At 38.4% G+C, this 263,595-nt stretch overlaps 6 protein-coding genes and 1 long non-coding RNA gene across 12 annotated transcripts; 2 read left to right on the top strand and 5 right to left on the bottom strand.

Moving 5' to 3' along the window:
* Positions 1-11,153: 11,153 nt before the first annotated feature.
* Positions 11,154-17,372, bottom strand: LOC136679189 (protein jagunal homolog 1-B). 3 transcript variants are annotated; one of them, XM_066657570.1, is made up of 3 exons: positions 17,302-17,372; positions 14,243-14,338; positions 11,154-12,702 (listed from the first exon to the last, which is right to left on the bottom strand). In XM_066657570.1, the coding sequence occupies exons 2-3, from the start codon at positions 14,329-14,331 to the stop codon at positions 12,240-12,242; spliced, it is 552 nt and encodes a 183-aa protein (XP_066513667.1). In that variant the 5' UTR covers positions 14,332-14,338; positions 17,302-17,372; the 3' UTR covers positions 11,154-12,239. The 3 variants fall into 3 exon arrangements, with proteins under 3 accessions (XP_066513667.1, XP_066513666.1, XP_066513668.1); XM_066657569.1 differs by lacking the exon at positions 17,302-17,372 and adding an exon at positions 16,288-16,437; XM_066657571.1 differs by lacking the exon at positions 17,302-17,372 and adding an exon at positions 16,300-16,431.
* An 813-nt stretch (positions 17,373-18,185) lies between these two features.
* LOC136678305 (collagen alpha-1(VIII) chain-like) lies at positions 18,186-45,779 on the bottom strand. Its single transcript, XM_066656314.1, has 3 exons — positions 45,656-45,779; positions 24,081-24,387; positions 18,186-21,156 (listed from the first exon to the last, which is right to left on the bottom strand). Exons 2-3 carry the CDS (start codon positions 24,376-24,378, stop codon positions 19,247-19,249), a joined length of 2,208 nt encoding a protein of 735 aa, XP_066512411.1. The 5' UTR covers positions 24,379-24,387; positions 45,656-45,779; the 3' UTR covers positions 18,186-19,246.
* A 35,476-nt stretch (positions 45,780-81,255) lies between these two features.
* On the bottom strand, positions 81,256-90,624 carry LOC136679352 (DNA ligase 1-like). 2 transcript variants are annotated; one of them, XM_066657825.1, is made up of 10 exons: positions 90,209-90,624; positions 89,334-89,427; positions 87,072-87,193; positions 86,599-86,697; positions 84,358-84,554; positions 83,714-83,777; positions 83,567-83,629; positions 82,744-83,238; positions 82,600-82,644; positions 81,256-81,823 (listed from the first exon to the last, which is right to left on the bottom strand). In XM_066657825.1, the coding sequence occupies exons 1-10, from the start codon at positions 90,365-90,367 to the stop codon at positions 81,638-81,640; spliced, it is 1,524 nt and encodes a 507-aa protein (XP_066513922.1). In that variant the 5' UTR covers positions 90,368-90,624; the 3' UTR covers positions 81,256-81,637. The 2 variants fall into 2 exon arrangements, with proteins under 2 accessions (XP_066513922.1, XP_066513923.1); XM_066657826.1 differs by lacking the exon at positions 90,209-90,624 and having other exon boundaries at positions 87,072-87,188; positions 89,334-89,413.
* A 35,857-nt stretch (positions 90,625-126,481) lies between these two features.
* Positions 126,482-169,570, top strand: LOC136678398 (apoptosis-stimulating of p53 protein 2-like). Of its 2 annotated transcripts, XM_066656455.1 has the most exons (18): positions 126,482-126,673; positions 144,910-145,057; positions 145,431-145,544; positions 149,106-149,182; positions 151,066-151,167; positions 153,921-154,083; positions 156,467-156,642; positions 160,380-160,544; positions 160,733-160,931; positions 161,303-161,440; positions 161,654-161,733; positions 162,079-162,451; positions 163,757-164,430; positions 165,539-165,676; positions 166,161-166,294; positions 166,660-166,826; positions 167,190-167,389; positions 168,511-169,570. In XM_066656455.1, the coding sequence occupies exons 1-18, from the start codon at positions 126,665-126,667 to the stop codon at positions 168,550-168,552; spliced, it is 3,099 nt and encodes a 1,032-aa protein (XP_066512552.1). In that variant the 5' UTR covers positions 126,482-126,664; the 3' UTR covers positions 168,553-169,570. The 2 variants fall into 2 exon arrangements, with proteins under 2 accessions (XP_066512552.1, XP_066512553.1); XM_066656456.1 differs by lacking the exon at positions 145,431-145,544.
* Positions 169,571-173,157: 3,587 nt separating this feature from the next.
* Positions 173,158-199,916, bottom strand: LOC136679584 (GTP-binding protein 2-like). The gene is made up of 12 exons (XM_066658195.1): positions 199,498-199,916; positions 196,464-196,490; positions 195,854-196,038; positions 187,984-188,095; positions 186,572-186,769; positions 185,308-185,482; positions 180,461-180,680; positions 179,733-179,868; positions 179,123-179,181; positions 178,552-178,723; positions 177,343-177,507; positions 173,158-176,788 (listed from the first exon to the last, which is right to left on the bottom strand). Exons 1-12 carry the CDS (start codon positions 199,696-199,698, stop codon positions 176,594-176,596), a joined length of 1,845 nt encoding a protein of 614 aa, XP_066514292.1. The 5' UTR covers positions 199,699-199,916; the 3' UTR covers positions 173,158-176,593.
* Positions 199,917-202,469: 2,553 nt separating this feature from the next.
* Positions 202,470-210,996, top strand: LOC136678950 (uncharacterized). 2 transcript variants are annotated; one of them, XR_010796507.1, is made up of 4 exons: positions 202,470-202,600; positions 204,714-204,850; positions 209,059-209,211; positions 210,861-210,996. It is a non-coding gene; the product is annotated as an uncharacterized lncRNA (long non-coding RNA). The 2 variants fall into 2 exon arrangements; XR_010796508.1 differs by lacking the exon at positions 202,470-202,600 and adding an exon at positions 203,348-203,481.
* Positions 209,585-236,518, bottom strand: LOC136678949 (SUN domain-containing protein 2-like). The gene is made up of 18 exons (XM_066657155.1): positions 236,252-236,518; positions 227,208-227,331; positions 226,903-227,030; positions 222,502-222,678; positions 220,950-221,003; positions 220,745-220,838; positions 219,422-219,483; positions 216,150-216,259; positions 214,983-215,096; positions 214,751-214,804; positions 214,215-214,258; positions 213,981-214,131; positions 212,890-213,111; positions 211,923-212,007; positions 211,689-211,804; positions 211,138-211,305; positions 210,859-210,948; positions 209,585-210,563 (listed from the first exon to the last, which is right to left on the bottom strand). Exons 1-18 carry the CDS (start codon positions 236,274-236,276, stop codon positions 210,447-210,449), a joined length of 1,935 nt encoding a protein of 644 aa, XP_066513252.1. The 5' UTR covers positions 236,277-236,518; the 3' UTR covers positions 209,585-210,446.
* Between the last annotated feature and the right edge of the window lie 27,077 nt (positions 236,519-263,595).

The raw sequence follows: 263,595 nt of genomic DNA, 5'->3' as shown, positions 1-263,595 counted from the left end.
CGAGAGAAAATGGGTCAATGACTCAAGTCTGGGCGCGCTGGGAGACTCGCCTATTGGGGTCAGTGGCCATTTCCAGCCGCCGGCTCGGCGGAGGCTCGGGTTCGTTTCTAGAGTCATGGTTCGTTGGTGGAGGCAAAAAATATTCAAATGCCCGGTTCATAACTTGGAAAGTTTGTTAGTAGAGGTTCCACTGTACTTTCTATATAGAATATGAGAAAAGAGATTTCATTACTTTTTTAGTGTAGAAATTCTATGGCTTGATCAGGAAGACTTCAAGACTTGTCTTGATGAAGTCCTTTTGAATGACAATGTTGAGTGGGTCACCTTGCAGACCCCTAAGTGACGAGATTATCTCGGTTGTATTTCGAAGTGTGAGGAGAAGAGTTAATTGCCCATGAATATAGATTAGTTCAATACAAAAGGGTTGGGGAAATGTCTCCTCTTTGATGTTCTAGAAGGCAGCAGATGGTGACTTGACCAAAATGATGTTTTTGATCCTGGAATAATCAAGAGGTCCTATCTGGAGACATATTGATGACCTTGAGAGAGATTAAAAAAAAAAAAAAAATTCAGGGCCTGAGTCCACTACATTATAAAATGCTGTTGAGTCGGCAAAAAATTGTTTTTTTAAAAAATTGTTTGCAGCAGCCTGTACAAAATGCTGGTTTTGGTACAATTTAGGATATCCTCAGAAAATTGGGCTAGATTTCAAACATCAGACAAAACAAATGTGGGTCTTAGGAGAACCACAATCATGTCCCAGCTCTCATAAAATTTGCATTAAGTGCCCTGTACAGTGTGTGCTCCTGCCTGTGCCCAATAATTTTGGGTAGGCTAAGAACACAGTGACCCCAATTAGGACACAAAAACATTATGGTATATGAATGCTTAATATAAGAATATGTTTTTATTTCTTGTGTAAAGCCTTCTCAGAAGAATAGAGGATTGGGAATTAAAACTATCTATTAATATCCTACATGTTAGAACATATGATGATCCCACAGGTGTAAACAAGACATGGTTTCCATCCTGCAGTCTTTGTTAATACATGATTCATTTGTGAATTCAGCATGTTAAAAACTTAACATAATTCCAATGCAAAGTAGTCATTTCCCTGTGTGGACATGTACATGGTGTGGACAAATACCACATCGTAGAAAGCTTGTGGCCTAAAAGTCCATATGCAAGCTTACTAAACACAATGTGGAGGCAAAGAAGTCCATGTATAATTTATACCACACAAAAATATTTGCACTGCCTATAAAGTACATTCAGATATATATAATCCTAGGAAAATTAGGCAGTTAGCCTCCTAACAACCATGCAAGATCTGGTATTTAAAACACTCTTGCGTCATATGTGAAAATATCTACACTTGTTTGTTTAGAGCCTTCAACGGCAAGTTTTAAAAAAATCAGTACTATGGGTCTGAATAGATGAGGTGCTGATGAAGCTCTTATTGAGAAAATGAAAGTAACAATGGACTGGTCACTTTCCCAGAATTTAATTTGCAAGTGAAACACTTTTCAAATAGAATTAATCTCAGTTGGCCTTCCATTTAAGTAACCTATGCAAATGACAGACATTTATATTATGGCTGTAGTAAATGATGTGTGAAGTGAATGTCTGTGCATGTGTGTAAACTAGAAAACTGGAAAAGGTGACTGTGAAGATAAACGAGCCAAAACTGGACACTGTAGAACACTGGAACTTTTTCACAGTTCTCTAATGCCCTTTCACACATGCAGAGTAATCTAGAAAAGTTCCGGAATTAACATGGAAGAGTTTAATGTCCTGGACCCTACCCAGACTTTATGCTTCCCACACACTAGTAAAGTCGCCTGGTGAAGTCAGAGTCAGCGCATGTGAAAAAAGCACAGGAAATTTTCCAAAGTTTTTCCTACACACACCTGAAACGTGTTTCATTTCCTTATGCAGAAAATCTCCCGCTGTGTGCTACATGTGCGAATGACCATGCCAGGACATCTACAGACCCCATACTCCCAACAGAGTTTCTGTAGAAATTACTATTATATAAATAACACTGTAGCATGTACCTAAATAGCTTATAATTAATTGCTGTACAGCTTGTTAAATATTTACAGATATGTACAGCTATACCTAGCAGTGGTAGATTCTACTCGTTAACTGCACAGAATTAAAGCAACACCAAGTAATGATTACAATTTTATAAATCCTTACAATTTAACTGGAGTAGAAAATACTGTAATCAAAATGGTTTCTATATTATGATGGTAAATGTGCGAGTCGGTATGTGCTGTGTGAGTAACAGTCAGACTTAGTTTGTTGCAGATAAACTTGAATGTGCCAAATATTCAGGCTGTCATTTCCTATGGGAAAGCAGATCATATTTGACATAACACTATACAAAAACTCTACACTGAATCACTGAGAAAAATTATTAAGTTATTTAGATACTTGGTCTACAGTCCTGCAACATGTTATGTTTCTGACTTAAAAAGCTAATTGAGAAGGAACTGTATAAACTTATAGGGGTGAATTCCTAGACAGGGATTACTCCTGGACTTCACAACATTTTGGACTGTGAGTTTCCTTTTTTGAACAAAGGATATAATACAGGGCTAAGCTTAATAACTCCCTGGGATACCACCCCTTAGTAATTAGTAATACACTCATTAAAATAAATGAATGAGGTCCATGATTCAAGAGACTTTCCTCACTACAAACAAAAAAGATAATATGCCATATCCATAAATTTATTATTTAGTTAAAGAAGACTGCAACAATATTCATTTCTTTATCTGCTCAGTCTGCAAGAATTTTTCATTATAACTTACAGTGCAGCATTTAAAATGAAACGGATAATTCTACTTGGGCTACAGTAATTTCTCAGTTTGAGCTGAAATGGAAATTTCTTCTGAAACATTTGATATGAAGCGACTAGTCTGAAACACGATTTTGAGTCAAAGACATTTAGAATTGGGCTAAAAGTCATGTAGAGTAACCCCAGCTTAAGGCATGCCAAAGAACACTGACTTCATTCAAACAACCACAAAGAACCATGTTAACACAGGTCAGCAGCAGTCCTACTGTATTGTGGAAATACTTTTTTTTTTTTTCATGGCTGAAACTTTAAAAATTTTAATGATCAGTTAATAAAAAGTAAACGTTGTTCATTCAAACGTATTATATCTTATGAGCGATACAGAATAATGCTTCAATAAAATAAAAGCTGTATAGCAGTATAAATATCTGGATTTATGGGCACCTATCTAGTAATTAGGATAGATGGAATTGGTGTCCGTATTCAGTATCATCATATACTTGAACATGAAATATTGGTTCTTGGAAAAAGTGGTATTGTATGGTTATTTGAAAAAATAAATCTGAAACTGAGTTCAAATCTTGAGATTTTTCAGTTTCCTATATATTTAGATATTTGAAGTCTTATGTTTTTCAGTTGCAAGTTTTCAGATTCAGATCTTATTTTTTTTAGTTTCATATCTTTTTTTCGGTCACAGGTCTTATTTTCAATTTTGGATCCGTGTTTTTCAGTTTCAGAGTTTTGGACCTGTGGGAGGAGGGACATCAGCAGAGAGGGGCATGGTATAATGACTGACAGCATAGCAATGAAGACAGAGGAGCTTCCTCAATGTTGACTATGAGAAATATCACTGAACACTCACATTATACGCATTATTCTGTGTAAAACATTGACATTAGTGACAAAGTGCTTTATAGTGAGCTCTTTTAGACAACATTCTGCACCAATCACAGTAAAAGAACTATAAACTCTGTCAGAGTGCATAGTTCCACAGCCACACTTTAGTTTCCAAGCACTTTGCTGCCTAGGGTTTCCGCTCCATCAGGACAAGCTACTGCAAGCCTGTAATGAATCTGAATAAAATGCTTATTCCCCAGGTTCTTAGTCTGATGTTCTGTTCCACATTAAATTGTGCTTTAGTTATGCTAAAATTAAAATTAAGTTATTATGCTTAAATCTGCCTTGAAACAATCTTAACATTATATTTGGCTGAGAATAATACCTCCATACAAGTTTTTTCATCATTACAACACAAGTGTTAATCATCATTAACACTCCTTATAAACTCAAAAGACACATTTCACTGCTGGTTGTGGTAGCAGTAATAACATGCTATATTTGTGTTGTAGGTATGGAGAGGCCAGGTCCTATACTCCACGACTGTAAAGAAATTTCTGAGTGTAAGTGTGTCTTCAATCAGATTAAATCATAAGATTAGAGATTTGCTAACTATACCAGACCTCAGGAAACTCATCCATGCCTTTGTCTAGCAGGATTGGTTACTCTAATGGTTCCTAATTAAACCAACTACCCTTAACATCTGCTGTTACTCACTGAGCCCATCACATAAGTACACAAACCAATCAATGCATCTCTAGCTCTTCACAGGGGGTCATTAGATAGGCACCTCCCCTCGTCAGTGTTTTACTGAATTAAGCCCACCCTCCAAGATAGCTTTAAAGTCCTACCTTACCCTTTAGCATCAACAGCTGGCCTCCCTGGTAACTAAGGCCTCACTGGCACTGTTAATGCATGATCAGTGGCACCAGTTCCATGTGATCTTTACCTGCTACATCACTAACCACCACCACAGCACCTCTACAGTGCATTTCCACAACTAGTTTGTGTTCTCATTATCCACAACAACTGACTAGACCTTTCAGCTATTTCTGATAACTCCTTCACAGCTGCCCTTAGTTCCCGGCCCCTGATGCCGAACTGCACAAGCAGGGATGTGGCACACTTGGATACAAATTGCCTAACACATATCTCCACCGGTCTAACGTGCCTGCCACCCGCATTCCCTCACCTCAGCTGCCAAGTCTGTATACTTCAGCTTCTTCCTTTCAAATACTTCATCTACTGTGTCCTCAAATGGAACTGTTAACTATGAAATAAACTATCCATTTACTTTGAGTACAGCACTTGGCCTCAGTGTAGTTAATGCAATGCGCTCTGGGACCTGCAGTTTTTTTTACCTCTAACCGTTTGCTGTCCAACAAACATGCTAAAACCCTTAGCATGTCTCCATGTACACCTCCCCTGTGACAAACTAACCTTATAAGCTGATAGAATATTCTTGGGCATGCCAATCCCTGTATATAATCTAAATCTAGGATCTTAACCTACACACTGTCCAAGATTTTGTGAAGTTAGAAGGACATCATAAGTTGCTCCAAGCAAAAACATAATACGACTTGCCTCCATTACCCAATTCTTGCCAAGTGACCTTCCACTTCTCTAGATTCTCACAGCAAAGCTACTAGTCTTGTTTTGCCTGTGTAGCAGGATGGAGTTCTGCCATTGGTTTTACCTCCTATACTCCCCAGTCTGAGGATTTTGGGGTGGGACTTTCAAATTAATGAGGGGGGCGGGCCTTCCTTGCGCTATATGTATCGGCAGTGGTGGGTTGCTTGCCAAGGCATTTCCTGTTTCTCTTTCGGCGTCTGATCCCTGTATTGGCAGTGTTTAACGTCGCTGAAGTTTGTGGCTTGCTCCGTGACGATCGGAAACCGTTGGCTTGTGCTTGGATTGCCGGTGTCGGCTGGTTGGATTCCGGTGTTTGCATCATAGCGAGGGTATGTTAACGCTAGTTGACCCGTTTTATTAATGATCAGATTGGGAGATACTAATATTTCTTTTAATCTGGTGCGTGATAGTAGCAACCGTGCTGCATGGTTGGGTCGTTACTGCTGCTGTACTCTCTGATTTTGACCGCAGTGGGGAACGCTGTGCTACTGTCTGTTGGTATGTATGCCGATTATCTTACTTTTAAAAATGAGATTTTAGTCGAATGTATTGTTTAGTGTTTGTGTTTTTTTTAGGTTCCTGAGCCTGGGTGGTCCTGGCTTTTGTCCAGTTCCTGCGGTGCTGCTGCTTTGTCTTGGGTTTTTGTTTTGCTTCAAATACTACATTGTTGTGCCTTGGTTTTGTTTTAGTTTGTTTTGTTTTAAAGACTACATTGTTTCGTTTTAGTTTGTTTTGTTTCTGTGATTTCTTCTGTATTTTTTTCATTTGAATTTGTTAAAGTTATCATCATTACCCGCAAGCGCTCGGTGTGTGTGTGTGTTTGATGTGAAGAGTGGTGTTTTTTTGGAGTGAGTTTGATTTTTCTTTTATTTTCTACATTTGTGTTCTCTGCTCTTCTTCTCTCTCTCTCTCCTGTTAGACAGGCGCTGTGGGTCACGGCAGGAGGTTATAGGGTTGGTTTGTGGAGTCCCGGTCACTCGTCTTGCAGTGTAGAGCACTGGGTGTGTAACCTGTGTGGTGTGATTACATATGGTGGTGGTATAGGGGACTCCCTCTGAGCTTAGTCTCTGCCGTGGTAAGCCCAGCCCTGTTCTACTACTTGGTCTTGTCTAGTAATTATTTTACTGCTGATAGTTCTCCCAGTCCTGTTGGTTACATGAAACTGTTTTAAAACCTATTGTTAATAAAATTGGAAGTGTTGGAAATGCATCTCTGGCCTCTTGGTGTGAACGAACCTGGGTGTCTTTCTCATCTCTTTTCTTTCCTCTGGGCCTTAACGCTCCCTTTTTATTTCCTAGGGGTGAAAGTCCCTTAGGTGGCGTAGTCGTGCTACATCACTTTAGTGTATATTCCTCCTGACCACTACCACCTCGCCACACCTGTTACGCTGCTATTGCACAACATGCCTCCTCTTCCTGATCGCGAATAAATCTAGTCATCGTTTGCCTTCTCTCTGGTGTTGTTACCAAATGCTTACTAAACGCTTTCCAAGAATCACCTGACCCAAGGCCTGTTCTTCCGCATTGCACATGGCCAATCACATCCTGGCTACCTGCACTGCTACTCGTGGGTTCCACTTCCTTCCTGCTTTTGTGACTGGTGCTGCTGCTTTAACCACTGCATCTTTAGACCCTGACAAAATCGTGTCACAGCTCACCTTTGCACATTTAAATTCCTCAAATAAACTTGCGAGTGATAGCTCCAGTACCCCTCTCTCATACCATGCCACACTACTTAAACACTGAGGCACCCCTAGCCACTTCCTTACAACCCATTCCATCCTCTCTACGTCTGTGATCGAAACTGTCATAAACTGTCAATGGCCATCTGATACAAGGCAATAAGCCAAACTGCAGACACCACAAGTTCAACTTCCCTGGCAGATATGATCTATCAATTCTATTAATAGCCTTCACCAATTCAGCCTTTATTCACAAAACTTGGTCGGTATAATTTAGCACTGCATTATACCATCTACCTAAACTCTTCACTGGTCTCTCCGGTACTGTTGGAATCATTTCTCCTTCCATCCAAAAATATTCCTGTACAAGCTTTCCTTTGACAATCGACAGACCTCTAGATTTGGTCAGTTTAACTTTCAGCCTAGCCAACTTTAGATTATCATTTAACTTCCCAAGGAACCACCATATGCACAGGCACAGTAGTCGTCAGGGTCGTCATGTCGTCCATGTAAGCCCTGTTTAGGGGAAGCCGAGTACTATCAAGCAACCGCTCCCTGCCTACGACCCACTTACAGACCGTGATTACTACCTCCATCACCATCGTAAATGTTAACGGTGAAACCGTACTTCCAGCCATTATACCCATTTCTAAACGCTGCCATGACATAACAAATTCCCCTGTACAAAAGTAAAACTGAATGTCCTCAAAATATGCTTTAACAAGCTTAGTAACTTTATCTGGCTCCTGGATCTCTACACTCTTTCTAGATCTCTACACTCTTTGCTGTATGAATCTGATGCCAGATAATGCTGCTATGTTTCAAACATCCTGCAAAGTGAGAAAACCCTGCCTTTTGCACTGAAATATTAATTTGTTTGCTTTCAAATAAGTCTCTGCGCTATCACACTAAATAAAATCATTAAGAAGACTTATAGGCCGAAACTGTTCTATACCCACAGCATCTTTCTCCTTAGGGATAAGGATACCACCTGCTCTTCTCTACTCTTGGAATGATTACTTTCTTTCAAACTATGACCATCAACCTCCACAAAAACTTCAAGACCTCAGGTGCATACTTGTACACCCAATGAGGCACACCATTAAATGTTGCCACACATAAATGTTTTGTTTTCTTTTACTTTATTAGTTTGAATCATGTTTTTATCGCACACTTAATATTTTTAAATACCTATTATTTTTTTACTCTTATTCCTTATTAATTAGTTTTTTTTTTTACTCTTTTTGTTTCTGTAAACGTTGAATTGCTATTGTGTATGATGGGTGCCTTGTGTTACCATCAACAATTTAACCCAAGGACACTCACTAAACTTCTTCAAATCTCCAGCTTCTTGAAAAATCACTGTGAATTGCTATTTAACAAATTTTGAATGTGTAAACAACACTTACCTGAGGCAAGAATCAACAGCAGCTGAAGTTTCACCATGTTTATAGACTGCACGCAAAACCCCCAATTACGCTTTAAAGCAACTAAATCCAGTCCACATCTATACAAGAAAGAACGGTAACAGGTTAAAACTCAGGTATAACTTGTATTTTGCTGACCTTGAAATGCAAATGAGATTCAAGGATTGTTAATTCATTGTTCAAGTTTCTAAATCTCACATTTTTTAGACAATATTTTACACAACCCAGGAACTGAAAAGTAAATAAACAAGAAATGTGCAAGATTGGTAAATATGTACATTTGTAGATTTCTAAGACCAGTTTAAGTGGTATTTAGATGAAAACAACAAGGGGTTACACTGAAGGTTTTAATATCCATTAGTAACAAGAGTGCCCTTATAAACAAGTGTCGTTGACAGGCTGATGAATCCCACTTTGACAACAAGATTGGTTATGTGATTTTTACTATACTGCATTTATTGTTTTGTATGTAATATGGTCTATATGTATTCTGAATTCTACTTTGTTGGGCTGACATGTAATACATTAGTCAGTGCATATAGGATATTTAGCATTTAGTATCACAAAGTTTAAGCGTTGTTAGAATGTTGTTTGCAAATAAGTGGACATTTGTTAATATTGTATTAAGTAGAGTAAGGTATATGTACCCATATATTTTCACTTATCTAATTCCAAAATAACAATATTAGAACTCCACCTGTAGCCATTTTGTAATATTAGGGCCATTACCTCAAAAACCATGTAGAAGCTTTGCTTAAATTACATGTCAAATGTGCTGTAAAAATACTCATTCAACTATTCCTGCTTTTTGAATCATTATATTGATATGTTAGGTACAGTAGTTAGTTATATTTACTGGCTGAATTTATAATGCAACAATGCAGAATTATCTAATGTATTAATGAACAACTACATTCATGTTTTTGTTTTTAGGCACAGGGGTGAAAAAGGAAATTAGTTTCAGTTAGAAAATCAAGAAATCTTGCCATAAATATGATTAATGAAGCGTGCTTACCTGTTCAAAGGAACTGCACAATGATATAATCTGAAATTCCAAAATTTTAAATATAGGCACATGTATCTGGACACGGTCTAACCAAGCTATAATATTGTGTCAGGTACTAGACATTCTGTAACCTGCCAAGCCCGATGTACCACCTCTTCATAAAGAGACAACTGTGGCTGTATTCAAATCAGTGGTTAAGAATTGGAAAGCAAAAGGATTCCATGGTAAAGGCAAAAGGAAAAATTTCCAAAAACAGTGAAACATATGTAGAAGTTGCAAGTCATGCATATAGTAGAATATAGGGTAGGATATTAAATACTGTAAGCTAACAGTCTTTGTCAAGGCAGGCTCTAACGGCCTTCTTGTGAAATGTCCTGTTTTGGTTCTATAGTCACTCACCTGATGAAAACCAGAAAGTTCATAGAATGATAAAACGTGAATAAATTATTAAAAGAGTGTTTAGTTTTTTGTCTGTTTTAACTGTAGCATTGATTGTTGCCAAATCATTGTTGTAATATGCATATGCATAGAAATCTTATATTGTATCGAAAGCCTCTTAATCTCCTTTTTAAATGGTGCCACATTTGACAGGAACATTGTGGGATGTGCAGTAGAGTTCAGTATGTGGGTTGCACCCATGAAAAATTTGCCAAATCCTTTCTGCCAATGCCAAACAGCTTATTCTGCCATTAACTCATTTGGTGTTTTCAGCAGTATAACAGGCTTGGTAACTTTTATATATAAAAAATAATCTACCAAACACAAATGTCCTTCCTTTTTGTGCTATATTTATAAGGAAGTTAATATCATACGCATATTATTACAAGGATTTGGCAATAATCAAGGCTACAATTGATACAAAAAAAATGGGGGGGGGGGGCAAAAAAAAAAAAAAAAAACCCTCAAACTTATCCATGCCTCAATATCTTTTGTTAGAAATACAGATAACAGAATAAGAGCCTATTCCTAGCATTTTGACCCACTATATGCACTGTTGGCCAAATCTCAGTCGAAGAATCAAATCTCCACCACTAGTTTGAAAGGATGGCTAGTTCGATGAATGAGACCATAAGACTAGTTATATTTGTGCGTAAAGGCGGCTTGTTGAGTTTCTGTACCAAAGTGACTACTCTGGTTTGTCTGCCAAAACATCTACTTCAGTAAGGTCTAAAGGCAGCTAACTGGATTTATTAAGAAGCTACTTGGAGTTCTCCATTTATAATTAATTGGATATGTGAAACAATGCAGCCACTTGGACTTGTAGACAGTCGTAGCAGTGTGCTAAGGTTAGTTATCACTAAATGTACTAATACAACTAGTTGTGTTCATTAAGCTATTGTGTGAAATGGTTGTTACTTACTTTGGTTATTTGCTCACTCTTAAAATTTTATGATAGCCTGTTAGTCCAAAAAATAATATTTATAATGATAATAATATATAACTCACAGACAGCACCAAATAGCTGATATAGTTTCTTGACACAGCCATGAACCTGATTTTTCAAGGACATCTAGCCATCAAGTAAATTCCTAGAAAAGTTATCCCACTAATGCCTTCATTACTTTTCACCTTTGTCTTCTTTCAGCATGTATACCTATGAATATGCAATTATACCCTGCTTCTATTCCTTCACATTTTGAATTAAAGTAATCCCTCACTACTTTGCAGTTCATCTTTCGCAGGTTTTTTCAAGGGGGCTTGTGGCCGCTATATCGCGGATATTGAGGGAAAATCTAGGAAAACCATGAAAGATGAATAGCCAAAAGTATTTTTTTATTATTATTTACATGTATTAGACTGGGCCTGTAGGTGAAAAAATATATCATTTGCAAGTATTTATTACGTACAGTACATGTATTGTTCATGTCCACATCAGAGTGAAATTTACTTACGCTAAATCACAGCTTAGGAATTACTCTATTAAAGAAACTGGTAGGATATCACATGTAGTTCCAGCTGAAAAACATTATAGAATGACTGTTTAATGGAAAGGGTGGGTTGTTAACAGTACAGGGAGGGTTTAAAATACTCGTTAAATACATTTTTTAAAAAAATTTAGATATACGCTACTTCGCGGAAATTCGTCTTTTGCGGGTGGTCTTGGATCTTTTGGGTTTATGAACCCAAGAGCACCAGGAAAGTACATGAAACAGAGACAAAGAGGGACAGAATGAAAGGTTTACAAACCAGGAAACATAGCAAAATGACCATACTACATTACATTATGGTGCGTTTGCTGTTCACTCTCCCTGGGGCTGTTCTGATGCCGGTTTAGTGCCTGGACACCCTATCTGGGTTTAAAGCCATCAGACAGAGAGATTGCACAGGATGAGCTGCTCCTAAGAACAGTAGAATCATGGGCTGCAGGATCAGAATTTAAAGAAATCTGCATTGAAGATGTTTAGATTTGTTACATTAACTGTATTCTTTGAATTTGGATGCTGAGATAAGGACTACCAGATTTTATTCATATCACTGCATGTGTGATCTGCAATTTATAGATTGTACATTGTGGCTGTTGCAACAGTGTTAATATGAAATTTTTCAAAATTATGTGGCTCTACAATTTCTGCATTGTATTAAAAGGTAATAAATGTTTTTTCCTAATCCTGTAACATTAACATTTTTTTTCCAACAGTGACAGCAACCTGGAATTGCTATATTCTTATGTAAATATGCACCTAGAAAAATAAATGACACTGGCTTCTTCCTATGATTTTTGGTTAAAATGAATAACTGGTGCATCCCTAAGTTACAGGGTATTCATTGAAAACACAATGAAGAAAGACATTTTGTGACAACAAACATAAACAAAGCAAAACACTTGTTGACAACTGTCCTTGGCCCCCTTTATTTTTTCTTCTTGTCCTGAGTGGAGGTAAACCAGGTGTCCAGTAGCTTTTTGCTATAGTAAATCTGCCAACCATGCACCTGAACAGCAATGACCATCAGCAGGTAGAGGACAGAGACAGCAGAGAAGCCAAAGATAAATCTGTACGCTTTGCCATGCCGGTAGAGTTGCTGAGCCACGGGGAACATCTCCATGCCCCCGTAAATGATAGGTGCAACACAAAAAAGTCCAGCACTGATCATGGAGATGACCAGGTAGCTGATGTTGTTCCTTGGAAGAGCCATGAAGCTGATAGATGTGGGGATAATGCTGAGAAGGTAAGGGTATTCCCACTGGTATGGACTTGCCACTACTTTGTGAGAGACCAGGTTCAACTGACTGACCAGCACCTGAGCTACCACTAGAGCCCACAACAGAGCATGGACCAGGTTCAGCTTTTTGATCTCTGACTTCAGAGCCACGCTGGGGAGAGAGCAGTACAGAATTATTACCAAGTTAAATTTTCATTTTCAGTCACTCTACTAAATCCAAATAAAATCAAATCGTGCACGGTGTATGAAGGTTGATTCTTTAGTTTTGAACTGGATCCTAGTATTATGTAAGGCTAATATGTAATAGAAGTTGCCTCAAGCTGTATACAGTTCTTAAGTAATTGTCTAATACATTTGCAAATGTACTAAATTTGGGTATCAGATTTGATCATAATGATTTTTTTAGTTTTTTCCAAACATTACTGCCATCCCATCATTAGTCCCGTTTTTAGATAATAGTTAAAAGTAGGCAAAACAGTTTTTTGTGTTGGTGTTCTTTTTAAGATGTTTAATCCAATTAACTGAAAAGTGAATAAAACTGAAAAAGTCATAAAAAAGATCAAATCAAAACACATTTATCAATTCAAATACATTTATGAACACATAGCCTAGTCCATTTATGAGTCCATAGCCTAGTCCATTTATGAGTCCATAGCCTAGATGGAACCATTGTGTGTAGTCATAAACACAAACGGCACCAGTTACTTGCAGGACATCACAGACTTACCTGTTCACTCACAACTTTTAAATAATCAATTCACCTACCAATGTATTTTTGGACTGAAACAAGAGCACCAGGGAGGAAACCCACACAGACGAAGGAGCATGTATCCAACACCCCAAACAGTGACATTTACTTATTTATTAACTTATTTTTATTTTTTTTTATTTTTGATATCAGAAACGTTTCTAATGCTGAAATGCAGGTTGACAACATGGGACAATGCGGATGGATGATTTAATAAAACAAACAAGCCCAGTGTTTATGTATTAAGCCACCATAACAGAAATATTTGCATTGCTATCTTGATTCACAATGTTTTGTTTCATAACTGATTTACATACAGAACACTAAAGATCAAAAAGTTTTCTCCTGGGAAGGAACAAATTATTTGTTTCAGAATATATACATAATACTATCAATGTCATTGTGAAAACTACTTTAATTTTTTATTATTATTTTGTCAGTTCTACTATGATTTGGAACAGTTAACAAGAATGAATGGCTGAACAAAAAAGAATAATATATAAATAATAAAGTTATGTTAAAACCAAGCTCACCATTGTTTTGTTTTTCTTGTGAAATTCCCAATAAGTTTGATGTGTCACATGACCCTCTTCCCATTGAAAAAACAAAAGTTGGATCCAAAATGGCCACCATGGTCACCACCTATCTTGAAAAGTTTCCCCCCTCCCATATACTAATATGCCACAAACAGGAAGTTAATATTACCAACCATTCCCATTTTAATATATATATATATATATATATATATATATATGAGGGTCCAATCAAGGTTTTAAAGGGCCTGTCGCTACCGTCTAGTAGTCTGCCAGTGAACTGGTCCTTTTTTTATATACACATGTGACTGTGAAAATAATTTACACATCAGAGTAGTATACACAATAAAATCTATACTTAGATCATCCTCCCAGTTAATACAAATGCACACGCATTCAGACAGACAGACCTCATTTGATAATGGGAAGCCACACGTTCCCGGTGCTGAAAGTCACTCCCATCAGTCCCTGTAGCTCTTGGTCCAGCTCGTGAAGCCATAGCAGCCCTAAACAATCACAAATGCATCATCACATATTTTGCAAATATTTACTGGAGCAGTGCATAGCTCTGTTTGGGCTGAATTAAGCACATGTCTGAGTCTGTAAAATACTGGATACTGGTGTTTAGTCTTTGTGAGAATTTAACTGCATTCAGCAACAAGAGCATTAGTGAGATGGGTAAAAGCCACTTGATTTAAGGTACTGATGATGGATGATTAGATCTGCATAACAAACACCACTCCAAATCATCTCAAAAGTATTGGATGGTATTCTGTCACTTGGGAGGACTGAGATTCAATGATCCACACCACACTGCAGGGAGGGCTTTATGTTCACGTATCCCATGCTTAAAGAGGACAAACGGTGCCAATCAATAAATGTGTGCAATAAATTTATATATTATATAATAATGTATAAAATAGTAGCAGGGAAAAAGTAAATTAATTAATAAACCAAAACAAAAATAAATAAATGATAAATTCTACATTTAATACATTTATTTCTACATTTCCTTATAGTAGCTAGGTGTAACAAGTTGCTGATCAGATCATAAACGACCACAGCATTTTCAGTGGTTAGGTGTAAGATGCTATTTCATTTAAATGTTGTACAGTGTTGCTGGTTGCTAATTGGAATATAAACAGCCACAACAACCCTAGTGGATAAGTGTGGTTTTTAAATGTTCAACGATAGGTGATAACAGAAATGCTGTGGTTGAAGCTAAAACATCTTTTCCACTGTATAATTATAATAGATTAATTTATTTCTACATTTCTTCCCCCAGTGTTATCATAAAAACACAGAAAAAGCAGTGTATACACTTACACTTGTCAGAGTTTCTCTGCCATGTTTCTAAGTAGATAAATTTGTTTGCAAACAAATTAGACACTTCATAACCAGACTGACTTTGTACTGTTTCTGACAGAGGGATTAACTTCAAACTTAGGAAGGCTTAGCAGGGAAATAAATGCTAATGCATTGCTTAACTTCACTCTGAGTCTGAATCAGAGACTGCAGCAGAAATTCACAATACTAAATTTGGAGTATTTAGCCACTTCTTGTTCCTCCCTAAATGTACCACAGTTACAAACATTTATTGCATATTTCTTTTTATTATATGTCTGTAACCATAATGATTGATAAAATGAGAAAGTATACTTTCTGTTGAATTGAAGTCATTTGCTCCTTACACCCACATGTCATGACATTGCCAACATTTGAAATAAGACTCCAAGTAGGATTCTGAAGATCCTTAAATTATACTGCTGAATTATTTCATTTGTAAGCTGTGAATTTATCAGTTGTGACTTCATTGTGGGCAAATTCTATCTGTATAGAACATGGCCTTGTCCAGGTTTCTAGTGTCTTATTTCATTCTCCATTTATCATAACTGCACAGAAACTCAGCTGAGAGCCTACACCATTACTGACAGATATACTGGAGTATGAAATGCAAAAAAATATATATCCAAAAACATTAAAAAAAATCGTGGGCGGTTGCAAATAAAAACATAAAACGTTACTGGCGTAAGGTTCATCTCAGCTGTTTCATTTACAATTAAGAATATATTCAATAACCTGGATATTTCGGATCAAATGTTACAGAGAAAGCGAAAAACGTTGAAGTGCAAGTTCATGCTGACTTTTCTCTAAGTGTTCAAGCGGTCCAAGTTCCCCCATTCCACCTTAAACGGTGATGCAGTACCATACCAATATGTGTCTTAAAAGACGGAGAACTATAACTAAATACCGAAGACAAAAAGCTGTATTGTATTCTCATTTTGAGACTTCATTTCGACGCCTGAACGACTGAACTTCTCTAAAGTTAACGATTCTTTAGCCAATACCCCGATCAAAAATGACAAAACGCGTAATGCGGAGAGCAAGAAATTAAACATTTAAATCTAGCCAGCTTAAAAACACTTTGCGGTTAATTTAAAGCAATTAATTTTACCTCACAACTCACAGCAAGCACAGTGAAATGGTCAGCAATGTTCTTCGTCGTTCACTTGTCTCATGTTTAAACTCATTACTGCCTCCTTTGGCCTGGAAAGTACATTCATTCCCCACAGAGTTAAATTATAGGTAATCAAGGGAAATATATTCTTCACCCAAAGAACACATTTCAAGGCCCAAGAACAGCTCACTAGTGCCTTTGTGTGCTGATTGCCCAGGCAAAGCCTTGGAATTTGTGCTATGTTAGCCCACTAGTAGCCTTTTTGGATAAAGAAATTAAGTTGGAACTGTGTTAGAGTTAGAAGGACCTGCCAGGACCAGAAAAGAATGTGTCCTGGTTTGTGGTATATTGATTTGTCATAAGTGTAATCTGATGATGTTTTTAAATATGTAATTAATTCCATTAATATTCTTTAATGAATTATGCCCTGATCAGAGTTTTTAGTGTGGATCATTGGGTGCAAAGCTGAAACATATCATGAGAAGGGCACCAGTCCATTTAGAGCTTTAAAGCAATTGTAGGTTTGATATTAGCATAGTAATTTGACTTTAAAACCCTTTAATTTTATTTTTCTCATGGCTTAATGTTTTGGGAAGTAAGATAATTATGTGTATTATTTATACACTGTCTTAAAATGTACCCTTTTCTCTTGTTCACTTTAATTTTAGCATCATATGGACATCATCAAAAACGTTTTGTCCTCAGTCCATGTTGTGATGTCTAGAACTTCAATAGCGTACACTAGGTGCACTGCTGTGTCTGACCCAATTGTACAAGCACAAAACACACAAACAAACCACCACCATAGCCTATAATTGTAGAACTACAGAGTGCTCCTGCATGATGAGTGGAGCTAAGAGAATGTACAATGAGATAATAATGCTGTGGATGATCAGTGTTTGTCACAGGAAGAAATGACAAAATAAATGCCTAGTATTTAATAGTTAAATACGTGATTAACCAGTTGAATTATTCACCCCTGATCAGTGTTACAGTGGGTCTAGATTTTACCTTTAATCATTGGGTAGAAGGCAGGGACACACCATGTACAGGGCAGCAATACATCACAGGACATCGCACACTCACTCAGATGGACCGATTAACACCTGTGGATATTTATATATTGCCAGTCAGCCTATCAACACGGGTTTTTCAAATTGTCGGTAACAAACTAACTGACTTATTTTTTATGGAATAACATAATTTTCTTAAAATGTAATGGCAAAGGTTTTCAGTAAGATATCACAAGATCCTGTGATTTTAATACTTCAAAAAGGTTATTATTTTAAATGTAAAATGAACATGTTGGGAAAATGGGTTATTGCTTTGAGATACTAAGTCAGTATTTTAAAACAAAATTCATTCATTCATTCATTCATTCATTCATCCTTTTTTAAACCTAATATTATCATTTACATGTTGCCAATAATCCTAATTTATTTATTGTATCCTTACAGAATGTTACCATATTTTCTTAGTTGTAACATTAGAAATATACGTTTTGTGGCTTTTGCAGTTAAAATATAATGTCTAAATGATTTGCAAATCATAGCATTATTTTTATTTATATTTTGCCCAGTGTCCCAAATTTTCTGGAAATAGTATATGTATGTAAATTTGCGGGTTTTTACCCATTTTTACAATGTCACAAAGAACAGGAACTTTTTGTAGGGCTTAGATTAAATATGTGGACTGGGAAGTAAATGGTGCATTTGAAAGATTTCTAACAACGTTTGCTTACCATAAAATGTACACATTGCAAACATTTATTCAGTGATATTGTTTAAAAATTTGAGGACATATAAGCTTTAATACAACTATTTCACTACTGTATTCTATAGGATTTTACCCAATCAATAAAGCATTAACAAGAATGTCTCAAATTATTTGCTTTATTAGTTGTTGCTTGTTACATGTATTTATTTAGCAGATTCAAACTTTTATTCAGAAAGAACACAAAAATATTAACTTCCATTAATTAATTTTTATTTACAGTACAAAACATTTAAAAATGTTCATTGCTCATTTGAATGTTTAGCACCATTGTGAAAACTGGAAAACACAAAATAAATTCATTCTTTGTGTGCCCTGTCACCTTTTCAGCTCATATACAAATTCAGGCACTCAGTAGTAAAACTAAAAAACAAAATAAATTACAGGGAAGAACTCCAAAAAAATCCTCTCAGAATTTAACTCTGCTTAGGTGCAACTGGGACTGCTAGTGATTAACCAAAACAATACTATGCCTATATTTCTAATGTTTGACAACTTTGTTTTATTACCATTTTTGATCATCTGAGGGATATTTAACAGCAAAGCAACAAATTATATACACATTTACATATTTCAGATGTATCCCATTTTATATCAGTAAACAAAACTGACATGGTTTCCTCGTTGTGTTTTTTTTATAACAAAAAGGATTTTTGGATAAACTGATGATAGTGAATCTACAGTTACTGTAAAGTGATGTGATAAATGGAAAGGCAAATGTACCTTAAATATATAATGTACCAGAAATAGTGCATAAAGAAATACTGAACATCCTCTCATATGAGGACTTGAATGGTTAATATGTCTAATGTGTTTAGTGAATATTACCCCAGGCATGTACACATATGCAGATAAAGGAACTATGCGAATAAGTGTGTGATTGTCATTTAATGATTAATGTATGAACTGTAAATGTAGACTTTGTAAGACAAACTTCAATGACCTAAAATCAAAACTTATGGCTTTAGGGTTTTTTTTGTTTGTTTTTGTTTTTTATACACACTTCCACTGCTCAGAATTTACTACATAACGGCTAATAAAATGAAATTTTTCATGTGACATCACTGATATCTGATGTCATAATTATTGGAAAAATGATGGTACAAACATTCAGTTCATACATTTAAAAAGATGATGTTCTTTACACCTGTGACTTAATGAATCATGACAGATTATTGATACTTTACATTGGATACAATAAATACCCAGAAAATGAGGAGTGTACATATTGACCAGCATAAAGTCCTGAAGCTTGGTCTGATGGTAACTGAATGTGAACAGTGTCTCCAGACCGTAATGGCAAAACAGCACTCCCCGATGCTTGATCCAGGAAACCCTTTTTGTATTCATCATATGTGTACATTACTGGCTCGTTGTTTCTCTGCAGAGCAACCCACACGTTGGCTCCTTTGCAGTGGATATGATATGCAAAGTAATAAATTCCAGGTATATTGCAAGTGAAAATTCCTGTTTGAGGGTTGTAGTTTTGATTGCCATTGTACAAAATCTTGTTGAAGACCACTGGGCTGCCAACAGGAGGATATGGTGTTGTTAGTTGAGCAGTAAATGCAGGCATCTCAACACCACGCAGGCCAATAATGTCTCCATCAGGCCTGATTTTTTTGTAGCCTGTTTTGGCACCATCCAGATCTAGAGGTGTCTCAGGGAGAATTTGACCAATGCCAGGAGGCTGACCTGGTGGCCCAGGTGGCCCAGGAGGACCAGGTTGGCCAGGTATTCCAGGTTTGCCAGGAAGTCCACCAGGCCCTGGATTCCCTGGTAGACCAATTGGGCCTGGTAGACCAGTTTTTCCTTCGCCTGGCAGTCCAGGTTTCCCTGGTGGTCCATATTCCCCTTTTGGTCCTGGAAATCCAGGAGGACCAATAGGTCCACTTGGACCCATGAGTCCAGGAATTCCTATTGGCCCTTGATAACCTTTCTCCCCTGGCAGACCCACTTCACCCTTTTGTCCAGGCTTCCCTGAAGCCCCAGGGAGACCAGGTAAACCTTTATGCCCATTTTCTCCCGGAGGACCTAAATGCCCTGGTAAGCCTCTTGGTCCTGGTTGACCAATTTCTCCTGGGAAACCTGATTTTCCTGGAAGTCCAGGAGGTCCTGTTTCACCTTTTGGGCCTATTGGCCCTTTTGGCCCAACTGCACCACCTTCACCTTTTTGACCAGGGAAGCCAATACCTCCTGGTGGTCCCATAAGACCCGGAGGACCAGGTATACCACCTGGACCAGGCAGGCCAGTAATTCCAGGAAATCCACCATGACCTTTCTCACCCTTTAGACCTGGAGGACCAGGTAAACCCCCATGCCCTATGTCACCTTTTGGTCCAGGAAATCCAGGCTTCCCAAGTCCAGGTAAACCTGGACCTCCTGGAAAACCAGGTGGGCCTGGTTCACCCTTTCCACCGGGGAGGCCTGGTTTCCCTGGCAAACCATCAATACCAGGTTTTCCAATTCCTGGTAGCCCTTGTGGCCCAGGTTGTCCTTCTTCACCTGGAAGTCCTTTCAACCCTGGAACTCCAGGAAGACCAGTTTTACCAGGAGCTCCAGGAACCCCAGGTAAGCCATTTAGTCCTGGTTTGCCCACTCCTGGTAACCCTGCTGGACCTTGTGGCCCAGGGGGCCCAGATAGTCCTTTAATACCTGGTAATCCAGGAAGGCCAATCCCTTTATCACCTTTAGGTCCTGGAATCCCTGCAATCCCTGGAAGTCCCTTCAGTCCAGGTTCCCCTCGAGGCCCAACCTGTCCAGGTAGTCCATGTACACCTGGTTTTGTTAGACCTGGTAGTCCAGGTGGTCCTGGAAGGCCTGACGGGCCTGGCAATCCTACTGGTCCTGCACCACCACCTGGTCCCACCTCACCCCTAGGTCCTGGCAATCCAATCCTTCCAGGTTTTCCCGGGAGACCCGGCATACCTGGTTTTCCAATTCCAGGATACCCTTGAGGGCCAGGTGGTCCTGGTTTCCCAGAGGGTCCTGGAATGCCATGGCCTGGTAGACCAGGAGGGCCTTGAGGTCCTTGGGGGCCCATAGGGCCTATCTGTCCTGGAGGGCCTTGCTCACCTCTGGGAATACTTTCACCTAGGGAGAGAAAGTCAATTTCTTAAAAAGTTTCTTGAAATAAAAATGACAAATATGCAGATCTATTTAGTTTATTAGTTCTTTTGTAATTAAAAAAAATTAAAAACTAAATATCAATTATTATTCCTTGGCATATAGAGCACTCTGCATTTTGCATCTCAATACAGGCATCCACATCAATACTACATTTTAATAAATGCGTGTCACCCATGGCAAGGGCACCAATGCAACCCATACAATGCCAGATGTGACATTTGCACATTTTAATGATAAAAGTCTAATGGTCTATTGAATGGCATTAAAAACCTGATGTTCAGTTTTCCTTAAAACAACTGAAATGTCAACTAATTTACCACAGCACAGGTTTTCATTTTGTTTCTTATCATGTGAGATGTGGTTTGGCATAGAAATGATGTATGGCTTACTTCTTGTAAAATAATTTCAGTTTGCATTTCTTGAAATATCTACAGTACTGTGCAAAAGTACTGCAAAAGTGCAAAAATATACACATACACACAAGCACCACGATTACTGAGAAGGCATTACCTTAAATACATATAATCACCTTAGGTGCCTAAGACACAGTATTGTGTGTGTTATTATATTATACATATATTAAAATTATATATATTATTATATATATAGGGTGGCACAGTGGCGCAGCAGGTAGTGTCGCAGTCACACAGCTCCAGGGGCCTGGAGGTTGTGGGTTTGATTCCCGCTCCGGGTGACTGTTTGTGAGGAGTTGGTGTGTTCTCCCCGTGTCCGCGTGCGTTTCCTCCGGGTGCTCCGGTTTCCTCCCACAGTCCAAAAACACACGTTGGTAGGTGTATTGGCGACTCAAAATTGTCCGTAGGTGTGAGTGAATGTGTGTGTGTGTCTGTGTTGCCCTGTGAAGGACTGGCGCCCCCTCCAAGGTGTATTCCCAGAAGTAATTTGATTGTACTTATAAAATATAAATACATTTTCAAGAAAATTAACAAATCACAGGTTTTAGTTTTTGTTGTATCTTTATGGTATTTTACAAAATGTCCCAAATCTGGATTTGTATGTTATTCTCTTGTGGCAGTGGTTTAGTGCACTGGGTAGAGAAAATGCTGTTCAAGCATAAAGTAGTTATGGGATTTATTTAAACACTGTGTGAAACATTTTACCTCTAAATTCTTTTTTAATAATGTGAATGTACATTTTTGTGTAGATAAACCTGTAGAGGTTGTATTGCTCAGTGATAATTATTTGATAACATGTTTTGATAAAAGCATGCCTGTTTTTATAGCAGCTGCCTTGAAAATGGGAGTGGTACGTTTAAAGTGTTTTAAATTGCACTAGCCTGTCAGGGAAGTTAGAGGTAATTGGCTAGTGTCATTCACACCGATAATGATCAGAAAAAATCTGCTATTTATTCAGACTGAATGTTAGCTTTGGCTGTTCTGCCTATTACACAAATCTCAGTCCAAAGACACATATACATGCTAGACAACCTTACAGTTTTGCCTTGACCTACTCAACTACTTGACTGTATGATTAGTGGTAATCATAATTTAACAAAAAGCAATAGCAAAAAGAAACTAGGCAAGCCTAATTTTGCTGGACCTCCATTAGCCATATAGCCATTGTCACAGAGGTGTTTCTTGCATTTCAAAAACAGGAAAGCCCAAAATACATGCCATTGTCATTGGAAGGTATGGAGAAGATTTTGTGCTTCATATCAATGTCTTTGTTTACATGTGTTTTTTATATTTGATTGTATTGTACAGAAAATATGGAGGGCAGGTAATAAATGCAGAAATGAAAAAAGGAGCACAACGTATTGTTCATAATATATAACACAAACATCCATGTTTTTCTTGTTCATTACATCTAAAAATAAATACTAGATGATCTACCACCAAAGAACAAAAAAGAACAAGAACATTTTGTTGATTTTAAGAATTACAATTACTTATTTATTCAATGTAACAGGTTAAAGCACGTGAAGTTTAAGGAGGCTGTGAGCAGCTATATGGAGTTTTATAAAAACACTAACACCACAAAATGTCTCCCCAACATTTCTCTTTACAATATTTTAGGCAAATACACAACACTCACATAAAATAAGACAAATTCAGCAGTCCAGGGAGTTAAAGGCATATGGCAACTTTTGGAGTCTGTAGGTAACAAGTGTGAAAGCTACATGGAAAAAGATGTTAGTCACAGATAACTAAATAAATTAGTCGCTAATAGTGAAGTGGCAATTTTATGTCCATTACTGAGTACAATGAATGCTAACATCTCAGAAAAGCTTTGGAAAGCTTTGTGGTAACCCAGAATGAACAATAATCAAAACAGCAACAGGGTCACTCAGAGGCTTCAGAATAGAAAAAAACTCAACAGAACAACACAATGTTTTGTAAGGCTGAAAATATCTGAAAAATTCAATTATGCAAATGCAAATGTAAAATTATATTTGCAAGTGTGCAATTATATGTCACTGTATAATGTACAACTAAATGTGCCTTTTGCATTTAACCCATTTGTGGCAGTAAACACACACACTTGCACAAGTGCCCTACAGGGCAATGAATACACACCCAAGACTGCAGCAGCCTGCATTTTTCTTGCTGTCTGTGGGACACTGGCAGATTTGGTGGGAAAGAATTTTCATTAATTTAATCTTTATTTCACTGATTTATTGTGTTTTCTTTGTCTCAAACCTGTTCACATGTACTCACATTTTGGACATATTTGAAGATATTCACACCTTGAGTGTGGATATTTGGACAAAGAAAACCACTGGTACAGATGATGAAAAATAAATTCAACATTAAGCTGAATTTTCTGTCACCTTGACTTAGTGCCACTAGAAGAAGGCTACCGAGTAGTACATAAACATCATCATCTCATTAAGCCACTACGTTCAACAATATTTTTTTCTGTCTTCATACCTTTGCCCAGACTGGGTTTGGCCATTTGAAGAGGCAGCTGTGGTTGTTCCTTTCCATAATGTGGCAGTACAGGCATTTCATTTCCATATGGCACATGAGGCAACTCCTTCCCTTTGTACTGTTGCTGTGGTATGCCTTCCTTTCCTAGGGGCATGTGAGGTAACTGTAGCAATGGTTGGTGTTGCTGGGGCAGTTGTTGGGGCACTTGTTTGTGACCATAGTAGGCCCCTGCTTTGGCCTGATGTACCAGGTAAACCTGCAACACCAAGGCAAAGCAGTAGGCAGAGTGGAGAGGCATACTTATATCCTGCAGAGTGAAGGAAAAGAAAGTTAAGAGTTAGAATTATTTAAGATAATGGGTGAATCCCATTTCACTCTTAGACCTACCCCTCTGTTTTGCCTAGGGGTAAGGGGTGTCTCAATTTTTGTTGTGTTTTGTTTGTTCCCTCTGAAAAGGAAATCTAATCATCCAACATCTGTATCTCTCCTCACTTATGTTTATGTTCCTACATTGTTACAGCATGTTACATGTTCTTACATGTTCAACAATCTAGTGTAAAGTGTTCCTAGAAGAGTAGAGGCTTTAACTGCAACAAAGGCAAGACAAATTCAGTATGCCTACCATTTGATTTCAGAAGAAATATTGACTGGGTGACGTTTGCCCAGTACATAATGAACCATTTCCATCTAGAGAAAACAGTGACATGTAAAAAGGCATATTCATGGAAGTAATTATTGCCATTTGTTGATGATGCTTCCCACATGTACCTTGTTCTTCACCACACAAAAAAAACATCATATGAAAATGACTCTAATTTGCATCACTGGCACATTTGTATCTTTATTTTCTCACCCAGTACATATGACAATGAGATCATTAGGTAAAGGACATATGTTTCTAGGTCCCACCACAGTATTAATCAGTTTTAATCAGTTATAGAAGCTAAATATAAAAGCAAAAATACCCAGAAGGTAAAGTTTGAAACTTGAAACACTTTGTCCTATTTTACTTAAATTATTATTGTCTGTGGTATGTTGATGGAGAATTAAATATAGTTTCTTCAGGACACGGTGGTAACATTAGTTCTATCTGATAGAGGTGGGCGGATTGATCCAAATATCGATAATATTCATACCAACGCTGGTATTGGTATTGATCAATACTTGTGTAAAAAGATCGATATTCAAGATTTTTTTCTGTCCTGCTGCTTTCCCACTAAAGTCTGTGTGTGACTCAGTACAGAGCTGCACGTGCACCTCCCGCCCTCCCCTCCCCTCCCGCCCCTCTTTTGCTACTGCACAGGCACGTGGTGAAGTATAGCGGTATCGGTATCGATATCAGCGATACTGGCCCTGTATTTACTTGGTATTGGATCGATACCAAAATTCCCGGTATCGCTCACCTCTACTTTCTGAATGCTGAGCTGTAGTTCCCATTGTATGGAAGCAAATCTGTCTCATCAGACTTTGAAATATTACCACCTTTGAATTTGTAGCACTAAAAATTTTTTTGCACAGAAATTATGCATCAGAATTTTGCTGCTTTTGAATTTAAGTCTTCAGATTTCCACCTCTGAATATTTTGCTTCGAAATTATGTATCTGAATATAATTTCTCTTGAATTGAAATCGTGAATTTTCAAGAACACATTTTCACTGTTATTATTCACGGTTAATACGTTCAGATAAAAAAAAATCAAGCTTAAAAAAATTCTAACAATATATTTTGAAGTTGCTCAAATTCTGAATCTTACATGAGGACTGAAGAATTCTGAAGACTTACATTCAAAAGCAGCAAAATTCAGATGCATAATTTCAGTGCAGAAAAATTCAGATAATTTCAGTGCTACAAATTCAAAGGTGGTAATATTTCAAAGAGACAGATTTGCTTCCATACCAGTGTTTCCGCAAAACAAGCCCCGGTAGGAGGGACTGTGACTCCATTGGCTGCAGCACTGAACAATGGACTGATATCTCTGGCTGCTGATTGGCTATATAAAGGTGACGACCAATGAAAAGCACGTTCTGGGTTCCGGTACTCTGTTTAGGAGCCGAGGAGAAACTGCCCCTCCCTCCGTCTGAGAGGGAGCTGAGTGTTTCTGTGTCAAACATGAAAGTGTGACATCAAAATACGGAAAACGCGTTCCTAATTGGTTCAAAATGGAACGCACCCTTTAGTGTCCGACCTTTAGTTGGCAACACTACTTCTAATTAGCACCACAGTCTCAGAACATATGAGACATGTTGGTTTAGAACTGCCTGTGGGAAGAATAAAGATGTACGCCTCGCTCCCGTGTTGAAAAGTAGGTTTTTACTGATAACTTTTTCTTTTTAAGGGCACTTCATTTAAATTAGCCTTTCTCTGACTCTTTATTCTCCGACTGCTGCTTCTCGCTTTGTACCTCGCCTGTGTGCTCCGCACTCTCCAGTCTGCAAAAGACAAGAATAGTTCAGCTGCTTAAAATAAACAGTCACAATTAAATCGTTCTCAACGGTTTATCGGACCGCGGTCTGCCTATTAGTGACCTCTGGCTAGGCCATAAAGGCGGCATTCACAATTGCAATAATAATGAAAAAAAGTTTAAATGTTGTTTATATATATAAGCTATATATGGTATGCTAGGCTTTCTCTCCCTCTCTGTTTAAGGGAGAGCATCTTGGCTATTTGCACACAGTAAATTCACCAGTGTTAAATTAACACTGTTACTGTAAAATTTTAACACTCTCAGTGTTGACACTAATAGTGTTGATTTAACACTGGTGAATTTACTGTGCAGATGTATGTATTTCCTGATGATGGTATGATGTGAGCAGAGATAGTGAGATGGAGCATGTCTGCGGTCGCTATGCCGGACAGTATCGCTAGTAGTAGTAAAGAATTTTTGCTTGCCCTGTTGTGAGCAGCAAAATTATTAAATCTAGTGAGTAATTAATTAATTGGGTAATGTCTATTTTTATCTTTTCATCTTATGGACTCATAAATGAACTCAAATAGTTCACTTTTAACCAAAAATCTCTCTCTTTCTTCAGTGGCAACCGGAAGCAAGTCATCAGTCCAGACACATTTTCCAGAAACCTAAAAATTCTTCACAGATTATACAGGCAGAGCTGAGGGTGTGTGTGTGTGTGTGTGTGAGAGAGAGAGAATTCCTGGGTGTTCTGGAGTTATTCATTTAACACATTTGTCAAGCTCAAATCCTGGAGGGCACCAACACTGCACATTTCAGTGCTTTCTGTGTCCACACAGCTGCTTTGACTCGAAAATGAACTGAGGTGTGCTGGAACAGGAAAAACACCCTTCTGACCACATCCATTCAGCCTCTGAGTACCCGAACCAGAGAGGCCGACCTTTTACTTACTTGCTAGAAATGTACTCCATTGATAAAATCAGTAACAGTACAGCATCACTGCACGCAATCATTCAAGCAGAGCTGAGGGATATGGTGAATATTACATTTCAAGACATTTTCTAGATACATAATATGATGACATGTATCACAATATTTCTTGACCAGTTGAAGTAGACATAAATATATATCAACCCACAACAGAATTTTGGGTTATATTCTCATAATTACTTATTTATTATTTGTTTGTTTGTATGTTTGCTGCTTGCTGGCTCGCTCCTGAGTGCTGTAAATTTCCCCAAAGCATTTGTTAACTGAGGTAACAAGTTTGCAGTTACCTCTACCATGGTTTTTGTTATATCTGCTAGCACGCACCCAGAAGACTTTGTTGTTTCCACTGGAAACGACTTAATCTGGAGAGAAAATTGGGTAATAAAATCAATAAACAGATTGATTTAAAAAATGTAATATCTACTGTTTTCATTCATTCATTGTCTCTAAACTCTTATCCAGTTCATAGTCACTGGAGGGCCCTGTCCTTCACAGGGTGACACACACTCACTCACACCTATGGACACTTTTTGAGTCACCAATCCACCTACCAACGTGTGTTTTTGGTTCGTGGGAGGAAACCCACGGGGAGAACACACCAAACTCCTCACAGACAGTCACCCAGAGCAGGACTCGAACCCACAACCTCCAGGTCCCAGGAGCTGTGTGACTGCAACACTAACCGCTGTACAACCATGCCACCGATCTACTGTTTTTAATATAAATATCATGCATCTGTCAATACTAACCAACACTAAATGTATAAATATATACTACTCTTCTGAATCTAGGAGACCATTCTTCTAGGACAAACCCCAACTAAAATTTTCACACTGAGCTGTACCAGCATTGGAAACTTTGGCCAATCTGTAAAGTGATTTGAAGTTTCATTCTGAGAGAAAAACCACACAGCCAGTAAACTTGATTAGTCCCACATGAAAATTATATGAATCACACAATCTTTATTAGTCTTCTCCTATTTGCTTTCCTCACTAATTGACCTTTGTGTTAAAAAAAAGTGGAAACAAGATATTTGAATAAAAAAAGTCCCTGGCTACAAGTCTCAAACCTAACATAGATGACAAAATCCAGCAGTGGAAACTGCATTCAAGGCTGTATGACTGCAAGGACAGCAACTAACACTGGGATTTAGACTAGCCTAAATGGCTAAATCTGAAACAAACATACATCTATACATACATTCATTCATCTTACATGAGCACTTAATTCTGTTCAGGTCACAGTGGGTCTGAAGCATAACGGATCTTTGAGGACAAGACAGGAACATAACATAGGCAGTGCACCAGTACATCACAGGGCAACACACACTCAAACAGTCACTCACAAACTTACACCTATGGAGAGTTTTGGGTAACACTTTAAATTACAGCTCGCTAATTACTGGGTAAGGCTGGCACGGTGGTGTCGCAGTCACACAGCTCCAGGGGCCTGGAGGTTGTGGGTTCGATTCCTGCTCCGGGTGACTGTCTGTGAGGAGCTGGTGCGTTCTCCCCGTGTCAGCGTGGGTTTCCTCCGGGTGCTCCGGTTTCCTCCCACAGTCCAAAAACACACGTTGCAGGTGGATTGGCGACTCAGGGGTGTCCGTGGGTGTGAGTGTGTCTGTGTTGCCCTGTGAAGGACTGGCGCCCCCTCCAGGGTGTATTCCCACCTTGCGCCCAGTGATTCCAGGTGGGCTCTGGACCCACCGCGACCCTGAATTGGAAAAGCGGTTACAGATAATGAATGAATGAATAATTACTGGGTAAGTACAGAATATGTACCTGTTAAGTAAGCCACAGAATATGTACCTGTTAAGTTAGCCATATGATGAAATAAGTACTGAGTAAGTAAAGGGTATGATACTAGAAATATGTTGTTATTACTGGGTATTTTACAAACATTTTACAAATAAGGCACGTAACTATGTTCTGAATCCATTGTACTCAGCATAATTATAGATTATAAAATTGAATTAAAAGTATGACAGTTTATGCAGCTGACAATTACTGTCATTTTTTATATATATAAATAATGCAGCTTCTATTTTGATCTCTCTGTAGTTCTGAATGTAATTATAGATTCTTCAAAATAATTTACAGTGCACATACAGAGAAGAACATGGTCAGCTACTTTCATTACAGGCACTAGTAAAGTTTCAAGGTGCTTTGTACTCAGGTTCAGAACATCTGATTTACCACAATAAACATCATCACATATTTCTGAGATATTTTACACTGTTTAGCAGATATGTATTGGGGCATTATATATACATAGCGGACTAATGATGAATGGGTGTTTCTCTTCTGCTCACATGGGTACACTTTCCTGCTTCCTCAGCCCAGCAGACTTACCTTTGGGTCATCGTCTTCAAACAAGAAGCCCTTGGCTTATATCATTCCTTTTATATATTTACCATCCTTTGTACAACCCATAAAATAAAGTAAATGTGCACGCTCTAGACTTACCCTTAAGTGTTATGTTAGTACAGATGAGTACCGGGTACTTTTCTGTAGATTATTTAATCAGTACTTATTTTATCTTACTGTTTACTTAACAGGTACTTTCTCTGTAATTACCAGTAATCAGCGGGCTGTAATTTGTAAAAAGTGTTACAGAGTTTTGCACTGTCAACCCACCAAATTGTGTTTTTGGGACTCTGGGAGGAAATACATGCAAACATAGGAAGAACACAGTAAACTCCTCACAGACAGTGACCCAGGGTGTGTGGGGGGGGGGGGGGGGGGAATGAAAAAAAAAGTAGGGAATTCCAACATGCCCCATTGTGTTTGGAATTAAAATCTACAGCTACTCTAAAAAGCAATACATAAAAACTGGATTATAATTAAGGACAAAAAATTATGCATCTTCTTGGCTTCATGAGGAACCCAGAGTCACAATCAATTCAGCAAAAACTTGATAAAACAAAAACAAAAACAAAACAAAAATATTGTGGGAATTTGACTGTTTCTACAGACTTGAGCAGTATGCAGGTGTCAGGTGTGTGATTTATGAACATGATTTTCTATTGTGTGATCAGATTTCTCAGATTCCTCTTTTTAATATGACAAAGATGAATGAGCCATATTTGCTTTCAGACGGTGAGTTAATCACAGTCACATAATGCAGACTTTAGACAGAGCGGAAACATTCATTTTATAGGAAGAGAAGCAGACTTCTGCACATGGGAAGTGGCCCAAGCCAGAAACTGGAGAACAGAAAAGTAAAGACTCATTGAGGTGTCAATCTGAACTGGTCAGGGGCAGTTTATATGCCACAGAGCCAGCATTTAAAGCAACTGTTATAATTTGCACTACAAAAGAAATGGTAAAACTTGAGTTTCTTCACAATATTTGAACAAAATGAAGGAATGTTTTGACAGCTGCAGTCTTTTCTTCTTTCCTCCCTCACCTGCCACCTTTCAGTTTCAGAAGCTGACGGTGATTATGTTTACACTCTTTGTTTTTCTGCATGGTAACACGTGCATTAGTTCTAAAATCTCATAATAGCTTATATTATTGTTTTGTGTTATATTCATGGTGTACATTGTCTTGTTGCACTGTATCTGGGCCTTTTCTTGCTATAAATTGTGTAATTCTTTGTTAGAGCCCCCAAGTCTACATATAATTTGTGTCTATCTTAGCAAAAAAAAATGATCACATGTCATGCATACAAGATTAAAAAGCCTATTAAATCAGTGGCTTTGATGTGTTTAAAACACTGTTTCAAATGTTTAAATTTCATTTAGTCCCTCTCGCTCTAGGCATAATCTGGGTGATTTTTAATTGCGTTCAGGCCTCTTAGTGCTTTATGAATTTTTGTAGTTGATTCAGTTGAATGAGTCACTGATCAATTATGGCCACTAGATGGCGCACTTATCACAGCTGCAGCAAAAGCAATATGATCAGCGTCCGAATTCCATGAATATTACTAGGTTGTTTATTGCTTTTTTCAGTTAAATTTACATTCTAACTACATTTTAGAGAACGTTCATGTGTCTAATAACTATCTAATAAATATATTTCTCATTCATTTGAAAATATATTAAAAAGTGCTATAAATTGTACTTTTTATTATTTAAGGTGGACAGGAAAATTAGAATAAAACTGACCAAGTCTTCCTCTATCTTTTGGTCGTCCCAATTTTCAGATTTCTTCATTTAAGTACCTTAAATGAGAGCTTTTCATTATTTCCCAGACTCAAAGTCACTTTCCCCCCCATCAGAAAAATGGTCAGAATAAAATTAACAGTCATCCGCATAATTAACCATAGTCTACATAGCTATGTTCCACAGTTTTCCAGGTCACTTCCATTACTTCCTGGCGCCTGCACCATTTAATGTGAAATGGAAAAATGTGAAGAAATAGGAGAGGAATAAGAAGCTGAGCAGCTTCGTAAGGTAAAGGAACCAGAAAAACAATAAATATTTGTCCTACCTTAGCTATGAGACTAATATACACTCTCAGGAAAAAAAAGGTACAGTAGACAGTCATTACTGGTCACTGAAGGCACAATCAGTGTAAATGTACTTTTAAAGGGACAACAGTGGTTTTAAAGTAGAGTTCTGTTCTCTAAAAGTAATTTACATTCTCTTCTCCAGAACGAGAGGCATATATTTGTAAGATTTCTTTATAGAACTGTGTAAAATAAAACAACATCAATCCTAGAGATGAAACTGGGCATATCAAATTAACACAATTTTAAAACCTACAATTATAATTGAATTATGTACAATTATGCTCCCTATTTCAAAACACAGAATATGTCCCCTTGAAGTTGCCATCACAAAGACAGCAAAAGGCACCACCACAGAGACATTTTTTTTGACAGTGTACTTAACAAATAATAGTTGTTAAACTGTGGATATTTCTCAAAGATGTTACAAAGATTTCTCAGTTAGACTGATAGCCTTAGTCCAAAGCTGAATATTCATTCATTCATTTTCTGTAACCTCTTATCCAGTTCAGGGTTGCGGTGGGTCCAGAGCCTACGTGGAATCACTGGGCGCAAGACAAGAACACCACCCTGGATGGGGCGCCTGTCTTTTGCAGGGCGACACACACTCACACATTAACTCACACTCACCTTTTTTTTTTTTTACACTTTTGAGTAGCCAATCCACCTAAGCTGAATATTGTCCATCTTCTTTAAAGGAATCCTGGCATACCATTGACATACTGTTATTTAAAATACAAATATTTCAACAATTGTTCTTCTACTATATCTACTACACTCAAAAGATGAAAGTGCTTTTTTTCAGATCAAAATATTACAGTTAAAAACTAACATGGGTACTAATTCCTTCGTTGTAAAGCAGTCCTGCCTGGTTTACACATAGAGTGTGTCCTATTGCGGCAGATATTCATATTCAAAATATCAGGTGTCAGATACAGATACATCTTGGAGCTTGTAGTTACATTTTTGGGGCAGGTATGCTGGACAGAAAGGGTGTACTACACACAAAAATACGTTTTTGACCTTCTGTCTGTCTCCACATACAATTTTACCATTTATCTACAAGAGAGGACACTCCCCAAGCAGTTCTCAGACTTTCAGGGGACAGAGATTTTCTTTTCAGGAGAAACAACATAAAAGTCAACAATATTTGACTCAGACATAATGTGCTGCTAGTTAAAATATACACTTCAGAATTTAATCTAGAACTTGTTGTAGTCACAGGGTTATTTTCAATCATATTACCTGCTCATGTTGTATCACAATCTACTTTAACATTGTAGTAACATTATCTTGCCACTTTATGCACTCCATATTTCTTAATAAATACACTATATTCGTTGGTAGACAGTAGCTTAGTAAATGTAATCCATTACTTAAATTAAGTGTATCTGTACCTTACTTATGTCCATTTGGGGCAACTTTTTACTTTAACTATACTACATCAGTTCTTCAACCATTATGAATTTAAAAAAATATTTTTACCATTTAGTATTTGCCTGTATGAGTCATCAGTAACTATAATTCATTCATATACACAGTTTGCTGATGTGTAGATGTCACAAATCACTCATTGAGGGTGAGGGTCAGTTGGAGATTTTTAAACACAATATGCGAAGTGAGGTCAAAACCAAAAGAAATATTCAAAAACCGTAAAATCAGAACAGAGTGATAAACAAGTCCAAAAAAAAAAAAAACAGAAACAAGTAAATGACAAAAAGTCAGAAAAACCATAATCCAAAAACTATAGCCTGTTTAAGAAACAGGTGTCTCAGAATTGCAGAAATAGCTCAAACTATACTCTGCACCTATGTAGACAAAACAGAGAGCTTAAAGGAACACTATTTAAAATTACAGCTTCAAAACTATTGTGATGCTTTACTGACCTGTAATAGGGAGAATAGGGCTTCTGTCGTTGCTAATCTCAGCTCAGCACTGCAGAAACTCCACTATGTAACTTTTGGAGGAAGCTAGGAAACCATTCATTCCCTCCCCCTCCCTACCAGTTTCAGTACAGTGCTGTAAAAACTGCACAAGTGGAGCCCCAGGAGCAGAAAAAAACCCAAATCTGTGTTCTTATATGAGTAAAAGTATGAGTATGAGTATGAGTGAAAGTTTATATGTGTGCGTTAGGCATCTGCATAGCTCTGCAATTACACCGCCACACCACAAGGGCTGAATTTCAAACATCTTCGGGCCTATTTAGTACACAATGTAGTGGTGTAGTGGTATTAGTATTACTCATCTTTAAAGTGCACTCTTTAGTGAGTGTAAAACTTAAATCATGTTCGTCCAACTGCAGACCAATCACAGTCGTTGTGGTCTGTGTAGGTCTCTTTCTGGAGAGGTGTGCACCAGGCCATGCTGCCTACCGTATAGGTTCAACACAGAATCAGAAATTGGGCTTAATACTCAGGAGACAACGACCTCTGCTGGTTTGAAGGGACAGCACCTTGAGTGTATGTAATAGTTAATATAACATCATTCATTGTATTTCATCTTTGGCCATTTCTGCTGTGTTCATCCATGTCAGACTAATTAATGACATTGTATTGAAAGACTGGAGAAACAAGAGTGACGCATTCACTCACACCTATGGATACTTTTGAGTCGTGTGTTTTTGAACTGTGGGAGGAAACTGGAGCACCCAAGAGGAAACTCATGCAGACATGGGGAGAACACACAACAACACTACCTGTCACACCACCATGCCACCCAAGATGACCATCAAGTTCAAGCTCTCTTAAGATGCTGTCATTTTATACATCTTCAAATTTCAGTCATACACATTGTTTACAATTTATTCCTCAGATGAAAAGTTATGTGTTGTAGTGCAAATATTTTATGTGCTTGTTTCCTTTTTTCAGTAAGGGTATATGGAAAGATACTTATCAAACATGGCATTGACTTGTCTGCTAGTGTAAAAGTATGGACACAGATAAAATGTTTCAAATGTTTATTGATTTCACCCCATTTATCATTGGTCAATTTGTGGTGACCGATAAAAAAAATACATTCCCAGTTTGTGTGTGTGTGTATATATATGTGTGTGTGTATGTGTGCATGTAAGGGAGAGAGACAGAGAGAGAGATAGAGAGAGAGAGAAATTCATTTCTCACCTGAGGTTCATTCAATTTGCCCACTCTAATTATTCCTCACCACCTTTATCCAAGGCCGAGAGCACTGGAAAAGGAAAACCAGGATTTGGGTGGAACCCCTGGCCAGAGCCTGACTCTTTCTCTCTATAAAGTATAAGAGTGAGCAGTTTGTGCAATTTTCACCATCAAAAAATACCTCCAAAAACACAGTGATCACATGAAATACATCTTTATTTGCAGCTCCTGTTAAAGTGCTGAACTCAGATTAAACACGACACTGCTTTTGGAGAACCATCTTAAGTAATGATGCCAAGGGCAGAGATTTCAGATGGACCATCATACACTGCATAATAGTAGCAGGAATGTAACGAGAGAGAGAGGGAGAGAAGGTATTTGTATCTGCCTCTTCAAAGCACTTCTCAAAAAGACATGCAAGAGGCAGGCAAACGTCCAGCAAAGATCATTTAAGGTCATGGGAGACAAAGGAGGCCAGGAACACACATTGACTTTGGTTCTTCAGTTCCTTCCAAACCCAAAACACTTGGCCATTCTTGACCTGCTCCCAGTCCTAGTTCTCCTCTTTGTTTGTTGATCAAATTCACACAGACAAAATCAAATTCTAACCTTATTACCTTGTGGTCTTGCCCTGGACGAAATTGCACGCTAAAGATTGATATGTTTCTGAGTGCCAGGGCCAAAAGCCCAAAATTTCTAAGGGGAAAAGAAAGTCAAAAAACTTGTGCCAGTGGTAGTTGCCAAATCTGTTTGTGCCCACTCATTCCAGCAAGGGTAGTCTTTTTAGTGAGCTAGCTGACAAGCAGTGCTACATTTAACATCTTCCATTCTTTGTTTTACAACAAACTCTGTAGCTACCAGCAACAAGTAAGTGGTTCTCTACAAATTTATCATGTCACCATTCAGACACCATACCAATTCATTTTAGTATCTTTATGGTTAAAGGGTAAATATTCAGTTAAAGGTAACATTCATGATTTTACTAAAAAAACACTGTAAAACTCAGAGGATGTTTCCTCACTATTGGCTAGCTCTCCAGGTAGTCTACGCTCTGGACACAAGTCTGATGGGTTTACGAAGCTCTAGTGTCATTAAAGAAGTTGAAAAAGAAAAAAAGGGTCTCTGTCTGATATGCTAGGCTTGAAGGTGGAGAGAAATCTCCAATTGATTAAAAAAAAATCATCAAAAGTGTTGAGGATATTGCTCTATTTCTGATCCATAGCTGGGTAATATTGACATTTTTGCTGTTTCAAATTATTTCAAGTGGAACTGCATAGACATGTATAGACAACAGTCATTTTTTTCTTCAAATATATACTGTTCCACCTTACAAGAGCAGTCCCATATATATATATATCAAATACTAACACTAAGAAGCACCACTCAAAAATATTGTATTCTATAGCAAGGTCACAGCTGGCTGAAAATGTCCGGACAGCTTAACCAGAGTTCCTGTTAGGTATTTAGTAGCTGATTCAGCATCTAAATTTCTCAGGGGAGGAGCAAGAAAAACAGACAGACATGGTCATCCAGGACAGTAAAAAAATCATTGAAAAGTGCCAGTACATAAGGAAAGTACTGTAGGACCCAGCATTTTTTTATTTATCTACCTAAAAGTTGCAGGCTTCGTTATTTACTGCCATCTATAGATCAAGAACATGCCAACTATGGAACATGAATCATGTTCTTTATCTTGAGCTACTCAAGTAATAAAGCTGGTAACTGATTCTCCCATCCCGATTGTTCATCACTGGTGAAATCTACAGTGACAAACATTGAAATACACACACGCACACAGTTGAAACCACAATGACAGGCATGGAAAACATGCAAATACTCACACACCCACAGTTACAGCACCCAAAACCATGCTCTAAGGCATCGAACATGGGTGGGTGTGGGGGGAGAATGCACCAACCACAACACTTTTGACGTCCGAGCCTTGTCCACATGTTCGTTAGCACCAATACTGCTATGAACACCAGAATTCCAGTTCTCCGTCCGAGCCCCAGACTGTGACTGTTTCCAGATGTTCCCTTATATTCTCAATCCTGCTAAACATGGGAGACTACTAGGGATGCTTTATAGTAGCAATAAGTGACTTTTACAACCAAAAGAAGGAAAAAACCTTTCTGAAATTGACTATTTTTTATTTTACTTTTGTGAATTGAAATTCCCATGAGAAGAAAGCCTGGCTGTGTAGTACCTAATTGAACCAGTTTATGCTACATAGTGGGGGTCCCTCACATGGAAGAGGCTATCTTAAAAATTGGTCAAATACAATCTTCAAGGCCACAAGGGGTCAATGTAACAGCTATTTTATAACATTAAAAAGTATCAGTGGAGAAAGCGACAGAAGGCTTCTTTAACATTTACCATACATCTCCCTGTAAAAAAAATGACATGAAACAAGAGTCTGAAAACACATTTGGAAGAAAAACAGAACTCTAATGGAAATGTAACCAACTGTTATTATCATTCCATTAACAGAACACAAATATACTATTTTATATTATGTAAATATATAAACCAATATAAAATATGCCATAATGGCAAAGGTAATGTTTTATAATTTTTTGTTTTTATTTTCACTTCAATATGTTTAAAAAAAACATGCAGTGGTGTGATCTCTGTAGAGTCTGTTCATATTTTTTGATAATAAATGTAATTTGACCTAAACATTTGCATAAGAATATATTTATAAATGTGATATTATATATATATATATATATATATATATATATATATATATATATACACACACACACACACACACAAAATAGCAATGTAAGGGGACCAAATGGGTGCTAAGTAAATAAAGAATTGAGAAAGAGAGCAAGAGTGAGAGAGAGAGAGAATGTGTTTTACAGCAGTTTATGCTTTTGGCTTTTGGTCAGTTCTGTCAGCTGATTCTACATTCCTCTTTCCTAAGAAACAACACACACACACACACACACACACACATACACACATAGACACACATATATTCAAGCTTATGCTTGCAAGTGCACTGGTGCACATGGGCTTCTAAAAATATATATATAAAACCTTGTATTTACTGTTTTTGTGAACAATTCATAGAGAGTCTACAAGTTATTCTCTGTGTAATAACCTAAACAGGATGCAAGCAAAAGACTAGAGATTCCCCTGAGTGCTAATAAACTCAAAGATGTAAATATCTTTTAAAGATGTAAAATATCTGATAATATATTTTATCTATATAGCACATTTCAAGAACCCATAGCACTTAAAAAGATGGTACAAAAAACTAACAATATAAAATAAAATAAATAGCTTAATTAAATATTATTTACTCACTGTCCTGTACTTTTATTTATTACATATTTTATATATTTAATAATATTACATATTATTTATTATTTATTACCTTTTGAATACATATTATCACTGTATAATTACAGTGAATTAGATTATCAGCAACTAACACCATCTAAAATAACTCCTTTTCTTGTTTGGATGATAACATGTATACTCATGCTACACTGAGCTCACTCAGAAATAAACAGAGGCATTATCTCAGAGTATATTTAAATGTCTTATTAATACTTATTTCCTTATAGAACAATTGTCTACATTCAATGGGCTTTAACAGCAATAACTCTATTCTGATGAAGCTTATCTCGTTCGTTCTTATGTCGTAATGCGTTTATTTTAATCAGGATCTTGTGTATCTTGTGTCACATATGAGCAAATAAAACACTTGTAAAGATACTATTTTGGGAGATACATGTTTTTAATTGGACAGTGACAATATATAAGCTAATTTTAAGAATGTGGTGACATGGCAGCAGACTGAGTCTCCTGAAAAAAATATATATAAATAAAAAGTGGAACAAAGGCAAAGCAGATTTGTTTAATTGTTGAGATGACTTTGTTGCTGACCTGATTTTGGATGATAAGCCTCTCATTCCATCACGAGTGAAGATTAGGGGAATTCTGTATGAGCACAGAGGTAAACGTAGGGGATCTTAGTGGAGTATCTGTAGCTCCATTTCTTTCTATAATGATGGTGATCTCATCACAAACAAAGGCTGAATACCTGTCAGAGGTTAAAGTTGTTTGTGTGTGTGTGTGTGTGTGTGTAAAAACCTCTGCCAACATTTCCATCTCTCAGCTCCTGCTTGGATGAGTGTCATTCCCAGTTGTCTCCCTCTCAGTCTGTCCCTGTCCCTGTACTTTGCTCCACAAGTAAAGCAACCTGGGACTTACTAACCTAATGCACTGATCTATATGCTTACAGTTGACATGTTTAAAAGGCATGCCATATTTGTTTCAGAAAAGTTGGGGCATAAGATAATACCCTTTCCTAAAAAAGAGAAAAGTCAGAGCAAGTATATATTAAAAAAAAAAAGACTTCAAACAGATTAAAAGGTTAAATATAAAATGGGAGGCGTTCCACCTAGATTTGAGGTTGACTTGGATCATGGGAAGCAGAAAATGCTATCAACTTGTAAGACTGAACTTTGGAGGTGTGGCCCAGATTTCTTTGTAAAACTTTAAACAAGTCTCCCAAAAAGAATGGAAGCTGGAATCAAGTCCAAGGAATGGACACAATGAATACGGAAAACTGTATAATTTTCAATCAACTGCATGCTTATTGCTTTACTCTCCTCACACTGAGAAAACTGTGTGGAAAATGTAAAAAATTTTCAAAGCATAATAAGATAATCTTAGCCAGTCAGGTACTGCTCCAAGATACACACACCCTCTGACTTTGAGCAATGACTTTAACTTGTGCAGATCGAGAAGCCCTGGCAAAATTTTGGAATGGAAACTTGTCCATGATTGGGCGTGCTCAGTTGGACACACTCTGTATAAATACTTTGCGGGAGTAGCCTTGAAATCGAAGGACGCTAATGTGTTTCTACAGATGCAGCTGTGTCCTGGTGTTGATGGACATTCAACACTGATTAGGTTAAATGTCAATGAAACAATGCTTTATCAATGTTGACAGAATAGCTTTGGCCCGGTGTGATTTTGGCATTAGAAGCCATACACATTTACCACAAATAAGTGCCTATATCCTGTTAAAAATCCATTTAGCCCATTGACCACTACAACTGAATAAACGGTCTGGTAAACAGTTATAGGGTATATAATTATTCTGTAACACTCAAATCCTGTGTTAATCATGCTTTATAAAAGTGTTATTTGACATTACCTTATAATATCTGGCATAAACCATCCAACAATACATTTATCTGTCCATCTATCCAATCATTCAATTATAAAGTAATCTACCAATCAGTCCACCATATTACTCCATCAACATGCAACTATCAAGCAATATATTCATTCATCAAACAATGGATTAATCCATCCATCCATTTATCCAAACAGGCCCTAGACTGGGAACGTTTTGTATTGTCTGTGGAAATTCATTGACAAATGCACATCCAAAGATATTCTGATTGCCTGGCTTTGGAGTGAGAAGAAAAGTGTGAGAGAGACAGGAATTTTTGTGATTAGATCTTAGACGCAGTGCCAGGAGAAAAGCTAAGGCTTGAGAAACAGGGCTGAGCACAGGAGCAGCCAAAACTGTCACTTAAACGTTCTTTCTTCTTTCGCCCAAGGAAGTGTAGGTGCCATCAATTTACTGCCTTCAGTACAAAATAGGAAAGCAGTCGCCAGTCACCTCAAATTGAACCATAAATAAAGTCTCCCTCCACTGTAAAAACACAAAGACACACACACACACACACACACACGCGCAAACACACACACACACACAAATGTACATACAAACATACACACACACACATATAATTAAATTATGGTTACATTCATGGTAAAAAGGTAAAAAGTCGTATATAGACGAGCAGCTCTGTGTTCTGACCATTAATGAAAGGCTAGAAGATGACTGAAAGAAATGTAACAAATAATTATTGGACATAAAATGTGGGTGACCAAAAAGTTAGTGGAAATAAAAGGTAGGGAAATCAGATAAAGTGGCTGGTGGGTGTATGTCTAAAACGGTTTCAGAATTAGTTTGTGCAATTTAGTGGTTAATACCATTGTGTGCTTCAAAAAAGACTGGGTTGAATTTCCCATGCAGGCCCACATGAATCTGTACATATCTGAAAATACTAATATTTATCTTCATTTTAGTTTTAGTCACCAAAAATAGACAAATGCAAATTTGTGAAATGCCAACAACACTTTTATCTGCTAATGTTTCTGTCTTTATTAAATGAACATGCACCAAAACTAACAATATTAGCCACTGTGAATTGATTACATGTTTTAGCCAGATTTTTACCTGCAGGGGATGCTGCAGTGTGGAGATGCCTTATTACATTGTGCTCAGTAGTCTTCAATCCATATAACTAAAGGACATGCACTCTACATCTATGAAGATATGCTGCTATAGCATGTGCAGAATAAGACCTTTTACTGTCTTGCTGAAATAACCATGGACTTTCCAGGAAAAGTTGTCTCCTTGATGGCAGCATGTATGACAAATCCCAATAGATGCCTTCACATCAGTGGTGCCTTTAAGCCAAGGGTGTTTCAATGCTTGGGTGGGGGGTGGGCAATAAGCAGTAACATTTCTCAAAAGCAATACATGAGGCAGTTTCGATGTTTCTATACATATTACTTTTTATTATTTAAAATTAAATTGTTGTGTATACAATGAATACTGATGGGGACAACTCTCTGTTTTTCCCAGGATTTCCACCCCTGCTACATACAAATGCATGTCACCCATGACATGAGCACTAATGCATGGCAATACCATGAGAGATGCTGGCCTACAACCCCAGTTTAAATAAAAACACCAAACAGAAATATGATAAATCTCTCCTCAAATATGACCAGTGCCACTCTCCTCTCGATGTTGAATGGGCAGTCCTAAAACCGGGTAATGCTTATGTCACTATTACCCTGACCAATCACAAGGCTACCACAGCCATGCCTCCTCTCTCAGTCAAAGGGACTGGTGACTAAAGCTTAGGAGCCAATAGTGAATGAGCTAGTTATCCAGCTACTCACCAAGCTATGGGGAGGAGTGAAAGAGCTACACAGAGCAAACAGAACACAAAGCAATACAGAACGAGCCTGAATTAATTAAATCTGAATATAGCAGAAATAGTAGCAACACTCGGTTGGCATGTTTTTCAGCATATCAGCGGAGATATCAGCTGCACTTGGCCGGCGCACAGAGCCGAGTGAGGAAGGCATCCACTCGGTCGGCAATACAGCGGAGATATCGGCCAGTGTGTACAGCAAAGTAGCAGCGGGGATACAAGCCACACTTGGCAGTACAACAGAGTGGCAGCGGTAGAAAGCACCAATTTGGAGATACTCTAGAAGGTATCTCGTTCGTACAATTATGTTAACATATATATAATAATATAAATAATGATATAAAACCACACCAAAGACACATAAAAGACAAAAGACGTCCATAGGTTCGTACATGAATGGCTGTATAATGCCAATTCTACCCACCTGTGCCATTTTATTGTGTACTGTTATCTTGCGTAAAATGGCAACCGTAGTTCAGATTAAAAACCCAGTGACTGCTCTTGGGGCTGTGTGTTGCCATGGTAATGGGAACAGAATTCTTTTCTCCAGTGATAGAGAGCTGTCAGTCATGCACAGTCATTAGTAAACTTGACCACACTCACACCATTCTCAGAGAGCTCTGAGGAGTGTATTTTGGTAATTTTGGAGAATATTTCTATTTGTGTTTTTTCGTTTAGAATTAAACACAAAATATCAAAATGTTCCCAGGGGTTTTAAAAGTCAAGGACTGCCTGATAGAATCCTTCAGGATGTTTTTTTCTTTTTGTGGATTTTGAAAAAGCAGTTCGTTTTACAGATATTTCCGCTGGAAAAAGGCTAAACGGCTCAGTGGATCAGAGAAAGACAGAATATTGGCTTAGAAATGTCTGCTATATATTACACTATTCCAACAGAGTAGAGAGGTTTTAGGACTCATAACATTATCGTAAATGTTGAGGACATTCAAGCTATTCATCATAATTCATCAATTTCACACACAGAAATGTCCCAGCATGCAAACTTGTTCTTAGAAGGGTACATGGTGTAACTAAAGCAAAAAGTGGAACACACTTCTGACTAATTTTCACTTAATTTCAGAAGAAAGGAGGTATGCGTAGATGTCCACAAACTTTTGGCCACCTAGTGTACAAAAGAACAGAGCCAAAAAGACAGAGAGGAGTATTCATGGACATAAAGCAAATCTAAATTCAATTTCTGAGTCTGAAGAAATTTGTGAAATTCATCCAGAAGCACAATTCATATCAATATAATTGTAATTACTTATAGAAGAATGAAGCTACAATTATACTCAGCAGGTTTCAAGTATGAAGGAATAAATGGAAAAAAAAAACATAAAATTAAAAATAAGAAAGAATTGTAATTAATTGAAAATGAAATAATTGTTTTTACTGTGAAAAAGTTGGATCAATCAATTGAAACATTGTATATTGTTCACTAAACTGGAAATGTGGATAATTTTGTATTAGCATAATTCAACCACTGAAATTAAACCAAATAAATGTGGCTTTAAAGTGCATTGGTTCATTAAAGAATAATGTTCTATATAGTAGATGTATAGTATTGATGGCAACCAGGCATCTCAATGTCTCCAGTACAAATATGGCACTTGCTCTCCACAGTGAACATACATGTATTCTCTGAGTTTGTATATGCAATACTGATTATGGCAAAACAGAGATAATTTGGGGGGGATGTTTTTGGCCCTTGAACATCCTGAATGTACCTCTCCAGCAGGAATGAATTTATATTCAAAACATTCATATAATACATTTTCAGGCATCAGATGTGTATTCATAACCATTTCATATAATAACATTATGTGAGTAGGTTTTAAGCTGAGCAGAATGAGATTCCAGAACACTTAGGAATTGATGACGAGTCAGAATGTATTTGTGATGTTTTCCTCATAAACAGTCAATGCCCCCAAATCATATGCACACACTGAGAAATTGTTCTGAATGACATGACACAAAGTGGGTGCTTAAACTGTGCATGAACCTCAACCCTATACGGATAGCTCTGTTGACCAGCAAGCTTTCCATTCAGTACAGTGTTGCAGACACTGAGCAAGAATATAGCTTTGCTGATTTGTGCCATGTTTTACACTGCAATCCTTTCCGTGACATAAAAAAAAGTACAATGAACGTGTGTCCACAAACTTTTGACTCCTTAGTGTTTATAGAGATTAGCTTGGTGTTATCCAGAACCATTTTCAGTCCAAAACACTGTTATTGTGTATTTCATTACAGACATTGCTTCCCTGCTTAAACTGCACTTCAAATTATGAAGGTTGCAACTTAACTTGATCCCTTAGCTTAGTCGCTGACAAAAACATCAGGCTTATAACCATATTTAAATAACACAATGTATGCCCAGCTTTAAAGGCGTCTGGTTCCTATCCCTGCCACTGTAAAACAAATAGTCTTTGTCACCACATCATTCTGAATCAATATGATTACAATTTAACTACAAACTTATGCAGAAACATTTTTAAAAACGGTAGAATTGATCTAAAATGTGCCAAAAATAGTGTGAAAAAACAATTAAATACTGAGGTGTTTGTGATCATTTTGCATCAGTCTTAAATCACAGAAGCTTTATTCTGAGTCATCAAGAAATAATATATAGATGAATAATACGTGTTAACTAAATTATGTTGGTTGGTCTGAGCACACCTGATCTTTGTGACCTGTTTGCTAGCACAGCATGAGGTGACACAGAAAGGCAGCAAAACATCTCCTCTCCTCTTAGAAACACCAGAGAGCAAACACTGTAAAAGTCTGCTGATCCCAGCAGGAATATGTAGTAGGTGTGTACTGTGTAACTGAGTTACTATGTAACTGTGTACAGCTGCCTGAGGGGGCAATGATCCAGGACATAGGTGCCCAAGGCTTCAGAACTACAGTCAGATCTTTTTTTCAGTTTTACTGCTGCTGCTGCTACTGCCAGGGCATTGCCACACAGAAACAGGTAGAATGAAATGGCCATCTAGGGGTTTATATCAAGTCCACAGATATCAAGCTGGTATCAGAACCCTCAATCCTACATTCGGACACAGGCATTTCAGTAAAGAAACATCTCACACTTTCAGCAGTCTGCTACTTGACCCCTCAACTAAAGGGGTCAAAATTAATATTGTATTTAAAGCCAGAGTTGGGCTACAGGTAAGATCAGGTTTGAGCATCAGTTCAAGCTCATGTTCCAATATGGAGCAGTGGCTCCAAAACCATTATCCTAGATCAACTCCATTACCAGGTCTAGGAAACATGATATTATAGGTGCAAGACTCACACACAATTTTAAGTCAGCATTAAAACTGCTCAAATTAAATTTGTCACAAGTGGATTTGCCCCGGTCTGATCTGTAATTCAGGTAAGAAACACTGCACGCATACCATACATAGCATTCAGAGCATCTAAGGCTGCCTGCTGTTTGCTCCATGTTACACAACATTTCAGAGAAGCCAAAGTCTGTCCAGCTGAATCTTCACCTAGAGGAACACTTCACAACATGTGGGAAAGTGTGACATTCTCTGTTAATGTGTGAGCCTGGGTTGTGCTTACCTCTCCCTCTCTTCCTTGCCCTCCTCTTTCCCTTTTGTCTCTCGCCTTGTCTCTGTCTCTCTCAGTGAAGTAAAAAGAAGTGGGACCTCAATAGAAAGATAAAGAAGGGCAGAAATTCAGAAAGTGAACTGCAGTTAAAAACTTCAGGCAGCATGCTGCAGACTTTTATGGGCAGATGGGAGGGGTCTGGCCAACTCACAGAAGAGGTGGGAAGAGAGAGAGTGAGAGAGAATGAGAGAGAAGAAAAATAGGGAGCAAGACAGAGAGCAGAGGGAAAGTGAGAGAAATTTTTGTGGGTATTAGAGGAAAAACTGAGGGAGTGGGAGACAAATAAAGGTATAATGAGATCTGGAGATCGAGAAAAAAAACAAGTCTCCTCCAGAGAGAGAGAAAAAAAAAAGAGTAACATATAATAAATGCGGAATACACAGTGCCATAGGAGAGAGGGAGAGAGAGAGAAAGAGAAAGGTCTCTGTCCAGCAGCTGGTTCCCATTTGGGTCAGTGCTGAAAATATGTTTTTGTTTGTGTTGTAATGTTGCCGCCTGCTGTGTTTCTCCCAGCTCTGGGCCTGTTTATGGGGAAAACATTATCACAGCCCTGGACCATCTCACCCCCTGCTCACACCATGTATCTCTGCCCAAGCTGCAGATCCTTGCTTCTTCAAATCGCACTGTCAGTTCTAATGTGAACACTGAATTGCTAACCCCCTACCTAGCATCTCTTAAACTACCCAACACCTGCTGACACAACCCTCAACACCTTCCAATCCCAGAGCAAAGCCTGCTGAGAATCCGCAACACATTCCAATCCTAGCTCAACCCATGCTGAAAACCCTAAACACCTTTCAGTCTGACCCAACACCTGCTGTGACAACATTCAACAACTTCCAGTCCTACCCCAAAACATACACATGAAAAAGTAACAGGGCTTTTCCACTGCATAGTACCTACAGTAGTCGACTCAACTCTGATGTTTCCCTTTTCCGTTAGGCATACTTAGTACATGGAACTGGGTACTTTAGAGAGCAGGGACTAAATTGTGATGTGTAAACCGCAGACTACAGAATGCTGATTTGCCAGTACGATTTGTCATTCTATATCACAGAATGCAGACATCCGGCACAAACTAGCCATTTTTCAATTCTGCAAGCTCAAGCAGTGAACGTGATTTTTTTTTCCCTGACCCACTACAGCAGCATGTAAAATTACGCAACAGTCGTTTGAAGAGGTACGAACATTCCTTGGATTGGTAGCTGACGAAAGAATCCAGTGAGAGCTGGATGGTGCAACATGGAACAACAAAACTACACTGATCTATTAGAAATGATGTGCACAAGCGAATACACAATGATTAAACAATGTTTGACTTTACCGCCACTGCCATGGTTTCCAAAGCCTTCAGTCCCTGTTATTGATGGGATTTTGGAATGTCACAGGTAAAATTTTTAGGGGGGGGGGGGGGGGTTGTAATGAAAAATAAACCAGGTTTCAAGTATCCAAAAGTCAAGTGAAGGCAAATATTGTAGGTACCATGCAGTGGAAAAGCACCATTACTTACCAAACACACATCCCGAACTCATCAATGCCTTCTGCACCTTACTGCATCACCAGATGAAATGGTTAAAAACACCTTCCAACCGTACTTCAACAATCACACCTTAACATAAATTTACACCAAGTTACTCAACATTTCTACACAAACAGATTTTACCCTCAACATCTTAGCAAAACATTTTGGAATCATACTTCAATACTGCATGAAGTTCCACAAAGTCATTTCTAAACCTGCTATGACAGCAGCTAACATTCCCCTTAACACCTTACTAGTGTTGTATGATGATACAGAAATCATGTGGTTATATGCAGATACCCAGTACCCTCCACAGCAACGAGAGCTTTTTCACATTTGTCAAAAGCATGAGTTTGCTTGCGGGGGCACAGTGTCTGCTGCCACACAGCTCAAGAGTCCTGGGATCCTGGGTTTGATCCTCGCCTTGGGTCACTGCTTATGAGGAGTGAGGAGTTTGGTTTATTCTCCCAGTGTTTCTGTGGATTTCCTCCGGGTGCTCAGTTTTCATCCCACAATTCAAAACCACATGTTGGTAGGTGGATTATCTGTGTGAAACTATCCATATGTCTGTGTGTGTGTGAGAGAGAGAGAGACTCAATGAGTGTGCCCAATTATTCCAATTAAACCCTCTGCAACCCTAATCAGGATGTAGCAGTTATGCGTGAGTTATACACTCTAATTCCCTGCTCCAGTTTGCACCTTCATTTTTGGAAGCATAATCATAATCAAACAGATGATGCTAATAACTCAAAAATAACTATATGACAGGAAAAAAAAGTCTCTGTGTTCTCTCAGTTCTTCCCACCACACATCTGAAGGCCATGCTGTGGCTATCTCACAAGGCTCGGAAATTGCAGTGTTATTAATGCACCGTTTCCTGTTGTTTGATCCCAAAGCTTTAATCTACAGGCATTGGCAGGTAGCGCCGGTGACTCACGCGAGCAGCCGGACTCACAGGCAGCCCTTTTCCTCTTCTGTTCGAGAGCCGCTGAAACCAGAGTCTCCTTGTACACGCTTCCAACGTGAGCCCTGGCACGAAAGGGGACCAAAATGGCAATGGTTTGAGGATGTAGGAAAAAATCTGTGGAGCAATCAAGATCTCTCTTGTGAGCAAGGCGTAAGCTGATGCTTAATGGGACATTTATTGGGGAAGCAAGAGCTGACGTTAATTTTATAAATACACGGCAATCATTTTGGTGGTTTCGGCAAAGGAGTCAGAGATTTCGACCACAGAAATAAAGGACTCTTCCAGGGTGGCCAAAAGTCTTCCGATCATTGTAAAAACATGGCATCAAACTAGCAGAGAGGATGCATTCTCTCCTGGAGGCTAAAGATAACATAAGACCACAGAGGCTACACTAATGGTGCCTATTCATCTAACTGCTAGATTACAGACCTATACGCCGCCCAATACCAAAGCTATGAAAGAACAGCCCAGGCACTGTCCATATCTGATTATATTGGAATATTTGTCTTAGAACACCTAATGATAAAGGGTAAAATGATAAATCTTCTGTAAACATCACATTGCTGCGCCAACACACAAGCAGCAGCCAGAAATGTTTACACTTATTGTAGGCTTGTGTAGTGTTCCTAATGAATGTGGGTGCTTACCTGCCAAAGTCCACGGTTAGAGCTCTAAGAACATGGAAAGCAGACGTGAGGTCTTTGGGTTTATAAGAGAGGCCAGCACTCCAGGGTCAGCAATTTCCAGCAATTATGCTCATTCAGTCTCAGTCATTTCATAAGGAGGACCCAAGTATTGTGAGTATTAAAAATGAAAAGATTACACTTTTAAAAGGGACCTAGTTGTTCAGAAATTACAAAAGATTCAGGTTCGTCAAGGGAAGTACTAGGGTTGTTCAAAAGCCAAAGGATCCCTGCCTCTGGGAGTTTGATGTGTTTTCCCTGTGTCAGTTTTGGTTTCCTCCCACAGTCCAAAAACCCATTGGTGGAAGGATAAGCTGTGTTGAATGTTGAACCTGTTGTCCACAGGTGTGAGTGTGTGATGCCCTGTGGTGGACTGCCGCACTGTCCAGGGTGTGTTACTGCCTTGCGCTCAATGATTCCAGGTAGGAGCTGGTCTCACCGTGAACCTGAACAGGTGGTTACGGAAGTGTTACGGACATCTCATTGCTGTCGGAAGAAAAACAATATTTCCAAAATAGTAACTTTTTTTTTTGGACCGTGGGAGGAAACTGGAGATTATATATATATATAAACAAATGAACAAAACAACCATTATGATGTTATTGCAAATGCAGCCACATTTGTGGATCCATTGCCATGGCCACATTTGTCGATCAGGCTGCATTTGTATTTGGATCGGGTGAAATGCGAAAGGAAAGTCTCAAAATCCAAAAACTTGCGAGAGGAAACGAAAACAATGCACGTCATGGAAAACACGTGTAAATTTAAACCAATGTATTTATTTTCACATAAAATTATATATATCTACGAAAACCAAACACATGAATTTATGAACGTAACTGTATTTGTACAAACTGCAGACCATGAGACAGATTGGGATGTATTCATTTGTGAATACTGAAATATATTTGTGACTAATTTGTGGATTAACATTTATGCATTTGTAAAGTATTTTAAGACTAATCTCTCCATACAAACATGGTCCAGTTTTGATTCAAATGCAGGTAATGGAAAAGGGTCTCTCCCTCTCACACTCACACACACACACACACACACCCTCAAATATCTAAATAGGGAGCCCCTTGTGTCCCAAAGCTGACATTGCAGCTGCCGAGTTTGGCCGAGCTACAGACACGTCCACGCTCGCCTGTGAGAATATTTCATAAAAGGCATCACATGACTCCCCTCAAATATTCAGACTGTGCCATTTTCCAAAACCTCCACTCTGCATCCTTGATCATCCAGAATACTCCGGCTTTAGCCAGAACCAGCTCGGGCCAGCCACAGACACATTATGACCCGGCTCGCTTTCTCCCAGTCCTGACGACTGCAGCCTCCAAAGTCCAGCTCTGAACTTTTCACTTTTCAACACCTAGTCTCAGCCAAAACGGTCAGGAAAGTGGACTTTACATGGCCTGTGAATAACAAATACTAGCCATCAGATGGCTATCACCGGGCAAAGGAAACATCATCCACTTCACAGCCCATGCACTCTGCAATAACAAAATGCATCCGCATATGAATATTTTTCTTATAAAAGCACACAATCAAAAATGTAAATATTGCTACATCTGCTGTAAACAGTTTTCCCAGAGAAAGGATATGCAAACCACCTTTGTCTTGAAGATGGAATGAAACTTTTAAAAGTAAAGTTCTGTAGGCTTTTGCTTTTTTTTTTTTTGGTAGGGGTGGGGGGGTGGGGGGTGTTCACTATTTGGCAAAAGCAAAACTTATTAAAGGAACTCTAAGTAAGATTTTGGTTTTTGCTCCTGGAGCTCCCCTTAGTGTAATTCATTTTACAGCACTGAACTGAAATCAATAGTGCAGTTTCTGCAGTGCTGAGCACAGAGTAGCAATAGCAGAGACTCTGTTCTCCCTATTACAGGTCAGTGAAGTATCATAATGATTTTGAAGCTGTAATTTTAAGGTAAAAATATTACACAGTGCTCCTGTAAAGGGGCGATTTTATAGGCATCTACAGGTATGAAGCGTTACATTATATCGTGATGCTTTTTTTTTCTTTTCTTTTCTTTAATGAAAACAAGACCCTAGAAACATGAAAATGTTCCCAATTAATTTCTGTCTAGACACAAAAACTCTCTTTTTGAGGAAACCATTTCAGCTTTCAATTTGATGAATTTGCCTCCACTCACCTTAAATTAACCTTGAAGTTTAGCTCCCTAACTGTTAAATCTAGAAGTATATCTATCAACCACTTCAAGCCCCAAATGTCTTGTCCATGGTGCGTGTAATGTGCTCGGGAGAAGCAAAAAAATATACAGTGTGAGTCACATTCTGGGTTTGGCTTGATCTACAGACAGCCCTGAATGAATTAGCTTTACAGACAACAGCTGGCCTGAAAAAAACAACAACATTTGTTCACTTTTTTGTCCATTTGTTTTTCATCTGCACATGTGAATCAGAGTATTATTGATATGGTTAAACAATGCCCTTTTCCTCCAGGCTCTTTCATTCTCACAGAGTAGGATTTTTAGCCTCTACTTTTAGCCTCCCTCTGCAATGTTTCAATTATATTGTGGCTGGTTGGATCTAGAAGATGAAATATTAAACATTTTTTACACCCCTTGAGGTAATGTCTTCTCACTCCTTCATTTTCACACAGACAGGTGAGACATTGTGTTGAACACAGAATGAGGTTCCTTGGGAAAAATAATGGGGAACATTGTTGAACAATCACACTGAACTCCTTATCCCCCCTCCATGTTCTCATAACCAATAGCTGGAATATGTATAACATCATTGGTGACTCTTTGTTCTTGACAGTTTTCTGACTTTTAAAAATGACCTCACTGGTCCCTCCTTTAAATATTTTGGAGCAGCTGCACTTGAGTCTAAGGTCACCATGCTCAATTCCAAGTATAACCCCCCTCCCACCACCACTACTACAGTACTGAGTTCTCTGGAGTGATGGCACACCATTCAATACCTTTGGGATAAGTTGGAATGGTGTTTGTGATCTAGAACAAAGTATGCTTCATCAGTCCCTGACATCATAAATGCTATTTGTTAATAATGAGCATCTATATATTTATTTTAATAAAAATCAATGCTATCTTTAGAGGCTAGTGGGGCTCCTGCCAAATCATCTGGCATCTTTTTCTGTTTACCTCATGAGGAGTTTGGTGTGTTCTCCCTGTGTCCGTGTGGGTTTCCTCTGGGTACTCTGGTTTCCTCCCACAGTCCAAAAACGCACGTTGGTAGGTGGATTGGCGACTCAAAAGTGTCCGTAGGTGAGTGTGTGTGTTGCCCTGTGAAAGACTGGCGCCCCCTCCAGGGTATATTCCTGCCTTGCGCCCAATGATTACAGGTAGGCTCTGGACCCACCACGACCCTGAACTGGATGAGGGTTACAGATAATGAATGAATGAATGTTTACCTCATGTAGAAATACCACAAGTAACCAAAGAGATTGCAACATGTACCTTTCTTTTTGCCACATATGTCACAATGCCCTATTCATCATATAGAGATTAATGCAGGGAATAGTTTGTAGGGAACCATTTTGAATATGCCTCAAGTTACACATGATGAAACACATTAGGCCCCCACAGAAGCCATAGAGAATGCATTGCAGCCTCTGTTGAACAAAAACAAATCCTGAATATGAACGTTTATCAGGTGATGCCAATATGGGCAAAAATGGACCAGAAACAGGTTGTACCGTATAGAAAAAAACTTGACACTGAAATTTAGGGGCAGGACCAACCCTCTAGAACAGGCAAATGACCCATTAATGTCCTTCATTTCAGAAGAAAATTTGGGAAAGGTGTGTACATATATTTGGCAATATATTGTATGCTTTAGCTTCATTGCTCTAGTTTATTTGGGGGCAATAAAGAAAATGAATATGGTTTCTAATCCTTAAACAATGAGCCAGTGTTTTGTAAATATGTGTTTACAACTGGACAACATTCTGTACACACAAAATTAACTTTCATGGCTGCACTAAACACCTAAAATATTTAAGCAAATAGCACCTACTGAAGAGCTTCAACAGGTCAAACCTTTGCAACACTGTTCACCCAGCAGTAAGCTGTCGCTTTAGTTTAGGAGATCTGATTGTTTGCATCTATTTCTTCTGGACTTTGAAATGCACACTGCAATTGTTTGTACACTCTCCAAAAAAAGGTACAGTGTAAATGTACCTTTACAACAGTGCTACAACAGTGGATTTAAAGCCCAGTTTTGTTTGATAACGCTATATTATTTCCTTATTACAAAAGGAGAGGTGATTAACTGTTTTCAATAAAGAATAGTAATAAGGCCTAGAGATGAACATGGGTGTATGAAACCAAAATAATTTTTAAACCTACAATTATAAAGAATAAGGTAAAATTATGTTCCTTAACTAAAGGTACCTTGAGGCTACAACCACAGTAACAGCAATGGGTATCACCACTATGACTAGGTTTAGATTATTTTAACTTTGTTCATGTGTAAACCTTTTAAAGTTTTTGTATTTTTTATATCCATAATGCATCACAGAGGACCTCTTGTTCATGGAGTGGGATAAGGTGATTATGTTGCTTATGGAGAAAAATTATTAGAAAGTTAAATAACCTGATATATTTTTCCATGCCACAAGCACCAGGAAATGCATTAAAAGTCCAACACTGTATTTATTATACTGACATACATTACACAGCCTTTATATAACTTAACGTGAAGTCATACAAAATTCCCTTGACCATCAAAATAAAAGTAGCCAGGTAGGGGTCCACCATGCATTTGTATTCAGGGGCCAATAACTTGATTTTCAGCATATGTTTAGAAGTCTTTCATTTAGAGTGATGTTGGTAGTGTTACCACTAATTCCTGACAAAATTTTGAAAAACAAATAAATAAATATTTTTAAGAAAGTCACATGATTCATGAATTGTTTATTTCATAAAGAATTCATAACAAAAACACTGAAAAGGTCACTTGCAATTAAATAAACCCCATCAGCCAATACTGATTTGGGATGGCCCATTCTTCTTTGAGAACTTTTATAAGCTTATTGAGTATCGTCTGGTCTTAGTGCCAAATGTTAAGAACAACCATCTGCTCAGGGAGGACAGGTCAGTTTTTCACAGTCTCTGTATCTCTTACACCAATACCATCATGCCTTTGAATAGCCTCTTCCAATGTAGCACTGGTCTTATTCCTTACTGAGCACACTCACTGGAAACATACTGCATCATTCCAATGAAGAAGGAGCTTTCCTTCATAGCCCACTCTCTTTACTGGTCTGAATAACAAAACCAGTTTTAGAGAGAGCATGTTGCATGGCTAAAAATAGTAGTAACAGCACTCAAATTCTTCTTCTTTGTCAGTAATTTTAGCAAATCTATAGGCACTACAGGTGTGTTCTCCCAGTGACTGAGTGGGTTTCCTTCAAGTGCTTTGGCTTCTTACCTTGGTCCAAAAACATGCATTGGTAAGTCAAACCATAAAGAAGTCTGCTCGAGTTTAACTCACAAATCTATGTTTGATGCAAGTGTGATGCTGTAAATGCAATTGGCAACTCTCCAAGTACTCTTATTTTGTTGTTAATTTTTGAATGGTGCAAAGAAGTTAAATGTCCAGATGGAGATAATTCAAACTGAATTTCTGCTAAGGACATTCTGTTAAGTTATTGCTAACATACTATTAGTATCACTTAGGGATGGCAACAGAAATTAGGTGTTCATCCATCAGATCTTTATATTACTAACATGAACTGAAGCCCTAGTTCCAGTAATCAAATAATGTTTTGCCTTTAAAACACCCAAGAAGAATTTAGGAAAAATGTTTTACAATGCACACTGTTAAAAAATTTTCACAGATACATCAGCAATATTTCAGTAGTGGAAAAGCAGTCGTTCATGGGGGCCCACAATACACATGCTTCTCATGAGAATTTATTCAGTCATTTAGATTTAGGGGTATTTTCCTTTATTGGCTTAAAATATTATTTCTATTTTGTTTAATTTCTTGTGCCCCTGTTTAAAAAGGCTTTTCCTCAGAGCCTGAAAATGTAGGCCATAGTTTTAAATATAATTTGAAGCAGTTACTCACAATTTCATTCATAATATCTTTTGTGTTATGATGTTAAACAGTGAAAATTAAATCATATTTTATTGGAATTACTTAACATATTTTACATGCACTTTCTGTCTGGTTCTCTTTATTCACCATTCTCATTTTTGCTCAGTACTCTTATTTTTTTGCACTATTTGTGTGTGACTTGCTCAGTTTAACATCTTTGCACTCTCAGAAAAACACAGGTCTAGCCCTGTGACTGGAGATAGTCAGATAAGTGTGGGGGAGTACAAAGAATCAACAAAGAACATAGAGCATCTAAAAATGAATTAACACAATCAGAATAAAAATTTAAATGGCAACGTGTTCTGAAGCTACAGGCAGGAAAATTTGTTCAGGCCACTCCATGAACTATCCAGGCTGCAAATAAACCTTGCTTGTCTAAAGGTGTCTTACGATCACTCTACGAGCTATGGGATTACTAAAACTCACCTTACTTGCTATTCCAAGAGTTATGGCAGGGCAATTAAGACTCTCTCCACCCACTCTGTGAGCTAACTCCAGTGCAATCAATAACTCTACTCAATCAATATTCAAACCCGAAAAATCCAAACCTCCTCCTCTCCCAAACCTCAGCCACATACACTTAGACATGAGCTTTTCAACAGGGTAAGTAAATTAGGCCAAATAACAAAAGCATCTTCTAAGCTCGCCTGCTAGGCAAATATCAAGCTAGCAATCTAGGATTATATAAGTTCCCCTAGAAAAGGGCTCATTAGACGCTTTGCTTAACCTTCCTATCTATTTGAAAAGATGGCACACTTGTCCTGTTTTCAACAATGAAACTGACAATTCCTCTGCAAAATCCAACATTCTAGGTCCATCTATCTCATGGGCCCCCAATATGCAGACTAACAAAATTCTTTTAAAAAAATGATCATTCTGTTCCCAAAACAGAGCTAAATATGGCCGACAAAGGCACTACATAAATCAACAATGGAAAAGTTTCACACGTCCTATCGTTCTGTAAACGTTCAGTCCCAGACTTCAGTGGTGAGCTTTAACAAGGCCATGTTTTTTGCTAAAACAAGTCTAACTGCTCTCATAACACCACGGCAATATTTACACCAGTCAAACTGTCAGACGTCAGGTTTTTATGCTGCCTTTCATGGAACGAGACTCCAGTAAAGGCTTCACTGCATAAAAACAACATTAGTTCATAGTGGAGGCAAACCAATAGGGAAAAAGGAAAAGTGAGAGAGAGTGTGTGTGTGTGAGAGAGAGCGAGAGTGAGAGATGACAGACACAAATGATTCTAAAAACATTACAACTGCTCCCAACCACTAGCAGCAAACCAAATCCGGCTGCTCAGCTGGCAGGAAGTGGGTCATTACCTGGCTGAGTGGCTTCCTGTGGTGACTTCTCCAAGGCTAATCCCCAGACAGAATAGCACCTACATGAGCCATGGGTCTGGAGGCTGTCTACAGTCCTCAGAAAGAAAGGAAAGGAAAAAAGGAAGAAACTTCCAGCATTGAAATATCTCCAAACTCTAGTTTTTAAACAAATATTCACAAAGGTATGTGAAAGGCTAGTGAAGCCAACTTTAAGTGACCTCCAATGGAATTACTATTAGAGCTGGGCCTTCAGTTTAGGCCATAAATGGCAAAATTCAAAACGGGGGAAGGAAAAAAAATAAATAAACAAATAAACCCTCTACAAACATTCCTGCTAGCACCCCTAAGGGACTAAGGTTATTGAGGGGTAAAGTTATTGTGCATTTTGACCAATTTATTTATTTTTTTTGGATTCAATACATATTTTTGTTTTATTGGAGATCACGTTTTACACAGATGACTGACATAAATTTGTGGACACCTGCTCTTCCAGAATTTCTTTCATAACGAGAGGTATTAAACGGGAGTGCTGCAGTAACAGCCTCTACTCTTAAACTTCTGGGTTGCTTCTTGGCTCAGTAACACTTTCAACATGATGGATGGTTACACAATAAGTGCCATGGTTCCTTTTACTGCTGCTAAAGTAAATGAATGGGTAAGTATAGGTAATTGCATGTAAATGAATAGGCTTTCTCATAGCACTAAATCATGTTAGCATAGCGTTACAAATGGCTAGCATTCCAGTGAGTCATTTCTCTCTCTGCAGCAAGTCTGACACCCTGCTAATTTATTATGGAGGGTGCAAATAAACCAACTGCTCTTAAACTGGACACCTCACTGGATGTTTCATCTTGAACCAAGATGTTTTATTCCAGCCTCAAAATTATAATAATCTTTTACTTTCAATCTTTTTTTCAATCTACATTTCGTTTTTCATTTTTTGTTGATTATTCTTGTGTATATCCTTTATTTGTTAAAACGATTCCAGTAAGTGTATCAACACAGTATAAGGCTACAAATGGGCCCTCATTGGACTTAAATTTGTGAATGTACGCTCTGTTCAGATGCAAAGGAAAAGTGTGTGTGTTCAGTGTGCTGTAGGCTATCATCATTAAACACCACTATGCAAGTATGATGTCATAGCATAACAAACAGGAATCCAACTAGAGGCCTTACACCATTATGGGGCGTTCAGTCTCACTGAAATGCGGACTTGTGTAGAATAGCGTTCCTTTAACTGACTCACTCGTTTACACCACAGTCACAAACACTAGAACACTGTATGCATTTTCAACAGTTACGAGCTGTTAATGCCTCAGAATAGTTTCAGAAAAGTCAGCCAATGGCAATACTTAAATTAGTCCACATCTGATGGCCTACCTTTCTCTCTCTCTCTCTCTCTCTCTCTCTCTGGGTGAGGAGGATGGCCATCTTTCTCCATCCATCACTCAGTGTAGTACAAGCCAACAAAGGTGTATATTAAGTGATATACCAGAGCTGATTAGTGTTCTCCTTCAAAAGTGCTGAGCTGCAGCAACACAGTTAGCAGCTGTTTGAAATGAAGCTGTGGATGGCTTCACATTCCAGAGGCAGCCTGTGCTTGCTGTGACCTTTCAAGTTTTACACAACAATATCTGTAGCTTGGCATTGGGCAGGTATCCTAGACTCTTCTGGGGCTGATCCAGTTTCTTTTCATTTGTGAATTTTCTATGGAGATCATACAAAATTCATTTTCAAAATTGATCACCTGTGTAAACAATGCGGGCACCTTGAAGTGAAAATCACTTAGAAAGTCTCTCTAAAACCCTTTTGCCACAACCCCCCCCCCCACCCCGCTCCGGCAGCAGTTTGTTTTAGCCGTCTACTTTTTCAACAAAAAACAAACTAGGAAAGCTGGGCCATCAACTGCAGTATTCATGTTTGAAAGCCCTTAGATCCCACAGAAAACATATAATTCACTGATATTGGAAAGAGACTAGAGACGGAATGAGGGAGTGGCTGGAAAGGATAGACTTGCTTCCCTTTTGCCAGAAAATTCTGTACATTTCCTGGTGAATCCACCCAGTAAAAACCTCACAATCTTCCCAAAAGATTCCCAAGCTTTTTTCTAAAGGGTCAGCAATATTATTAAGTAGCACACTATTTGAAGGATACCTACACAGAGAATTCATAAAAAAAATAAAGTACATAAGCAGTAAATAATGTTTAAAAAAATTTAACAATACGCTAACATTTATAACCAGCTTGTAGTAGAATTCACAAGCCACCATCAGATGTTCTACGAAGCTGATATCAACATTTTATAGATTTAGGAGGATTTGATGGCATTCTGTTACAAGACCAGAAGAATTGGTTCAGGTCCATCTCATTCCAAAACAACACTATCGAAAACACTTCCACTGCTCCACAGCACAATGCTGAGTGGTTTTAAAGCCCTCTAGCTGACACGGCACCATGCTCAAGTCACATTATGCTCATATACAGCTGCACCAGACTATCCCATTTCATTTCATGCTGTGCACATTCTCAATTGCAAGACACGTGTCTGTAGTTTTACAAGGACAAAATCCTGTTGAAGGAGCAGAGTAGGCAGCACAAAAATAAAAATCTGTCCAAAAGTCCATGGTGCAATTTTCACAGTCTGTTTGAAATCCTGGGCCTTAATTTATGCCAAACTTCTTTTGAATCTGTCCCTCCATGTGATAACTGAATGATTTATGACAGCCTACCGTGGCACTGGGGGAGACTTCTCTCCCTCTCTGTAAATGGCTCCATATTTATTTGGCTAGCCTGCATGCTGGGGATCTTGTTGCGCTGTGGTCTGAGAGGGACGACAGCGGTGGGTTGTTTTGACTGGAGCTTCTCCTACCCTCAACTCAAAAGATGATGTGAAGGGCTGCTGACTCACTGTCTGATCATCCCCACGGCTGTCAGGCCAACAGTCCCAACACTTTCATCCATATCGTTGCATGAGGTAGTCGTGCGTTTAGCAGAAAGAGAAATGACAGCGTTCCCCTCTCCCAAATAAGTGTATTTTTCTACATTTCCTTACTCTCTACTGAAACATAGACCATCTGGAAGTGTTAGGACAGGAACGATGGGGAACAGTGGTATCCAAGAAGCCTTGGTAAAAATAGGATTATGACATACAGAGAGTGTTTCACAAATGAACACTGGAAATTAAGTCCAGACATTTTCCGGAGTTGTCCTTTCACACATGTAGTGCACAGGCTGAGATTTTTAGCATCTGGGTCTGGGGTATTTTTTAGTACAGATGTTTACTTTCACAGGTACAGCTCCTCTGACAGAGTCCTGAAAATGTCAAGTGACGGGGGACCATCCAGTGAGCAAGGCCAATTATGCTTTTTTGGATGTGGCATCCTTGAGAATCAAACTTGCAATCACCTGATGATATAACCACCACTTTAAAAAGTGCTCTAAGATAAACCATACTCACCATCATCAATAATTTGCTTGGTCAGCTTGTTGTTACAGGTCTAATCACTAGTTGATATTTCACAACACTTGAATGGAGCAAAAGAGAAAATGTCTGAAGATAAAGAAGACTTTAAAGATGAGAAACAGCTAGAAAATATACAAGAATTCGAGCAAACATAAAAAGCAGACGTAATCCAAAAAGGCAAATATGTACTAAGTGCTAAATGCTGAGTGTGCACTTAACACGTCTGGTTAGGCAAAAGAATGCATCGTGGGGGAAGTGAAAACAGAGAGCATGTGTGGGAGGAATGTACAGAATAAGAGAGGGAGAGAGAGAGAGAGAGAGAGACTGGTTTAGACTAAGACTATTTGGCTGCAAGAGGAAACTTTACTTTGTTGATGTTGAGTGTCAACCAACAATTATTTAGAACTACATTATATGTCTAAAAGTTTGAAGACACCATAACTTATTAGTGAATTCAGTTACACAGTGAACCCCCAGCGGATGCCGTTACCTGACATGGCTTAATGCCAAGTGTTGGCAACAAGTGTATAAAACCTTTCAGCACTGTGCTGTAAAGTGCACTCTTATAGTAAAAGCTATTAATACTCATTCTCTTAGAATTAACATGTTATGGCATGCAAGAAATTTACACATTCATTTTTTAAATCCTAATTAATCATTTTACCAAATTTTGAAGTTTCCTGTAACCATTTTGTCATGCACATGACATGTTTATTTCCCTTCCAAAAGTACAATTTTAATTTTAACTGATAACTTTTGCTGCAATTACATTTTAATAGATACACTACTAATATAAATATAATCCTACATTTATCCTTTAATATATATTCAAATATCCATTAAGCTTAAGTCTTAAGGAGAAACACTGTAGCTAATTGTGATTAATCACAGCAAATTGTACATTTAATTAATCTTTTTTTAATTGATTGAGAGCCCTAAATAATACCTTGCTTTTAATAAGAAATTGTTAATAACTTGGTTTCCAAAACCTTTTGGGCATATGGTGTGTTTTATGATGTACCTTAATCAAGATGAGTTAATGGACCTTTTTTGGTATCTGACCTATGTGATATCGCAGCGTAATGTGGGCCAATACCAAAAATGAGTTGAACACCCCCACTGTAGTGGGTCTCATCCCAGTTTTAGTTGTCAAATTCCCCTAAATCCAAAATTCTGGGAATTGGCTGTTTTGAGAACAAGAGGCCGGCAAAATGATGGGCCCTTAATCATCCATTATTTTCTTCACATCGCTCATATTGATGGTTAATTGCTGTCTAATGGCGTCTCTGAGATTAATATCTGTTTTGGCTCCTTCACAGGAATTTTGCCAGCATGCAAAGGGTGCCCATTGTTGATACAAAACGATTATGTTTCATCACTTTTATCAAACATGGGCAGGGGCCTTCATCCTCACATGCAAACACTTCGTGTGAATGCAGGAGCAAGTCTTTATGGGTAATTTAACATCCAAACACACCCAGCACTTTCTTCCCAAGCACAAACCATCCATCTAATGAATCCCGCCAAATGGGGGCTGGAACGCATCACTGCGATATTGATTACATTAAAAATGCTTTCTTGCATTTATTCATGATTTTGAACAGATATGGATGGTCTGGTCTCACGTTTAGGTAAAAGGGTGTTGCATTTTCTTACAACAAAGCACTATTGAGATATAAGCCACAGGGTTATAAAACTTCCAGCAACGTGCTATGAAGCAGTGGGGCTCCATTTAGTATCTTGGGAATGAGCTGGAATGGTGTTTGTGATCAAGAACAATTCAACTAACATTTCAAGACTGAATGCAATCAAATTCTCACAGCAATGTACAGAAGAACTTTAGTCCATCTGTAGCTCTCCATACTTTACCCCCTTTCACCCTGTTCTTCAAACAGTCTGGACAATAATTCAATATTAATATATATCACAATATACAATGATCCAATAAAAATGATATGATTTTTAAACACATTAGCAACACTTCAATAAACATCATTTACATCATCTGTAATTGACAGATGTTCATTACAGGGCGCTGCCTTCAGTTCATTGCAGTCAACTTTAAATGTAAAAATATTAATATTGACAAAGCAAAGAATTTTATGTTTGATCGTTTCTTCTTTGTTCTTGACAGTTTGGCTTTTATATTGTTATCGGAATTATATTGTATCAACGGAAATTAAAAACTTTTGACCATAACATCCAGTCCTAGTAAGGCCCCACCCACGGGACCACCACAGAGAAAGATTTCTATGGGTGTTGAACCATTCTCAGCACTGCAGTGACACCTGATGCATTAGTGCGTGTTTTGCTGGTAGGAGTGGATCAGACACAGCAGTGCTGCTGTAATTTTTATAACCCTCAGTGGCACTGTAGTCCTCCGACCAAAATGATCCAGCCAATGACCAATGATAAAGGACTAGATGTTGACCCACATAAATGTCTCTGAATTTACATCTACAAAGTGGACTAACAAGGTTGTAGGAGTGTGTCTTGCAATGCCACAAATGAATGTCCTCACACTCTCTACTCTAACACACCACCACCTCAGTGTCACAGCAGTGATGAGAATGATCCACCATACAAATCTTACCTGCTCAGTGGTAGTTCTGTGATCATTTAAGAACAGGGTGAAAGGGAGCAAAAAGAATGCAGATCAACTGAAGAACTACACTGTTACTGCCGAACTACAAAAGTGTTTTTCTATGGTAAGTGGAGCTGAGTGAAAGGACATAGTGTAGATACAAGGAGGTGGTCATAATAGTATGGTTGACTCATGTATAAGCACCAGTCAGGGGCTTAGGATCTATATTCATGGGTAAGGAAGCTAACAGTATTTAAACAGGAGTAAACAATGTTTTTCAAAGAACGTCAAACAATTATTTCGTGCCCAAGTCAAATTTCATTAAATTGAAGCAATTAACTTACTAATAAACTCTGGTATACCCACAGGAATGGCGCCACCTAAGTAATTGCTGGTTTGGCATTTAAAGCAAGTCAACATGCAAACAAACATGCATTTACAGGCAAAAGCTTGAAGTCTGTACCTGAACTGTTCTCCAGTGCATGCTATAGGACACTGTGGACCATTCTGCTTTCTGGTTTCCTTCCCGTATATTTACAATCACAAATAACCTTCTAGCTGGTCATAGGTGCAACTCATGCTGCATTTGCGTGATGTTGGGATTATACATTTGGAATACATTTGCAGCTCAAAAATAAATAAAAAGCTGTATTTGCAAATAGTGAAACTACTCTGTCAGTTGGCTGTTTTCTGCAGTACTAAAAACAAACACCTACAGGTGTTTAGTGGTCATTTTGGGAAACGGAAGAGAAAGAAGGGGGGGGGGGGGGGGTCCAAAGAGGTTTGCAGGAGTCACAAAAATTCTGACAAGTTTAGTTTTAGGGTAATATGATCATTACTCTGGCTGGCTTCCAATATTCGGATATTCATTCGATGGGTAGGTATTTGGTTTATAATTTTGAGATTAATTTTTTTTGGTTAAAAAAACAACCCTCCACTCCACATGTATTTAACATATATAACAGTCATGAACAAAGCCTAAAACAGCCTAACACACTACAGCGACCTACTTAGAACAAAGCATGACAAAGCTACAGTTTTTACATTTTGTCAGCTTTGAACCTCAAAGAAGCTCTGTGCCCTTAGTGGCACTGTGTAGCGCACAAGTTAGCGAACGACCCAGCGAGCTGAGCCTTGCTGGCAGCCAAAGTGCGGCTTTAATTTTTACAGTGGGTGCTGAGAGCTGATTTTCTGAACAATATGCGCTGGCCCCAAATATTCGGGTATTCACATTTGTTTGTTGGGTATGTATTCGGTTTCTAATTTTGAGATTCATATTTTTGAATAAATGAGATTATCGATAAAGGCAATGCTCCAGCAGTAAACACAGTGATCTCCCCACTCCACCCATATTCAGGCTCATCAACATAAAAGTCTTTGTGCAAATGAAGCCTAAACCTCAGTCATATAAAACAGCCTAACATGCTAAAATAACACACTAACAACAAAGCGAGGTGATGGTTTATTTTTTCAGCTTTGTGTCTGAAATTAGAGCACCTCCACTCAAACTGGTTAAACTGTGTATACTCTGTGCCCTTAGTTAGCAAGCTAGTCAGCAGGTTAGGGAGCGTAGTGAGTGAAGCCATGCTTTGAGCCGCGGCGCAGCCTGGAGTGAGGGATATTTAAGCATGGGTTGGAAGAGTATTTTGTTAATGACAACAATATACACCATCCCACTCTCTGAGTATTTAAATATTCACCGAATATTCCGGCCGAAGCTCTGAAGCCCAAAAAAAAAAAATTTTATTCGGGACAGCCCTAATCATTACCAGTGTGTCAGGTTTTAATCCCGTCTTAATAAACAATTTCATTCATTTTTCCAGACTGTGCATTCCAGTTTGAAGAGAAAAAAAAACAAAACAAAAAAAAAACAGATGTGATGATGTACAGTACCTGTGACACATCACCAAGAGAAACCATTATGTATACTTACCTGTACTTACTCACCTGCATACGGGTCATGTGAGAGGGAAAAGAGTACTATCTCTTGATGCTGAGTTTTACTTACCTGGTTGAATCCATTCTCCACAGAGGGAAGGGGGAACTAGCATCTAGAAGTGGGAAAATATATTATCTAATAAATAGTGATATTATGAATGAATGTTAAACATGCCATGGCCGTAATTGAATCTTTGTACAGTTGTTAGTTCATTGTTATTTTTATTGTTTATGAAACTTGTGTATCCAAGACACAATAACTTTTACCTCTTCAGGGAATGGTATATTCTAAGGGGCGGGGCTACCTATATATATATACCACACAAGGGTAAAAGAGGGAGACTCTGCTAGACCGTAGCGAGAGGAGCATAACCTAAGGGCATAATAAGACTCAATTGATTTAGTTGTCTTTATCCTTTTTGTCTCTGCTTATAGAGAATTTTGTTTTGTTATTTTTTTTTTGTTCACAAGGAGCGCGCGTGTATATATATTGTAAATTGTAATTTAAAGTCTGGTGTGTAAATAAAGGTGGAAGGGAACCAAAAATCGAACCTCTCGGTGTTATTTCGAGTCGACCTTATATCATCTCAGGCCTCTCGCCCGACTCTACCCATAGAGAACACCTTCCACCATTTCACTTTGCGATGGTGAAGGGGTGAGCTTTATCACAACAGACCCTCTTACTTACTGTAAAACAAGCAGACAAAAAGAACTCCAGGTTATATCAATCTAGTGTGAATTGACATGTGGGTGAAAACTGTCATATCCCGGAGTAAAGATGTTTTTGCATGTTTTTCATGAACGGAGGTGCACGAGGGGTGATTAGTGATGTAACATACAACAATCAGTAGTTGATTAGTTAATCAGACAAATTCAGGCCCTTTTTAAATAATGGGAATGGAAGATTCAAAATTTAAACTAGAAAAAATGCATTCTATGAGCTGCAAAAATGTGTTAATAGAGTAGTAACATTGACAGGTCTATAATAATCTGAACAGTATTTCAGAACATTGTGTGGAGAGTTGTGTTTATTTTTATGCTATTTATACATACTACAAATAAAACTAGTGCATGAAAGAAACGCATCACATGATTACAAAAAAAATAGAAAGAACCACTAAAAGCAAACAGTCTTTGAAATTTGCTGACGGTTCTGGCCGTCTGGATCTCTGAGAGGAAATGAGTGGATGGTAGAAATATTGGGGCGAGTATTTACTGACCGTCTGACAGATGAGGGGGCTCTCTTTGACCTCTGAATACAGCACATTTATCCTGGCACCCTTCTCCTGGAGCCTGAAATTAAACACATGACAGCAGATGGTCATAAAGATGGATGTTAAATGTTCTTTGTCTCTTGCCTATAGCAATATTGATTAACTAAACATGAGGAAAAATTTACATGAAGGAAAACACAACAAAGGCCTTTGGAACGTATTTGTTCCCCAACTTCTCGCTTTTAGTCATTATTAACAGTGCTGACATTTTCTGGGAGGTGATCCGTTGTTAGGAATATTGAAATAGCTAAAAACTACCTTAATTTTGTACACAGGGGAAAAGGTTATATTTGTACCTTTCATTAACAATTTTTTAAAAATATTTTTAATAAGGCAAAATTCTGTTCCCTAAATTAAAGAAACACCAGGTAGTGTATTCATCTTAAAATGACAGTTTCAAAATTATTATGATGTTTCACTGACCTGTACAAGTGAGAATAGAGCCTCTGTTGTTGCTTCTCTGGGTTTAGCACTGCAGAAACTGCAGTATGTAGGGTTTGAGACCATCACCCTCCCTCCCTTGTCTCCTTTGATATAAGCACAAGTGTAAAAGCACCACCTTTTACCTAGTGGTCCTTTTAAAGTACTAAAGATCATCCCTGTCTTTAATAAGTAATTTTAGTCTGAGATCATTATATTCTTACTACTTGACCATAACAAATACCTTGACCACATTGACTACAGTTCTGAAGAGGCCTGTTCCTCTTCAAGCATTCCTAGGCAGACTGTGCTGTGATTCATAAGCCAGGAAATCACACCAAATAAGAGTACCTAAGCCAGACTCTTAATGATACCTCCTATCTTTATCTCAGATTCAAACTGTAAGTCACTCTGTAAACAAGTTATTCCTTATAAAATATCCCATAACTGTGAATGTAATCCAGTGACAATCAACTGGAGATTGAGCACAATGGCCAGAGGCTTGTCCTACACTGTCAGAAAAACCTTCACTGTGGTGGTACCCTGAAGGTTCCATATTCTGTACCTTTATTTAGGGAACATAGATGTACCTTATTCTATTATAATTGTAGATTTGAAAATTGTATTGATTTTCATATATATTTAATCTCTAGGACTTTTACACAGTCCTAAAAATATTACAGATATTCACCTCTATTTTTGAAGAAGACAACATAATGTATATTTAGGGAAAACAACTTAAGTTTAAAACCACTTAGGTACCTTAAAAGGTACATTTACACAGTTTGTACCATTAGTGACATGTTCCCATCTTGCCTTTTTTCTGAGAGTGTAGAGCACAGCTCTATCACCCCTGTTCCCTGCTTCAGTGGTATGCCCCGCTCCTGCGCCTTATCCCAAAGGTTTATTTTCGAATACCAAAGCCATGAGCGCCTCAGACAGTGCTTGAGCGTCTCAACTCCGCAAATATTTCAGACACATATTGGACAAATATTCAAAGAAGTCTCTTGCCAGTGTACACACTGCCCGGCTACCTCCTATCTATCAGCAATGAGAGCTATTCAACTGGGTGGGGGATATATAGTGATCAATGTTCCCTAGGGGCTGCCCTGGAGGGGGGCTACTGTGGAGAAACAGGAGCCCACTTACTGTATTACAAAACCTCAGACATAGGTCTGAATAACTTAACACTGTGCAACAATACATACAAGCACTTTCAGCTAGTCTTTGGGCTAAAAAAAAAAAAAAAAAAAAAAAAAAACTTCTACCACAGTGTATGAGGCTTATAGAGAATAAATCAAATAGTGGATTGCAAAGATCAGATGCTAACTTAATTACATGATTACAGCTACTCAGGTTATGTGTATCTGTTACACACATCTGGAAAGCTTGGCCCCAATGAATTATACAACAGATTTGTTTACCATGCTCTCTTTGGGTAAACTCTGACTTTTCCTGGGTCGGCCCTGAAGCTGAGTGAGCTATATTTCACTGGAGATCTAGGAGCCAAGTCTCTTATGTCCAAACCAAAACAAACATTACACGTCTTGAGGTTGAGAGGAACAAGCTAGTGGTGGACCACCAACTGTGGCTAACTGTCTCCTCGTGTGGTATCTTTGTTTTCAGGCATGAAATTAATTTTATATTCAGAAATACTGACAAAACCAAGCTAAATTGGTTGAATCTTTAGATTTGTTTTTCTCATTCAAGTGTAGCCTAGTGCAAGCTGCAATGTTTACCAAAGCCACACAATGAACTTAAAACTCTTTGTGTGAAGTCTTGTTTAGAGACCACCAACGTTAGCAACTACTGAGAGTTTAACAGCATTCCCGAGCAGACCTGGATGCCCCGCAAGATATGACAATTAACTTGCACTTTCCTCCGCCCTTTGTGGCCACAAACTAGGTTGTATACAGTTGAACGGCCAGCATTCTAAATGTTTAGTCTGATAGGAGAATTCATTCAACAGTACGTCCCAGCAAAGGCTTGAGCATCTGCCCAAAACAACACAAATAGCAAAATCCACTGGAAAATAATAGCCACATAGCAAATACTTATAAAAGGACACACCTCGTTACTGTCCCAGGTTTAGGGAATGCAGGGGTCTAGGAAGTTATCAAAGAGGTGGATGCATCATGTCACCACCATTAACAGCCTCCTGATCCCTTTTGCAGTACAGGACAAAAAGTGTGTGTGTTCAGACAGATTCTAAATGTTTAGTCTCAGTTGTTTTATTCAAATGCTTCTCTGCTGCTCACTCAACAATCCCCGTTTTCCCCTCCTCCTCCCTCCAAACTGCTTGCTTCCTGCAGGCATTCCTTGCCGAGAAGCAAAAATAAATGACTTCAGCTGCTTTTTTTCTATACTTGGACTGCTTTCTCTGTGCATTGGTGAAACAGGTGTGAATTCTACACAGATCTTTCACTACACTATCAGGGGGAAAAAGCTACATTTGCCATTGTACAAAAAGATGTACCCTAATGTATTATTTAAATAGTTCATACACTTGCAGTGAAGTTTAAAAACCTTTAAAAACCTGCACATATCGTGAGCAAACAATTTTACCCTGCTCAGCCAGTAAAATCATACATTGTCCATTTTAACAGCTCTATTTATCATATAGATGCACTGTGCAATGTGTTTAAAAACTTCAACAGGACTGCTGTGTCTGATCCACTTGTGCCAGCACAATAAAACACAACACCACAATGGCAGGGCTGAGAATGATCCACCACCAAAATCAAACCTGCTGATGACCTTATGGGGTCCCTGACCACTGAAGAGTTGAATAAAAGGGGGCTAACAAATTTTGCAGTGCAACAGATGGACAATGAAGGGACAATAAAAACAGACAATAAATAATCTCTATAGAAAAACACTTACTAATAAAATGGGATGTCGTGGCGTAGTTATAAACTAGCCTCAAGGACACCAAATCCCATGCTAATCATATAAAGCAGTATAAACCTCCCTGGCATTGGGCTGTGGAACAGTGGAATGGTGTTCTCTAGAGATCTGGAGCTTCATCCATGACAATCATTCAGCACCATTACCTGGTCTCATTCATGCAACCCTCGTAGCAAATGTTCAAACATTTAGTATAAAGCGTTCGTACAAATGAAGAGGCTGTTACTGAGGGAAAGGAGGGACAACATACTATTGGCATACTATTATATTCTTACTGGGAAAGACTCATTTTGTGAATTTTACAGTTCTGTGACATTTCAAAATAGAATGTATTTCATTATGTTCCCAAACTATATGTACTGAAGTGATACTCTTAGGTTCACCCCCTCCACCCGTAATTTGACAAACATTAAACTTTTAAGGGCTTATTGATTTAAGGGCCTAAAATTATGAAAACAAATGCTTGCAGACTAAAAAAAAAAAGGTAAATATTATATGTATTTCTTAAAATTAATTTGACAAGGAATGAGTGAAAGTTAAAAATTCATTTTCAATAAACCCAATTTTAATTTTCAATAAACACGATCAGAAAATCTGGGAAAATAAAATGTAATTTTGTGAGAAAACCCTTTCTAGCCTTATTTAGTTGCAATATGTAGCATTTTCCAGTAGTTTGACTCCAGTGAGTTGTGGCTTGTTGAGAATTACAAAAACCTCAACATTGTTTCCTCTACACTAAACTATGCTGCTCTGATCCTATCAACAGAACTCTGTGCTGTAAGATTAATATTCCCAGAAGTCTCACAGTCTCTATTAATACAGCTCATGCTGCTTCAGAGATGATGAATTCCAGTGCCCTCCGTGTTTAGAATTAAGAGGGAACCATCTGAAACAACGGGTCGCTCCTGATTGTATTCATTCTTGATTCATGGTCACACCTACGGAGAGCTTGGCGAGTCTAATGTGGTCTGCAACAGGCTCCAGGGTAATATTACTGTAATTTGGGGGAGATTTAAGCAGAACATCAAATAACGCTGTCAAGCAGCTCCTCAGGCCAAGGCTTTCTTTCATATTTGGGAGCGAAAGCCGTGCTGCAGACAGTTTCACACTTTTGTTCTGCGTTGCTGCATGGTTAAACTTGGCAGGGTCATCATCATATGTGGCATACTTTTCACATTCTGGAGTTGAGGTCTTGCTTTCTTGTTTTTTCGCTAATATACTTTTATGGGATTTGCTTTGGCTGTGTATATCAAACTGAGTCCATCTCCAAGTCTAGCAAGGCAAATATAACAGGGGACGAAATGCAGCCCTGTCGTGGAGGCATGGCATAGACAGCATGACCCTTTCAGGTATGCTTGTGTATCATTGTGCCCTTCCAGGTTTACCCAAACTGCCCTTGGACTAGAAGTGGCCTCTAGTGCTGGTGAATAGGGTGCATCGAAAGGGGTCCTTCTTAGAGATCGTGGTTTGGAATCTCTACTAGCTTCCAACAAATCCTTAAACAACGTAATAACAATAAAAGCTGAACCTTGCAAAAGACTGTGGTTGAAATTATTTAATAGTTCAGAACAATGTGAGGTTGAATTCTGATACAAGTTTGGTTTCTTGCTCCTTTCTTAAACCGAAAAAATTAAAAAAATCCTCAACTTATGACTGCACAGAAATCACTCATAAACAAGAAATCCAAGTTGATCCTGAATGTACAGCTCCTGCGCTAGACAGAGAGGTCAGTAGAGTTGAAATAATCAAATACAGACAGATGGACTGTTGTACAGAAGCCGTGTCAGATTCCTGAGATCTCTGGGATGGACACTGGCTGACGACTCACCACTAATGCTAGAAAAACAGCCGCTAATCTGCTACACTAACACACCCCACTCCCAGTGCCGCCCATTCATCATTATAATAACAGCCTTTCACAAGGCCCAGTGTCAGGAGATCATGCTTGGGAGCAGGCCTTCGGGGAATTTTAAGGTTACCAGGGAATATGGATAACCCACAGTAACTTTCTCACGTTAAAAAAATCCTGATATAATCATGTACTCTATGTGGCCATAATTTTGAGAACACTTGCTGATCCAAAAATGTTCCTTATATACAGGTATTGGGTTAAGTAATGTTACATCTTTTTGCTGCAGTATCACCCTCTACTTTTCTGGAAAGGTCTTAGGCTAGACATTACAACATTGTTGTGAGGATTTGATGGCATTCATCCAAAAGATGTTTAGTGACATGTTATATGGATGATTAGTTCTGAATCATCTGAACTAATCCCAAATGGAGCTCTATCACTCAAAAATAAATAAATAAATAAATAAAAAGTTTTCCACTAATCCACAGCTCAGTGCAAAGGCACGGTTATAGCCAAGACCACACTTGGCATTAGGCTCATGTTTGGCAGCTTTTGCACATTCAGTGGGTTTTCTGATTCGCATCGTAGATCTCTTGTACCGAATACTAAAAACGATTTTGGGTGAAGTTTGTTAGAGTATGTGTGAACCCTCCCTTTCCAATTCTGGTGTGCACCAAACAAGTGGACCAATTCCACCTGAGCATGTGTGTCTAGGGCCTTTATAATGCAACATGAATCAGAGGCTTTAAAATGAACCAAACAAAGGATGTGAGGTCCCAGGATTTAACAATAATCGTGACTGTGTGTTAAAAACAAACCATACACAGAGGACAGACAATCCAACATCATCTCTATGTAGCAGAGCTGCTCTGGTGTGTGCAGCTGTGTTGGATCCTTTTGTCCATTTTGGACATCCAAATACGGGCACGGAGCTGTGTTCAGTCCCGAAAAGCAACAAAACAACATGTGAACACACAGTGAGTATACAATATTTCATGTAACTGACACTGTTGCTGTGGTCTCCGAAGCCATGTAGAGTCTAGTAGAGCAGGCACCATGCAGTGGAAAAGCACCATAATTCTATGGAGTTATTTTGCAACAACGAGTTGTAAAAAATGCTACAAAAAAAAAACACACCCGTGTCCCTACTAATTGGTCTTAAGGGCATGTCTATAAATGTTTGGACATATACTGTATTTAAACAAGATTTTTTAATTAATTTAAGTTACCTAAGTGTAAGTTTGCATGTATGTCATAGGGAGCTGGACTGTGATACCTACATGCTCCATTTCCTACAATTCCTGTGGTTGGAATGTGCAGTGTCTTCTTAGCAAGAAGCAATATACAGTATTTACCTAAATTACCGCACTGATATATTTGATCTAAACCACTCATACCAACTTAGAATCACAACTTCTGCAGAGCCTGGGTCAAAATTTCTCAGTGTGGATGTTTAAAAAAATATTTAAATCTTCCTTAATGGGCAAGCAAGCAAACTTCAGGGACAAGTCAGCAGATCTTAATCATAATTGTGACAGGTTTAAAAACTTAGAGCTCAATCCATCTTATATAATCTCTATAGAAATACAGGAAATTAAGTCGGATACAACTGCAAGAGTTAAGTTCATCATCCAAAAAAAAAAAAAATTAATAAATAAAATAAAACAGCAAGGGGCTGTGAACAGTGGAACTGCATTTTCTGGAGAAAATGAGCTCCATCCATTACTTCTGGAATGAACATCAATACCCGACACCAATGTACTAGTGTATGTATGCAATAAACCTTAAAGTAATGCTCTGGCATCTAGTGTAAAGCCTTCCCAGAAGAGTAGAAGCTGTTCCTGCAGCAAAGGGAGGACAACCTTCCCTTGATTCAAAAAAATAATGTTGGCCATATAATGCAGATAGCCAAACTACCTTAAACTGAAAGAATTACATGACCTTCAAGATCCACAAGACACTTGAGCCTTCAAGGACAAGGAAGGCAGGGCTATACGCAGCAGACTTTGTTCCTGAGCTACAAAGAGAGTTTGCATCCAAAAATTGGGGCCAAAGGCAGATCTGCCCAGGCATAAAAGTAGTGAACTCATCCCTTTACAAGCCCTCCATCTCTCTGAGCCTGTTTATTGCTTTTGCTCCTATCCAAGGCCAGCTGCGAGGTGCTCTCTCTCTCTCTCTCTCTCTGAGGATGCCCTGCTCCATAAGCACTACAGGAGCACCATAACACACTCCATCCATACAAACCAATGATAAACATAATGACTACAATCATAACACTTACTTGCTAAAAGAGCTGCAGGCAGAATTTTCACATGTAAATGATCCTTGTGATTCGTTAAGATATCACTATCCAACAAGTGCATTTACAAAGTCCTGCCTCGCTAGGCTTGATTTCAAATTCCTTAAAAATGCTACAGATGGGTTTGTGTATATTGTTACAAACACCCTTGCTTTTCTGATGGCAATCAATAAAAGTGGCACAAATTTCAACACACTTTCTCTTATTTTAAAAGAGCCATGGCAGACTAAAAGAAAGACCACCTGAGACTTACTAGCTGTGCTTTAAAGTCTCTGCACAATCACATATGTACACTTACAGTAGGGTTGCTTCTCCTTAGCAAAGTATTAATACATTTTACACTCAAATGTATTTATTTTTTGGTAAAAAAAAAAATCTCTCAGCCACATCATCTACTGAGATATTTATTAATCACAGCATGCTGTCTATAATGTCTTAAGTTTTGCCCTGTGTCTATAGTCTTCCCTCTTTTGTCCTGTTATCTGCGATACGTTCCATACGTGTGTTAGTGAAATTTACAGCTTAAAAAAGAAATAAAATTATTCACCACCAGAATGTACAGTGTATATTTTCTTAGATGTGATGAATTACCCTTGAACCTTATGTTTTGTAAGGCCAGATGAAAAATCTCAGTCACCAGATTGAGTAGCTAAATACACAGGGACACCATTTATCAGCAGTTTTCAGCTTACACCAACTGCAGCTGAGAGTGAGAAACTGATGTTTAGACTCTTCACTCTGCCCTTCCTTTGCACCATCTCTGTCGCTCCAGGCATTTGATGGCTGTGGATTACAGACTGGACATGTTGGTCCAGCTGTGCACTCTAAAACTGTTTGTCCAGCTCTTTGACAGCCTACTTCTCTGGCAGCTCTGAAAAGCTTAAGCCCAAGACACATCTGTCCACTGCAGATAAACAGTAAGATTCCACTGCTTCAGATTAAGGCTTGTCCAAAGATTACTGGATGTGGCCAAGAGACCAAACACATACAGAACACAAAGGATCTCGGAAAAGTTGTCGTTCAGATTTCAAAACAAACTAAGTTGCTAGGTTAGGTCCACCTAGGCTGGATGTACCACACAGGCATATATAGAAGGACAAATTCAGATGTTGGATGATTAGCTCTGGAACCCAGTACACTGCAAAGGTCATGCCCCCTCACTCAATAGAGCACAGTTCCACTGCTGCACAACTTCTTCTGCCCTCTTCAAGTTCAAGTAGTTTAGTACATCGCTCATGTAGTGGTGAGCTAGATTATTATAAATTGTTAAAGTTCACTATTTAGGGAGTAGGACGATGTTTGGGACAGAGCATAGTTTACATGTGAAAATGCTTGGATATACAATGTACAAGTTTACAGTAGCCTTTAATACAAGCGTATCTGAACATGAAGGAATCACATGGGTTATGAGAAACCCAAAAAAAAATTGTAGTAAAATGTGTTGTTCACATTAAAATGAGGCAAATCCCTTCAGACAAGACTGAGTCAGCGCAGGTCTGGAAGGCATTAGTGTTGAGACAGTTTAGACAGAAATCTCGGAGTCATTTTGAAAGTGCTACCCATTTCAACACCAATCTACCCTGATCCAACAGAAATGTTGACTTAAGCTGTTTCCACCCACCTAATAAAATCACACAGGACTTGATTATGTTTACCATGATGTCTCTGATATCTAGGCTCAGACTCCCCCCGCCCCCACCCCTCTTTGAGATTCTGGCATGTTCAAGCTGCTTTTTAAAGAAGCAGTAAATTTTTACCATCAGAAAGTCCAGCAAAAAATTACAGTGGATGACTGTATTAGTGTATAGATGTAGCTAATCTACAAGAAGGATTGGCTGATACCCTGGGTGTTTTTTATGATGCATCTGATTATGTAAAAGCTGTCTAATTCGATGGCTGACAAAAGAACTACATTAAAGGAATGTCTACAACTGTGGGAAACTGCAGTTCTCTTTGGTTTGTTTACGCCTTTTAAGGTGAAAAGGTATGTTTGAGTAGAAAAAACACTTTGTACGTGGCTGAAATGTAACTTATCTGTAAGTATTTATTCACTGTTTGAACTACCACAGAAACTAATTTGTAACTTGGGGTTTTTTTTTTTCTTTGTAGCGAAACTTACACTATGTTTACTTTGACACCAGGGTTTTACTCATTAGAAAGTTTTCTAGCGCACAAACATTTAAAGACAGCATTTATGATTGTAATAAGAAAAGCAAGATGTTTCCTGACCATGTGCTACCTGTCCTGTCTGTTTGAAATTTTGCTGCACCGCAAATCCTGTAACGTAAAAACAACAAAAGTTCCACAGCTTAAAATAAACACTGCCAAAATTAAATTGTTCTCAATAGTTTATTGGTTTTGGTCCGCATTGGACAACATCTGGGTCCGGACCCATACGGTGGTCCATCTATTAGTGAGCTTGGCTTTACCTCTCTCTACTCACACCAGAGAGAAGGCATTTGGAGGTGTTTAGATCGAGAAGAGACCAAGACAAAGACACTGATTTATTCCTGCTCCATACACTGTCAGAAAAACTCTCACCGTGGCAGTACCCTCAAAAGGTACATATTCATACCTTTAATTAGGGAACATAATTGTATATATATATGTTTTATTTTACATTTAAAATGTTATTTTACACAACAACAAAAATATTTACAAATATTATTAATATCTTATATAATAATAACATTAATATCTTATTATTCTATTATATAATATTCACATCTCCTTTAGAGAATACAACTGGAATATACAGACACTGTTGTACCTTAAAAAGGTACATTTACACCGTTTGTACCTTTAGTGACCGATAGTGTACCTCTACCGTACCTTTTTTCCTGAGAGTATAGGGGGAAATGTTGATTTATATTTGCTGCTTTAGATTACTTAAAGTTGAACTGACTCCCAGAGACCGATAAATTCATGAAAATATACACAGATCGAAAGTGCTACAAAACTTAGCAAATTTACAAATGAATTGTTACAAATGAGTTTCTGTGGTAATTTAAACAGTGAATAAAGATGTATTGACAAGTTAAACTTCAGCCATGTACAAACAAGACGTTTTCTTTTCCTCAAACATATAACGTTCCAATTTAAAAGATGCTAAGCTTCTGAATACAAACAAAGCAAAGTGAAGAACAGAACTGTCAACGTTTGCGTTTAACACAAGCTAGACTGTATTTAAACTACAGACCTGTGGCTAAGATGTCAGTCAGGATTAGGTAGTATTACATGGATTCCCAATGGTTGTTTGTATTATACAGTTTTGTGTAATGTATGATGGGGATTGTAGTGAGAGTACAGAGATGACTGAGAATATGAAAACTATATGAACAAATGAGAGTGAGCTATCTACGCTGTATTCTGTTGTAACAATTTACAAATGAATTGTTACAAATGAGTTTCTGTGGTAATTTAAACAGTGAATAAAGATGTATTGACAAGTTAAACTTCAGCCATGTACAAACAAGACGTTTTCTTTTCCTCAAACATATAACGTTCCAATTTAAAAGATGCTAAGCTTCTGAATACAAACAAAGCAAAGTGAAGAACAGAACTGTCAACGTTTGCGTTTAACACAAGCTAGACTGTATTTAAACTACAGACCTGTGGCTAAGATGTCAGTCAGGATTAGGTAGTATTACATGGATTCCCAATGGTTGTTTGTATTATACAGTTTTGTGTAATGTATGATGGGGATTGTAGTGAGAGTACAGAGATGACTGAGAATATGAAAACTATATGAACAAATGAGAGTGAGCTATCTACGCTGTATTCTGTTGCCCATATTTAAGTATATGTTAATATACTTAAATATGGGCAACAGATTTAAGTCCATGTTAAACTGTAGTCTGTAATACTTAATTTTGTATATTTATAAGGCGGCTGCAAATTCTGAAAGAACCTGGACAGGGTATAAAAGCCAAATCAACTGAAACACTTAATGAGTACTGGGAGTCTGCAGAGTTTCATATTAGCTCCAAAGCAAAACAAACACAATGCTCATGTTTTCATGCAACACATTACAGTGACAGAATGATTTGAATTAATTCTCCATACAAAAACCAGCACACACAGTTTTCTAAGGTCTCTGAAAAACATCTGAAATCACAAAGGAGGAGTCAGTGAGGTCAGCATTCATGCTGAACAACTAATGGGCTTTGTATGAGAACTGCAAGCCTAATTTTCAAACCACATGAGCTATGGTTTTACTCAAATTCTACATCATTTAATATTAAGGTTTAGGTTAATATAAACCTAATACACAGACTTACAACAGAGGTTTTTTGCAACCAATGTATTAATTGATAATTTAAAAAAAAATCACCTTTGGGTACATTTTTATATTGGAAGTACTTTTATAACACTGATCAACTTGTTTTGTTACTACAGACATTAAAGAGGAAATCCGTATGGTATCAGCCAATCCTGATTGCAATGAATGCAGTAGTAGCTGAAATGTTGAATGAAATAGGTTAGTGCTAAGCACAAATCAATATCATTATTTATTGTAGATTTTAATGAACAATTATTTTGCTTTTGTATTTTTGACCCTCATAGCTCAGTAATGAGGGTTGGATTGTTAATATGCTCCAGTATTAAAGCTGGGATATTTTTTTCTAATGTCGCTGGGAGCTTGTTCCTCTTGTTTTCTGAGCACTGTTTATATTTGGTGTGCAATTGTGCTTTGGTCACAGAAACAGTTTTTCTCGTTGTTTATAACTGAATTTTTGTTCAGTGTCATTTTAATTATAGTCAAAACACAGCATGTCCAATACGCACATGCTGTGTTTTGTTTTGGTACAAACTGCTTGAGTTGCTCGGTCAGCCTCTGAGTTTAGGTTCTCCACCAAGTTGAAGATAGAGACAGAATCACATGACTACAGCATTGTAGTGCATTATTAAAGGGACAATACATGAACAAACAGTGGGGACATAAGTATAAAAAAATGTATATAATAAGATTGACGATTAATAGCCCAGCCCTACAATAGGTTGTACCCAAAGTTTCAGATAGTTTTTTTTTTTTTTTCTTTCTTAAAAGTATGATGCTACTAGTGCATTGTGAATTTTATTGACTTATTTGTCTCAGAGGGTCATTTCATCATTAGGCATAAAAGGATTACAAGACAGCACACACTGCACAGACATTTATCATCTGAAGCCTTCCCTGACTCACTGGGTCAAGAGAGGAACGCACCCAGGAAAGGGCACCTGCAGTCCACACACACACCAAGTTTCTCATTCATTCACACACACACCAAGTTTCTCATTCATTCACACACACACACACACACACCAGTGGATAATATCACATAGACTGTGGAACTTACAACATGTGTTTTTGGACTATGGATAAAAAAATCTAGCACCTGGAGTCACAGCAAGAAAACCCCACCTCACAGACTGTGACCTTGCAATGCCAGGATTAGACCGTGGACTAGAGCCGTGCAGCAGTGCCTTTAGCGCCATCATGTTGCTCAACACAAAAGAACCCCATTTCCAGAATCACTGTGACTACAAATTGTAGGAGTTCTGCAAGTGAAAGTTTTGCTTATTCTTGCTTGGTAACCATTATCTGGTTTGTTTTTTAATGATTGAACACAAATCTGACCACAGCATGTTTCAACTCTCTTTCATGGCATCAGAGATGAGTTTGAGTTTAGAGGACTAAGCAGTGTTTCTGCATAGAATTATTGTTTGGACTTCTCCTGGCATAATAGCGGTTCAGGCTGCATTTATTGATGTATGGGCAGACTGTGTTAATTGACAGTGATTTCCAAAATGCTTCTACACCCAACTATATTTGTCAGGGTATTATAATGGATTCTCATGCAATACCAACTGAGGGCCAGAAGGTCCTGTATATTCAGCAGTTAGGAACGGTTAGTTCAACTTTGTTAGGGAAAAACTAACAAAATGACATACTAATCACATAACTCAACTGAAAGTGTCACTGATCAACATAACAGCCTCAGACATAAAACTCGCAGTCCAAAATTGAGAGCATCTGTCAACCAAAGCCAACAACTTAAAAGCGGTGATGTGCATTATGTCCACCTCCTAACTTGCAATCTTGTGCAGTATGACCTCAGGCCTCTATAAATATATTAAAAGATAATAATCAAATTGAAATCATATTCCAACACAACACATTGTGGTCAACACAATGGCAATTTAGTCTGTTCCTCAAACCATGGTGCCATAGGGTCAATAAGAGAGAAGATTTCCAGCTCAGTGTTTAAACAATTTAGACAGGGCAACCTTAAAAGCATTTTTCCACTGGCTTTAAAGAATATTTGTTCAGCGAACAGGGTCAGCTCTAAACAAAACACCTCAAAATACCTGGACAAAATGACTGTGAGTGAATAAAACTAGTTGCAAACACTGATAAGGGAAAACAATCTATATGGGACAGACAAAATAACATCTGTGTCAAAAGTCTTCAAATCTGAATCTATAACCTGACACTATAGTCAGGTGCATTAAATGTTGCAGACTAGTATCATACCAGAAGGCCATTTTAAAATCCCATCCTTTAACTTGGATCCAAGGTCAGGATTTGAAGACCTCTGATCTATTTTATTGTTATATATAAATAGAATTTTTTTTCTTACATAAATGTAAGCTTTTCCTGTAGCTGTGGAACATAAACACCACTCCAGGTCATCCCAAAAGTAAAGGATGGCGCTACATCATTCCAGACACCAGACCTGGTGTGTTGCCCTCTAGCACATATTTGTTGACATTAGGCTCATATACAGTTGATCTAGAGCTCATCATGATTTCTGTGGATATTGTATAAAATGTGTTTGCACAACTGAATATCTACATCCACATTTTGTACAGCTAATATTGCATAAATCACTAATGAGTGGTGTACTACCATCTATTTTCATATACAACAGGCAGTTATCATTTTAAATTTATTTTATACTGTATATTTATAGCAGGCTTAGTCTACAAAATGGTTTATTTTGAAGTAGAAATCATCCTTAATGTATTGGTTCTCATGTTGCAATTTTGCTTGATTCTTTTTATGTTTTTCTATGTTTATTATTTGCGTTCATATACTTTATGTAATTGACAGATTATAGACGTCTATGTAATTTAGTTTAAATTTTTTCCCCAGCCAAGAGGCCTGAAATCTTTATGTAATATTAAGTGCAATATTAAATGTACTCACAAGAGGGCAGTAAAAGTACTGTGGCACCAGACCTAAGAAAAAAAACATTTAAAGAAAAAGTTGAATTATGCTCTTGAATGACAGAGGGCTGAAATGTTTACTAGGTTCACTCTGATATCTATCCTCCAACAGCAACTATATTTTTTGTCCTATGTCTCTCTCTGATCTGATCATTTACCATATACACCTGGGGCGGCACGGTGGCTTGGTGGTTAGCACGTTCGCCTCCCAGCGCTGGGATCTTGGGTTCAAGTCCCATCTGGGTGGAGTTTCCATGTTCTCCCCGTGTCTGCGTGGGTTTCCTCCGGGGGCTCCGGTTTCCTCCCACAGTCCAAAAACATGGAGGGTAGGTGAATTGGCTTCTGTAATAACTGTCCTGGTTTGTGAGTTTGTGCCCAGATATGGATTGGCGCTCTGTCCTGGGTGAAATCCTAGTGCCCGATGCAGTCCTCCAGGTGGACGGTCGTTCCTGGTTGAGAGTACGCTGTGCGCGTTTGGCTGCCGCTTCTCGCCAGTGTGTGTGTGTGTGAATTGAGCGTTCTGAGCAGTGTGGATTGTAAAGCGTCCTTGGGTGTCTAGAAAGGCGCTATATAAGTGTAACGATAATAAAAAAATAATAATAATATATATGCACATTGATATAAATGGACCAGGTGAAGTTAGTGTTTTCAGTACTGTGCACCGAATTAGACACCCCTACCTTGTTGGTGTGTTATTCATCCTCAGGACACTGTTGGCTGGATATGTTTAGTTGGTGGACTATTCTCAGACCAGCAGTGACACTGAGGGCTTTAAAAACTCCTGCTGTGTCTGATCCACTTGTACCAACACAACACCACTCCATCAGTCTCATTGCTGCGCTGATAAATGATCCACCAGCCATAAAATACCTACTCTTTGTTTGTCCTCTTGGGACCTTTACCACTGAAGAAATGTGTGCAAAGCAGAATTTGGACTACAGTCTCCTGTTTTGTTAAATAGAGAGGATAAAACAGACAACACAACAATATAGTGGCTGTAATGTTATGGCTGATCAGTTTTTATTTGCATTCTTTACATTTTTTACACAGATGTTTTACACATTACAAATGGCCTCCGTCAGAAATATTACTCAGACTTCAAATTTCACTTAAAACCTTGTACCCAGGATATCATCTACTGCTCTGGGAGGACTTTATGTTAAATATTACTAGACTGCTGTGAGGAGTTTATAGCTTGCAGTCATGTAAACATAAATTTCAGAGAACATGTTTCCACTTTTCCACATGACATGTACATCTAACCTACACTTGGCAATATGCATGGTGACTTGTGCAGGCTTGTGCAATTTAAATTAGCAGAAATCACAAATTATAAGACGTATGCAGGTATTGGACATGTAATGTATCTGAGGTGGTGTGAAATACAATTGACCTTCATCTCTTTCTGATGCTTGTTTTCTGTGCGGCCGTCTCACTCTTGCTCTGGCTCTTTGTGGCGATTCGTTTTGAGCGGCGAAGTACCCCAGTCTCACTGTCTTGGGGGACTGCAGAAAGTGAGGCACTAGTGGGTTTAGTCCCTTTGCGGGGTTTCACTGATGCACGAGATGCTTTTGCTGACAGCTGAAAGAGTAAACAGAAAATATAGTCAGTAAACATACAGTCTATTTAAAGTACATTTGTAAAAGTTTTAAACACTAGGGCTGGGTGGTATGACGGTAATACCGTATACTTCTGCATTTAAAAATGTGGCATCTCAAAATGAGAGTGGGGTTTCAAAATTATGACATGTGTGTTGTGTCAACTTTCTGATCTTTTTTTCCTGACCAATTTGAGTACAAAGCTAAAGAGTTTATTCATGTGCATTTAGGAGAGCCACAGGAAGTGGGCATTGTGGGAGCTCACCGATCTGATGTCACACTCTGAAAACGGGTGGGGGCCCAACATAACTGAGTTTAGTGCTGAGATTTGTTTAAAAGAGAAAGGAAGCTGAAAACAGGCAAAATAATTTAAAACTTTTCTGTTTCTCCAGTACCAGTTGCTGAACTGTGCTCTCAGAAACAGGTTATCATCATCCACGTGTGTCTGTGTGTACTGTCGGGCTGTGCCGAGCTAAACTGCAACTCAGAAAACACGTGCTCATAGATATGAGGCTTAGCGCAGATGCTCTGGAGAAGCTGCAAATGCCCAATGCCAAATGGTGTGCAAAGGGGGAAAAAATGCCTCAGCATTAGCAATGGAACTGTATTCTCTGGAGTGATGAAACACCATCCATTACCATTGGGATGTGCCAGAACTAATCATCCAGCATTAGCATGTGATACCCCTAATGCTTGTGTATGTCACTGATACTCACAACAATATTTCAACAAGGAATAGAAAACTGAAAAGAAAATAACCTCTGATGGTTGAAGATTTTGCTCTGTCGGTTCATCTGGGGGTACCTAAAAATGGAAAAACTTATCATAAATATTCTACAAAACATAATAGCTCATATTAAATAGATGCAAAAACATGGTTTTTAACTCCTGCATAATCTGCACCTTGACCAGGTTATACTCTTCCAAGGCTTTTTCCATTGAGGGGAATTTTTCCTTCTTAGAGGGTTTCTCCTTAGGGCCCTTTGTGGCACCATTAGCAAGATCCATTTCCTTGGGGGCAGTATCCTTCTGGGCTTTCTTCTTGGGGGCCTTCTCGCCTGGGTCCTTCATCTTGGGGGCCTTCTCGCCTGGGTCCTTCATCTTGGGGGCCTTCTCGCCTGGGTCCTTCATCTTGGGGGCCTTCTCGCCTGGGTCCTTCATCTTGGGGGCCTTCTCGCCTGGGTCCTTCATCTTGGGGGCTTTCTCCTTCTGAAACTTCTTCTTGTGTGCCACTGTGGTGAAATCTTTCTCCTTGGGAATCTTCTCATTCATCACTACATGGGTGAAATCACCAGGATCTGCCTTTGCTTTGGCTGCTCTGGTGGGCTTATGGCCTCTTGCATGGGCCCAAGTTGCATTTCGGGTTCTTCTCTTTTGTGGAGCTGCCCTGGAGGCCTCCTGAAAAAGGAAAACAAAATTATTCATTATTCGTTTTTTGTTAGAGATTTCTTTTGCCTGGTTTATGTCATCTCAGAAGTCAAAACTAATATAGACATATTCTTTCAGACAGCAATATAGCATCATTTAAAAAATAAAATAAAATAAAAACAAAATTTAAAAAAAGTGGGTACTGATATTTTAAAAGTGGATTTAAATTATGTTATGTAATATTATTTCAATTAAAGTAAAAGTAAAGTTAAAATCCATACACATTCTGCTAGAATCCATATGAATTTTTCAAAATAAGTATCAAAATCAGAGGGATTATGAAATTATACATACAGACCTCTTTCTCAGATAGTTGGGCCTTTAGCTCTGACAGTTGTGTCTTCATGGCTTGTATGTTCACCTTATGAAAAGACTATATTAGTTTATGTTTCTGAACATAACGCAAGTCTCAATATTTGTTTTAAAACAAAAGCCCAGCAGTCACCTTAATTCTATTAATGTGTTTCTGACACTCTTGCAGCTCCTTCATGACATGCTCCTCCTTGTCTCTAGAGAAAAGGCCAACATTTATATTTTCATACAACTCATCAGCTAAGCATTCACAAGTTAAGTCATTTGAGTTAAAGCATAGGGAAAACACTGGAATTTCAGGTATATTTCCATATCATATTCTAATGGCTCTTTTACCTAATATAACCATTTAGTAACAACTGGATGCATCTGATTTAGGGAAAAATGAAGCTTTTGCACATATCACAGATGTTTTCTCAATTATGCTCTGTTTCCATTCATTATAGAATGTTCCACCAATCTGCAATATCTCTGAGCTCTCTGAATATACTTTTCTAACAATTTTTACACAGTTTTTTGCTGTTGTTAGTGAATGGCTAGCATTCTTCTTTCCCCATCTAGTCTATTAAAGTAACATAGCATCAACAGTAATATGTTACATAAGTTCAAAATTGTCATTTCTGCTGTAAATACAGGAGGGTGGGAAAAAATGATTACTTTTAAATTGTGAAAAAAAACTGATTTTACTTATCATCACATAATTATTGGCAAAGATGAAGTCTGGGATTTCTTCTATATTCAGCGTCAGTTTTGAGACTCACATGCAAGGTTATATACCTGATCTCCTGAGCTTTTGCCAACTCTCTCTCAAGACGTTGGACCTCCAAGGTTTCTTCATGGATAACACTCTGTATGTCCTTCAGCTTGAGTTTTGCAAGAAGAGATTTATCTTCCAAACCCTCAAGCTCAGTAGGAGAAGAAGAATGCAGGAGAACCTCTCGACACAGTCCCATCATCAACTCACAGGACAGGGTCTGCAACGAAGGAGTGAGTAATACACAATATAACCATAAATTTACGTCAGAGGCGATTGCTCCAAGACTGCAAGGGAAGCTCAGCTTCCCCTAAAATGTCAAAAAATAAGTGATAAAATATATACTGTTGTGTGTACATGTCATTGAATAAATATGCACTACAACGCGCTCAACTTTTGTTCAGAATCAGCTTCTTATCACTGGTAAAGACACAGCTTTCCTCTCAATCATTCCCGCAGCTTCACAGTGATTTAAACAGAGTTCAATAGCGAAGCAGCGAAACGAGACGAGTCATTGGATAAATGCTGGGCTTTGTCCCGCCCATCAGACGCTCAGCGTCTCTGGGGGTCTATGGGGCAGTGGGCTGGCCTCGGCTGGCCCAGACGCTCAGCTTCTGCCTGATGATTGGATGATCTGTCTGAGGCTGAATCCCTTTTTGATTGACAGTGAAATGAGCGAATCTGTGATCCTTTGGTGTAGAGATCTGTGGGAGCGTTACATTTTCATTCTGTTCTGAGTTGAACCAGAGACGTTCTTAAACCACTTAGTGGCATTTTCTTTGTTAAAAACGACTAGCGACAAATCGAGCTTCTATTTTTGTGGGGGTTTTTTTGTAGCTGCTTGTGTTTGGAGACTGACTCTTTCTGACTTCTATCGCAGTTTCTGTCCAGCGGGTGCTGCTGAGCCCCTCCACCATCACAAAGCACTCACAGGCGGACACACTTCAAATGGGACAAGGCCGTTTAAGCAGCCTAGCTCTGCTGGCCATTGAGAGGACACTAGTCAAGTCCCTGGAAAAGACGCCTTGTTGGTAAACAAACCAACACATTTTATGATGTAGGCCAAAATTGAGCTTCCCCTCCTTGAAAGACCAGCATCCGCCACTGATGTACATTATACATAGATGTGCATCTCAATAAATAAGAATATATCAAAAATATAATAATTTATTTCAGTAATTATATTCAAAACCTGAAACTCATTATACAGATTAATTACAAACATTTGTTCATTCATTCATTGTCTATAACTGCTTATCCCATTCAGGGTCACGGTGGGATCGGAGGCCTCCCGGAATCACTGGGCTCCAGGCAGGAATACAGCCTGGAGGGGTGCCAGTTCTTCACAGGGCCACACACACTCACACCTATGGACACTTGAGTCACCAATCCACCTCCCAACGTGTGTTTTTGGACTGTGGGAGGAAACCGGATCACCCAGAGGAACCCACACAGACTCAGGGAAAACACACCAAATTCCTCACAGACAGTCACAGGAATCGAACCCACAGCCTGCAGGTCCCTGGAGCTGTGTGACTGCGACACTACCTGCTGCACCACCGTGTCGCTGTGTTTTATGTTGATTATTCAAATTTTCTGAGATAACTTTTGTGTTTTCACTGGCTGTAAGCCATAATCATCAGCATTAAAAGAAACAGATCACTCTACTTATAACGAATCCATATAATGAGTTTAAGTATTTGGACTGAATTACTGAAATAAATTAACGTTTTTATGATATTCTTATTCATTGAGATGCACCTGTATGTTCTAATACACAAAAACAAAAGCAGTTAACAATAATTGTTCTATATAAATGCATTTTTAATTTTTAAGTGCTTACCAAAAATCCTTGTCAACGTTTCAACTTCACAAAACTTAACTCCTTTTATGACACTGGTTAAAAACAACTCAAGTAAAAACAATCAAATGATGATTAATCCTGACCATTAATTCCAGTCAATTTTTTTTTATGTATATATTCTTTTAGGACAGCTATTATCATGAAGCAGTTTTACAGTGAAGAAGGAAATTTCACTCAAACCACTCAATAACCATTGAAATAGCCCAGATTCAAAATGGACAGAACTATTACCACTGGCAGAAAGCAATACACAAAAAGTATAACCTCTCCCAGAACAACAAAAAGCACCATTAGGAGGACAAATACTCCTCCTATGCCTGACATCAAATAGCAGAAAAAAACTAGAAATATGAATAAGGAGTGACAGACAAAACAATTATACATTTTGAACCTCTCTCACCTTTGAAAGATCAGAACGAAGCTTGTCTCGAGAGGCAGCAGCTAGCTCCAGCCTTTGAGTCTCAGCCTTTAGAGTCTTCAGCAGCTCAGTCAACTCTTGCTGTAAAATGTTTTTGGAAACAATGGAAAATACCAAGACCAGACAGTGATTCCTGGGTGACCTACAACTAGCTCAATTTATTTTTATCAACCCTATTGTTTTAAACAACATGATTCAATGCAGCAAGTAATCATAAAGCAAATCTCAAAAGTGTGAAGCACATAACCCTAGTGTTCTCATCCAAGTATGTTGAGATAGTCACATTATACTACAGTTCATTTACACAATTGTACCTGGCTTCACAGGTCCCATAAGAATGCAAATATGTGACATTAACTATTTAGATTAAAAACTAGCACAAGTCCATATAGACAATCATTCTTCAGAGCTTCTCCAAAGCAATCACTTCATCATGTGCTGAATCACTTGTTTACCTTGAGCTGCTGGACTTTTCTCTGCTGTTTGGCCTGATGAACAAACTCCAGATCTGCATCTGTCCATTCATAGCCCTGCATTCCCTGGATGAACGCCTCAGGGTCAGCATCCCCCATCTGCGCTGGACAGCCCAGTACAGACACCATACATTGGAAAAATTCAAGTTTAATTTTCAGTTTTTGTGTTCTTAATGACAATATGCATGTGCAATACAGTATGAAAAACTACAGTATTTCCAACAGTTAGCAAATTACTCAAATACATTATTATTATTTATTAAAAAATATTTGTGCCATTTTCCAAAATGAGATTTGGAATTCCCCAAGGCTCCATTTTAGGACCTTTATTATTCGTATTATACATTCTGCCACTGGGCAGAGTTATTAGCAGGCATGGCATTACCTTCGACAGTTACACTAATGATACCCAGTTATACATATCAGCCAAACCAGGTAACAAACCAACACTAAAGAAAATGGAGGAATGTGTAAAAGATGTTAAGCATTAGATGTCGTTCAACTTCCTTCTACGAAACAGCGACAAAACTGAGATTAACCTTCTATGTCCAAAGCCTGCTATACATAAGGTATCAGACCTAATGCAAAATTTTGCTAACTTCCCTGTTCTTCATCAGCTAAACATCTGAGTGTCATAGTTGACTTAATCTATCATTTGATCAGCATATAGGTAACAAACAATAAACATCTTCGTAACATTGCTAAGTTACGAAATGCCTTATCCCTGCCAGACACAGAAAAATTAGTTCATGCATTTATTACATCAAGATTAGATTATTGCAATTCACTACTGTCAGGATACTCCAGCAGAAAGTTAAGTATACTCCAGCTAATTCAAAATGCTATAGCCAGGGTCCTCACTAAAACTAGAAAATTTGATCATATCAGCCCAGTCTTTTCAGCCCTTCACTTGCTCCCAGTTAAATTCTGTATTGATTACAAAATTATTTTATTAACGTATAAAGCCCTTCATGGTCTCGTTCCTGAATACCTGTGAGAACTCATCACACACTATGAACCACCAAGATTACTCAGATTTCAGGGTGCTGGTCTCATACTAGTTTCCAGAAATCATAAAAGTTCAGTGGGGGTAAAAGCTTTCTCATACAAAGCCCCTCAGCACTGGAACAATCTTCCAGCTAGTAGGGGAAGCAGACAGTCAATATTTTTAGGTCTAGACTCAAAACCCACTTGTTCAGTTTAACTTTTGCCAACTTACCTCTTCTTCTAATTTAAGGTTGTCGTTTCATGGACATGGGGAATCATGGTAAACTCGGATGATGTGTTCTGCTATGCTGTGCTCACAATTTCTCTTGTTTGAAGATGGTGGAGTGGATGGACTGAGGATGCTCTCATTCCTTTGTTCTTTCTGGTTTCCCCTTCTTCCATTCAGTCTGTTACAGTCAGATCTGCTGGAGTCACTACACTAATGAAAGTATTCACATACACTTTTCTACTGCACTCAAACTAATTGCTTATCTTTACTGTTTTCTGAGAAAATGGCAGCCCACTGCTGGATTCTCCTGCAAAACAGACCAGTCCAGCTGCTCACCTCCATTTACTGCTGCCAACCTTGGACCACTCACCAATACCCACCATCATTAATTATACTGAGGTAGAAATGGACTCTGTCTGATGCTTCATTATAATTATCATCGTTACACTGTAGCATAATGACAGACTTAACAGGTGTTACTCTACATTTCTATCAGTAGTTTGATCAGAGGAGGATGGATCCCCTTTGTGAATCTTGGTTCCTCTCAAGGTTTCTTCCTCTAGCCTTGAGGGAGTTTTTCCTTGCCACTGCCACTGGCTTGCTCGCATTGGGCTTTGATTCAAATGATCTGTTCTGATAATAATTATGTGAAGCTGTTTCGTGACAACATCGGTTGTAAAAAGCACAATATAAATACATTTTTTATTTGATTATTTGATTTGATTTTGCTTAAATAACAGCTTCCGTGAAAACTTTACACAAGATGTTAGCATATTTTTGTGAGAATCTGAGGGCATTCGTTCATGAGAAATTTAGTGAGGCACTGATGTTGGATAAATAATGTTGGAATACAACTTATCCTAAAAGTATTGAATAATCTCACTCCAGAGAACACCGTCCCCCTGATCCACAGCCTATGTACACTGGCAACCAAAAAGGGGGCATCTTAAAGTAACTTAATTCACTCATTATAAACTTATAAGTGTTTTTTGGACATATGGTGTCAAGCACGCCTGGTTTATACACACCTGATGCTGATGTAATGCTGGACCTTCGAAACGATTTCCTCTCCTCTTTCACAGCAGGACTCAGTACTCCCTCCATCCTGCTAGGGGCGCTGTCCTATTAGCGTTAGAAACATGTGTTTGCTAAATCTTAAAAGGAAAATTACAATTATTTTTCAAAATGTTTGAATAATTACAGGGACCATTTATAAATGAAGTCATATGAAGTGGATTGGTTCGGTTTTGCTCTGTTATAGAGATTTGTTTACTGTGCTGGTGAATGGAAAAACTCAGAAAAATGTACTGCATTAATGGTTACAAAGCATTCATTTACATAAGAGACAATGTTAAATGATGGTTTCTACATGGTGTTTTGTGGATGTAATGTATTTTCTTCAAATGGTGAATTGTATACAGAAGGTCCTTGGTTTTGTCACCATCACTGAACAGAAATACATATTTTCCATAAGGGTTATTGAAGGACTATACATTAAAGAATTAATTTATAAACCCAGGCCCTTTCAGCGACATAATTAGTAATTACTGACTGTGTTTTTGAACCTAAAACTTTACCTCAGGTAAATTTTTGCTAGCCATTTCCCAGGCTACACATTGTGTGAAGCATGAAGCTCAGCTATTAGGCTGGGTATGGGCTCTGGGTGGTTCTGTACATGGGGCATTAGTAAGACCCCAGGTTTATAAATAATTTAGATAGATTTTGCATTTTCAGGTGGGCTGCCTGCTGCCTAGCCCCCATATTCATCTTGGTACCATCACTGACCCTAGAGGGCATCCATATGAGGCCCATATTTAACCCATAAAAAATTTTGTGCCTTCCATCATGTTTTGTCTGGGTTAACTACACGTACTTTAGCCAGATTTTGCGTATTTATACTCACCTCTGTGGTGTCAGCCTCAGCTTTTATCACTTTCTCTGTACCTCCATTATCTTCGTTTCTGAATGACTGTGATTTTGATGGTGGAGTTCTATGCAGTTGCCTCCCAACAGGAATGATGAGTGAACGTTTATATTCTAGCTTTACTCTGTCAATCTCCATGACTTGTTTTCCCTCTGCCTTCTGTCCAATGCTTTTCTCCGTCTTTCGCCTCAAACGAAGAGTAACTTTATCGTTAAGTTACACAAACACGGGCCTTTCTCTAAATTTAAATCTAAAAACAAGACTTTGTAACGGTGTACTTGGAGAACGTATATGGTTTACAGTGACCCACTTAATTAAGTAATCCTGTTCTGAGACTAAGTTGTTCAGAGCAGGGTTAAAAACGGGGAAAAAACACCTAAATGGGCTAAACAATTTATAATGGCGCCATTGAGGGTGATGTATATATACACTCCGCTAGAGGGTGCTGTATCTCCGGAAACACTTCAGCATATACTTCTTCCTCCATAATTCCGTTATCTGCATTTCTCAATCTTCATAATTTCACACACTTTCCTTCAGGTGGTTCATTCTTTTCTCTCCATCTGTCTTTCTTAATTTATATATTTAATTATCTCGTTTCCAATATAACGTTTAATGTCTTTTTATTAAATTTCTTTTTGGGGAATGTAATACATACGATTTTCCGGATGATGGTGGTGTTCCCCCTCATTCATCCCTCTTTGATCCAGTGGCCTACTGACCCAGAGCCCCACTCTCTGAGGTGAAGAAAATGGCTATGCTTCAAATGGCTTCCTGCTCCCTACAAATTGCACTACAGATGCGACGAAACTCACTCTGCACCAAAATATTCCACATAAATAAATGATTGGGATGTTATGGCTAATATCAAGTATGCTTGTTATAAACAATGCACTATTTTATGTGTAATAAGCCATACCACTATATGGGTAATAGGAGCCATTTATATATTTAAAATAAGACATAGGCTACCTGTTTAACATAGGTTACCGTTTATTGGCATAAATATGGCATTTTTTTATTATTTACATCTTAATTTTTATTCACAATTGGAATTATTGTTTACCTGCATTTTTTTGCCCCATGGAAGACTTTGAATCGTTTCCATTATTAACCTCAAACTTTCCATATTTTAAAAATAGAAATTCTTTGAAAAAAAGGTACAATTAATACATTAAAATATTACTTAAAAAACGAAATTATACATTTTAAATAATATAAAACGTTTTCTAATATTTGATAAAATAGTAGATATTGGAAATGCGACTCAAAAGTGTTCATAGGTGTGAGTGTGTGTTGGCCTGCGAAAGACTGGCGCCCCCTCCAGGGTGTGCTCCCGCCTTGCGCCTTTCGGGTAGGCTCCTGACACACTGGATCCCAGAAATGGAGAATTGGTTACAATGAATGAATGAATGAATATAGGAAATTAATATATACATGGTTAGGGATAAAACATGATTCAAGATTGCTTTAAAAAATTAATCAGCTGTGAAAATATTCTATATATATTATTGTAATTCAAAAGGGAAGAATGTTTAGGTCACACAGGGTTACTGACCATCTTAAAATCTGCATTATATTCATTAATATGAATATAAATGGTTTGTTCCTCAGGTGGGTCCTATCCAATTCTCATAAATGTTCACATATAATTACTAGTTTCTGAATATTTTTTCAGCCTACATCTCCCATATAGGTCAGTACAATGGTGCAAAAGGTAGTGTCAGTGTCAAACAGCTCCAGGGTCATACTCCATTGCAGGTCACTGTCTGTGAGGTGTTTTGTGTGTTCTCCTTGTGTTTGGGTGGGTTTCCTCCAGGTGCTCCAGTTTCTTCCCAAAGTCCAAAAACACATGCTGGTAGGTTGGGTATCTATTCAAAAATGTCCATAGGTGTAGGTGTTTGAGTGAATATATATATGTATGTATGTGTGTGCGGTGCCCCATGATAGATTGGCGCCTTGTCAAAGGTGTATTCCTGCCTTCATTGTTGGTTCCAGTCCCACCCTGACTCAAGTATGCATTCCTACTTATATGATCATATATCTGTAATATACTCTGCTTCTTACGTCTTATACCCCCTTTATTGAATTTACCAATATCCATGGTCCATAATCAATATATAACTCATCATGACATGTTCCATAATAAGAGCAGCTGCATTTTTTCAGATACCGTCGACTCTGTTCTGACTTATCTGGAAACGTGGTGGATCTGTGGATGCTGAAGGGGATGCATCAGGAGCTGATGGCTCCTAAATCTCATCCAATCAGTTCCTGATGCAGTACCATCAACATCAGAAAGTCAGGGATGCCAGACATATCCATAATGACTTGTCCGAGAGAGCACACCCTTTCTCTCTGTGTGTGTGTGTGGGTAGGATGGCCCTCTTCCATTACTCAGCACAATGATAGCCAACGCAGGTGTCTGTTAGCTTAACACAACAGAATTGGCGTTCATTTATGACTGTTGAGCTCCAATGGCTCTGTATTCGCAGCAGTGTTATTGGTTGGTGGTATATCCAATGAAAATACATCAGAATGGTCAGTGTGAAGTGCTTCAGAAGCTCAAATAGGCTACTCCAAACACAAAAAACAGAGTATGTTGGGTTACGGAAAATGGCCTCGCTGGGTGACCAACTAAACCAGTACCTGACTTGAATAAGCAAGCTTAGAACAGCATGGAATACATGCTTATACGTGAGCGTAGACTCTGCAGGACTCACCTCTGTCCCCATCGCACCGTCCACTCTGCTGACGTGTGAGGTCTGAGCTGATTGTCAGAGTAGTTTTGGCAGCTCCTGCAGTAGCTGTGGGATGAAGACGCTGGGCTTGGCGCAATCCCAACAGCACCTGCGAGACCTGCTCATACGCTCACAGTTGCCAGCTGAGATTAGGCCAGAACTCAGCCTTGACCCCGGAGTCCCAGGCCCAGTCTATCTGAGAGGGCACAGGCCTCCTTCGTATTGCTTAGCTGTGTTGTTTACAGAGGGTAATTAAATCTCATGTAGTGCTTCATAGAAGAAAATTTGTACCCACCACAAGCCTGATCAAGAGAAAGCAGTTAGTGAAAACAAATTAGTTCATTTGAATACCTTAATATGAAATGAAGGTAATAATGCAAATTAATGATTTCAGCATATCTCCATTTTTGTTTATTTTTTTCTTTACATCATTTGAACACAGCTGCAGCTTTGTTAATATTTCATGACAAATGAAGCAATAGAAAAACTCCAAAATTACTTGAAATAACATCTATGTACAAAGACTTCCACTGGAATTTAAAAATGGTTTAATAGGGTTACTATTTTGGAGATTGTGTATTTTGGGAGTTTTGTGTAAGGCCTAAATACACTTTGTGCCACCTCATGAAATACAGAAATATTGAAGTGACATGCTGTGATATCATTGTGCGTTACTTAGCAATACCCAGCTTTACAGCAGTGAGGTGGACTGCTCAACCTCTGCAGGTGAATGTGAACCATTTTAACTACGTCACAGTTGCCTGCAGAGATTAATCCGGCCACGCCGAGGTGTAGTGATGTCCTGTTGATATCATTGTCGCACTGAAGACAGGATGAAGACAAAATGCACCAGACTCTCCCTAGAGAGTCTGGCAATGTGAGACTACCTAGAAGGCAACACATGCATTCCCATTATGTGAAGATATCTTTCTTTACAGCATTGCCAATTTCACACATGTCTAAGTTACACATGCCACAGGCCCTACTTCACCATCATACAATGGCATGCCCCGGCATTCCTGCTGGCCCTCAAACATACCCTGTTGGGATTCTCTGAATTTTATGAATGATATTATGAACTATGGAGGGGGAAATATGTGAAATGTTTGTAGGAACATTGTTCTTAACACATTTGGACCATCACACATATTTGCACATCAAAGACTAGGCCTTTCCTTGATGCAGTCAATACTTTGCTGGTGTTTGTAGTCTTGAATAGTCCATGTCCCAAATTTGATGCATCCGAGTCTAAATAAGCATGTATTTAAACACATTTGAAGGGTAAAACACATTTGTTAAATACATGTAGACATGTAACTGTGCTTTCTGTTTAGTTGCATTTCATCTACTCTCCCAGTGTTTTCAGAACTGAGGAGTGTATATGTACATACATTAGTTCAGTTTAGGCTAGAGCTGAGAGAGAGAGAGAGATAACCCAATAAGAAGTGGAGTGTGCCGTAAACAAGACCTTCTCTAATCTCCTAAGCGCCATAACGAGTGTGTCCCCCAGCTGCTGAGCCATAGGGCGTCTCCCCCCTCGAGGCATCTGGCGTGTGCTCCCCGATCTCTCTCACACACCCGCACACACTTACATACACGCTATACACACTCGGCCAGACCCTGCGCCTCCACCCACCAGTTGCCATGGCAAGCAAGCAAGAACTCTGTTGTATTGTCCAAGCGTCCTTCCACCCCCACCCTACTCCTTCAGCCACTAAAGAGAGAGAGAGAGAGAGAGAGAGAGAGAGAGAGAGAGAGAGAGAGAGAGAGAGAGAGAGAGTGAGTTTTTGAGACTTTAATATGCCTGACTGCTCAGGCCTGTTCAGTCCCACTACAATTCAAAAAGCCAATAAAGAAAAGCAGAAGTGATTGAAACTAGAGCCATGATCTGAGATCTGTAAGGGGGCATTGCATTTGAACACACAAATATGTAATATTTTACTAATATAATATCCATCCATTATCTGTAACCGCTTATCCAATTTAGGGTCGCGGGGGGTCCAGAGCCTACCTGGAATCATCGGGCGCAAGGCGGGAATACACCCTGGAGGGGGCGCCAGTCCTTCACAGGGCAACACAGACACACACACACACTCACACCTACGGACACTTTCGAATCGCCAATCCACCTGTAACGTGTGTTTTTGGACTGTGGGAGGAAACCGGAGCACCCGGAGGAAACCCACGCGGACACGGGGAGAACACACCAACTCCTCACAGACAGTCACCCGGAGCGGGAATCGAACCCACAACCTCCAGGTCCCTGGAGCTGTGTGACTGCGACACTACCTGCTGCGCCACCGTGCCGCCTAATATAATATATTAGTAAAAATTTTTTATTCTCAAAAAATTAAAATAGCTAATGTTTCTAAGCATGAATTATATCCTGGGCTTGCCAATTAGCATATTTGTTACAGCCCAGGAGGCACACAATGTGGACATCACATGACTTAAACACAGCCAGTTTTCAATATTAAAATATATGAAATTGATATAACATAACGAAACTTGAATTGCTTGAATTTTAGGCATTTGAATCAGTATGTTGAATATTGGTTGTGGTTGCAGCTAATAAGCTTAAAACTTTTCCAGCATTTCAGTTAAATAATACTTATCTACTGTAGTGTATTGCAATATTGTGATGTACTGCAGTACTATATCTTCTGCCTTTCATAATTTAAAATTTCTTTGATCCCTCTTTTGAAACTTAGTCATTAGATCTTTTGATATATAAAACATGCATGTAGAGAAAACTACTTGGTTAAATTACAAGACAGAGTGACAGCTTTTCAAATCAAAACACACGCCTCCATACCTGAGGTAACACATTTTTTTAAACTCCAAAAACACAGGTGCCTCAGACACAAATTAAACTTTTGATTGTTTTTTGTTTGTTTGTTTTTTAAATGTGATATGTGTTTTTAAAAAAATGATAAGTAATTTAAAACTGTTATCAGACCATATTACATATTATTTTTGTCTAGAAATAAACTTTTAAACTAATATTTCTGGTGTGAAAAATATCACTTGTGTATGAAACACATAAGAAAATATCTGATTCCTAGCATCATTCCCATTAAATTATGATTTACCTTATATTACCTCCCTAATTAGGCACTGTATATATATATATATATATATATATATTGCATGGATATAATGAGAAACAACTCAGCCTCATTTTGAGCATCAACTGACAGGTAAATATATTATTTTGTTGACTGACCCATGCCTTTTTGTAGGGTGACCATATTTTGGTTCTCAAAAATAGGAAACATGGGGCAGGTTGGCAGAATGGGCTAAGGCACAAAACGTGGACAAAGGCTTCCATAACCATGCCACACTGCTGCTGAACTTTAATACACAAACAGATACTCTTTAACAAGACAAATAACAAATGCCTTTTAGGACAGATTCCTTTCCATTCAACATCTGGCCAAAAATAACAAACTAATATTTTTGTAAATTCTTGGCAATTTATTATCATTGAAAATTATTTTCTGTTCATTCCCAACTATAAAACTGAAGCACTGTATTAAAGTGACTTGTTTACACCAGAAAACTCATGATCATGACAGAAACTGACTGAGTTTACCTTTTAACTGTGTTTTTTAAACGTTACTAAAAGCAAGCAACACATTTTATCAACCAGAAGTATTATAGACTTGATAAATGATCAGAGAATAGCAGGGATCCAGACATTTATGTAAAAATGCTTATATTTCATATTTTATAAGGTCTGGCTGATAAAACATGCTGTACGTGATATAATTCAGTCTCGCCCCAGTTCTGGCTAATCGGGGGATTTGGCCTGTTTTCGTGTGAAGTTAATGTTAAACGGAAAAGCTACGCAGATGTAGCTAACTCGTCAGAAAGTCAGTAGAAGTCAAGTGTGTCTGTGTATTCTTGTCGTTATACGAACAGAAGCGACGACTTTAAGATTTGTAAAAAAATAGAGCAGAAAGTGAAAGGCTCCTGTGACACAGAAACGCTTCCAACTATGAAGAGACTATAATATAGCTACTACCTTAACAACTTTCCCCACATTTCTGTCCGAGGCTTCAAGTAAAACACAGTAATGATGTTACGGCTGAAAATGTGTTTTAACCGTTGTGATGTAAACAAAAAGGCGCGGCGAAGTGTGTCCCATTTCTGCTCTCAGCTTTGACCCCTTGAACTCTTGATCCCTCGTGCCCCTTTTGCTCATCCACATCAACGTCATCGAAGTGCACACTTCAAAGAAGGGGTTACGGTTTATAGTAGGACTTGAGACAAGGGGAAGACTGTGGGCGGCGAAATCCAGGACATTTTTGGCGATATAGATATAGGCGCCATTTTTTAGGTCCCGAAAAGAGAACATGTCCGGCGAAAAGAGGACGTCTGGTCACCCTACTTTTGGCAAAGCTATTATTTTAACATCTGTGATTGAATGTGAGGGCGGCATGGTGGCGCAGTCACACAGCTCCAGGGATCTGGAGGTTGTGGGTTCGATTCCCGCTCCGGGTGACTGTGAGGAGTTGGTGTGTTCTGCCCGTGTCCGCGTGGGTTTCCACACGTTGCAGGTGTGTGCGTGTGTGCCCCCTCCAGGGTGTATTCCCGCCTTGTGCCCAATGATTCCAGGTAGTCTCTGGACCCACCGCGACCCTGATTTGGATAAGCGGTTACAGATAATGAATGAATGTGTCTTACAGTCTGTATAGGTTTTTTGAGCTACTGTCATAAATAGTTCCCTTAACGGTCATAATGGCCCTTAGTTCCAAGATGTTCAGAAGAAAATAATATATTTTACCGAAAAGCACAGAGAAACCTCAAAGATTCAAGCTTAACATTTTTATTGAACATTTAATTCTTATTTTGTTCAGACCTTACTACAGCTTCCTTTCATTTCAGGAAACTTCCTTACATTCAACCAATCTGCAATACACGTGCAAGACTGAGTCTCAGAAATTGTTTGACAATCTGAGTCAATCCCAAACATTCAGGGATGCTGAGGTTTGGGTTCTGGGACAGACCGTCCATTATTCTGCACACCATAGAAACATGCGTGTTTCATTTTTTCATTTGTGTCCAAGTTACACTGATCGAAAAATTGTCACAATTTTTTCTGGTGTGAAAAATATCACTTATGTATGAAACACATAAGAAAATAATATAATTCACATAATGAATGATCACAAATATTCACAACCCCCCCCACCCCCCTTTCTGGAGAAGAGAATGTAACATACCTCTAAAACCACTGTTGTACCTTTAAAGGTACATTTACAGAGTTTGTACCTTTAGTTACCAATAATGTACCTCTAATGTACCGTTTTTTCTGATTTTGATTCTTGATAGATCCACATGCTTTCAGACCCAAGGCAGTTAATTATCTTATCACACTGGAAGGATGGACACAAGGAGCTGTAGGTTTGTTCAGATAAAAAATAGATTGGAGCTAGGGATGGGCAGTATCCACATTTTCCATACTGTCATACTGTCTCAAAATATTAACACTATCGGGCTGCATGAGCCTCATATCTGACAGTATGTGTATGTGACAGTATGGTTTTCTGTGATGCACAGTTCAGCTCAGCACAGTCTGTCAGTGCACACACTGCTAATGACAAAAAAAAGTAATTTCTGAGAGAGCAAATTTCTGCGACTTGTTGGTGCTGGAGGAACAGAAATGTTATAAAAAAAAGTGTGTGTAGTAACTATGCCAAGCCAGAGTAAGCTGAATGTAAGGAGATGGAAAAAGCACTGTATTTTAGAGTTGGAATGAAAGCTAAGCACTTAGTGTAAAATAAACAGACCTTTCCAGAAGTGGTTTATAGATGCCTTTAAAGTTTAATGTGGTCAATGTCTTTGTTTCCCCCATAGGTGTACATTGCTAGTTTTCTCCCACTAGCCACGCTACACTGGTCTTTTTACACTTTGCTCACCAAGATAATGCTCAAAGACGGTGATGTGCCAAAAAAAAAGGAGCTGTGTCCCAAATCAATGACATAAAGTATATAGAGAGAGGGGGTGCTCTTTCAAGCACTGCCGTGCCTGGATTATGATGTAGAGATTGAGATTTTTCAAGGGTTATTTTTCAAATCCAAGTTGAGTCTAGAGTCATTAGGCACAAGTTACCAGTCGAGTCTGAAGTCTCTTTTTTATGCAATGTAAGTGTGACTCGAACTCAAATTCGAGTGCCCATCTCTGTTTTAACCCAATCTCAGCACAAAGCTCACTATTGTGGTGGGTTACTGGGCTTGTGTTTTTACCTCACCTGTTTTCAGAATGTGACATCACCAGTCAGTGAGCTCACAGAGCTCCCCTCCCTGTGGCTTTCTTAAATGCATATTAATGAAACCTTTGGCTTTGTACTTAAAGACACAGAACAGAAAATTGACACACCACAAATACGTCATAATTTAGAAATACCACTCTTATTTTAAGATAGCATCTACATGTTTAAATACTACAGTATACGTTATTACCATGATACTGCCCAACTTTAGTTGGAACTTGATTACTTTCCTTTCTCGAAGATGAGAACTTTAAGTGTTGTTTATCTGAAGGAGACAATTCTGTTTTTGTGTGGCTGTTAGAGGTTTTTGTTGTTAGCTTCACTCAAAATAATTTCATTAATATTTTCAACAGTTTTTAGAAATTATTTACAGCTAATAATTAACAGAATTTCAACATATAGTTTGTTCATTGGGGTTTACAGTCCCCTTCAAGAACAGAAGCATGAACTGATGCCCATCTGGGAAAATGTTGTCCCTTTCTGGCCGTCCAGTGGAACGGCTGGTGGAGGGTAGAGTGAAGGGTGGGGAGTTACTTAGGGGCAGAACAGCAGGGGGCAGTTTAGGCTAGGCTGCAGTGGATGGGATGTGTGTGTATGTTGGGGGTGGTTTAAGGAGTTGGGAGGGGTGCTAAACTTTTCCCAACCGCCCTGTTCCTTCGGTGGGCACCAGGTTGCTCCAAAACAATTCCAGCAGACTTAACCCGAGCTGACACTTCTCTTTGTGGTGGCCCCCGCAGCCCTGGATGCATTCTCATCAGGGGAAGAGGACAGAGACAATGCGAATGTGGAACAGCTTCACTGGCGGTAGATCCAGAGCTGGACCCCCTCCCTGCTGCCATATTGTCTGGCACGAAATGTGAAAACAATAAAACATTGTGACCAGACCCTGTCAGGATCACCTCGGACCTTCAAGTGGGGGTCCTGCTAACGAGCAATGGGGAACTGTGGAAGTTTCTGGAACTCTGGAGCATCATCTTAATCAGACTAATAGGCAGTGGGTGGGTGACACACACATCACTTGCATTGTGAGACCTCTTCTCTCTCAAGACGGTACTACATCTGTTGAAGTGGCTATCATTCACGCCATATTGGTATCTAAGCCTACTACACATTTTAAACAATAGCTTTTGGGAAGTGCAGTTTTCTATATTGGATAGGTACTGTTTCCATTATATGTTTAACGTTGCATTGTTGAACATCCCATCAACATACAGTACTCCACTAAAGTCAGAGACCACTATTCATTTACTTCAGGACTCCTAACAACCATTCAAAACCTAATGTTGCAACAGTACTCTCCCCATCAGACAAACAGTACTTTCATTTGTGAAAACGGGTGGAAGATTTTGCTCCACTCGTGCTTTAGATCCAAACAAATGCTTGTGCCCTTCCTTTCACTGTGAAAAATTAGTACCATGGGTCTGAAAGGATATTTGCAAATCAAGCCAAAAAGATTCTGGTGTTCTCAAAGCAATGGACTGGTCACCCCAGAGCCCAGACTTCAACATCATTGAATGTATTTGGGATTGATAAAGTGTAACTGACTTTTAAAACTGAAGTTTGAAAGTGGTGTGAAAATGTCCTTGAGAGGTTTATTTATTTAATTATATATTTAAATAAAGAGAGATAGAACAAAGATGTTTAATTTAAAATCCCCATTCCTCCTGAAAATTACTCTAATATCCAGGAGTCTCGTATTCTGTGTGCTTCGGTGTCTTGATATTGCTTGAAGAACTGAACTTCTGTCTGGCATATAGATGGCAACAGAGTTGTGTTATCCACTATGCTATCCAATGCCATGAGGCTGAAGCATATGTTTATAATCTGCCATGAATTCTAACCTGATTTCTGACTACATTTAGGGTAATTTTCTTCAAACTATTGCTTTAAAATCAATAGTCACTGCCCTGAATGCATCCACGTGATGCAAGATGCCTTGCATTTGTTCTTTAAAAATTGACCTTACTTAGGAATTATTACACAGAGAATACCTGTTTGTGTAATATTGCAGGGGCAGCTTACCTCGCTTTGGCTCCAGTGTGACTGTCCTCAGCACCCTCACGTGAATAAATCTGCCAGGGCCTATACACACAATCACACACACCCTCACACACACTCAGTCCATCTGTGTGACGGCAAGGCTGAGGAGACGCCGCCTCCTCCAATGGGCCGCCTCTATCGATCCTCCCCCCCCGCTCCATCTGATAGGCCAGGCCCCAAGAGGGTCACTCTCTTCCTCTTTAACCGTCGCCTTTTTCCAAACAGAGAGAAGAAGAGAGAGAGAGAGAGAGAGAGAAATAGTACTCAATGTGTGAACGACACCATGTGCACCTGTGACCTACACACAATGACACTGCACAATTTGGCTTACAAATTTACATTATTAACTGTTATCATCTGTCCAGATCAGCAAAGACTTCTTTCTAGGTCATTGTTGCTTACAAGCTAAGGATAAACAAGTTACTGTAAATAAATCATATCTCCGAAACAAATTCACAAGAGAATAAAAAAAAACCTCACTTCCTCTGCAAGTTAATGTAACAACATTTCAATCTACTTCATTTCATTGTTCTTTATGTGCTGAAATTGAATGCAGTATAAGTGGCAGATGGTCTTTTAAATTGTTAAATTGTGTAAAATATAAATAAATAAATATAAAGTTAAAATTTACTACAATTAACTACAATTCTATACCACACTGTACTGTACCACAACATATACTGTAGTATATATCACACCGTATTGTATTCTTTAACTATTCTATACTCTACTATATTATACTGTATTATTCCTCTCTATATTTATTCTACACTAGCCTATACTTGATTGTACAGTATACTGAGGTACAGTACTGTATCTATAGTGCAGAATTAAGTAGTATTATATATTTTGCTATACTGCATTACATAACATCCTGCTGTAGTACACAACTATTAAATAACAGCGTACTGCCCTGCACTATACCTATAAAACACACTCACACACTCTAGTACACAATATACAACCCTATGCAATACCTCACTCTACCACATACTGTACAATACAACACTACACTAAAAATCGTATTAATCTAATTTTCCTTTAATCCATCGATGGATATCTTACTTTTTTTTATTTGTATTTATTTATAAACGTGTATGTGTATATTAATTTACCTTGTTTTATAATATTTCCGTATATTATTTTTGACTTGCTCTTTTGATATTTCAACTGAGGTGGGTGGGGTTGGTGGGTGGATGCTTTAAGGAGTAAACATCGAGTTGTGTTTATGTCATCCTTGTATTTCTGATTTGTTTGTACCTATAAATAAAAAGATAAAAAAGCCGCCTTTCCAGTCACTGTCTACTTAGGCAGCTGTATAAATGATTAGTGTTCCAGCTAACATCCAGCACTGTAAAGTTATTGCTATATGCTATACTATAATGTATTACACTACACCACATTACATTACAGTATAGTACACAATACAGTATATCTGAACCAGTAAATCATACTATACACTGCACCATATAATATACACTACACTACATCATATTATAACACACCACACTTTACACAATAACTTGTTACATTTTTATAGTCTTTAAAAGTACTGATCGGGATCCCCAACCAACCCCAACCCCTCAGTACAAAGCATGGTCAAAATGGCAACTCTTATGTGATAATGTTGGAGTCTTACAGCCATGTTTCTTTCTCTTTGTAAGCTGCTATCTGCAGTGATTGCTGATTGGCCTTTTAAAATTCAGCTGACTAATCAGTAACTGTATTAAAGCTCTGATTAGAGTATTGGAGTGGTGCTACAGTAACAGTTGCCAGTATACTGTCTGCATGAAACACAGAGACTATACAATGCTATCATTACTATACAAAACCTCATATCTCCAAAATAGTAACAGACAGAAGAAGGAAAAACTTTATTAAATTTAATAGACGTTAATGGAATATTGGTAGTTTTGGACACTTTTTTGTTGGTCCATTAATCATAAAATTTTGACACACTATAAAAAGCAGCTGGTATTTTTAAATGATGCAGATTGTTAAATGGCACAAAATGGTTTCTTTGCATTGACAATGCTCAAATATGCTTTTACCATTCTGTTATACCATCATTTACCATATTGTACAATAATATATGACATTATAAATGCAATGTCTGAACCTTTATTTATTTATTTGTTTATTTATTTTTTAAAAAGCATAGTTTTCAGCATAAATGAGCAACTGGTTCCTTTGCAATAGACATACGCATGGTCAGCATCTTTAGGTCACCAGTTAACTAATAGTAGGAAAAATGACTCTTAATGAGAGTGGCCAGCCGGTGGCCTTCCCACAGCACACTATTTACCTTGAAGCATCCAACCAGTTCTGCCAAGAGGCCAACAAACACACACAGCTAAATGCACCTGCTGGTTTCCCTCAGATACAAACTCAGTACAGGCAACACAGGTCAACTTTTGCTCAATGTCATTCCATTACACTCAGGATAAAGCTGCTAATTTTGCTTAGAGTAGAGTAGAGATTTTGCTTTTTAAAAAATGATCTCTTATTAAGTGAAATGGTCTTAAATATATTTCTCATTATGAGATTATAAGTAAGAATATTGCATGATTACCCAATTATTCATCATTTTGATTGTTTAAACCATTATTTTAAAACAATGCATTATTTCACTAGATGAAGCTAAAACAAACATCTAAAAAGGTAATATTAATCCTATTATAATCGCATAATGACACATATTATATAAATTCATTTATAGACTGCAGCTAGCAAAAGAGCTAATGATAATTATTTTGCCTCTTGTTTTATTACTCATTACTGGCTTACAGGAAACTTCACTGCAGTGTCTCACAAATGTACACTATAAAATCTATCTTGAAATATATCTGTTTACAACTATAGCTGCTTAAATTAGCATGAGACACAACTGTTTGTTTACCCACATTCTCTGGAGTTCTAGAAACTCCAAGTCCATAACTGATTAAATAGTCATAAGATAATGTACTATATATATATATATATTTTTTTCTTCTTATCTTACTGCCTGATTAGGTAAATTAAATGATAAAGGTTTCCACTGCCTATATATTTGAACAATTTGCTAGTTTCAAATAAAACATTACCTTAACCAAAATGGCCCAAAATTTTATTTTGACCTTCCAGAGGTTCTATCAAATATAAAAACACAATCAATGGACAAGTTGACTCCATACTTCCTTTTTAGTGCACTATGCAAGTCATGAAATTACTGAATCTAAAACTTAATAATTAATAATATATTTAATAATATAATATATGCAGCATCATTTAGATTTATTCATATTGATATTCATATGTGGGAACCTGCAATTTACTGCTAACTGCATGTACACTGTAGTTTAATGACTTATGTACTTCACTACTTCACTACAGAAGGTATTTGCATTTCAGCCAGAGACTGACACGCTGCAAGATATCAGCGTTTCCGAAAATATCTGTTTTCTTTCTTCTACATGAGAACAGTTAAGAGTCTCCTTGAGAGCGTTTTCAAAAAAATTTTCAGTGACCTAAAATGCCGTTTTCCCGAGTTTCTTATTTAAATCAGTGTAGATGGGCCCTTAAGCTTCTTAGAAACTACACTCTATTAGTTTGTTATACTGTTCCTTTGAAGTCATTCTATATCACATAGACCACATTACCTAAAGTACATGTTGGAAAATTGTTTATACAGGTTTTTAATTGGGAGTTACCACCTTGCTGCAGTAACAGCTTCTGCTCCTCTGGGAAGACTTTACATTAGATGTTGGAATATTTCTGTGAGAATTTGATGGCAGCCACTTGAGAATTAGTGAGATCAGATACTGATGTTGAATGATTAGCTCTGGATCTACTCCAGCTCAGCCCAAATGTACTGTATGAAGTGATCCATGACCACAAACAACACAGTTCCACTGCTCCAAAAAGAGCAAGGTCTGGATTTTTTGTACTCTTCTAGAGCACATTTGGCATTGGGCATAGTTACCTATAGTTCATGTGCAGCTGCTTCAGAGTGTCTCATTTCAATTCCTGCTTTTCTATGGAGTCTGTGCAAGCATTTAACATAGAAACCAACTCAATGTGCAGATAAATCGCATTGCGATTCTTGGAAAGGTACAAATTACTTCTTATTAAACAAGTCTGGTAGTTTAGAAAGACCATAACACTAATTTTACATTATCAGGTCAGTAATGATCACTAAGACAGACTGTCAAAAATAAATGATTAAAAACTGATATTTAGGATGGATTTCAGTAAGACCAAGAGAAAAACACTAACTCTGTGCTATATATTGAAGGAATGGATGACATAAAGAAGAAAAGAGTGAGCTTAGCAAAAATCCTCACTGGCCAAGGAGGGCATTGTGCAGTTAGACAACCATTGTTGCATTAATAAAGGAGGAATAAAGGAGGAGTGGACTGTGATCCTGGTGGAATATTATCCACCACTGGTTAAGAGTCTAAGACTATGCATTAAAAGGAATAGCTTTGGAAATTTGTCCCCTTATCCTAGAATTAGTCAGCCAGCCAAAACAAGTTTGGTTTCTTTAGTTTTGCACTGGTTTTACAAGGCTAATATAGTTAACAATCAACTGAAGTCACCAATTACTATCCTGCCAACTGTAGCCTTATTTATGTAGTTTATAATGCTGTATAGCATTAAAAGTATTTCAATTCAGTAATATTGCTTATTTTGTTTGTTTGTTTGTTTTTAAATCAAGCTGCTACGAAACTCAGTGGTTGACGTGTAATGAAAATCATTCAGATTGGGTTGCTTTTACTAAACTACTTGGAACATACATATTTAATTATATAAAGCAATTGATTAATCTATCCATTGATGTTATAACATAAAAATAAAGTACTTATTTCACCTATTGGGTAAGGCCATGGGGAAAATATATCTTCCAAATTTAAATTCTTATGGACCACAGATCCAGCAGATTGAGTCTTACTTTATAGTTAATTAGCTCTTCAGACATATAGTTCCTATCTTTACTGATATGAACAAATAGTAAGGTTCTTTAGGAAGGAACATTTCACACCACAACACTCTCAATGACATTACATCACAAAAAATTAATTATACATATGTTTTTGAAAACTATTTTATATTTCACATACTTATCCACCTTTTTAGAATTGAGGATTTTGAGAAGTTAAATGGCTTTTGTAAAGTTTTTGAGAGTCTTCAATGCCAGAATATCAATTTAATATCAAAGTGTATTTGGCTTGAATTAAAATAAAAGGCACACTATATCGTAGCTGTAGTGGCCAGTGAGCAGCTGGTGTGCTATGTCGAAATAATTGTCCAATTAACACTCTTTCTAAACCATGCTGAGCTACAATGAGGTGTGGCTGCTAATTCCAGATATGCTGCTTATTTCTAAAAAATAATTGATAAAACTGGAAACTCCACCCATTTTGTGACTGAATGTATGTCTAGTTTGGTGTAAAATGTTCTGTTCTATAGGAATGTAGAAAGTCAGAATTGACTTTCTACTGAGACAGCGTGAGGCCGCAGTGCTGAAATTGTGTGGTGTAACTGTCATTAAAAGAACACAACTGATTAAATGTCTTTTATTAATTTTGTCTAAAATTTGTCCAAACAAAGACAGAACGGGGGAAGCTGCTTGTTGATTTTGTGGCCAGTTTGCCGTATTGGCCATAACTGAGCATACAAAAAGTGTAAAATATAACTGTATTTTTTTTCTTTGTCTTCTTATTTTATAATTTTCATATAAAATATATTTAAGTTATTTTGGAGCATTCTATTGGTGTGTTAAATAAGACATGTTTACAAAATTTAAAAATGGACAGATTTTGATGAAGCAGTTACAGAAAATAAATGAATAAATTAATGAATTCAAGGTTTTGTTCAGACCGCATTGAAGATTCAATGACTGCATGATACAAATGTATCGAGTTGGTAAAACTGGAGAAATCCATGAAAGCAGTTTGAAACCTATGTTGGCACTTTTATTATAGCAAAACCTCTCATTTAAATATTTTCTATCGTAAAACAACAAAACCGTTTCAGTGACCTGTTCAGGTTGTTGGAGGCCGTTTGAGGTCGATTGATCGAAGTACTCCTCTCCACAATCTCCTCCTATGTGACCTTGGGCTAAAACCTATTAACCCCTGACCTTCTCTGACCTCCTTCAACCTTTGGTGCCAAAGGACATGAGGCTGAAAGATGACCACAGCCTCAGCCTTCTGTTGGCCAAAGGCAAACACACTAGGCCAAAAAAAAAAAGGTTTTAGCACACTCCACAAATAATACTATTAGCTAATCAATACTCCAGCCAAGAGAAGGGGACCAGGGGGTCCAGTTTGAAAAGATTTTGGTTTGGCACACACCCACTCATCACATCATATTTAATCAACAAAGATGGGTTTGGTGCCTTAAGTTTGTTTGTTTAGATATAATGCTAATGTTGCTAAAATTTAATGGAAGCTTATGGCTCACCAATTAGCATCATGCCCATATTGACAAGACACCCTAAATAGATTCATAATGCCAAGCTCAGAATCATATTAGAATATTTTCCGACAAAATATTATATATTTAACTACAAATCTAATCGAATGTGTCTGGTGAAAATGCAGTTAGTGTAAATTTCATTTTTCAACAGTTATTAAAAATCACTATGGTAACCATCCAAAGCAGATCCTCAGCAAACATATGGTCAACAAAACCAACAGAAACTCTAATATCCATTCAGCAAGACAAAAAACACTAGCATCATGTGTGCATATGAAATATGAGCTCATCCCCCTTACCCAAAACCTCCATTATACCACTGCTGCCGCATCCCCCCCCCCCCACAACTAACAGACCCACCCACCAACCAACCAATCATCTTCCACAACCCTCCAAAGCCTCAAGCTTATTTTATACTTGAAATGGTAAATCACCCCTAAAATGTCAAAGTTAACACTAAAAATGGTCCCTGTGGTGAATGAAACAACAGTACTTGGCCAAAGTAGCCAAAATGGGTCCTCTTTTATTAAAAATTATTTTAAAAAAATTAAAAATAAAACACACACAAATCCCTGAGAAAATAAAATGCCCTGACCACCTTGTCACCCCAAATTATTTGGACACAGCATGTCCTCCATGGATGGTGTGACCCAAACAGCAATATTAAAACAATACACATAACTACAAGAAAGTCAGAAAAAAATTGTAAAACACCCGCCACTTGTGCACTTGATAAGCCCAGGTTATTTGGATACAGCATGCGCATCCCAGTCTTGACCTGCCATACAGATCTTACTGGCTCCTCAATCCAGCTGCAATTGACCAGAAAAGCAACACGAATCAAGAATAATTAGCTGAATTTAAAAATGAATACTACTATATGGCTCTATCAGTGGTGAAACCAGCCTGGCCCCCAAGGCTAAACTGAAACAAAAAACATGCTCCATCATTAAAAAAGCAACCAACGTATACTAAAACATAGGTCATGTACTATTACAAATTGCACAGTTTCAATCATTACTTATCAAATATAAAGCCACCACTCCACATAATGCACTCAAACTGTTCCGACACCTCATACCATGCCCATCCCTTATCTGCCATGTGAACCCCACTGGATCCCTGGTGTGACTCAGCTACCGTAAGTCACAACAAGCCACAAAATTTGAAATTATATTAGAAATATTAAATGGAAATAAAATTACACACCTATCATTAGCCTCGGTTTGTTTTGGCACAGTATATATGCCCTGCCCAGCCCTAACCTGTCATGTGGACCCCACAGGGTGCAGACCATTGGTTCCTCTAGACGAGCCAGTCATCATTGACCAAAACGTGACACGAAAACAGCCACAAACTTGAAAGAATACCTGAAATTATTTGCATAAACACTTCACAGTGTTACACCAAATTATTTAGACACAACATGCCCTGCCCATGTGGACCCCACTGGGTTTCCGAACCATGGGATCCAGCTACCACTGACTAAAAGGTGAAACGAAGATATTCCACAAACTCAGAAATAGTCCACAGATATTAGGAATAATTCACCAAAATTGAGCCTTATATTGCCGCATAGGGCACACCATGTGGCATTGTACACCTGCATCTCACAGCGTGAGACTTCTCCGATCAATATTCCGATCTGGAGCTGTATTCCAGGCTCATAACCATCCACAAACGGGACAGCGAGAGGATACAGCACAGTGGCTTGGATTTCATCTTATGTTCCAGATCCAGAGATGTGGTTAGCGCTCAGTTCTTTGATCATCAGCTCTGTTTTCTAAGGTGCAAGCAAGGATAAACATGGGGATGAAGAAAAGTTACACAAAAGCTGCCAAGAAACAGGGAAAAAAAGAGAGAGGAGCAATAGAAAGATTGAGAAAGAGAAAGAGAGAGAGAGCGTGAGTACCTCATGGTTTCTGTTGCAGTGGTCAGCGAGCAGCGAGAGCAGAGGTGTGGCGGTCAGGAGAGGAGCACAGACATTGAGAGGAAGGGAAGGGATGAAAGAGGGAGGAGGGATGAAAGAGAAGAGGAGGGGGAAGCTAGAGAAGCTACCGTTTCTCGCCCACTTCCCACTGGCCAAGAGCAAGGGGAGGGTCCAGTCCATGTGTTGTGGGGCACTCCTCCTTTCTCTCTCTCTCTGCTCTTCTTTATCTTGCTCTCTCCTTCCTCATGCTTTCGCTTTACTCTCTCTTCCTCCTCTGTCTCGCTCTTCACTCAGCTTCTTAGTGTATCTCTCTCGGCTCTCTTTCCCTCTCACTCCCCCTTTCCTCTTTCTCTCTCTCTCGCTCCCTCTCCCTCTCCGCTGTCAGGCCGAGTTTAACGGAGCGAAAGAAGACGGCGCTCCCTTGCTTGCACGCTCACTCCCCCGCTGCTGGGAGACAGAGGGCTGGGGCAGGTGGGGCAACAGCAAAGTGACCACTGCCCTAAAATGGCCCCAAAAACTGCCCCTCCCAAAATACCACACCAGCCATCTCTCTCTCTCTCTCTCTCTCTCTCTCTCTCTCTCTCATATTTAAGTTTCTTGAATTAAGTTTCTTAAGTGTGATGATCAGTGTTGTACTAGTTAAACATTTCAAGTGTAGAAAATGAATTTGTATATTTTGTTAAATTTGAATTTTCTCTTTCATCCTCCCACTCTATGTGTTCCCCCATTTCCTCCTTGTGTATCTCTCTCCCTAATTTTCACATTCTCTTTTCTCCCTCTCTCTTGTACTTAAACGTCACTTTTTGACGCACATGATAATACTTGGTGGAATTACTTATCTTTAAAACTTGTAAAAAGAAAAAAAAGTCATTTGTCCTCCAGTTTGCGATGGATATAGTTTGTGTACACTAATACTTTCATTTCAATTATCTGCTTTCTGTCTTTCATTCTCTCCCTCTCTCTCGCTGCCATGAAAGTGTGAACTCGTTGTCCCATAGTAACAAAGATGCCTGGAATCCAGATTAGTGCATCACAAAAAAAAGACAGACAAGAGAATATAAAAAAAAATAATAAAGGTGCACAGGGGGCCATTTTTTGGGGAAAAAACTCACTGCCGAACACCCTCTCTTAATTTTATCCTTATTCCCCCTGTTTCTGCCTCTCTCTATATATCTTTCTTTCAGTTTCACTCTTTCATTCTTTTCTATTTTTTTCCAGTCTCTCTCGCTCTCATTTTCCCATCTCTAATCTTTTCTCCCTCTCTTGTTGTTCTCACTGTTTTACCCTCTCTTTTTTGCCTCTTTCCTCTCTCACTTTCTCAGTTTTTCTCTTTTTGCTTTTTCTCTTGCTCCATCTCTCTCTCTCTCTCTCTCTCTCTCTCTCTCTCTCTCTCTCTCTCTCTTTCACCCCCCGCCCCTCTCTCTGCAACACTCTCATTCCTCATACAGGACAACTATTGATTTTTGCCCTTCCTCCTCCATCCCTCTCTTCTTTTGCTGTTTGCTGTTTTCACTGTTTCAATGTGGAAAAAAGAAAGAAAACACAAACCCACAAAGATGCAAAAAATACATATTAAATTTACACTCATGCATAACTCACATTAACTTCAATTGAATTGTTTTCTGCTGTATAATCAGATGGTTGAATTGTAAATGAAGTGATTGACGGTGGGTTTGGTTTGGTGTGAAATGCTCCGAGTCGAACTGCTCATAGTTGTGGTGAATGGAACCAGATTTCCACAGCTTCTAAATTCTACTAACAGAAAATTATTACATTAAATAGTTATTAATACACTGCTCATACTTCAGACATTGTTTTATTTTGATTTTGTAAGTGTTGAGACATTCGGTTACCATTTTATCAGCACTGTAAATAAACCTAGGCCAGTTTCCCTAAAGTCAACCATTTCGCACCTAAACATAGTCAATAACTTAGTTTACTAACCCTCAAAATGTAAATTATATAATTTAAACACACCAGCTGTCCTTAGAGTTGTGTTAATTTCATGGTGAATGTTCCAATGAATATATACCGAAATTTCAGGGAATAAATTTCATTTCTATTCACTTCTATTAAAAGTTAAAACATATTGCTACTTTTTTGTCGTGTTTCACAATGAATGACTTTGTTTACATCTCAAACATTAAGTTATTCTGCAATTTTGAAAACTCTGAGCTTTTCAGCTTTGATCACAAATGATTTAGTAAATAGTACACATTATATAGCTATGGGCCATATATGCCATTTGGAGTTTAAAGTGTTAAAACAGTGGTCATTAAGCCAATGGTTTATCAGACAGCAAATTCACCTGGTTCTTCAAATCCTCAGTATCAGCACTGATCAGAGAGCTTGGTGATTGATTGGTTGGCGTGTGCCGGACATTCAGGAGGTCACCATGGTGTTTCAGGCCCTTTCTCTCACTGACCCTGTGTCAATGGGATGCAAGAGCGATGACCCTCAGGCCTACGTCTTTACTGACCCCTCCCCTCACCCTCAGCAGTGTCCAGCGACCTCTGACCCCTTTTCCTCCTCCCCCTCCAGGCCAGTGGGGGATGAGGTTGTTGGGTTCTGCCCCCTGGAAGGTTCGGCGTGTGCCGTGAGGCCCAAGGAGACGTGAGGCCGTTGTTATGGAGATGACCCCAGGGAACAAGAAGTCCCCGAGCTCTTACATAACGCTGCTGACCTCCATCATATTACAATAACACAGCATCGCCATCTTTGTTTTGATCAGGCTGATGGCAGCTGGGAAGTTTACAACCAAAATCCAAATAAATATAAATAAAGCCAATGGTTCATATACAGTCCTATGCAAAATTAGAATATCCCTGGTTGTGTATTAATAATAATAATAATTTTAATTATTATTATTATTATTATTATTCAAAATATCCTGAAGTGAATATACAAACACACACACACACACACACACACACACTATTGCAAGTATTTTTTTTGCATTCCTATTGGTCCATTCATCATGGAGATACATCAATGGAGATATATATATTTTTCTCTCGACACTGACAATATTTTAAATTTAAATATGTTTATATAAAAACATTTCCCTGAATTAAACTACATAAAAAATTAAATATAAATATTAAGTATATTATTTTTTTATTACATAATTCATATGTATATAGACCCTTCACACTTTTATTTTTCATGTTTTTTTTTACCTCTGCAATCCCCAATTGTGTAACCCCACCCTATTTTTCAGATTGATGTCATTTTTACCTGTGCTATGCATAGTATTGTGATGCTGCAATTTCCTTCAGGATCAGTAAAGTGCCATCTTATGATATTGTTTCCTTAAATAATAATTTAGTTAATACAATTTCACTTAATACAACCATATGCCTACAACATCTTCAGGATGAGTTGGAGTGATATTTATGAGCCAGAACTAATCATTCAGTGTCAGTAACTGAACACACTAAAGCTCTCATGGCTGCCATCAAATCCTCACAGCATAAATTTTCTCAGAAGAGTAGAGGCTGTTATTGCAGCAAATGGGAACAAGCTATCCACTAATACCCTTCATTTTAAGAAAAATGTTGGATAAGCAAGTGTCCAAAGACTTTTGGCAGGCTGCCTAGTGCTGGACAATACAGTAGAAAGAGAGGGCGTGCAGGACAGTGAGATGTTGTTGTGGCCCCCTAACACAGCACATGCAGAGGGGCACAATAGTATTTTGGGGTTTTGCAGGGTGTGGAGGAAAGGGAGGAGGGACAGCACCATCTGCCATAAAGCTGGATCGTGAAGGGTGGGGGGGGGGGTGAAGGATAGGGAAAAGGGAGGGCAAGTAGGAGGGGCAACCAAGGACAAGTTAGCGCTGAAGATGAAGCAAATCCCCCCACAAATTACTCATGACCCCCTGAAGTGATAGCCGTAGGAACAAGCCAATTCCTTCCAGGGTGTCAATTAGCGAAATTAGAGACCCTCTATTCTGACCATCTTCATTATGATCCATCCAGGTCACCTGCTCATCCAACATTTCAAGATTTCAGGCTCCATGTTGGAACATTGCAATGAGGGTTTGATGGCAAAGATTTTAATCAAAAATGATTAGATTAGGATACCAATCTAATACCAGTGTTTATAAAGCCCCAGTATAAGGAAAAGAGTAAATAAACAAAAAGGTTCTGTCAGATATTCTAGGCTTCCTCTGTCTCTGCTCACGGCTGAAAGATGGCTAAGAGTCCTCCGAACATTGAAAAACGTGAAAAAAGATGAAGATAATGCTTTATTCCTGCTTCATAGGGGGGTAATATTGACTTATTTTTGACTTTTCCAATAATTTGTGTAGGAACCCACTCTAGACTTGGGAGATTGCTATCTGCATGAAAGTAAACAGACGGAAATAACGAAATAGCTAAAAACTAAAAACTTGCGTTTCTCTGGTAATTCAAACAGTGAATAAAAACTTACAGACAAGTTCAACTTCAGCCACGTACAGACAACTGTCATTTTGTCTCCTCAAGCACACCATTCTTCTGAACATAAACAAACCAGAGAGAGCAGCAGCTCTCCAGGATTGTGGGACATTCTCCTTAAGGCCAGTTACTGGATTTTAAATGCCACTTCAAATCATCACATAAGGTGTTCACTCCAGAGAACACAGTTCCACTCTACAACAGCCCAGTTAACTGACTAAACACGAGCATATTCTACTTCTACAATTACAGAGAGTAGTCCACCTGTTGAATACTTTCTTATCCCCTTTTCACCCTGTTCTTCAATGGTCAGGACTTCCACAGGACCACCACAGAACAGTTTTGGGTGGTGGGTCATTCTCAGTGCTACAGTGATACTGACGTGGTGGTGGTGTGTTTGAGTGTGTAAGAGTGTGTAAGAGTGGATCAGACACAGCAGAGCTCCTTGAGTGTACATGTCCCTAAATTTAAATGTCGCAAGAAGTTATTCTAATCTGAAAGAAAGGCATGTAGGAGGAGCATGGTTTTGAAATATTCTATACCACTGTATGTTGCTGAAAAGAGGTTCTGGTAAACATTAACACTTATTATGCCATACAGAGGCCAAGTCCAGATGAAAACATCTGCCTAACTATGACTCCCTCTTCCAAACTTAACTGCATTAAGTTTAAAGTATATAAGCTAGAGTCCAAAGCTTTCACACGTGCACAGTAATCCAGAAATCTTTACCTGAAGGAGATGTATGTGTGAAAGCAAACACTATTTGTTCATTTGTCCCAGACTTTACATGGACTTTATTCCACTAGTGTCATAAAAGCTCTGAGTAAAGTCAGAAAGAGTATGTGTGAACAGAGCTCCTAATGTCCTGGAGTATCACCTGCGCAGGTGTCTCCCGATGTCTAGAGTACGCTGAATATTCCCAGCTGCGAGAACTCCTCTGTTATAGAAATTCTCATGCTGTAAACTACATGTGTGAAAGGATCTCTCTGGGATAGATCGGGGACCCAGTAGTCCATAGTTTTACCTGGTTTCACATGTGAAAGGGGCTCAAGTCAGTGTATGTATAAACACTGATCAGACATATCATTATGGCTGCCTCCTTTTTTCTACACTCATTGACTGTTCATTTTATGAGCTTCACTGACCATACAGGAGCACTTTGTACATCTACAATTACAGATTGTTACACTGCATACTTTTGCCCCTTTCATATTTAAGCAGTCAGGATGCCATAAGGTATGATTTGGATGGTGGATCATTTTCAAATGTGCAGTGACACTGCAAATTGGTGCTAGTGCGTGTTGTGTTTGTATGAGTGGATTAGACAGCCACACAGACGTTTTTTAACCAACCCTTCAGTGTCACCGCTGACCTGAAGGGCAAACAAGGTTTGCAGAGCAACTTACAAACTACATTTTGTAATTGTACAACTACAAAGTGTTTTCTATGATTACTGTGTGTGTGGGTGGGACTAGAGGGGTTGATCTTACATCTCATATGATGTAATCGTACATTAGTCAGACAGCATGTTTAAACCGTGCAAAACAAATCTATATTCTAATACATAATTCATAACAGCAGGTCTTTTTGTGGCTGTGTTGAATTTTTCAGTTATTGAACTTGGAGCCACATTCTGTTTCTCAGCATCTCCATCTACTGGACAAACACCAAACAACAAGTCTTAAACCACTGAGTTTTCATTATTAAAATAAAAACTACTGAATAATAATAATAATAATAATTTAAAAAATCTGTAGTATTAAAAAAAATCTTGAAAACCAAAAAAGGTGTGTGTGTGTTTGTTTTTGTGTAGGTGTGTTAAACCAGTTAGTTAATTAGTAGTAATATTATTGTTAACATTTGCATGTGTCACAATTAACATATTTTGTATTCAAATGTTTAACTCAATGTATCAGATTAACATTTGTTTACATTTGCAAGATTATAAACATAAACATACACAAACCACATTTGCAAAAGGAAAAGTTGGGATTGCAAAAGAATGCAATAATTTACAAAGACAATATTTTATGTGCTGAAATCCAGAATTTTTTTTGTATTTGTGGGAATTAATTATGTCATTCCTTATGTCATTTCCTGTCATTTCTCTGCATGGCTCTGACGTTCAAGTTAATCTGTGAATAACTCTGGCCAATGTTCTCCTCTCCACAAGAATAAAACACCTGCATTATTACTCCGCTTATCTGAGGTGATTATGCTTATGTAGCTCTATTCTGATGCGGAAAACTCATTCTGTTTACATTTGTGTTAAATATGGACAAGATATTTATTTGACAACATCTGAATATGGTTTGCTCTGTGAAGGACTGGCGCCCCCTCCAGGGTGTATTCCCGCCTTGCGCCCATTCATTCTAGGTAGGCTCTGGACCCACCTTAACTGGATAAGCGGTTACAGATAATGGATGAATTAATGAATATGGTTTGAGTGATCTAATCATAAACAAAACATCACAATGCATCTTGAGGGTGTTGACTCCTAGAATTTCATCCACTGAAATCCCACTGGATGTGTTTAGTGAAGGACAAATATGGCAGCAATTCAGGAACAAAGTTTCTCAACCTAAAATAGTAAAGAACTTCAGTTTGCCACTGCATTCACCAATGCAAGTTAAAAATCTATCATGTATAAACATGTATTAACCATGTATAAACATGATTCGAAATGTCACAGCTTTCTGTGGGCCTAAAGCTATTTAAGATAGTCTGAACGAAGTGGAAAGTGTCCTGTGGTCAAGTCAAAATTGGCAAATGTTTTCAGAAATTATGGATGCCACATGCTACAAGCTAAACAGGATATGGACCATCTAGCTTATTATGGGTGCAGAGTATGGGAATACATTTCTGGACATGGCATGGGTAACTTGCACATCTGTGAGGGCTAGGTTAATGCTAAATGCTTGCTTTTCAGTAAGACGAGGCTAAACCACATTTTACAGGGATTACAACAGCATGGCTCCTTAGTAAGGGAGCTAAATCTATCCAGACCTGTTAGCCACTGACAAACATTCGACAAATTATAAAACAAATGGTGTCCCTATTATAGCAAACCTATAGCAAACATGAATGGAAAAACATTTCACTTTCACTTTCAAACTAAAACAATGTCACTCCTTAGTTCCTGAAGATTTGGTGTTGTTAAAATAGAGATGATGCACCACAAAGGTTAACATGCTCCTGTCTCAAATTTTTTGGAATGTTTTGCTGGCATCAAATTCAAATTGGGACAATATATTTCCAAAAAACATAAAAATTCTCAGTTTCAACATTTAAAATGTCAAAATGTATTTGTATTATTCTCAAATAAATATACACTCATAAAAATAAAGTTGCTATAAAGGGTTTTTTGGGCAATGCCATAGAGAAACCACCTTTGGAGCCATAAAGAAATACGTTTGTTTGAGTACAAAGAACGTATTAAAGATTTAAAAATCCATTGTTCAACCTTAAGGTTCTTTACACATTTTCCAAAGAACCTTTTGTAGCACATTCATTTTTAAGAGTGTAGAGTGGACTTCATTGCATTTTGTTTTTAAATACATTTTGCACAACATCCAAACATTTTGGAAATGGGGTCTGTGTTATCGCTTTTATACCATATGAGTGTTTGTGAAAAGTTTTGGCACCAGTGATTAAATTACCTTTAGTGTGTGTGTGTGTGTGTGTGTGTGTGTGTGTGTGTTTGTGTATGTGTGCGTATGTGTGCATATGTGTGTTTTGTGTGTGTGTGTGTGTGTGTGTGTGTGTGTGTGTGTGTGTTTGTGAAAATATATGAACACATCCTCTACAGAGAACAGAGCACAAACGTATATGGAATTTTAAACCCATTTTTGTACTTTGCATTGTTTTGCCTACAACTGCAGATGAATGTATCTGAAAAGATATTCTGTGTCTATCTGCCTCCATGACATTTTTTCTTTTGATTTTGTTTTTTGTTCTCCACCAGTTCAGCAAATATCTGATATCCAATATTTAGACATAATATTCAGACAGATAGACAGAGAGACAGAACACAGGCAGATGAACCTGCAGAGAAAAATACATGCTAACAGACAGACAAATTAAAAAGTCTGGCCAATAAACAGCCAGATAAACTGTTAAAAGAGCAACAAGCACAAAACACACACAATCAAATAGACATACAAACTGACAAATACACAAGAAGGCTAACAGTTGGATAGATAGCCACACTCTGAGAAAATAACCTACAGTAGAGGTACATTATTGGTCACTAAAGGTACAAGCTGTGTAAAAGTACAACAGTGTTTAAAAGTCCAGTTTTGTTCCTTAAAAGTACATTACCTTCTCTTCTCCAGAAGGAGAGATACATGTTTGTAATCTTTCATTATAGAACTGTCATAAAAATAAATAAATAAAAAAAACATAATAAAGGTCCTGGAGATGAAATGGAGCATACGAAATCCACACAATTTTAAAACCTACGATTATAATAAAATGAGGTACAAATATGTTCCATAATTAAAGGTACAAGTACATACTCTTGAGGGTACCAGCACAGTGACATATTTTCTGACAGTCCAGATATAGACGGGTAGACAGAGAGATAGATAAAGAAATACAGCCAGAAACAAATATAGCCAGATAGCAGGCAGGCAGATAAATGAGGAGAAATACAGACAAACAGACAGAGACACATACAGACATATCTGAAATATAGACAGGCATACAGACAGAAAAACAGAGGGAGAGACAAGCTGAGTAAAACAAACAGGCCGATTGAACAAATCAGTAAAGAGGCAGACAGGCAAACTGCCAGACAGCGATACGGACAGACAGACAGATGAACAGGTACAGGCAGAAAGTCAGAGAGATAAACAGGCAGATAAATAGACAGACAGAGGCAGGGGGCTGTTTATGCTCTTAGCTCTGTCTTGTTTAAGTCTGATGTCGTCTGGTGCTGGTCAATAACATGACCTCATGCTGAGCTTCCATCAGATCAACTGTCACAACATGTCTGGAGTTGGCCGCAAAAAAAATGTACAATGTCTGGTTACTGCTACATCACTAAAGTCTGACCCTTGATCAGCTCTCTGCACGTCTGTGTGGATAAGCTTCGTCTTACACTAGAGACTGTGATAATGCAGTTATTGTGTGATTTTAATACAGTCTGGATATATATTTATTTTTTTTTATCAACTGCACTTTTGATATTATATTCAGCTGCTGTTGTTTAAGTTTAATAATCTGTTAAATACAACATCCAATGTCCAGGAATTTCTAGACAGTCCTTATACCATGCAAAGGTGCACCCATTGTGGACACAGACATTCAGTTATTGACTTACTGTTTGTTTAACTGTTCATGAAACCAAATAACTAAATATTGATACATCCCATCCTTGCGTTTATTTTTAAGGCTCAGTTTGGGTGTATGTTTACTGTAAAACGAGAATGTCAGGTTAATTCGAAGTTTTAAATAAATATTATTTTAACAATATACATATAGTTATTATGAATTAAGTAAACAAAAATGTTATATGAAAATACTTTTTATTTGCCTTTTCTGCATCAGATTTAAAAAAATATTCAATACTGATATCGACACAGACGATACCATCCTGGGTTTTACTTGGTATCAGATATGAAGGGAAATGTGTGATATCGCACATCACTACTGCTCAATCCTCAGTGAGGGCTTGAGGAATATACCCTTAGGGTTGGACTGTGGAGTGGCATTCTCTAGAGCAGTGGTTCTCAAACCTTTTAGACCAAGTGCCACCCATTATCAAACCAAAACCTCCAAGTACCACCTATGATTTTTTACCACAGAAACATGTGCGCCCCTGGTTCTTCCTCTATTCCAGGGGCATAAGGCAAAATCTTGCTTGAATTTTTGCATATTTTTGTTGCCTTTTATTTACCTGAAATTTGCTTGCTAAAATAATTACAAAAAAATACAGTGAATACAAATAAATACACTGTAAAATATGTCAGTGAATTTTATGGTGGAAAACTGTAAAACCATGACAGTAAATGACTGCAAACTCTAAAAAGGTTGAAAACGGTTTTTGTAACAGTGAAAAATACTTTTATCAGCCTAAATACAAATTTTGAGAGTTTCTAAAATACAATTTTCTATGTTTCTATGTTTTTTTCTGTCTTTCAGACTTTTTATTTTGGGTTGCATTGGGGTGATTATTTTGTGTTTTTGTGTTTCTGTGTATGGTATGACGAGATGTGTGTTGATCAGGAAAGCTCACCATCAGCCTGTGTTCCGAGTGCTGGAGTGTGACACCCAGATAACACACATTTCTTGGGTCCTTTCTGCAATATCTCATTTTAATACAGGATGTGGTATGGCTATATCTAAATATGACTGTATCTCAGTCTCCATTCTCTCATTTTTCACACAATTTACAGGTTAATCTTATGGCAAAACAATGTTTCTTTGTTATTTTTATGTAAATACTATGGATTTTTACGGTGTATCTCTTTTTATTTGTTTACAGAAAAGTATTGTAAACAAAACAGTGCTTAAATGTAAAGTTTATGATTGCCAAAAACGTGACCGTATATTTTATGGTTAAATTCTGGCAACGACAGCTGCCAGTTTTTTTTTTACCATAAATTGTACGGATTTCTTTTTATAAGTGTAGGCCTAAACTAAATGTTTTAAACACAATTATACATTTATGAGAACATATTATGTTTATGGGCAATAAGCGTTTCGAAAGAAAAAAAAATACGAGAAGAGGTAGGTTTAATATCAGTTCCTGCATTGCATGTTGTTTTTTAGAAATCCGTGTAAAGAAAGCCAATTTCAGTTGCTTAATAGACGTAAGCAAAGGCTAGAGACAGACGTGAGCAATTTGGAAATTATTATAAAAAGGGCAAAGCAAAAACGAGAAACCAAGCCCGAGAAGTACTCTGAAGCCCAGAAGAACTAAATCCAGAGGGAAACATATACTAAGCGAGAATTATGTACACGTGAAGACAATATAGAAGAAAAAACTCGGCTGAAGGAAAACGTGGCCGTTCTTCGCATCATTACAGCCCTAAAACAAGGTTTAACACAGCGCCGCCTCTCCTTCACCAACTGCTACAAGCGCAGAGAGCCGCTGTGAGCAGCTGCCCCAAGTGCCTGGCTGTTTTCAGCTGTTCCCCACCGGCCGTTCCCTTACAGACGTAATCACCGTGAATTTCTGTTAGAATCTGGATTTATCAAACGTGTGCGGCTGAGACTGCGAATAAAGGAATTTAATGAAAAAGGCAAAAAAAAAAAAAAGCCCAGGAAAACGGAAACCAAGGGCAGAAAGCAAAACCAAGAAATAATCAGGAGAGACAGAGAGAGAGCTCAGAAATTAACAAATGTATAACAGTTACTAAATGACAATCACACATAAAAGTACAGCTTGAAATGAAAATGGTTAATTAAACTTTAAATGGCTGTACAGTTCTTTTGTTCTTTTCCGCATAAAATGGATAGACTGATATTTTCAGGCACACTACAGACATTACATACAGGATCAGACACGTCATACAGATTCAGAGACCTCACACAGTACAGACACCACACACTACACACATCACCAACAGAATCTGACAGTGTACAGACTCTGCCCACTGTCTAACATCTTTCTGCTTATGTTAAAGTATATCAGTGTTTGTGCATCAGTTTATTTACACAATTTTAAACTTATATCGCATTTGCTGTTTTTCATATGCAAAATGTTATACAGTAAAACAATATTGTGAAGAAAACCACATTTGATGTTGAAGTCATTTATTAATATTTTCAGTCTATTAATTTTCATATTACCTTAAATTTACTGTAATTCACTTGTAAATACAACTAATAATGTAATAAGTCATTAAATTAATGGGAGTGTGCTGTAAACCACTGATGCTTGGTGTTTGCCATTCATTAAAATAACTTAATTCTTTTGTTATATTAATTGGAACATGCTAAATTTAATGTTTATTCTTGTGTAAATATACATTTTAATTATGGTTAATTAATGTTATATGCAAGTTAAATTACAGGAATATTCCGTATTTATTCAAATGTTAAAAGAATGTGTAAATACGGTAAATGTCCGTATTTTGAAATGAGACAAAATAACGTTATTTAACTGTAATTTGCTGGAAACTGTAGCTGCCAAACTTTTTTTTATGCAGTGCAAAAGTTGATATCCAGCATGCCAGGACGAATTGCAAAAGTCTTCAAAAAGAAGAACCAACCCTGTGGGTATAAGTCTTTGCATAAATTTGAGGTATTTGTCAATAAAGTTTTAAAAAATTGTATGAAATATTTACAGTTGTACTTCGGTATACTATAGAAAATAAGTTGTAAAAAAGCAGCAAACATTGTGAAACCAGAAATTTCACTTCAAAACTTTGTACTACAACTGCATATATATATATATATTAGGTTGTGATATATTTTATGGCTGTTTTCTCTTTTCACTAAAACAGCACATGGCTCTGTTTGTTTTTGTCCCTTGTCACTGCCTTAGCTCCGCCCTCTCATTAGTGTTTCCAGGTATTTCTTGTCTATGTAGCCCCTTGTTTCAGTGCTCCCTGGTCTGGTCTTGTGTGTAGATTTTTGTTTCTGTCTGTGTTTGACTCATGTCTACATCGGTTCATGGTTGTTTTCTGTTCTGTTCCCGTCCTAGTTTGTTCCTGTTTAGTTCTGTTCAAATTTAGTCTAGTTTGTTTTCCGTCTATCTTGCTCGTGATTGTTTGTTGTGTTTGCTTTTGTTTTGTAATAAAGATTCCTTGAGTGTACATCCGCCCCATCGTCCTCCCTTCCCGGCCTTGACAGAAGATCCGACCTCAATAATAACCGTTGTGAGGAATCCGTGGGCTGGGTGTACCATTCATTGGACTCTGTTCCGTTCAGGTTCTGGCACACCCATCGGGTGTGTAAAGGAGGACCCAGCACCCGCCACAACCCGAGTCCGTAGGAGTCATCGTGCTGGAGTCTCCCCCTCGCTGGAGGATAGCCATTTCAAGTCCTTGCTGTTAAGCCTCGGGGCAGAGGAGGTGAGGGTAACAGTGGCACACTTCTTGATCATTCTTGGTCAAAGGACTTATGCGATTTCCTCATGAATATGCCCTTGATGTTCATGATGATTGGTAGGTTTGAGCATTTTGTTTCATGTCTCAACCTAGGGCTGGGTAATTATTCATTCATTCACTCATTATCTCTAACCACTTATCCAGTTCAGGGTCGTGGTGGGCCCAGAGCCTACCCGGAATCCACGCTGGAGGGGACGCCAGTCCTTCACAGGGCAACACACACACACACACACACACATTCCCTCACACACTCACACCTACCACACTTTTGAGTCGCTAATCCCCCTACCAACGTGTGTTTTTGGACCATGGGAAACCCACGCAGACACAGGGAGAACACACCAAACTCCTCACAGGCAGTCACCCGGAGCGGGATTGGAACCCACAACCTCCAGATCCCTGGAGCTATGCGACTGCAACACTACCAGCTGCACCACCATGTTGGGAAATTGGGAAATTAATCAAAAACGAATCGAAATCAACATTCAGAACTTCTAATCAACATAATCTTGCCAATACTGATTATTTTTATTCTGTTATGTCCCCACTATGTGTTCATGTACTGTCCCTTTAAAACCACGCTACCAATCTGTAGTCACGAGATTCTGCCCCTATCTGCCACATGGAAGCCACCTAAACACTGAGGCCAACTGAGCAGCTCATACAAAAGAAAAACTGTCTGTGGTTTGGACGTGTTGTGTTTTGACTATAATTAAGACCCAACTGAACAAAAAGATATTAAACGCTGAAAAAAAAAACAAGCAACCAAAGCACAATCACACACCAACTATAAACAGAGCTCAAAAAAACAAGAGAAGAACAAGCCCCCAGCAACATTAGAAAAAAATCCCAGCTTTAATACTGGAGCATATTTACAGTACAAGCCTTGTCACTATGAGGGTCAAAAATACAAAAACATAATAATTGTTCATTAGTCATAATTGTGGTCAAATGTACAATTAATCGTGATATTGATTTGCAAATATATCGCCCAGTTCTATCTCAACCTCATTGCCATCTATGTCAAGGAAGCTGAAAGATTTTCCACAGCGAACTTAAGTCCAAATATTAGGATTCAAATTTAGAGCCAATATGCAGAAAATATGACATTAAAACATGTACTTAAAATATAATTACAATTGAGTTGACATATTTTACACATAGCCAGCTTAATTAACGCTATCAATGAACTACTAGACAGTAAACAATGAATGAGTGAATCCTGTTGAACTCACCTCAACATTAACTCACCATGAGCAACAGAGGAGTCACAGTTCAGACAGTAGAGCGAGGAACGCTGATATTATATTTCCATACACTTTAATGCAGTCTCGGGTGAAAGGTGTTGTATATTTTGCATTTCGCTTATAAACGTTGCACGATTTTAAACTGATGGACAGAGCAAACTGCGAATACCCGCCCACAGAGAAACCTAATAGGTCTAGGAGAAATCATGAACTTCTCTCTCTCTCTCTCTCTCTCTCTCTCTCTCTCTCTCTCACTCCCTCTCTCTCTCTCTCTCTCTCTCTCTCTCTCTCTCTCTCTGTGTGTGTGTGTGTATCGCTTTCTTTCTCACTCACGTGTTCACAGAAGACAATTGGTTTGTGGGAGCCTCTGTCAAAATGCATGAGACTCCCGGAGTGGTGGAATGGCTGGCATGTAGTATTTAAAAGCAAGTTTCCTGACCATCCCTTCAGTATCTTTTTAGACTAAAAGTGCATTTCTAAGTTTGTTGTTCTGTACTTAGCCTTAAACATATTGTCATCCAGATCCAGCATTTGTGTGTGTGTGTGTGTGTGTGTGTGTATGTGTGAACACAGACATGGATGAGCAGAATATAAATTCTGTCATACTCTTTCCACTACATCAATCATGGCACTCCAAGGTCAAGAGAGACGGAAGAAAGAGGCAGGAGGGAGGGAACAAATGGAAGGTGAGTGGAGAGATGAAACACTAGTAGAAAGGGAAGAAGAGAAGGGCGTGAAATGGTAGTAAATGAATTACTGTATTTTTCCCTGGGCCTTTGTGATCATGGTCCTCATACACAAAGCATATAATCATTTGTCCCATTTTTGCTGTAGTAACAACAGCTTTGGTTCTTGTTCTTGGAAACATGACCCTCTTTTTCTATACTCATCATCAATTTTATCAGCTTTGTTGACCATATATATACATTTTGTAGATCTAGTAATTTTAATCTGTAGTATATCTGCAAAATGTTTCAATCTTTCAACCTGTTATTCAAAGGTTAGGCCCTCGAAAGGACCACCAGAGGGCAGATATGGTTTGTGTTATGGATCATTCTTAGCACTGCATAGGCATTGACTTGATGGTGGAGTGTTGGTGTGTGTTGCGCTGGTTCAAGTGGATCAGACACAGCAGTTTTTAAACACTCTGCTCACTCACTTTCCACTGAAGACCAGGGTGTAAGAGGTCTAAGAAATTATTCACAGTAACAGATGGACAACAGTGTGTAACTGTAGAACTACAATGCATTTATATGGTAATGAAATGGTAACAATGAGTGTAAAAATAAGGTCATACTGAAAAAATAAATGTAAATATTAAATGTTGATCTCTGAATTTTGCACAGTACTACGAAATTTTTTTCTTTATTTAAGGGTAATCATATGTAATACCACACTCTTCACACCCACTTTTTTACAGAGACAGCCTCCACTTCTCTGGGAAGCTTAGATGTTGCTGTATTTGATGACATTTAGCCAGAGTAGTAAGATTTAAGTGTAGGGTGATAAAATCACAAAGTTCCATTGCTCCACAGCCCAGTGCTTTATACCTCTCTAACTGACACTTGGCAATGAGCATAGGATCTTCAGCTGTGCTGTTCCAGATTGTCTCATTTTACATGAGTTTCTTTGGAGATATTTCCACAGCGGGTACACTTTTATTTAAATTTTTAGCCAAATACACGTAAAATAAGTGGTTTGTACAATAATTTCAACATTGACGAAAATGTTACTCAAAATATATATAATAATAATAATAATAATAATAATAATAATAATAATTGCTATTATTATAAATCAGTATTTGTTATGATATATAGCAAAAACAAGATACCATACAAGCAGACTTATTATTATTTTCATTACCATAACAACCAAATGTCAAAGACCACGCCCACTCCTCGACTCGACACGCCCCACTCTCAGGGGGCGGAGTTTCGCCTTGAGTGGAGACAGCGAGCCGCTCGCTCTGAGGCTCATTTACTGCGCTCTGCTTTGGGTGTTTTTTATTAAGGATAAAAAGTGGCTGCAACAGGTTTATAGAAGAAAAACTGCGAATGTAAAGCAGCCAGAGTAAGCGCGCGAGAGAGAGAGCGAAGAGCAGAGAGGGAAGAGGAGGAAAGGAAGGAGGAGGAGCGGAGGATTTAGATTTATACTGCAGAATATTCCCCGCCACTGGAATATCTGAGGGAAAAGGTCGTTGAGAATCAGCAGTATAAGACAGAATCACTTGCGATAACAACAGTATGATGCCGGTGAGTTGATTTATCTTAAAACTCAATAATGAGCCTTGAATTTCTTTATATGTATATGGATATCTATGGATATCTCTTCATTTGGATTAGATTCAAAGCAGGGGATTCTAAGGGGTGCGTGTGTGTGTGTGTGTGTGTGTGTGTGTGTGTGTATGGGGGTTGGGGGGTTCCATTGCACTAACATTATTAGCCATACGGGCGTGGAAATGTTGACATTAACGCTGTAAACAAAGTCTTTGGACGGGAGATCCATTTCGACACCCGTTTCTTGTGTTTATCTCTATCAGCTCTCGAAGATTTGCTTTTATGGAACGCGACAAGAAGCGAGTTATGGGTTCGTTGTTTTCAGTGTAGTGCCTTATTCACCGAGCCCTGCACAGGTGCGTGCACGAAACACCTTACATCGGCTTATGCTTTTTAATGAAAGGTTGCAAGCATTTCGAACATGCAGACGCAAAGAAATGACTTATGAGAGATGCGCTGAATATTGGCTGCTGAATGCTGCAATTATACATTGGGCTTATTGCATTGTATTCCAACCATAGGCTGATGTTCTTTCAAGGCTGTGTTTGTGCACTGTATACATTTGCCTTTGCAGTATTGAGCTGTGGTGTGCATATCTAACACCTCTTGTGCCCGAATATACCTCTAGACTGGTCAAAACCACTTAAGGTCGACATCACTGTGATATATAGCCCCTAATAATCAAGTGTTTCTCTATGTGTTGTATTTTATACTAGATACAAGAAAATAGTTTTAGTTCTATTTTTCATATTTCCCCCATTCCTGTTGATCCTAGATCAGCAATGTCTAATGCCAGCTTTGGGAACACCCTCACTTCACAGTTTAGACGTTGCCCTGCTCTAAAACACACCTGATCAGAATTACTAAGGCACACAAGAACAGGGTGTGCATGAAAATGTGCAAGAATCGTGACTGAAAGCCGCCGTGTCCAGAACCACGGAATATTAACCAAGGTCATAGTTTTTCTGGCATAAAATGAAAAAAAAGAGTCTTCATTTAGATGCACTCTGCAATGCATTTATGAACATACTTTTCTGGTATATTAAGAAATGTGGTGTAACCGCAGGAAGATAAAAAAAAGATCTAATAATGCTTTAATAAACTAGAGCTCACAGTACAGTATGTCTTTACATGACACATAAATGTCAATATCAGATATCAGAATGGCAGATCGGAATAACTGATATTTTTCATGTACATTTTGTCCAATTATTATACATAATTATTTATACCATTGGGAAAAGATGCATTGAATTAAAATTACAGAGAAATCAATGTCACCTAAACATTCTCTTCTATTGTTATGTGGTACCACGTACATCATCAAAACAAAAACAAAGATATTATGAAAAAAATTGTTTGAAACCACAGATTTTCTATCAGTTATCTGCTGATATGTATACAATTCTAATATCATTGTGTATGGAGTTTTAAATCTACTACATTGTGTACATTAAAATCCACATAAAATCAACAATCAGCTCTGTTCATCGAAAGGACATAGTTAAAACTTATTTGCAAGACAAAAAAAAAAAATCCCCTAATGCCATAAAATTTCTCTGGGATGGTACTCCTTCGCACCTTCGCCTTAATTCAGTTCATACAGATCTGTGAATATTCAGTGAATTCCCATGTCTAAATCTACTCACCCCTCTGTCACTTGCCTGCAATCTGAAAGCCCCATAAGTTCATAACATTGATTCTTTGGGTTTATGATGGGTATTATTGCCTGTTTAAGAATGACTTTAAACTACGCCTTTTCAAATGCAAATATTTCTATTATAACCCATAATATATTATTTTGAGGTAAGTTATTGTGATAATTTTTACAAATATCCTTAATACTATAACATTTTTATAATGATGAACATTTAAAGATGCTGCTTATGAAATATGCCCTACTTATGCCCTGTAATATGGTAACTCTTTTTAAAATTACAGTTAGTATCATAGAAATATAGCTATCCTGTAGTTTAAATCTTTTCATGAGAGCTACACGCTTGTAATATGTTCTAACTCAAGACTTGAAGCCTCAAATATTTAAATAACCCCACAAAAATGCAAATTGTGGTAGCATTGCCTGAGTTAAAGAAATAGCAACTCTGTGGTTTATTTGAATATTATATATTACGGAAACACTGCAGTAAGCGTACATAATTTCCTCTCCAAGTTTCTTCCTCATGCTAACAACAGTTTGTTTATTACACTTTTTCTGGAAAGCTATTTTGGGAGAAGGCTGTAAAAGGCACATTATGAATCAAATTGAATTGAAATTATGCATTATGTATTAAACGTTTGTTCTGTTGGTTGTGTGCTAGCTCTGAGGAGTGTCCGTTTATAACAAAGTGGCTAAGTGGTAGCCTTTTGTACTTTAACACTTTAGGCTGTAAGGGTGTTGTATTCTGCCATTAACACTATTTATTTTCTATAATTAGCATAAACGTGTGGGGACATGTTCGACAATGATCATTTTCCAGATTGGAAATTAGAGCCTTGAGATTTGACTGAGATTTGTTGCCTTTGGCAGTATGACCCATAATAATTCATTGTCAGATCTAATAAATGCACTGCTTAGGTCTAAATGAAGAAAAAGTTTATGGAAACTTCAAATTGACACCATTTACCTCAGCTGTGTTTTTAATCAGCTAAGACAAATTTTGGTGTCTGGACTGCTGGAGCTAACTGGCTAAGAAGGACCTTACATTACACCCAAATATTAGACTTTCTAAGGTCATGGCTAGGGTTATAGGATCACAAAAGTCTGTAAAGTTGTAATACATTTTAGTTTATTGGTTTAACTTTTATTTACATTTTTTGAGATGTAAGAACAAATTTTCTACTGGAACATTTTTATGGAAACTTAACTGGATCGGTTTCCTAGAAAAATGATTACAAAGAGTGTTGATGTAGCACAGAAAAGCTGTTGTATAATCTACATCTTGCATTATGTTGAAATGTCCTGATTAATTTATAATAATTATAATAATAATAATAATAATAATAAAAACTATCTGCTTACATTAGCTTCTATTTTAAGTTAGGAATTTTCAACCTATTGGTTAGGTTTTTGTTCAGGCTTCAAGATGGCTACAGTTTTATAGACTATATCATGTCTGAAAACACAGAAGCAAGTTAAATACTCCTTTACGGAAATGCTTTCCTTTAGAAATGAATTATGTACACTTATTAACATTGAGGATACAGTTCTGTAAACATTAACATGTCTTCTGATGGTGCCAACTTGAAATTTGAAATTGTGTAAATCTGATTGACTGAACTATGGCTATATGACTCTTAAAGGAACATTTCTCCTGTTTTAAGACAATATATGGATGAAACTTTTATTGTATTCATGTGGTGCTTATATTTATCTGGAAGGAAGAGTGCATTGCTCAGGCTGGAAATGGCTCAGTGAGACTGCCATTGTGGTGAAAAAGTAGAAGTGGGATTTCCTCTGCTGACTGATATTACAGAAATAAGCTTGCATTGTTTGAGCCTCAGGCATTGTTTCAAAAGGCATTTGCAGTGGCTAGGTATTTTGTTAACACTTCCCTAAGGAAGAGAAGGAACAACTGGACGTCCCCTGCCCTCAGAGAAATCCACTTAGATGGTCACAGCAAACCTAAATCATTGTACTGAAACATAATAGGCTTCATTTGACTTTTGAATGGATGAAACAAGCGGCTAAAATAATGTTAGATTGTTGTAACTTGATTTTCAAAGCCGCTTCAGTTCAAAGGCCGCTCATTAGAAGCCATTCATTTCAGTCATAGGTCTGTCATGATGCATAATATTTAAAATGACTTAAGTTGATCACAATTTTTTTTCCAGTAATTTCGTCTTTTTTAGATTGCATAGGGGATACAAGGCTCATAGTAACAATAATGGAAGCCTTTACCTCTGCATTTAAATGATGGGTAATGAAATCTTTGCTGCAGTAGTGGTCTCTACTGGGACGGATTTACACTAGATGTTGGAATCTAGTTGGGAAAATCTGCATTCATCATCATAAATATTAGCGAGGTCAGGGTACGATGTTGAATGATTAGGCTGAAAGAAATCATTTAATCACAATTAAAAGACCTGTCCAGAGACCTTTGAACAGCAGTGAATTAGCACGGGCATAAATCTTCATCTAAGATTCCCTGATCCTTCCTGACAGGCCCGTTCACCCATTGGTGTTAAACTATTCCTCGCAGGAGGAAGACTCTGCCACTTGGGTGACGGTAGAAAGCGGGTTGCCGTGGTTACTGTTGCCATGGGGACGTTGCACACAACAACACCGTTGCCTCCTGGCTCTGCTGCTTGGAAGCAAAATTCATTTCATTATGAATCCCTTTTGTCATATTTCCAGGGTCCCAAACCCAAAGAAATCAGCCCTGTTACTACAGCTACTGAAGCAGTCAGTTAATCGTACATTTTGATTTTTCTGGACATATAACTGGCCGTTCGTTCTAGACTACCGCTTCCCATTTTTTTTTCTTGTGGAAGCTCTTTTGACTGCAGCCTCCCTTTAATTTATTACTAGGCTAATGTTAAATTAAATGGATTTTTTTTTACAATTTAAATAAAAAAATAAAATTATTAATTGCTGTGAAATCTGGATTTTTGATTAAATATAATAATAATAATAAAACATAATTCAGAAATTAAGGAAAAGGGGAAATAAACTGGGGAAACAAGTTTTTTTATAGAATACGTAGGTCTATGCTAGTGTCAAAATACAAAGCAAATAATTTTAACGATAATGACTTTAGGAAACAAAAAAACAAATTCTAATAGTCTATCTTGGATTTTTCATACTTTTCACAATCCCTTTATCTAAATATTTCTCCTTCCTCCATCTGTTTCTTTTTTTCTTCCCTCTATCTTTCTCTCTCCTTGAGAAGTCACAAGTGGTCAAGGGTAAGCCCCCATTGTATCATGTGATTCTAAGTCTGTATCTGTTCGGTGTCAGGGCCATATGGCCAAGACTAAGACACACACACACACACACAGAGAGAGAGAGAGAGAGAGAGACGAGTAAACAGAGTGACAGCAGGGACTCAATCCAGCTAGGCTTTTCTTGAGATTCACACAAGCACATAGCCGCTCAAGAGTAACTATCATTAGTAAAGATATGTGCAAATGTTTATAAATATCCTAATAATTAATAAAATTAGCTGCACAAATATGCAGCCATTGTGGAAAAATAATTTTGTATTGTTTGTATGATCTGTATAGAAATACATCACGCTCTCACTCTCTTTGAATTGAAGTGACAGAATTTGTTTCAGGAGTTGTAACTGACAATTAATGTATATATAACAGAATGCCATCAAATCCTTACAGCAATGTTGCAACTATCTATTATCTATTAAATCTATTATAAGTCTAGTTTAATAGAAACCTATGAACTATGAATACCCTTAACTTGCTGGACTAGCAGGTGTCCACAAATGTTTGGCCAGTAAATAATCAATGTTATCTTATTTCTCTTGGAAAATCAACATGTCATTAGGCACTAACACATCATTTGGGGTTCAACATTGGGACAGCCATCGCAATGTTGATGGAAACCAACCTATGTTAAACCAACCTATGTTAAATTCTATTGCCAAGTTGTTTTGAGACTGAATTATTGATGTCCTTCTGTGTGTGCTGGTTTTCTGTTGTTTAATGTTTCCATAGAGCTCCCTCCTCACAGTGGATTCCCTCCATGCACACACACACACACACACACAGTAGGAATTAATAACTACTCCGCCATGGAGCCATGGTTCAGCGAAAATTTTAATTGCACATTTTACCCCATGTATCTTTCTTCAGCTCTGGAGCCATGAGGCTCCAATATGCCTCACATTTCTCCTTAAATTAAGGTTATTAACATGTTTTTTCTTTGCTGTCTCAACTGTTTTTGGAAAGCTAAACTCTCTCTCTCTCTTTCTCTCTCTCTCTCTATATATATAGGCACACACACATGGTCCAGTCAGTCTTCTTACAGATTAGAAGGCTCAACTGTGGTTATTTGCATACTGTGACCTTTCACTGTGTCATATTGTAGAGTCCTGTAATGTCCAAATGATATATTAGTTGCAATCCAATTGTACAGTCAAATTCTGAACAGAGTGTAATTAGTCTATCCAGCCCAGTTCAATTTGATAATGGTTCAATCACAGGACAGAAATCAAGAGTCAAATGACCACATGGTCTTTTGAGCTGCATAGATAATGCTAACACGCTAATAGGGCAATTGAGCCCATGTTGCTACTCAAAATACACTGATTTGGCTGAGGCAAATTTTGAACTTATTTTAGAACTTGAAGTGAGGTAACAAGCTGTGGGTGGCAGCCAAATAACATTAAGCTAATCTCAGGCTAATTTAATTTGGTAAGCTTGATGATCGCTGTTGTTCTAAGATAATAACTATGTAGTGTAACAACATTTAGCACTTTTAGGCCTTCCTTGGTTCCCAAACTTTTTATGTAGGGCCACTGTTTTGTAGATGAGAATGTTTTCAAGCCCCCCACTCCAATACCAACACACACATTTTCATAAGAAACTTTTTTGTTAAACCACCCTAAATTGTCAAATCACATTTACAGTGGAAACATCACAAGTGACATGCACTATGTATCTCCTTCATTTGCCTTGCTGCTCCCCTTTTCTGCAATATTTTTAGCGTTTGTGACTATTTGAGAATTCAAATACTCTGACTACTAATATAAGGCTCAAGTTAAATTAGATGAATTCACATAGCGCAGCATGTTTTTGTCTTGACCCCTTACTATTTTCATCTTCTGTGATGAATGAGTTTGTGATATCATCACATCCTGGGGCTCAGTTCCAAATGAACTTAGCCAATGAACAAAGGCATGTTCTATTAGTTTTTCTTTTACCTCTGCTTGGGTGAAGTGGCTTATGTAAAGGTCTGGGGAGTCTGAGCTGCTAGTTTTGGGTTGAATCAGGAAGGAATGATGTATGAGTGTGTGTGTGCCACCATCGTAAAGTGGGCTAATGAACAGTGGACTAAAAGCGGATACAGCATCCGTTTAGCCCAGATTAAGCCTTGCAGAAAAAAGACATGGGACTTATAGCATTATTTCATAACACAAAATGTGCAAAGATTACATTTGTTCTACTGTACAAAACATACAAAAATTAACACAATCATATACTATCCTTAAATGAATGTATAGTTTTGCACTGGGGTAATGAGGCTACAGTAGCTAACAAGCAATAGACGCTTATAGCAAATACATTAGTCTATAGAGGGGGAAAGAGTTCAGTGTTTAAAAAAATATATATTAATTAAATTAACTCTTGTAACAGTGTGTCCTTCAATGTAAGATTTATTCCACAAGCAGAAAAATCCTTCTCACATTGTGGAGATGTGAATTTGTGTAGTAGCCAACAAAAATAAATAAATAAATAAATAAAATAACTGATGAACATTGATTTGATGATGTAGAGCCGAATATGTGGACCTCGGTCTAGGTGTGGACCCAGACACTTTTTTTTTTACTTATTTCACCAGGCAAGTAATTAAGAACAAACTCTTATTTACAATGGCAGCCTGGCAAATGACAAAGCCTTCTATTAGTCATATCCGCACCTGGACCTATAACGGATAAACAATTAAGAGCTGTTCAATTTTGAACAGTGTTTTTTTAAGCGGTGTGACTCTTCTACTCATTATGGTAGGAAACTTACAGACTAATTGCATATGTATCTGCATATCACATGTGAGGCTACTCAGCCAATCAGATCTGTGCATTATGATGAGTGCTGTGCCTTGAATGAGTGACAAACACAGGGCAGGGTTCCAGACACTGCTGTGATGGCACCAGTAAAAAATACCCCCAGGGGACATGATTAACGCTCTTTTGGGATATTTTCAGGACGACTGTGTTGTAAGGTAAAACCAGAAATATTAAAAATAAGGGAACGATTGTCAGTTGAAATTCTCATAACGCTGAACATGGATTTTTGTTTACGGATAAAGTCCTGTTCTTCAGCAAAAAGAGCCAATCAGATTGCTGGTTATGGAAAAGCAGTAAAGTCAACTGCAACTACATAAGTCATTAGGGACTTTATTTAAAATATGCATTTTTTTTTGTTTTATTGGTAAATTTGACTTGTAATGTGAAAAGGACGTTTTATTTAGAGTATTTGTCATTTCTAATTATTAATAAATCTTGTTGAAGTATATTGAAATGTAATTGATTTGAACTACATATGAAGCTATTTTAATGTGCAGGATGTGGCACAGATCATAATGCATGTTATACATCATGGTCTGGACCTTGGTTTGGGAAATTTTTCTATAAATGGAATTTTATGAATTTTAATTAATTACCCCTGATATACAGCATTAAATCTAATTAAACTGAACTAATTGTGTTCTGTATTTTATTATATAATTTGTTCACTTCTTTAAATAGTGTTGATACTTACAGTATGCTTACAGAAATACATAGTATATGCTTGTTAAAATAATAATTGATTATTGTACTTCTATATTGTGATAGAGTACATTTCTAGAATGCTTGCCATACTGTGGCTTTTGGAGGTGATTCTCTCAGGTGTAAAGGACCATATACTCATTCTAATGACTGCTGGGTAAATAGTGAAGAGCCTCGTGCTTTGTCAGATGATTCTTCCAAAGAGGATAAGTCTGCAGTGGTGAGTTTGACTATTCAAACATGCTGTATTGGCACTTTGTTTAACCCTCACCACCATATCAACAGTGTCCGGTTTCAATTGTGACTCAGAGCCAAGAGGATCCTACTGTCATTTGTTCATTCAGAGGCAGCTTTCTGAAACTGCCAGACTCATATTTCGTGTGCATTTAAACAAAGTATTACCTGTTTTACGTCCCGGAAAATGCAACGTGATTCAATCTGAATAATCTAGAAAAAGATTATGTACACAAAGTGTTAATATAGTGTAAATATTAAGGTATAATAATTCAGAACAAATTACAGTCATTATTAGTGTTTAATGACATTACAGATTACAGGCTTTGCAACATTAAGAGTCTTGCCCAAACGCTCTTATTGGTAAAGTGTGATGTCTCTGCCTGAGCTGTGAATAAATCACTCAAAATATAGAATGCATATAATTTTTATTATTATTATTATTATATTAAAGGGTTGCACACTGAAGGACCACACACTCCATGCTGAGTGACGTTTAGGCTTGTCTGATGAGGCAATCCCTTTGTGGATTTTCAGAGATTTCCACTGCTCAGGAAGCCCAAGCTTTGTCCAGCAATGCTGGGGAGCTTTTTATGCAGCTAGACCTTGACCCATATGTCCTACTTACATGTATTGAGAGGAAGGGGGGATGGTCTTAAACACTCTTATATTGACACAAACACTATGTGTCTCAATATTTAGTAGAGACTAATACCCTCCAAATAAAACATTTCCCAGAAACGACTTCATCAAATATCAATTGATTTATTAAAATGTATATATGTGATTATTCAGCGTTGTGATTTATCCATTTGAATTATAAACTCACCAGCAGCATCATACATATAGTTAGAAATAGTTTTGGGGTAAAAGTATACATAATGCAAAATATACATATGTATATGTATATGTAAAAGTAAAAAGTTTTGTTTAAATGTTTAAGGTTAAAGAACATTAAAGGTTAAGGTTAAGGAACACTGCTAGTTAACGGCTAAAGGGATCCTGTAAAAATATTCTGTTTCTAAAGAATTCACTGTAAAGTGCACTATACAACAGTAAATATTTCATTTCAGTTATATATTTCATTATAAATATATGTCTATTTTTGTCAGTTTATAGTATACTTTATTATTTGAACACAGCTGTATTTCACACTGTGTAATTAACATTTTATTATGAATGGACCAATAGAAATGCTCCAAATTTATTTGGAATATTTTATTTTTATTTTTACATTGACATCCATCGAAAGTTAAGACGTTTGTTTCATTCTCCTATAAAGTTACTATTTTTGAAGATGCATATTTTCATTGGACAGTAACCATTTATATATCTTATCTTACAAACACAAATGGGGTAATCAGCAATTCCATCTAATTAAATGTAAATCACTCAAAAATAAACAATATAAATATAATATATACACTTTAGGACTAGTATACTTTAGTAATTAATTATATCACATTCTCTTCTGCAGGAGAAAAATACATTAGATATATATATATATATATATATATACAGGGGTTAGCACAAGTAAGACCATATGCATCCAATGGTTCAAACATTGTATCCTGAAGGCGATGCTGTGTATCAGGATGACAATGCACCAATACACACAGCAAGACTGGTGAAAGATCGGTTTGATGAACATGAAAGTGAAGTTGAACATCTCCCATGGCCTGCACAGTCACCAGATCTAAATATTATTGAGCCACTTTGGTGTGTTTTGGAGGAGCGAGTCAGGAAACGTTTTCCTCCACCAGCATCACGTAGTGACCTGGCCACTATCCTGCAAGAAGAATGGCTTAAAATCCCTCTGACCACTGTGCAGAACTTGTATATGTCATTCCCAAGACGAATTGACGCTGTATTGGCCACAAAACGAGGCCCTACACCATACTTAGAAATGATTGTGGTCTAAAACCAGGTGTTTCAGTTTCATTGTCCAACCCCTGTATATATATATATATATATATATATATACTAAAACAACATTAAGAGACATTAAAATTCTGCAGCGAATATTGCTACATCAATTGCTTCACTGGAACTGTGCAAAGGGTTGTGGAAGATTAAGGTCTGACAAATGAAGGCTGAGTCACTCCATCCATTTTATCCTAAAGCTCAGAGGCTGAGAGATAAAGTCTGTGGGAAAGAGGATGAAAAGCTGAACCCCTTCAATGACTTCTAGAACAGTTTTTTTTACGGCTCTAATTTCGTCTCTGAGATTCAGAGAGTGTTCTGAATGGACCGTTGTCATCCAGAGGTTTTACAACAGTTTGGTAAAACAGCTTAACAATGCTGGCCTTACTGACCATCCATAGAGTCATTAAACCCAGAATATATAGCATGCAGAACATGTTCATGAAACTGTCATCTGAAGTCTCTTCAAAGAACAAATAAAACACATCATATTCACAGATGAGCCATGATATCATGACCATTAACTTGATATTACAATCACTGTCCATTCTCACAGCTCCACTGACCACACAGGAACAATTGATAGTTCCATAGTTACAGACTGTAGTCCACATGTTGCTCTGCATACTTTGATTTTGAAACCAAATTTCCTCAAAATGACTCAAAAGCATGGCATCAGGAGGACAGGACACAATCCTAAAACCAGTAAGCAGTTCTTGCCAGATGTGTCCAGATACAGTGCCTGGATTAAAAATGTGTGTGTTTTTGTGCCTGTCCAATAGAAGAGGGCAAAGCTTCTTAGTTCTACAGCTGCGCGTGAAACAGGACGTTCCAGAGGTCATGCCGATTTACAATGTCAATGCTTTAGCCATGCGTTGGGGTTAGATTGTAAAACCAGCTACAGTTTGAGGACAAATGCCAACAGCAGATGTTTTAAAATTGCATTTGGCCCAACATTGTCCCCAACTGTTATTATTCAGGCTTTTTTTTTTCCTGTGCCAGCTTAAACCCTGCACTTTTAATTAAGAATAATGCTGAATAGCAGTTTTGTGCCTGTGGTGTTGGTCAATCAATGCAAGGCCTCCCGACAGACCACTGTAGTATTGCAGAATACTTTCAGCCAGTGGTGAGGTTAGACCTGTTTTGGGGGGGCTATAGCCCCCACTAAAAGTTTTTTAGCACCCACAAATACTCTATCCATTAAAATACGTTATAGTTATTTGGAGTCTTAAACATATGTTCCGTATTGATAATTAAACTATTAATATAGATTATTTATTTGAGACAGAAACAGTGCTCCTGTCCTTCAGCGATCAGTGTATTTGTGTGTCACACCCCCACTCCATCCCTAGGGGCGTTGGACCGCAGATACTAGTGGCCCTGCCTACATGGGTCCTCCAGCAGCCTCAGAAATAAATTTCAATGGGTTCTAACTTTCTGTACATTCTGTTTATCTGCATGTTGTGTTCTTTAATTTCTTCAGCCTCCCCTCACCCCATCCCCTGCCTCAAAAGCAAAAGTGGTTTGAATCTTCTGAAAACAAATTTAAGACATAATTTCTGTGTTGTTAGTGGTACAAACCAGGCTATAATAATATGAAAATAAGGCTTGAGAGAGAGACACACACACATTTCCATCCAAAAAGAGATCTGGTGACCTGAGGCGGATTTCCTGATTTCATGAAAGGGTGCGGATGACTACAGAAGCAAATTCTTATGAACTGAATAAGGTACCATGCTGCAAAGATCACAGAAGAATCATAGAGAAAGCATCATTTTAAATACTCTCAATAATTTTTGATGGTACAATGACTTGACGCCTTTGGAGAAGTTTAAACAGATAATGTTAGGACAGTTCCAGCTGAAAAAGATTTGTGTGTTTAGTAAAAGTAGTTTAACAAGGAAAACTTATAAAAGGGGAATGTGTGGCTGAAGTTATATTTACCAGGATTGAAGTCCTTGTCTGAGTAGTTTTATTTCTTTAGTTTTCTCCTCTGATGTTGCTACTTTTCAAACTCTTGGCAACACAATTCCAGCTCAAACAGCGTAGTTCAACATGCTGGAGAACTCAAGGGTATCTGTCCTGATCTGTTATCTCAGCTAACATAGGCTTGCACGGGTTGGCATTTTGCTTAAGATGAGGTGAGAGAGAGAGAGAGAGAGAGAGAGAGAGAGAGAGAGAGAGAGAGAGAGAGAGAGAGAGAGAGAGAGAGAGAGAGTACCCATCCGATGAGCATTGGACTCACAGCATTGGATTGATGAGGCATCACTCATGATCAAACCAGTGAACTCCTGAAAACAGGAAAAATACTTAAACCACTGCACCACTTGGGAGCCTTAGTACTTTTCTCAGAAAAGTATAGTCATTTTATATAGGTCCATGTGTGAGTAATCAGCTTTTCTCAGTTCTGTTTTAGTCTGTTACATGTCCATACCTGGCCTTTACACTATTCATTACACTGTATTTTATTATAGACCAAATTTCACAGCAGTTTTTGGACCTGAATGCTCTGTTTTTATTTAATTTTCTCTCTCTCTCTCTCTCTCTCTCTCTCTCTCTCTCTCTCTCTCCTCATAAAGCTGTATGTCCTCACTCAGCCCATCTGTCGTGCCAGCCCACGCACAAATACACACACACACACACACACACTATGCTTTGTGTCGTCACACTCAATCAGCAGTGATAATAACTCAGCTTGTAGCCTGTGTACGAGAGCTGGTGTTGACAGCGTCCGATCGATTTTGGTTTTGTGTCAATAAAGATATTTACTTTAGCTGTACTGAGGACATTTCACTTAAGGTGGAGGAGCTGTGGTTTAATGATTAGAAAAGCAGGCTTTAAACCGGAAAGTCACCAGCTGGGAGTACAGAAACAGCACCCTGAGTGCTGCGGATGGCTTCCTGGTTCTCCAGGTGTGCGTGTACTCACTTCCCCTGGTGCATTAGTATGTGTGTTTTCACTGCCACGGATGGGTTAATGCAGAAGTCACATTTTGTCATACATTTTATAGTGACGAAGAAACGCATGTTCACATTAACATTAATGGCATTTTCCGTTCATTAAAGGGCACAATGAAGTCTTCTTGCATTGTTAAAAAATTAATTTTGAAAAGATTGGTAAAGTTTATTCCCCATTCCTTATATTTTCCTAGTACAGACCACGCCTGTAAAGAGGCTGGAACTGGAAGGTGACCTCAGAGGTCTTTGGGGAGGAGTTCACTGAGCTTATGAATGCCTATGAAGCCGGACCCCCCCAATTGGATAGATGAATATGAGAAAAGGGTGGCGACGGTGTGGAGGTGGGAGCAAGTTTTTCTAACACGGAAATAACATGAGTTTGCAGGGTATATATAGGGCCAAGGGGAGGAGTTTGGGCGCCCAAAATAATGTTATTACATAACTTCACGTAAACTGAGCTGCAAAACAGCCCTTTGCAAAAATGTCCTCTGTGACGTCACAGCTATTGAAATTATGTGATGAATATGGAGTGGTTGAAAAGACTGCACTAGTGGTTCTTTAGGATTTCAGTCTGGACTGTTTGATTTTTTTTCCCACAATCCCAGTAATATTTCCTACTAAATATAGACATTTAAAAATGCTGTTATGAATTAGCTTTAGCAGAAAATGAAGATGAAGATTTTGAGTCACCAGCTCATCCCAAAGATTTTTGATGGATCACTCTAGAAAGCACAGCTAGAATACACCAGATTCCTGTGCTTCAGAAGGTCTATAGACCAGTCGATCATGATCGACAGGTTGATCTCCAAGATAATGACAGTCAATCGTGATATCTCATGGCTGCATCAGTTATTGCATTTAAGTTACAATAGCAACACAGGCTAATTCACTGGCTAGTTAAGCAGGGGCATATAAAGTTGTGGTCACACAGGGTTTGTGTCAAATTATGACACTCAAATTTGCGTCCTTGACCAATAGCGCTGCTGCACTGTACTGTCTCTGCCCTGTCTGAGCCAACACGACAACATCGCTGACACTTTCAATTATTATAATGCTTTCAAGATATTATGCAAATATTTCATGCGGATTACAATACACAACACAAGTGAGAGTCACACTATACCCTGGTGTTCTGTTGAGTTGTGCTCTGGGGACTATGGGGTAGTTGCTAAAGAACATAATTTTAGCTGTGTGTGGTGCTTAATCATCCATGTCCAGAATGGGTGTGAATTTATAATACAGGTGTCATAAAGACTGTCTACAAACTTTTGGACATATTTTTCCAGATTAATACAGGTGGTCAGTCAGGAACATTTTCAAAGACCTGTCAGTTTGACCTGTAGTGGCACTGGGTCCCCACCACCATTTCTACTGTACATCACACAGCCAATTACGACCTCCTTTTGTCTCTGCTGACTAATCACCCCCACTTGTGGTTTATTTTTGGGTCTGAAACTTCTCAACATGATGGCCATCTGTGCTAAACAGCGTCTGAGCCAAGAGAGGAACTGGACACTCTTTCAGCCTTATTTTAACACTGAAAAACCACACTGTATATAAAGGTACTTTTTTATATGGAAGCAGATTAAATCTAGTCAATAATTCACCTATTTCTCATTACTATATTGTTTTAAGAATATAATAGGACTATTGGCACGGTGGCGCAGCAGGTAGTGTCACAGTCACACAGCTCCAGGGACCTGGAGGTTAAGGGTTCAAGTACCGCTCCAGGTGACTGTCTGTGAGGAGTTTGGTGTGTTCTCCCCGTGTCTGCGTGGGTTTCCTCCAGGTGCCCCGGTTTCCTCCCATGGTCCAAAAACACACAGTGGTAGGTGGATTGGTGACTCAAAAATTGTCCGTAGGTGTGAGTGAATGTGACAGTGCCTGTGAAGGACTGGCACCCCCTTCAGGGTGTATTCCCGCCCATTGATTCTAGGTAGGCTCTAGACCAGGGGTCGGCAACCTTTACCACTCAAAGAGCCATTTGGACCTGTTTCACACAGTAAAGAAAACACTGAGAGCCACAAAACCCTTTTTAAATTCTAAATGAAATAACACTGCATATAACAGGTTTTTTTTTCCTTTGTGCTATGTATAAACAAACTATACTGTGTTACATTTATGAAATCAATGAACGACTGCAGAGAAAATGAGATAACATTTCTGCATGCAACAAAAATGTTTAACTCCAAAAAAAGACGTTGGATTGACAGTTAAGTAAAATACTCAATGTCTATTTGAGTCCTAGTTGTAATGGAAAAAAAACGGCGAACTTAAATTATCCACTGGCAGCAAACAAAAATGCTGTCCTCTCTCTGCGTGCTGTCATCCTTTAACTGGCGCCGTGCAGTCAGCTGTCAAAACGTTATAGAAAGCGCACACTAGCGGGTGTCGCACGTCGGAAGATATTAAAATATTTTAGATGTTACAAGATCGCCATAATCTTCATAGAATTCATCATCATCATCATTTTCTTCTCCGCTTCTCCATTTCAGGGTCACGGTTCTTCATAGAATTACATTTTGAAAATAAACAAACCAAAATAAAATACATTTTAATTAAATACTCATTAAATACTTATTTTCAAAAGCTGAGCCGCATCTGAGGGATCAAAGAGCCGCGGGTTGCCGACCCATGCTCTAGACCCACCTCAACCCTGAACTGGATAAGTGGTTACAGAGAATGAATGAATTAATCTGATTATTCTACCTATTATATATATATATGTATATATATATGTTTTTCTTGTTTTGAGACTTTTTATACAGTGAAACTTTTTTATCCATCTGCCTTTTTTTTTTAAAGCAATGATACTTAAATGCCCATCTGGTCATAAATCTGGTCACTCATCTCTGCTCATTAGAATGACATATTTGCAAAGATTTTTCAGAACAAACTCATAATGCTTTAAAAGTGGTTTCAACTGAACACTACACAAACAGTACAAACAGCTTTATAAACATGACTCCCTGCTTCTATCCAGAGTTAATTAAGCTTTTTTGAATTAGCTCCAATCCTAAGTCAAGTTCATTAGAATTATAACCACACCTCCAACTTATCATCTTCAGTCACAGTGCTGGGCCCACATATGAGCAAAAGCTGGTTTAATTTGTGTGAAACAGACATGGCCAGAGCAATTAAAGATAAATTAAAAAATTGAGCAACAAGAAGAGAAGGAAAAGAACCATGCAAAGCAAGAAAAAAAGGTCTTTGAAGGAACAGGGCTGTTTTGCTTGACCCTTGTGGTATTATGAAACGTGTGCCACAGACATTTCTTCACAACCCAAAGGAACTGTGTTAACTTGAGAAAAAGAGGGTTAGTATGTCACTTTTAAGATGTTTTTTAATTAATTAATTTAGAAGTAATAAAACATTTGCAAATTTTTGAAACAATTCAATGCATATGTTTATAATTCAAACATTTGGAGCATTTCTATCAATTCATTAGTAATGAAACTTCCACATATTGTCAAAGGCTGCTGGAGTTCAAATTATTTTAAAAAATGGAGATAAAAATGTGTTGGGGTTTGGTTGTCCTCATGCTGAGGAGGAATACTGAGGGCGATCAAGTAGTCCATAGTGGCCGCTGAAATATGCAAATGTGCATATCTGTCTATAGAATAAGCAACAAACTAAATGTATTCTTAATGTAAACAATATGAATACAAGCCTGTGGGCCAAAGCCGCTTCACCTATAATTTCACATCATGTCTCTTGGCCACTTGCTAGACACTTGTGTTTAAAAAAAATGTTATATGAACAATGTCATATTTGCCACAACTTCACCTGATTTTGGGTGTCAAGTGAAGATGGGATGAGGAAAAAAAAAAAAAATTGAGAGAGTGATGGAGTGATTGATGGGGGATTAAATGATGGGGAGACTGAATGATACAGCAATTAAGCAATTGAATGATGGCATGAGTGACTGACTGAGTAATGGAGTAAACTCCAGGCAGTAATTCTTTGTCATTGGGGACAGAAGAAGGTCGTATTGATTGTGCGACGTAGAGTAGGACAAGTGAAGCTGATGGGGAGAAGGTTATAGAGAAGGTTCAATATGTCTGTGCAGGTTCATTTCATATAAAAAAAAGAAAAAATAGAAAATACATCTATTTTGAAATTATTTACAGGTTTTAAAATAAATCAGAACTCTCAGCCTTAGAGGGGGGTTAAATGACCTCAGAAATGTTGAGGTTTGTGCTCTGAAGTGGCCAGTGACTTCTACACATTACTGTACATAAGCTGGGGTGGCAGCAGGTAGTGTCACAGTTACACAGGTTCAGGGATCTGGAGGTTGTGGGTTCAAGTCCCGCTCCAATTGACTGTCTGTGAGGAGACAGTTTGGTGTGTTCTCCCTGTGTCGGCGTGGGTTTCCTCCGGGTGCTCTGGTTTCCTCCCACAGTCCAAAAACACACTTTGGCAAATGGATTGGCAACTCAAAAGTGTCCATAGGTGTAAGAGTGAATGTGTGAGTGTGTGTCACCCTGCGAAGGACTGGCGCCCCCTCCAGGGGGTGTTCCCGCCTTGTGCCTATTGATTCTGGGTAGGTTTCAGACAATGATTGGATAATTTATTGTATGTAAATGAATGGATCTGTTTCCAACACCATGGACAATAATTGTTAAGTGCCTTAAGATATGTTTGTCTGTGACAGATGTTTCTGACCGTGTACCTCAGCAACAATGAAAAGAACTTCACAGAGGTTCCCGTTACCCCTGAGACACTGTGCAGGGATGTGATGGACCTGTGTAAAGAGCCTGGAGAGACAGACTGTTACCTGTCTGAAACCTGGAGAGGATCTGGTGAGTGGACCCATCACTTTATGCCATTTTATGACAAAGTTAATATTACTGCAGTCTTCAGATATATACACTTTTCCAGTTGGACGGAGAGGACTATGCCACATCTACTCTCTGTAATTTCAGCTCTGCCTAATTAATTCTGAAAATAGCTACGTTCTCGTCTGAAATGCTTAAGTAAAAATCAAAAATGGAAGTTTTGCACCAAATATGTACCTAACATTTGGTGACATCTAATTTTGATTAAAACTCTTTTGAGTGTTTTATTACAATCACAAATTTTGGAGGCTTCTTTTTCTCAAAAAAAGCAGAAAAGGGTTTCACAGGTCCCACAGTGTTCCTCCTTTTCCTGATTGGTCGTCTCTTCCTCTAACAGAGCGTGTGATTGGTGACAGTGAAAGGATGATTGAGGTGCTGCAACGCTGGGGGCAGCAGAGAGCTGAGGTCAGGTTCTACCTACGCCACAATCGAGCACCCAACACGGAAACAGGTGAGAGATGGCAAAAGAGACAAAAAGGAAGAAAAATATATGATTCCTGGAATTTGGAAGAGAGGTCAGAATTTGGAGCTTACTCTGGGGAGGCTTATGGCGCTCTTCCACTTCATGGTCCCTACTCACCTCGGCTCAGCTCTTTTGCGTTTCCATAAGGCAAATCTGGAACCTTGTCTCTGGAAGCGGGTACTTTTTCAGTACCTGTTTGCACATGCTTCCAAGCGAGCTGAGCAGGAACTAAACGTGATCTGTGAACAGTGCAGTGCGCCAGAGAGGCTTGTCCACGCAGTAAAACGCAGGCCTCCAGCACCAAATTGCACACCAATGTACAGTAGTGATCAAATTTGTTTTATCCGACTCAATGGAGCTCCTACAATTACACTGTGATGTTTTGACGAAGTTCGAACGGTCCTTGGATTGATGGCCGACGAACTGTGAGAGCCAGACAAAGCAACAAGAAATGGAAAAACCTGATATAGATAGATATGTCTGAACTGGGATGCACAGCTGTGTTCAGTCCCAAAAAACCTAACAACATACGAATAAATGTTGAGTAAACAACGCTTAATGCTACACCTGCTGTTGGTGTGGTTTCAAAAGCCAAAGAGGGGGGTTTTATAGTGAAAATCAATTAGGGACCAAGCGATTAGAGCCTAGCAGAACCGTGTGGAGTCAAACAAGAGCTGGTAGCATGCAGTGGAAAAGCATCATTAGTTTGGCGTCTTTCAGAGTTTCTGTTTGAAGTTTGGTAGGTTGTATTTATATGGCTAGGTTTGGGCTGGGCTTAGTGGAGTTTAAAAGGTTTGAGGTTGAGTGGGTTGTGAGTTTTGGAGTGGGGAGTCTGTTTTGAAGGCTGGTCCTCTTATTTTATATTAAGCCATGCCTTAAATTTTGCCTGAACAACGTCCTTGATGGTTATTTTATAGCCAAGCCAGTGTCTATAATAGGGCTTATGATAATCCAGGTAATGAATTCTGGTCATGGAGTATTTAATTACAAGCCTGATTGGAACAGCAAATTCTTCCTATGCTCTAAACACTGTGGACAGCACACAATATTGGCTCTCAACCAGTGATTTTCATGAGTGTTTAATGAATGAGGATTTTGTTTAACAAGGAAAAATCTACAGAGAACATGTTCTCATTCATGCTAGCTTTCTGCAGCCATATGGAGGTTGGACTGCATCCGGATGCTGATCTTTGCCAATGCAGTCATCCGTTCAGTCACACACACACACCAGAGCGTGTGGAGTCAGTATGGGAAAATCTATTTGACCAACAAGGCCACGCTGATGGAGAGAGTTTTTCAGTGTTTGTTGGGTCAATAGTTCAGCCAGAAGTCAGATGTATATGTTTTTCCTCCTTATTTTAAACATAGGTGATAAACCAGTAGTTGTTTGGTGTCTTTTCTATTGTCTGTTTTTTTCTATCTTTTCTAATTTTCTATGTTCTAATGTTCTAGAGCAACACAGCTTGGAAGCTAAAGAACCTTCCAAGACACGTACAGTCTTATTTATTCTTCTGAACCATTTTTACATTAAACAAATGTGTGAAATGATTATATTATGATGCACCTTGTCTTATTTGCAATATACCTAGATAATGTAGATGCAGATACTGTATTCAGGACCATGCCCATATTAGGAAGTCTGGGTCTAATATGAATTTCTAGACCAGTCCTCAAAACAGACTTCCCACTCCCAATCTCACAACACACTCAACTCAACCTACCAACCTCAAATCCTTTAAACTTCCCTAAGCCCAACCTAAAACACACACACACACACACACAAAAGGAATGTCCTTGCACTACCAGGGTCATCTGAGGGTTTTGTGGACAGACCAGCTCTGACCTCTCTCTCTCTCTCTCTCTCTCTCTCTCCCTCTCTCTCTCTGTATGTGTTAGTGCTTGGCACAAGAGGGTAGAATGAGATGGCACCTACTTTCATACTCTCACACAAACACACACACACATTCATTTTTTAGTCTTTTCCAAGAGAAAACTTTATGAAGTTTATAAACCAAACAGTATATGTGTATACTGCCGAGAAATGTACTACTCGTTTTTAAACCCACCCATTTGCAGGTTTGCTAAAGCTTTTGTGCTTTTAAGCTGTTTTGCTTGTATGCTTTTAGTCACCAAGAACAAGCCAAAGGTTAAAGCAATACTTTCTTGTTATAAAAAAATCCCCTTTATCCCAAATGCTGTTGTTCAACAAAGCCATGTTTGGTTCCTACATCAATGCCAAAATTATTGTATAGAACTCAAGGGAATGCAATTCCAGTGCTATACAGATCAATGATGGGTTTTGTCCCCCTGTAGCATAGATTGACATTTGCAGTTTTACTAACTCTAGTATGAGAATATGCACTAAATGTCATCTTTAAAGGTTTCAAATTCTACAGCTGTGTTATGCACACATATATCACATTTTATAGGCCATCTTTATACACACACATTGTGAAGATTTTATTCCAGGATTTAAGGTCAAAACATGCTAGTGTAAGATTAGAGTTAGCATAGAGGCTAGGGTTAGGCTGCTAGTTGTTATGGTTAAGGTCAGGGAAAGTCTCCACAAAATGATTGGAAATCTGTAATGTCCCCTGAAACCACTGAGACAAAAGTGTGTGTGTGTGTGTGTGTGTGTGCGGTGTCAAGTTTCAACAGAAGGTCCACTGTCCCCATTAAGTCACTAAGCTCCTTTGTTACACAACCCTGAAAGCGATATGAGTTAGCGGCTAACTCATTTTTTCCTGTCAAACAAACATAATGGACAATTACAGTAATCCTGGGTCTTTCTGTACTGCTCAGAAACAGTTTTGTATAATTGTTCAGTTTCTGCTTTGGCTTTAACAGAACATTGCAGTGGTCACTTTGTGGCTGTGTTTTGTTTGGTTTTTTTGCTCCCTCAGCCAGTTTGTCTGGTAACCCACATTACCTCTAGCACAAACCGTCCTGCTGAGAGAGTTATGTAACCTGTGCTGGTGGACTGTTGCTTGGTTAAATGTTTCTGGTTTGTTTCATTATCAATTTTTTGTGACTGTTTCTCAGTCAGGAATCGATTTCCATTTGGTCAGTGGAAATCCACAGTGTGCCTTCCCTTGCTGACAGAGCAAAAGGTGTGTGTTTTAGCTACGTTGATTAGGCCAGGGAATCAAAACTGGTAACCAAACAAACAAAAAAATGAATGCACATGCACTGTTATATTACACAGCAGAAAAAAAAATATAGAACACAAATTTTAACTGGATTTACTTTTACCACTTTACACAGTGTCTAGGCAGAAACATTATAAAGAGGAGAAGACAGCTCACTGCTTATAAAAATGAATCGGTAAAGCCCATAATGCAAAGGTGTCTGTTATGGACATCCAACCCTTTGGCAAGCCCTCCATCATCCTGGATATCTGTGCAGTAGCCAGAGTTAAATGAATGAATGATTGACTGAATTAATGTTTTTTTTTGGTGTTATTTGCACCAAACGCTGCAAACTAACTGTTTTAAGTTGTTGCATACTTAAGATAAGTCTCTGCATCCCTCCTTTTCTGTCATTTCATAGGTGGACCCAGAGGTCCAGAACTTTTACTGAAGAGGAACACCATGAAAATGTCCAATGAGAGACACTTGGATAATGGGGTTGGTAGCATTTTTATTCATTCATTCATTCATTATCTGTAACCGCTTATCCAATTCAGTTTTTGGACTGTGGGAGGAAACCCACGCGGACACGGGGAGAACACACCAACTCCTCAAAGACAGTCACCCGGAGCGGGAATCGAACCCACAACACTGTGTGACTGCAACACTACCTGCTGTGCCACCGTGTGCTGGCATTTTTATTCTATTTTTAAATAACTACATTAAAGTTCAGTGCATCATGAAGTGCTGTATTTCACGAAGATATATATTGATATATTGCACACAGCAATGCAGACAATCGATTTGTCCATGTTTACACTCCATTAATCAAAAATGCCAGAACTTCCTTACAGTTTATGTGGTTAGTGATGTTATAATGTGAGTTACTTATTGTTTTGCATTCGGCTGTTATTGGCAATACCCTGTACTGGATCCTTGCTATCCTAGAGTTAAAGTGATAACCTGTTTGCCTAGGAGGATGCACGAGGCAGGACCTATTTGGCCATTTATTCCCACAGTAAAATAAAGCAGCCCTTTAGCTTAACTAAAGGAAATGTCCTCCATGTTGTCTACTGAGGCAGTCTTCTGATGAAGGAAGGCGCCTAGTTGTGTCTTAATTTTGTGTTTGTATAAAATGCTGCCTGCTTTTTTGTTCCTTCATTTCCAAAGTAATTATTTTGGCTAGTGAATAGTTGCTGCCTTAAAAGCATTTTTCAAACACGACTGTACAACAGGTACCTTCTGCAGCACTCTAAGGCGCCGAAATGTGCACAGCACAGACAGCAAGGCACCTAAATTGCCACCCTCTGTTTCAGACAAAGCCTCCAGTCTCTATCTCTTACTTTCTCTCCTCAGCTGTCCCCAGCCTTTTATACAATCATACAATTTTATACAATGAGCCGAAGGACAAACTTGTAGAATCAGCCAGTTTATACTCCATAGAGTGAGTCCCACACATGAGGGTGCACATGTATACAATAAGTTTAGTATGGAATTACTAACAAAATAGGCAAGTTGAAGAAGGAATATTAAAGTAAATGATTATTATTTTTTTAATATTAGAGCAAAATGAGCACATACAGATATGGACAACTTAGTGGCAACAATTTCAAGAATTAAGATGTTTAAGGTTTATGGGACCATTGCTAACCACAACTAAATTAACTAGAACATAATAGAAAGGAGAATGCGAATGGTAGACAAAGAACCAAGGAAAACATTGAAGCAGATAGAAGCTGATCTCCAACATTAATCAGTTCATCAGTCATACAGCGCTTTTTGTATGACAGTGGGCTCCATGGAAGAAGACCCAGGAGGACTCCACTGTTGAGGGGATAACATAAAATAGCCAGACTGGAATTTGCTAAAATGCATATTAATAAGCAAAAATGCTCAACAATCAATGTTCTTTGGACAGGTCTGACAAAATTGGAGGATGGTGACAAGTTGAATAAAGTTAAGAACATGTTGAGAACACCATACCAACCGTGAAACATGGACAAGGCTTAGTTATGTTTTGAGGCTGCTTTGTGCAGTCTGGCACGAGTTTCCTTAAATCTTTGCATGGCATAATGAAATCTCAAGATTGTCAGGGCATTGTGTACATTGTGTATTTTATTATTCAAAATATTCTGTTGAATCAAAAAATCAAAAGCAAATATGATTTTTATTAAATATGGAACACACAATTATGTCAATCCCTTAAATCAATTTCAGGTTATTTCTGAGAGAACTGTGAATTAAGTTTGTTTAATGGAACAATTTGTCCATTTCTGTATTTTACAGAATATTACAAATTATTAACCTTTCAACATATTATATATAACCTTTCAACCCCTTACAATATTCATTTTTATTTTCAAAATTTTACTTTTGTTTAGATGCTTCCTCCTCGTATGGACATCACTCTGTCAGAGTTGCAAGAGATGGCCTCACGGCAGCAGCAGCAGATCAACGTCCAGCAGGAGCTTCTGGCCAACAAGGTGCCCTTCCTGAACATTGAGACAATACAGAGGGCTGTTCTCATTTAGCCCGTTTCCAAAGGGCTCAAATAGCTCTTTAGAGCTCCTTTCTCTGTCATAATTCAGTGTCCAGGCAGAATTCACTGAAGCTGGTGATAAGCTCCTGCTTCAATGTGCTAATGATTGAGTCCTTAGCCTCTAATTTTTGTTTTGTTTTGTTTTCTTTTGACAGGATCATTTATTTTACATACTGTCCACATATATATATTTTTAAATATCTTCATAATTCTTTAGTTGATATGTAAACAGGCATTCAGCGTAGTTTGATATGACATTATTCATTGTACAGAGATACAGGTTTCTTTACAGTAGTGTTGAAAGGAACCATACGTCATACCCAGTCTGTATGGCCAAAGGTTTTAGACATTTTTTAGAATAGTTTTTAGACAATTTTAGAAATTAAAAGACACCCTAAAGCAAGCTCCATAAGAGCCTACTGTAGTGTATGTTGGGTTTTTGATCATACACCGTGATACCTATGTGAATATATATTTAATATATATATTTATATATTGTGTTTATAGCGTTGACCTTATTCAAACTCTTATAATTACTGATTATTTGACTAATGTTAGCAATTAAAGTTTATAATTGGCTTAAACAATTAAAACGTTACTAATTAGTTTGAGAATGAATAATAGTCAAGCTAAGTGAGATCTTCAGGATTTTCAGGGATTTTAATGAACAAACTGTATACACTGTGATTTCAAATAATGAAGATGTTTATTAACAAAAGAAGAAGGATATTTACTTAGCATAGCGTAATCTTGAAATCTCACGGCATCAACGCAGGGGAAGCCGATTCGACTTTAAAGATAAGCTAGGCACTATGGCTTGTGATTAAAATGTGGCTAACTGAGGTTTGATTAAGTGTAAATTTATAAAGGGACTTAATTAGGCATCAGCTCATGGAGAATGTGAGAGTTCAGCTTGCTTACTCGTTCACCGTTTTTCTACTGAGCCGTCGGGTCCCAAGGTTCGATTTCCGTGCTCCGGTTTCGCCTTTCGTCCACGCAGCGCCGTTAAAAGGGAATTCCTCCCGTGGTCAGTTAGAAGCTCTCGGCCTCAGGCGTAATGGCGTTGGACGGGTTGAGTTTTCACGGAGAACCGCGGGCCTGGCTGGTTTCCTTGAGAAAGGGAAGGCGTCTTCCGAGTGGTTGCCTCGTGATCGTTTCTCCAGAGACTGTGCCCTCAGAAGTCGGTTTATAACGCTAATATATATCCACTTTCAACTAATCTAAAAGGGTGATATCTTATTCTGGCCACGAATAAGTTTCACCTGCTTTGATTACTCGTGAGATCAAACTTCGATGGGCGATAAAACAAAAACACAATTAAAAGAAAAGAAGATATTCAAATCACTCGACGTATTCGTAAATTTCTCTCACACTAGCTAACTCAAGACGTCTCCTGGGAGCTTAGTGAGGTTTCTTCAAAAGTCTTCGTTCGTCGGCGTGAAGAGGAGAAAGCGTCTCGCTTGGAGAGGTTGGAGCTTGAAGAGATGAAACAAAGAGAACACGTGCAGGCGTTCAGAGCGGAAACGAAGTTAAGAGTCAGAGAGAAAGAGCGAGTTGAGCTGAGTTGAGCTTCCAATCTTCTTGAGCTGAACCGCTGAACTGCTGAACTGCTGAGCTGCACTGCACGGGCGAACTGCTGAGCTGCACACTGAACTGATGTGCCGAGCTGAACTTCTTTTCAAAGCCAGCGCGGTCACGCCCTATTGGGAGGTGTCCTTTCTTCGATTGGGTTGCGAGTCTGAGGCTCACGTGACTCTCCCGAAAGAGAGAAGAGGGGGAAGGTTTGAATCAGAAATTCACACAGAAGGAATAGAAATTTCGCGTATCGAAATTTCTTATACATGTTAGTAATATACAACAATGAGCGTCCTGGATTATTAATATCAAACATTTACATAAGATTTCATCTTGGGTACGTTGTGTTTACGTCCCATTTACAATATTGTTTTTAGAAGGTATTAATTCGTTTTTCTAATCAGAGACAGAAACTTCCTTTCATGATAGAAACAGTAATACACATCATTTCATTAGAAGGTGGACGTTCATCTGAGGACACAGAGAGTGACATTTATACATATTGCATAGACATACTTATTAAATGCATCATGTATTTAGACGGCCTTAGGCGAGACGTGATTTCGCAAACGTCCACCTGGGGTCGCTGTTGGTCCATGCCGGTGGTTCGGTGTGGATGAGTCAACGGGAGTTCAAACCGAGGTCACTCCTGTTAACCATTTGTTGGTCCCTGCAAGCGATAATGACGAGACCCTTAGGCGCCCCTGTCGTAAAGAGGAGGCAGTATAACTCCCCTCTCTGTTTGATGTCCTTTTCCTTAAGAGCATCATAAAGTTTGTTATCTTTAAATTTCCGAAGGGAGGAAGGGGTGTCGGGGCCAGGTGTCCTGGTCCATCTTTTGATGTTAGATCTTATGTGCGTGCGTGTGTGTGGAATGTTAATTCGGTCGCAGACAGAAGGTCCTGGTCAGAATGAAAAAGTTTTAATTCAAAACTTTTCATTTCTTCATTTGACTTTTCATGTCTTTACCCGGTCCATACTCCACTACACTACGTTAATTATGCTGTAAAATATTATACCGCTTACTGCACCTTTAATGACTGTATATTACATTACATACCATGGCATTAAAGGTGCAATAAGCAGTATGTTATATTTTTGCAATTTTGTTTTATCCTGCAGGAGCAGCGCCTGCGCTTCCTGAAACTGCAAGAGCAGCAGGTTTCGGAGCAGGAAAAACTGCGGCTGCTGCGAGAGAATGCTGAGAACCAGGAAGCTAAACTCAGGCGGGTCAGAGCTCTGAAGGGTCAAGTGGAACAAAAACGCCTCAGCAACAGCAAACTGGGTGAGTATAATATTGACTGTGTATGTGTTAATAATGTGTTAATATTGCTGTTGCTATAGTAATGGTATAGTATACTATAGTGTTATAGTATGTAAAGTTTACTTTGCCAATAATCCAGTGTCACAAAATGGTCTAGGGTCCAGCAATAACAGAGAGAGGAAGAGTGTTTTTTTTACAGAGATATTGAACGATCAGATGAGCCCAAATCTTCTTGTAAGAAAAGCCTGAAAACACACTATTTTCTATACGTTTTCAGAGCTGTAATCTTAAGCAATGTGATTATCTGTGTTTCATTTAGTTTTATATTTCATTTTGTTTTCATTTGTTGTGAAAAACTTTGTAGCTTTGTCTTCTCTACACGGCTCTGAGTAATTAGTAGAGTATTAGGGACTCTACTAGGGGACAGAAACAGACAGGCTGGATTCAGAGCTAGAGGGCAAGGGGATGTGATTAGAGTCACCAACTGTCCCGTATTTAGACACTAAATAGCGTGTTGTATTTTGGACCCATATGACCCATTTGAGACGCTACTCTCCCTCAGTCAGAGGGAAGGGCAGATACTCCACAGCCCCTAAGCAGAGAATGCACTTCTCATTAGTGGTCAATTTTATTTAGCCAATCAGCAGCCAGAGTAAGCTGTCCATCATTTAATGCTGCAGCCAATGGAGTCAGAGTCCCACCTACAGGGGTTTGTTTTGCTGCAGCGCTGAGAGAAACATCAGTGCTTAAAAATAAATATATATCTCATTTTAGCACAATCTGTGATGACAATAAAACTGAATGACTTTTAAAATCAAAGTAATTATTAATACATATTAATCACATTAGATCATTTCATACCATATTTAAAATAATATTAAGTTATTTATATGAGCTGTTTGTAAAGACACTGTTTGTTTATTTTGTTATAATAAAAAAGCAGCAGTTTGAATGCAGGAAGTTTATTAATGTGAAATATTCAGTGTGAAGCCGATACACTGGGCTGAGTTTACTTGAAGCGTGCACTGTGTACTATCTAGGAAAATCTATGTATCGGATCGGTACTAAGTATTAGCAAATACTCAGTATTAAAAGACTTGGATTGGGATTGGGGTCCAAAAAAACATGACTGGGACGTGACTATTTTAAAAATAATTACTTTAAAACAACTTTGCACTAAGAAGTGTAAATGCATGTTCACACTAAGTGCCATTGTGTATTTTATGGGTATAATATTGTATATAATAATAAAGGGCATTGTTCATTACATTACATTAAAAAGCTGCAATAACATGTTGGTTTTATTAAATATAGTTTCTATATAAATATACTGTCAAATAAATCAACTAATTGATTAATTAAAATAATAATCAACAGATTAATCAATTAAGCGCTGTATACTCATCGTGTATTTGCATGATTTTTGTTAAGAACTGAACACGGTTTAAAGGCTTTTACCATTATTGTTGCATTTTCAGCTCTTGCAATCCAAGGAAGATTTTCACCTCTTCAGAATACCACGGCATAATCGGTTGTAGTGACTCAAAAAAAATCTCTACTGTAGCTTGGAGATTTTACAAACGCTTAGTGTGTGCTGGATATCTGAATTTTGATGTGACTGGCAAGTCTCTCCTGTCAGTCAGCGCTCTGCAAAGTTTACACCTCATGGTTTAGTTCCTAGTTCCAGGTACCAAATTTAATGGAAAAGCAAAATAGCTAAGTAAAGTAAGTACCATTTAGCTGAAAAGCTCCACTAGCCACTGCAAAGTAGTTTGATCTTTATGTGATTTGCACATAATAGAAAAAAAAACCCTAACATATTTCATTTATATTCCTCACTTGTTTTGATGGTGAAAATGACAGATTTCCCCTTAAAGAATCTACAAGAAAAGATTGTTGGGGACAGCATTATCGCACTGTTACTTGTTCTGACTTGTTTGATATGGTCCTAATAGCTTCATTAATGAGGCTCAGACACCACTGAGCACTTCATCAGCTTCAGCAAATGATCACATTAATGAGCCATAAGGCTAATGGAGTCGAGAAAAAGAAACTTTCATCATTACTGAATTCACTCTTCTCTACAGAATTTTGACATTGCAGTTTGAATCTGAGAAAATGCTGTCCAGAGAATGCACATAACACATGGAGTGGCTTTGCACCTCTCTAGTCAATGTTTGGCTTAGAGCATAATGACCTTAAGTGGCTCTGTAGCATCCTATTTCATTTCTTGCTTTTCTATGTATCCAGACTGTGTGAGTTTAAACGGCTTTTTCCAAAGTAGGGTGTCTACAAAGTTTGGACGCTTTGTTTATTTTCCCCAGATTTGTGTAGTGAAGCTGTGGTGGAGTAAGATGTCTGTCTCTCTCTCTTTCTCTCTCTCTCCCTCTCTCTGGTGCTGTAGTGGAGGAGATTGAGCAAATGAACGGACTGTTCCAGCAGAAGCAGAGGGAGCTGCTTATGGCCGTGTCCAGAGTGGAGGAGCTGAGCCGGCAATTGGAGCTTCTGCGGCAGGGAAAACTGGATGAGAGTGGTCATGGCTCAGCTGGGGAACTGGAGAGGCTCTACAAAGAGCTACAGGTGGAAAAATAACCTCTCTCTTTCTCTCTGTTTTTTCCTGTGTAGGCAGGGGTGGCACCATGCCTCCAAAATTTATGCTCCTGAAATCTCAAACTATGTCAATGTGGCATGAGTATTTGAGTATTTAATGAGATGCATTAAAAAACTTAATTAATTTTAGTTCTTTCTTCATATCTAAAAGGAGAAATTTAAAAGACGCTATCGGTTTTAGACAGTAAATAAAATGGCTGTATTTATGGTAAAGACATGACAACCCTTTGTTCCTGTCACCACCACTGCAAAAAGATCTTGGTCTATGGCATCAAAATTGTGCCAAACATTTTGAGAATCAAAAAGCAGAATTCATAATAGAGAAATTAACTTTTGAAAAAAGCAGAAGACTGTTATTAATATTAAGAGTTTTAAAATCAATTTTGTAATATTTCCGTATTTAATTATGAATCTGATCAACCATTGGCTACTGGAGATACATCCCGACTACAGAGTACAATCTACATGCCCTTTTAGGTCACCATAAGAGTATGTGTGGGTGTGTATGGAGAAGTAAAACTCTGCTGATGTAGCGGGGTGGGGCGTGTAGAATTTACTTGATGGGCTTATTTCCAGCAGCCAATGGCTGACTAGATCCAGCCCGCCTGTTAAAACAGAGCCAGAGCTCAGAAGCGAGAAGCTGTTTTGCAACAAACCATACTTAAACACGTCTGTTTACTCTGTAGAGGGATTTCCATTCACCGAGTTTTTGCGAAATATCTCAAAAAGAGTTTTATGCTCAGTCAAGGTTGAAAAATTGGAATAGCTCTAAAGCGCTATTTAGACTCTCCCGACTCTCCTTCCTCTTTTCTCCTCTCTGCACTTTACCACTCAAGCTTCTTATTTTAGTGCATTTGTAGAATATTTTAGAAATATACCACACTGCGCAAAAGTCATAGACCACAAAGCATTTTACTTTCTTCTCAAAACATTAAGAACAATCTCTATACCACAGACATGCCAAAAAGTAAATAACAACTCAAGCTTTTTGATATAATGTGTGTTTAAACTATAAAATAAAGTGTTTTAAATAAACAAACCCTTCAGATTTCTCCATCTCCCTCATTTCAATGCCACCCTGATCATGGGGGCATACATCAAGTTTATCTGCAAATTGTAGTGCATTTATTGCACAAAACGTGTGAAAAAATTGAGTAGAAACCCAGCTAGTGACAGAATTCTGTTGGAATTTTAAACAATCAGTGGCATGTCCCTTAAAATGATATAAGCCATTCCGATATCAACCTGTAAACTGTCTCCAAGCAGCAGTAAGAAATGTTCCAGACCAGACATTTAGCAAATACAACATGCCCCAACATAAATCATGACCATTAGTGGTTCACATTTACAACATTTACCAGAACATAGGTTAGTGTGAGCAGCCTCTGATGTCCCGCCCCCAAACTGAAATTAAGAATTTAATTGGTTATGACTCGAGGAGTGAGTCAATTGGGTATGACTCAAACTATCGACCGGTTTGCACCTTTATGTCAGTGCTAGGAGCGGTTCTGGAACAGTTCAAGGAAGGTACTTTTCATAATGACCCATTTATGTGGAACCAAAACTGGTGGGGCATTCTAAAAATGGTGGGTCAAATGCCCATTCTAACTCTTCTGGCTAACTCTGTCTAAGTCTCTCCCTTTGCCATTCCCTATACCTTTATATGTCTCCCTGTTTCTAAGTCTCTTTCCCTGTCTCTCTCTTTCACTCCCTCTCAACCAAATCCTTCTTTTGAAATATGTCAATACTTCTCCATTCCCCTTTACGCTTACACTGATCCTCAGTTCACTTACACTTTGACTGATTTAAATCAGTTTATTGAAGTGTGCTTGGCCCTGTCCAGGGTGTATTCCTGCAGTGCGCACAATGATTCCAGGAAGGCTCCTTACTCGTGCAACCCTGAACAGGATGAACTTAATTTATGAAGTGTGCTTGTTCACATTGTAACTACATATTAACTAGTTACATTTACTGATATACATGTACTTAGATCCAATATAAATGGATTTATACTTTACTGAGCATTTTCAAATCATCATCTTTTTACTGCTGCTATGACTCTATATGTCCACACATTTGTAGATATCTCTTATAGTTAGTAAATTCACCTTCTTTAAGGGTCAACTATGGCTGCAACTGGTATTCAACTATACAGAAAGAGCCTGAATAATCAATAAAATGAGCGTACTCACAGCAGGAAATTAAGCGCATTTTAGATGTATTGCAGCACCTGTGCAGCGCTTGGAGGAGAAACTCTGGAACACTTCCCGCTCGATTCTCACATGCGCTGACATGGACTTTACCTGGAGTCTTTACTGGGGCGCTATCAGAGTAATGTCAGGGAGGAATGTTGTGTGTTGTGGCATTCGCACATACAGCTCCTCCGGGAAAACTCTGGAATATTTCTGGATTACCGTGCATGTGTGAAAGGGGCATGGGATGAGTTGTATTGTTCTTTAAGATCCAGTGCTAAAGGCTAATTACACTACCTCAATATCTAACGTCAGTAACTGTGGCTGCCAAATTCTCACAGCAATGTCCCAACATCTACAGGGTGAGCTATTTATATGGATACACCTTAATAAAATGGGAATGGTTGGTGATATTAACTTCCTGTTTGTGGCACACTAGTATATGGGAGGGGGAAAACATTTCAAGATGGGTGGTGACCATGGTGGCCATTTTAAAGTCAGTCATTTTGGATCCAACTTTTGTTTTTTCACCTGAAACTACGGATACTGGAAGCATGTGCTAGCATTCTTCCTATGGTGTTGCTATCAATGTGTAAAGAGTGGGAGAAGAGGGTTGCATTGACAATCAAACACAATGCGCAGCACTTTGAACACATTTTATAAGTGGTCAGAAACTTTTAAATAACTCATGAAAGAATAATGTTATGTTAAAACCATAAGCACACCATTGTTTTTCTTGTAAAATTCCCAATAAGTTTGATGCGTCACATGACCCTCTTCCCATTGAAAAACCAAAAGTTGGACCCAAAATGGCTGATTTCAAAATGGCCACCATGGTCACTACCCATCTTGAAAGGTTTTCCCCCTCCCATATACTAATGTGCCACAAACAGGAAGTTAATATCACCAACCATTCCCATTTTATTAAGGTGTATCCATATAAATGGCCCATGCTGTAGTGTAAAACCTTCTCAAAAGAGTAGAATCTGGTACTGCATATAGTACTGTGCAAAAGTTTTAGGCACCTAGGAAAATGGGTTTTAAAAAGCTGTGTATCTGTGCAGGTAAGTTTATTTATTTATAACTTCTCAAACAATTTTAGAATAATAACAAATAATATTTTTATATTAAGTGTGTGAAAGTGTTGTTTCAACCCTTTCTGAATTTCTCCTCCTGGCAGTCCAGTATCATCTGACATATGTTATAGGTATAGGATCCTATACCTATCCTATACCTATTACCTATGTTAATAAATATTCATTATGTTTAATCAAGTGTGATGTTGATTAAAGAAATATATACGATCAAGCAGAATTTCTGTAAAAAATTATTTTACTGTATTTATAATTTGTATTAATGGAGTAATATATAATTTTATACAATCACCATTCTTAACGAGAAATTATTTCCAATAATAATAATCTTAGGTTCCTATAGCTTTTGCACACTACTATATAATTTCACACAACGATACACACGGTTCAATGTAGACTCTCTCTCTCTTCCTCACTGTAGTTGAGAAATAAACTAAACCAAGAGCAGAGCGCTAAGCTCCAGCAGCAGAGAGACAGCCTGAGTAAACGGACACAAGAAGTGGCAGCTATGGATCGCAGAGTAGCTGAACTGCGAGAGCGACTTTGGAAGAAGAAGGCCGCTCTGCAGCAGAAAGAGAACCTGCCTGTGAGTGCATTAGCTATTAAGAAGTTAAAAAACATAATTTGTCTTTAGAAGGGGAGTGGAGATATGAAAGATGTTTATGTTTAGGGAAAATTTATAGCAGTAAGTTGGAAATCATATTAATTTCCAGATTCACATTTCTTTGTTTTTGTCTGACATTTTCTCTATGTCTCCCTCTTTCCCTTCTACAGCAACACACAGATGGCCACAGCTCTCAGAATATAGCTGGTCAGTCCAGAGTAGCTGCTGTTGGGCCTTATATACAGTGCCCTCCTCCTCCTCTTCCTCCCAGACAGGATGTCCTGATAAAGCCAGCCTATCCGGATGGCACTGCAACACTGCCCAAACCACTGACCAAACCTCTGGCCAAACCACTGACCAAACCCACTGGTAACACTCTCAGTTAAAGGCTTAGAATAGTTTGCATAAGAGCTGCCAAAAAGATATTGGATATTGGATTGGATATTCTTGGGGTTTTGTCTTTGTCTGTATTAATCTATAGTAAATACTATGTTAAGTTTATATTCATTCAAATCTCTGTTTAAAAGTCCTCGTCGTTACTAAACTCTACAGATTCAATATAACCACATTGATGCCATAGCCATCACCACCTTATTAGAAAGTAATAAGAAAGAAACTATCCTCCTTCTTCCCCTATCACAAACGCAGGCATTTCTTAACTGGCGTAACAGAATTGTTTATAATATCACAGTAAGCCCCTCCCTGTTTTACTGGTGACTCCTCCCCTTTCCTGCACCCAGGTGTTGGTCCCCAGGCTGGTAAAATCTCCGAGATCTCTGACTGGACCTCCAGCGCTGAGATCAGCAGTATGGGTGGATCCCAGCGTGGCTACGCCTCCACGTTGCCACGAATGAGCAGCCACGGCTCCACAGAGAAAGGTGCAAGCTCATGCACAAGTGCACACAAACACACGTATACACACACACACACACACAGATTCAGAGGGATGTTTCATGAAGAAATTGTAAATGATCAGTTGCATATCACTTCCAAAAACGTAACTTAATAAACCTAGACACAGTTTTGTGTGTATAAAATACATCTAGCATGTGCCACTCTTTTGTCATCACTCTCCTTATCATCTGTGTTAGATCCTGAAGCTGACTTGAAACCGCCACCACTTCCTTTACGGAAAAACCAGAGCAGCGAGGACCTCTTGAAGGATGGACAGGTATTACACACACACATGCACACACAGATGCGTTTTTATTTAAGCTTCAAAGCATCATGTATTGCGCTTCTTACAATTAATTTATATTTAGGTTTAAGGTAGTTAATGTTATTAAATGGTAACTTATACTCATTATTAAGCCTGGTCTTGGATCACATCAATATGTTATAAATCATCTTACAAACAGAAATGTAATCAGGCCTATAAAAGTGGGAATAAAGCAAAAGGGTCATCAGTAAATGACTATGTAGGTATTTATGTAACTAATAATGCAATTATATTTAAATGTAATTTAATTTAAATGTTTGATTGTGTGTGTGTGTGTGTGTGTGTGTGTGTGTCCAGTGTGTAGGTAAAGTGCCTCCTCCAGTGCCCAGTAAACCAGCCAAACAGTCCAGCTTTAATAAGCCCTGCTTCGGCACCAATTTCCCTGAAAAACCCAGAGTGCCCCCCCAGCTCCCCCCACCATCCACACATAGCCAGAGACCACCGCTGCCTCCTCCACACCACAGCCTGTCTTCTAAAACAGACACCCTGCCTGCCGCCACTGTGCGGCCCTTCAGCGTGGAGAACTCTGGGAAAGGAGCCGTGACCCCTCCAACACTCCACAAGCCCCAGACCCTAGCGGCTAGCTCCATCTACTCCATGTATACACAGCACGGCTCGCTAGCCAAAGGGTACCAGGGCCAGAGCACACTGACCCGCTCCCAGCCTCGCTGTAAGTATTGCTAATACCTCGAAATTAATGGTACGATCAGCAGAAATTGCTGTTAACACCTCAGATTAAAGATAAAGTCAGCAGTAAGCTCTCTCCAAATTAAATATATGATCAGCAGTTAGAGCTGGTGATACAGTTAAAACCTCAGATTTAAAGATAGAATCACCTGAAAGTGAGGCTGCATGCAGTTAAAGACTACTCAGAGTTCCAGCCCAAGAAATTAGTACAAACACTGCTGCATCATTTGGTGAGAATTAAAGATGCGGCCCATGATGTGAGTGCCGTTATCTGTAACTGTGCCGAGGCAGTAATGTCAGCCTAAGGCAGTGACATATTAATAACCATGCAACCAAGAGCTCATTGAAGGAGCAAGCTGGGTATTTAAAGCATTCACATTACAACATGAAATCAGGAGCGTGACTCATCCTCAGTCTCATCAGCCAACTGGTAGAGAGAGAGAGAGAGACAGAGAGAGAGAGAGAGAATTAGGCAGATTTTTCCTCAAATGCTAGGGGCTTTACAACGCTTAAGCCTATTCTTGTTATTGAGTACCTCTTTGTATCTGTCAATGCTTTTCTTCTTTTTCTTTTGTTATTTTTTACACAGCTTATAATTTTCCAAATTCCACCCTTAAAGGAGCAATCTGTAATATTGACAGCAAGCGTTTAAAATCGGAACTATAATACAGTTTCAAAAGAGTGAAGATAGCAGCTTCTTATTCATAATTTTCGTATTCAAGCATTTAGTTTCACCTTAAATGGGTCCATGTAAGAGTCTACTCATTCCCTCTTAAACAGCTATGCAAAGCTAAATCTGGTGCTAGGTTTTATAAACAAAACTCGTTTTGAAACACTTCTTATTTCCCATTTTATCCATTTAAAATACACGACCAAGTGCAAATCATGTGACGTAAACATCTACCTACTAGTGAAATACTTATATTTGCTGTGTACTACCAAGCTTGATTTCTCTGTTCCACCTTAAATAGGTGAATGTGCAAGGCTTTTCAAACACAATTCTTACTCCGTAATTTGTTTAAAACAAACACACCACAGAGAACTACATAACAATCTGCCTCAATTTCAATGATATTTACACCTTTCAATCATGTTGTTATTCACCTACAAAACACAGTCCTAACACCTTTCAAACATCACTATGCCTAACTTTCTTTATATAAAACAAACAGCCTATGGCATTTACTCTTTTTAATCTTTACATAGGCATTTGCTCTAAAAAAGCAGTGACTTACAAAGTCGTAATTTATTGCTCCTCTGATAGTTACTCCTGGTCACTCTTTTGCAGTGTACGGAAAGCCCGTCATTCCATCCACTGGAGGGCAACATTCCCATTCTCAGGACAGCAGCCACGCTGAGCGAACCACTACTACAGAGTTAGACCAAGTGGACCATGGTCTTAGCAGTGGTCCATCTGGGGAGGGTCCAGAGTCTGAGCGCGTCCCTCGACCCCTGAGCCCCACCAAACTTCTGCCCTTCCTGTCTCACCCTCATCGTCTGCAGAGCGACGCTGACCTAGAAGCTCTACGCAAGAGACTGCACCATGCTCCTAGACCCCTGAAGAAACGTAGCTCTATCACAGAGCCAGAGGGGCCTGCTGGCCCCAACATCCAGAAACTCCTCTACCAGAAGACAACACTAGCTGCCATGGAGACACCAGAAAAGGAGAGCACAGCAGGGACGATGGGACAGGAGGAGGATATTGGAGCAATTCGGAAAGAGGACAATTCCATCCCACCTCCACTACCTCCTCGCTCCCCTGTCCCAGATGAACTGAACCCCCCTTTAGAAGAGGATGAACAAGAAGGGGGTGATTCCACTCCTACAGAGGCATACACAGAGGAGTATCCTCCATATCCCCCACCCCCCTACCCCACAGTAACAGACCAGGATGGACCTGGGGATGACAGCAGCAGCAGCATGAAGGCTCCAGAGGTCACAGGACAGGTCCTGCTTCCCCCGGTATGCACTGCTGTATTCTCATATTTTGTCATTTTCTTATTACTGAAAGGTTTCTGCTGTATGATGACAAAATTAAAGTTGTTTAAAAAAACAACAAAAAAAATCACATGCATGCTTAAAGGATACTTTGCACCACGCTAATTTACTACATTTACAGTATAATATATTTACAGTACACTAATGGTTCTTTGAGAATTTGTGTTAACACATAGAACCACTGTTGCTCAAAGACCCCTGGAGAACCATGTTTTTTAAAGAAAAATAGAGACCGAAACAAGTGATGACCTGATTAAATCTGTGCAGGTAAAACACTGTAGGAATTGGATTTGGTGGGATCTCCTTCAAAAGATTCCAATGTGAAACACTGACATTAATATAAACATATTTCAGGCATATTTACCATTAGTTACCAGTGTCCCTGGTGAAGAAGGTGAGAAAGAGAGATAAGAACACATTGAAACTTACACAGAGAAAATGAAAGAAAAGAGAGTCGGATCAGAACACACTTAGAACAGCCCTTAATTCTAGTTCCTTATCCGAGGCTGCTGCTAAGCAACTGACCACACTAAGGTCCTAATCACTGTCTGTGGATTCATTAAACATTGAAGTGGGAGAGAAGCCAACCCAGTGTCAGCAACATTTATGACTCTAATGAATCCCTCTCTTGCCTCCATATTTTTTAGGATTCATATTCTAAATAAATATGCTATATGTCCAAACGTCTTTTCTAAACTTACGTGTATAAACTGAGGGTTTGTCCCCTCCCCATTTGCCCCAGTAATATCAGGGATTGGATGACTAGTCCTGAGTCACAAATTGTAGGGCCATCCCAGCTCATCCCAAAAGTATTGGATGGAGGTTAATTGCTCCACAGAACCACCCAAACCTGGGTGAGCTTCACACCCCTCTACCAGACATTTGCCACTGAGCTTAGTGACCTTAGCTTGTCCGATTCTATTCCTGAACGTGTGCACTCTCAAATTGTGATAAAAATAGCAACAAGGAGTGTCCGCAAATATTTGGGCATATAGCGTGACTACAGCACAAAACATTTGTTTGTGGAAAAAATCTTCCATTAATTTACCTCTCCTGTCGTCTCTGTCCTCAGGGGAAGAGGACGAACCTACGGAAGGTGGGTTCAGAGCGGATAAATCACGGAATGAGAGTTCGCTTCAACCCCTTGGCGCTGTTGCTGGATGCCTCTCTGGAGGGAGAGTATGATCTGGTCCAGAGGATCATATATGAGGTCAGGCAGAACAGGAGGTTCTTCTACAAACTAAAAGGCTACAAACTGAGGCTAAAATAGTTCTGTGGGACACTTAGAGCCAGTTTCCCAGACCTAGATTAAGTCTAAGGCTGTGTTAAAAAAAATTTCTAATAGTAATTTTCCATTGACCCTTAAATTTAGTCTCAAGTAAGACTCCACCTGGCTTTCCTCAAAGACTAGGCTGTGTTCATTGTTACTTCACTGAATGTGGTTCTAGTGTGAACACTGCCATTTTGTTTTTCTTAAGGTGCATTTTCTTCTCTGGTTTGTGCCATGTTATGGACAGCGTTTTAATATTACATATGACCTATGTTAAAATTACATTACCCCACAACCTAAGTAAAACTACACTCTAAGTAGGGCTAATAATAAATAAATAGGGCTAAATATGACACAGTTACACATCTGTGGTTATGCTGAACAAAGAGGATATAATCTGTGTTTCTGTGTTATGCCTGGGCAGGTGGATGACCCTAGTTTGCCGAACGATGAGGGCATCACTGCCCTTCATAACGCGGTGTGTGCCGGACACACAGAGATTGTGAAATTCCTGGTGCAGTTCGGAGTGAATGTCAATGCTGCCGACAGCGATGGATGGTGAGGGAACAAAAAAGCTGCAACAATTAAGAATAAAAGCAGAAACATGTTTGACATGATTGCTTCTTTAGTGGTGCAATAGAGCTACAAATGTAACAAGACATTTGAGGGAAACAACATATTTTAGGCCAAAACGACCCTGTAGGGTTCATCCACTGCTTGATGTATAGACATAATGTGTATTCTTGGACCCTCCCCCTAATTGTGACTGGTCCAGTTCAAGAGAAAAGGATTTAAAGTACACTTATAACTGGCTGTAACTGCTTATAACTGCTTGTATTTTCTCGTTGTTTAAAGTACACTGCCAGCTAACACTGAACCAGAATTCTCTCTCTTTTCTGTTTTCCAATTTCTCTGGTTGCTAGGACTCCTCTACACTGTGCTGCCTCCTGTAATAATGTGCAGGTGTGCAAGTTCCTGGTGGAGTCTGGAGCTGCCGTGTTTGCCACCACTTACAGTGACATGCAGACGGCGGCGGATAAGTGTGAGGAGCTGGAGGATGGATACGCTCAGTGCTCTCAGTTCCTCTATGGTAAGAAGCGCCAGCTCTAGGTCAGAAAACCCACCCAAACATATAGTTAACAAATAATTCATACTGGATATGAATCCTTATATAATGTCCAAGATTCTTTACACCCAATGATGTATCGAAATGGATATTCTTATCCAAAACTATAAATAATCCAAATATATTAATAACAATAACAATAATAATAAAATATAAATAAAAAAAAAAACAAAGTAAGTAAATCTAAAAAACAGAATTACACCTTTTAATGAAACTGCAATGATTTACTCAGTCAAATTAAGTGGTGCATCAAAATCATGCAGGACAACATTTTACTGTATCTGTACTGATCAACTTGCTGTGTGACTGTTGCTGATGTGTGTGTAGGTGTGCAGGAGAAGATGGGAGTGATGAACCGGGGCATGGTGTATGCTTTGTGGGATTATGAAGCAGAGAGCGCTGATGAGTTGTCCTTCACTGAAGGAGACTCAATGACGGTTCTGAAGAGGGACGATGGTCAGGAAAGCGAATGGTGGTGGGCTCGATGTGGAGACCATGAGGGCTACATCCCTCGCAACCTGCTCGGGGTGAGAGTCTGCACACAACTATACATGCATTTACATGCACATATCAGATTTTGACAGTAATGCGTTCAGCACTTTCCTAATGTAGTAATATGAAAACTGAGTTTACATGAGTCAAGGCCTATTCGCAGACGGGTGTGATTTTTACTGTAGTGAAATTTTCAAACAAATCTGGTGCATTTTTTGTCTCAACACTCTCAAATCGTGAGAAGAAGCTGAAAGAGGAAGAAGAAATGGATTCACTGAGTAGGAGTACCACTGCGATTAAATGACACACAGACTGATTTCACCCCAGTATACAGAACAACATAGGGAGTTCAGCAGTGTTCCCAAAGGGCACTGGGGGAGTTTGAGGCTCTGCTACTCTTCTCATCTTAATTTTAGTAGTCAGCGCGTTGCATGTTCTTTAAGCTTTTGTGTTTTGCTATGAACAAGGTGAGTTGGTCAGCTGCTGTCTTCCATTAATTTGGTCTGCAACCATGGCAACGGAGCTCTGATTGGTAAACCTGATATTAACTATTAAAACGCAGAAATTTCTTAATGCAGAAAATGGATCATGTTCTAACTCAAAATCGGACACAACATCGCAGTCCATCAGTTTCAGACCCAAGAATGGTGAAATATATGTTTTGTTCTCAAACTCAAATTGTTTGTTTTGTCCGTAATATAAGACTCTGTGTGAATAGGCCTTCACTCAGCATGAACTTTCTTATTACAGTGCCCATTGTGCTTCTGTTTGGTGGCCACATTATTTTTTATGCTTATATTCATGGGCTACTTAAGTAGAAATGCCTGTATTGTGCTTCCTTTAGGATGCTTGCTTTTTTTTAAATGACTTATCTTGTGTTTCTGCTTACTGGCCAGCCTTGTATTTGTCCAGAGCATTGATCAAACACTACATGACAAAACGAGATGAACTACTCTCTACGTACACCAGTAAGGTTGAGCTAAAAAAAATAGTGTTTCTAAAGTGGCCAAGAAGATGAAGTTTAATGTAGGGTGTGTCCAAAAGTGGCCAGCAACTGTATAAAAAGCACATGAATGTAAATGACCAGCAATACATTTATGTAATCTACATGAATGATTCTCGTGATTAATTGCTAACGTAAACATTCCATTCACAGCTGTATCTGCGGATTAAGCCCAGACAGAGGAGTTTGGCCTAAATCTCAATCCTCAGGAAGTGGTGGTTCTGTCCCAAACTGGCGTGCCCTAACGCCTCATGCACACTACACCATCAAGGCAACAGCTAAAGGGCTTTAAACAAGGACACTCTGATGTGCTTAGTACATACTGGTACATTTGTGAGCTTTATGCTGCTTTTCTGCCATTTGTTGAATCATCTACTTTAGAAGCACAAGAAAAGAATGTAACAGGCTTTAAAATCTTTGTCCATTTGTTATTTGTTGAAATAATGTAGCAAGGCCTAATAAAGGTTTGTTAATATTTTCAAAGGCCTTGCCTATTATCTAAAATACACAGCTGTGAAAACTAGATCTGAAAGCATCAGTGTTGGAAATGATTCGTAATTTATATGGTTCTAAAACTATTTGTACAGATGTATAGAGATGATCACTCCTTTATTCACTGTGAGGAGTTTATCAGGTTTTATGTATGTGTATAATGTCTGTTTCTTTATGAATGTAGCTCTGTATCACAAGCTGCTGTGTGAGGCTCTTTGAAAGTTTAGTAGAAACAAACTGCAACACTTGCACACATTTTCTTAATGTGTGGCCAGTTTATTGATCCGTTCCAAATATTTATATATTTTTTTATTTTTGGCCATGACGTTTTTATTTGTTCCCAAAATGTAGTCTGTTTTTTTGTGTGTGTGTGTGTGTTCTCACACATCATTCTCATGCTTTCTCTAAATTAAATTCATGGGTTTTTAAATTGTATAAACAAAGTAATAAAGTATATGCTCACTTAAAAAAATGTGTGCATACAATTAAAAGAAGATATCTGCTATATTTTTAAAACAAATGTAAAATATGTAAACTGTGGGAATTAGTTGTGGCCACAAATTATGAAAAAGTGAATAGAAATTTGCTAATTGTTCCCTCAGTAAAGGTTGTAAGAGACTGTTCTGAAGCACTGAAATTGAGTTCTATGAAATAATTTTTTTGCCAAACTGTGGCCCTGTTTACACTTGGCTCTGTCTTCATCTTCCTATTAGACCTGAACTCTCACTGGGGCGACCTATCATGGAGCCCAATTTTTAATGCAAATATTGTTTGATTGCAAGATCTGATCAGTATCTGGATGCTGAATCTGCATTCAGAGGTTCACAGTTCAAAGCTAAACCAGCTGTGTCTTAATTAGATGATGATCCAAGCTCCATCATCAGATAACAGTGCTTGGATGCTAATGCCAAGTGTAAACAGGCACTAAACCTATAGCTGAATCTGGATCAACAATCTTTTGCTCCACAACTCATTGTTGACAGCAAACAAACTCCTCAAGCTCCAGTCAAGAATCTCTAGGAATGTAGTCTAGATCTGAGTAAGTAAGGGATCATTTAAGACTGATTTATATCTCTGGTGCTCAATGAGACGTCAGTGCTGCGTGTTCACTTCTTCATCCAAACAAAATAAATGCTTTCTACTGAAACCATGCTGTTCCTTGGCAAGTTGTGTATGTGTCTGAAGTAAATTAAATGTATACTGCAGTGGTATTCACTCTGCAGACTCTGGTCTGAGTCTGGACCTACACATGATTTATTATGGACTAATAAAAAAACAGGGCGGCACAGTGGCGCAGCAGGTAGTGTCGCAGTCACACAGCTCCAGGGGCCTGGAGGTTGTGGGTTTGATTCCCGCTCCAGGTGACTGTCTGTGTCTGTGACTGTCTGTGAGGAGTTGGTGTGTTCTCCTCCGGGTGCTCCGGTGTCCTCCCACAGTCCAAAAACACACGTTGGAATGTGTGTGTGTGTGCTGCCCTCCGAAGGACTGGAGCCCCCTCCAGAGTGTATTCCCGCCTTGCGCCCAATGATTCAAGGTAGGCTCTGGACCCACCGCGACCCTGAACTGGATAAGCAGTTACAGATAATGAATGAATGAATGAATAATAACAAAACAACAAAAAAAGAGCAAATTCTCCTGGATATACATCTAAATGGTCTGGAATTGCATTTCATTGCTAGAAACATCACTCTGCATGCACTAGGTTTGTTGACCGCAAAAGCAAACTGACAATGGTAGGTTTATATCAGGTATCAAATTTAAATGATTTCGTAAAGGAACAATATGTAGTATTTCTACCTTAAAATTACAGCTTCTAAATTATTGTAATGCTGCACTGAGCTGTAATAAGGAGAATACAGCCTCTGTTGCGGTCCTATTCTGGTTTACTGCACTGAGCTACTGAATCACCGGGCAGAGGACTCTCGCGAGAAATGGGTACCACTTAACGTACATAGCTCACAGGTGGATGGTTGCCTAGCTACAAGAAGAATCTATCTTGGTATTCCTGATACGGGTATTATATGGCACAAGGAGCAAAGAGGAGAAAGAGAATGAACGGCCATACAAGAGTTAATACTGGACTGAATTTACAGAGTAAAGTGAGCTGAAACAGACCTGAGGACACAAGTTAGTACAATACTTACACAAGTATTTGTAGCCATTTTTTTTTGTTGTGGTGCTAGTTAGTGATAGTTTTGTTGACGAAAGTGTTTTAATCAATTTTGAGAGTTACTGAGCAGTGAGCCAGGGTTTGCAGCTGCTAACTTTAGCCGGATTAGCTCACTTTTTCGCGTTAGACATCGATTTTGGTAATAGTTTTCTTGTCGGTTGCTATGTGGACTAATGAAAGAAGTTACATTTTGTGTCAGTGGAACCAAGCTTTGTTGAGGACAGTGTTATAATCTAATTTTGAGAGTTACTGATAAACGAGGTCGAGCGCTAGCACTTGCATACTTTAGCCGGATTTGCTCAGCTTTTTTTTAGCATTTGACATTATGTTAAGAAGTGCTTTACTGTCAGTTACGGTGGTTATAACGGCTTGTGTACCACCAAAGTTACATTTTATGGTTGTAATAACATGGTCCCGTGTGTATTATGAGTGATATATGGGTTTTATCATGTAATCGACATTTTATTCATTACACACCTTCCCTCGGCTCAAAATCAGCCAGAGCCCCAGAGCCATTTGCTACTTTTGTAAACATCACTCGATGAGTGAGAGAGTAAAAGTGAGAGAGAGAGTAGAGAGGCGTTTGTCTGTGAGAGAGAGACAGGGAGTATGGAGAGAGATTAGTCTCAACATACTTTACAAATGCGTAACCGTTAATCCACAAATATGTTTCACCGTTCACAAATGAACACATCCCAATCTGTGTTTCACAGTCTTCAATTTGTACAAATACAGTTACATTCATAAATGCACGTTTTTGGTTTTCATTGATATATCACAAATTTATGCGAAAATATATACATTGGTTTAAATTTACATTGCAAATATTTGTAAAGTCGAAGTCTCAAATAAAAAATGTATTTGTAAAATGTAGAATCTGCATTTGTGGATCAAATCACTCACGTGTTTTCCGTGATGTGCATTTGTTCATTTCCTCTCGTGGGTTTTTGTATTTTGAGACTTTCCTTTCGCTTTTCATCCGATCCAAATACAAATGTGGCCAGCGGGCGAACAAGCTACCGCTAGGTGGCACTGTTGTTTTAGGACGTGTGGAGCCTACCTATATGTAGCCGCATTTGCGCAACATTTAATGTGGAAGTTCGAACAAAACCCGCCCAAGCCGCTGAATTCAGCTCCATATCACAGACAGTTAGGAGGGGGATCACTGTGGAACGCTTTTGAAGGTGCCCTAAATTTAACGACGTTAAAATCCATCGGAACTTCCCTAATTTCGCTGCAGACTAGTGTTGTCAAATAAAATACGTTAAAATCCGTATTTGGACTAAAATGGCACTGATATGTTTCGTAATTTTGTTTCAGACATGCTCTCCCTCAGACGGAGGGAGGGGCAGATACCCCAAGGCTCCAAAACAGAATATGCGCTTCTCATTGGTCAACACTTTTATTTAGCCAATCAGCAGCCAGAGTTAGTTCTCTATCATTAACTTAATTTTAGCTGGGGCCCTGAGAGCAACAGGTCAGTCCTGAGACACTGAGGAAAACAACAGTGCCACCTAGCGGTGGCTTGTTCGCCTGCTGGCCACATTTGTGGATCAGGCCATTTATTTTCGCATAAAATTGTGATACATCTATGAAAACCAAAAACATGTATTTATGACTAACTGTATTTGTACAAATTGCAGACTGTGAGACACAGAGTGTGATGTATTCGTTTGTGAATAGTGAAACATATTTGTGACTTGTGTTTTATTTGTTGATTAACATTTACACATTTGTAAAGTATTTTGAGACTAATCTCTCCATACAGGGAGTGTGTGTGCAAGTCGTGTTTTACTGAATGACTTGGTTGTGTGGGAGGGAGATGGGCATTAGACTTGATTTCACGACACTACTGTAAACTTGAATTACACTCAGCAGCTGGTAGGGAGTGCTCAGGAGACAAAAAAAAAAAGCCAATTCTTACATTGTATTCCGTGAATACGGCACGGTGGCACAGCAGGTAGTGTCACAGTCACACTGTTCCAGGGTTCAAGTCCTGCTACTGTCTGTGAGGAGTTTGGTGTGCTCTCCCCATGTCTGTATGGGTTTGCTCTGGTTTCCTCCCACAGTCCAAAAACACAAGTTGGTAGGTGGATTGGCTGCTCAAAAGTGTCCATAGGTGTGAGTGTGTGAGTTAATGTGTGCATGTTGCCCTGTGAAGGACTGGCGCCCCCTCCTGGGTGTATTCCTGCCTTGCGCCCAATGATTCCTGGATAAGCAGTTATAGATAATTTATGAATACTATATGAAATAAGATCTCTCAAACTATAATTCACAATAAAACATCTCTTTATTATTGACACTATTAGCAGTGCATTTAAAGGTGCTGTATATGATTTCAGTCTAATACGCTTTTTTGTAATTTTCAGCAAACACTTTCTCACGGTTTTGTGGTTCTTGGGTCTTTGTGTGCGATGGAAAAATCCGGTGCTTGTACTCGGCACAGTAAATGGGATAGAATCAGTTTGGCTTGGACAGAGAAACACAACTTTATTTCAGCCAGCCAGCAACAGGGGGTGTTCATGCTCTTGCAAAGGATGGGGAATGGGAGGGACTGGGTAGACTGTGTATGGTCCGCAAACCCAATGTTTTAACCTTGGTATTGAAGAGCACAGAAGAAAGAGGTGTGTCTGTTTTGCTGTTGAGTTCAAATATCAACAGTCATTCTTCAGAATCATATACAGCACCTTTAAGTATAGTGCCATCCACAGAAACCTTTTACAGGATGCAGAGCATTTTTATTTTTAGGGTTAATTTCTACATATCTAAGCACAGCATCAAGTTATATAAGCCCATTGCTGCGCTATGGAACACAAAACAAATTGTTACTGGGACAAAAAGCAAATAAAATGGAAAAACAAACAAACAAATCCACATGCTTTAAGCTTCAACATCAGCCAGCATGAAAAAAATCCAAGTTATGCAACTTAAAACAGACATCGAGGCTCATGTAAGATACATTCAACTCTTTCTGCAGATTAATTGCCTGAAATCTTAAAGAGGACCATGAGGGAGTAAGTGACATGACACAAATGCACAATATCATCACTTGGATTCCTTGGGCATGCACAAAATCTGCCAAGAAACAGCTGCCGTTTCATATACCACCCGGAATAACATCTAAACCCTTTCACAACAGAGGAACATGCTAAATCATCAATGTGACCATTTTACAGCCCTTGCCTGGCACAAACAAGCAGGAAAACATATCTAAAAGCTAATGCCATGCTGCTGACACAGGCACAGAATAAACTCCAACTCCCACAAAGCCATGTGCTTGCACATTCTGACTTCACAAGCTAAGGTTGGGCGATACGAGCTCACAAGTCCTTATTGTGATATGAAATTGAAGACAAATAGGGCTGTTAATGCCTTAATATGCCTTAACCTACTCATTTATTGAGTCCTTGCACTGAAGAATTATATATCTGCCATTTTTCCCCCTTTCCGGTTTCGGCAGTGGAGATAAACAGTCTTAGCATTTAAATGGACAACTAGCCTAATCAATGGAAGATGCTTTTAGCAACTAATATATATTTTAATAGAAAGCATCAAATAATGTGTTCTCAGGCTTAAAAGGTTTCCAAAATGTAGACATATATTATTCTTCATTGCAAGTGCTCTATTATATTTCTTTTATTTTTACAATTTTTCACATTTTACAATAAGATATCCAAATCAAAGAAACCCAAGAAATTTATGCAGATGTGATTTTTTTTGGGTGGGGGGGGGCATTTTGTGTATAACAAGATGTTTATAGACATTCCTCTCATAAACTACAGCAATCTGAATAGAGCTTACGATCATAAAAAACAATAAGGTAACAAGGTGTGCATAAACTATTTAACAGCCTATCAATGCTACAAATGTAAGACTGATCCTGGATCTGCCGACTTCAAAGTGAATACCGTCTTTCTGTCATTCTATAACTACCATCAGCCAGCTCCATTAGTCCAGCTAATCAACAGCTGCTGAATATAAAACACATCAAGCGCCCCTCTATTCCTCCATATTCATTAACATAAATTCACTCTAAACACAGTCAAATTAACAAACCCTACAGTCTCATACAAACCTTCACAGCTTTAGGTAATAATACCAATGTAATAAAAATCACCAATAAAATATAGTGACATAATATGAATCAATTCTTGAACGTATTGCCCAGTCCTAGTAGAAGCCTGGAGAAGTTTCCGTTTCCATAGAAGACTACATTACCCATAAGGCTTTGCTGTTGGTCATGACTTCTCATACAGATACAGTAGCTATTCTTTGAAATACTCTAAGACAAACTATAATTCAATACAGTAACTAAAGACGTAAAAGCATATTAATGCTCTAGAATAAACATACAGAGTGGCTATTTCATCAGAAACACCAATCATACATTTCATTACTGCTGTACTCTAACTCTGAATTTAGACCCAGTTTTGTATTGTGTACTTTTTCAAACATCCCAGAATTTTCTGAATTACAAGGTCATTTGGCATTGGAAATAAAAATAATGCCACAAGAAAGCTAGAACCCCTGTGCACTGAAATTAAGTTTTATGAATGCCAAGTTCACTAAGAATACCACACAGCAATATCTGTAAATTAGATTTTTAACAACTTTGTGATTCAGATGGTCCAGTGATAGTGGTGTTCCTAAGATGGGTGTTACACTGAATATATATATATATATATAATGACAGTTCAGAGGTCTATTTATCAGCTCTCCCATACCCTGTTCATCAGTGGAAATGATTCATACCCTGGATCATAACTAAGCAGATATTATATGGGTTGATCAAAGCTGGTACATGTGTATTAGGCACTGTTTACACATGATCATTTCATCTGTCTTAAGTGTCAGGATTATATCTGGATAAGGCCAAGCCACAAAAACGCATGTATATACGTAACAAAGACACATTTAAAATAGATACAAATCCCATCGTTCAAACCACTTCAGGAGGTTCACTGAGATACATTTAAGCCATATTACAGGGCACATGGGGCATTTGATCCATGCCTGTGTGGAAGAGAATTATTGGAGATTGGACAAAACAAAAGGCTTAATAGCAATGTGGACAGACACTAATGCGAACTTAAAGGCAGCAGACATCACAGCACAGCAAGAGACTAAACGAATAAACAAATTTGCATATTACGTCTACCAAGTAGTAGTTATCTACCAAGTGTAAATGCTTGTGGCTAAAATCTTATCACTATACAGTCCAGATACTAGTCACAGGAAATGACCAGGTGTAAACGGGGTCACAGCAAGTGTTTCTGAGCATAGGTACCAGGTAAATGGTATAAACTAGCAACTCTGTGTATTAGAGAAAGAGAGAGAGAGAAATAAAGAGAGAAAGACAAAGTGAGAGAGAAAAAGAGGGAGATTTAGCTTATCTGTGGAACAAGAAAAGGCCACAAACAGAAAATTAAATCTTGTACACACAGTCTATCACTCAGTTACTGGTGACCTCTGTCTTTGTAGGTAGCCTCTCTCTGGCTTTGTCTCTCACTGGTATTCTCTCTCACCTGTCTGCCTGCCCACCTGCTCTCTCTCCCTCTATTTCTGTCACTGTCTCTAGTTGTGGTTCTGGTGGGGTTTGTGGTTTTGGTCATGGCCGTTGTTTTGAAATGTGGGCAGGAGGTGGGTCACATGACCAATGCCTTTAGTCACTCCCTCTCGGAAAAGAAGCTTGGCTCCGACACGCAGGTACTCGGGGTGCTTCATGAAGTGAAAGCAAACAACAGCCCTTTCACCTGTACGCAACTCCTCCTGTTCAACACACACACACACACACACACACTTTAAACTCATATAAATATGTATGAACACGAATTTCTCTATATGTAGTTATCTGACAATACTAACTCAATTTAAATGACACAAACATTCCTATATAACTACTAGGGCTGTCAAATGATTACAATAATTGGTATTATTGGTGTTTGTCTTGTCTGATCAAATTGGTCCAAAAAGATATAGAACTGCTCTGCTAGTTTCAGTAAAGTGAAACTAGATGAAATCAATATATGCACAGCGACAACTGAAATTTTAAAAGAAAACAAATTTCAGAATCACCTACAGTCTTCCAATGTGTTGGTCATAGAATTGTAAACTCGCGTCTTTATACTACATGTGTGTTTCATTCACATTTAATATAATACAGCCTTCCACATGTAAATGTGATCATGGTTTTAATGCTAAAAACAAGTGTTGTGTGGGGGAGTCCTAGATAATGGACAGAAATGGAAACAGCTAAAATTGGGAGAAAACTGGGTAAAAAAAAAAAAAAAAGAAAGAAAAAAAAAGAAAGAGCTGAAAGACACCTTTCCCAGAATGCATTCCACCGTTGCTGTCTGCCGGACGTTCCCTACATGGACAGTGACCTGGAACCCACGGCGGAATGTTTTGGCGTGAAACAGTAGAACAATGGCTGCTTCAAACTGCCAGCAGATGGTGGGGTTCATCTTCGGACTTACCATCACCATGCCCTAAAATACACACACACAGACAGGGACATAATCAAATAAACAAACAAATAAATAAAATTAATAATAATACAAATTTTATTAGCTCTATTATTCTTCTGTTTTGACCACTGGACAGTAATATGACGAAGTGTGTTAGTTACTATTTACACCTATTTATTCTATTTATCTATTTATTTAATTTGAACAATACTGTAAATATAAATGCTATGGGAATTTCAGAAACTAAAAATGTTCTGGTGAAAACAGTAGATAACATTTTTAACATTTTCAGCCTAAAGAGAAAAGAGGACAAATATAACTGATTAAAAAGACCTAAATAATGATTTCCGCAATGTCCTGCTTCCTTCTGCAGACCCATTCACATTGAGCAGCAGCGGAGTAAAATGTTGGCCACACTGGGATTTCAAAATTGACAGGTGGGGTTTCAATTAATTAATTTGTTATTTCAGACATTTAATTATGTGAACTTATATGTATGAATGTGATTTTGTAATGTATTTCTTAATTTTTATATTTGTTTCTGCTTGGTGTATTGCAATCTAAACAAAAACCAATGCAGCATTTAAAGTAGCACTTTCAACAGAAGTTAATGGTTTATGTGTGTCGCCCTAAACCAGCCAAGTGGTTAGATCACACTGGCCTGATTGGTGACTCCAGAGGGGTAGTAGCACTCAACTTAATGGCAAATGTGACTAATAGACTCAGCTTTAGCAAAGGTCTGAAGTGTTTGGCGTACGCCATCTAGTGGACTCAGTTGAATGCAGGATATTACAGGAAAAAGGTGAAATTAGTATGGTTTTAGGTCAATTTTGTAACTACTCAGAAAGCCGAGTAAAATCATATATGGCCCACGGGCCGTAGTTTGCTCACTACTGGTTTAGGCAAACATAATACTGTTTTAACTGAGCAAACACTATATATAGGGGAATCTAATTTAATGCAGAGTATGATGGTGTACAACCCTCTACATAGTCATCTTTTCATATCACATCAATAAAAATCATCAAAATAGACATCAAGCCCCATGCAATAAGCTGGACTTACTTTGCGCAGTAGTGAGCGGTCAAAGTTGCCCAGTGCAAGTGTAGCAGCCTGTCCTGCTCTGAGCACACGGCAGGCTGAACGATTCCTCTGCATACTGCACACCTTCAGCCTCAGAAACTTCCCCTCGTCTGTGGGGCCCACCACCAGACGGTCACCCTCACGACATACACCACTACACACACACACACACACACACACACACAAAAAATCAAAACAATACAAAGAAACAAAAACTGGTTACACTACTGCTTAAATCAATGAGCAATTAAATATGTTTATAATGTGCATGGCTTTGAATGTGGCGCAGCCTATTGTATTTCAAAACCAGAACTATCCGATATTGTGATGGGTTGCATCAGAATCTTTTAGCTTGCCGGTTAATTATTAGACAATGATTAAAAACGAATGATTTTCTATTAAATCTAAAATTATAATATCTTTGAGATCAGTAGCCAGTGTGGTGATAACTAGGCTAAGATGGATTATGGGCATTGTAGAAGATTAAGAGCAAAGTAATGGAGATCTCTTGGATTAAAGACAGGATGATAAGGGCAGTGGGTTATGGGTTCACCTGTAGAGTGTTCCTCCCACCACTGTTCCTACATCTGGCACACTGTAGATCTCATCAACCTGCAAAACATTGTGCCTCATATTAAATAACTATGTATTTTGAGGACTTTGCAAGTCAGATACCTCCTTCCCACCCCTTTCCATTTCCAGTCAAAATATCCATGCTTTATCCACTGTTAGGAAAAAAGCATGTTTAACACAGAATTACACAGATACTTCAAACAAAACAATTTTCACCTTTATTATTTTATTACATTCTCATTCTCCTCAGGACTCTTGATTTCATTTAAAGAATTAAGGAATGTGCAGCCACACCTCCAAAGTTCCGTTTAAGAGATTACATTTTCTGCTTCTCACAATCCAAATAATCTAAAACATATGGGGCAATTAGTACTGCTTCTTTCCTTCTGCTTCCATATCAATTTCCTTTACTCAGTGCGGGCTCTCTGACAGCTCCAATGTCAAGCTCAGACACATAGTATTGAGTCATTTCTATGGACTTCACCTACATACATTTGACATTCTATTTTTTAGGCAAGTACAATATTCTCTTGTATACGTTTCCTGTGTATGTTACATGTATGTATGTGTATGTGTATGTGTGTATGTACCTGGAACTCTGTGAGCTGCTGCATGAGCTCCTCCTGCTCTTTGCTGTTGCTGAGTGGGGGCAGGATATTGAAGAAGACTTTCAGCAGGTCCAGGTTCTCTCCAGAAACACTGGACAGTGTGAAGATTGGAGTGATGCTGCATAGGAAGTAAACAGAGAGTGAAGAACTTATATTTGCTTCACTTTTTTAGAAGTAATAACAAGACAGTATAAAAAATATACTTCCATATAATGCAAACACACTGTACTACTAATCTTAATACAAATACTCATAAAACAATGCCATCATGTGGCCAAATTAAAAACAGATTTTTGAAGGACATAAACATAAGCCTTTTTTACCCCAAATATGTACTATATACTTTAACAAAAGCATCATAAGCATTTATACAATCCATCTCACTCACTGTATGGTCAACAGTGAAATCAGGTAGTGTTTTTGGATGACAAGTCACTCCATTTAATCCCAAAAATACTAGACGGAGTTCCAACATTCTAGACAGCGCAGAGCTGCTTTGCTGTATTCTGCTTTGGTGGACTGTAGTCATTGGTCATGCAGACCTCAAGCCCATTTGCTGCTACTCCACAGCAGTTATATTACATGCACTGTAGAATGTCCATGTTTACAATGTTGCACCCTAAAGTAGCTTCAATAATTATAATGGAGAGATATCTACAAACATTTGAACATTAAATGAACATATGAACGAACACACGCACACTGTGTACCTTGCAGATTGGGCAAACTGCTGGGCAGCAGTAACTGCATCATCTGGGCTGGTCACTAACATGGGCACTTTGTTGCAGCCGGGCTGCTTAAGCACTCTCTCCAACTGCCGTACAGTCTTCTCTACTGTCCCACTGCTGCACAGGTCCACTTTACTAACCACGATAAAGATAGGCACCTTCAGAGCCATGGCAAGTCCCAGGTGCTCCCTTGTGGTACCCGCTGAGGAAGAGCAGGAGACCAACAATGAAACATGACTTACCTCATTGTATATTAAACTAAAGAAAAAGCCAAATGGTGTTTAATGCCATTCCTTTTTGTATTCCAATTTGTACACCCTGGAAGGAAACCTCATTTCTTGGGCCCAACAAGTACACTATACACTACTGCTAAAAAACTTTAGAACACTTACAAATTTCCCTCCTTTCCAAAGGAAAACACATGGTCTGGGGATGCTTTGGAGCTGGTAAAATAGGAGATTTAAATGGAGTTGAAGGGACTTTGAAGATGGAAGGCTACCACAAAATTTTTCAAACCTATGCCATACCCTGTGGACAACGCTTGATTGGGGCAAATTTCATCCTACGACAGGATAATGACTACAAACACACCTCTAAAATGTGTCAGCAATATTTAAAATATAAGGAGTCAGCCAGAATTCTGACTGTAATTGGCCAGCACAGTCTCTGGATCTGAAACCTATTGAGTAGTTGTGGAAGACTGCATCAAGGTGCTCCAGGAAGAATAGGGTGAATTCTCATCAGATTACCTCAAAAGATCAACAGCTAGAATGCCTAGGGTCAACCAAGCTGTAATTGCTACAAAAGGTGGCTTTTTTGAGGAAATATTTGAAATACACAGTCATCTTTTCCATTAAATTCAATATTTCTTACTCTTTGCTATATTTCCTAATCTCATGTGTGTTTCTACTGAAAACAAGAACATTTCGCAGTGTTCTAAAACTTTGGAACAGTAGTGTATATGTACACACACACACACACACACACACACACACACACAGAGAGAACTGCAGCGCATTACACAGGAACTACACAAACAGTAAATAGATACACCAGACTGTGGAGTAAGAGCAGCATACACTCTACTGAACTAGGCTAGGTTTCCTATGGAGGAATATTATACAAATCATGATTTCTCAATTTAGCTAGATCATTTTAAAAAGTTTGGCCTGTTTAATGGTATACAAGGGGAGTTCCTGTGGAACAATCTTGATAGTGGGCTCAAGTTACGTAGCTATTTGAAACAACAATCCTTTATATTTTTAAAGGCCATAATTCATTTTTTAATTCAATTTACATAGTGTCAGGCTATGCACTTGGGGAGGCAGAGGTAAAACGCAGGGAGGATACTTTATTATAAGAAAAGTATACTACAACTAGAAAACAAGTAAATAACAGACACAAAAACTTAAAAACAAAACACTAAACATTAACCTGAACAAAACTACACAGAAATACCCAGAGAACTATACAGAAAGCTAAGGCTAAACCTAATCACAGAGCTAAATCTAAGCACAGAGCTAATGCTAAACATAAAAACACAGATACAAAGAAACAAAGATGCAAAGAAACAGAGGACCTTGAATGACAGCTATACCAAAACACAAAGGGATATGTAGAATGCAAACAAACACTGAGCATCAAGACAGGGCTTATAAACTAGATGACAACACAAAATACCTGGGAACAACAATCACAAGAGGAGACACTGATGGGTGGAGCTACAAACCAAGCAGGGGCTAAGGAGGAGACAGGAACAAAACAAAAGAGCCATGTGCTAAGTAAGCGTATGGTGGGAACAACAAAAAGGACAGGGCCAGGACGTGACACATAACTTGCTCTTTAATCCATTTACAGGTAAAATAAATAATAATAATAATAACCAAGAATCTTCTAAATGAATTTAACTAAATCAGATAAAGGACAAATAAATAAAAGAACAAAAACATACTGGAGTACACTGAAATACTCACACCCTCTAATAGTGCAAACAGACCAGTATATTACAGTTAATCAATCAAGAAGTCTCTGGTGTTTAAAGCTATGCAGAAAGTGTAGCACACAAGTAACATATGATTACAATCTACCAATTAGCAGAAAAAATGTTAAATGATTTCCAATAGTCTACTTCAAACAAACTTGTGTGCAACTGTTTTGTCTATTTGTTTCTAAATTTACTGAACATCCTTTCAGCTCCACTGACCATACAAGAGCATGTATAATTGTAGTTCTACAATTATAGACTTGTCAATAGTCACTGCAGAACTGCTATGATTTGGATGGTGGATCATTCTCATCGGTGCTGTGACGATGATGTAGTATTTGTGTGTTAGTGTGAGTTCTGCTGTTACGGGGTGAATTAGGCACAGCAGTGCTGCTGAAGTTTTCAAACTGATGTGTCCACTGCCAAACACCAACCAAAAATAAATAAATAAATACACCCCAAACTGCCCTGTGTCCACTGATGAAGGACTACAGCACAACCATCACAAACTGTGCAGCAACAGATGAGCTACTGTCTAATTGAATGGACAGTGAGTGGACAGAGTGTTTAAAAACTCCAGCAGCAATGCTACAACCACCATGTCACTGTTAATGCAGCACTGAATATAATCCACCACCCATATCATACCTGCACTGTGGTGGTGCTTTGGGTGTCCCTTTTCACCATTCTCCAATGGTCAGGATCCCCAAAGGACAACCACTAAGTAGGTATGATTAATATGTGTGTGTATTTTATATTTATATCATAATATATTTCTTAATTTCAGTTTCCCATATTGAAAACTGCAAAAAATAAACAAAAAACATGACATCACCATCAAACAAAAAGTCAATATTAGTATCTGTAAACTAACTTTAAAACTGAGTGCCTTCAACTGATGACAACGCTCCCTGTAATGACTGTCATTCAGTGACAGATGATGTGAATAATGCATATTGAAATATTGAAAATGTGTTTAAAAGTTATATCAGTTATTGAAATATTTTATATTGAGATATATTTTGATATTGAATTTCTTTTGAAATACATTCCTTGCAAGGAAAAAGTTAGGACACCCCTACATGTATTGCTGTTTATAATGTCTATATTTGGACATCTGGCTCTTATTTAAACCTCAGACATTAGTTTGATTTGCCCTTGGTTGGTGAAGTAAGTGGTATCACCACTAACGAGATTTAACGAGATCTCTGAGGCCTTCAGAAAGAAGGTTATAGATGTATATGTTTCAGGGATTCGCGGAGGGTGGACTGACGGAGGCGGATGCACTTGCTAAAACACATACTTTATTAACAAAACAAAGAAACTTATAACAAAATAGAATAACAAAATAGAGAAATAACCGAGGCATAGACAAAGGAGCTAGGCGAACTAAACTAGGACATAAAGTAAAATAGACAAATCCTACATACAGAGTACTAAACAAACTAAATCTAAACACAGAGTGATAAACAGACAGAGAAACAGACTCAACCTAGACATATAACTCAATAGACAAACCTGGACACAGAGCTTAAACAAAGACCTAAACCTGAACACGGAAAGCTAAACAGACTGAACGGTATTGACAACAAGAGATACAAGGAAGGAAACAGACAGAGAACAAACTGAAGCGAGGGACAGACAGACTAGACTGAGCAACATGACAAAGGAAGCAACAAGACTGAATTGGAACGAGTACGAGAACGAATGACCGACCAGAGGAAGTGATACAAAGGGACTTAAGTACATCTACCAGACGAGAAACACCTGAAACGGATAATGAGAGGGCAGGGTAACAAATGAGACACAGACACAGAGGAGGAGGAACAAAGGCGGGACAAGGGCGGAGACATGGACAATAACAAACAGAGCCATGTGCTGAGAGAGCACATGGCGGGGAAAACAGACATGACAGGACGAGGGCGTGACAATATGAGTCTGGGAATGGATGTAAAAAGATCTCAGAACAATTGTAAATTATTTTCTGGACAGTAGAATGACTGATTTCTAAGAGGAGAACATTTAAACCACCTGCCAACATGGCCAGGTTAAGCCATCCTAACAAGTTCAGTCCAAGAGCTGACTGCAAGATGCATAAAGAAGTCTCCAACAATCCTAAAATGACATCATGGGACCTACAAGTGGCTCTTGCCACAGCTTTTGTCAAGGTACATGCATCTACCATCAGGAAACGACTGCACAAGGAGGAAACCCTTGCTGTCAAAAAGGAACATCAGGGCAAGACTAAAGTTTGCCAGAAAGCACACAGACAAAGACCAGGACTTCTGGAACATGTGCTTTGGACATCCAAAGCTGAATTATTTGGGCACAGTAACAGAAGATGACCAGCACAGCATTTGAGCACAAAAACCCCATACCAACAGTGAAGCGGGGAGGTGGAAATGTCATGGTGTGGGGCTGCTTTGCTGCAGCAGTGCCAGGCAAGCTCTCCATCACAGAATCTACTATGAATTCTTTACTGTATCAGAGGGTGCTTGAGGAAAATGTGAGACTATCTTTCCAAAAACTGAAGCTGAATTGGACGTGGACCATGCAACATGACCATGAGCCAAAACATTCCAGTAAATTCACAAGGAATGGCTCAAAAATAAGGAATAGAGAGTTCTATAATGGCCAAATCAGAGCTCAGATCCTAATCCTACTAAGATGCTGTGATGTGATCTGTGCATTCAAGAAACCCCTCAAATATCACACAGCTGAAAGAATTCTGGAGGAATGGGAAAAAACACCTCCCAGTCAATGTCAGAGACTGGGAGATGGTTACAGGAATATCTAATATAAACTGCTGGTGCAAACAAACTTTCAGAACATTTAGATAACTCACCAATGCCTGTATTGGCTCCGACCACCAACATGGCAAAATCAGGGCAATAGCTGGTCAGGCCAAAAATGGTGGTTTTCAGGTATTTGTAATGACCAGCCAGGTCAATAAATGTGATCATTTTAGATGAACTCTCACAGATTTCCTCAGCCGTGCGGGACTCACTGTAGTTTACCACCTGGGGAACAAAAAACAAATGTATTTTGTTACATGCAGTTTGTCAGCTACTTTTCAGTTTCAGTTTCTAGAACGTCCATAGAAAAACATGAAATGAAGGTACATGACCCTGATGTCACCAATCTAAATTCCATGTGCAGGTTTGAGGTGTATACCCCAACACACAACACCTCCTCCATCATTACAATTATTGGGCTGTGGAGCAGTGGAACATTGCACTCTGGATGGAGCTATGATGGAGCTGCATCTAGTACCTTTGCGATGACTTAGAGTTGTGTTTGATGGAACTATTTATCCCACATCAGTATCTGACCACAATAATGTTCCCTTGGCTGCCATCAAATAGCAATGTACAAAGATCTGCTTCAAAAAAGCAGAAGCTGTTATTGCAGCAAAGAGAAAATACTCCCTCTTAATACATGTAATTTCATTAGTTCAGTCTACAAACTTCTGAAGGTGTTGTGTGTCTAATAAAACCTGTTAATACACACCTGGCAAGAGGTGTTTAACAGTAACAGCTGTTAATTACACAGATCAGGAAATTATGAATTAGTATTCAGTGAAACCTGTGCAGGAAATTAATTCAGATCTGCATTTAATAATAATGTGCATAAAAAAAATTAGTTTTGTTAATTACTCATTGAAACCAAGCCTGAGAAATTTTCTACCACATATGTGTTACACATAGAAAAATAAAAAATTTCAATTGCATGTATTATTTTATACCAAATAGAAAACAACATGTCCAAACCTGTTCAAATAATGTGTCAGCTTAATACAGAAGCAGTTTATTACTCGCTTTATTTATGTGTGTTGAAAATGTGTAACAATTATTTAATGGCCTATTTACCTATTTATTTATAAATACTTAACTCTCAAGCATTCTGTATAGACAAGGTGACCCTTTTCCTTTTGTTTCCATGAGAAATAAATATCACAAAAGTAAGGCAAAAATGAATTACGTGTTTTTACTTACCACAAAATATTTTGTTTTGTTTAAAATCTTAAGATTTAACTATAATATGTTTTGATTCCTCCAGCCTAACAGTGTATTCTGAAGGTTAGACAAGTGCCACGCTGGTATACTTACCTCTCCTTTGCTGTTGAAGCCAAGGATTTCAAAGCTGATGCTAGAGGTGCGTCCGGTCTGAATCTCATGGAGGTGTCTGAAAAGGTTAAGTCTTGCTCGTCCTCGTCCGTTATCCAGCTCCCCTTGGGTCAGAACGCCCAGCAGTGTGGACTTCCCAGAGTCAACATTCCCCAGCACAGCTACACGCAGGTCCAGAAACTAAACACAGACACACACACAAACTTGAGCAGGAGTGTTTATGCACATATAACTAAAACATTTCACTGTTAAAGCCCCTGGGAACTCATTTTAAAATTTATATATATTTTTTCTGTATAATGCTAAATAGTAGTAAAGAGTAGCAGCAGGGGAAAGCACTAATTTGGAGACACTCTAGAAGGTATCCGATTTGTACAATTAATATTAACAAAATAATCACACAAAACCACACCAAAGACACATAAAAGACAAAAAGACAGGTCTGTACATGAATGGCTGTACAATGCCAATTCTATCCGCCTGTGCCATTTTATTGTGTATTTTTTGTAAAATGCTAGCTGCAGTTCAGAGTAAAGACCCAACTGTTCTCTCTCAAGGCTGTGTGTTACCATGGTAATGTAAACAGCATTCTGTTCTCCATTGAAAGTGAGCTGTCAGTCATGCACAGTCATTAGTAAATTAAACCACGCCCACAACGTTCTCAGAGAGCTTTGAGGAGTGTATTTTGGTAATGTTTGAGGAGAGAGTTATCATATTTCACTTCTGTGTTTTTTATTTAAACTTTCCTGAACATTTCACATAATACCCAAGTTTAGAATTATACCAAAAAAGGCCTTTAAAGCCATGTATTGCCCTGTATGTGTATCTGTAAAATTAGGCCTATTACATTATCAACTTATTATGCAATAAAGATATTTCCTCAATAATTTTTATTGTCCTTTATATAACCACACCCATTGTGTTTACTTTTTGTTGTGTTTACTGTTTGTTTACAAAATATTAACAGCACCAACATCTTACCCACTCTGTTCTTTTCTCTGGTGTTCAAGAGTTGTCATGTTGATTGGTTTGATAACAGTGGTTTTATTTTATTCATGTTTTATTTAGGGTATTTATATATTTTTATTTTCCAATGTCTCAATATTTTTTAAAAACTTGTTTGTTGCTCTTGAAAAGTGTATAATTGCTTTATTACATTATATTGTCATTGTATCAATGGAAAAAAAGTGGAATTGCTTTAAAATTGGATTTTTTTTTTTTAGAAAGCCCTACTTAATAGGTGGCCACTTTATTAAAATTGGTGAAAAGATTAATGCAGTTCCAACAGTTCCCGTTCCAAAAGATATATATCCCTTTTTTATATAATGAAATTAATTGAGTAGAAAACTCAATAGACTGACAATGACACTTCAGCTCAGATGTCTGTATCTAACCTGCTGGTCATCAGGAACTTTCCGTACAAGAACTTCTGCGATTTTCCGGCGAGATCTGTCCAACTCGTAATCCACTTCTCTCTCTCTCAGAAGTGTGATATCAGCTCCGACTCTTAATGTAATAAAACACACATACAATTTAGTTAAAGTGTGATCTTAAAATACAGAAAAAACATCTCACATCGTGAGGAGCCACATAAGCAATCTTTGAGTATGTATTCTGCTCAGGGCCTAATCATAGGTTATAAACTCCATTACTTGTTAGCCTTGTAGCTTCAGTCCAGCACTAAAAACCTTAGACACTAGATGTGTCTTGGCTTTAGGTTAAGGGGTAAATTTGGTACCAAAAACAAAGGAAATCATGGTCTTAAATGATCCATTCTGAATCAGCCATTCTCCTCACATTGTAACCTGGATGTAGTAGTGATTCTAAACACCTATACGCTCTACTGAGAATAAACTGGTTTATTCTGGGACAAAGCAATAATGTGATTCTTCACCTGATGTGAGTTGCACTTTATAAAAAATATTTTTAATAAAAATCAATAACTTTTATGAATATGGCTTGCATTTTTGGTTGTAAAAATCATTGACGGCATCTTAACGCCACAGTCCACTTGTTAAAGATACACCTCGAAAAAAGCATATACTCATGTTATGTTCAAATATAATTTATATAGCAAGGTAGTTTAACAGCAGTTAAAACTCTAAAAACCCTTGTCTGCTGCTGCTCTGAACAATGACATTGACAGTGGCATCACCAGAGCAGTTAAACAACATGGCACCAGCTGTAGCACTAGCACAAACCTCTGTGAAAAATCCCTGAGGCAAGCCTAGTGTTTGGCGACTTCAATAGACTTCAGAGTCGCCGAGCAGCTGAATAGGGGAAACTAATGCCCAACGCGTTCTGCTGTTCAAACACCGATCCAAGCTTCAGTTGATGTTGCTTTATTTTATATCAAATCTTCAACCTTCAAACATTAAAAGTATCAATGAATCGGTCCACAGACATCCACGATCGACAACGGTATAAAATCCAATTCAAGCAGTTCACAGGCTAAAAATTTTCACATCAGCCAAGGTTACAGTGTTTTGGACGGTCAGCAAAAAGTAGGCTTCCCCCATCACCCACTCACTTACTCTCACCTAACGAGTGAACAGGTGATATTACAAACCATTACCGCCACCAACACCACGTGACCCAGTTAGCGCACATCATCCCTTAGGTGCACACAAAACCAAGAAAAACCCAAGCCTATGCCTGTCCTCAACATTCCGGCCCCTAATATTTACATTACCATGCAGTAATAATTATACATCTAACACCACAATCCAAGACATACAACACGTTACATCACAGATTTTCAATGAAAAGGAAGAGAAAAAAAATACAATGCACTTAAAAATCCATCCAAGTTTTTTCTTTCTTTTCTTCTTCTTGTCAGTCATAGGCCAGAGGTTACCAGCACTTAGCCTAAATATCAAGTCAGTCTGTGACATATGTCTGTAGTGTTGTCAACATCAAGTGATATTGTAGTCCTATCAAGTTGGTTCCAAGGTGTTGTCATAAGTCAGAAGCCTGCTGAAGAAGGCATAGCTTCGTGATCGGTCTACGTACAATGCTGGATGAGGTCTTAACCCAGACCTGACGTACAAGTCCTTTCTTGTCTGGTGCAACTGCTGTGACTCTGCCAATGATCCAGGAACCACATCTCCAGGAGTAAAATTGTGTTTATTCTGTGCCCATTTCTGGCACTGTTGAAGTTGTGGCAAATATTCTTTAACCCATCTTTTCCAGAAGAGGTCAGATATGTATTGGACCTGTCTCCATCTCTTACGTGCATAAAGATCCTTTCCTGATTCCACTCTTCCATAGCTTGTCTCAGCTCATGCTCTGCCCCCACAAAGTTGGTACCATTGTCGGAATGCAGTTCTTGAACCTGGCTTCGTCTCGCAATGAAACGGCGTAAGGCATTAATAAAAGAGTCAATATCAAGAGGTGAGGCAACCTCAATATGTACAGCTCTAATCGCCAAACATGTAAAGATGGCTCCATAACGCTTCACAATACTTCTCCCACGCTTTATTTCAAATGGGCCAAAATAATCCATTCCAACAAAGCTAAAGGGAGGTTTCTCAGGGGTCACTCTACTCTCAGGCAAGTCAGCCATTTGCTGCTGGCCTAAGGATCCATGAAGCCGTCTGCAGACCACACACCTTGACTTGATGCTTCTTATCAAGGTGCCCGCACCAGGAATCCAATATTTCTGATGCAGCCTTGAGAGAATATGATTCCTACAATGATGACCCACCTCTTTATGGATATGCTGTAAAATGAGATTAGAAATATGAAGATCCTTAGCGATTATGGCAGGATGTTTAGAATTTTCTGACATAACAGCCCTACTAAGACGTCCGCCAACTCTGAGCACACCATCCTCTAAAACAGGATTCAGTTTATAGATGTAGCTGCTTCGTTTCACGCTCTCTCCCCTTTGGAGGCAGAAGATTTCTGCAGCATACCTTTTCCACTTACAGAACTTTATTATTTGCATCTCAGCATCCTTAATCTCTGCCAATTAGAGAAAGTCATTACGGAACTCCACCTTGCGATGAGCATCCTTACACTGAGTTGCATCAGAAAAAGGCTGAAAACGTGCCTTTTCCTTTCCACAATGCAAAAACAATGTCTTGAACCTCAGGATCCAACCCATCACCCTGACAAGGCGTATCCAAGAAGAGGTATGACTAATTAAATCAGTCAATGGGCCACCATCATCATCTGCTTGTAAAACATTAATAGCGGCAGACACTTTGACTTCAGGGTCTTCATGTGGAAGTTCCTGCATGTTCTCTGGGTTTACAGGCCATTCTTTCTGTGGCTGCATAAGAAATGCAGGACCAGATATCCATTCCAGAGGGTCATAGGATTCCTCTGCGGGTCATTGGCCTGTTTGGGATGGATATCCAGAACTTAAATGCATCTGACTGCACACACCACCGCACTCTCAACACTCGCTCAACAGGTAAAAGATCACAGTCCAAGTCTAAGTTTTTAACTTCCTTTGCCTTCTCAGGTATTATGGCAAGAACGCAGTGGCTATTACTTATCCACTTTGTCAGGCGGAAGCCGCCCTTAGCACAGATGTCTCCAAGGTCCTTATAAAGGGATATGGCTTCCTCTTCTGAGGCTATTGAGGCGAGACAATCATCCACATAAAAACTGTATAGGAAGGTGTCAATCACCTGCTGGCTAAACTGTGCTTTGTTATCTTCTGCACATTTCCGTAGAGCATAGTTAGCACAGCTCGGAGAAGAAGTCGCCCCAAACAAATCACCACCAGAGAAATCTCAAAAGGTCAGCATCTTCCTCTGGCACACACACCTGGTGAAACATGGCTTCAATATCAGACATCAACACAACTGGCTCCTTCCTAAACCTAGTCAACACACCAACCAATGCATTCATCAAGTCAGGAACACTTAGAAGTTGCGCATTAAGAGAAATGCCTTGAAATGACTGCTGCACAGTCGAAGACAACCCAGAGTTTCCCTTTAAAAGGATGGTAAACCCCATGATGGGGAACGTACCAAACCTTGCCCTCACTGCACTCCAAGTTTTTGATTGGCACTCTTTGCGCATACCACCTAGATATAAGATCTTCCATGAAAGCGGTGTAAACCTTGTGAAAGTCTTTATCTCTGATGAACCTTTTCTTCAAGCTTAAGGTGGGTTGTTCCACAACCGCATGGTTGTCAGGCATTCTTATATCTCGGTCCTTCAGAGGCAGGGCAATACTGTAGTGCCCATCGCTCAGAATTGTGGTCTCACTGACCAACTTCAAGAACTTGGAATCTTCCCTTGATAGCCCCAGCTGCTCATTCTGGCTGCTCTCAGGGAAGTCCATCTTAAACTGTTGTTTCCATAACTTGTCAAGCATAATAGCAGAAATTCTGTTGGCGGTGACTGTTGACGGACATCCTAGCCTTCCACAGCACTCCCTGCCAAGTGGCCCGTGACCGTCCAACCAAGCACAGTCTTAATGGCAAAAGGTCCATCATTTACACTCTGGATGACCTCCAAAAGTTCCAACGCTCTGTGTATGTTCATGTCAATCAAAAGCTCCACTTGTGCCTCAATTTTCTGGCAGATAAACATGCTTCAAGTGTGGCCAGTCATCCAGATCTTGTTGTCTTGTGATGTTACACACATTAACTGGCATTCTATGTTGAGTGAAGAGAGCAGGCATTTCAAAGTAAACATCACTCTCCAACCCAGCAACTTCCAATTCAGTCACAATAAAACTGTCCACCACTTTCTCTTGTCCCATGGTACGCAAGAGAATCTTGGTCTTTCTCCCAGCAAGATTCAGTTTGTCCAGAAGACTCACTGTACAAAATGACGCTGAACTTCCCTGGTCCAAGAAGGCATACGTTTCCACTGTTCTTTGGCCTTTCTTTGATTTTACTTTAACTGGTACAATGGCAAGCTTACAGTCTTGTTCACCGGCCCCAGTAAGACCACTAGTCTGAACTGTAACGGGAATGTTATCTGATTCAACGTCAGGCTCGACGTCTTTCTCCTCCTTGTGATGGATATGAAGGATACTTGGATGTCTGAAACCACAAATTTCACATAAAAGGCGTTTTCTACATTCTTTGCTGATGTGCCCAGTACACAAACAGCCAAAACAGATACCATTCCTTTTAAGAAAGGAAATCTTTTCATTTTGAGGTTTCTTATCAAGCAGAGAGCATGACTCCAGCGTATGTCCACCCTTACAGAACAAACAAATCTCCACAGAAGTGTGATGATCTTGGGCCTCTGTTTGATTTTTTCTCTCAAATTCAATAGCAGTTGTACCAAAGCTACTTCCTTTAGCCCTTGGATAAGGACGTTTCCCTCCATCACTACCTTTTACTATTAAATGTGTTGGAGGAGTGTCGCATAGATTTCCGAAGACAGGATCTGTTGCAATTTTAACTTGACGCTCAAGAAAGAATACAATATCAACGAATGTAGCTCTGCGATGCTGCCTCTCCTGGATGTTACACGCTACTGTTCGCCATTTGTCTTTCAACTTAGATGGTAACCTTTTAATCATAGCAAGCATATTGGCAGGTGTGTTCAATTCAGAGAGGCCATGAACCTCTTCCTTCGCATTGCAACACCCATGTAAGAACAAACAGTATGATTGAAGAGCCTTTCCATCCTCTGATCTGATTAATGGCCATGAGTGGACCTTGTTCAGATAAGCAGATGCAATTACATGTTCATTTCCAAAATGATCATACAGCAGAGTCTTCGCCTTTATATATCCAGTACCATCAGACATGTGTTGACAACTCTTGACGAGTTCATTGGGCTGCCCCCTGGTATAGTGTGCGAGGTAATGCAGGCAATCATCAGCATTGCCTGTTTTTGCTTCTATGACCTGTACGAACGAACGTATGAAGGCAGTGCAGAGGATTGCCACCAAAGACTGGAATTTCTCTTTTAGGCAGTAATGAAAGACTTTGTTGATAGACCAGCATACTAGTTAATTCACTTTGTTTCTCCATAATGGACAAAAGATTTCCACTGGTTGCTGGGCAAGCAGCTGGCTGCAGTGGCAAACCTGGAATTGTGCTACATGGTCTTAAAGGATCAGAAGGCCCCCTTAGGAGAAGTGCAGGCTTATCCCTTTTCATGCTTTCCTGCACTGGTTTTACCATAAGCTTCACATTTCTAATAGTTGTATTTCCTTTTAAATTAATTGTCTGTGGAAAAAAGGTCTCTGCATCAGTATTGAGGATTTGAAAATTTTTTTCCTTCTTTTTAAAATATGATTCCATTCCATTGGATTTCCATGAAGCAGTACTACGTGCAGTGGATCCAATTCTCAGCACATTGACCTTTGCAACAATTGCGGCGATGTCTGCTTCAAGTTGAAGTTGTTCTTTCTTTCTCCTCAATTGCTCCTCCTGTTCTTCAATTGCATGTTTTTCCTTGAGCATATGTTGACGTGCGAGCAAGGCGGCCATTTCGGCTTCTGCCTTGAGATGTGCAGATGTAGTTGACGATACCTTTGAGCTTAACTTGCTGCCTTGATTTGATACACTATCGGATGGCAACACATCATCATAGATGTCATGCTGAAGATTAAGAAACGATTGAGGTTCCTTTTCAGCTTAGTCTTGAAAACCCATTTCCCCCTCTAATGGGGTTTCTTGGGATGGCACAGTGTCAAAAAATGGCCTGCTTGAACATTTATCGACCTCAGAAAGCCATATTTTAACATTCTCAATAAAATCCTTCATTAGCTCTTTAAGAGACAGAATCACCCTTTTCATTTTATTTACATGCCTTTTTCTTCCTGTCTGAATTATTTCAATTTTATTTGCAAGGGCTTTCCGAGTGAGAACAATTGATCTTTTATCCTGTTCAGTTTTCCCAACGACAGATGCAGCTTGTGATCCGCTCATTTTTAACATTCAAAGAGAGAACATTCGAAACCAGCTTAAAGGCGACTTCAGTATCAGTAGCAATTTCTTCAGCTCGCTAAGCACACGCAAAGCCAGAACACACACGCCAAATTCCCAATGAACTTCAGGCCTACACACAGTTCTAAACGGCAGTAGCCACGGTCCAACAAACACAGCGACAAGCCCGTCACAACATCTTCTCCTGGAAGTGACCAAACTGCGTTCAAACAAGCAATAGCCAAAAACAGCACAAGTACTGGTTACATACCACCGTTGTCTTCCCGACTCTCTCGGGCTGGCCGCTTTCGTTGGTTTAGTGGCAGTGGTGTGTGGGCTTGCGTCAGCGTTCAGGCTGTGCACTGAATCCGGAAGCCTCCGTTGCCGTATCTTTTTGCTGACAAATGTTTGGCGACTTTAATAGACTTCAGAGTCGCCGAGCAGCTGAATAGGGGAAACTAATACCCGACGCGTTCTGCTGTTCAAACACCAGTCCAAGCTTCAGTTGATGTTGCTTTATTTTATATCAAATCTTCAACCTTCAAACATTAAAAGTATCAATGAATCGGTCCACAGACATCCACGATCGACAATCCAATTCACAGGCAATAAATGTTCACATCGGCCAAGGTTACAGCGTTTTGGACGGTGAGCAAAAAGTAGGCTTCCCCCATCACCCACTCACTTACTCTCACCTAACGAGTGAACAGGTGATATTACAAACCATTACCGCCACCAACACCACGTGACCCAGTTAGCGCACGTCATCCCTTAGGTGCACACAAAACCAAGAAAAACCCAAGCCTATGCCTGTCCTCAACACCTAGCTTTGGATGCCCCACAAAGCATGAGAGCCTTGAAGTGGCCACCAACAAAATGTGTAGCATGTACAACACGCACATACATTGTGCCCCTGTAATGCCCACCCGGTTCTATACTGTTCTACTATATTTTTAATAAAAATGTTCTCTAATAATAATAACAATAATACATTTTATTTGTAGTGCACTTTACATTTGATACAAATTTCAAAGTGCTACAAGGTAACAATTTTGTTTAAAAGACAAAAAAACTAATAAATGGAACTATGAAAACATCAGCAACTACATCCGTCTACATCTAAATATTTGTCTACATAGAAACCGTCCTTTTATTAAAAACATTAACTCAGTGTCACCCATGGTGCTGAGCTTAGTTCTGGGAAGTTGAAGGCAATTTGGGTTTGTAACGCAGAGAGATCATGATGAGATTAGTGGGGCAAGTAGTGGTTTCAGGAGGTCTGCACCAATTCAGAGCAAATAAGATACAGGTTTGAAAAGTATCATAATTAGTGGACCATTGGTTTGACGTACAACTATACAGGGCCATTTTTATACTATTTTGTAAAGAGATGGTGTTCACGCCATACTTCTCAGCCATCCGCCGCAGTGTCTTGAGTGATGCTTTCATGTCCTCTTCTGTGAGCCCCACCATCAAGCCATTGTCCTCCACTCCAATCTGATAAACTGCCTCTCCACGACCCTCCTGCAGGCGCCACTTCAGCTGTGTTGCCAGGTGCTCGAACCTGTACTGGGTCGGGTTCACCAGCTTTAACTGAGGACGAAACGGGGGGTTTAGTGTGTGTTTGTGTACATTTGAGATCTCATATTAGCACCTGGCATTGTGAATTCAAAAGTTTGCACACCTACTTCATTAATATTAAATGGATGTTGTTGTATACATACAATATATATACAACAACTCCAGTATAATGCTCTAGCTCTGTTCTGGCCAGGATTAATAGATGTAGATGATTCTACACTGACCAAGAAAGCGGTAGAACATTGACACAAAAGTCAGTTTTCATAGTTAAATGTTATAAATAGATCATTAAAATACACATCCTCTGACAAACTAATGTAATTTGCTCATAATTGAATGTAGTTTACAATATTCATTTTAATAAGTTATTCCAGACTTATGTGTGGAAGTTAATTTCACTATACAAATATTTAACACCAAATATTATAATACCGTACCTTGTATTCAATGTTTCCCTCCTCTGCCTGAAACACGGAAGAGACATCACTGATTAAAGCACAACCTTTAAAATGAAAGCACATACTTGGCTTGATTTGCTGGCACTTTCTCAGTTGATATTTATTCATTCCAATAACAGATTTTGAATAAAATATATACTATATACATATGATGAGCTCTGTGGTCAAATGTAAACTAGAATAACAATATCCATTCATCTTCTGTTACCATAATAAGAAGCTTCTAAAAAATTCTGGGTTGAGGCCATCTTTTTATTTGCAAGAAAAACTTGAAATATAGACTGCACTTGCTGATATCAGAGTAAACCTCTTAAACCCCACATTCTAGTATTTTGCCTGCTTCAAAATAACTTGGGTTTCATTCAGGAATGGCTGAAATCGGTGTCTCTAAAGTTTGGCAGAACATCTGAGGAGACTCAGAATACTGCTTAGCTTAGCATCCTGACAGCTTGCAATTAGCCGGAAAGCCAGGTCTGATAAAGATACTTCTGCTGGTTCAAAGGCAGCTATTCTGTTGACGTGAAATGTGACATAAGGTTAAGAAATCTGTGGCAAAATTATATAGCTGTAACAACATACCAAAGTGGTGCATGTTATTAGTGTTGGGGTACTCATTCACTCAGTGGCTACTTAGTAAAGACCCACAAACACTGACAAGACTCCAAGCATGACTTGTAGCCAGTTATGAAGCTTGCTACATTTCCCGCCTTAAATATTAATAAGTCATCTTTCATGCATCTCATACTTAAGATCTGCCCATTCAAGTCTGTCAATGGTGAAGTGTATTTTAAAAACTGTAACCCTGCCTTAAATGGTACACTCACAGTCTGGAATTCCACAACTGTGTTTGCACACGAGGACCTTGAGGCAGTAAGGTGTCTTAGATGCCCAAGTGCACCCTCTATGCACTATTACTGGCTGTAATTTGCGTTGCAGCCTGCATAGGACTGTGCAATGCATAATGTCATGTATACAAACTTGCAGTGCTCAATGATAAGTCTGATACAACAGATACAACTCTTTTTGTTTGAAAAACATGTGTATCCCACTGCTTTTACTGTTATGACACTTTTGTGATTTTATATGCCTGTTCTTGTGTAATAATAACAACAATAATAACAACAGCAACAACACAGACCCCTTTAATGTTTCTCACAAAAAGCAATGACAATGGTATTTCCAGTAGTTTCATTTAACTTTATTACATCTTTAGTATTCATAAAGCTCCTTCTTGTCTGTTGTGTTTTGCTTTTCTCCAATGTGTACTCTTCCACAGCAGTTCTGTAACCCAAAATGGACATACAACAGTTATCAAAATACAAAGCTGAGCTTCAAAAAACATTTTGATAATTTATCTGGCAGTACTGCCAAAATGAGTAAAGTCTCACTACTTTAGTAACCACAATAACTAAAGTGAACAGAAGCTCAATGGCACTCTCCTTTGAACAACAGGCCAAGGCTTAATTAATTAATGTTAAAATTATGTTTTACAAATAAACAGAAATTAACATTAATTTATTACGCCTTGGCCTATCAACACAGACTGTATTGCTATGCATTTACCTCAGATCAGTGTCTGTTAACAATATGCAGTATTAACTGTCTGTAAACCCTAACATTTCTAAACATATCTACACTGATATCATCAGCTGTACATAAATCATGAATGACAAGCAGAAAGACTAATTGATGATTCTGTATGTTTAAACTGACTTACCTTTGAAGGTAAAGCTTCAATCTCCTGTGGAATTCTGTCTCTCAGCCACATAACTACAACAGTGATGTATGGATGCATGAACTTCTGTTCATGCACATACCAAACTGGGCAGCGAACACGAACAGGGGAGCAACGGTCCGTACGGTTGCAAGCTCTGCAGAGCCCAGTGACCCACTATTCCTTGAGATAAAGGCAAGTACCAATCAGAATTTGTAGTATTGTTTATAGGTGTCTGACAAGCATGGTAGAGAGAAAGGTATTCATTGGTGAATATAAACGCATGTTTATTATTTAACTTTTCACTGAGTTTACCTGCTGCATTATGCTTGTAATCTGAATCAAGCCACTGTAGAGTAGTCCAACAGATTAGCTCTTTTAAACCACAATTACAACCAGACACTTGTAAAACCAAGCACCCTTGAGGTATTCTGCTTATTGTAGACTTGGACAAGGAGTGCAGGGCTTAGGCTTGGTTTGATATTTCAGTCTAATACTGGAGAGGGTTTTATACTCAGTCAGCTGGTATTTGGTATAGTGAATTAACCTGAGTGTCCCATTTCACAGGATAGCATAGATTGTATGGAAAAATTTAACATTTGAGTCTACTTTTAGACATGTTGTGTGTGTTGACAATAACTCACACTTCTATTTATCAGTGACTTAACTTATCTGCTGTGAATTAATCTTTGTCCTGCTGCCTAATCCTGAGGATATTTATATGAAGTAGTGAAATAACGCTATTGATATTATATTAAATGAGCACGAAAATAATCATGGAGACAACATAAAAAGATTTATTACATAGTTTCAACCGATAACATAGCTTAAAATTAAATAAACCTATCAGAAATTATAATTAAAAAAGTAATGCTAACATTACTTAAAATTAGCATAACTGTTAGGCCGTGACGTCCTAACCACTTTTTTACTTTAATTCTCCGTTCCATCTAAAGCGGTAGACTATGAAGAAAATAACAGCTATACTGTTTAATGCTTATAAATAATGTGTCAAAAGCTAACTCCAAACACGCGTAGTCGCTTATTTAAGGTGAAACGGGAAATTAAAATAGGACACTGGTAATACATTAAAAAAAAACGCCAACGTTACCCGCGTACACAAACGCGCTTGAACTATAACATTGGAAATAAGAAGCAAACGTTTCCCTCTTAAAATGATAATTAATGTGGAAGGGAAAATCGATAAGGAAGAGAGCAGCCTGGACTAGTGACACATTTAAGGTGGAAATAAAGCTTCAAACATGAAATAAGCTAGACAGCTAGACAGTGATACGTTACCTCCGGCGGTAAAAACGGCGGCGGCGGTTCGTTCGCTTTTTTGCTTCGCCGTCTTCTGCCTCTCCTCCCTCTCCTTCTGTGTTTTTTCTTCTCTCCATCCGAAGCGGAGCCAGAACCAGGGCCGGTTCCACAGCCAGAGCCAGGGCCAGGACGAGAGGGTTTGTGCCCAGACGCGGCCCCTCGGCGCTCGGCCACCTGCATGACGGCCGCCGCGGTGTTGGAGAACCAAGCGAAGAGCTGTCCTATAGCTCCCCGTTGCAAGCGCGATAAAGCACCGACTAAAAGCTGCGAGGACGGTCTTTATGTTGCACGTCTGGTCCGAGGAGAGAGGCCGGTGTTGGAGCAACACACAGCAGCCATCAGCACCGCTCAGCTGCGGCTTTCAGCCCCAAACAACCCCTCCTCCAGTCTGGAGCAGTGACGACATCCTCAGCTGTTCACAAAAACACCCATACCATTAAATAAATAAATAAATAAATAGTGATTAAAGGGGAAGGGGGTTCGTTTTATTCATTTGAAATTTTCCTATACAATAAGTATATGGCATATGGTAAAAAGGATTCATACAACTATACATGTCCAAAGTTTACATACACCTCTTTCAATATGTAAATTAGAGTTAAGTTAATGTGCTCATTCACAACAGCTGCATCTTAGGTCACTAAGACCAGTGTTAAATGTTAAGTGCTAGAGGGGTATAAAGTTTTGAGTATTGAAACAATAGATTAATCTAGAGCCTCACCTAATACCTACCATAGCTGAAACTAAAATAGATGTCTAAGACCACCGGCTGATCAGAGCTACTGGGTTGTTTGACTCTTAACTTTCATTCAGTGACTTTACAATGTTTTGCTGACATTTACCTTTTTTTAATAAATTCATTATTCCTTTTATCAGCTCCTCTTACCATTTAGTGCTTTGTCAGTTCTGTTCCACTTGGACTAGCACAAAATTTACTTACATAACTACCATGTTACTTAGAAGGATCCACAAATCATTACATTTTCTCTGTGGTGGTCCTGTGAGGGATATTAAAAGGGTATATTGGAGAGAGATGGAATCAGTGAGCATGCCCATTAACATAAGAACATTAGAAACAATCCCAGAAAACAGCAACCTGTGTCTATCAACAATAATCAGCAAATTCACTAACACTCAACATTGTTTAAAAACACACAGATCTGGCAACTCAGCGAGCACATTTCTATCCACTGGCTTAAAAAGTCAGTACACTGCTGACTGTAGGCCACTGCTCGTTTACTATCAGACCACTCAAATTACTGTCCTGTGTACAATATCTGACTAGTTTTTAATCTCCACAAACTGATTTTAAATTCAGAGACTTTTATTCCTGAAAATAAAATAATATAAAAATTACCAACAACTGTGAGATATAATGTGTAGCCCTGATATAAAATGATGATGCTGACCCCACTCTCTTCCCACCTGCAGCCAGACAATTCCATTGTTTCCGTTGTTTCCTACACCTATACACTAAGGTTGCTGCACCCATTTATGATCCAATCAGCAACCAGCTACCCTTAACAACTACATTTACTCATTGAGCCCATCACATGAGTACCCAAACTACACTCTGTATCACTAGTTCTTCACAGGGGTCATCAGGTAGGCACCTCCCCTGACTACCGTAAATCCGCACTGGCCTCCATGGTGACTAAGGCTGTATTTTGCCTAACTGGCTAAATAAATAAATAAATAAACACACACACATTCACTCATACTGAGTTGCCAATCCACCTACTAACTCCTCACAGACAGTCACATGGAGTGTGGCTCAAATGCACAACCTCCAGGTCCCTGGAGCTGTGTGACTGCAACACCACCTGCCTCACCACTGTGCCGCCCGAAGGGCTATCAATTTATTTTAATACAGTTCATTTATTCATTTAATTTATTTCAGAAATACACCATATGTACAAATATTTAAGGACAAAGTTGTAATGAATGTATTCTACATTAAGTTGCACCCGTTACTAACAAAGATGTGCAGACGTGCACACACTGCCTCTCTAATCCCTGTAGAGAAATACTGACAATAGAATTGGATTCTCTGGAGTAGAGAAACATGAACCTAATGCCAGGCGAGGAATATATAGCACCCCAGCACTGAGCTGTGCTGATGAACCCATATTTATTGTCATGTCTCTTGTTGGGAAGTGAGTAGTAGCCCACATGTAAGCAAACATTATCATTCTCAGTACATGTGGTCTCAGTTAAATGGTTATTCTCTTTTTATTGCAAGAATTTCACATATTAAGCCAACCACAAACAAGTCTGTAAATCACATAATGCTGAAAATGTACTCCATATAATGTACTCAATGTTTACAAGGTACAATATTAACACTGAAAACAAAACAGTTATTACATGGTCACCAGGCACACAGCTGTACTACAAAATATACAATAATCTAACACAATATCCCAAATAACTTCACAGTACACTGCTCACTGACATTCTCATAAGATTCTGACACCCTGCTCAACACAAGCTTTTAGAAACAGCCCCATATCACCCCTGTTTTCAAAAACAAATAAAATGGGTTCTTTAGCCTCTGGGTCATCTCCAGAGCCTTTATGCCAATTACATATCTCGAAGCCAGCGACGTGCTTGGGTCGTGCTTAAAATGTTCTTCCGGATGGAATCAGATTTGTGCCAAAAAGAATCGCACACAAAAAAATCATCTCAGACATAAAACTTATAACTTGCAAACAAAATATCCAGCTCTGACGTTTGTGCTCCATGACTTTTGCGCGTGAACTCTGAGTTTTTGTGTGCGAGCTGCACGAGTCCTGTGCGCGAGCACTCCGAGTTATGTGCGTCTGATCCCTCAGTTTTGCGAGCATTTTTGGCACAAACCTCTCGCGTGGGCGGGTTTTCTCAGCGGTGCCATTCCATTGGCTAATGAGTTTTTGAGTGACAACTCGGGCACTGACGTTGTTCACGACTCAACTGCAACAAGCGTGTTATTTGGCTTTGGGAGTCCGCGTGTGCCGAGTATCTATGGAACGCCGTTGGTCTCTAAACGTGTTGGATTCTCCGCGTTAACACGTAGCGTATAATTTCGTGTTAACACGCTAAGGTATTTACCGTTAAGTTTGTGTATTTCGTGAATCATGATGTTTACTGCCACCTACTGGTGTATGGCGTTATTGCTGAAACAACATAAAGCCTCAACTTACCAAATAACGGAAAAATTCCAGTGTTTAATATTCTGAACAATGTTTTTATGAGATTTTGTATAAACATTATACATATATAATTACGTTTAAAAGCGCACACTCACACACACACACACACACACACACACACACACACATATATATGTATATATATGTATAAACCCCTCACTTCAACCACCACTGAACTGCTGAAAAAATCCATTTTTTAATTCAGATTTTTTTGTGCAATTTCATTTTGAAGGAGATTTAACCTCCTATATGGAATATTTAGTAGATACACATAATTAAATAAAACATGAGTAAATTAATTATCTTTAAACATATTATACATGTTTACAGAAAGAGGAGGATCTGGAAAATTAATTTCACTATGAGTTTGTATTGACACCGTATTTTTTAGCAGTATGCTATTAAAAGAATGCACATAATTTATCAATGTGAATGAATTACGCCTCAGTATGTGTCACACGCAGTGTGAGAGAATAGTGATGTTTGTTTGATTTAAAATTATGAAAAGCTTTAGGGCATGCACGTTTACAAATTTTAAGGCACTAAACACCAGAGATTCTTTTATTGTGAAAAATAAACTTCCAGTTGCTATGGGGATCAGCTTACTAGTATTGCTGTCTTCACACTGCTCACGTACGGCTCAACGTAGCCATAGGTCAGCGCTTAGCTCACTATGTTATGAATAATTCAGATGAAACGTAGGGACTACGTTCACAGAAGATTTATGTTTCGTGTCAGCTACAATGTGTGATGTAAATCCTATCATGAATATGTAAGTACGCCCGGATTTGAGGACTCCCATTGGCAAAAACCTTAAGAAGCGTGTGAACGTGTCATTTTTGGTCACGTTATCGCGACAAAATTGTACGTGTTAGCACGCAAATTTTTAATAACGTGTTAACGCGCATGTGTTCACACGTTTAGAGCCCAGCATTTTAAAACAGTAAATCACAGAGAGTATTCGTGTTTATGTAAAATCCCACTGTGTCTCTCCACTGCTGAGCTGCAACGTGGAGTACGCATGCTCAGTCTAAAATACCCTGGACACTGAATTATCACTTAAAAATTCATTAGCCAATGGGAAGGCACCCCTGAGAAAACCCGCCCACGCGAGAGGTTTGTGCCAAAAATGCTCGCAAAACAGACAGCTCGCGCAGAACTCGAAGTAGTCGCGCACAAAACTGAGAGGGCACGCGCCGAACTCAGAGCTCACGCGCAAAAGTCATGGAGCACAAATGTCAGAACTGGATATTTTGTTTGCAAGTTATAAGTTTTATGTTTGAGATGATTTTTTTGTGCGATTCTTTTTGGCACAAATCTGATTCCATACTTCCGTGCCCACTTGGAGCTGCCTCCGGCCTGCAGAGATACCCTTCTCGAACTATTTTCTCATGAGCGGACGCAGGACGTCTTCTGATTGGCCGATCGAGATCTGGAAACTAGTAAACAGCGTTTTCCCCTGCGTCCAGTAAAACCTCAGGACAACCTCACGTGTGATATGTAGAAACACATGTAATTAGCCTGGTAATTTCATGGAGCGCTAAACGTGAACCGTAATGACTAGAATAATCAAAACATTTAGAATAAACACTCTTAAAAATTGAACAGCTCTCAAGAGTTTCAGGTCCAGGTCCTGATAGGGCAGCGTATGGGTCCAGACTCGGGCCGTGGAGCAGAACAAACTGAAGTTTTTCTTTATTCAAGTACAGGGCTAAAGGACAATAAGGTTTTCAACGAAATAGACAGAGAAATTGTCAGTAAATTATTGTAGTAATACAAGTGTATTATAACTTCAATTCAGCTAATAAAATAGGCAATTACTGTAGAAATGAGGAGGGCATTTTAATGTTTGGCTGAATGCCGCATGTGTGTGCTACAATTGAAACTGAATAAAAATAATATATGGTGTGACGTTCAACAGATTCCACAGGGTTAAATTAATCATGCTCATGTACAGCCTAATTCACCCTGGCGTGTAATGGTTTTCTTGGTTTTATTTTCCAGAATTTCTTGCAAAATATTCCTATAAAGAGCCCCATCATCCTCTCCTCTTTCCAACTGGAGACGACGGAGCAAGAGCAACAGACAAACCTAGAAACCAAATATTGAAGGGCATGTGCAACCGATACGAATAGCAACTGGTAGGTTTTACTGTGGTTTACCACATAAAAGTGTATTAACAGCACTGTTCTAACATCACTGTTAAATTTGGTATTAAATTGCCCATTATTAATTGCACTTTTATGAAAAAGCAACATGTAAAATATGAAATTCACATATTTTCAATAAATTATATATTAGAAATAAAACCCAAGAAATAATGGACCATTATTAGCAAAATATGCAAAAGCCAACATGACAACAACATGGGTATCCTGCCTGGGTATTCTTATCTGTCTCGCAGGTAAGTGTCAATATGTGTTTTACATCTATGTAGCTGTTGCATATTACCGTAAGAGTAGTTATAATCTCTTGGTAATTTTCAATCAAGTACCATAAATGTCAACAATGTTCACCTTTAAACCATGCATAACAATTTTCACATAATTACAACAATAAACACACCCACACATCAGTTATAAAAAAAAAAAAAATTTATTATTGAACGAAAAGAATCAGTCAGTATGGTCACTGACCTCGTACTGTTGCAAATCATGACTTCTGTCATACAAAAACCTGGATTTTAATTTAAAATTTAAGAACAGAAATGCAGCTACCCTGTACATTGCGTGAGTATTCCATGAAGACTTGGAATAGTATACAATGATCTGCAATAAAAATGTAACATCAACATGCATTCAAGTTTTCCTGTTTTGGGAAGTTATAAGATTTTTGCAGAAAAGTTTTTTTTTTTTTTTTTTTTTTTTTTTTTTTTTTTTTTAAACAGAAATATGTGGATTGGATGCTGTATGTTCGAAAGGTGAAGAGCATTTTTGTCAGAAACATCTGTGATTTATGTCATAATCTCCCCAGTCCAGCAGGGGTGTCTACTATTTTCACAAAATCTCAGTCCTGTTCCAATTGGACAATATCACAGTTCCACTTGGAACAAAGAAGCACACATCCAATTCATTCTTTTTTTATTCCCTCACCAATTACCCCATTATCTAGCAGCCCCCCCCCCCCCCCCCCCCCTTAAGGACAAAGCCACCAAACTGGGAGACTTATGAGCCTCTTCTGGGTTCTGTGAATCCAACTACAGTTTCTTTTTAAGCTGCTGCAAACCCAACACCACTGGATAGCTCAAAAGTCTTAGAAGAAAATGCTAACCCCTGGTTCAAACTAGAAGGCGACAGAGAAACCAATCACTTCCTAAGACAGTAGACGATTTACAGCAGCAATTTAACAGCAGACAGCAAGCAACATGGCAACAGAGGGACAAACTAAGCTGATATAGTGTAATTTATTCAAAAGGACACGACAAAATGATTAGCTCTAACAAATTCTCTGACCAATCACAGACACACCCACACCTCACATCGACAAACTGCCCTGAACATGCCCCCAAGAGACAAATTTGGAGATAGATATGCAATGTGGTCACGTCCTAGTGGGATTATAACTTAAATGTTCACATCTGCTGTGCTAACTATTAGACGATGCACAGGATTGAAAGAACATTGTCACTGTCCAAAGAAAAGCACATCTTATTTTTTGTCTATTTTTAGCTTACTACATCATTTGATTGCTGCAGCTGTCCTTCACATTGCATGAAACATTCATGATAAATGGGCCAATAGATATACTTTGTTTTATAGTTTTTATAATTTATTTGGAATAAAATATTTTTACTTAAATAAAAGATTACTTAAAGACTACTTAAATGTTTAGTTTTTTTTTCCCTTCTCCTATAAAGTTAGTATTTTGGAGATACATGGTTTTCTTCGGACAGCAGCGGTTTGAACAAAAAAAAAACAAAAAACAAAAACAAAAAAACACGGTACCAAGTATCAAAGGGAAAAAAGCCAAGCAGAGCCGAGCTGAGTTGAGGAGGTACCATACAGTGGAAAACGCCATTAGACTCCGGGGTTATTTCTCAAGGTAAACTCTGAGATCTCCCATTGGTAGAGACACTACTTTAACCACTGCAACCACTGCCACCAGCTGTACTTCTAGTGAACATTTAACAACCCAGAACTGCTTCAGTACAACACTAAATGGTGAACAAGCTTCAAATCATCTGAGAACCAGTGCCATAAGGTAAACACAAAATACTCATCAATGACAAACAAAAGACAACTCTAATAAACTGTAAAAGACAAATACTGTTTAATGGGACAATCAGTCATCTCCAGTGATTCTTCTTCATGTAATACAATAGCGATTATACTCACATCAAATGACCTGCATAAATCAGAGATTCGGTATTAAACCCATTTTAAATATGGCCACCTCACATTGGAAACTTGCTATAGTGACCATATACTAATTCATTTACGGACTACAAAGCTTGTATCTACCAAGAAAGGATTTTATGTCATGTGACTTACACTTTATTACATAAATGCAAATATAACAAGTAATCATTTGCATAAATATTGTTTGCTAAATTTTGATAATAAAAATGACTGATTGCTCCTTTAAAACAGGACATTTCAACCAATTTAGGAACAAAGGACATCAAATCAAAGACCCTTCCAAATAAAATAAAGCAAAATGATGGTATTTGAATGAGGGCTTGACTGATATACCATTTGGCTAATACTGATGGCATAAAATGTTTTAGGTATCAGCAAAAATATTACAAATAATGTATCAGTAAATAAAAGTATCAACACCTCATATTCAGCATTTCTATAACATGCTATAAATGAACAAAAAATATAAATAAAACTAATCAAATATTAAAAAACAAGGGTTAATAAAAGGAAACAAAACCCATAAACAATGAGTCATAGCTCTCACTTTAGTGCCACAATAATTGCATAGTTATATTATAGAATATGTTTATGGCAAAAAAAAAAAAAAAAAAAAATATTTATATATAAATAAATTAATATAAATAATAAAATATAAAATAAAATTAATAATAAAAAAAAAAACTCACTGATGATATCTGATGTTATCAGTTTATCAGAATTTGTAGCCATTTAAAATGTCATTTTAATCTTCAAAATTTCTTTTTGGTTAGGCCATATTTCTAATAAGCAAACTATTAACATACGGCAGAAAATCTATTTTTACATTCAAATATACAAACCAGTTTACACACTGCAGCATTTTCTGATAAAAATATTTTTGCACTCAGTGTCTGAATACAAGTATTAACACAGAGTATTTAAACTGATTTAAAACATTTCATGTGTAATAAAAGTTTACGGCTTTCAACATTTTAGAAAAAAGAAAGAGAAAGAGAGTCCTCTCTGCTTTGTTTATGTTATGGCTTTGAAAGCTTAAAAAAATCCTTTTGATTAATATTTATGTTAAATTCTTCACTAGATTGTCCAGTGAATTACCCTAAAACTAATCACCAACAACAAAAATAATTGTTTATAAAAAGTGGAACTCTACTCAGTGTTGATTTAAAAAGCAATGTTTTTCAAATGAAAATGGCATAATGAAAATTAAAATGACTGATGAAAAACAACAATCTTGACTTTCTGATACTAATGCCTCGATACACTAAGAAAACGTAACTACTTCAAGTATCTCTACCAAGTCATCTTTCATTTTGCCATGTTTTTAAAGTACTTTCAGCCATTTGTAGATTAATGTTACTTTATATTTTATATCTGGTATAGTATATGTTTTAAACCTTATTCAAATTTAACCTACATTATATGTTTAAAACACTTAACCACTGCTTTAAATGTACACACTCTGTTAATACAGCTGACCAATAGAACTAATGTTCTCTAGAGGATTAGCTTAAAATCACCATACCCAGTGCTAAGCTTAGGGCAAAGGAGACTGAAGAGGGGACAAAAAAGAAAATAAAAACAAAAATAGCAATACATTTTAAGTGTAGCATAATTTAAAATGAGACCTGCCTCAGGTCACTGTCTGTGAGGATTCTGCTGTGTTCTGCCCATGTCTGTGTGGGTTTCCTCTGGGTGCTCTGCTTTCCTCCCACGGCCCTAAAACACGTTTGTTGGTGGATCGATATGTGTAGGTGTATGGTGTCAAAAGAGGTTCTAAATTTCTGAGAACCAAAAAAACTGAATCCAAAAATCAATAAATGTCATTTTGTAATTGAGAAAACTGCCATTAATATTGAGAGTTATAAAAACAGGTTTGTAAACAGAATATTTCTGTATATAATCGTCTATTTTGAGTTAATTATTGATATGCTTGAAGTATCCGTCTTTACTTTCATTCCGCCTTTTCTCACTTGCGCTTTCGCCTCCAGAAGTTTCTCGCTTTTGACGGGGGTCGGGATCTAGACAGTCATTGGCTGCTGAAGTGAAGTCCTGCCCACCCAGCCAATTCTGCACACCCCGCTACGTCAGCGAGAGCGCGCCAATCTTACCCTGATTGGAAAATGACCGACCGGCAAACACAGGTAAGCCATATCAAATATTTATTAACTATTATGTTTTTTAGTAATGCACAGTTCGTCATAGCCATTGAGAGTCATTTTCCAGTCAGGGTTAGGATGGGTGAATCGGCTGGGTGGGCGGGGCTTAACTTCAGCAGCCAATGACTGTCCCACCCCCCGTCAAAAGCGAGAAATTTCTGGAGGCGAAAGCGAGACTGAGAGAAGCGCAACAGAGAAAATGTGGAATGTATGAAAGCGAAAACGGATTCTTCTACAATATTAAACTTAAAATAGAAGATTCTATACAGAAATATTCTGTTTACAAATCTGTTTTTATAACTCTCAATATTAATGACAGTTTTCTCAATTATAAAATGACATTTATTGGTTATGGATTTTGGTTTTTGGTGCCATATGGGTGTGTGAGAGTGAATGTGTTAGTGTGTGGTGCCCTGTGATAGACTGTCGCCCTGTCCAAGGTGTGTGACTTTGTGTAGGCTCTGCACCCAATGGGACCCTGAACTAGATAAGTGCTTACAAACAATAAAAAGTATGAATGAATAATTTAATATGCTCAGTGTATCAGCAATAGCCACAATACACATATCTTTCAAAAATAAGTTTACCTTTGTTTATATAAATACATTTAATTTGTATCCACTAAATACATCTTATACCCAATAGCTCTATTTTTACAGCCTCTGGCTGTATTCATTAATAAGGTACCACTCGCGATCAGAAGTACTGAAGCTTTAAAGAAAAGCTTCACCATGAATACCAACACTATTATAGAAAAGCTACTATTTTTTTTATCAGTAGGGATTAGCTATCCTATATTCTGCTTACTTCTGGTTAAAATGTTGCTTTAAAATATGCATTATACTGATAGCACTGAAATACAAAACAATAAATAAATAACAAGGTACCTTCATTTGGAGTTTGTAGTAAAATAGTACAAATTGTCTCAAAATGTTACTATTCCAGATCTGATAATATATTAATTAATTGTCACGCATGTTTATACCCTACAAGCCTCATGTTATCTGTGCATAATTGTTTGCTGAAGCCTATCAGGTATGATGCCCTTGTCCAAATCCAGCATTTTAGAGTTTTGTAAGTGAGAGAAATAATCAACCTCAATAACCATAAATATAAACAAAAACTTCAGTATCTCCAATAGTATTAAATGGATTTGTTTTAATCTAATTTAATCTAGAATTCTCACTCTTCTCTCCACCCCCATCCTTTCAGTGGCTCTCTCAGGTGGTCAAGGGTTGTCCATGGACTCTGAAGCGATAAACACAAGTGTACTCTGGATGACCCCAGTTACTGAGGATCCTCAAATCCACCAACCTATACACATCAGTCCCAGAGTCCTGCAATAAACACATAAATAATAATATACCAAAAATTATAGATCACCATTATACAGTGTATTATACCAGTACAGATGACAACTTGTGAGCTGAAAGCCAGCATTATAATGTCCTTCAAGACACTGGCAGGCACTCCAGGGCCTAGAGCCTGTGCCTATCATTTTCTTGTGGGGCATTACAAAGCTGGCACAAACCCTTCTGTTCTTTAACAAAAACTGTTCGGCTAGTTTATGATTTATTAAAAAAAATTTATTAATTTAAAATGATGTTATGTTTTGCATCTGTTCTTTCTTACAGGAATTTTGAATGTCTGGATGGGTTCTCCGTCTTGTTCGTATGTGAATGTTCCTAGATGTTTCCCTTCTGCGTCTTCCTCTGTCATTCCCTGAAAGAACAGTCAAGAGTCAGAAAGTAATAAAACGATGACTAGAGCCCAACTGAAAAACAAATTAAAAGCTGCAATGTATATTCATTGTTGTGGAAGGTTTTGTGAACTAGGCCCAGTTTTTTTTTAACATGACTGTAATATTACAACATAATATAAATGTGAGGTTTGATATGTGTGATGACTCACGTAAACCGCAAAGTCCTTCGGAGCACTGCTGATGTTTCCAGTTGGAGAGAGAACCTTGGGCACATGCTCAAGGGTGACATGTGTAATTTGGACCGGGTATGATAGAGAAATCACCAGAAAACCTTCAGAACCACGAAATGCCCAGCACTTTCCAGGATACAGTTCAGGCTGTTAATGTCACACAGACATCACAGAAATATAAGAATTTAAGCAACAACTAGCAACATAGGTTCATATATATATGTAAATGTACACATCCTCATATTTCTATCAAAATTCTGAACATGGTATACCTATATAAATAATTATCATCCACCAACTGAGCTGTAAGTGATGATAGGTGTTTTAGGCATGCTGCTCTGGAAAGACTAAAACTAAGAAGTAACATGTTAAAATAGAGTACTCTAGTTGCATTTTAGGGGATAGCATGTGCTGTTATTTAGATAAAGGACTAAAGTACACTATTACTTCCACCATAAGGAATCTAGAGAATGATAATAGCTCTTATTTGTTAAGTGTTACAGTTTTTTTTGTTTTTTTGTGTGTGTTACCTGTGTGACCGTGCGTGGACTTTCAGATTGATACCACAGAGGAACTCCAAACAGACTGAGGCATGCCGTCTTAGTGTGATAGGTCTCAGAGCAGCGAGTGTTGATCACACTTGCACCTAAACACGTACACACACACACCATACTCCTGATCACCTTCTCTTGATCAGTTATGAGTGTAGACGATAAGTTGTTCAGTCAATGCTGGGGAATAGTTGTATATCTATAGATATTTACCTGAAGACTCCAGTGCATAATCAGCCATACCCACGCCATCAGCTCTGTAGAGGCTCAGAGCTCTGTGGACGATCTGTTCTACATCCTGTTAAAAATGTATAAATCAGCATAAACACTCAGTTCCAACCAGCATTCTATCCTGCACTACACAACAGGCCTTCAACATTAATACAGACATTTTTTTACTGTCCAAAACCACCAGTTTGGTATGGAGAAAGAACTTAAAAATTATTTTCAAAATGAATTCACTTTTAAATGCATCTAAATAACTACACATGCCACTGGGATATGATTCCAGATTTCAGTAGTGTGAATTTTGCTCCAACAATTTTGAAGGCATCGTGCCACCCTTAAACATGCCATGCAAATTCACCTTACAGGCACTACTATTTCCATAATACTCAAGTGTTTTTCAAAAGCTTGAGCTCTTAACCCTTTAAGTCAGTGGCAGTTAACTTTGGTGTTGTGCACTGAGTAAAATAAATATTTAAATGAAAGACATCAACACAGCAAATAAGGTAAAGATAGCTCATAAACACTTATAACACTATACCCTCCTTAAACTAGAAAAGGCAGTTACATTAGAATAGGCTTTGATTATGCTAGCTTGTAAAAAAGGCATTGATAACACAAGCTCAAACACTGAGGAGATATATACACTGTTTTTTCCCCATAAAGAAAATGAATGCAATTAATACACAGCTATACACCTACAACTCTCTGGCAAGTAGAGGGTTACAGCTCTGCCCCTCTAAAGTTTGCATATGTTCCAGTAAAACAAGTAGTCTATAAATGCACCTCGTACCTGACACAACATTAAGGCTCTCACATCTGCCGTTAAATCCTCAACATTCCGACATTTATTCCTAACTATTTGCAAAAAACTAGAGGTTCTTCATCAAAAGAGCATGAGGTGCTTTTTAAAACCCTTGATTTCAGTAGGAATGCTGGATGAGCTGAAACACACCTTTATGGTAATCGCTCCTGCTCCTTCTTCTTTCAGGGTCTCGCCCACTGTTCTCCACACATCTCTTTTCTCTTTCTGCCTTTCTTCTCCAAGTCTGTCCATTAATTTCTTTTCCAGACCCTCCAGCGCCCTCTGCAGTTCAGGACGCATCACTGCATCCTGCTCCGAGCCAAGAGGCGTGGACAACTGCTGCAGCAGCCAATCAGAGAGCTCTTTTTTCAACTAATAATAAAAAAAAGACATTTTATTACTGTTACAAGTATTCTTATAAATAAACATATACGAGCGATGACTTTAAATATGCTTATATTCAGAAAGCCTAGATTAAATGGATCCCAATGTATCCCTAAAATCCCCAGGTTTTTAATGTATTGTTGTCACAGGAATACTAACATATATATATGCATATTGTCGCTGTCCAACGAAAAACATATGTCTCCTGAAATAGTAACTTGGAGTAATAGACTTTCAGTGGAAGTCAATGTAAAAAGATTTTATATAATAATAAAATAGGGGGTGGCACAGTGGCGCAGCAGGTAGTGTTGCAGTCACACAGCTCCAGGGATCTGGAGGTTGTGGGTTCGATTCCTGCTCTGGGTGACTGTCTGTGAGGAGTTGGTGTGTTCTCCCTGTGTCCACATGGGTTTCCTCCGGGTGCTCCGGTTTCCTCCCACAGTCCAAAAACACACGTTGGTAGGTGGATTGGCGACTCAAAAGTGTCCGAGTGTGTGAATGAATGTGTGTGTGTGTCTGTGTTGCCCTGTGAAGGACTGGCGCCCCCTCCAGGGTGTATTCCCACCTTGCGCCCAATGATTCCAGGTAGGCTCTGGACCCACCGCGACCCTGAATTGGATAAGCGCTTACAGAAAATGGATGAATGAATGAATGAATGAATGAATGAATGAATGAATGATAATAAAATAATTTTTAAGCAATTCCAATCATCATAAAGATTTCAAGTTTCAAATGATATAATAAACTAAATATCCACAAAAACGGAGATACATGTTTTCACTGGACAGCGACTATATGCATATGCTTAATGCCCATAAGAATGTGTAAGTGTGTGTGCATGTGTGTGTGGGTAGGACCTTGGCATTCTGAGATTCCTGGGCATCCACTCTTAGAGTGAGGAGTTCAGATGAGGACCGTAGGTCAGATACATCAGATCTAAGATCAGAAATCTGATGCTGAATGCCATTCAGCTGTTCTTTAATCCCACTTTCATGCTCTAAATGAACACTAGGGGGGAGACAGAAACAATACACAATTCACACAGAATCTGTTTTAATACGATTAAAGAACTGAATAGAAGAGAGACTTACTTCTTCAGTCTCACTTTCAGGTCCTGCATATTGGTATTCAGCATCTGCCCACACAAATACAAACACATAGGTTATACATAGTTATATATGCAGGGCCTTTCCCACCTTTATCAGAGCACTTCCTGTTGTATGTGATGTTGCCATGACAATGTAAACAGTATGCAGAGACATCACAAATAGATTTTTTTTCAGACTTTCAGAAGACTGTTCTATGAATATTACAGAGAACACATCCAGTGTGTATTTATTGCTGTAGTCTGGATCATTTAGTGCAAAAAACAGTCATTGATTAACGTGTGACACCAAGCAAAAAGAAAAGGCACAGTTCACTATAGAGATTTCATTAAACAAATCTGGACAATATAACAGACAAAGAAAAAAAAAAATTAACTTTCTGAACCCTGTTGAATTGACTATGGATGAGCTGAAACACACCGCTCCTGCTCCTCCTTCTTTGAGACTTTTCAACAATATTCTAATGAGTATGTGAACATACTCATTGTTTGTGTGTGATTGTTTGCAAATTGGATTCTTACGTCATGCCTGAGCTTTTGATTTTGTCCATCTTCTTTAAGCAAGTTGACCTCTTTCTGAAGCAATGAAGAGACAGAATGATAAATGTGAGATTAACCAACAGCAATGTAATATCTAAAAAATTAAACACATACATATACACATACACACACATACATATATATATATATATATATATATATATAATAACCCCCCATCCCCCACCAACACACCCTCCACCAGCACATTTCTCACCAGCACATTCTCCATTTCTCTAGCTCTGCTCTCCGTCCATTTGGCTTCTCTCTCATACAGATCTGTAAATATTTCATTCCTCAAGGCCACCAGACTGGCATGATATAACTTGTCCTTCAGGAAGAGCCAAAAAATGAATAAATAAAAACAAACGTGTATTATTGTCTGAAGGTAAATGACAAAATACATTAGAAAATTCGTAATACAATGGGCCCGGTCAGGACAGAGTTAGGCCAGTTGGAGATGCCCACTGTAGCCCTTCATCAGTGGTCATCAACTACAGAGATACTCTTGTCCCAATATTTTGTCTGGTGGACACTCAGTGGAACAGTGACAAAGATGAGAAAACCCCAGCAATAGATAAAATCTGTGTGATATTGATTTTCACTGACTGATTTACTAAAAAAAAAAAAAAAAAAAAAAAAAACAACAACAACGCAATCATTTAATAGACCAGAAGAAATAAAAAAGGTAATGTACACAAAAACATAACATAATAAAAAACTCTGATGCATTTGTGTTTTAACGGATACAAGAAAGATCTCAGAACTTAATGGTGGATACTTCTACATTGAGTGTTTCCTAATTGTTTTTTGGGTTGTTTTTGGAAAAATATCCAAACAAAATTAGGCCTGGGCAAAGCATCGGTGCCCTGGTAATTCATATTCAACTGCATACCCAGCACTGCAAACAGCTTCTAGTCTTGTTAAGTCTACTCATAATTCATAATTCATTATACTGTAGAGATCTCATGCACAAAAGCTGGCGTTTTGTGTTTTATAGCTATAGTTGGCCACAGCCATGCAGAGTTTCCAGTGTTAGAGCATTCTCTAACTTTGTTTGCATTATCTCTCACTCCCCCAAATACACATACACCATGTGGTTCCATCATGCAAAGCTACAACTGACACACACATATACACACACACACACACACACCTTTATTTGTGTCACTACTTGAGTTGGGTTGAGTATTTTCCACCAACTCTATATCACAGACAACAGTGGTACACGAGCTAAAGTAATGGTACACAAATATAGTTGAGGTGTAAGGTACAAGTTCCTACTAAAAAGGACACTGGATAATAATAAGATTTTAAAACATATGTAGCATTGAAACATACATAGCATAGCATTATGCACTAAACAGCAAGTCACTGTACTCACATCCAAAGGGGGTCGAACAGGTGTGGGTGTGCTAGGGGGCTGTTTTGAGGGGCTTCGAGTCACACTGCGAAACACTGGAGCTGTAATGTAAGGATACCAGTACCATATTCCTGCACAAAATGACAACACCACATCTGTAAAAAATGCACCTGACAGTAACAGAGCTGTAACAATTTCCTGTCATCAATACACCTATTAGTGTTTATATACTCCATTCCCAAAAGTTTATTGTAACACTCCTTATGCAAATTCTCTTGTAAAATGAAGAGTATTAACACAAGGTTCCCCACTTTTCTGTACAGACTCCACTCTTCCAGAAAGTCTTTTACCAGAGATGTTGAAACATTTCTCTGAGGATCTGATGGCAGCACCTAGAGGTAAGAAGTGAATCTCATTTCACTCCTTAGCCCTTCTTCTCAGTTTTCTCTAGGAGTAGGCTGTTTCAATTCTTGGAAAAAAGAGGGCTCGGGTCAAGGACCCCTTGAAACTGAGATTTTTCTGTAGCACACTTCAAACGAAGGGCTATGGATGCTTTGTGAATCAACAGCAAGATGGCTGAGGTTGATGGATGATAACCGTTTTATTACCTTATTTTAATGTAGTTTGTTTACTTCATAACAAGCATAAGACATCACAAGTAGCATGCCGATAACTCAGTAGTTATCTAGTAAATTTCCAGCGCCACCATAAAATGATGAAACAATTTCATTCTAATGCCTGTGGCTACTGCAACATTTAAGGTGGAAATGAGAGTTTCAAATAAAAATCTGCAAGACTTACAAAAAGATAGGAGTGGGTGATAACATATGGTTGTCAACCACTAATCAATGCATATGATGCCCTAAACTTACGTATGTTAAAGTCTAGTAGCACTCCTCAAATATCACTGCAGACTGGCAGCAGGGCACTGCTGAAGCTCTGCTATTTTTATGCTTTGATGACATAACAGGTTCTTGAAGGGTTATCCCATTTCGTAGGGGAAGATTAGAAGAAGGGTAGGGGTAAAATACAGGGGTCATACAGTTTTTCCAATGTCAAATTCAAGCACTTTTCATGAACTTTCAAGGTCAATTTTTGAGCTTTTCCAGCACCTTACAATTGGAGTATATTGTATATTCATTCAAAACCATACATACTCAAAATTATAACTTTACTTTTTATATATTTTTATACAAGGAATAATAAACATCCAGAACTGTATTTGGTAATAGCAGAAGGATAAAGTTTCAAAATGTGTCATCTGTTTATAAGTAGTTTCCTTGCTATCTAAACTGGCTGAGTTTATGTTTTTATTTTGTTGCCCCGTGCTTTTGTGTGTGGAATGTTTAAATGTGTATGATTATATTTTCATCTAATATTTTCTACTACTGACATGAAAATTATGCCATGAAAACTAGCATTACCCAATTGTATCACACACAGTGCACATCATTAATTAAAATTAATCAGCAGCTAGCAGTGTACATAAACTAATAAGCATTCACGTTTTCTCAAAAAATTCTCTACTACGATGTACCTTTCACGTGACTTGTGAGTGCACTCTTCCATTGTGAAAAGGTGCAGGTGTTTTTGTAGGCTTTGCAGGAAGCTACTCGAATGGAGTCAAAAAATGGTCATAAAGATTTTGAGTTTGTAAAACCATACTAACATATGTAACGGAATTTGTAACTGCGTTTGTTCAACTACATACACGTAAAATTAAAGTCCACGAATGTATTAGAATGCACAAATTAAAAAAACAAAAACACACAATAATTTAAATTCACAAATGTGTAAAATAATCTTTGTAATGTATATTTAAATGTGTAAAAAAGATTGCATTTGTAAATCAAATGTTTTGAATGCATGTACCTGTACCTCTTAAATGGCTTAAAGTGTACCAGAGAAAACATTTTTGAGGTTCCAAATGTGATAGTAGACATTTTTGAATATGGTGGAAAAAATCAACACATTCACCTTTTCTGCTGCGTGTGCGAATGTCTTTTTGCAGTTGCGGATTTAAGACCCTATTTTGATGGACCAATAGGAAAACTTTAGCTGGTCCAATCAGATCATGAGGTTCGTTTAACCAATCAGAACACTGATTTGTTGCTGTCAGCCATAGCGCTTTTCCACAAAAAGAACTCTGGTTCTCGAACTGGTTCCGTTGCTGATTCGAACCTTTGTTCTTTCCAGTGAACCGCCGCATTTCGAAACGTTTAGAGGGGAACCAGGCTCTGAACTGTAAATGACCCCGTCAAGCTCCACTTGGCGACAACGCTGCGAGGGTGAGATGTAATAATTTGTAAATGCTGCCGAGTTCAGAGGTGTCCTGCTGAGCTTGTGAAGAGCGAAGAAAGATAACCAAGAGCTCAGAACTTCAAATACTGTGTTATCGCCCAATGGAGCTTTACAGGGACATCTTGGTTATGTTTCTCCATTGTTCACAAGCTCAGCAGTTCATAAGCACACATTTGTGAATATTGTTTTACAAACTCACACTTTTTAACTCCATACGAGTGCCCTCCTGCAAAGCCTACAAAAACAAATTCTGTTACATTTGTGAGTATTGTTTTACAAACTCAAAATATTTTTGACCCTTTTTCGCAAACAAGCTAGTTTACACTTCTGGGTGAGCTGAGTCAAATGACCTTGGTTCACCAAAAAGAATCAGAATTCCCATCATTAACACATGCATAGGTACTAGCGAGTCCATGCGGAACAGTTTTTGGCTCTGAGGCATTTATTTGTCCATCTAATAATTGAACTATGCAGCCATTTGTTGTAAAAGAAATACAGTTACAATGTCAAGCATTTTCAAGCACTTTATCCAAAATTCCTTTGCAAACCTGGAAAATACAACTTTAACATTCAAGCATTTTCAAGGATTTCAAGCACCCGTACGAACCCTGAAAATAAAAAAATAAAAAATGGGATGCAGCCATAGTTAAGTCATGTAAGAGGATTAGTTATGGAACTCCAACTTGTCCCAGTGGTTATGAATGGAACTCCATCTGCCCAGAGAATGCAGGTCTATTGATCCACAGCCCAGTGCTGGGAGTTTCATAGCCATCTAACACTTGGCACTGAGCATAAGGACCTTAAGCTCATCTGCTCTAGGGAGTCCATGAAGGGTAAACCATAAGCTAGCTGAATACCCAAAGTGTAAATGTCTTCAATATGGCCTGTTGTTGGCATTTCATATAATCCTTTTTCCCCCCACATCACACCAAAGCTAAGGAGAACAGGGAATATTGTGAGTTGATGATTCAGGAATGTCTCTGCAGACTCACCAAAAAGCAGCAGGAGAAGGAGGAGGAGGAGGAGGACAGCCTTCCTCACACCTGCAGAGTGACTAAAGACATAAGAGTACAAGAGAATTCATACAGAGAACATGTAAACATACATTCTACACATGCATTTTTCAGACAAAAGCCTACATATAGTCTTAATTTTGTACTTGTACTTACACACACACACACACATTATTTAATGCTTTAATGTACAGTAAGGCTTTATATTCTGTTATTAATAAATAATATTTATTTTGGGTATAAGATTATGGTGCTTAAATATAAATCCTAATTAAAAACACACCCCACACATATATATACATATACACTCATCATAATATTATTGTGTATTATGTTACATATATACTTCAGCACTTTAGCAATACACTGTGAAAGTACTGGTTCAATTGTTTGGTGTGTTCTCCTTGTGACTGTGTAGGTTTCCTTCGGGTGCTCCAGTTTCCTCCCACAGTCCAAAAACACACGTTGATATGTGGATTGGCGACTCAAAAGTGTCCATATAGGTGTGAGTGAGTGTGTGAGAATGTGTCACCCTGCAAAGTCCGGGTACCCACTCCAGGGTTTGTTCCTGCTTTGCCCCCAGTGAGTACGGGAGGTTTCCGGACCCACCGAGACCCTGAAATGGATAAGTTACAGACAACAAACAAAAGAATGGATATATTGATCTTGTGAAATTATATTCACAAATATTTTTACAGCCTGCAGTTATGTATTACATTTTGTGTGCATGTGAAAAAAAAGATTCTCACAAGTTCCATTTTGTGAATGTGTAATAAAGATTTGTAGCTGTAGAAATGCTGTGAAAACATTTGTTCTCCCAAATATAATTTGCACATTATTTTGTGTATGTGTAATTACAATTTTTGCATCAATATTTTGAAATACAAACACACAAATTTGCAACACTGAAGTTACAAACTGCAAACCATAAAACTGAACTCATGAACTCTTTATTAATGGCTGAACTGACTAGACAATCGGCATGCTGTTGACCACTGATTAGCAAGTGAAAAGGCAAAAGATTCTAGCACATTCCGCTTACTTAAATCAAGATTAATTAATTCACTCATTCATTGTCTGTATCCGCTTATCAAGTTCAGAGTCACGGTGGGTCCGGAGCCTACTTGGAATCACTGGACACGAGGCAGGAACACACCCTGAAAGGGGCAATTGAGTCAATATGTGAGAGCAGTGATTTTAACTTTTGGGCTTCTTCATTAAGCATCCTTAAAGGAGAACCTAGACCATTATTTTGGAATAATGAAATGCAGTCCTAGGAATGATCCACCACACAGGACTGACCTGCTAAGCAGAGAAACATTAATAAGAGAGATTCCAGAGGTCAGACTGTACCAGGCTGTTCCCAACCACCAATACAGCATTGTAAAAGCCCGACCTAAACAAACACACACAAATAAATAAGTGTGAAATGACAGACCAGTAACTTAGTTGATGTCAGAATGATAACTGTAGTAACATGAAAGCTGAAAAGTAAAGGTCTTGTCACCTGGTGAGGTCAGTATTTCTCGGAGCCCAGACTCAGCCAGAGACTGAGAAGAACCTGGAAGCAAAGTACATCTTATATTCACTCTCACTCACACATACTTAACACAGTGTAAACGTTGACTTGGTGCTTCCTGACCACTTAAATGCAGCATATTAAACTTTGGTGGTTGGAAGCAATATTTCTGCATATTCTTTTGAACAAATAAAAGTCTCCTAAAAGGATTGGAAGTTGTACAAATAAAATTGTTATTTATTTGCCTTCATTTATTATCCTTGTTAATTATATAGTTGAAATTGATCTCCTCAAGTGTAGTTTATTAACTGATTAAAAAAAAAAAAAAAAGCTGTCTTAAGATCAGCAGATAAAATCAGCCAGCTGATATCAGTCAGGCACAAAAAAATACCAAGCACATTACAACCTACCCCAACATATACCCTTCATTCAGAACTCATGGAACTCACAGGGCACAATCCAGTAGTGGTCTAGACTGCAATCTATTCTCACTCATCTGACCTCCCTTGACGTTCAATAAATTAATTAAGTTCCACTTGTTATATTTTTGACCCCCTACATCTTGTACAACCCCTACATTCCATGATTTACAGATCCATATAAATGTTGTTGATGTAACAAATACCTGCACCTCCAAAATCCAAAATCAAGGAAAACAGATTTCATTTGTAGTAATTTTGGATCATTTCTAACATTCAAAACCATGTTAATCCCAGCTTGCATCTTCAAAAATGTCCAAAAAGCAATATTTTCCCAGCCTCACAAAAAAAAAAAAAAAAATAAATAAAAATATATCAGACAAAAATCTCTTCCTATGATTTCAGACCATGGCATCATTTAGATTCAAGAATCATTATTATTATTTTTTTTAAACACAAGATCCGTGTTTACACAACGTAATTCAGCACACTTAAAGAAAACAGAGCTCTAACTATTTAAGAGTACCGTTCATGGAGGGCGGCGCCGCTGCATGTATATAAGTAAAAACCATGACCAGCAAAATGTGAAGCTGGTTATAGAGAGTCCAGCAGTATGATTTGAGACGTTACACTGAAGCACTGACAGTGAGAGAGAGACAGGAAATAGGAGGATGCTGTGGTTACACTGAGAGAGTAATTTTAACACGCACAGACACAGAAAGGAAATTACCCCAGATACATTCCTTTACACCTTACCCACACACACATACATATATATATACACACACACATATATATATATATACACACACACACATATATATATACACACACACACACACACACACACACACAGCACACATTAAAAGGTTATTAGCTTAAAGAAATAGTCATTTTTAAAAACCATATGAACAACATTTATTTAATGGTTAATGAATATTACATGGGGTGGCCATTTTGAAAACCTTAAGCACAGGATCTCTGATGCATCCATCCCTCTTGGCTTCATCATAATGTGAAAAAGAATCAAGTGATACAATGACTGATTGCACTTTTAATGCTAAATCCATACACACGACTCCGCCATTATAGTCGTCAAACAAACATACACACACACTTACTGGAGCTGCTGTTGGGCTGGCTGTTTTTGTAGTAGCCCTCTTCTGCTGAAGAGTATCCAGAGGAAAAATCTGGTGCCTCCTGCAGGACAGAGGAGCTGGAGGATGGAGTTGGCACTTGGCTCAGAGGCCGAGAAACTAAAGTCCTTTGGGTTGGACTCCTCAAGAGGGATCCTAAACCTGGAATCACAGTTCAGTTCAGTTCAATTAAGTTAAGAGTTTTGTATCTAAGACTGTATATGCATTACAGCTATATAGTTGTAACTGTTTGAGTCACTATGGCTACATTCACAAAGCAGGTAAAAGTGGCCCAGATATGATTTTGTTGTTCTGCAGAACAGATCACACTCCTAAACTTATCCACATGCGAAGTGGTGTTTTACTGCAGCGCTGTATCATAGAACCTCCTTTTCCTGTAATTCATTCTAGCTATATGTTAAAAAAATGAAAAGAATATTAAAATATGAACTGATGTTTCTTTCACTCTAAGTGCAAACTTGCCAGGTCTCTCACAAACACAAGGTCTCCTAATAGAAGGACACAAGCGCTGACATAATGAGTTTAATAGTTCCATGACCCACATTTAGGCAGCTTCATATCAACATGAACATTATAAAGCTGATAAACAACCATCAAGATTAAGACGTTTAACATATTGTTTCCTTACAAAACCTAAAAAAAATATTTCTTACAAAACCAGTTTTGTTCCCTAAAGGTATGTTACATATACAGAGGTCGGACAATGAAACTGAAAAACCTGGTTTTAGACCACAATAATTTATTAGTATGGTGTAGGGCCTCCTTTTGCGGCCAATACAGCATCAATTTGTCTTGGGAATGACATATACAAGTTCTGCACAGTGGTCAGAGGGATTTTAAGCCATTCTTCTTGCAGGATAGTGGCCAGGTCACTACGTGATGCTGGTGGAAGAAAACATTTCCTGACTCGCTCCTCCAAAACACACCAAAGTGGCTCAATAATATTTAGATCTGGTGACTGTGCAGGCCATGGGAGATGTTCAACTTCACTTTCATGTTTATCAAACCAATCTTTCACCAGTCTTGCTGTGTGTATTGGTGCATTGTCATCATGATACACGGCACCGCCTTCAGGATACAGTGTTTGAACGATCGGATGCACATGGTCCTCCAGAATGGTTCGGCAGTCCTTGGCAGTGACGTGCCCATCTAACACAAGTATTGGGCCAAGGGAATGCCATGATATGGCAGCCCAAACCATCACTGATCCACCGCCATGCTTCACTCTGGGCATGCAACAGTCTGGGTGGTACACTTCTTTGGGGCTTCTCCACACAGCAACTCTCTCGGATGTGGAGAAATCTGGTGGAAACAGGAGAGCTGAGGTGCACATTTAATTCTGCCATGATTTGGGCAGCCGGGGGTTTATGTTTTTTGGATACAATCCAGGTTAGCATCAGAAAATCCCTTTCAGACAGCAAGACGTGCACCAACAATTTGTCCTCTTTTGAACTCTGGTATGTCACCCATAATGCTGTGTGCATTGCAATATTTTGAGCAAAACTGTGCTCTTACCCTCGGCTAATTGAACCTTCACACTCTGCTCTTACTGGTGCAATATGCAATTAATGAAGACTGGCCACCAGGCTGGTCCAATTTAGCCATGAATCCTCCCACACTAAAATGACAGGTGTTTCAGTTTCATTGTCCAATCTCTGTTCATATGTTCTGAAATGTAACACCGCAGTGACAATGATTATTATTGAGATTATTCTCAGCAGCCAGAGTGACATAAAACTCATAAATTCAGATCTGACCTGTTCAGACAGTCACAGATATAGAAATGAAAATACAACTTCATACTTCATTGACTTTTTGATTTTTGGACATACTGGCCTCTCAAATGCCCTACTGGGACTTGGGTTTCTTGGATCCATATGTGAGCTCTTCTGTAAAAAACCTTCAGTGATATTGGATAGTGATTTTTTTAAAATTGGATAAACAGAAACCCAAAAAATCTAGCTTTTTTCAACTGAGGCAGTTATCCAAGGTCAAGCACTTTTTATCTTTTAATTATTTTGAAAGGGTTGTACACGGTTTATTTAATCTAGACTCTATTATTGTAATACCCTTTATGCTGGTGTCAGTCAAGCCTCCATCTCAAGGTTACAGTTGGTACAAAATACTGCAGTTCACCTCTTAAAAAGAAAACACATTTCTCATATACTGGCTTCCCTTCATTGGCTTCCTGTATGTTTTAGGATTGATTTTAAGATCTTATTGTTTGTTAAGTCTTTGAATGGGCTAGCTCCTAACTATCTCTCAATTTTTGCGGCCTTGTGTTCCATCAAGGTCACTCAGATTTGCTGATCAGTTTCTTCTAGTGGTCCCTAAATCTAGACTGAATCACTGGGAGATCAGGCTTTTGCAATTATGGCCTCTGAATAATGGAATGACTTATTCTGGGACTGACCTGCATCCTGAGATTATTTATTCCATTCCCGTTGGAGCTCTGTTTTGAGTCCTTTGGATTCTCTGTTTCCGTCCCCACCCCTTCAACTTTTCCCCCCATCCCTGATCCACTTATGGGCCCCACTAAGATTAATAAAAACCCAGCAAAGATATTCTGTGTCAGGAGTTTTATGCCATTGTCCTGCTTTATGTACAGCCCTGCCAATGATGGTTTTGTATCATGTCCCTTGCATATAGAAACTTCTCTGGATTCTCTGAATCTTTCAGTGATTTTATGTACTATTGATTATAAACTCCCCATGTTTAAGTTGAGAAACGTTATGCTTCAATTGTTGCTAAAGTTGCCTGTGCAGCCTTTTGCCATCCAGAGTGCTGAACCCCTTAAAAAGTTTTAACACATTTTTTATGCACCATCTCAATGCTGATAGCATTCACAATGGTCATATATAAAGCACATCAAAAATAAATAAATGTATAAATAATAATAATTCTCAGTTTCTACATTTGAAATAGTCTTTGTACTATTTTCAGTTAGATAATTAAATGATAGAGTTTAAATTACTTTATTGCATTCTGTTTTATATACAATTGGCATAGTGTCCCAACATTTCTGGTAATAAGTTTATTGATGAAGTTAACAAACATATGAAAATGACTGTACTGTGGCTTTAATTTATACATTTATAAAATAAATACGTTATTTTTAAGTTTATATATAATAAATAGAAGTTGGATTAGTGTTGTATCCAAACAAGATAGTCCTGCAGTTATAAACACTTAATATATAATATATAGCTATATATTATAATAGACAAGTACAGTAGCTGTACAGGTTAGTACTGCAGCAATATAAGTTTGTACTTAAAATATGATAGTTAGTATTGCATCTAGGCCTTTCACAATATTTATATTATAAAATTATTGTATAATATATGGACATTTCCTAAATTTGTGCCTTAATGTGGCTCATTGTGTTTACTTGTGTGTTTATTTACCTAAAAATGAATATAAATATTTTAGCCATTCACTCTGTTCTGGTCCCTGGTTTCCGCTTGCTTCTCTATTCTGGGGTCATTATGTCAATTTGTTTAAAAACACTGATTTTATTTATGTTTTATTTTTTAGGGTATTTAAACTTTTAAAAGTTTTTTATATTCCAAATCCAATGTCTGAATATTGTTATAAAATTAGTGCAGCACAAATATAAATGAATGGAAATGACAAATAAGTTTCTCAAACACAGCTCCTCTCCCTGCACTGAGGAGAGTCTTACAACACCCAGAAGCACAGAAGTCTATCACCTCATTGCCTCAGCAGGGTAAAGGATCACATTGTATTGCATAATGAGGAGAAAAAGACAGTTAATATCAGGTAGCAACATTAGCATTTTTTCGCCATAGGAGTAAATGGAAATCTGTTAGCACATCGGCCACTTCTCTGCTCTTCAGTCTGAATCATATCACAGCTATCCCTCTGGTTTAGCTAAAAGTTTAATAAAGTAGCTCTCCTTGTCTGAAAGTGTGAGTGAACTTTTCTATGCCGCACTGAAGCAGAGGCTGAATCCCAAATGTCTCCCCACACCCTCCACAGGGCATAGTCTGTCATAAAATAACAGTTTGTGCAGTCATGTAGTGCGTTTTATGTCAAAAATAATTTTAGTGAGTTATAAAGCTTTCCTATTGAATTAGCGTCTAATTACATTCTGTATTTTTAGAACTCTGTTTACATAAATGGGTCCGGGAGCTATCCTGTAGGACCCCAATATGCTGGCTACACTGTACTATGATGTCTCCTGCAGCCCATTAATACACTGACCACAAAAAAATGGCTTTTGAGCAAGGCCTAAATGCAGCAAAATGATTTAGCACCATAATACGTTCGCTCCATAGGTAAAATATGAAATCTCATAAGATACAATATAATTACAAACAAGTGAATGGCAGCGTCACTGACCAATGGTGTTGTCTGTTGTAACAGGTTCGCTGAGGTATGGACTGCTTGGTACTCCACTAACACTGCTGCCACGACTTGAGGCTCGAGAAGATCCTCCAGCCTTTCGACCCGTCTTCCTCTTAAACACCCTGATAGTGTAGTGAGAGAGAAAGAAAGTTGTTTCTGTTCCAGTTTTTTGGATTTCCTCAAAAAAAAAAAAAAAAAAACTGAATGTCAAGCCCTGTCACACACAGAAACATGGAGACAAACACACAGACACATACTCATATTCTCACTTTTAAACAAACACAGACGCTCTCACACACCTGACGGGGCTCTCTCTGTATGAAATCTGTCCTCCAGTGGACCCGGTGGAGCTAGTGCTGGCAGCATCATCATCATGGGGATAGTAGCCACTTGTCGCTAACCTTGAGCTCCGCCTCGATGTCTCTGTGGGACAAGAAATACAAAAACCTTACTAAAGGAATCGAACTAAAAGCACAAGCAAAACCTAAACACATTCAAGAAAAATACATTACCAAAAAACCACAGTTAACTTACATAACCCTGGCCTAATATTATGCAGTTTTGATATCTTTTATATTTAAAAGTGTGCGATGTGCAAATGTCAAAATCTCTCATGGTTTGGACTTGCATATCTTGTAAACTGTATTATTTATTAAAAATAAATAAATAAATAAATAAAAGAATATGTAACACATCTGAAAAATCATGCGTTTCTGCCAACTTGCAGGCAATAAATCCTAAGTTTGGATAGATAGATATCACCTGCTGATCAGTGAAAACATCTGAAATCTTTTCTTTCTTGTCAGAAAATAAGCACATCACAATTTATAGTTTTTAGTCATAATTAACAATGAAATATTTCAGCCTGCTGGAAAACTGCTTTTTCCTCTCTCATGCGCACACACACAGGTATAGTCAACCCGAAGGCTGGAAAGTAGGCACACCCTCGTTAACCACACCATGGTGGTAAAAGAGAGAACCAGCTCAAATTACACACACACACACACACACACACACTGTGTGCTCAATTTTAGAAGGTCATAAATAAGGCTATGAATAATATAAATAAGGCTAAATTAATGAAAATAAATATATAAAAAGAATCATTCCATTGAAATATATAACTCGGATGTATGATGGAGATTTAGGGCCATGGCATTAAAATAAATAAATAAATAAATAAATAAGATTCAGAAAATAAGGTCAGAGTTCTGAGATTAATGTCTGAATAATTCTAAGAAAAATGTCGGAATAATTCGCTGCATGTATAATGGGGCAGACACAACCACTGCGTAATTGAGGAACGCAGTGTATTGCTGTCAAACTATGGTATAGATTTCATTAATAAATACTCAGTCCTCTGCCACTTCAGGACCAGATTATGATTAGTATTTAAACCCCGAATCAGTGCAAGAACCTTTATATTCAGAAGACAGCATTTAGTTTCACAAGATAAAATTATCATCACAAAAATGGATCACAATGGAACTCTGACGTGCCCACGAGGCTCCATCACATTACAGCTTATGGACTTGTACAATAAATTAAGCCGTATGCATTGCAGAAGGGGGCTGCACTTATGGCTTTATTTACCATCCCGTTTGAATGCGTCTAATAATTAATCCTGTTCATTCTTTTACAACTCACTTTATGGCACCCAGACTGTGGGTCTGTCTGTATACATATAAAAATAAATAATATCCCAAAACAGTGTTTGTCAAATATTCTAACTATATTCTTGGCCGTTTTTTCTCCAAATTATTCTGCCATTATTCTCAGAATTATTCTGACATTTCTTCTTAAAATTCTGACTTTATTCCCTGAATCTTTTTTTTTTCTCCAATTCTTCAGCCCTAAAACTCTGTCGGACAGATAAGATATTGAACACACACACAAATAATTATTTAATAAATAAATAAAGAAATAAAATAACTCAGTTTTCCCAGACCATACCCTTTCAGTTTGCTGACATATGCCTCCTCTAATCTCTAATACTGTAATCTCTAATCTCTGGCTAATCCAAACCTGTACGCCGCTGTTTGCTAGCATTGGATTAGCCCATGAGAAGTCCTTGCTTTCACATATCATTCTGGATGTAAACATATTTTAAAAATGCAGTAAATATTTGTGATGGTGTAGTTAAAATGAACCCCCAGGTTTTTTTTTTGAAGAGGTTGCTAGGATGGTGCAAGTCATTGCTATGGTCTTTCAGTAGGTTGTATGTGTGCTGATAATGTATTGGTTGGTGGTTGCTGTTATCCCATATGTTTGATGGAGTTTTGCTAGATATGCAAGTTTGTTTGTAGGCAGTTGCTAAAGTTTTCCATGTGGTTGCATGAACGTTGCTGACTGCAGTATTTAAATCTGTGGCTATACATTATGAAAAAACTAGCCACCTTCCACATAACTGGTGCAAACTAGGCCAGGTTTAAAGAAAGATACCATAGAACACAAAGATACTATTCAAACTCTAATGCATAAAAGCCTATTTTCTCTCTCTCTGTCTTAATCCTGAATTGTGACCAAAAATAATGTTCAGGCCCGCACTACTGCAGAAAGAGTGATATGTGCATGTGACTACTAAGGCAACACTGATCCAAATCTAGCCTAAAGTAATCTCAACACTGCAGCAGAGTGCTCCATTTCCCTCATTAAATGAACAAGTCTCACAAAAAGGATTAAAGGGAACGCCTTAAAGGGAACGTTCATAAAATAAATTCTCAGCATTTGCTAGCTCTCCAGTCTGTTTGTGTGCTGGAAACAGGTCTAATGTGTTTATGAAGCCCCAGTGTCTGTAAATGAGTTTATTTAAAGAATAAATTAATAAATAAATCAGTCTCAGTCCAGTACGCAAGGCTTTCTGTCTGCTGATGGCAGAAACAGCATCTGGAGAATTTTAGACAATGAATATAGCTTCAAACGTTAAAAAACATTGATTTTGCTCTACTCCTGCACCATAGGTGTGTAATATTAATATATTTTTTGCTGTTTCTAATCACTTAAGTTGGAAATATCTCCAAATTGGAGATAGCTAACTACATTACCGAAAGTGCTACAAAATTAAACAACTGGAATTACAAATGTGTTTCCGTGGTAATTTAAACAGTGAATACAAACTGATTTCTACCAAATACAAAAGTGGGGGACTGCAGTTCTCTCTGGTTTGTTTACATTCAGAACCTCAACGTCTTTAAGGTGGGACAGTATGTCCGAAACGAAAGACGGTTGTTTGAAAGTGGCTCAAGTTTAACTTGTCTGTAAGTGGTTATTCAGTTTTATTTACCACAGAAACACCAGTCAAGTTGTTTAGTTTACTAGCATGCATTTAGCAGCCTCCTGAATTTAACTTGGGTTCCTACCTAAATAAAGCTCTTTGCTTGTTTACTGACACCAGGAAACATTAGACCAGTTTCCATTAGACCACCCAAACGGAGCTAGCAAACAGTGAAAGAACATCTGAATTTTACAAAAAGCATTTCATTTGAATTATGCCACCTTTAAACAATTCTTTCAAAATTCTGAAAGTTCAAATGGTGTTGAATATATTTAATATATTTTTCAATCCTGATTTCAGAAACTAGAATTTCTAGAACTAGAAACAGAATTTGAGTGGCTCTAATTAATTATCCAAGATTATTCACCAAAGAAACAGACACAAGAAATGTACAGGAGTGTGCACATCCAACAAATTATTAACTAATTATGTATTATCCCATTAATAAAAATGGCAAAAGCTTGCAGAAACACCCAAGATTCGCAAAAAGAGTTTTACTTCAGATGAGGTGGAAAATATAGACTCTAAAGTGCAAATGAGCAAAAGAGTGATTATAAAACAGCTTTTTGAATAAACGCTGACTTTCAGCTGTTTCATATATACTGCGCATGTGGAATATTGCATGAAGCAGCCCTGTACTGCGCAACCTCAGATATTACAAACCTTTTGGATAGAAACCCATCTAGTGTTACATAAATTATTTTATGAACGTTGGTCAGTGAAGCCACTGGAATCCTTTTCTTTGCACAAAAACCGTTTGCAGAAAAGTTTTGTTAAATGTGTTATTCTCTTGAACATTTATTTACCTGACAAATATACATAGAAAAGATTTCTAAAGTTTTCACTCCCCAAGTATATACACATTTATAATTTAATGCCTGCAACACACTTCAGAAAAAGGCAGGGGCAAAATAAAAGTGAAAGGTTTATAGAAAATTCATGCCATACTATTACACTGAGTAGGTGGATATAAAAAGTCATTACAAGTAAAAAATATACAAGAAGTATAAAAGTCATTACAAGTAAAAATACGTTATTGCTCATGACTTCATGAGATAATTGTCAAAGTTCAGAATTTCAAAGAATTTAAATATTTTACAGTGTTCATAATGTTATTAAAATATTGAGTGGCCATTCCATGTAGGGTAAGGCTGGACACTGATGTTGAATGAGTGTGACCGTCTTGCCCTCAGATGGCACTGCATAAGGAATTGGCATTTTACAGTGATACATATAGCCACTTGGGGATGGGAGTACTTAAAAATCTGCTGTCAGAGTCCGCAGCTGTGTCAAGAAATGCAATCTGAAACACTATTATGCAAAGGAAAGGCATGTATAAATTACACTGAATTATCACTAGATTAGAACACATACCTGGTATCTGCATTTGCTGTCAATTTTAATCAGCTCCACTGACCATACAGGAGAACTTTGTTGTTCTACACTTACAGACTGCAGTCTATCTACTGCTCTATATACTTTTAAAAATCCCCATTTTACCCTGTTCTACAGTGGTCAGGACCACCCACAGGACCACCATAGAACAGGTATGATTTAGGTGGAAGATCATTCTCAGCTCTGCGGTGACATTGATGCAGAGTTGGAGTGTTAGTGTGTGTTGAGCTTCGGTCTCTGACTATACATCTACAAAGTGGACCAACAAGTAGACAGTGAGTGGACACAACGTTTACAAATTCTATTATACAGTTTATTTAAAAGGAAAGGTGGTGTAACGCAACATGAATGTGAACAGCTAAACTGGATTGTTTTTGACTGTACACATGCACCCAAATCTTTCACCTCAACCAGCACAGGCAGTGTGGCAAACAACCATGGAGGGGAGGCTTAACCTGCATCTTAAATAGGGCCAAATTCCCTACATAGGGCCCTTCAAAGATTATAAAACTAAAGCTGCTAAAGACAGTGCACTAGTTTGACTAGAAGATGTGACACTTATGGCTGATTATAAACTGTTTTGTAATTTGACATACACTATGTGAGTGCAGAAACCATTATTTTTTGACAGTGTGCATTACAAAGAGTGTAGGGAGACATTTGGTATTCAGCCAGCTGCCTTTTTTCTCTTTCGTGTCCTGATCATGTACAGTCAATGAGCGTTTTGATGTCCTCCTGAGCAAAACGCGTTTCTGTTGGTGATGAAGGAGCCAACATGCATAATGTATCATTGTGTGCATGCATGGCATTTCAAAGACAGATACATTCACATTAAACACATACAGGCCACTTACATTTATGAATATGAAGCGTCAAGACAGCAAAGTCAAATTTGAGCAAATAAAAATCAGAATTGATAAATGACTCTTGTAATGTGAATGTAGCCATAGAATTTCATTTGTTCCTCCACTCTCTCATCTCTCAGCTTCACTTCCAGTCCATCAGTCTCTCCTCCTGTCTGTCGTTTAGTCTCTCCTCCAGTTTCTCAGTCTACCCTTAGGTCTTTCCATTAGTCTCTCCCTCAAGCCTTACAGTTTCTCCAACTGCTCCTTACTCTTCCCTTCAGTCTTTCAGTTTCTCCCCCAGTCTCTTTCAATGTCTCCTCCACTCTCTCTTGATTTTTCTCCTTGTAATTTTAATTTCTCCTCCAGTATTTTCCTATATCTCTTTTATGTTCTCCTTCAGTGCCTGTCTTCACTTTCACTCTCTTCCAGACTCTTTTGTTCTCCTGTAGTTTCTCCTTCCATCAGTCTCCCTACTTGCTGTATTCTTCATGCTAACCAGACATAGACTTGCTTTTCGTCTGAGCTATTCTCCTCTCTCATTCTGCATACCAGCTGTAAAAACCAGTAAGCTGTTGTGCAAACAAGTCTGGTTCTTCTCACACACGCACATACACACACTGTGCCACAGGCCAGAAAGGTAACAACCACAAAAGAGAGAGAACGAGAAAAAAGGAAGTTTGAATAAAATAATTCATCCGAGAGAGGGGGGGTGGACACACACACATACATACACACACATACACACACACACATATATATATATATATATATATATATATATATATATATATATATATATATATATATATATATATATATATAAAAATATCTAACTTTTTGTGCCAGAAATTATACACAAAAAAAAAACCTGCAAACAGTATTCTAATATTTAAATAAAAAGAAATGCATGTGTTTTATAGTATGTATACATATTTTGCATTTTTCTATGCTGCATCTGCAAAATATGCCTCTTCCTTTTAATTTTTTCCCAGATGGTACTATTTTGTGTAAAACTTTTGGCACATAATTAAGTCAATAACAATTCATTCTGCCATGTAAGACTTCATTGTGCTGTAAATTTATCAATGACGTGGGTGATGATGTACACATGGGGGCAGCCATGGCCTGGTGGTTAAGGAACTGGGCTTGTAGCCGGAAGGTTGCGGATTCCTCCCCAGAGCAGGCAGGTCAAGACTAAAGTGCCCTTGAACAAAGCATCTAGAGCTGCCCACCGCTCGGGGCATGTGTGCTCACTGCCCCCTAGTGTTGAATAGTGTGTGTGTAAATGTGCGTTTCGCTGCACGGATTAGGTTGAATGTGGCAAACAAATTCCTCTGTGTGCAAGCACAGTGGCCAATAAAGTAATTCTAATTCTAAAATTCGCACAAATTTGAATGAAGGATTTTCTGGGTGTTTGTGCTGTGTGGTTTACCTCAGCACAACTCGACAGTACACACTGACACACGTGTTGATGGGAAAAAAGTTTCAGAGAGAGCATTTCAGCGACTGGTAATTGAAGAACAGAAATGCTAAATGCTAAAAAGCTAAATAAGATGGTTCTACACTGTTTGGAAGCATAGCTGGCCATCTAACTGGCACTTGATTAGCATACTACAGGAGATGATTTTCTAGTGAACTGAGGCTCAAATCACACATACTTAGAAGATCTGTAAGCACAACACTAGGTGCTACATGTTCCCCACACAATCCAAAAACACATGCTGGTAGGTGAAATGGCAGTGCAAACGTGTCCATAGGTATGTAAGAGTGGCTGGGTGAGTGTGAACCCAGACTTCAACACCACTTGTGTTTATGGTTTACTCAGGTCATGGGAACCAACTTCTAAGGCTCAACTTGGGAAGGTTTGGATACAGAGTTCTTTGAAAAACTCAATGCAATTGTCCTGAAAAGAATTTAAGCTATAGCCAAAGAATGGACATAGTAAAAAAAACGAGAATATTTTTGGTCATTGTCTGTTTAGCATGTGTTTCTAGCTTATTACTTGTTAATTTTGAAAAATAAATAAATGTACACATTTTCAACAAACAAAATACATTTTTTTTTTTTTTCTAAAAAAAAGAATCCAAAATTTGTTAATTCTCCTGAAACTTTATTTCACTGACAAAGAGAAGGTTTCTAGTGTTTTAATTGAAAAACTTTATTTTGTTTTTTAAATATAAACACATTTACAATTTTATAAAAACAATTGGGGCAGAGGCTTGTTTACCACTGTTTTACAACAAATTTCCTTTTAATTACACCATTTTCATTATTAGGGAACTTTTTATGGCTTTCTCTTTGTGTAATAGAGTTTCAGGTTGCATACTGTAGCAGAATCTTAGACAGCAACAGTTTTTTGAAGTTGTCACTAGTGCATGTGTCTATATTTATCGATCTAGTTGACACTTTCTTATGCAGTGCAATTTGAGGGCTCAAAGGTCACACTTATTCACACACTTAGTCCCAACTTACCCTACATGGATTGGTATTTTACAATATTAAGTACAACCGATGTTCTGTTTGAACTATTTGACAATTCTCTCATGAATTTTGGCACGACATTATGAGAAATCACTTATTTTTCTTGAAGACTGAGCTTTTGCAGAACATTCCTTTGATATTTATTAGGCTATATTCCTATTTATGACACTCTTGTCATATATATATATATATATATATATATATATATATATATATATATATATGTGTGTGTGTGTATATATATATGTGTGTGTGTGTGTGTGTGTGTGTGTGTGTGTGTGTGTGTGTTTGAGAGAGAAAGAGAGAGAGAGAGAGAGAGAGAGAGAGAGAGAGAATAACTGTAGACTGACTCATGAAAGGCTAGAATGGAATATGTGAAGGCTCCCTTAACACATACATGCACACACCCTGCTGAACTGATAATTACCAACCGTTCAGGCTAGACACACCAAGTTCAGATGCTGAGCTACTGAATCCCACCCAGGCAACAAGCATTTCTTTTTCCTGGATTATGAGGGCCATTCCATTGACTTTAATCTGTGTAGACCTCCCCTAACAACCATAACTACCACTAGTCTAACTTTAAGCCTTGTTCTAACCTTAACATTTAACTAGGTCTTCACCTTAATATTTAATGATTTACGTTTGAGAGACCAGCTTGTATTCCCCACAAGTCAAATAAATTCCCCAAATGTGATTATGCAACCAGACTTTAGTGCCAAAACCATGGGTGAAACCTGGCACAAACAGTCAAATACAAACTGTTTGAGCCAGACACATCAAATTCATACCCTGAGCATCTGTGTATGCCATGGGTCACACTCAGAGAACACATACACACACAAAATTTGGTTTCACCATATTTAAAGACTTGCAAACTTACACTTAAACTACACTTTTAACTAGACATAATCGAAACCATAAACACTAGTCTTAACTTTTTTTTCCAAAAAATTTAATTGTGGTGAAAACGGTACAAGAAAATAAAGAGCCCTATTTCCACAACACGTCATTATTTCTTATCATCGTGAGGACATTTAGTCGTCACAAAAGTAACAGACAAAAAATTTATATATAGCATAGCATCTGAATTTGGTGTGTTTAGCCTGAACGGTTCGTAGTTACCAGTTCAGCAGGGTGTGTGTGTGTGTGTGTGTTAAGGGAGCCTTCATATATTCCATTCTTGTCTTTCATATATATATATATATATATATATATATATATATATATATATATATATATATATATATATATATATATATATATATAAAGCATTAACACTACAACAACTGCTTGTTATATGCAGAGAGTTAATTACATCGTTAAGCGTGTTTGTAGATGCTCTTACCCGCCTCTCCCTCTGTGTACGGCATCCGGACTCAGCGCTGTCACACCACCACAATACTGACAAAAACACAACAAAACCAGCCTAAAAAACTCTTCCTCTGGACAAACACCAAACAAATATGACAAATAACTCCCTCAATAATGTAAAAAAGTCAGGTCAGAGGAAAAAGCAACGGAAAACCTCACTAAAACACAAATAATTCAACCGACAGATACAGAGGAAGCGGCACTACTCTGCTGTCGCGTTGCCGTTTGTTTTCAAACTGAAAGAGCACAGCGCCACCGCACTTAGGAACTACAGCCACAGTTCTCGCTCATTTAAAGGGACCGTCCGTCTTTTCTACCACCAGGAAGTAGCAAATAATATTTTTTAAAATAAATATATACACTGTTCTTATTGATTTCCTCGCAAGTATATCTTATATTCATTCTTTCATGTTGTATAATTGCTTCATCGGGATCAGGGCAAAGTGTCCAGGGCCTACAAGGATTCATTGGACGTAATGCAGAAACCCAACCTGGACAGGGTGTCAGTCCGTCACAGGGTCACTCAAACACTCGTGGACACAACCTATCAACGAGCATATATCGATCCACTGGCATTAAAAGTTGGCACACCACTGCTGGTTCACCCTGGGACCACTCAGATTACACTCCTTTGTACATGATCTAACTAATTTTTAATCTCTTCAAGCTAATTTTAAATTCACAGAGACTTTTATTCTGGAAAACAAACTAATACAAATATTACCATCAACAACAGCTATGAGAGATATAATAATGAGGATGCCTAATATAAAATGATTATGCTGAAAATGTTGACACTGTGCTGGATTAAATAACAAAATAACCTAATGAAGGAAAATTTAGTAAATTGGACTGTGAATGGAAAAGTGCTAAAATATGACAGTTTGTCTAAAAGTTGATTCAATAACCGATGGTCTGCTCAGAAAATACTCTGAAAAACGTCAGTGGCCCTGCAACTTTTCCTTCAGTGGACCATCCGTGGTCCTGCCTATCATGGATATGTTTTCTGATTGTGGTAGTGCACTGGACCCTTATGGCACACACATGTACACTTGGAAAACATTTAATACACCTTACAGGCAGTGTCCAGAGGCAAGGAACAAACCCAGGACCCTCAGACTCTGGAGCTGTGTACCATCATGGCTAGGGGGCGGGGGCTGACGTTGTTAGCTGGACCTAATGTGTGCTTTTAGGTCCTTTACACCTTTATTTGCTACACAAAATATGGAAATTTCTTTTTTAATTCATCCGAGAACTTACATTTACTTTTCGGCATAGCTGCTCGAGATGAGGGTAGGTACATGAGTTTTGCCTGACGTAAACAAGGACTACTGACATTCAGACTGACCAATTAAATTTGTACAGAGAAGGTTATTGACCAATAACGGTAGCTCTACAGTCAGACCGTCCAATCAGAAGATTTTAGGCTACTTCACCACGCCCCCTTCTTACTCAAGCGAACCAAACGGAGTAGGGGAGGGCGGGACTAGTTTGTGAAATTCTGCCCGGACATTTTTTTTAAGCCTAAAAAAGAGGACATGTTCGGGTAAAAGAGGACGTCTTGTCACCCTAATAATGGCACCCATGCAGCTCACACTGCTATGCAGGAATAATTCAAGTTCTATAGAGTGGGTCCCCCACATGGCAATGTCAGCTTAGGTAGATTTAGTATGGAGTCTCTGGTGACCCATGCCACTAGATGTCTGTATTTATTATTATTATTATTATTATTATTATTATTATTATTAAAGGTAATTCAAACCTGTTATCTGGATAATTCCAACCACTTAATTTGGTTTTGACGTAAACATTTACATTATAAGTTGTTTGTTAGGATAAGGATTTAGGTGTAGATATCGACCCCTTATAGGACAACATTGGCCTATATTTTATTAAAAGTAACAAAAATAAGTCATAGGTCTCGTAGGCTGTAAAGTAGTACAATTGTAATGTAGTTGCACTTTAATGTTGTGTATTGTTTTGTGTTCTATGTCCTTTGCACTTTAATATGTGTGAACTGTTTCATGTTGCACTAGCTTTACACTAGACACACTTTAATGTTGTGTATTGTTTTGTGTTCTATGTCCTTTGCACTTTAATATGTGTGAACTGTTTCATGTTGCACTAGCTTTACACTAGACACACTTTAATGTTGTGTATTGTTTTGTGTTCTATGTCCTTTGTACTTTAATATGTGTGAACTGTTTCATGTTGCACTAGCTTTACACTAGACACACTTTAATGTTGTGTATTGTCTTATGTAGCACCTTGGTCCTGGAGGAACGCTATTTCGTTTCACTGTGTACTGTAAACACTGTATACTGCTGAAATGACAATAAACTTCTTGAACTTGTTGTATCGTTACGTCCAGAAGGGGACGACATTGAACTGTGCTACAATCTATTGAGTAAGGAAAAAGGCATATAAATCGGCTCTGCATTCTGTCCTACTGTGCTTTACGCTCTATATCGTGGCAGGAGTTTCTGCCATTTTGTATTTTTGCCCCAAAACATTTTTCCGTGCATATATTTTAATGAACTCAAACTATCCTACAATTCACTGTAATACATAGTGACTTTTGTACCTAGCTGAAAGCAGATACCCATAATACATTGAGTATACAAAGCTCTGGCAGGTAAGTAGCTTAACACAAAGTAACACACAACTACCCCCAGAAGTGTATGCCATATATTTATTAGCTTTTGTGAAACATGTGCAATCTCTCCTTATGTGTGCAGTTAGACTCAGTGGTTACACTCGACCTTTGACTTGTTGTTTAATGAATTTCTTGACTATTTTCTTGTGTGTTTATTACATCATCAGATTCTTACTTCATATCATCCTCCACTGCCATTGGTCACCTGTGATGAAGAGCTAGAAGATGGCCAACACTAATAAAGTTAATAGTTAATAAAGTTAATAGGCAGTGCAATAAGGAAGTTTGCCATAAAAGGGAAGACATGCCTTCATTGTGTCAGTGTCATTGTTGTTCAGAACATTGTGCTTCACAGTTTTAGTTTCGGTGAGGTTTTGAAGATGTTTGATCTCAGTGTTTCATCCTCAGGGCAAAGGCCAAGTTGTATTTTGTCTCCACGAGTGTGTTTATGTGTGAGTTTCTGTCTTTGGGTATTGACCTTGGCTCTGTTAGGCTCCATGTTTGGCGTGAAGACACTAGCGAGTTTATGTTAACATGTCAGAGAGCCAGGACACTGCTTCTGGCCGATCCACAAATAGATACTGGAAAGTTGGCCTTGACCCCTCGTTGGACAAACCTGTTCACTTTTGCTAGAAAGATCTATTCATACAGCAAGTAGGCGATCCAGCTCCTGGCATGTCAAGCCATGCTGAGGGAGCGTGTGGGTTCTCTAGGGGGGATTCAGGGTGAAAGGAGTTGAGGTGAAGGCCACACTTTGAGAGGAGTCTGCTTTGCCAGGACCCCTCTGGAATTTATGGATGTGTAAGTGCATCATCTGCACTCTCCCAAAGTTCCACTGTGTACTCGTAACTCACACTGCAGCATGAAATACTGTTACCCTGATCTTTATCTTTCTAATGGTGTTGCCATGATCCCTAAACACCCTCTGAGCCAAAACCACATATACTTGTGAAAGCTCCTGAAGCTCTGTTTCCCAGCTGGAATCCACATGCACTGCACAAGTTCATGTTCACCATGATGTCCTCCCTAAAATACAACACAGAAAAAAAACATACTACAAGAGGTGGGAAAATAACTTAAACAATGAGTACCTATTTTTTCTACAGTCTGTAGACACCACTCATCCGTTCATCTTTCTAGCAATTCTTTAAAAATGAATGACAGTGTTATTCAGCAATGAAACAAATGAAAAACCAATCAGCCCACAAACTACTCTATAAACACACACCAAACTAAATGAACAATCATCCAGCCATGCAAGCAACAAACCAATCATCCAACCCAGCAACAAACTACCCAGTCAAGGAATGAAGCAAACAACCAACCACTGACTCCGACCAGTTACCAAATGTCACTTTTCCAATGCATAATACCTACTGGACTCAGCTTGACTTGGCTCTACATGGGTTGGTTTTCCATTACAGCGCCCGACTCCCTGAAATGTAGCCAGTGACATGGCAAAACATTGTCTCTTACTGGGGCTACAGGCTTTGGAAACCACAACAAAGGTGGTGGTAATGTTAAGCCTCCTTTATGCCTTGTGTATTCACATGTTGTTTTGGGGTTTGGGGATTGACCATTATAGTTTTTTTTGTTCCTTTTTGAACCATCCTGCTCTTAATGGCGAATTGTTAATCGGTCATCCATTCAAGGAGTGTTTGTACCTTTTCAAAAAAAAAAAAGAAAAAGTCATGTATGAGATACCAAACTTTCCCTTTAGAAAAGCAACAAAGTCAAGCAGAGTTGAGCCAAATTGAGTAGGTACCATGCAGTGGAAATCACCATAACTGCCTACCAGCTAATCAACAACTGATCACAAACTGTAAACAATCAACACACCAACCAATCATTCACCGAGTTACCAGAAACCTGCAAGTAGCCAACTACATCAAAACAACCACTAGTCAAACAAATAACCCACCCACCAACAAAACAACCCACAAACAAATCAAATGAACCAATCAACACACAGCCCTCTAAGCAAGGAAGCAAGCAAATGTTCAACTAACCAGCCAAACAACCAATCAATGAACTGACTAACCAGCCCACCAACCAATGAAAAGATCAACTAACAAAACAACTCATTATCTAAAAACCAACCAACAGATGAATTAACCATCCAACTAAACAACAACAAACCAACCTTATATACCATACTAAAGTTTTAATCTTAACATTCCATCGTGGCACACAAATCCCTCCACCCACCCAGAAGCTTGACACACACTGCTGAAGTGTGACCTTGGTACCGAAACACCATTGTGTAAATGTGTGTATGTTTGTATTTAGGTGCAAAACTATTATGTGGTGCACTTCCAGAAATAAGTGTTCTGACCCTATGTAGTGCACTATTATTGCTTGCTTTCCTTTTTGAATTCTCATATCTGCAAAACATTAAAAATTTTATTATTAAAAAAACATTATTAAGTTTGAATGACACATTCTGAACAACGCTGTCTACTACTGTTTTTCTTTTGCTTCAGTGATGATATATTTAATATAAAATATAAAATAGAATGTGTATTAATCTTTTAAAGTTTGGAATGCTGTACATTTTAAAGCTATTTAAAGCTAAAGTTATTAACATTATCATCATCAGTCAAACTTAATTTCCACACACACACAAAAACACACAGATACAGATCATTGTTTTAAAAAACTGTTGGAAAAAAACACATACCTGAGACAAAAATAAAAGAGGAGCTATCTACATCACACCTTAACACACACAGAGCGAGACATAGAGAGAGAGAGAGAGAGAGAGAGAGAGAGAGAGGTCCCAGTGGTCAGTTCTCTTCTGAAATGAATTGGGTGTGCCCATTCTGTTATGGACGGCACAGAATAGGCTATTGTTAACCCCAGAAGACACAAAATATCAAACCATTCCAAACACACAAACCTTGCACACACATACAGTCAAGTGCCTAGACTGAAATGTAATCAATGTCTGCGAATGAACCTTGGACACTCTACAGGGTCTGAAAGAATGTGGAGCGGTCAAGAACCCCCCCACTGAGAAAAGGAAACATACACAGAAGTAAAGCAATAAGCCTGTGGATTTCTTTGAGAAACTGAAAGCAAAGGCCCAAAAGAATGGAAGGTCTTATGAAAACAATAGACACTGTATACATATTTATAATAAATTATAAATATACACTATAACCTTTTGTTAAAGGAATACTATTACAGGTCAATGAAGCATCATATTTGGACTGGTGCCCTGTCCAGGGTGTGTTCCTGCCTTGTGCCCCATGGTTCTGGATGGGCACCGAACCTGCCGTAACTCTGGGCTGGATAAGTGGTTACAGAGAATGAATGAATGAATAAATAAATGAATGAATCAACTTTTACTTGCTTGTAAAAGTTGGTTGTTTTGACTGGAAATGAAATGAAGATATTACAGTGCATAACAAATGAATTGGGAATAAGCAGTGAGTTTTCTAATGTTAATTAGGAAAAATGTGGGAAATACACAGATTCAATGTTTTCATAATCCATCTTCATTGTTCCCTGTTTTTTGGCAGGGGTGTGTGTGGTGTGTGTGGTTATTGGCGCATGTGGCACGTCTCATCACATCTATCAGACGTCTGTTTTCGATGCTAATCACATAAACGGTAATTAAGAGCTTTTGGAGCTAAGCTGTGTATCCTGTCTATGTGTGTCATTGTTTGATCTGTTAATCATTGCTCTGAAAGTGTGTGTGTGTGTGTGTGTGTTAAATGTTCATCAAAGCTTCTTTTGTCCATTTAGACATAAAATACCATCCAGCTGCACATGTGCAAACACACGCACGCACACACACACACACACACACACACACACACACACACACACACACTAAGTACTCTGCTAGTCAGAGACCACCCTACAATTTCCAGCTGGATGTGCCATTAAATACCCAAGAGCCCAGACCTTAACATCACTGAATGATTTTTTTGGGACTGATTTGGATTCTGCAAAGTTTTCTCAGACTGAACTCTGGAGGCGTGGCTGCAGACTTCTTCTTTCAAATACTGAAACGTGGTCACTCTAAAATTTTCTTTCTTTATAAGCCCTAACCTCTCACCAGACTACTTCCTTCTATTCATACACACACACACACACAAAGAGTGTGTGTGTATTTTTATGGGTGACAGGTCTGACCTTCTATTGGTCTTTTGTATAAAACATTGAATTATGCATGTGTTCTACAGTTCAGCTCTGTGTCTAAAGCCTGATATTAACTTTCAGATCCTTTGGCATCACAAATTACCCTCTGTTTCTCCATCCTCTATTGCCATTATATCTGTATTTAATTTCAGCCCCTCTGTCTTTCCATCCATCCACACACCCACCTGGCCTCATACATGAAACCTATTAATATAATAATAATAAGTTACACTAATATAGTGCCTTTCATAAACCTGAGGATGTTTTACAATATCAGGGGAGAGAAAAAAGACAGTGTGGAAGTATTCTAAAAAAAAAAGGGTTTTGAAAATTGACTTTGAAAAAGGGTTTTGAAAGAGACTTTGAAGAGCAAATAAATGAGGGCAGAGAGTTCCAGAGGGTAGAGGCAGCAACACTACCACCCATCGTGGAGAGCTTGAACCTGGGAGCAGTTAGTAGACAGAATCAGGGAGCTTAGCTTCCGTGGCAGGGTGTAGGGAAGTAGTAAGTCAGTGAGGTAGGCAGGTGTGAGGCCATGCAAGGCTTTGAAGGTTAACAACAGGATTTTGTAACAGATACACTGACAGACAGGCAGCCAATGTGACCGATGAAGAATGGGGGTGATATGGGCAGATTTCTTTGAATGCACTAAGTCTCTAGCAGCAGAATTTTGTATGTATTGTAAAAAGTGAAGAGTTTTAACAGGCAGGCCATAAAAGAGAGAACTGCAGTAATCTAATCTAGAAGTGATGAAAGCATGCACCAGAATCTCAGCATCTTTAGCTGTAAGTATGGGACAGAGTCTTGCAACGTTATGTTACATAGATGAAAGAATGCAGTTTTGGACAGAAATGTAATGTGTGAGACAAAGGTGAGGGAGGGGTCAAACAGGACACCAACAATCAGTAATTGTTGTTTTTTGTTTGTTTGTTTTTTAATTTAGCTTGATAAATTTTGAGTTTAGCCAATGTGTCAATTCCTGGATATAGGACAGTAGCTTGGGAAGGAGGAAGGATTCAGTGGATTTGATGTATCTGTGTGTCATTTGCATAGCAGTGTAACTAGATGCAGCATACATGTTAAATAACAGGGAGCCTTGTGGTATGGTTCCTAAATGACTGGAGCAGTGATAGATTTGTGTTTGCTTAGTGTTACAAAATGTGTCCTATCTGTTAAGTAGGATGTGAGCCAGGAGACCACCGTGTCGGACAGACTAATACTAGAAAGTGGTGAGATTAGTATTTTGTGATTAACCATATCAAAAGCTGCAGTAAGGTCAAGCATAAGCATAAGAGTAAGACAGAAGACAGAAGCATGGCCAGAGATCAGAGAATAGGAGTAGGTCATTAAGGATACAGATGACAACAGTCTCTCTACTATGATGAGGATGAAAACCTGAGTGAAAACGCCCAAAGAGGTTATTGGTATTAAGGAAATCTTGCAGCTGTGAGATGACAACTCTCTCAAGGACTTTGAAAATAAATGGCTTTATAATAAGTCTACACTTATAAATGTATATAAATTGTTTTTAGGGAAACAGTGACCTCTTTTTCATCTAATAGAGAAAAAGTCAGAATTTACTGAAAATATTGAGGTATAGAATATGCAGAGACTTTAGAATGTGCATTTAGTCATTTTATATGATAAGGTGCACCATATTATGATCAGTGTCTAAAAAATATATCGGTGGTTTATTGATTAAACTTGGTTGTTAAAGGGTTAACAATACTGTGCTGGAGCTGACAGAGTTAATGTTGACTGATGGAGAAGCTAAAGTGAGGTCAGTATCCAGAGATATGAGGTTTAACAGTGTTGATGGATGTGGGATCACTATTTGGCAAACAGCAAGTTACTGTTGCCCTTTCTATCTATGTGTTGTAAGTGATTGCTAATGATTTTTAATGCATTTACAATATAATTAATAACCATTATTAAACAGATTGTAAACAATTATAAACATTTATAAGTGTAGTCTTACTCTAAAAGTGGTACCAAATGGTAGATTGGAGATGAGTCTAAAGTTTTAAAGGCCAGGTCTCTTAAGTATAGGGGTTACAGCAGCTGTTTTTAGGGCACACAGAATATAGCCAGAAGGGTGAGATTTTATGTCTTTCCATCATTTAATTCATTGAAACTTCTGATCAAACAAATTAAACACTTTGATTCCTTTATTAGGGAATTTCTATAAAGATTTTTTAAACCAATATGAGGTTTTTAACCTCATGAAACTGCCTCGTCACTCACATGCGTGCTTCGCATCAAAGACACTATACACACTATTGATCTTGTTACAATGTCTCCTTACAAATAAAATTCTTTCATTCGGTTGACAAAAAAATCACCACAGGACAAAGGGTTTTGTTTGCATCATGTGACCATTCATAACACGCTGTCCAGGCACCCAATAACCATTAAAGCATAGAAGTTGGCCCTTATTTCAGTGTGGGGTGCAGCGGAAATTATAGCCCTAGACCAAGTAAACAACTGACTCTCTAGACAATTCACTTTTTAGTTTTGTGAGTCAATAGCTCAAGAATTCATCAAAATCTTTTTTTCCAACATCAGGTGACACCTACATTGGAAAACACTGAGGTATGTATCCAGACAATTCTAGAGTAAATCGAATCACCACTGGTTGATTGATTAATGCTGGTGAAATACAATAATCTATTTGGGAATTTCTCATGGGAGGAGGGTTAAATCTACCAACATGGCCAAACAAGACAAAAAGGAAATCATAGAGGAGCACATGATGTTGCAAGATGGGTTAGTGACCATGCTGTCCTGGTTATTGTTTATGATTACCTGCTTGTGATTTCCCGAACTGGACCAATAACTGTTCTGCATTGTCCAAGTGTGGGAACTCTGCTGAGTTAAATAAGAAGCAATTGGTTATTGGAAATGACAGAAATTTTTTTTAAAATGCCAGACTTTGGTGAATTCCCGAGCACGGCTTTAAAATGTGGTGAGTGGTCAGTTCACACGGTGAAAACCCTGTCCAGCATAGACGCTGATGTCACAGCTTTTCTCTTTGTGCTAAATTCTGTCTCTTTTCTGGTATTTCCATGTTTCCACATTTTTCCAAACCGGTCAAATAAAGGCCGTCAAAACTGCGAGGTCACGGCTCTTCTGTTTAACTGCTCGACCTCTCCGAGCTAAACTCGTCCACTGTGTGTGTGTGTGGTGGTCTATTGTCTCAGAGGCTGTTATCATTGGACTGCAGTTTCCTTTGTTAGAGAGAGAGAGAGAGAGAGAGAGAGAGAGAGAGAGAGAGAGAGAGAGAGAGAGAGAGAGAGAGAGAGAGAGAGAAGGGAGATGGATCCAGAGAGAAAGACAGAAACAAAGTCATAAAAAGAGAAAAGTGGGAGCAAAAGAGGACACCGTGAGAGAGAGAGAGAGAGAGAGAGAGAGAGAGAGAGAGAGAGAGAGAGAGAGAGAGAGACTGACTGAGAGACATAGAGATATATGGGACTGAAAGTGTGAAAAGGCAAAGAAGATGGATACAGAAAGAGAATGAGCCAGATAGGAGAAAAGGAAGAGAGTAAGCTAGACAGAAAGAGAAGAGATTAAAAGTAAGAAAGGAGGGAGACAGAAAGGTGAAGAGAGATTAATGTTAAATAGCTACATTTAAAGGAGCAATCTGTAATATACTTACTGCCCTTGATCATAAAATGTCATGGGTGTGTGGTCATGGATTAAGTAACAGGCCAGATATATTCTCTTTGAGAAGTGTCCAGTCTGGTACGGAACTCCTGTGACTCCGCGCTCCGAGATCCCGCCCTCTGTCCAATCACATTACAGTCCAAACCACCACTGCCAGGTCTACAAACAGTGTCTGGCAGCCATGAAGTGTTAATGTTATATTTTACCAGACCCAAAAAGCCCCAGTGCCCTTCTAAAAATCTCAATGACCAGAGACGGAGTAAAAGGAGCGGGAATATTGGCCTTGTGTTTGAAAAATCGAGGCAGTTTAGGAACAGCAACACTTCACAACAGAGCGAGAGATGGCTATTTTTCAGCAAATAGCAAATCATTTCTGAAAAAAATATAGAAGTACAGATACCTATGAATAGATTAAAATGAGTAAATGCCATAGGTTGTGTGTTTTATATAAAGAAAGTGAGGCATAGCAACATTTGAAAGGAGTTAGGACTGTGTTTTGTAAGTAGAAGGTGAATACATTGTTCAAACATGATTGAAAGGTGTGTGTGTTTTAAACAAATTAATTATTTCATTGTCTGTAACCGCTTATCCAGTTCAGGGTCATGGTGGGTACAGAGCCTACCTGGAATCACTGGGTGCAAGGCAGGAATACACCCTGGAGGGGGCACCAGTCCTTCACAGGGCAACACATACACTCACACACACACTTTTGAGTCACCAATCCACCTACCAATGTGTGTTTTTGGACTGTGGGAGGAAACCCACGAGGACACAGAGAGAACACACCAAACTCCTTACAGACAGTCACCTCGAGCGGGACTTGAACCCACAACCTCCAAGTCCATGGAGCAGTGTGACTGCGACACTACCTGCTGTATGGTAAAGATATCAAGCTGTGCTGTGTGAGAAATAAGAAATGTTTCAAAACTATTTTTTTATATATAAAACTCAGCACTAGCTTTAGATTTGCATAGCTGTTTAAGGTGGAAATTTGTATTCAATAAAAAGCTGGAGAATAACGAAAATAAAACTCTTAAACTATAACATTTATAGTTAAAGAGAATATAACATCAGCCTTGTCTCGTCTGCTAATTTTAAGGTGGTTTAGACAGTAAATTCTTGTAAAAGCAGGGAAAATGGCAGAGGGTCTTTCCATTTGTGTCTTTTACTTAAGTAGGTTAATGTTTCCATATGAGTTCCTTCAAAGTTTTAATGTCTTACATATTTATTTACAATGTAGAAAATAATAAACAACTAAGAAAAAACATCGAATGAGAAGATGTGTTCAAACTTTTGACTGGTACTGTACGTTCACAATATGTGGAAAATGGCCCAAAAACAAAGGAAACCCTCAGTGAGAGGGTGTGTCCAAACATTTGACTGGTCCTGTAGTCTTCAGATGCTCTGCCCACTTTCATGGTTCTTCTATGCAGTGGGAAATGTACACGGGTTCTGTGACATGTGACATGACACATAAAGTTCTGGGTTTGGTTCAGACCAAATAATGTACCACTATAAGACTACACTTACAGTTTAAAATCTTTTTAATACATGGTCAATAATTATTTTGTAAACATTTTAAAGGTAATAAATAATCATTTTAACACAGAGATAGAAAAGGCTACAGTGCTCTTTCTTTCTTTCATTCTTTTTTTTTTGTCTAATACTGAAAGTGTTCAAGAACTTACTGAAAATGTCAAAGCAAAGAATAATGTATTCTGGGTATGACCTGGGTATGGGAATTTAGTCACTTCATATGTTAAGGTCCACACAACATTATCATCAGTGGTTATTTGATTAAAAATGGTGGTTAAATTGTTAAAAAATTAAAAACAGATATATGATGAAGCTGACAGGCTTAATGTTGACTGATGGAGAAGACAATCTAAGGTCAGTATTTTGCTAGATCTGTGGTTTAACAGTGTAGATGGATGTGGGTTCACTATCTGGAAAATAACAGGTCATGTTACCCTTTCTATCTAAGTGTTATAGATTATTATTAATGACCTTTAATGTGTTTACAGCTTAATTAATGACAATTAATGAACAGATTGTAAACCATTTATAAACTTTTATAAGTGTAGTCTTATTCTAAAAGTTTACCACAACACGTACTGCACACCACAGTGGAAAATTGCCAGGAGACAGCTGTCTATTTAGACGGTGAGTAATGATGCAGTTTACGAGGAATTAGGACACACTCGATTTTTCTATGTTGTTCTTTAATATGAGGCTAAACACTTAATGAAGCTGTGAATTTCTCAGGGCATATGAACAGACAGCAAAAATACAAACACAGCACGTTGCACTGAGCTCACACTGCAAGAATGTGTCCAAAATGAAGACAGGGCGGGGGTGGAGTGAAAGACAGAGACAGACAGACAGACGGACAGAGTCACTGTCCATACAGAGAACACCCTTCATTTATTTTTTCTTCAAGTCTTTCATTTGTCATGGAAATGGGACTCCTAACAACCCCACAAGTCCAGAAGTGTGCCCATCGGGAAAAGAGCACTTACAGCTTTCATCACTTTCACATTTGAGAGGAGAAAATCAAGCCCCATATCTGCTTCAGAACTGTACAAACCCACAGCTGTTTGTGTTTGGCCTTCCACTATCAGAAGGACAACTCAATTCTATAGGTCTGAAAGGACGTAAAAGGGTGGATAAGTCTAGACCAAGAAAAGGAAAGAGACAAAAAACAAAAAACTGGTTGATCCAGGCACTGTTTATAAGTACAATATTACAATATTACTACAGTATAAATATTATCCCTGAACATTTTGGTCAGTCAGTCTGTGTATTTATTACCTAGGTGACCAGTAATATTTATGGTCAGTGATAACACTGTGGTCAATAATAGCTGTGTGGTCAGTATTAACTTTGTGGTCATTAATAAAATTATGGTCAGTAATGACTGTGTGGTCAGTGATAACACTGTGGTCAGTAAGAGCTGTGTGGTCAGTACCACGGTTTAGAAATAACATTGTGGTCAGTAATCGCTGTGAGTGACTGGCCAGGGGTCAGTTGTTTAAGGGGAAACCCATGAACAGCTCAGCCTGAGACCTGTGATGTCATAGGCGTGTGACTCACTGGTGTGTTCCCCCCCACACCCCTACCCCCCAAGCGTCTGGGTCTGCATTCCACGACACACACGCACTCTCTCTGGGTTAAAGTGTGTGTGTGTTTTCGTCTGTGTGTGTGTGTGTGTGTGTGTATTTGTCCTGTTGTTTATTAACCCCTTTTCAATTCTTCGGAAAGTGGAGTGATGTCATCGCTCTGTAATTTACACACACACACACACACACACACACACACACACACAGAGAGAGAGAGAGAGAGAGAGTGAGAGAAAGACAGACGTGTAGGTAGAGATAAAGAGATTAAGACTTAGAGAGGATATAGACATATAGAGAGGGAGAGGGAGAGCGAGAGAGCGACTGGGGGAGTTGTTTTTAATTCTTGCTAGAGCTGGAATTTTTACACTGTGTGAAGGCACTTCCTCAGCTTCCTGTTTGTCGACTGTTTCATTATAAAAGATCCGGTATATGAGATTTTTAAAGTTATACAGGAAAAAATATATTTTTATGACTCTTCCATAGAATCAGCATGGAATTTTTCTATTTCAGCATTCCACTACAATTAATCCATATCTCTGTGCAAATGTCTGACTATTTCTGCTACCTTTTCTGAGGAACACCACTAAATTCAAGTATAAATGATTCCCAGTAGGGTTATTCAGTTTAAAAAAAAGAATAATAATAATTCATTCATTTATTATCTGTAAGCGCTTATCCAATTCAGGGTCGCGGGGGTCCAGAGCCTACCTGGAATCATTGGGCGCAAGGCAGGAATACACCCTGGAGGGGACGCCAGTCCTTCACAGGGCAACAAAGAGACACATACACATTCACTCACACCTACGGACACTGTTTGAGTCACCAATCCACTTACCAACGTGTGTTTTTGGACTGTGGGAGGAAACCGGAGCACCCGGAGGAAACCCACGCGGACACGGGAGCACCCGGAGGAAACCCACGCGGACACGGGGAGAACACACCAACTCCTCACAGACAGTCACCCGGAGCGAGACTCAAACCCACAACCTCCAGGTCCCTGGAGCTGTGTGACTGCAACACTACCTGCGGCACCACTGTGCTGCCCTTAGCTTTTAATCATCATCATGAAAATGTATAAGTGCCTTGATGGCCTTCCTCACCAGTGTATACTGTCAAATATTTTCATTGTAATTTTCCCAGTGTTTTATTGTTTTTATTGCATTTTACAAAAAGTCAATGATTGCAACCGTTTGCAAAGGCCATGTTCTTTATAGTCCTTCTTAGATCAAAAAGAGCATGTTATTAATGACTTACTTGATTAAATTAAAAGTTGAAGTTGTTTTTTTTTTTATTTGTTTAATTCCGCATATACAAGCCTCAGCTGAAACTACACTGTGAAGCTAAATCTACGTTAATGCCCATGGTTTGAATGTCCTAGAGATGTAATGGACTGGTGTCCACAGATTTTTGCCCATTATATGTAACCTTTAAGACATATGTAAACGAGCTCAGTTCAGATTGGGTCAAGTGATGTTCCATGTAGATATATGGGCTAGACAAAAAGTATCTCATTTGTTCACTATAGGGTGTGATAGCAGTGATTTTCCATTCTTTTCCATTATAGAGAAATTCAGCTCAGACCTGGAATTCTTTATATGGGCATGACCATATCTCCAGACACACCACTTCATTTACTTGTCAGAGTAGTCTGTGAACTTTCATAATGACCCAGAAATAATGACAAATTCTCTGCCTTAAAGCACATTTACCTTGATTATTATAATCATATCATAGATAAATAACACCTCACTCACACTCTCTCTTTCACTGTCTCTGTCTCACTCACACAAAGACACCTACATACACACACACACACACACAAAACCCTTCAGGCTCAAGCAGTAATATGGTAGATTCATCTTAATTAGGCTACGTGCAAGACAACAGCAGTGAGAGAGAGAGCGAGAGAGACAGATAGAGAGAGAGAGAATGGGGGACAAGAGGACAAGGTGACTTTGAAGGTTCATTATCTCCTCTCTCAAAATGAGAAATGGAAGCTTTGAATGCTGTGTATCTGAATGAAGACCGTTATGGTGTGACATCAGGTGTTTTGTAGTTGCCAGGGCTCCCATTTCTTTTTCTCTTTTTTGTTGAACTTCTTTCAGGTATTTTCATGTGGAAATTGTTTCTCTTAAACAGAATTTCTTCAGAATAGCTACTGAGAAATGAATAGTTTGTAGTTGGATGGATGTTTCCACTTCCACATGCACAGACAGAATTCCCATTACGTATCTCCACAGTACCCAAAATACATGTGTTAATTACACAATAGTGTGTGTGTGTGTGTGTGTGTGTGTGTGTGTGTGTGTGTGTGTGTGTGTGTGTGTGTGTGAACTAGGAAAATATGCATCCATCTAACAGCTGGGATCTTTCTGAGCCATCTTTTCCTTCTCTATTCAATCTCACAATCTGACCACACACACACACACACACACACAGTCCAATGATCAATGCACAAAGGCTTTGTTTAAATGTGTGTGTGTGAATGTGGTTAGGACCAGTCGCAGCCCAGCATTGACCCCAAACACACCCATAGTTTTCAATGCTAGCATTGATAGATGAAAAAGAGAGAGAAAAATATGAGAGAGAGAGAGAGAGAGAGAGAGATGGGCAGATTTATAGGAGTTTTTCAGACATAGTGTAATGGGTGACTATAGCGAGTCATCACTGTGCAAGGTCAGATACAGGTCCATGCCATGTATCACAGTGTGCTTAGTATTGTCTAAGGGCAAAGAGTTAAATAGAAATGAGTTCAGATACCAATATGACAAAATACATTTTAATTATTAAATTAATCCATTAATCTTGGTTACTTACCCTAATAGGCTACTTAAAGTGATACATTAATAGACTATATAATCTCTATGATCCCTTCCAATCTGGATTTCGACCTTTTCATAGTACTGAAACAGCTCTGGTTAAGGTTATAAATGATTTACTAGTATCTGCTGATGCTGGCTCCCTCAACATCCTCATACTTCTGGACTTAAGTGCTGCATTTGATACAATTAACCATTCCATCCTCCTATCACGATTGTATGAACTGGGTATTGTTGCCACTGCCTTGGGTTGGTTCTTCTCCTAATTAACAGACAGAAAACAGTTTGTCACACTCTCCGGTCATACATCCCCCACCTCTTTGATTACAGGTGCAGGGATCAGTCCTTGGACCTCTCCTTTTCATTATCTACTTTCTTCCTCTCAGGCATATACTGCATCACTTTAACATTGCCTTTCACTGTTATGAAGATGACACCCAGATCTACTTCAGAAATAGCTGTCAATGACCAACTCAACACTCACTTGGAAAGCTGTCTATCTGAGATTAAAAATTGGATGTGGCAAAATTTTCTCAAGTAAAATGGTAATAAGACAGAGATCATTCTCATTGGCTCTAGATCAATGCTCAATCATACTCCATCTATGTCTCTTCACATTGATAACATATTAATTTCTCCTTCTGCTACTGTCCGAAATCTGGGTTTTCTCCTTGATCCTACTCTCTCTTTTATAGCCCACATAAACTCAGTGGTAAAAACTGCATTCTTTCACTTACATAACATCGCTAAAATCAGACGATCTCAGTCCGCTGCAGAAATCTTCATTCATGCTTTAATTTCAAATTGATTAGATTACTGTAACTCCTTATTGGCTGGTATCAGCTCCTCTGTCCTTAAGCTTCAGATGGCACAAAACCCTGCTGCTTGTCTTCTTACCCACACTAGTGTTCACGACCACATTACACCATACTCCAGCATCTTCACTGGCTTCCTGTTAAATATCGGATCCATTTCCAAGATCCAAGATACTTTTACTTACTTATAAGTTTCTAAACAATCTAGCACCTTCCTACTTGTCTGACATTCTTCCTTCCTATGTACTTTCTTGCTCTCTCAGGTCTTCAACTGCTGGACTTCTTACTGTTCTGTCATCCAAACTCTGTGGTCATGGTGATTGAGCTTTCTCCCGACTTGTTCCCTGGCTCTGGAATTTCCTACAAACTCTGGTCAGACAATCTCCCTCTCTTCCCATATTTAAATCTAATCTTAAGACTCACTTTGTTTCTCTTGCTTATTGTATCCTTTCTGTTTAACTTAAGTCTAATACTCACTACTGAGTATTTTCTGCTGAAACTCCAACACTGTGTGGTTCCTCTTAACCACTGAACCTATATTGTCTTTTTTGTCTATTTTGTACTGAGTGTTTCTACATATCTGTCTATGTACTTTTGATTGTAAGCGTCTATGGGAAATGCGCTATATAAGAATAAATTATTATTATTATTATTATTAAACATCCAAGTGAGTCTTAATATTTAGATTTTTCTAAATGGTTCTGAAAGATAGAAAGATAGAAAGATAATGGGAAATGCCACAGCCATCCATATGTGGGATCATAATGGCACTTGCTTTCTCTGGGTGTGTAGAATGACCCTCTTTCTCGCTTATTACACCGCACTAAGCTTAAACTATGCAATTAAGGTTGAACTCCAATTAATTTGTTTCATCACCAGTTTGATAAGCTGTTATGGGGTTTGTATTCATTTTATGATAAGAAACTGATTAAAAATAAGGTTTTATGATGGAGCTTTTCAGTGGCATTAACAGTTTTCTTTTTACAGTATCTTTCCATATCAGCCCATACATTACTCTCAATTCCCCATGAACCCTAGCAGCTGTTGTTGATGTTTGGAGTTTGGATAGTGTTTTGTGTGCGTGTGTGTGTGTGTGTGTGTGTGTGTGTTTTAAACATGTCTCTCCCTGATAAGCACACTCTTACAGAGAGAGTGAATATAGCAATCACAGACTCAATAGAGGAGATGAAAGAAGGCGAAAAAAGTCTGGGATGATAAGAAACGATGAGTTTGGACCTGCTCTCTTCCAATCATTTCAAATAGAGCACGGACAGTTCAGATCTGGGTCAAAATGTCTCACGTCCAAAAGTATTTGGACACCTCTCATAATCAGCCAATTTACCCATTTAAATGTTCACCCATTCATGATAGTCAGTGTCTAGTTATAGTATTTGGTTCACAAACGGTTAAGATCTCATTGTCTGCCACAAGTCCCGCCTCCTAACTCACACCTCTAACAGGGCTGGTTAAGGTGTGAGAGGCTGTGGCTGCATGCAGCAGCAAAGCACTGCAAACATGCCGCTAAATGAGAAGCCCCATTCAGTAAGGGACAGCAGAACTGTGATATAAAGCACATAGAGAAGTGTCTCTGCCAGTGTTGAGATCAAAGCTACGCTCTTGGGTATAACGCCTCACAACATTAGACTGAAGAGCAAGGGATAGGTGTGTCTGGAATAATGGAGCTCTATTCATTAGAATGAATTGGAGTGGTGTTTGTGATCCAGAGTTAATCGTCCAATATTAGTACCTGATCCCATTTATGGGGATTACTGCCATCAAATCCTCACAGCAATGTTCAAATATTTAAAGCCTTCTATGTAGAGTAGAAGCTGTTACTGCAGTAAAGAAGAACAAACTGTGAATTGATTCATTTCATGAGAAACAGGTGAGCAGGGGTTTGTGGTGATCTGGTAATTTAGTGTATTTTATTTTTTGTCAATCTAACACTAACTTGACATCAGCAAAGTAAGTGTATCTGATAAAGCAGCCAATGTGTGTAGACCAGAGAGGAGGTATCTAAAAAGTAAAGGGACAGACAAGTAAAGAAAAACCCTGTCAAAAAGGACAGGAAACTAGTAATTTTCATGGACACAAATGAATCATTTTCCACCTTCTTCCTGTAATTCTTTTTAAATTTTTTCAAAGCCTGGCCATGCATAGTGGGATTTATTTAGCTAATGGTTTCCTACCCATCTCCAAAATGCAGTTTCTGCAGTGCTGAGCCCAAAGTAGCAACAACAGAGGCTCTATTCCCCTTGTTACAGGTCAGCAGAGTATCACAGTTATTTTGAAGGTGTAATATTAATGTAAAATGTAGCTAGGGTTGCTAAAATGCAATTCACTGCTGTAATATATATATATTGAGCGCAAGAGTGAGACATAGATGTTTCCGTGTGATAGAGAGGAGTGACAAAGTTATAAATGGCAGAGAAAGAGAGAGAGAGAGGGAGGGAAAGAGGGAGGAATGAATGGCTAATGCAGTTTTCCAGGGCGTTTGACAGTTAATCCAGAGTTTTCCGCAGCATGGCAGCGGAACCAGGACAGGAAGACACCTGGGAATCTGAGCGCAAACAAAAACAGCTTCCTCACAGGAAGCGCTAATGCTAAAGAGATGTGAGGTCTGTGTGTGTGTGTGTGTGTGCACTCCAGTTGGGGAACAAAGCGTTTGTTCAGAGGTGTTCTAGTATACAATGGAGTTTGTGTGGGAGAGGTTGTGTGTGTTTGTGTGTGTGTGTGTGTGTGTGTGTGTGTGTGCATACTGTAGGTGGGATGTGTGTTTTCCGCAGATTCTTTCATGCAATGGAAATGGCTCTACCATTGTCCGGCAAGGAAGATTCCTTAAGCATGTCGCTTCACTGATCAAGCACAAAATAACAGTCACCTTCCCTGTCGGTTTCCACAACTTCCGAATGAGTTGATAATTTGCCAAAGGTTTTGTTTTCTCTAAAATTATTCATCGCCAATTCCACATAATACTCCCCCTGACATACAGATTGCCACCAACATAGGCGAGACACAAGCACAAGACTTCTCAGACGAATGTAAAAAACCCCAGCAAACTTCTGGAAACACTATGACACTGTGCACACTTGGAGGAGAATCCTAAATGCCCAGGTCTGCTACATCAGCAAACAGATGTCCATGCTGGCTAACGCTGCTTTTGAAGTTGGGAGTAAGAGCAAGTCTACCAAAGAAAAAGAGGCCAATTGTGCTAATTGTCTTGAACAATTGCAACATCAGGGACTGAACCAGCGATTTTCTGACATACACACAGCCTCGTCAAAATTTCAACTTCTCCTCAACTTCTCCAACTTTACTGCTTCTGTAAAGATTGTACTTCAAACACATGCATTCATGAACTTCTATTGGTGTGGGTTCATGGCTGTTTCTTCTCTTTAAATGACACATCCAAATACAACTTGCTAAAGCTCCCCTTTGTGGAGGAAATTTACATGGCATGAGTTAATGAATAATTTCTAAGTCTAAAGATTTTTGAACAGTGCTTAGATTCTTAGGAACTGCTGTTCTTTCTGGTTTGTTTACATTCAGAAGCTCCTCATCTTTTAAGGTTGAGCAGTATGTTTGAGAAAATAAAACATTTTATTCATGTTTAAATTACCACAGAAACTCATTTGTAACTTAATTTTTTAGTTATGTTGCGAGTTCAGTCTGTGTTTGCTTTCATGTAGTTAGCGCTTCCCCAAATCTAGAGTCAGTTCCACTTTAAGTAATCTAAATCAGCAAAAATAAGTCAATATTACCCACCCACTGAGCGGGAATGGAACAAAATCTTCATCTCTGTTCATGCTTTTCAAAGTTTGAAGTTCTCTCTGTGTCTAAACTACTACAGATGCGGTTTCTCTGCCATGAGGAGAGAGAGAGAGAAAATGCCTAACATATTAGACCAAGATCCCATTTTTTAACCATTTACTGACAGTGGAGCTGCATTATCACATTAGAATGGTTTCCTGCATGCAGACTGGAGAGCTAGCAAATGAGGAAACATCCTCAGAATTGTATAAAAAGTGGTTTTGATTAAAGTCGTGAAGGTCACTTTTAAGGGGCAAATTTATGTTAGGCCCATAGAAAAGCAAGACATTAAACTGCATGTTCTCGTGCAGCAGTGTCTGGGATCTAGAAGGGTATAAATAACAATTTTTTCCAGGATTCCAGGAGCTTCATTTAATACCCAAGGAATTAGTAGGAGTGAAAAAAGAATCATCCAACATCAGCACTAGATCCCACTAATGATTTTGTGGCTGAATGCAATCAAATCTTCCTCGCAGTAGTATTCAGTTGTCAACAAGAATCTTCCAAATTATGGCAGCCTCTCTCCAACTTTGCCCAACTTTTACTGCAAGATGAACTTTCACATTGCAACTTTAGTTTGAATGTGTATTGGCCAGTGTTCTGACAGCTCCCTGGCCAACAGTGGTCATTAGATTAGGAGGCTGTGTGGTCATTAGTGCAGGACTCCTCTATGGAACATTGACTCAATGTTCCCTCTTACCTTCCGCCACTCAATCTCCCACTTACAGAGCGTTAATTAAAGACAGCTTCCTGCATGGGGCCAATTAGAGTTGATGATTAGCCCTAGAGTCTGGCAAAACAAAATTAGAGAGACAGAGGAGGAGAGGGAGACGGGAAGAGGGGATTTAGAGAGACAGAGAGTAAGTTAGTTACTAGTTCTTTCCAAAATTGGTCTATGGTGCCAGTGTGCAAAATAACCACTTGTAATTGGGGGTCCTTATGTTCTACTATATGGGTTGAACACTGGAATCATGGAATATAAACTAGATAATGCATAACTATATAAAATGCATAAAACATGTTTGTATTATTCAAATATTAAACAAATACCATGCCACCACCTCACCATCGGTCCGTGTACGTTTCGTTAATTGGTTTTCCATTTCTAATTCTGCAATAGAAAAAACAGAGAACGGCCCATTTCCCTATTTTGTATGTTATCAAGAGTATGAGAGAAAGCTGATTTTATAGTTTTTTTCCTTTCTTCCAATGCATCAAAACACAAATACAGGAAATATTACAACTATATATTTTGATTTTAGTTCACTATAAATTGATATTTAGTTTCTTCCTAACTAACACACTAAGTGCTGTGGTTTCGCAAACTTTCCTATATTAGCCTTAGAACACCCTCTCCGGACATCCATGTCCTCAGTGTGCACAGAAATCTCAGCATATGTTGCCCCATCCTTGACCATATTTTTAATTAAATTGTGAAATGGGTCAAGTATGTTCTTAAATCTACCAACAGAATATGTTCCTCTGTTTCAAAATATATGGTGCTGTTAGCGTTAAAAAACTTCCTGTTCTGACTAAAATCTGCAATCCAACCCATAATTAGCTATAAGCAGGACTGAAAAATGTTATTTTAATTGATATATTTTCATATTCATTTTTCGTATTTTGTTGTATTTAGTTTAATTATGTTGTAGAAAACTGGTCATTTTCCTTACATCAATGACATTTATATCATTAAAAATTGGGAAATGGGTTATTCTCCATTTTTCTATTGCAGGATTAGAAATGGAAAACCAATTAACGAAAGGTATACGGACAATCATCACACATAAGAACCACTGTCCATGAGGCATATTTGTGTTAACAGTAAAAAAGAATTTAAAGGCTGTGCCACTCCAACTTTTAGAGGGAGCTAAAGCAGCTCAGGGTAGGGTTAACAATAGGGTTAACAGACAGCATAACAATATTAACTTGTTTTTAAGAAGAGAAAAAAAGAGTTAATAAAGTATTTTTCATTTTGTATGGTGACTGTTTAATGTTTGACTAATACTGTTTGGTAATAAAAAATTTCTAAAAGTTAAGACTAAATATGTTTAATGTGAGCTCCTGCTCTAGTTGGTTCATGGTTGGTTTTCTTCTCTTGAAATGATGCACACAAATTTACTAAAGCTCCCCCAGTGGTCAAACTTCAGACTGGTATACATGTTCAAGTCAGTGACTTTCAAATTCATGGTCCTAGTATGGCATACAATCCCATACAGACATTTTAGGCACCTGAGAAAATGAGATTTACAGCTATTTATCTTAGTAGTAAGATGAATACACTAAACCAAAACAAACAAACTAATATTAGAATAAAAACAATTAAAGTAAGTAATGATATTCTGTGTATGAATGAGTTGGTTTAACCCTTCCCAAATCTCTCCTCCTGGCAGTCCAGTATTATTTGAAATTATCATCCAATATCTAGTTGTACAGATTAATAAATACTCCATTATGTTAAAGCAAGTGTGCTGCTGATTTAACAAACAATCCATACAATCAAGTAAAAGATCCAGAACAAATGTCATCCTTCACACAAGCTCACATCTGATACTTTTTATAAGAAAAATTATATTAAATAGTCTTTTAATGATTTTTAAAAATGTATTTATTGATATTATATATATTTTTATACAACAACATGTTCGTTGCCACCCAAATTATAATTGGTTACTTTATGGTGCACTTATTGCAGACACCGTTGTTCAGTCTTCTATCAAGATTTGAGGGTAGAATATGAAGAAAAAGCAAGAGAGAGAGAGAGAGAGAGAGAGAGAGAGAGAGAGAGAGAGAGAGACCTCTGTTCCTTGCTAGTGAGAGAATGGCTCTATGAGGCTTTATTTGTGGCCTTAGGATGTGTGTGTGTGTGTGTGTGTGTATGCATGACAGGAGAAATGAGCTGTCATCACAAAGCAGCCGCTGTTGCACAACCTGACTCGGTTTACCATTTCAGACGTACACACATCAATTAGTCACTCAGTCATTCCCATTTATGTGTGTACACACACACACACACACACAGAGAGAGAGAGAGAGAGAGAGAGAGAGAGAGAGAGGAAGAGAGTGAGAACAAATCAAATCAAACGCAAGTTAAACTAAATAGCTCAAGGACAGTAGTGCACTTTTTTTTAACAAAAAACACAAACTTCCCAAAGGCTTTACACTATTTGAATATTCCTGTGATGCTTTAATGTTATTTAGCCACAAGGGGATTAGTGAGGTCAGATACAGAGGTAATTATTTAGGTAATTCATTGTATCACAACCACACATCACATTTCATCCTAAAGGTACAGGATGGACTTCTATCACTCCACAAATCGCAGCGTCTGTGTTTCACAGCCCCTCTATACCCCTCTAGCCAACAACTGGCACTGAGGTTGGAGACCTTGCGCTCATGTGCACCTGCACCAGAGTGTCAGTTTTTTGTTCCTCTGAGCTCTGCGAATATTACAGTCTCCTGAAAGTCAAAAAGTTTGAGTAACTTTTCGTTATCCAATTAATAATATGCTCCATTCTAATAGTCGTCCCGATGACACACTCGCACTGAGCAATCACATACTGATAAGCCTTTCATTCAGAGACACACACACATACACACGCAAAAACACTGTTATGTATACTCAGCTTTGGGTAATAATTCTGTCAGCAGGGTCATTTATCTTCTCACGGCACAACACACATGCCTACTGTGTGTTTTGAAACACACATGCATACACACACGTGCACCCACTTCTTTATTGCATTACCAGAGTTGATCCTGTGTTTCAACACTGCTTTGGAAGTGTCTGCATTTTAACTGGCTGACGACATGAGGCGAGGTCACAGCTGAGGGACACCGATTTCAGTTTGTTTGTTTATTTGCTTGTGTTTTTATGTTGAATACAGTCAGCCTGAAATTATCATATGAAGCACAATTCATCATATCATAAGATTTAAAATATGAAGTATAATTTTGATGTAGTTAGGCATGGTGGCGCTGCAGGTAGTGTGGGTTCGAGCCCCACTCCGGGTGACTGTCTGTGAAGAGTTTGGTGTGTTATCCCTGTGTCTGTGTGGGTTTCCGGTTTCCTCCCATGGTCTGAAAACACACATTTGTAAGTGGATTGCTTACTCAAGTGTCCATAGGTGTGAGTGTGTGTCGCACTGCGAAGGACTGGCAACCCCTCCAGGGTGTGCTCCCACCTTGTGCTCAGTAGGCTCTGGACCCACCTCGACCCTGAACTGAATAAGGGGTTACAGACCATGAATTAATTAATGGATAGTTTTGATGCACTTCTGAAACCTTTTTCCATGTTTGATGACATCAGCATGCACCAGTGGGTGCAGAAAATATTTTAACCAATAATGTCATGTTTTATCTCCCCTTCCCACTATTAAATGCAAACCTGGAGATAGAAAATTGTTAAAAGATAAAAGATCTAGAAAAAATAGGGCTTCCTATAATACACCACATTCTTATAAGCTGTGTCACTTAACCCTCAAGCACTAACTAGTGTTTGAGTATGTTGCAAGTGTTGAAGTTGAGTATGCTAAAAATCCACAATGCATACTTAAAGCCAGTTGGTTTTTGAGTATGCTAATGATGGACACTATTGACCCACAATCTACTTGGAAATGGAAAAGGAACAGCATATCAATATACCTGGAAATATTTGGCCATTATCTGCTCCAAATAGTGCCCTAGTCCCAATATAGAGCGCTTCAGATTATTCATTCGTTGTCTGTTAACTGCTTATCCCTTTCAGGTTCGCAGTGGGTCTGGAGCCTATCCGGAATCACTGGGCACGAGGCAGGAACACTGGAGGGAGCGCTAGTCCTTCACAGTGCACAACATTTTCATGCCTCCAAAAATAATGATGGTGTATGGGTTCATGACTTGCTAGTGATAACGACCTGAAAATCCCATCAGTCACTGGAGCATAACAAATTAGCTTTTTTTAACAAATTTGTTCTTGAAGAGAAAATTGTTTCCATTAGATAAATGGCACTTACAATTTTTTGTCTAATGCTAAGATCAGGCTACACTAATTTAGCCCAATTAGACCAATAGGATGACAGAGCTCTATCTGGCGCATATACGTAAACACAGAGAAGAGAAAGAGGGAGGTTAGCTGCAGCTGTCTGGTGGAAAAAATAAAACTGAGGAAATGCTCTTGACATGTGAACACTTTACCTCTAGTTCTCTTTGCAGGACAGACAGTCTATACTCGTCTCCTCAAAACACACAGGAATGGGTCCACAATTGTGTTTTCTTCTTCTTCTTTTGGAACACAAGACCACTAGCAGCACACACAGCCCTTCTGTAGCCATGACTGAAAATTTCTTGACCCGCCTCCCTGAGAAACTCACGCAATGATGTGAACGAAGTGTCGCCAGTCTCCCGACCAAGACACGGCATGTATTTATTGAGCTAATCTGACATAGTGAACGACGTGAAAGACATAAATATCATGTAGTCTGATCCTGGCATAAGAGACAGTGAAGAACCTCAAGATCCACGATCACTTCAGAAAACACAACTCAAAACTGTGGGTCTCACAACTGTGGGAAATCTCAACCAAGAAAAGAAAAAGATACAAAAAACTACTAAAAAAATAAGCTGTTAATGTCCTTTGCCACTGCAAAGCAGTGTTAAATATGGTTAAGACTGGTTTGTATCGCGAGAACCAGAAAATGCAGCTTCTGAAATTTAGAGCTATAGAAAAATTTCTGAATGTCAGTCTCTCAAAAATAATGGAAGTTGCAATAAAGCAAAAGAAGAAAAATAAGTGTCAGCATTAGCCAAACCCAAGCATGTCCCTGAGGCCTTGTGGCTCTAATGTGGTTTGCAGTGGAAAGATGGGTTTTCCCCACCTGTATCCCTCTGTCTCTATCACACTCCTGTACAGAACTGCGTATCATCACACTAATTCTTTCAAGGCTTTACTAAACACATTGACTCATGCTAGTGTTGAGGATACTCCTCTGCACTAGTTTAAACACAAGGGAATCACCTGGGATCTGGAAAACCAGATAAGGGAAAACCCTATAAATTTTATGTGATGATGTCATTAACTTAGGCTTTTGTGTAAGCTCAGGGGTGTGTGTATGTGTCTATTGTATTCTGTCATAACAATGGCATCACTTTGCGGTGAACATGATTGAGACTGAGGTGATATCAGTTCCACTTGCTTGCACTATTGCTTCCATTGTCTCATCTCTGCTCATGCACACACATACATACACATACACACACACACACACACACCCAAGCACAGCCACGTGCAAATCTTATGTCAGTGCAGA

This window comes from Hoplias malabaricus, chromosome Y (genome assembly GCF_029633855.1).
Source record: "Hoplias malabaricus isolate fHopMal1 chromosome Y, fHopMal1.hap1, whole genome shotgun sequence".
Classification (NCBI taxonomy): Eukaryota; Metazoa; Chordata; class Actinopteri; order Characiformes; family Erythrinidae; genus Hoplias; species Hoplias malabaricus.
This window is presented reverse-complemented; position numbering and strand designations above follow the sequence as displayed.

Excerpts from the sequence above, each read along its gene's own strand:
- LOC136679189 (XM_066657570.1), bottom strand. The coding sequence starts at position 14,331 with ATGGCTTCACGAGCTGGACCAAGAGCTACAGGGACTGATGGGAGTGAC. Across the intron at positions 12,703-14,242 it reads GCTTCCCATTATCAAATGAG|CGTGGCTCTGAAGTCAGAGA; the intron begins GTCTGTCTGTCT and ends CTCTCTCCCCAG.
- LOC136678305 (XM_066656314.1), bottom strand. The coding sequence starts at position 24,378 with ATGCCTCTCCACTCTGCCTACTGCTTTGCCTTGGTGTTGCAGGTTTAC. Across the intron at positions 21,157-24,080 it reads CAAACCCAGTCTGGGCAAAG|GTGAAAGTATTCCCAGAGGT; the intron begins GTATGAAGACAG and ends TTCTCTCCCTAG.
- LOC136679352 (XM_066657825.1), bottom strand. The coding sequence starts at position 90,367 with ATGGAGATTGACAGAGTAAAGCTAGAATATAAACGTTCACTCATCATT. Across the intron at positions 86,698-87,071 it reads GAAAAGTCCAGCAGCTCAAG|CAAGAGTTGACTGAGCTGCT; the intron begins GTAAACAAGTGA and ends AACATTTTACAG. Across the intron at positions 82,645-82,743 it reads AAGAGTATAACCTGGTCAAG|GTACCCCCAGATGAACCGAC; the intron begins GTGCAGATTATG and ends TTCCATTTTTAG.
- LOC136678398 (XM_066656455.1), top strand. Across the intron at positions 160,545-160,732 it reads AGCAGAAAGAGAACCTGCCT|CAACACACAGATGGCCACAG; the intron begins GTGAGTGCATTA and ends TCCCTTCTACAG. Across the intron at positions 165,677-166,160 it reads TCCAGAGGATCATATATGAG|GTGGATGACCCTAGTTTGCC; the intron begins GTCAGGCAGAAC and ends ATGCCTGGGCAG.
- LOC136679584 (XM_066658195.1), bottom strand. The coding sequence starts at position 199,698 with ATGCAGGTGGCCGAGCGCCGAGGGGCCGCGTCTGGGCACAAACCCTCT. Across the intron at positions 179,869-180,460 it reads CAGTTTGCCCAATCTGCAAG|CATCACTCCAATCTTCACAC; the intron begins GTACACAGTGTG and ends CTTCCTATGCAG. Across the intron at positions 178,724-179,122 it reads GTGGGAGGAACACTCTACAG|TGGTGTATGTCGTGAGGGTG; the intron begins GTGAACCCATAA and ends GTGTGTGTGTAG.
- LOC136678949 (XM_066657155.1), bottom strand. The coding sequence starts at position 236,276 with ATGCCGTACACAGAGGGAGAGGCGG. Across the intron at positions 227,031-227,207 it reads TACAGAGAGAGCCCCGTCAG|GGTGTTTAAGAGGAAGACGG; the intron begins GTGTGTGAGAGC and ends CTACACTATCAG. Across the intron at positions 220,839-220,949 it reads AGAAATACTGACCTCACCAG|GTCGGGCTTTTACAATGCTG; the intron begins GTGACAAGACCT and ends GTGTTTGTTTAG.